Below are 265,514 nucleotides of genomic sequence, written 5' to 3' on the forward strand. Positions count from 1 at the left end.
TTGCATGCGGCAGAATAAAATACTGCGCATTACCGCTCCGTCTAGCGCTACAAAAACAAGCGTAAAGTTTTCCTCGCCTCAAACAAGGTCCGAATTGAGCTTTTCTCTGGGCGGCTCATCGTCTTCAACGCGACAAAAATTTGACGTCGCCGCGCTCGCCTTCGCCGAAACTCTATTACTCGGCCCGCTGAGCGATGTCACACAGCGCCGTGCGCACGACTCGCTGTGCCTCGACACAGTACCAAAGTCAGTGGAGACCCCCATTCTCCAGCCTCCTTTCCGGTTACGGCCCGCCGTGGGCGCGATGTGCTCCTCAGGTGCCCTGTGCAGTTTATTTTCTATTATCGCGGAGTGATCAAGAGGTTGGACCATTATGCGGTGTGCTTTGTTTGTCTGCTTTTCTCAACGCGCAGCTGGCTTAACGAAGTCAAGGTTAACTTTGTCAATAGAAAACGAAGGCGCAAGACGATTTCGGTTCACAGAACACGGTCATGATCAAGGCAGTTCCATCAGGTACGAAGTGTCAGGCAGAGAACGACTGTCACGTAGCTCCGAACACGCTGTCTACAATCATTGGAAACAAAGAAGCAATCACTAACGCCGTCTGGTGGGAAAGGAACAAGGTATAAGGCGAGATAATGCAAACTGAAAATAATGGTTCTTTGATAGCCCTTGGTCTGACGTACTCATTCTCCACAGCACACTTCTGCCATGCACTGAAGCATTGTGGTCAGTGTGTTTCAGCGTTTTGGAGGGTAACCAAATCATAACGGGCACTCGCGACGGAATCACCGCAGCCCGTCCCTGCCTCATCACCGAGAAGGCGTTGTTCCGCCCAGATTCATTTTCTGGTCGCCGCAGGAATAAATGTGCGCGCATTGTCTGGGCTGAGACGTTCGGTTGGTGCACCCCTATAGTTGACCATGTAGGTGACTCCAGCTGCGTGTGTTGAAGGCTCCCTCAGCGCACATAGACGGCAGAATATGTTGCCTCTCTGTTCAGTGACTCTACGCAGCGTCAGACACAGTGAAAGTCAAAAGAGCGCGGAATGCGCACGCTCAGCAACGCTATACGTTGAAACACCAAGTGGTTAAAGAGCCTATGAAAGAAACTTTTATGCAGACTCTGGAACCCGGAATCAAGCTGTCCCTCTGGCAGTGTGAAAGCTGTATCCACACGAGATTTCGGTGTAGTGTATTTCACTCCGAAAGTACCTTTTTACTACTCCGCATAAATGTTTCTCCGGACGGTCTTTGGAGCGTTACATTAGACATCATACATCTCTTTTTTCTGGGTCGTCGCTTCTTCAGACTCACTGTTTTTTTTTCATCTGTTTCCTACTTGGTGATTTTTCTGCATCATTATTCGTCAGTTTTGTCAATAAGTAGTGAGTAGGTTTTTGCCTCAACTATTTTAGTCTAGCTATAGCGTACTTGTAGGTGTGGGCAAGCTAGTTTACTTAAGCTGGCATACCTGGAACCTCGAATACAACTTTTATCCTCATTTCCGAGTGTAAATCGTCGATGCATGCAGAAATCAAGCGATAAGTTTAAACCGGCTCGCAAATGTGGCATTTTTCTACACAGTTCTTGTCACTAGTGGGCAGCACATGAGCAGAACACAAACTCGAAAACATTTAGTATGGGGGGAAAAATTACCGTTTGCAGAAACTGTTTAGATGAGCCGGCATGAGAAGCTGTAGAATCCGCCTGCCGCGGCGCTTTTTCTCGCTTCTAACATGAGCGGCCGCAGACGAAGGATGCCTCGAAGGTATGTGGAGAAGTAATTACCGTTCAGAAGTTGCACGCGGGCTTCAAGAGCCGGCGCAATAGAAGGCTTCGGGTTAGATTAGGCCATCTTGCAGCATACATACAGCACAGAGGGAGAAGGGGGAGGGCGACTAGAAGACAGAGACAAACACATTTCACTCCTGTGTTTTCTCAGAACTGCAAGATAGCCTTCACGCATGAAACAAAAAGCAGGCATTCGAGAAGATTTTCCACAGTGCCTGCAAGGTTGTGATATCATAATATATGAAATGCGCTCTATTTATTTCAGCGGACGCAGAGGAAGAAAACAACTCGTGCCTAATCGTTGCTTTCCCCCAAGCGCGAACAAGATTTCATGTGAAACGTGCCCTGCCTGGCGCATGATCGTCGTCGTCCCTTCTTGTCGTCGTTGGACTCCGTCCGTTTCGGATTCAACAGCCCAATGCAGACTCACTTTCCGAGGAAATTTCTGTCTTCCTTGATCGCCATTCTATAAAGTGTTTCATGAAACATCTGAGGAATATTACCGCCACATGGCATTATTCAAGCTTGTTGCCTTTGTAAATCACCGTTTCTAAGGCAGAACCGCCGCAAGGGCCGGACACAAATTTTTTTTTCTCCGATTTGTCATGCTCTATAGCATGAAAAAACAGCGATCGAAACCGACAGAAGAGCCTACTTCGCCTTTGCCAGTGAAAGCAAAAGAGCATCCGGCTGGAGAAATGCGACTCTTCATTGGTGATTTGGGTGCTCCTCACTACGACCAGTACCAGCGCAGGACTGGGTGGTAATGCATGGGTTAAAGTCCACTGACATCCCCCAGCAAATGGAGGTTTCTGTATTTCTCTATATAGGAAAGCGACCACCCCGGCCGGAATTCGGTTCCCCTTACCGCGTGCCAGGCAGCGAAGCGCCTTAGGCACTTCCACCTCGAGACGGGTCCTGTTAGCCTCTCTCCATATCGAAAAAACAGGGGCGACGGAAGGTCACGTGCAGCATGCTCCTGTATCTTTCTTAGGATGCACCCGTAAAAATTCAGCGTTGTAAGTATCAGGTTTTAGCTTGATTTAAGAGGCGACTTGGCGAAAATGAGTTCATTTGTTTGTTACGGCGCAACAGAAATGCTGACTCTGTATTTTTTTCTCGATCCCTTTCAATGAGCTGAGGCCGTGCCTATGAATGAGGGACACGATATGCTCCCTTACTGCGACTGTTTGGCATGAAGTGCATTAGAGGGTGCCACCCTCGCAATAGATAATGTATGCCACTTTGCTGCGCGGTATGCATCGGTATTCGTTGAGAGTGTGAAATCAGCCACTTGCGCTCCATCGCAACTCTTGCCACACAGGCACAGGATAACTTGGCGGGGCCTGGGTCAGGCCTCATTTAAAGCCTTCTTGCCGGGGCACGTGAGCTAACAGTCTCAACCCGAGATCAGAACTCCTGTATTAAGCCCGTGCAGTTCTAAGCACGCGCAGCACAAGCTGCGAAGCACAGCATGAAGGATGAGCAAAGTTGACAAGGATAACCTTGCATTACGCCGTGCTGGCCTCTGGTTGGCTCCAAGAAATGGCGCCACGCGCCTGCAGGTGCTGCGACTCAGGGCACATGGGTAGGTAGAAGCGAAGTAGAAAGTGTAACAATGGCGGCTGAGCCCAACAAAAGGACCTCTAGGAGGTCCAGGAAGAAAACTTCTAAAAAGACATTTAACACCAGGATCAGGTACATAAACATGAAAACGGTAGAAAGAGAGCGAAATTGTTAGAAATAGAACACCAGTTAAAGGACGAAGAAGTGGGTATTTTAGGCAACAACAACAACGTATCAGGGATTTAGAACATCAACCCTTCCTTGATGGCTACGTCTGGGAAGGGAGCAACAGAACAACAACGGAGAGGAAGGGAGGAGGGCCAGGTATGCTGATACGTCAAGGAACAAATTGGCAAGAATAGTGTCAACTTGCAAAGAACATCACTGGGTATCAGGTACAATTGCCGGTAAAAGGACATGGCTAAGGGTAGTTTATTTACGGTGAGGGGACAAATGCACGCAAGAAAGTAAGGATCTAGTTAAGTGTCTCAATGGCGATATAGAGCATTTTGAAGACGGTTGTGATATTATTCTGCTGGGTGACATGAAGGCCACATTGACCATCTGGATGGATACACAGATTGTAACGGGAACATAAAGAAAGGCTTCTGTGAGCGACGCCACCTAGTTACTGTAAATAGAGAAACTTAATGTGAGGGACAAATCACGTGAGGATTCCGTAACAGGCAGACGACCATTGCCTACTGCTTAATGTCGCAGGGGATATATAGCAAGCTCGAATTAATGGAAATAGACGAAGAGGGGAAGTACAGCCTGGGAAGTGATCATAAGCATATTTGTCTACAGTTCGGAGCCATGATCAAAACAGAAATGCAGGGAAGTCAAAAAGAGAACGCAAAATTAAATAACGAACGAATAGCGAGAATAGCGGCCGGCATAGAGGAAGCAATAGAGAAACGCCCCATAGAAAAGTGGAATTATGGTCATTTAGAGCTACTCATTAGTAGAAAAATAAAATAAGAGAAACAACTAAACCCCTCGAGAGGAAAGAGGAAACCGCGAGGTTGGTGGATTAAAAAAGTTAAGGAGGCCATCGAACGACGACGGCGGAGACAGAAAAGCAAAGAGGGTGCAGTTATCTGAAGAGGAGGTAGGCCAAAGATGAGAATCTTTTCGACCAAAGAAACAGCAAGTGCAGGTCCTCGTCCTCGCTAAAATAAAGCAGTCCTCTGATCGCTGGCTGGCTTACGTTCGAGATGCAACTAAAGAGGGGCCAAGAAAACTCTGGAAACATATTAGCTGGCTTGGTAGAGCGAATCACAGAAAGCAGAAACAGATTCACGATGGCGAGGCAAAATGTTTAGAGGAGCTGACGATGTGGACTAAATTGTATTAATTATATCTGAGTCATTTAGGAAAGGACTATAGGGCTATCGCCCCAAATGTGGGAGCAACACAGGACAGCATAATAAAAAACAACTTAGAACTGACCAGTCTTAACTGGAAAAAGGCGCAAGAAAATAATCCAAAATGCACATTCGCAGAAATTGAAGAAATTCCAATCGAGCTAATTAATGAACTTGGCCCAAGAGGCAAGGAAACGCTGATAAAAGCATTGGAGGCAGTCACAACAAATAAGCAATTCCGCACAGCTGGAAAGACAGTGAAATGATTTTGATTTATAAAGGAAAAGGCGATAAGATGAACATAAAATCCTTCCGACTGATTTAGATATCATCAGCTAAATACAGCCTTTCGATGCAGGCGTTGAAATTTAAAATGCAGTCATAGGTATAAAGTAATCGTTTACTCGGAAAACGTCAAAACGGGTTCAGAAGGGGTAGGCGCTTAGATGATAGCCCGTTCGTGCTTGCTCAATGCATAGAAATAGCTAAGGCGTAAAACAGACCTCTGTATTTAGCCTTCCTGGACATAAGCGGTGCATACTACAACGTTAACGGAGAACTCCTGTCGAACATATTCAGAGAGGAAGGTATCGGTCACGAGGTGATTGATTTTCTACAGGAAATATATCGAGAAAATAAAGGTGAATAGCATGAGAACGGATTAAGAGTACGAAAACTCTTGAGTTGCACAAATTATCAAGCAAGGTTGTTGTGGAGTTCGCTGACCTTTTTGCGAACTCGTTGGTCTTGTGTTCGCAAGGTAGGCCGCTCCAGTGGGGTCGGAAGCCGCCAACAAAGGGGACTCGTCCCGTCTCGGCCTCCCCTGCTTGCGGCGGACGTCCTCGTTTACACCGCGCCGCCTCGGGCATAATCCGCCTTGAAAAAGCCTAACCAGATACAGCTGTCGACATGTGTGCGTCGTCAAGGGGTGACGAGACTTCGGCGATGCGGGAGAGATGCAGCTGGGTGGGGACCGAGTGCTGGGTGACCAGGAATCGGATTATTCCCTTAACGACCTGTGTTCTCTTTGTTGCTGTCAACAACCTGCGTCATCGCCTCGTCGGCACATGTTTCTAGCATCTGTGGTGCCGTGGGTGGCGTGGGGAACGGAAGTCGCATTTGTGTTGTTTGTGTGGTTATTTGAAACCTCCTTCCCAAATGTTTTAATCAGAACGTTTTCCCCAATCTCTGATCAGTGGGCGGACCTTATTTCCCTTTCCCTAACCACTGATTGGCGAGATGGGTCGTTTGTTATCTTATTGGTTGCTGTCCCCGCTAAGGGCGGAGACAGAGGGTTTAAAACCAAGCGCTCTGGGTTGAGCGGGGGGCTGAATTCGTCTGATCCACGATTTAGTCATGTAAATAGTTTTCTCCTTGCTTTGTTTCTTCTCGTTTTTTACCTATGTTGTAAATAAATAGTTAACCTTCTCCTTTCCTTGAGTAATGTGAATGTTTGCGAGTAGAACCACCGGGTCATCAAGAAACCCCGATTTCATCATCAAGTAGTTTCCTCTCATCGCTACCTGAAGGGGGAAACTCAACTGGCGCAGTCGACAGGATCGCAACTTCTTTCTGCTCAAGGCATTGGACGGAAGGTGAGAAGAACAAGTCGGTGGACAAGCTGTTTGTCCTAAAGGAGAAAACGTGAAGCTGCGTCGAAAGACGACGTCGAGAGCTTCAGGATCACGGGTCGAGTTCGAGAGGACGTCGGAGACTCAAGTCAGCTAGGAGCTGAAGGAGCCGGGCAACAACAAGCCATCGAGGGTTCGAGACAGCGAGCTGCTGAAAAGAACCAAGCGTCCACCTCGAACTGGTTTGAGTGAGCGAGCTGCTGAAAAGTAACCAGGCGACCAAGTCAAGCCAGTCACACGAGGCAGAAGTCAGCGAGCTGCTGAGAGATCCAGAGCTCAAGTCGTCCGTATCGAGGAGCCTGTCGTCATCACGGAGGACGACGACATCACCGGGGCAGAGAGCAACCAGTAAGGTAGGAGACCTTTCTGCTTTCTCCGAATTCACCATGTCGGTGTAGTGTTTATGTGCTAGAAACGATAGCGCGGAAAACGGAGATGGCTGCCGTACGGTACGATCAGGAGGGCAGGATGCGATGCATTGAGCAGGAGGAGGCTGAACAGCTAAGTGAAATTGAAAATTTGAAACTGCAAATTGAACTGGAAAAGAGAAAACTTGCACAGATTCAGTTGAAATTAAGGCAGGGGACGAAAGTTGATAGCGAGGTCTTATTCGCAGCAGTTCAAAGTTATACCTGCATGAAATTTGGACACTCGATGATTGACTGCCCGAATTCAAAGCAAAAACAAGATGTTCCCGCGGTGAGGACAGATGTGGGCAAACTAGTAGCTCAGGTAGAAATACTGGCGCCTGATAAGCTACATTCCCAGTCGGAGATGACTGTTAATAAGGTCAGTCAACCAGATGGGACAGAGGATCTGGCATGCGGAGACTTGCATACCGAAGGTCAGAGTTCTGAAACCTGTGTGGATTCAGGGACTGAAATAACGTTACCAGGAGAACAAATTCAGTCACTTTCTAGGGGTGAGTGCTCTGAAGAAACAAAACAGGAAGGTGCGGTTCTCCAGGTGGCGGACGCTAATCTGACGTGTGTGCCGATGACTACAGCTTTGACAGCTGCAGCGGTTAGACAGCAGGGCCTAACCTTGTGTGTCGTGCCAGAAGAGATAGGCACAGGAGTGTTAGTCACTCTTGTGACGAACATGCTTTCAGATCAACCCAATATAGACCAGACCCAGGAGACACTTCAGTGTATTGCTCGCGAACAAGAGTTCAGCATCGCGCCCCAGCCAGTGTGCGTTAACTCTGACGCAGCATCAAGGGTCGAGGACGGGGAGAAGGCGGACCTGATTGTGAGAACGCTCTTTGCAGTCAATAGTAATCTAGCCGCCAAAGATGAGTTGTTTTGCCAGCCGGTGCTGACACTGTGCGCGCTGACAGATCTAGCTGAAGGTGTAGGGCAGCTAGTAACATCGGAAACACACTCGCTACTAGAGCAGCCAGAAAGGGACCAGCCAGATGAAGAACATCAGAGCTCAGATTTCGATGAGCGTTTCAGAATCTCGCACGAATCTGTTCGAGACAGACTCGAGGCTTCAGTGGAGCTTCAGGAAAATCTGGAAGCTGCAAATGTTTCTGCATCAGATTGGGAGCTGACAGGGACAGCTGCAAAGAGTTTCACAGCACATAGGAAACTGGTGGATGCGGGAAATGCCTCCATTCCTGTAGGTTTCCACATGGAGCAACCTGCCCCATTAGCAGAAGTGTGGAAGCAAGGCGGCGAAGATGATTGTAAAACGATAACGAATGAGCGCATGCTTTTCTTTGAGGAGAACGCCGGCTGCCAACGCTGGAAACAGCTAGCACTGCCGGAAACTGCATGTCAAAATGTAGGTCAAGTTGCCGATGACTCATTGTCCTCTAGGTAGTTTTGAATTCTTTTGGTTACAATTCTTTCATAGAGCTTGCCGAGGCAAGATGTGAGTGAAATGGGCCTCAGGTTTTCTGTGTAGTTTCTTTCCGGGTTTGGGGATCATTACAACCATAGAGTGCTTCCATTCCTTGGGCACCAGTCCTGCCTCCCATTGTTTGTTTAGGTAGGTAGTGAGCGGTTCGACTGCCTCGTCACCCAGGTTGCGGATTAGGGAATTCCTAATTTTGTCTTCTCCAGCTGCTGTGTTTCTTTTGATGGACCTAATTGCAGCGTAGACCTCATCTCTGGAGATCGGTTTGTCTAGCTCCGGGTTTTCTCTGCCTTTGTAGTTTTCTTGATAGGCCGTGGGTTTGTCCTGGCCGTAGCATTTGATGCTGACTGCTTTAAGTAGCTCTTCATCGGTTCCTTCATGCTGGTGGACAAGGCGGTGGATGGCCTTGTTGCATTCCGTCTTTGTTTTGGTAGGATCCATTAGACTCTTTAAAATCCTCCATGTTTTAGTCGTGCTCAGCGTGCCGTTAAGTGAGTTGCTGAACTGTTCCCAGTTTTGCCTTGCTAACTGCATCGCGTATTCCTCCGCCGTTGCCCGTAATTTCGGCGATTCTTTTCTTTAACTTTCTGTTCCACTTTTGCTTTTTCCATCTTTTCACGGGGCCTCGTCTTGCCTCCCACATCCTGATTAGTCTCGAGTCTATCTCTGGTGTAGTCTCAGTTCTATCTATTTCCTTTGTATACAGCTCTTGTGCTTGACTTAGCTGCTGGGTCGACTCCTCGATTGAGATCTCCCCTTTTATCTGTTTACATTTCCTGCGGAAGTTATCCCAATCCGTAATTTTGGCCGCACCGAGTTGCGCTTTGTTCCCGTTGGCAAGCGCAGAGGATAATAATAATAACAATTGGTTTTTGTGAAAGGAAATGGCACAATATCTGTCTCACATATCGGCGGACACCTGAACCGCGCCGTAAGGGAAGGAATAAAGGCGAGAGTGAAAGAAGAAAGGTGCCGTAGTGGAGGGCTCCGGAATAATTTCGACCACCTGGGGATCTTCATCGTGCCCTGACATCACACAGCACACGGTGCCTTAGCGTTTTGCCTCCATAAAAACGCAGCCGCCGTGGTCGGGTTCGAACCCGGGAGCTCCGGATCAGTAGCCGAGCGCCCTAACCACTGAGCCACCGCGGCGGGTCAAGCCCAGGGGAGGTGTCCGCCGATGGTCGACGGGGAAATGTCACTCCAAAGCCGGTCGTGGTCACTCCAAACGGGTATTTTTATTGTTAAAACTAGTTCTAAGGTCCTTGATATTAGGATTTTTCGAATTCAAGAATTCTGCAGGATTTGGAGGACCTACACAACTTTAAAATAGCGAGGGAACACGACAGTAAACGCTGAAGGTGCAGCTCTTCAAATATGAATGACTGTATACAGGCAAAAGAAGCTCATTTGGTTTGAATACAATTTTGCGAAGTGCACACCAATTGAGTATACTCTATTGGTGTGCACTTTGCAAAATTCAAACCAAATGAACTTCTTTTCCTTTCCTTGTATGCCCCAACATTTTAATCAGTTCTATTTGTGCAAACGCAACATTACGGCGATACAACACACTATAGACAGTTCTAAAGAACAATGCACTTCACTAGAACTTGTGCCGAGGAAAAAGGGAGACGCAAATCTCTCTATTCTGAACTTCTACAGTTCCCCGAAAGACAGAGGTTCAGGCATTCCGATTTACTGCTTATAAAGCCACGCGCCTGGCCGCCAGGGCACAACTCCTGGTGGCAGGCGACTTTAACGCCCAACTTTGGGTTATCGCAAACAAAAATCAAAACAATTTTAACTTCTTTAAATTAACACAGGCGGTATTTTCGCATTTCCCCACGTAAGGAGATTTAAGTGCACCTTTAGCTTTGTGCAGTTGCAATGCTGTAGGCACACCTCGGTGGCTGCAACCTTGGCGAAGTGACTGTGAGTGCCGGGTGCGCCGTCACCCAATTGTGTGCGTAGCCCGGCTGGTCGAGCGCACTAATGCGGCGGAAATTTTGTATAGTTGCCTCGGCTCGAAGAACTATCATCGACTTTCTAAGTACTACCAAGACGGAAAGCTGGCGCCACCATCTATGGAATCTTCTTAAAAGGCACTTTATCCCCCGCGGGAATGACAAGAACAGAGCGGTCCAGTACTTGGCTTGGCTAGTGACATATCTGCGACTGCATAAATACAAATTTTTGCAAACCATTTATATCGAGGAAGCGTTGTTTTACAATCAGTATGTCCTGTTATAAAATATACCTACTGTATATTGCAATTAAGGGGCCGAAAAGTGGAACGGCTTAAACCAGCTACGAGTTTGGCCATGGTGAGAGAGGACTTTCTCTTGATGCCGTCACGTGTAGCTAAGCATGGAAAATAATTTTTTGCGCTGAACAGCACTTTTTAGAGCAAATATGCTTTGAGAAAAGCTGTTACATCTAAAATAATACTGTAGAAGCTTCCGTTTCTGCATTTCTTAAAACAAACGATCCATTGGTGTTTTCTGCTGTTGAGAGTTCGCGCTCCATATTCGTGCACAAGTTATCGTTTGAGCTATGATAAACTTCCCCGAACCGCGCGTTTCTATGAGAACATAGTTTTCATGCGCTAAGTGCTGGCTCTCACCGTGTCCTGGCTCTGCGCTTACCGATTTTGCAAAGAAAAACATGACTTAGGAAGTGGAACCTTGTCCTACACGTGACAGCCATGTTCATTATGGCATGTACACCATACGGCTATTTGCGCGAATTATCTCATGAAGGAGAAGGACCGCGCGGTGGCCAAGTGGTTGAGCATCCGCCTTGCATGCGGGACGTGCGGCGTTCGATCCCCAGTGCCGCCGGGTACCCAGCGGTTATCCAATGGGTACAAGCTTTCCCCTGGCCTGGTGCTCGGCTTATGAGGGGTGTAATGTTTTGGAAATGGGTCTTTGACCCCCCCCCCCCCCCCCCCCCCATAAGTAATTGAAAAATAGCCTGAGCCATGGCGCTATCTGGCCATAGATGCTCTTGCACCATAAAATCCATAATCATCATCAGTATTCCATGAAGTAGAAGACGTTCCTGCATGCAATGCGCAATCGCTGGTAGTCTTCGAAATGAAGCAAACGCAATCCTTGGCGAGATCGGTTAACGTAAGTTGCGCTTCTGTATGTACTTCGCGCTTTTGAAATAAAATGAGGTAAGCGGTCAACGCGGCAGACTGTTGAGTTCTCAGTTCACAACAAAACTCTATTCTCTTGTTCCGCCTTTGAATGCGTAGGTATCACAGGCTTCTGCTGGACAGAGCCAGCTTGCTAAACAATTGGTTCCAAGCGATGGGACAAACTAGACCTAGTCGGCTCCGCACGCTGTCCTCAACTAACTTCGCTCACCTTCGGATGCTTCGGATCTCAAATGAACACTGTGCGTAGAACAACACCACCACAACCCCGGAAAACATCAGTAAAAACGCAGCTACACAACCAAAATATCTAATAGATGCCAGCCAGCCAATAGAAGCCATCTCACGCAGAGCGGTAAAGCCGGCAGGGGAGCCCCTACGATCGGCGGAACGAGCGGAAGCATTTCGTGCGCGGCACGATTTAGCACGAAGAAAAAAAATGCCTCGTTTCTACGACGGTTTAGTGCACGATTGAGGACACAGTCATGTATTTAATGAGCTTCGCTTATTGATGAAGTGTGGACCTCTTGTCAGGGTGTGGACGTTACGGAGTGGGCGTTACCTAGCGTGAGTCAGCTTTACAGTCCAGACATACAACGAGTAGTTTGCGAGGCTCTTTCCCGTGATGGGTCGCATTCTCTTCTTGCCATATAACATTTCGTGGCATCCTATATTAAGAGGACCTGGTGCTGGCATTGTCTCGAAACTATCGATCTTCTCTGCTTGGAGAAATGCTGCTATTCCTCTTCAGAAGTAAAGAATAGTATTTTGCTGGGAACTGTTCGTGCCTCTTATGAGCCTTCAATGCTGCACAATAAAAAGAATGATGGTCCATTGAAGTATATTAGGCATGACGACATTCTAGATTGTGTGCGACTGTATCACTTCGTGCTTACCAGCATTGACTGTCCCTTGGTAGTGTTGAAACACGTCTTGCTCGATACTACATAATTTTGCTATCCCAGGCAATTCCCATGAACTTAAGACGTTAATGACGCGCCTGATAGCAGGCGTAAACCACACTACCGTACAGTTGACAGCTGATACTCTGCGAGAGTGCGGGGTATAAGCGTGGGGAACATTTGTGTGCATATTCGAAGAAGACTTGGCATTCCTGGGTGCTTTATCCTGAAGAATGCTGCTGGAAAAGTTTCACACCATTACCATCCCTCTCGTTTGGAACTCCTCTCCCCAACAGACTGCAAGCCCTCTACAAATGTGCTGTACGGAGGCAAAACTGGGTCCTGGAATGAATTTTGGACTAAGTGTTTGAATGCCTAGAAGAAAAGAGGGAGACAAAAAAGCAAGTTTGAGCAAATCTTCAGCAACACAGTACGACCAGTTATAAGCCAGGCCGAAATGTTTTGTGCACATCTCGCCGAAGAAATTCTTTGCAATTAGCGAAAAACATTTCAGGACACTCTTAATGGCTCTGTTATTCCCTCTGACGTGCACGGTCTCTTTCGGAAACCGGAAAATTGTGCGAACAACATGTAGCGGGTTTCATTGAAGGGACTTTCAATGCAAAAACCTGATGAAGCACACTTGAGCATGAAACCAAAAAAAAAACAAAACTACTCGTATGGCTGTGCAACATAGAAGCATGTGCTACATCCTGGTGAGACAGCTCAAGAACGAACAAAAAAAACCAACATTACTATATGATTTTTGTTTTGTTTCCCGCAACGAGGTACTGGTGACACGACTAATGTCAGAGATCCACCCTTCGCAACATGGGCTTAACGCGACCGTGAAATGGTACTTACACACTGAGGTTAGGAAATCCGCATGAGCGATCGGTATTCCATCACTTGTCATCACACCGCAAAAGTTTTTACGCTAGCTTCGTTAACACCAAAGATGTCAGCGATTAAAAATTGTGCTTCTGCTCACCCTCCTCGACTCAATGCGCTGACGCGGGAGAAAAAAAAACTAAATAGGCCTGGACTGCACTCTTCCGCTCCAAATCCCGCCACGGTACCAATGACACACAAAATGGAAGCAGAATGACGTTAGTGGGCAGTGAGGTTACTGAGCTCGCCGAGGCTGCCCACTGACGTCCTCAGGGTAGGGGACCTGCGGTGAGGTGTCGCCCTCATACGTTGCCACCTACTGCGTACAGCGATTTTTATAAATTAATTTTAAATTGTGTGATCGACGCAAAGCGTTTAACTTTGACTGGAATACCCACAATGACCACCTCTACAGATCTGTTGCACTAGAATATGAACTTCGACATCATTCCATTGTGCCTTTAATATATCTGCAGACATCATGGGTGACTAAAGAAGGTAGATTTTTAGTTAGAAGTAAAGGACCTGAACTGTCATCGAAACATTCGCATGGGCTTTGACATTACCTCAACCTTCGATGAGAGGCTGAACGATATTGGCAACCAGATTCTTCGTTATTTGCACAGCCAAGTTAGAAGGCCTAGTATCAAGGCCTGCATGAACGAAGTTGAGTCTGGCAAGCTTGCAAGGAGGTCTGAAGTCCAAGTGCGCAGAAAATGGGACAGGGTCAACGACTAAAAATCGCGACAGTCGTTAGGCGGAGGCAGGCGACAACACAGGGCAGCAGTCTACTGGAGGGAAATCGGCTTCCTGAATTGGATTCGAAGTGTGTGCTTTCAAAGCCTTGGCCTTTGATCCCAACGTCGGAGGCTACGGAGTGACTATCAGCGCACGACGCAGCACTCGACCGAATATTACTGTAATTGCCTACGCCATCAAATCCTAAAGAAAGGCAGAAGGAAAGAAGGGAAGGGGGGGGGGGGTGCCTGTAGTCAGTTTTCTCGGCAACTCGTCAGTTCCAGCGAAAATTGAGGGTGTGCTGCAGCATGCCCCCAAATGCATCCTTCCAGCACCTCTGTACAGGGTGCCCGACAAATCACCAGATGAGGACAGAACATCCTGCTTTATGGAAAGTGTAGGCAGTCTGCTGAGGAACTTCACTAAGACCGCAAGCTCTGAAGTTTTACGAGAAGCGACCTGTCATATCAATGAAAACGACCTTGTTGTTGTTGTCCAGGCTGACAAGGAAGGTGGCTTCACCGTACTTCCACAGAACTTATTTCAAGCAAAACCCAATATTGCTGTGATTATGAAGCTCAAGGCCGTATATCAAAATCCTTCCAAAGTCAGGAAAAGGGCATTTGTTCTTTTAGAAGAAATAAACCGGCGGAGGCTAGGACGTAACTCCTAGGAAGTAAATTTAACGTCGCGCCCTGTGTTGTCGCCTGCCTGAGTCATGTGTCTATTGCCAATTTTAGTCGTTATATCTCATCAACTAGCCTACAACTTTACCCTACCAAGTTATGTGAGAGACTCGTGCGGGATTGCGATTCGTGCAAAACGCGCAAATTAGGACGCCATGGAAGGCATGTGCCGTGGTCCAGAAAAGAAAGGGAGCGCAATACTAGCCGATTGTCAGTAGAACACACTGGCACGAGCGCATGGCTACGAAGCCCATTCAGGACGCGTGAGCAGAAAGCGCCTGAAGCCGACACAGCCAGAAGCTTCGCCCATCACTATGCGCATCAAGAACAAAGTTAAAATAGCCCGCAGTGATTAGGCGCCGGGCAACCAGGAAAATAACCTAATTTCTTACGGAACTTATTACTGAGGTCCATTGTTACGACGACGAATTGCGTTTTTTGCCTGTTGCTAGCTCTGCTCATTTCAATTCTACAGACTTCATGGTTTGCTTGTGAAAAAGCATTGCGAGGTGGCTGATATTGTGTACGTTCTCCTTAAATTCATCTCTACATTCGTGTCCAATAAACCAAAAAATCATAGATGGAATCAAGTTAGTAATCATCCGTATGTCTTTTAATAATGTTCTTTACGAATGCATTTTGAAAATAGAAGAAAGCAACTAGATGAAAGAAAAATAGAACGGAAGAAAGAAAAATCGAAAATAGAATGATAGTCCCGATGAAAAGAAATGCGCACGAACTGACCCATTATCAGTGGACCCCTCAATCTCGCCTAGAGGGTACGCCTTAGGCAGGGAGTGGATGACGGCTGCGGGAAAAATTTATTGGCCCCTGTGAAGAGAGGCGACCTCTTTACAAGGCTCCTATGGCTTTTTTCCACTGGGAAGGAGTAGCTGTAGGCGCTCGGATTAAGATCAGTGATTAACAGGTGTCGCGGCATCTAAAAATGAATGTGGATTACTCCCCGCAGTGGCCCAGTCAATCCTTATAGCCATCCCTCGACACGTCCATACACATCTCGTTGTGAAACCCCTTTTTCGAAACGTCCATCCCCAATATCATATTGCTCGCCGCGCCGCTCGCGCTGATGCCCTCCTTAACTATTACGGGCAAACCCACGAAGCCGTTTTGGTAGACACCGCATGTACAGCGCATGAAACGGTAGCAGTTGCCCACAATCAAACCCTACCCCACCCCATAACTCGTCTTCCATCGGGCTCTATGCCCTAGGAGGCAGAGGAGACCGCCATCGCCCTAGCCCTTGCACATTCGGACTCCCAATACATCTTAATTCACTCCAAAACAGCTCTGTCCAACTTTGTCAGGGGCAGGATTCACACCCCTGCCTGGAAATTGTTGAACACCTCTGTCCAAAATTTACCGCGCAAGGTAGAGCTCCAGTGTGTTCTGGCTCACTATGGAAACCCTAGAAAGGAGGCTACCGTTAAATTGGCTCGAAGTTTGATTTGGCAGGCCGAGTACAGTCTCGATCCAGGATTCTCGAGAGAGCGGGCGCACGCCTTTGCAGAGCTCACGAAAATTCCTTCTATGGACCGTCGAACTTACCTCTCCCCACCCTTTCTTACGCACTCCGAAAAGCGTCTTCAGATGCCTCCAGACCCACTCTCTCTCATACCTCAGCTGTTATCCCGCGAATGTGGCACGTCCCCTGCATGCTCTCTATGCGGTGACGCTCGCGCCACACTCTCCATCCTTTTCGGCTGCCCTGCTGACCCTCTCCCGCAGGGACAGCACGCCATCTCGAGCTGGGAGGACTGGCAGGTCCTGCTCCCGTCTGCAGACCCGACATCGCAGCTTGCGCGGTGACTCGGGCTGCCGACGTCATATCCCGACATGACCAATATGATGCAGTGCGGGACAGCGCAGTGGCCCAGGGACCCAGCAGGGTCTAAAACTAACGTGCAGAAATAAAGTTTCTCTGCCTGCCTGCCTGTCTGTCTGTTGTCTGCCTGTTGTCTGTCTGTCTGTCAGTGCTAAGGGCGCTCGGCTACTGATCTGGAGTTCCCGGGTTCGAACCCGACCGTCGCGGCTGCGTTTCGATAGAGACGAAACGTTAAGGCGCATGTGTGCTGTACGATGTCAGTACACGTTAAGGATCCCTAGTGGGTCGAAACTATTCCGGAGCTCTCCACTACGGAACCTCTTCCTTTCTTCTCTAAGTCGCTCCTTTACCCTTCTCTTACGGTGCGATTCAGGTGTCCGCCGATATGTGAGAAAGATACTGCGGCATTTCCTTTCCCCAAAACCCAATTTTAAAATTTTGATTAGGTCATGCTATCCAAGATATACAAAGCGAAATCTGTTGACATTCATTGTGTTCATTGGTGTTCAAGTTCTAGACGCCGACGACTTTGAGGGAAAGAAGCGCGCATTTATCTGGCTCCCCGGACCCCTTAATCGTGCTTTGACGTACGTGGCCTTAGTGAGAGAGAGATGTTGGCTGCATGCATTAGCGCTGACAATCTTGTGGTAGACATGCGCCACGGCAACAACAGGCCGAAGCGTTCATTGAGTGATGAAACTCTCGCCATCAACCTTTAACTTTCACCTGCCAGGGTAGCAGGGTGTGCGCGCTGCCTATCCAATGTGCTCAACGCAATCACACCTGGTTTTTGCAGTTAGACACCAACGGCACATACGGAAGCGAGATCGAGGTGCCAACAGACCCAGGGAGCCAGTTGTGTGCCTTTCCTTTCGAGAAAATTACCGGTCTCTACAAGCCGGCTAACTTTTGTTTAGTAACTGCCTCACTTATCTCGGTGAAAATCCGAACCGCAACGTAAGGGTAGGAATAAATGAGGGAGGGAAAGAAGGAAGGAACAAAGAAGGAAAATGAAAATTGAAAACGTCTTGAGAAAAGGCGCGGCGCGGTTCAGCGGCGGAAGACCTGTGGCTCATTGGAACTAGTGGCAAATGCACCGTAGTGACTAGGGACACACGCCCCAAAATACGCCGCTGACTAGCCTAATGTAGCTTTCGCTACGAAATTCGTGGACCTAAGGATGCCGGCTTGGCACATTGATCGACGACAGCTGACGCGTCAGCGGCCGAGACATCTGGACCCTCAGGCACTGTTTGAAGTGTGATAGCTAACTGTCCGGTTCCTCTGCGTCACTAGCACACTCGGCTTTCTTCTTCTTGAGGTCTCTGTTCGACAGCGTCCCGTGCACACTGCATGGGCTAGAGGACCCGCTCGAACGAAGCAACTACATCTGTTCAGTTCACAGACTGACCTTATTCGCAGCCAAGACCCTCTCCTGGAGGGTCTCCCCTGCCCTGAGCCCACCACTGGCTTATTTTGGCGGGAGACACCTGAGTGAATGAGTGAGTGAGCGAGCGAGCGACCGAGCGAGTGAGAGAACGAGCGTTTAATGAAGAGGATGGTGGCAGAAGCAAATTCTGTGAGACCTCGGTCCAGGGCTTTGGAGGCTTCTGGGGACTTTATGGTGATGACAAGTACCACTTCCTGGTCGTCGCGGCGACCTCTGCTAAGCTCCACAGTCCACAGCTCAAGGCAGCTTTACGCGGCTTTAGATGGTGGGCTTTTGGGGGACCTGTTCATGTGATACGGACCTTACAGTGGCAAGAAATGACAAGCATGTCCCGTTCTTAGCGTTTTTATGCATCACGGACTGCCGCTTTCAAAACATTCCCGGCGCTGTCCAAGCCCACCTTGCTTGAAAGAAATTAGACAGTGTAGTTCTATTCCAGCTTTAGTCGCAATTTTACATTGTTCCTAGAAGTGGCCAAGACCCTCCGCTGGATGTGAAGACAAAAAGGACCCTAAATATTTCACTTTGCCGATGGACACTTGAACCGCGCCATGTTATAAAACACCACCGGCAGCTGACAACAAGCTTTTAATAGTCGTTCCTTCTCTCACGGAGCAGCTGAGGTGTCCACTGGCAAGGTCAGCTACAACCTTTGTCCTTAAAGTTCCGAGACTGAGTTCGTTAAAAAAAGCGTTTATAATTGAAATCATTTGTGCAGCACCCCTTCGAAATAGTCTCTCTTGCAGTCTATACACTGCTTCCAACGCTTCTTTACTTCTTGGAAACAGTTGCAAAACGTTTCTTTTGGCAGGGCTGCCAGCTCCTTTGTCGTGGCGTCTTGAATGCTCTGCACGCTCCCCATCCAGCCACCTTTTGGGTTCTCTTCACGCGAGGAAACAGGGAAAAAAATCGCATGGGGAGAAGTCAGGCGAATCTGACGGATGAGGAAGTACACTAATGCTGTGTTTGGCAAGAAATTTTGTCACGCTGAGAGCAGTGTGCGGCCTTGCGTTATCGAGGAGAAGGCTCAATTGTCCAGATGCCCATAAGTCAGGGCGACGGTGTCGCAGTGCCTCAGGCATGTGTTCGAGCACGCGGATATAAAACTCCTGATTCACCGTCTGCCCTTGCGGGACGAACTCGTGGGGTATGACACCTCTGGGATCGAAAAAAAATCAGCATCGTCTTTGATTTGGCCTTCTATCACCGCACCTTTCTCGACGCCGGAGAGCTTGTGGACCGTCATTCGGCGCTCTGCATCTTTGTTTGAGGACCGTATCGAAAACACCATGTTTCGTCTTCAGCGCTGATGCTGTCGACGAATGCAGCATCCTTCTCTGCCTCGGAGAGCAAATCAGCGCTCAGTGATGCCCGCTTGTCCTTCCGATCCTGTACGTGTGAGAGAATGCGGCACAAGTCTGGCATTCAGCTTTCGTTTCTCGAAGTTCTCACCTAAACTTTGGTGGCATATGTTGTCTTGCTAATGTCTAGAGCATCTAATAGCATGACTGTAATGGTGCGGTCTTGCTGTACGATTTCTCTGATCCGAGCCACGTTGTTTTCATTCCATGAAGTTGAAGAGCGCCCTGCCTTGTGTCCTCTTCCATCGACGCTCTCCCCGAAACGAACCTTTTGTGCCACTCGAAAACTCGCGACCGCGATAATGTCTCGTTGCCGTAAGCATCACGAAGGAGCTCATACGTCTGGGTGGCTGTCTTGCCAACCTTCACACAGCATTTTATCTTTACACGCTGTTCGAGGTGGACGTCCATCTCTCCACATTCACTCACAGTAGAATGCGCAGACGACTAGTGAAAACGTATTTCTCGGCATGTAGGGCCATCTAGCGACTGCCACAGCAATTAAAAAAACCTTAAGTTAGCTCGCAAGATGGAGCTACCTGTGTATCGTTCGACCTACCACTTGAAGAGGTGGTGGATCAAGGCAGTCTTCGTGTTAACACAGTTAACAACATATTTACCATTAGACACCGAATAAGCTCAGTGCTTCGGTTTACAGCAACCTTAGACTGCTCAAGATGGGCGACAAAGTGTACGAAGTGACATCGTACGTGTCAGCGCCGGACGACTCCACAAGAGGCGTTATTTGTTATGCATACGATGGTGGGACAGCCGATGAGGTCCGACAGGGATTCTTGAAGCCCAACCACAGAATTCCGGTAGTGGGTGCTCACCGCCTCGGACAATCAATGTCCATCCTGGTGACTTTCTCCGGCAAGAAGGCTCCAGACACCATCTACTATTGGGAGAGTCCTTTCCGTGCACATCCGTGCAGGGAGTAATAATAATAATAATAATTGGTTTTTGGGGAAAGGAAATGGCGCAGTATCTGTCTCATATATCTTTGGACACCTGAACCGCGCCGTAAGGGAAGGGATATAGGAGGGAGTGAAAGAAGAAAGGAAGAATAGGTGCCGTAGTGGAGGGCTCCGGAATAATTTTGATACCTGGGGATCTTTAACGTGCACTGACATCGCACAGCACACGGGCGCCTTAGCGTTTTTCCTCCATAAAAACGCAGCCGCCGCAGTCGGGTTCGAACCCGGGAACTCCGGATCAGTAGTCGAGCGCCCTAACCACTGAGCCACCGCGGCGGGGCAACAGGGAGCAGGTCGAAGCCTGTTTCAACTGCAAACGAGTCGGTCATCGGGCAGACGTCTGCTACAAACCCAGTACCCAACTCTGCCGCAGATGCGGCGAAGAACACCCTCACCCAGCCGAGGGGGAAGATCACATGTGCACGCTACGTGCATTGTGTGCAAAGGCGTCCCCAACACCGGCAGCAGGAACTGCAAGCATCGCGTCGTAGACCACCGCCCCAGACGCAACCGACAACAAAAGAAGCAAAATGAAGAAAGCGACCAGCAGTCCGAACACAAGTCGCTTTCCAGAGCCAAGGCCGGCAACAGATCGTCGAGCCACAGTCAGGGCAGCAATTCCCGCGACAGATCCACCTCCTTCCCACCGCTTTCTTCGAGCCAGGGTGCCAGTTCGACGCAGGGAAGCAAGGACAGATGGAGGAGTACGAGCAGGAGCAGGAGTGGAAGCTCCTCGAAGGAGCAGGTGAGCTGGCCGGATGCGGCCTCCCAAAACTATACGGCTCGCGAGAAGGAGCTCCTAGCTAAAACACAGTCCAGAGACAAAACCATTGTGGAAATGCTGAGAGAGATGTCCGACATGCAAAGGCAGTTTAACTCGCTACAACCCCCTACAACAGCCATGCCCCACGTATCTCGCAAGCCCCCTTCTCCCACGCTAAGCGCTATACCCGCCACCAGTAACGCGATGGCGACGGATAGCCGCATTAACCTCAAAAGGCCGGCTCCTTCCGACGAGGGCTGCGGATCGAAACGGGCTGCGGAAGCGTCCCGAGAGAACAACCCGCCACGGAGAACCAAACCTAAGCCTACAGACAAGATAAGAGCTGAAATGAACGCCGTCGTGAAGAAATTTAGCGGTCTCGAGGGAAAAGTTACCAATCTTACGAGACAAGTAACCCAGCTGGGTACAAACATTGCTACATTTTTAATCAGGTAGTGGAGCGCCTCGCAGCCTTGGAGGCAAGCCGTAACGTAATTCCACCAGTCGCGACCTTGCCCGTAATCATCCCTCCCATATCCCACCACGGCCCCTCGCCAACAAATTGAGGTATGGCAATGGACCTGCAGGGGGTTTCGCAACTAACGGGGAGACCTGCAGTTTCACATCCAAAACCCAGGTAGACAACAGAACGTGATTGACCTTCAAGAAGCTAGCGGCCCGGCGAGATTACCAGGCTATAAAGCATTCATTCCCCCTTCGAACGCAGTGACAACGGCGATGACCCCGTTCACCGCTACCTTTGTGCAACGCAACATTACGGCGATACAACGCACTATAGAAAACTCTTACGAACAATGCACATTACTAGAAATTGTGCCGAGGAAAAAGGGAGACGCATATCTCTTTACTTTGAACTTATACGTATAGTTCTCCGAAAGACAGAGGTTCAGGAATTCCCGACCTACTGCTGAAGGCCACGCGCCTGACCGCCAGGGCCCAACTCCTGGTGGTGGGCTACTTTAACGCCCAACATTCAGCTTGTGGTTATCGCAAAAACAACCCCGAGGGCACCAACCTGTGGTAAACGATCCAAAACCTGGGTCTCACAATTGTTAACGATCCCCAAGAAAACACGCGGGTCGGAAATAGCGTTAGCATAGATACCTCACCGGATCTCACACTCTCCAAAAACATTCGCGACGCCCGCTGGTCCAACACGAAACACACACTGGGAAGCGACCATTACATACTAGCCGCGACATTTGACACGAAATTGCACAAACTGCACACCATGCGCACTCGCATTACCGACTGGGGTAGGTTCAGACGCTTACGAGAGCAGACTGCCCCCGGTCAGATCAACAGCCTAACGGAGCTAGTTGATCGCTGCACTCAAAGACGACGTCAAGACCACCACGGTCGAGACGCCTACTGAGGAGCCGCATCAAACGACAGATTCTAAACTCCTCCACATCTGGGAAGCGCTCGCCAGCCTGCTAAATCGCTGGAAGAAACAGAGACACAACAGAAACTTACGCAAGCGTATGGCGCAACTCGAGCGCCAAATCGAAACATACACACTAGAACTGCAAGAAAAACAGTGGGGCCACATTTGTGATAATATGGATTGGAAAATGTGATGCAAAAAGATATATGTCTCTTGCCCCGCCACTTGCTCTACCCAACACACACAAAATCCACATAACGCGACCAACTCACGAGACTAATTCACCAGTATCAGGGTATACAGACACAGCTATTCGCCGAACTGTAAAAACGCTACCTGAGCACATCGCATACAGACCCCCTACCCAATAAGACCCCAGACGCGGACAGTAGATGCCGAGGTCTGGTTTTGCTCTGGGTCAGCTCCGTACCACCTCCGCGGTGGGTCGGGACGGAGTGTCGAACAAGACGCTCGGAAACCTAGACCCCAAGTCTGTCGTGGCTCTGACAGACCTAATGAACACCTACTGGAGGGAAGGCAAGATCCCCCAGGAATGGCGGTATGCACGGGTGACCTTCATCCCCAAACCGGGAAAGAAACTCTCGATCGTGCTCAGTTGTTAGGGCGCTCGACTACTGATCCGGAGTTCCCGGGTTCGAACCCGACCGCGGCGGCTGCGTTTTTATGGAGGAAGAACGCTAAGGCGCCCGTGTGCTGTGCGATGTCAGTGCACGTTAAAGATCCCCAGGTGGTCGAAATTATTCTGGAGCATTCCACTACGGTACCTATTCTTTCTTTCTTCTTTCACTCCCTCCTTTATGCCTTCCCTTACGGCGCGGTTCAGGTGTCCAACGATATATGAGACAGATACTGCGCCATTTCCTTTCCCCAAAATACCAATTAAATTAAATTAAACTCTCGATCGAGAATCTGCGGCCCATATCTCCCTCACGTCTTGCATAGGAAAACTCATGGAGCATGTCATCGTTAACCGATTGCAAATTTACGCGGAAGACCACGACCTAGTCCCTCCAATAATGATTGGCTTTAGGGCTAGCTTGTCCACGCAGGACGTGATTCTCCAGCTTGAGAAGGACGTGCTGGGCCCTCCACGCGGGACCGGAACGAAGGCAGCTAGTGATCGGGCTAGACCTGAACAAGGCCTTCGACAACGTATCGCATGAGGCCATCCTCACGAACCTCTCTAAAATAGACCCGGGAGAACGGACATTCAATTACGGCCGATCATTCCTATCCGAACGGACCGCAGAGCTTGCATTAGGTGGCCTCAAATCGGAGCCCATTCCTCTGGGAAGCCGAGGCACGCCACAAGGCTCGGCCGTGCACTCGCCTTTCCTCTTTAATCTTGCACTCGATCATTACACTACCCCCCAAACTCGCTGCCTTGCCGGGGCTGCAGCACACCTTATACGCGGACGACATCACCCTGTGGGTAACCACTGGGAACGACGGCCGAATAGAAGATACACTGGCCGCCGCGGTGGCTCATTGGTTTTGGCGCTCGGCTGCTAGCTGGCCCGAAAGACGCGGGTTCGATCCCGGCCGCGGCGGTCGAATTTCGATGGAGGCGAAATTATAGAGGCTCATGTACTGTGCGATGTCAGTGCACGTTAAAAAACCCCAGGTGGTCGAAATTCCCGGAGCCCTTCACTACGGGCCGCGCGTCTCTCAAGCCTGAGTCGCTTTGGGACGCTGAACCCCCCATAAACCATAAAGAAGATACACTGCAGCAGGCGGTTGACATCATTGAAACTTAAGCGTCGGGAGCGGGCCTTGAATGCCCGCGCTCGGAATCGGAACTGCTGGTTCTCAGGGCGAAGCCACGCGGTAGAAACGCAAACCTGACCCTGCCGATCCCTATGAATGTATATGAGCAAAGACTTCCGGTCAAAGAGGTCCAAACTATACATACTGGGAATGTACATACAGAACAATCGCAAAAACACCGAAACAATCAAGACACTCAACAATCAACGGCCACGGTCAATCAGACTGTGCGGCTAATCAGACGGATCTCCAACAAAAGACGAGGCATGAAAGAGAAAGATCGATGTCGACTTGTGCAGGCTTTCGTGCTGAGCAGGATCGTCTACTCCCTCTCTTATCTGCAACTGCAGCTCGCGGAAAGGAACAAGGTCTACGCTGCAATCCGGCAGGCCTACAAGGCGGCCCTTGGGCTCCCGCACAGTACGTCCACGGAAAGGTTGCTGGCCCTTGGGGTACACGACACACTCTCGGAGCTGTGCGAGGAGCACCTCGTTTCCCAGCTCGGACGACTCACTCGTACGAGCACGGGAAGGGCCATCCTATACAGACTACAGATGTGCGAACAGCTCCCAGAGAGGGACTCGAAAACGCAATTACCTACGCACATCCGGAAAGCTCTTTTGATTAAACCCCTATCCAAGAACATGCACGCCGCGCACCACGAAGGCCGACGCACAGCGAGGGCTCGCGCCCTACACACCAAATACGGCCGGAACGACAATGTGGCGTACGTGGACGCAGCGGAATACCGACAAACCAAGAGAAAAGCGTTTGCACTGGTCGCGGTGAACGGAAACAGCCATTACCATGGAACAGCGCCCCGTTGGCGGCCGCGTCGATAGAAACCATGGACCTCCTCCGAGACGGCGGAGGAAGCGACAATGGCCTTAGCTATACTGAGCACGCGTGCTGATATTATATTCAGCGACTCCAAAACAGCCATTCGCAATTTCGTGAGGGGCCGTATCACATCTACCTTACTTACTCCACATCCTTCAAAACGCCCCCCTTCCGATTAGAGAAGTTGAATTGATCTGGGTCCCGGCCCACTCGTCTAATCAAGGGAACGAGGCGGCTCACGCGCAAGCCCGAGGTTTCGTCGACGGGGCAGTGAGCGCGCCCTACGACCCGAATTTCACGAGGATAAACGCTCCCCCGCTTTTCAAGGAGAGGGGCCAGTCTGACTCCCGCCAGCAACGTGTACTGTCGTTTTACGGGGCGCTCTTCCCGCGCCCTCGTTAGGGCACGTCGGTGACCCGTTTCGGCATTCGCTTCTAAAGCCTGTTTCACATGGCGCGACGGGAACGAAAAATTACGGCCCGGTCGCACTGTCGTTGCGACGATAATCGCAGCCGCCGTTTCACATGCCAACGATTTCTGTCGGTGCCATCGGCACCCTAGCGTCGGTGCGGCCTTTCAGTGGACGAAAATTCTTCGGCTGCAATAAATGTCAAACATCGTGGCAGGCGTTGATTTCGTAATCATGAGTAATAATATGGAGCTGTGATGTATTATTGAGTTCAATAAAACGTTTTCGAGATTTTCCTGTCATGTCGCTGAACTCCTATTGGCTGACTACTGTGGCCATCGCTGCGACCGCACCGACGCTGTGACAGTGCGACCAACTTGTTGAAAGTCTGTCGCAGTGGCCCTGCGACGAGAACGACGCGCGTTTCTGTCGCACAGCGGCAGAAATCGCACTGCGCTGCGGCAACAATCGCATCATGTGAAACGGCCTTAAGCTCACCCCTTTACAATACTATAACAATTCTGGCGACGAGGTAAAAGTTTTCCGGCATCGCATCATCTGCAACCATGCCGACCTACGGAGCATTAGAGCCATTCCACGGGGAAGGAGCCTGGACGGAGTACTTGGAGCGAGTCAAGGTGTTCTTCGACGCCAACAGCGTTCCAGAGGAGAAGAAAAGGTCCGTGTTCCTGACATGCTGCGGGCCCAGTACCTACTCCTTACTACGGAGCCTGCTGACGCCTAAAACTCCTGATCAAGTCTCTATCGACGAGATATTCTCCGTGCTTTCGGGCCACTATACATTCCGAAGCCTTCCGTGGTGGTCTGCCGCTTCAGATTCAATGGTCGCTCTCGCCAACCGGAGGAGTCTGTCAGTGTCTACACCGCATCACTGAAAAAGCTTTCAGCAAACTGTGTGTCCTTCCTGACATGCTGCGGGACAGACTCGTTTGCGGCATTAATGACGCGTCAATGCAACGACGCCTGCTTGAAGGGCCAAACCTGACGTTCGAGTCAGCAGTCAAGCTCCTAATTGCAATGGAGACGGCTAAAAGAGACTCAAGCATGTTGATGCATGCAAGCTCAGGGCATGACCGAAGCGCAGACAGTTCACAGTGTGATGAGCAAGCAAATGAAACAGACGATAAGTTGTTATCGCTGTGGAGAGCCGCACTACGCAACAGTGTGCCAGCACGGCAAATCCCGGTGCAACGCATGCAGCAAGATCGGGCATCTGGCCAGAGTATGCCGCTCAAAGGCTGCCGACACGAAGCAAAAGAACGTGTCAAGGAAGCGCAGTACGCAAAGGCAAACAAAGCAGCCAGTTCACAGTATTGCGGACAGTGGAAATCTCCCTGAAATCCAGTCGCAGGTCTACGAGATGTGGCAGATGAACAGCGAGAAAACAATTCCTCCGTTTGTAGCAGTTTTGCAAGTCGCAGGCAGGCCTCTAAGAATGGAGCTAGACACTGGGGCCAGTGTCTCCATAATAGGGGAGATCGCATTCCAACAGCGGTTTCCCGAGCTCTCAGTAGACCCATCAGACGTAATTCTGAAGAGTTATTGCGGAATACTGACACCCGTTAGGGGCAAGGTTACCGTTTCAGTCCATTTCGGGCGAAGAGAGGCAACACTGCCTTTGTTTGTAGCTCCAGACCAGTGTCCAACCCTTCTCGGACGAAACTGGATCAGTGCGCTTCAGCTCGACCTAAATGACGTCAGATCCGTTGACTCACTTACGAGCGTTGACGAGCTGCTTACTTGCTACAAAGAAGTATTTTCGGACGGACTAGGAACATTCAAAGGTGTGAAAGCCAAAATTGTAGTCAAGGAAGATTCACCTCCAAAATTCTTCAAACCACGAACGATTCCTTTTGCATTGCAAGACAAAGTTGCAGAAGAATTGCAAAGAATGCAACGAGAACGGGTACTTACACCCGTCAGAATGTCTGAGTGGGCAGCCCCAATTGTTCCTGTGCTCAAGCAAGACGGCCGCGTGAGCATATGTGGCGACTTCAAGGTCTCAATTAACGGTGCCACAGTGCTGGAAAAATATCCTGTGCCGCGAGTCGAGGACCTATGGGCGAAACTTTCAGGTGGCAAAAAGTTTACGAGGCTGGACCTGAAAGACGCTTACCAGCAGGTAGAACTTGACACGAGCTCACAGAAGCTAGTGACCATCAATACGCCTCAGGGCCTCTTCCAGTACACCAGACTACCTTTCAGAGTAGCTTCGGCGCCGGCCATATTCCAGAGAGAAATGGAAAATTTGCTACAAGACATGCGCCATGTCACCGTGTACTTTGATGACATCTTGGTAACGGTATTGGACGACGCAGATCACTTGATCAACGTAGCCAGTGTACTACAGCGTCTACAGGAGGCAGGCCTCAAGCTCAAGCTAGAGAAGTGTTCATTTCTAGCGACATGTCATAAACGCGGACGAACTGAGGCCAACGCCAAAGAAAATAGGAGCTGTCGTGAATGCTCCATGTCCCAAGGACGTCAAGAAACTTCAAAGCTACCTTGGACTCATTAATTTTTACAGGCGTTTTCTGCCTAACCTTTCGACAGTTCTCCGGCCCTTGAATCTGCTACTTACAAAAGAAACTCCTTGGAAGTGGACAAGCGTAGAGGAACAAGCTTTCAGAGAAAGTAATCATTTCGATTCTTCCAAGCAAATCGTTCTCAGTTGCGACGCTTCACCGTACGGAATCGGAGCTGTTCTCGCACACCGAGATGAAACAGGGGAACGTCCCATTGACTTCGCATCGAGAAGCCTTCTTCCAGCAGAAAAGAATTACAGACAGCTGGACAAAGAAACCCTTGCCTTAATTTTCGGCGTATCGAAATTTCATAAGTATCTCTGGGGCTAAGATTTTGAAGTGGTGACTGATCACAAACCACTTCTAGGACTTCTCGGACAGGACAAGCCTATTCCCGACAGATCATCACCGAGAATGATACGCTGGGTAATTACCCTGTCAGCGTACAAGTACACGCTTGTGTACCGCCCTGGCACCAGCATCGGCAACGCCGACGCGCTGAGCCGACTACCGCTTCCTACAGAGCCAGGCACAGTACCCAAGCCTGCTGATATCTTCATGCTTGAAAGTGCATATCCTCGACTTCTTTCACCATCCGCCATCGCCAAAGCTACAGATCGTGATCCTGTTATGTCACGCCTACGACTGGCGCTCCTTACTGGTGAAGAGCTGCCAAGAGGAACTGATTGGACACGATTTCAGAAGAACCGTACAGAGTTTAGTGTTTATGAGAACTGCGTCCTGCGAGGAACACGAGTCGTCGTTCCTAAAGAACTACAAGCAGAAGTTCTTGATCTCCTTCATGAAACTCACCCAGGTGTGGAAAAGATGAAAGCAGTTGCACGGAGCCACATTTGATGGGAAGGACTTGACAGCAGCATTGCACAGAAAGTGCAACTTTGCAAAATCTGTCAAGAACACCAGAGAATGGGACGTAAAGCACAGTCTAATCCATGGCCGTTTCCGAAGAAACCATGGTCTAGACTGCATGTCGACTTTGGTGGTCCATTTCAAGGACGCTACTTTTTCGTCCTAGTCGATGCCTACTCTAAATGGGTAGAAGTGGTTTCCGTTCTTGCACCTTCAGCGGACGCCACAATTCGATGCCTGCGAACCATATTTTCCACACATGGCATTCCAGACATCATTGTCTCCGACAACGGCACCGCATTCACCAGCGAGAAGTACGCTGATTTCTTGAGCAAGAACGGCATTCGGCGAATTCTGATCACACCATACTACCCAGCATCGAACGGAGCAGTGGAACGCGTCGTGCAAACAATTAAGGGGAAACTCACCATATCACCCAGCATCGAACGGAGCAGCGGAACGCGTCGTGCAAACAATTAAGGGGAAACTCAAGAAGTTTCCCCTTAATTGTTTGCACGACGCGTTCCGCTGCTCCGTTCGATGCTGGGTGATATGGTGGGATCAAGAATGTTCTCCGTCAGGTAGTTACACGCAGTGACCGAACGCTCCGCGAGTTCTACCTTGAACGATTAATAACTGGACGCCCCACTCCAGTTGTAACCAACACAGTGCTGTGCGCGTGTGTGATTTAATTCCTCTAAAATGAACTAATCACGGGCACAACCTGGACACATTTATTATGGTGTAAATAGTTTGTACATATTACTTCTCCCCCTATCCTCTATTCCTGTCCCCTCACCTCTTTCATTTCATTTCTCCATTCTGCCTGTTGTCCTTTATTTCCGCTGCCCCAGCTCAGGTGCTTCAGTATCGATGGCAGATGCCGGGGCTAGCAAAAATCTTTTCCTTCCTTTTTACTATTATTTTTAATAAAACCACTACCACCACCACCAACTCAAGAAGGCGGCGCCTGGAGATTTCCAATCAAACATGGACAGGATCCTGCTTTCCTACAGAACAACGCCGCACGCGTTCACTGGGTCCCCTCCCGCTGAGCTCCTCATGGGCAGACAGCTGCAAACGCCCATTCAGCGAATGCACCCCGGCCTAAGGGCGCATGCGGACTTCAAGCAATTGAAGCAAAAGATGCGCTGCGACAGTAACGCACGCAAAAGCTGTTTGCCTCCGTCCGGCGAGCCCGTCTTAGTTAGAAACTTCCGACCAGGCCCAGCTTGGATTGCCGGAACGGTTCGCCATCCCACAAGTTCTTCGTCGCTTGAAATAGAACGCTGTGGAAGAGGCAGGCGGACGACGTGCGACCGCGAAGGACGCCCGGCGTTCTCTCAGACGACGAGGAGCCTCTTCCTGCACTAGCAGCGACAACGGACACGGAACAGCTGTCCCCGCCTCGCTGCTCATTAAGCACCGAGCCGTCTACAACAGCCTCGGCGCGGCAACAGCAGTCAAGTGCGACCCCTTTGCACCCCCAGCTTCACCGGTCTACCCGGGTCCGGAAGCCTGTTATCTACTACGGACTGTAGAGGCGTAAACAAGACACGGCTCGTCCCCAGTGCCGTGCAGCAAGCTTCACAACAAAGGGAGGGGTGTGACGGTTCCCCAAGGCAGCAGACGCCAAGGACACCACAGGCGCCTTCTCAGCGGCACCCAGCTGCACAGGGAAAATGGGAGAGGGAAAAGATAATAAACGCTCCCCGCTTTTCAAGGAGAGGGGCCAGTCTGACTCCCGCCAGCAACGTGTACTGTCGTTTTACGGGGCGCTCTTCCCGCGCCCTCGTTAGGGCACGTCGGTGACCCGTTTCGGCATTCGCTTCTAAGCTCACCCCTTTACAATACTATAACAGCCACATACGACCACATTCTCTGCAACTGCGCAAATGATCCTCCTCCGGCGGAGTTAATACAGCTCCCTTCTCCCGAGCGGTGGGAGGCCGTGCTGATCAGCTCGGACCCTAGCATTCAAGTACGGGCAATAGAGCGGGCCAATGAGGTTGCCGCCAGCCATGGGCTAGCGGCCATCTAGTATGTGCTCTCGACGCAATAAATGTTATACAATCCAATGGCTGCGTGCCTCTCTCATTGAGTGTTCTATCCAACACACTCGCATATATATAGTGAACAGGCCTTGAGAAAACATCGTGATAAAATATGTTGCTCTTGCTTTAGCCAGTACGTTCGTTCACAAGCGGGACGAATAATAATAATTGGTTTTGGGGAAAATGAAATGGCGCAGTATCTGTCTCATATATCGTTGGACATCTGAACCGCGCCGTAACGGAAGGGATAAAGGAGGGAGTGAAAGAAGAAAGGAAGAGGTGCCGTAGTGGAGGGCTCCGAAATAATTTCGGCCACCTGGGGAAGCGGCGGCTGCGTTTTTATGGAGGAAAAACGCTAAGGCGCCCGTGTGCTGTGCGATGTCAGTGCACGTTAAAGATCCCCAGGTGGTCGAAATTATTCTGGAGCCCTCCACTATGGCACCTCTTCTTCCTTTCTTCTTTCACTCCCTCCTTTATCCCTTCCCTTACGGCGCGGTTCAGGTGTCCAACGATATATGAGACAGATACTGCGCCATTTCCTTTCCCCAAAGAACCAATTATTAATATTAATATTATTATTATTATTATTATTATTATTATTATTATTATTATTATCTTTAAAGGGACAGTGAGGAGAACTCTATCAATTTTTTTTGTCAGAGAGAGAGAGAGAAAAACTTTATTGTTGGAGAGGAAGTCGGGGCACGCCCCTGGGTCTCCGCACGACCCCACTGCACTCAAGTGTTTATGTCCCTAAGGTCCATAACACTGGCAGCCCGGCGGGTGGCGATTGTCTGCACGGCCTAATCCTCCGAGCGCAGCAGGGTCTCCCAGTCCTCCCAGGTCTTGAGGTCCTCTATGCCGCGCGGGGGAGGGTCCGCCGGGCAGAGGGAGAGGATGTGGAGGGAAGAGGCGAATGGTTCTGGGCACAAGGTGCAGGCAGGAGTGGGGAAGGAGGGGTGATAGTGGGCTAGGGTCAGGGGTGAGGGGAGTGTGTGTGTCTGTAGTTTGTGCCAGAGTGTTGCGTGTTTGTTATCTGGGGAGGGGTGGGGAGGGGGTAGAGCTGACTGTAGGCCTGCGTCATCTCGCTGAACGAGTGCATTCGCTCCCTCGCGAATCCCCGATCCGAGGCCACCTGAACCCGGTTTAAAGAACCTCGGGCTAAAAGGTTGGCGGCCTCGTTTCCGGGATTCCCGGAGTGCGCAGGCACCCATATAAGCTCTACATGGCGGGGTGGGGGTGCATCGGGCGAGCCCAGTATGCCAAAAGCAGGGACGTGGACTCGGCCTCACGCAAAATTTAGAATTGCAGTTTTAGTCTGTTAAAATGTAGTGGGCTTCCGTGCGTGTGATGGCAATTGCGATGGCGGCTTCCTCTGCAGCCTCTGAGGTGGTGTCAGGGGGGAGAGGTAGTGTGAGGAGGGCGGATGAAGAGCAGTCCACCACGGCTGCGGTTGCTTCGTCACCCGTGCAGGCGGCGTCCACCCATACGACATCCGTCTCGGAGCCGTACACTCGATGGGGTGCCTTCGCACGGGCTCTGCGGCGCTGCTCATGGTGGGAGAGGTGCATATTTTTTGGCAGTGGCTTGATGACCAGCTTTCGGTGAAGGGATCGAGGAATGGGGAGGAGGGTTGGGTCGTTGGCCGGTATTCTGATTCCGAGGGAGTCCAGGATATACCGGCCTGTGGAGGTTTGTGTAAGCCTTATGTATTGGGCCTGTCGATGGGTCTCCACGAGTTCCCCGATCGTGTTGTGGAGGCCCAGGCCTAGTAATCTGTCTGTGGGGGTGTTGAGGGGAAGATGAAGTGCGACTTTGAATGCCTTGCGGATCAAAGCATCCAAAGTATTTATGTCGTGTTTGGATAGTTCTAGGTATGGGGTAGTGTAGAGCACACGGCTGAGGACAAAGGCATGAATGAGGCGACAGAGGTCGTGCTCCTTTATGCCTCTATGATGGCCCGAAACTCTGCGGATGAGATGCGATATCGCACCTGCAACCTGCTTGAGTTTCTTGAGGGTGGTGGTGTTTTTGCCATCGTTCTGGATATGCAGGCCCAATACGCGGAGGGTGTCAACCTCCGGTACCGGGTCCCCATTCAGTTCGATGGCAATGGGGGAGCGGGGGGAGCGTTGGTTCTTTGGCCGGATGAGGAGCAGTTCGGACTTCTCTGGGGAACAAGACAGTCCGATGTTCTGTGCATAAGTTTGGGTGAGGGTGGCTGCTTTCAGTAAGGTGTTCTCTATGTCGCCGTCACTGCCGTGGGTGGTCCACAGTGTGATGTCGTCGGCATAAAGAGTGTGCTTAAGGTGGGGGATAGTTGCTAATTTTCGGGCGAGGGGGATGAGGGTGATGTTAAAAAGGAAGGGGGAGAGGATGGACCCTTGAGGGGTTCCGATACTCTGAAGCGTGTAGGAGGGAGAAGAGAGAGGTCCAAAATGTATCTCAGCCGCGCGGTCAGTGAGGAATGCTTGAATGTAGGCGTACGTGCGCGCACCCACATTCAATGGAGATAGGGCAGTCATGATCGCCTGATGTTCGATGCGATCAAAAGCTTTGGAGAGATCAAAAGCTAAGACTGCCTTTGTGTGACCAGGCAGAAGCGGGTCGAAAATGTCATGTGTGAGTTGCAGCATGGCGTCCTGTGCGGATAGATGGGGGCGGAATCCCACCATGCTATGCGGGTATATATTGTTGTCCGCCATGTGCGTTGTGAGTCTTGCTAACACAACATGCTCGAAGAGCTTTCCGAGGCATGAGGTTAGCGAAATCGGGCGAAGGTTTTGAAGTGTAAGTGCTTTGTTGGGTTTGGGTATTTTTTTTTTCAGCAAAATCTGATAGTCGGCATTTCATGACTTTGTTGCCGCTTGTCCTGGAGCGAAAGATGCATTTATTTCAAAGAAATTTGTATTCGAAGTTGAAAAAGTTTTTTTAAGCGAAATTTATTGCCCCAGGGCATCAATGAAATGATGGGTGAAGGTGTGATGAATGATGTAGTAGAGATTAAATGAATGGAAAAGGGTTAGCTGATTTGATGAAGTCCAGTAGAGAACGATGATACGGTCCCTGCGTCCAGGCAATGTATGAAGCCGGGTTGCTTGGTGAAAGACCTGCTATCATCAGGTGAAAAAGCTTTTCCCGCCGCTCCGATTCAAACCCAAAAACTCTTATGACGTCATAGGACAGAGTGATGTGAAACGTGACGTAACGCAGACTCCGTGATTTATGGAGGCTAGCGGTGCGGTCTAGCAGCAGCCGAAATGAAAGCTACCGCCGCCGCACGTTGAAGGCATCTACCGGGGGTCGCTACCGTTGCTTCCTTTACGTGTGCACCGGCGTCTTAACAGCGTTACTATGGATCCCGTTACCGAACCCGACAACGAAGTTCTCGCAGAGACTCCGGCCTGCATATAAGCGACCTCAGCCCCACAGAGCATGCGATGCTTCTGATGGAGCATGGTTAGGTTAGGCGTCGGCGGGTCGTTTCCCCCTTCCTCATGTGAGCAGCCGTTGCAAATTAAATATCATAACCTCAGTGCGGGGAGTTGCGAAGGGCGAGGACAAGGTCGGCGCGTCGCGCGCATCGGAGGCTGTCCGAGGCTTTGGGGCCAGTAGATTGTGATTCCTTGAACGGCGCTGCTGCACGGTGCAGCAGGTGGCGTCGAGGAGGTTTCCCACTGTTTTAAGGCCCAGTTTTTGTTTACACAAAAAACGGATGGGTGCTCAAGGGCGCTCGCGTTTAAAATTGGCGGCTTGAAAGTAAAGCCGACGCACGACGCTTCAACATGGTTCCTCGCGTTTCCGTAGGTACGGGGTCCACTGGATCGGGTTCTCTCGCCCACTTGCATGTACCTTCGGATGTGTACTCTCAATGGATCAAATGAGCCGAGAGCTCGAATAGAACAGCTCCGCCCAACTGCCGAAGCTATTGAATGGAGCCGCAAACAAACGAGTTGGAGGAGAGCGGAGTCACGGTCTCTGCAGGTTCCAAATCTCTTTTTCTTAACTACCTTGTATCTTATCTCCCGTCCCTAATAAACGATTTCCGTTAAGTAGTTTGAAATTGACTGGCACAGCCGGGAATGTTTTGCCGAGACACAAGTGCTCTTTATACTGCTAACTGCCTTGTACGATCACCGACCATCGTGCCATCATAGGTTTTCATCGACTGCGGCGATCATCTGACCAGCCTTAACAGGCTCCTTCAAAGGTTAACTAGCACTTGAAGCGGCACCTGGAGTTATCTACTTTTCGGCGCTTGTAAATCGAGGCGCGTCAAAAACAAAACCACGGGGCACGCAAAGCTCATAGATGCGAAGCGCCATAAAAAACCGAAACTCTCCTGGCCGCCTGTGGCGCCTCCAAGCATCGGTTTCCTTTGCTTCAAACATTAAAGGGGCCATACCATGGGCGTTCTTCATATTGCAGTTTTGTGCTTCAGTAACTAATGCAAGAGCTTATGATTCAGTTTCCGAAATTTGGCTGCCCTGGACGCGTTGTATATTTCAAAAAATGCGATCGAAATCGAGACCGGAAGACTCCTCTATAGTGTTCGAGATGTGGGTAGCGGGGTCAGGGAGAGCCCGCGGGGGCGGCATCTCACGTCGACAGCGTGAGATGGCGCCACCGGAGCACTGGCTGTAAAGAACCCGCGATACGCGCTGCATTCGCAGCGCCGAGAAAGCTGTGTTCATCTGGTGTAACACCGAAAATCGGACGTCTGCAGCTCTAATGCATATTTTCTTAAAACCTACCTCTCAAGGCAAAGAGCCCAGAAAAGGTGGAAAGGCGGACATGCCACAAGTTTGGGCGAAGATAAAGCCGACCCGACGAAGAGACAGAACCGCCGTACGACGATCCGGTTGCATTTCTATACGCAGAGCTCACAAACAGGGCAGAAGTAAAATTGTGGATGAGTAAATCGCTTAATTTTCAATCAAAATTTTAGATGCACGTCCAGGCGCAATCACATTCACTGTTAAAGTTAGACACACAATTGCGGCACGCGTACTTACGCATCCTGAACATAGATATCCCAAAATTTACGAGGCTTTATTTCATCGAATTCAGCTTTTATTTTCCAAAGTACACATTCACTGAAATCTAGAAAGATAATTCCTGCCATGGTGATGCCATTAGTAGGCGGTCACGGAGGTTCCTAAAATGCGCGAAATTTCGTAATACACGTGAAAAAAAAAGCAGGAGAACTGCACCAAACAATTTTATTGGTACAACAAACAGACAGCCACCTCCTTCTCGAGGCACTGCTTACGGCTGCTACGAGAGAGGCACTATTATGAACAACGGCTTATCTCCGTGTGCAATTTCTTTTTACGTCGTTCCTGTCGCGATTGGTTCAGCCCTTTTAAGTAAAAGTGCAGCCTTGTCAGCATAGAACTTCATCAATTCAGTTGTGAGCTCATCTGCGTGCTGGCTGCAACCTAAGGCATAACCAAAATTTGCCTTCATAAGCAGCATTACATCTACTATGCTGTACAACATGAACTGGTGGGCGAGTTGGTCAGACATGGTTCTTGTAAACCAGCGCAACGGCTCGAAGCCAAACAGAAAGGGACAAAACACAGCGCTGAACCAAAACTCCGTTGTGCTGCTGATGAGCCGGCTGATTTCGTGCCAAGTCAGGTGAGGCTATGCAAGGATCATCTGAGGCTTCTTCTTCAGTCTTCAAGTCAGAAGGGACATTGGAAACAACAGTGGCACGAAATCAGCCGGCTCATCAGCAGCACAACGGAGTTTTGGTTCAGCGCTGTGTTTTGTACCTTTCTGTTTGGCTTCGAGCCGTTGCGCTGGTTTACAAGAACCATGTCTGACCAACTCGCCCACCAGTTCATGTTGTACAGCTTTATTTCTTGTACAAGGGGCTCTATTTCTTCGTCCTGTTTCACCGAACCGTCTCGTTTCATACCCGTCATCGCAAATGCTTCGTGTAAATCGCGAATGCTTGGCTTCTGCATTCGAAAGCGCATTCTGCCTCCTGAGGTGCTGGGCTTGTTCATGGGCTTTCAGCCTTCAGTTAGCCACGGCATAAGGATATGCAAGTTCTTGAGGTCCTAATGGCAACGTCAGGTGAGGCTATGCAAGGATCATCTGAGGCTTCTTCTTCAGTCTTCAAGTCAGAAGGGACATTGGAAACAACAGTGGCGCGAAATCAGCCGGCTCATCAGCAGCACAACGGAGTTTTGTTTCAGCGCTGTGTTTCGTCCCTTTCTGTTTGGCTTCGAGCCGTTGCGCTGGTTTATAAGAACCATCTACTATGCTGTCACTGCAGAGTTCCTCGCGACTGAAGAAAACAGTGAATATATCCTCCAACGTCTTCACTGCCCGGAAAAGTTATTGCGAAGGATACAACAACCCTCCCTTGCCACATATCACTGAACTCAGAATTTCTAGCTGCCTTCCTTATTGGAGCTTTACAATAGGCTTTGCAGTGCGTGCAGTGATAACGTGTCAGAAACTTTCGGGCAACACACCCTGCCATATAATGTATAAGGCGGTCGTCGCTCTTCTGCTCTAGATACTCTCTGCGCTCAACAGGAATACTCTGAAGCATGCGCTCGGCTGAAGCTAGGTTTTTCTCGATGAGCTGGTCGATTGCAGCAACCCTGTCTTCTTGAGCAGGAGCATCGCACGCATCCAGGAGAGAACTTATTTCTCCACTACCGCCATTAATTAAGTTCAGCATTGCCTGAGCGCACTGTCTTTGCAAAAACGACAAGCAGTTGACAATTAGAAACTGTGTTGGTGTTGGGTGGTCGCTGGACCCGCACGATTGCCTGATTAGGCCAAATAAATTTTCCAGTGGATCCTAGCTCAATCCGGATGTCGTGATGTACATAAATCCCTGGCTGGCAAATTCGGCGTCTTTCCTCATCTTTCGGCACGGTAAACAACGACGACTGCTTTCTTTTAGTCCACTTGTAGCCGGTCTGACACCCGCGAGAGCAAAGTAGTGTCGTTGTCGTTGACGGTTCCAACTTTTCACGAATGAAGAAGGCAGCCGGCGAAACAAACTAAAATGATGCGCTGAAAAAACTGAACAGCGGCGGCTGCGTTTTTTTTCTTGAAAAACGCTAAGGCATCCGTGGGCTGTGCGGTGTCAGTGCACGTTAAAGATCCCCAGGTGGTCGAAATTATTCCGGAGCCCTCCACTACGGCACCTCTTCTTCCTTTCTTCTTTCACTCCATCCTTTATCCCTTCCCTTACGGCGCGGTTCACGTGTCCAACGATATATGAGACAGATACTGCGCCATTTCCTTTCCCCAAAAAACAGTTATTATTATTATTATTATTATTATTATTATTATTATTATTATTATTATTATTATTATTATTATTATTATTATTATTATTATTATTATTATTATTATTATTATTAAGCCGCAAACCATGCGCGAACAAACGTGCGAAAGGCAGCACGTGGGCACCACGCGACTACAGCGCCGCCGCTAACATCCGGGTCCCGTCCGCACTCGCCGCCTCGCCGCAATGCATGGGGCGCGCCGGCTGCTGAACCCACTGCTAGAGTGAACTAGTTCACTTTACCACTGCCCCCTGGATGGATGGTGGATGGATGGATGGATGGATGGATGGATGGATGGATGGATGGATGGATGGATGGATGGATGGATGGATGGATGGATGGACGGACGGATGGATGTATGGATGGATGGATGGATGGATGGATGGACGGACGGACGGACGGACGGATGGATTGATGGATGGATGGATACGGCTGAACCCTTTAAATCGGGAGTTAGCTCAAGCCACCTAGCCATGTCTTGCGAAATTTTACTCTTGTCTTGCTTTTAGCCACCAATCAGATAACCTTCGCTTGGTTACTTCTAACCTCTTAAAATCCACTTTCCCTTCACTATCCCTAAACCCCAGTGCCTTGGGTAAGTCAGCCCCGCTGATTTCCACTGTAGGGTGAAGCCCTTTACAGGAAAGTATCAAGTGTTCAGCCATTTCCTCCTCCTCTCCGCACACAATGCACAAAGTGTCTATCTCATGGTACCTGACTCTATACGTCTTCCGCAAAACTCCAGTCCTGGCCTCAAACAACAAAGAGCTTCCCCTACAATTATCATAGATATTTTCTTTGACAATTTCCTGTTTAAAGGTCCGGTATGTTCCCAGTGCCGATTCGTCAGCATCCCTGTTTTCCACAGAGCTCTCTCTGTTTCTTTAACCTTTTTCTTAACCGATAATTGCTGATTTGCCCCCTTACTGCTGTCCAGATATTTGCTTGCCAATTTTCTAGTTCGCTTTTACTGCCGATGAGTTCAGAGTAATAACCCGCGTTTAAAGGTTCATGCGGCGCCTTAGCAGGCACAAATCGGATGAAGAAGAGCTGTGAACGGTGCCGGTGCCACGAATTTGAAAGCATCCGCGGCAGCACAGCACTGAACGAAGACTGAGCGACTGGGTCACAAGCATGGTCGCCGGGTCAACGAGCAGGCGGATGTGACGTCACGTGCAAGCCATGTATAGCATCATCGGCGCTTATTGCAGTGTTATCATGTTGTGTAAATGAGTAAAAGTGCGATTTGTGAGCAAGAGTACGTAATGTTTAAAATAAGGAGAACCCACCTAGCGTTTTATGCCACGCAAACGAGCAGTACTGTTTGCGCACAGCCATGTAAACAACCTCAGCGCGGGACTGCAGTTGTAATCGTCGCACTCCTGGGGCACAATGCACACGCACAGCAAAATGCTAAACGATGTACTATTATTCTGAAGCACTCATATAGACGGCGGTGGCTATTCATCGGTGCGGGCAGTCAAAGCATTCGAGTAGCGTAGGGTTTTGCAAGCGGCTTGGTTCCTGCAAAAGGGTTCTACGAGTCGAAGGAAATGTATGTTCGACTTACAAACGTGCACATGCAGCGTGAAAGTCGTCGCAATCGGCACTTTTCTCTGCTCCTTTCGTGCCTCAAGGTTACTCTATAGTGCCACCTTTTGATAATTAATTTGAGTTTAATTATCGAGCCGATGAATAGCGAACTAGAACTTGGTAGCTAGCTGCAAAACCACGCGGCTTTCACGGCGCACATCAGCGAAGCAATGCACGGCACGTGCCGCTTTTCACATACGGGAGCACTTGACTGCTCAAAAGAGACCACACTCACAACATACGAAATAGCATGCTTCTAAGCGTAAATAACAAGCGGATGATGGATGGATGAATACGGCTGAACCCTTTAAATCGGGCGGTGGCTCAAGCCACCTAGCCATGTCTTGTGAAATTTTACTCCTGTCTTGTCAGATACCCAGCACTGTTATTAACCCACACCCCAAGATACTTGTACTCATTCACTACTCTTAGCACGAACTCCTGTATTCTATGCTCGCCGCCCTCTTCATTAAATATCATGACTGCAGATTTTTTCTTACTATACTTGAAGCCTAATCTATCTCCCTCTGTACTGCATATGCCTAACAACTTCTGCAAGTCTTCCTTGTTGTCAGCCATTATCACTATATCGTCCGCGTATGTTAGTCCCGGCAACGACTGTTTAACCATTCCCCTTGCTTGAAAAAAGAGAGGTTGAGGCCTAGTCCGCTCCCCTCTAGCTTGGTCTCCAACCCTTGCAGGTACAACATGAACAACAAAAGGGACAGATGACATCCTTGCCTAAGCCCCCGCTGTATCTCTACAGGCCCTGATACATTTTTTTCCCCATTTTATGAGCACTCTGTTACCTCTATATACAGTATTGTGCGTTTTTATCGCTGACACTTTCAAAAATTTCACCGCCTCAACCGCTGGCTCGTTTGCGGTGAAACTGCACAGAGCTTGCGTATTATGGTAACTTTTGTATCGTAGCAAGTTTGACAATGGTACTTACTTAGTTCAGGCGCACATGATGCGAAAACGTAAGCATCTACGAGAGATCGGCGAGCCAAAACCCGCAGACGACGCTTTTTCGCTGAGAACCGGCAGTGGCGCCATCTGTTTTCGGCAGCGGAAAGCGTCACGACTAGGCCGCCGAGGAGAGCGTTGCAAGGAGCGCGGGCCCTTTGAATGTGCCGTTCGGCATTTGCGTCTGGTTCAACTGAAGCGCTTACAACATTTTCGGCTAATTGAGCGGAAAAATATCAAAACAACTGATTTAAAGAGGCATTACCTTAATAAGAATATTGTTTGATCTCTTCTTCTGCCGAGTGGCTTATCCAATTCAGCTCATTTCGTCTGCTTTCGGGACTCTCTGAAAGCATCGGAGGGTGACACCACGAAGTCCTGAGCTGCTGTTCTCGTTTAATTTCGTTGTGTGGTGCGAACTTTTTATATTTCCCTGCTGTTTAGACGTCTTCGTTGCACTGTGTTGTGCGTTGAGCTGCGGTATGCCAACTTACAGTGCGAAAGAGAAAGCTGCGGCAGTGGTGCGGCTATAATTGAGAGAATCTCAATGCACTACGTCCGCAAACAATTTATGGTGCGGTTTCGTCGGCGGCCACCGTCTCACACAGCTGTTTCGGAATGGCGCCATAAGTTTGAAGACACTGGATCCGTGAATAGGCAAGCAAGAAAAGATAAAGGAAAGGGACACCTTGGAATCGGTGATGCGGTTGAGGGGGTCTTTGAAACCAAGCCTCGTATGACATGCACCCGTGCTGGGCTTCTTTTCGGCGTAGCCCCATCGACGGTGAGCCGAGCACTTCAGATTAAAGGATGGCGTTCGTACAGGGTGCGTGTACACCAGCACTTAAGCCCAGCAGACAAAGCCCAGCGGGTCTCATTCTGTCGCTCAGAGCAGCAGAGACTGGCAGCAGATCCTGGACGCCTCGATTTTTTGATGTTCAGCGACGAGGCTGTTTTTCCCCTGGACGGCCAAGTAAACCGGCAGTGCACACGTTTATGGTCGAAAAACAACCCGCATTTCACTCACACCAGGGCCGTGAACTCGCCACGGACTGTTGTCTGGTGCGCAATTTGGCGAGAGGGAGTGGTCGGCCCGTTCTTGTTTGAGGACAGTGTGACTGCTGACTCTTATCTGCGCCTGTTGAAGGAACGATTTCTGCCGGAGCTGGTGGAGTACCACATGCAGCAGCGGCTATGCATCTTCCAGCAAGATGGCGCCCCTGCTCACTACGCAAGCAAAGTTAGACAATGGCTCAATGAAGAATTTCCGGGCCGGTGGATGGTGCGTGGGTCGCCCAATATGTCTTGGCCACCGCGATCGCCAGACTTGACGCCGTGCGATTTTTTCGCGTGGGGATACATAAAATCGCGCGTCTACAGGGCTGGAAGCCTTCACAGTGTTGAGCGTCTTCAGGAGCATATAAAAAAAGAATTCGACACGATAAGCGACGACATGAGAGCTGCAGTGTTCAGCGAATGCGCTCACAGGTTGCAGCGATGCATAGACGCTGCAGGAGGCCACTTTGAGGATTGATTGCTTTGCAGCCTGAACGTCTTTTACTTGCCAGCTTTCCAACCAATGCAGCTGCAAGGGTGAGTCGGTGGCAGATCATTCTTAAAACAGTTCAGAAAGATACGGACACATGGACGGAACGTACACACGAGCGTACGGCGTGTACTGCCAATAAATTAGTATTGTTTCTTTCAACAGCTCACACCATTCCCTTCCGACGACGGAGCGTCCTGCGAGAAAAAGAGCCGTTCTTCCGGCCTAATGTGTGTATATCGTTTTAATAGGCCAAATGATGAGATACGCCTGGAATTGGTTTGTTTTTCAGTGCTATAATTTGAAAATACTTAAGATGAAGCAAATACCGAACGGCATATTCAAAGGGCCCGCGCTCCTTGCAACGCTCGCCTCGGCGGCCTAGTCGTGACGCTTTCCGCTGCCGAAAACAGATGGCGCCACTGCCGGTTCTCAGCGAAAAAGCGTCGTTTGCGGGTTTTGGCTCGCCGATCTCTCGTAGACGCTTACGTTTTCGCATCATGTGCGCCTGAACTAAGTAAGTACCATAGTCAAACTTGCTACGATACAAAAGTTACCATAACACGCAAGCTCTGTGTGCAGTTTCACCGCAAATGAGCCAGCGGTTGAGGCGGGGAAATTTTTGAATGTGTCAGCGATAAAAACGCACAATACTGTATGTCTTTTAAAAGATTAAGGTGTGTAGCGCAGCAGCGCCACCTGCACCCTGGAAGAAGAAATAAAGTGAACATAGCCTGCGATGAGGTCCGACAGGGGAGCAACGGTCACAAACTCAAACCTGGAAACAATTAAGAATTAAGGGCTTCCGCGGCTTCTTTCACTCCCGTGGTGCAATCCGTAGGGTATAAAAAATGGCAGTCTGGAATGACGGGAGGCAGTAGTCCCCGGGCTGCACGGAAGCATTGGCCTTGCCCCTCTCCCCCCGATCTAGGCAGCGTAGATATCCCTTACTCGGACCCGCGGACTTTTAAGCGTTGCGGCACCGGTTGAACACCGGAAGCCCTCGTTACTTCCACGGCCCCCCGATCAGCTCCCCTAATCGTTCACGGCAGCATTCCGCTGCGTTAGTATTTTATTCCCCTGCTGTCGGACCCTCAAGTAAGGTGCTGGAATTAATCGCCAAACCCCCCGGTTCGGTTCCCTGAATTCTACGACTCTCCGTCGCAACCAAGGGTGTTCTTATCTTACTCGGGACAGGTGCATCGATTTCTGTTTCCTCAACAATCGGAAAACGGGCGCCACGAGCAAGTCCGCTTTCCCAAGGATCAGTCAGCTCGCGTACTAAGTTGAAGGCTTCTCAAAATAACACGGAAAATGCATTTTATTTCGCTAACCTGAAACTAAACACTTTTCGAGAGACCGCTGTCTACGGTGTGTATCCAAGCAGCTCGCAGCAGACGACGCGGGGCGTGTATGTGCTTGTGACGTCAGTGATTAGTGGTTGCCAGACCAGCAAGCAGTTCACAGAAGAAACGAAAAAAAAATCTTTTTTAAAGGTATTTACCGCACAGAATTAACCGACAACTCGGGAAATTGTAATTTAATCTGTTGCGAATTAAAGGCGATAAGCCGGGTATGCGTGAAAATCGGCTGTCACGGCCCCTTTAAGGTTGTCTGTTATCTGTCTTCTTTGTGTGATAAAAGTGCAATGTCGGTGTTAAAACAAAATTTACTTCAATATTGAACTGCGCAACATTCCTTTGTCAGCCTCAGAGATTCGTTGTGTCCACGGAGGAAGGAAAATTCCTCCAAGGTGACGTCCCTTGTCCTATGACGTCATCACGCTTGTACTTGCGAGATTGGCCTAGTGGCGGCGACACCTGTACTTTGGTTCTTTCTAATTTCTACCTTACAAGAGCTTTGTTTTCAGTAAGAGTGGCGTTTTTGTGATCAGGAGCTGGTATTCTATCGACACAAGCCAACTTCAATTTCTCCTCTGTGTCCCTTTAATTCTATTCTTGTTGTTGAGAAAAGGACAGGGAAGTTCGCAAAGTTTCTCGGCAGACTGAAACCATGGCCCGAGCAATGCTTGCTTGCCGGCCGCTCAACAGGTCAACCTTTTCTCTAGACTGAACACTTCAGTGAGGCGAACTTGTTTTCTTTTTTCTACTCCGGTGCTCCTTTCGTATATGGCCAAGAGAAAATATCATCGAGCCGTAGTGAAAAGTTGTTCAAACCACGCGCCCACCGTAAAGTCCGAAGGCATGAAAGCAATAAAAAAGAGAGCTCTCATGACTCATAAAACTAAAAAGATTATTGCTCATTCCAGAAGTTCATTTTAAACTTATTAAATTGCCATTTGTATTTTAAATCGACAAAACTTGGAGCTAACCACACATTTTTAAGCGCGCCGTGCCTCCAGCGCCGCCTCGCGGCTGCGAGTAATGCATGCTCGTCGTATGCGCGGCGCGTTTGTTTTCCTAAACCACTTCTAGGTTCTGCTGCGCTGTGGTTGCTGTGGTTCTAGGCAAAAAGCTCGCATCTTGCTCGTACTTCCGCCACCAGGCTAACGTTCGTATTGCTCGAGCAGCGCTCGGGAATGCACTAGAGGCAATTTCACGAACGAACGACCTGTGGCTTGATCGAGAACTGCCACGTCTTCCAGAAAGTGCGCTTGTCCGCGCTTGCGTACTTTTTCCGAGCGCGCAAGAGGCAGTTAGCGTAACTAAATCCGTTGCCTTTATTATCCAGTCCCCCGCCGGCATGTCTGAGGCGCCGGAGCAGGCCACCTCGGAGACTCCAACGCGGAACAAATTCAAAATACAGGCGAGGTAAGCATGACCGCATACTGTAGGTGCTACCCGGCTGATGAATTCTTGTGAGATCTCTTGTGAGGTCTCGCGGTTGCCTTCTGCGTTTTTTTCGCAGCGTCTGAATCGCTGTCGCGCGTACCCTTATCTTGGTGGGCACGTACGCATTTCACGGGAAGCTAACTACAAGAGGCTACTCTTCCCTGGGTAGCCTATTACCTGCGTGCACTCAACTGCGAAAATTGAATGGGGTTTCCTTGCTTTGCATTGTGTTTCGAGCAGCGCATTTTTTTTTTTGCCAGTCATGCGGGCATGCGGCGTGAAAGGCGAACAGCAAGGGAAAACTAGTACGCCAGATGAGCGTAATAGAAGAACGTAAAATATAATAATGAATGGAAATGTACAGCGCCAATACAGACAAGGACACAAGAAAGGACGGCATGGACGCGTTGCATCACTGCAAGTAGCCTGTCCCGAAGGTACCTGTCAAGCGCGTTTTGTCCTTTCTGAAAGAACGCGCCCTTTGTGTTCTACCCGCTGACAAAGAGGGGGGCTTTGCTGTGCTGTCTCATGGGTTTTTTAAGGTCAAGGCCTTAGAGGCAGTTTCAAATGCCTTTAATCCCTGCAAGAACTTAGCTATGTCAAAGGTAAAAACTAAAGCAAAACAGCTTTGTACTAAGCTGAAGTTAGAAGAAGTTAGTAAGAGAATAGATGCAAGTCGCCGTGATTTTCTTGAGGTCTTGTTTAGCCTAAAAACATAAGGTTGACACTCCTTTCAGGACAATTGTCTCAGAAAATGGCACTTGGCAAAAGTCCATTGCCATGTTTCTTCAGAAAAAGCTCGATCTTTTACGCATTGAAGACCCTTTCCAAGTCAAGAACTCTGAGGCCGTCTTGAATTACCTCGAGTGTTCAAAGCATAGGAACCTCAGGGCGTTCTCTGTAGACATAAAGGATCTTTTCTATTCGTTGCCACAGTCAGGTGTGCTATCTTGTGTCCAGGACTGTATTGATATATTCGGAAACGTAGCCTTCATGAATGAAACAGGAATGTCATGCAGTGGCTTCTTAGAACTTCTTAGCTTTTATCTTCGGTCAACTTTTATCCAATGGGAAGGGCATCCATATCTGCAGAAGGAGGGAATTTGTATCGGCTCCTGTATCGCCCCGGTTCTTAGTGATATATTTTTAGCTCATCTTGACAGAGCCCTTTGTACCTACCTACCAGATTTTAATGTAACCAAAATTTTTAGGTATGTTGATGATTTTCTAATATTCCTTGACTGCAGTTCGGACTCTTTTGAAGTACTAGCTACTAACACACTGACCTTCTTACGTGCAGGCTTTTCGCCTCTAGAATTAACGCATGAGATGCCTTCTGATGACAGTATTCGATTTCTGGATGTCAGGCTTTTATTTCGTAACGCACAGATTTACTGGAAGTACGAGCCACGCGCTAATAAGCCACTGCTTCCATTCGGCTCCGCGCATTCCAAATTGGTGAAGTGGGGAATTGTAAGACTATGCTTCAAAAATGCGCTTTGTAAATCTAGTCCTGAGCTAATGGCTGCTAGCTTCAGTGAACAGATCTTTTGTCTCAGAGCAGCGGAGTATCCCACTCATGTTTTGATCAGTGTCGCGGAAACCCTCCTTAAGCGCCTGTGCTCAACAGAGCCTCGTACGTCACTACCGCCTTCAACAAAACGGATTGCTGTGATCCCGTACATTCATGGCCTGTCCCATCGCCTTAAAAAGATCGGTGAATGGGGGAACATAAAAGTTCTTTTCTCTGCACCCGATAAGCTACAAAAATTGTGCAGACTGTCCAGGCCCACTGGTTCAAAAAATCAGAACTGCAAAAAGAAGCAGCGAACTAAGTTCGTTGAATGTACGCAGTCCATCGTCTACAGCATCCCTTTGAAATGTGGGAAGAGTTATGTAGGGCAAAGCGGTAGATGTTTGAATGACCGCCTCCGAGAACATTGCAATAATGTGTCTGAACGGCGAGGAGGGTTCCTGGACGCTCACTGCAGAAAATGTAAGAACGGTAATAATGACAGCGATTCTGATGAAGATTTTGTGTGTCGGCCTGTGTACAAAGATTGTTCTGTGATTGCCAAACACCGTTGCCAACTAACTCGAGAGATAGTAGAGGCTGAATTGATAGACCGGTTGGGTGAGTCCTGCGTGGCCTAGTCATCTATTGCTCTAACTAACAAAGAGCTGTTATATTTGAGACAACATTTGACTCCTACTGTGCATGCGTGATGATTGCCTGGTTTTGCTATAAATACTGGTCCGAATTTCGAAATAAACCTGTTGCAAGTCAGCGCTCGTGTGTTCCATGTCATTCTTTCTTGTGTCCTTGTTTGTATTTGCGCTGTACATTTCCATTATGAATCACCAACATGCCCAGTCTGCCACCTTAGTGAATAATAATGAACAATGCTCTACGCATGACGTCATGCGTTGTTCTATGGTAATTGTATTCATCTTTAACAAATGCCAGAGTAATCCTTCAATGTTGAACACTAAGGCAAAAGGAGAAAAGCACGGGCAGGCAAACATGTAAATCAAGACTGTATAGTTAAGCAGTTAACGTTATTTACGCTGGGCTGAACACGCGTGAAAAAATAAGCATTTATGACCCACGATGTGAAAAGATGCGATTAATTGCCAGTTTAGTTGATTGTTAGGCGTGTCACACAGCCATCAGTCATCCGAATAAATGAGATTCAAGTGTCATTTAGATGCGTATTATTTATAGACTTTGTTGCGTGCGGCATATATACGTCTGCTTCTATGTGTGCTTTTAGCATTTGTTTACGTTTGTAAAGGGATTTTTGCTTTACCAGCGCTTGGCAAAGACATATATAAATGCTTCTTTTTCAATGTCGAACTGATGTTCAGCATTCGTGAAGTGTTTACTCTTCTTTTGACATTATTTTGTGTTCTGTTTATAACCATAATATATACATGTAACTGTACTGACTTGCACAGTTTTTACTGTTCAAATTAATCTCTTCAACCAAGTCCTGCTTTCTTATGCATTTGCTGCAGGTGAAAAGTTTCAGAAACAGCTAGGTCAAGCAGAGCCGCTCAAAAGGACCTCAAAATAGTGGGTTCCAATGATACAGGCCTTGCTAGCAAAACTCCTGCTGCCACTTAAAGTGATCTGGAGTACTGGCTGCCCACTATGCCATCATATAGAATTGTCTTTTGAGCATTGTCTTTGGGGAACGGCATGCATACTGCCATCGTTGTAGCTTGGTGAAATTGAATATGGGGAGCAGTCGTGCAGCGTGCAACCAACATTTTTCATGAGATGTCCATAGGTGTAGTTGATTTCTGTGGACTGCCTGGGAAGTACAGGACCATGCAATGTGGAAATAATTAGTGTAGAGTGTGTATCTTAATGGTTGGTTAAACTGTGGAAAGGCTTTGGGCCAGGTTCCCAGAACATTCAGAGGACGCATCACTTAAAAAAATGCTTCTAAGATTAGTTTCTCAATTTGTTCTTGCTACTAATGACCAGACCAGTGCCATGTCAGTGAATGAACTGAAAAACTTCTGTATTGAGTGTTTGGGTTGTGTGATTTTACCTTGTACACATCATTCTCGGTGCTCACAAGAATGAAAATCACATGAGAGGCACATCTTTCTGTCACTCTGTGAAGCACCCCCCCCCCCCCCCCCCTCCCCCCCTTTTTTTATTGCAGGCGATCTCGGTCTAGTCTTGCTGCTGCCAACCGCCCATACAGCTCACCGGTAAGATGTACAGGGAAGCACGTAGTGAGTGTATGGAGCATGTGTAGGTCTGCTCCTGTGGGCTACTGTGCACTTGTTTCAATAATTTCAAAATGCACAGACTTCTGAAGTTGGGAGGCAACAATGAAACGTGAAGTGAGAAGGAAAAAAAAATGAAGCAACCTAGGGGTCCAGGCTTTGTCAAGCAAGTCCCCTTTTCTGCTTGAGAGAGAAAAAGTTTGATTTCATTTCATTTGATATGATAGTATATTGCAGTGCAAAACTTCAGTGGACTGAACTTACGCTGACATGTGTGCTATACGTTTACTTCTTATCCATTAGCAGCTGATTCTGACCTTTTTTTTACATTTTCTGCATTGCCTTTGGCATGTGAGTCACCTGAACATCAGGATTACACACAGCTTAATTAAGTTTATTTTCTTGGTGCATGCAGCTGGCTGTTGGGACAAAAAAGAAAGAAAGCTTTGTGGAGGCGCATACAGGCCTAGCTTAGCAAAGACTCAGTCAGAATATTTATTCTCTATTCTCAGCACCTAGCAAGTTCTAAAATTTGTACATACTTGCAGATGAAGCTCAGAGAGCTATATACTATTTTTTTTCTATGTGTGTGTGTGAAAATGCTGCATCTTGTTGTTCAAGTAACGTCTACCTTGTCTGCTATCATGAATGTGCGCACTATAATGAAAAGTAAGCATGCATGGCCTGTAATGAGACATCTTATTTGCAAATGCTGCCACTAAAAAAATATTTTAAGGACTGCCTCTGTGGGTTGTGTGTGGAATCAGGTGATTGTAAACCTTTGCAATACTTTTGGCGTGAATTTTTACATTTGCTCACGTGCATCATTGCCAGTGTAGTTAAACAAAAATATTTGTCCTCATGATGTACTGATCAAAAACAAACAGCTTGAAAGGAGATGTGCAAATTAAAAGCTACTGAAACACCATGCAGTCTGTAGTTGTAGATGGCAATAAGATGTATGTACACTGTTAAGCAAGTTGTTGCTTTCCAAAACTGGCTAAATTAGTATCAGTTATCAGTGAATTCATTTGTGTCAACACATCTAGACATGTCCCATTTACTACTCGTCTGCATGGACACTTGCTCAACGCAGATTATTTTCGTCAGTATATGTACCATGAAGGGACAGCAGTACAGACCTGACTTCAGTGACTGAATAACTGTAAAATTTGCTCATTTCAACAATAGATAGGTAGATATTTTAAGTGTTGCTCAACAGCCAATTGGCCTAAACGAGCGCACACTAAATCAATACAAACACTATGACGTGAACAGACATAATACAGAAAAATTATCACAAATACAATAATAATAATAAAGAAAGACAAGCATAATAAAATGAACACTGAAAACAGCAAACTAGGCAAACATATCTGTGTCATATAAGAAGTTGAATTATATATTATCTTCAAACGAGTCATTGGTGAAATAGCATGTATTTCAGGATAAAATGTATCATGGCATTTGGTGGTTTTTCATTGAGGCACACAAAATCGCAGTGACATCAATAACTGATCACAGTTAATAGAGCCAGCACAACTTTATGTAGAAAATTCATGTCACGCGTGAATCACCGGTCATGAAGTGTAGACATACCAAGGTCTGCTAGAAGAGCATCATAGTCCTAGAAAGGATGGCGCTCAATATATCTGTCATGAAGGATGCGCACAAACTTCCGCTGAACATTTTCGATTTCATTGCCAGAGGTAACTGAGACACTATTCCAAGCTACTGATGCAAACTCGAGACGTGGCCTCATGAGAGCACAGTAAAGAGTGCGCAGACATTCGTATCTATGAAGTTTTATTGTTAAACAAGAAATAACACCAATATGTCTCAATGTGTGAGAGACAATTCATGAGACGTAATCGAAAATCGAGCCTTGAGTCAACAATAACAACGAGGTCTCGTACATGGGCAGCACGATATATTTGTTTGCTAAGAAGAGTATAATTAAACATATTTGTGTCACGTTTTCGAAGGATTTTCAGTGCAGCAATTTTCAGTGCTGCAAACAATGAAGGATTCTCTCAAGGGCCAACTGTCATTGGCAGTGTGTGCTGCTCTGAGCATTGTTCATGCTTCTGTGCTCACTGGCATGATTTCTGGTGCCAGACTGCTGCTGCAAGTCGATAATTACATGTGCACGCTTGCAAAAGCATTCAGATAGCTTCTTTTTCATCTGGTAGCCAAAGGTGATGATTAGCTCTGTATTTCAGATGAAGGCTACAACTGTCAGTAGTGAAAGTGTCGAAGACTTGCAGAGAAAACTGGCTGACCTTCGCCAAAAGAGTCGCCTTTTGGATGAGGAGATTGAACAACTGCAGGCAGAGTGAGTGTTCTTGTGTGCTACCTTTTGTCTCAGCTTTACAAGCCTGGCACACACCTTGTTCAGAATGTGTCTGTGGACCTGAAACACATTTAGCATGTCCTGCCTGAGGGACAATGAAATATTGAAAACATATTTTCAAGAACTATGCTCATTTGTGAGTGAAGTTGTGGAAATTATGTCCATGTGAAATAATCTTTTTGTTATCTCACTCATACCATGTGATTATATGGTTCATTATTTAATATATTTTATTCATAGCCTGTCACTTACATGTGCTTCTATTAAGTCGGGAAGCTTCTTTGTGGTTTTTCTGGCCCAGTGTACAAAGAAACTTCGGCAGTAGACAGGTGTGCATCATTCCAGTGCTCAATGGCAGAAGAGCGAGTTGACGGGCTAGTTGGTATTGCATGGTGAGGGAACAGCGTTAAGTACGGGGCAGGAGACAAACATGGAAGCACAAACATGTTTGTTTCCTGTCCCGTACTTAGCGCTGTTCCTCCACCACTCAGTGGCAGAAGTTAAATCCACGAGTGTTTCATGGTATATTTTTAAAGCGAAAACTGTGTTTTGGCCTGGGCATCAGATTTTTCAACTTGGAGAAGACCCCTGTGAAGTGTAACCACTGTACTGTGTATCTACGGCTTCTTAGGAAAGCCTTCACTACTACCTGGAACATGTGCATCCTCTTGTTGTGAATTTCCTTATGAAAAACATGAATTTAGCAAAAAAAATCGATGTATCAGCTGTATCAGTTGTGGCATGTGCCTCAGTGGTAATCTTGTTCCTTAGTTTACTTTCATTTTGGCATATTCTGCGAGGCTGTGACTTCCATCGTAATCATAGCTAATGCAAAGAAATGCACTGCCACAAAAAGGAGCAAAACAATGAGTAGCAAGCAATTTCAGTAATTTAAGGTGATGGCACGACACATATCACTAGTGATTTTCTTTTATTGATGTAAGAAAAACACAAGTTACTGATGCAAGACAGTTTGACTATTTCATAGCAACTTGTTTTGCTGTTTCTGCTTACTTTGCATTATGCTTTATTTTATACTTTGACTGATGCATGTGACAGTGCCTGATGGAAGCAGTGAAAAACAAAATATAAAAGAAAGGAGAGACAAACACGGGTGCTGGCATCCAGCTGGAGAGGTTTATTTTGAAAGGCAAATGTAAATGCAAGGTAAATGGAGGAAAATAAAGAGCGAGAGTATAGCCCCAAATGTAACTATGCCACAAAGACCACACTAAAAACCTAAGGTAGAAGCAGCTTGATATAGAGCCGAATGACTGTGCATGATTTTCTGACTGGGAAACAAGACATGACACAGGAAAATAGAAGAGGGGCAGACAAGACACACCTCAACATTTTATATGTCCCACCATTTGTAGCTCTTGCTGATAATGTGATTGATGGTTTGCTTATGTAGCCTGTGTGCTTTCATGCCATGTCAAGAACTGCAGTTGGTGTGGTAGTATGCTTTCCAGTCATGGCATTTTTCCAGGTCAGGGTGTGCTCCCAGCATTGTGTCCTTGAGTGCCTATCTTCCTGATGATTATTGTTGTGGTTGTGTAAGGAAACACAACGGCATCTTTCTGTATGACCCGCATAGCTTGTGTAACAGGAATGGAAGGGCTTATACATAACACCCTGCATACACTGTATGTAATGGCTCTGGAGTGGATATTGTAGTGGTTCCTTTTTATATAGATGCATGCCCTTCTGGACAACACAAAAAGCATGTGGAAAGCTTGTAAAGCCACCTCCTGTACACAAGGGTGCTGTTTTATCTTGTTTCATCTATTTTATCTCTGTCTGAGGGATATCATCTGAGAGATAAGCAGTCACTGGACACCTGCGTCATAGGTGTGATGACTGCTTAATGTTTTCTGTTCATCTGTATTGCCCTGCACATTACTTCTACTGAAGTGAGCAATGTCTATGCAAGAGGGCTCTGCAAGACGCGTTGCAAACAAATCATTTCCCAACTGTTGCCCTGAGAAATTTTTGCTAAAGAGATGTGTACTCCATGCTTCATTGAGCTAACATTGAGCCATTTTCTATGCCAAAAGAAAAATGTATGCCACTTCCAAACAATGTTTCTACTCAGACTGCTACAAAATGCAGTTCTAGGATTAAAATTGTGGTCCTGTGACTACCCCTGCAGCATGCATTGCTTTAGCTTTCTTGACTGCATTGGGCAACTTGTATGCGGGAAGTGATCCCTTGTGCTGCAGAGTACCCACTGGTTTAAAATGGGCACAGCTTATCCACTTGTGTGGTGCTCGGCTCCTCTGGGGTGAAGTGCTTGGAAAATCTGTCTTTGACTCCACCTTGTGTCGACTTAATTATATTTATATTATTATTATACAGTGAAACCTCGTTATAGCGAACAAGCAAAAATAGTTCGCTATAGACAAAATTATTAATATAAAGTATCGTCAGAAACGCGCGTAACAGCGGCGCAATTTAGCCATTGAAGGGGCAGCGATTCTGGCGATCCTTACTATGGAAACGGAGAGACTTTTTCCCAGTCTTTGGCGGCGTTTCGAAGGCGCTCGCGGCTATTCCGAAAGCCGCAAAAAACCTTGCGCCAGTAGGGTTGGCTTCCCCGCAAAGCACCGCAGGTCGATTGCCGGCTACAGTGGCTTCCCCGCATCACAGTCGTGTCGCGTGGAAAGCCAGAGCGAAAGCTATCGCTGTTTTCACAACCTCCGCGAGTGTCGACATGGGCGCAGGATTGTTACTGCAGGCTGACAGCCACCTGCGCTGCTGCTTCCAGGGCGCTGGCGACATGCGCCAGAGGCGTGAACGCGTGCCGACTGCAGGACAGCAACAGTACACGCCGCTGTTGTTGAGCGCGAGATAAAAGTGCGAACCTTGGCGCGAACGCTTGCCGCATCACCACCAGTCACTTGTGCAGTGCGCCGAAGCCTGCCGCCTGCCATCCGAACGGGCACAGTATAGCGCAGAGGAGTTTCATGGCCAACCGCATTCGATAAATAAAGTAGAAATTGCATGCGTTTGACAAAAATATTTACGAAATATTCGATATAGCCAATAATTTGTAATATCCGTGTTCGTTATATCGAGGTTGGACCTTGTATGATAACTTTAATTATATTTATGTACTTTCTAATATACTGCTTTTTTTTTTGCTCTTGATGCCAGGTAAGTGCTATGCAAATCACTCATTGTGTCCTTATTCACCTGCCAATTGTTTATTGAATAGTGTTCCATGGTATGGTATGTTTATGCTGTTACCACCGCTCTTCCATTACTCATGCATTCATAGGGGCTGCAGTATAGAAGACTTGCCCTGGCACATGGACCGGCTACACATCTACAACCAAATCAAGGACATTGCACACCAGGTGATTGGAAGCTTAGGTGAGTTGACCGGTGGTCAGAGCTTTTGGCTTTTAGTGGTGCACTTGTAGCCAGTGGCATCAGTTCTTTGGGGGCCGCAAGGTGGGTCTGAAGTCCACTTATTACTCTCCTGTTGGCTTGAAGGCTCTCACGTTCTTGGTATGCAGGATTATCAAACTAACTGATCATTCATTAAGAGGCATCTTTCTCAGTCTAATTTTTCATTGCCTGTGTGTACTTTAGTAATATGCTGTGCCTTGCAAATTCACTCACTTTGGTGCTTTAGAATGGTGAGGCAATCACTTTTGGTCTGTGCTGCTTAGTCCAGTCTCTATATTGCAACTGTGGAATTAGGCTGAACCTGTGCTGACTGTTATTTTCCAAAGCCTGCATAATAGAATTAAAGTAATGCAGTCAAGACTAACAGGTTTGTGTTTTGCTCTTCATTTGCTTGTGTCCAGAAAATGTCAAATGATTCAGGCTATAGTGAAGCTTAAATAGGGGAGGACATACTGGCAATGTAGAATTTCCAGAAATTGAAACACCAGAGGGGCACGAAAAGAATCGGTAGTCTTCATTTGGCTACTTCAGCCTAGTGATTTTTATTGCTGCTCTGTTAGTTTCTCATCCACCAAAGCTTTGAAGAAGTGCACATCATGCCACTGATCTAGCTTTGAGCTCTCTATGGGGAAGTAATGTGGTGGCATGAAAAGGGACTCTGCGGACAAATTTAAGTTGGCCTTAATCGATGGATTACTACTGCGTAATGATTAAAAGTCTACTTTCACTGAAAATTGAATTTTTATAAGTGAGAAAAGAGCAAAAAATGAAATGCATGTCACCACCACTAGCCATTTCTGCAAATAGTTCACTGTGGAGATGTCAGGTGAGGTATTTAGCTGCACAGAACGTAACATGGAGGGTTATAAACCTTATTGTTTGGCAACTTTTGCATGTCTACCACTACTGCACTTTCAAAAACTAAATATGGGACACTGAATAGAGCAGACCATAGTTTGAAATCGAGTGGCAGGAAAAAATATGCCAAATTCGACTCCTAATTTCTCAGCAGTGAAAGCATCTTTGGCTTCTGGACAAATGCTATCAGGTACGAAGGGCCAAATCCTTGGATTGTACTAAGAACAAAAACTTGGTGTATTTGTCCAGAATGTCTCTTTAAAGGGACACTGAGGATTATCATCCAATTTTTGCTCAGTAAAAATTGGTTCTGTGGCTCTTTCTGGCATTCATGTGGCTGCAAAAGACTGATTGCTGAGAAAATTGCATATTCCCGCCACTCGATTCACACTCTCAAAGTCTGCACCGAAAAGGCCCCTGTGATCACCATTTGAAGTGGATGGCGGCGTAGCCTATCCTCTGGGATCCACGCCTTAAAAATTGTGTTGGCGCACGCATTTTACTTTCAAAATCGACCGGTTATGGTGAAACCTGTGTTTATTTATTTTTTATTTTCAAGCTTATAAAAGCTATGTTTCCAGTGAAAGTAACATATTTGATGTTAGATTGCACTAATCTACTGATGCAGGCGAACTCTAATTTGTCCTCAATGTCTCTTTAACTCGCTAATGCCCAGAAAATGAAAATGTTGAATCAAAGCTACAGGCTTCAAGCATTTAGTTGTGACTGGCTTCTGTTGCAGAAACATAAGAAATTGGCATTTCTGTTATTGAGAAGATTATCCTTACTGTAGACTTAATTCACAAGGGTAGAAACTTGGGCCAGTCGGTAGTGGTGATCCATAGTATGTGAGGGTAGCGCAAAATGGGACAAGGGACAAAGAAAGATGCACACAACACAGGACAACATAGCGCCTGTGTTGTGTGCGTCTTTCTTTGTTCTTTGTCTCTTGTCCCGTTTTGCGCTACCCTCACATACTATGTAGACTTAAAATTGGCAAATTATGGTGATTTGCGAACTTCTAAGAATCGTAAACCCTTTTACATGTGAAAAGGAATGTGAACAGAGTGGAGCCTATGCGCTACACTGTTTGCATTTATTTTAATCACGCTTTTACTTTGGCGGTAGCAAAAAAACGCTAGAGTTGTCCATGATACATTCTAGGACGTCTCTAATGTCTTTTTCCGACCACCCAAGTAAAAGCATGATGAAAATAAATTCGAACAGTGGAGCGCGTAGGCACCATGTTGTTCACATTTCTTTTCATTGCGATAATACTTGGACACCACAGTAAATAAATAGCTCCTGCTGATGCAGCACGGTACCCATTGAAATTTAAGGTTGTTCTGCTGGTAAGGATGGCTTGTATTAAGCAATCTTTCAGCAAGTCTTCTGCACATGTGGCAGCTGACATTTTGGCTCTGCTACGAGAAACATGTAAAGAAATCAGTTGTGTAATGCCATGAGAATTTTACATATATAGCTTTGCAAACATGATTGAATAGCTGTTGACATCTGCGCAGTATGCATTGTAAGTACACTGTACATTACAATGTTAACAAGCACGACACACTGGGACAGCATTTAGCTTAAGTTATCAGGCCTGTCAATGTAAGCTTTTTCGCAACATCCATGTAGGTGCTTGTTCAGAGGAGATGAAACTGAATGATGGGCCAGACTTTTGAAATTGGAAAAAACATCAGCCTGAGGCGTTCTGAGAATTTTCCCACAGTTGAAGGCCATTGATCTAAATGGAGGCAAATATCTGCAGATGCACTGTACTCTCCACAAACCTCATATGTATTCCCTGCAAACCTAATAGCCTTGAAGTCAGCTTACACCCGCAGTCATTGGGCCAAACTGCCTGAATGGCTATCCTGAAAGAGCTGACTGATTAGGAGAGTGTGGATGAATTAACTGCAGAGCTTTTTATTGCAGGAAATTGGCGAACAATGCAGGCAACTGGGAGAGGGCACAATAAGTGGCAGAGGAAATGGGGTTTTCGGGTCATGGTGCCCCCTTAGCAAGTTCAGAAATGTAGGTGGAGGACAGCAATGCATGGAATCGCGACATTAATGGTCAGAGCTGCTATCCAGAGTCTTGAATTCTTGGATCTATGCTAGTTAATGCCACTGATTCACTGAGTGAGGATGGCATGCTAACAGAAGGAAGCAATGGTATGCAGACAACTTGCTTCTTTGAGGCCAAGTGGCTCTGCTTTCAAGTGTTCATGCCGAATATATGAGAGCACTGGCAGTGCTCACTTACATAAAGACATCACTTTATGCTTGCTTGTATTCTGGCTTGTTGAAATTGTACTTGATCTGCTGGAAATTTTTAGCAGTGATTTTCACTACATTCTGCCACTGGTCTCACGCTGTGTGTGCACATGTTCACTGAACATAAATGCGCTGAGAATGCCTAAAGGCAGTACTGTGGAGTGTAAGTGCTGATTAATACCGAGCGTAACACATGGTTTAATGAAAACACAAAGTGAACAGGGGAGGGGGGAAGCATCAGGCAGCTCCCCCCTGCCTTGTTATTCACTTTGTGTTTTCAAGAAGCCCATCTACCTGCCCCCTGTCTACCATGGACACGGTTTAATGGGCCTTTATGTGCCTAATTTCGCTGATCTGGGCAACTCTCGGAGTTAGCTTTTGGGGTTTGCTATGTGCATGGTGCACTTGGACTTTTTCCTCATGAAAATGGGCACCACTCTGGTCTTTGCATGAAAAATTTCACGATTGGGGGGATCAGAGCATGAACACACAACACTTGTTTATTTCGTAAATATGCATGGCATCTAGAAAGTCATGCAGACATCGATCCTGTGCCGTAGCCAGTACAACATAATAGAAATAGGCAGACAGAACTGTTTTTTTCTCCGATGCATATTGCTCTGTGAACCACATGTACACAGAAAGGTACGAGACACACACAGGCGCTGTTTGTAACAATTAATAGATCCCCCAGAAATAAAGTTGACATGAGCAAGTTGATGGGCTGGTTGGTACTGAACTGTGAGTTGTGAAAATATTGACCAGCTTAACTGGTTTATAGAACAATCCCCAGTTGGTTCCACTTGAACCAGCCAGGAATTCAGTTAGTCCCATTAATTATACACAGTGCAAGGCACAAGGACAAGTTGATGGGCTGTTTGGAACGGCATTGCGAGTACACAGGTTCAAGGCAGACATGGCCGCTCGTGTGTCATGCATGTAGTACCCTTTGTGCACTCTCTGACCTTGCGCTTTGTATGCACAAAGCAGCACCAACCGTCCAGCTCTCTTGTGATCAGATTGCCCTACCTGCTCGTCGCACTTCGCATCATGCTGCTTGTGTGCATCGACTCGTACGCGTGCCTTCTGCCAACCCGCCGCATTTCGTTGCAGGCGAGATGCAAAAACGCCCGTGCGAGATATGTCAGTGCAAGGACTTAGGGGACCGAAATTCATCCGCAACTCTTTACTACGGACCTTCATCTAGCGCACGTAGTCAATTAAACCTCACACATTACACACATACAGCCCTCCCCGCCACCTCCCCAGCACCCTGAAGACTGGATGGTTGTACTTCGTTACCTGAACTTACCAGCGGTCCCGGCCACCACTAGCGGCCTCAGGACTCGCGGAAAGTGGAGGAACCTGCATGAAACATGTAAGCTTCAAAATTAGCCAAATTGAATATGTTGCGCTGCTTACTTAATGTAGAATGGTTGGCATTTATTCTGCGCGTTCCGGCATGGTCTAGTGGTTAGGATACCTGGCTCTCACCCAGGAGGCCCGGTGTCGGAAGAATTTTTTTTGTTTTACTGCACTTTTTTTTTGTCAATGTAACGTGATGTCCTATTCCGACGATAAAAGTTTGGAGGAAGCTTAAGCTTCGTCTTTAAGAGCGACGCGACAGCGTGTCGCAGCGCTGCCAAGGAGTCCAACGGAACGCCATAGCCCGTTCGGCGCGACGCGTGGCCCGTTGGACGATTTAAGGAAAAGACGCCTATCTCACATATCTTGGTGGACACCCGAACCGGGCCGCAAGGGAAGGAAATTGAAATGAAAATTGGTTTTAAGGAAAGGAAATGACGCCTGTCTCACAATTCTCAGTGGACACCCGTACCGCTGCATAAGGGAAGGAAAATCCCTTCCCTTACGGCGCGGTTCAGGTGTACACCGAAATGCGCTGTCTTTCGCTCGCGGCCAAAGACGCCGACGACACCGGCTTTTCTGCGGCACGAGCTCCTTAACGCTGTCGCGTTGTATATACTGTTATCACCACGGCGGTCGGCGTGACACAAAGTAGGCAGGGGTGTTTATCACTGGAAATTTTTTTTTTTCATGACCTACGTAGCAAGTAACGCAGCGACGGGCGAAGTTTTCATACCGTAGCGCGAACTTCAAAGGGTGGAAAGAAAGATCGATAGTGGGGCTAGCATCCGTATACATCCCATGCAACTGCTGCGTTGTTTGCACTGGGTGTGCTTTTGCCGTGTTCCTGTTCCAGTAGGTGCACAGCGCATAAAATGCTACAATTAGGCTGTAGTATTTTATTATGGTATTTTGTTGATCTCGTTTACTTTTGTTAGACTAAAGCGTTTCTGAACATCATTTCAGCCTTATTTCACATAGTGACGACTTGACTGCTACTCGCACGTGGCCCAATTGCTGCCATATCGCTTGATTGTCCATTCTGCGTAGATAAGAAACTAGTTGCTTAGTCAGCACCCGTCCGTGACGGCAACACATGTTGGCCCGTGTGTCCCGTCCATCTCTGAGAACGTTCTTGCGGACTTGTTGGTTGATCGAAGAAAGGAAAAAACTGCGCAAACTGATAAGAACGAAAGGCAAAGGAACGAACACTATACGGGCGCAGACTGCCAACTGTTTATTCGTTGAAGAGGGAACATATATAAATGCGGGAACCCAGACGAGTGACCGCTTTTGTCACTCTCTCAGGCACAGGTAAAGACAGGTTGAAAAAAAAAAAATCATACTGGAGACCAGGTGACACACGCATGGTATCCTGATACCGCACCACAATGCCCTACACGCAAAAAAACAACAAAAAACAAACAAGGGAACGAATCAAGGATGTAAAGATGACAAGATGTCTCGCAGCAAAAAAACAAAAAACAAAATAGGAGTAAAGGCGAGGGGTGAGGCAAAAGACCGGCATGGGAACTTGGGTAGCTTTTGCCTCACCCTTCGCCTTTACTCCTGCTTTTTTTTTTTGTTACGAGACATCTTGTCATCTTTATTGCATGGGAACATAGATAGTAGCCGCCGCGGTGGCTCGTTGGTTAGGGCGCTCAGCTAGCTGAGCCGGAGTACCCGGGTTTGAAGCAGACAGCGGCGGCCGCATTTCGATGGAAGCGAAACGCAAAGGGCGCCCGTGTGCTGTGCGATGTCAACTAGTGCACGTTAAAGATCCACAGGCGGTCGAAATTAGTCCGGAGCCTTCCACTACAGCACCTTACTTCCTCCCTTCTCTCACTCCCTCCTTCATCCCTTCCTTAACGGCATGGTTCCGGCGTCCGCCGAGATATGTGAGACAATTACTGCGCCATCTCCTTTCCTCAAAAACCAATTTTTAATTTTCAACCTAGCTAGTCAGAATACAAAACAACAGTCAGCAAAAGTAAATGTGAAGATGGTGGAATGGGGACCAATGGTTAACCGGAGCAAAAGCGAAGGTGAGGACAATAAATTTATGGGTCATGACAATGGATAACAACAGTGGTGAGGGAAACAGCAATAGCGCATAACGACAAAAATTAAAAACCGAGAATTTATTAAAAGTGCGCCTGACAAAACCGAGAGTAAAGGTTAAGAAACTGCACGTGGAAAAGTTGTCAAAAACTGTAGAGGTGGCCTTCCTGAAAAGCGATTGCGCTTGGTAAAAGTGAAATGGACGGCGTGCTGACACAATTGCCGTTCGTGTTATGGATGTAAAAAGCTTCCACGATCTCCCTTTCAGTCCTGTCACTTGATCTGAACGAAAAGGTCGCTTCTTCCAGGATTTTGTTGTTTTTTTTTGCCCCGCCGCGGTGGCTCAGTGGTTAGGGCGCTCGACTACTGATCCGGAGTTCCCGGGTTCGAACCCGACCGCGGCGGCTGCGTTTTTATGGAGGAAAAACGCTAAGGCGCCCGTGTGCTGTGCGATGTCAGTGCACGTTAAAGATCCCCAGGTGGTCGAAATTATTCGGGAGCCCTCCACTGCGGCACCTCTTTCTTCCTTTCATCTTTCACTCCCTCCCTTATTCCTTCCCTTAGGGCGCGGTTCAGGTGTGGAACGATATAAGAGACAGATACTGAACCATTTCCTTTCCCCCAAAATCAATTATTATTATTATTATTATTACTTTCCTTTTTATTTTGGTGCGAACTTATAGCACATGGTTGCATGGGACGAACAGACAAACAACAAACTACATTCTATAAAACCCGTTTTGGGAGAATGGAGATCATGTAAACATCAGGAGCGTTTCATAGAAGTTATTTTGTGTTGACTACGCATTGGACACACACACCTTACACACAACTTCTTACAGACAAAAAAAGACAAACCTCTCTGCGAAATGTGTGGCGATACTGTAAACCGCATTTTAATTTTTATGCACAAAACTGGAGAAACTGAGGAAAAAATATTTCACAACATTCTACAATGAATACATCCCACTACACCACGTGTTACTTTTGGGAGATCAAGCACTAGTTGATTTTTCAAGCATTTTTAGGTTTCTCAGAGAAGCCAATGTTTTAAACAAACTTTAGACATGAAAAGCGTAACCTTTAACAAAAGCTCTAACCGTGTGTTTGGTGCATCATAGCCTCAGTTGCTTTTGCGGCATTAAAATCAATATAACTTATTTTTGTACGAAACGTTTTCATGTAAACGTGCATGCGGGAGATTATTTTCGTGAATACTGGGCTTTATTGCACGGAACATGGCTTTTTCACCATGTGGACATAAACGACCTGTACATTTTCTCTTTAAATATTTAACGGCCTGGGAATTACTTTACGAGGGTGTTACTTGTAATTAGCAACTGTAAGAGCTAGCTTCAAGTGAAATGCAGTTCTGAAATCTGCATAAAAGGTTACGTATTTGTGCCAAACATTTCTTGCATAAATAGCAGTTTTAATTCTGTCAAAGGGACATTGAGGAGAAATCGAAGTTGGCTTGTATCGATTGAAGACCATCTTCCAACCACAAAGACTACTCTTACTGAAAACAAAGCTCTTGTAAGGTAGAAAAGAGCGCGAACTATACAATACAAGCATCGCCGCCACAGGCCAATCTCGTAAGTACAAGGGCGATGTCCAGAATAGCCAAAAAACGCAGCAGATGTCTCAAGCTGTATATAGGTGACGTGTTTGATCGATATTGAAGTGCATAAGATTTGTTTTGAAACAACCGCTAGTACACTTTTATCTCACGAGGAAGACGAGAAAAAGACAGTCATTGTCTTTTTTGAAGAGAACTATACTTGCCGTTCTTTTGAAGAGAACTTGGCGGCGCAACAGGCGGCCAGCTGAGTTTAGGTACTATCACGCTCAGTATCACTTGCAACGCATCCGCGAAATGAGCCAACCGAGGTTTTCGCTTTGTGGTAAATCAACGCGCCTTCGCACAGAGCACCCACCTTGCACAACCATTCATTGTATACTTTGTTCTTCGCAAGTATGTTTTTGGGTGCTTCGCAGCTATGCGCTTTGCGTGCCCACGTGGTTTCGTTTTTGACGCACCTAGATTTACAAGTGCGGCGCAGCAGAGAACTAAGTGCTCCTAGGACCAAGTTCATGCCGCGGCACGCACCTGCGACGCTAGCTAATGTTGCAGGAGACACGTTAGCAAACGCACCGCACGGCGTGCTTCGTCAACGTACCAAGACGCTGGGCCGCATGGCCAGCGCTACGGGTACTGTTATTACAGAATTTAAATAGGTCCGTGCGAACCAAATCTTCACTCATCAGTCGTGACGGTGGCTCGGCGGTGACAGCTGCCGCACCAATTAGCTTGGCTTGCTGCCGACTTCTCGGCGCTCGGACTGGCTATCCTGCCAGACCCGCCGGCTCAGCCCTAAAAAAAATCACACGCTGCGTGGGGTTGTGGTCGCAGAATTGCAGGCCGCAGTTTTTCGCGAAAACTTCGTTGTCGGATCGGGAACGGTATCCATCGTAACGCTGGTGCAATCGTAAATGAAGCGACGACGGCTGATAGTGACCTGCAATGCACGGCCGGCGTTATGTTTTAATTTCGGCTGCTGCTAGACTGCACCGCTGAGGTCACCAATCACGGAGTACCCATTTATGTCACTTTCAGGTTATTTCGTCACCGGAGAGTACTGAGTTTGAATAACAGTGGCGGGGAAAAGCTTTTCAACTTTGAATTCAGATCTATTTGCAATAAATGAATCTTTCGCCGCCGGACAAGCGGCGAACAATGCCACAAAATGCCGAACTGTTGTATTTTGCTAGCAAAAAAAAAATGATAGCGTTGTCTTCAGTGTCCCTTTAAGGGCAAAGGCTTGGTGGACGCACTGCAGCGGGCGAAATGCAGACGGAACGGACGTGACGTGCGTGGTGTGCCAAGAAGAAAAAGTGGCTGCGGAACACGTCCTCACTTCTGCAGTGCTCCAGCTACAAGATCCGACTCAGCGAGCGTGTTAAAAATTCCCAACTGCAGGAATCGAAGCCCATAAGACGACACAAGTGACCCGCTTGTCGCGAACTGTTGCGGCTCGCGTAATTCTCGACAAACTCCACGTCCACCCCATTGAGGAGGTATGCGCAACATAGCACTTATCGGTCGACATTACTAGTAGACTATAGTTGTTAAACCAGTAGCCAAGAATATGTTGCCAGGCTGACACGACGCCCGGAGGAAAGCAAGGGCCAGTAACCACGAACAGTGTACGAGGATGCAGCAGAACATACGTTGTATGTATGGCCACTCCAAAGTCAGCCCTCGTTAACGCCACAACCTTTCACGCTAGCTCTATACGCGAGGCAGAGGAAGTATCTATCGCACTGGCCATCGCGGATCCCCACACCAAAACTAATCTAAGCGACTCTAAGAGCGCCATTAAAATTTTTGCCAAAAACTCGGTAAGCACGCACACAATGGGAATTCTGCGCAACCCAACTCTCGATCACAACATCAATCTCATATGGGTGCCGTCTCACGCGGGTAACTCCGGAAACGAGGGGGTCGACTGTCTAGCCAGAGGTTTAATCAACCGGGGGACGGGACCTCTCGGGAATGGAAGCCCCCGCCGAGGCGCCTCGCTCGTACGCGAAGATTACAAACTTTTATCGCGAGCTAAGATGCACGTATCCCGCCCCTCACCCCGATCTGGACAGGGCGCAAGCCACGACACTCAGACGCCTACAAACAAAGACCATTCTTAGCCCCTACCGATTATGTTTAATCACAAACGGTGAATATGACCCTGCATGCCCGCACTGCGGTGACGGGACGCATGCCACACAAGATCATATATTATGGGAATGCACTAGCAAACCCCCTGCGACGGCACTTTTGCCAGCTCCCTCGGCGGAGGAATGGACAAGCTCTTGGCCAGTTCAAGAAGAACAACGTAGCTGACCCCCATCACGAGAGCTCAAGAGGTCGGCCCCGACTGAAAAGGCCACCCTGGACTCGCCCCAGCCCCAACTAATCCCTTCCATTTTGTGGAAATAAAGTAGCCACCACATCCGCCTGGAATCTCCTTTGAACAGGGCTTTGTTTTCCCGCCGTACGGCCACTAGATGGTGATTCGGCTGCTGATAATACGGCGGATGTCAGAGCGGCGGTTCGCATGACTGGTGCAGTGGTCACAACGAAGCGTCAACTAAAGTTGTGGAAAGAAAACTCTATGAAGACTAGGAAGATTGTAGGGTCACCCACTTCATAGGCTAGGACTCTTACGGAGGAATGCCTCCCGATACAAAGGGAAAGCCATATTGGCTACATATCCAAAAACAAATCCAACCGAAGTTCATGACCCTGCTTTGTACGTACCGCGACATACAGTACGTCGTGGTCCGTACCGTGCTTACTGCGTTCTGTGTTGTAGGTGCCGCGTTTTTATGCACTGCGAGTCGTGGCTTTGTGCTAAGTTATAGATTGGGCATATATATTCTCGGCCATAGACATGGCCTCGTGCCCCTTGAAAGCTGGCAAACGAAGTGGTGATCCACCCAAATCGCGCCCTAAGTTAATGGGCTGCGATCCTAAGCGGGGACTTCGCGCCAAGTTTTCGGCTGCCCAGCATTCGCTGTCGCTTTTTCCGGCGTGATGGCGCCACAGGCCAGTCGTCAGCGCAACTGGTGTCTCCCTCCTAAGGTCCGCGGGCCTTGTTCCACCAAAGGACATCGTAGGCGTGGGCCTTTGGTGTAGGACAACGTGGCAGTGATAGGTGGAAGCAAGCAAATGGTACTGACCGCCGTTTGTTTGATTTGACTCTGTTGCTCGACGCATTGCTTCGACAGCCAGCGGATCCGGCATGATTTTTGTGTTTCTTGAGGTGCATTTCGTGTTTAGCCGTATTCCTCCACAAAAGTAGGTTGACTGACATGGCCACTGCCACACGCCACGTTCGCCCCGTTTCCACAGTGCGATTTTTTTTTTTTTACGTATACATACCGTGTGAAGAGCCATATCTCTCATCTATCATTTTCCTTCCTACTTCCTGCCTGCGTCTGTATCCTTCTTTCCGTTTACATTCCGCCGACCGCAGTCAGGTAGCAGCAGAGAGAGGCAGTTGCGGCGACCGGCGGCACCACACTCATTTTTTTCCTAGGATAATCAGTTGCTATCGCTACTACTGCTACTACTACTACTACTACTACTACTACTACTACTACTACTACTACTACTACTACTACTGCTGCTACTACTACTACTACTGATCTAAAGAGAAATCGGAAGATGCAATACGTGGTCTACTGGAGCACTTTCAACTGCATTTGCACAACTTGGCCTGGCAGACGAGCCAGATGGGTGCCTTTCTGAAGCCATAGTTGCTGAGTGCTGCACTAATTTTCAGAGGCTTAAATCGTTGTGTGTAGAACGCGGTAAGCGAGTGCAATGCTCTCATCTACTTTGTAGGATGCCAGTGCTGACTTGATTGCCTAAAGCACATTTGGCCATCATTTTGCAGCCTGCTTGCGGTGGAGTGCAAGTCAATGGGGTACGAGCATGATGTGGTGGCTTCAATAGGTGCACCATTCTCATGTGATTGTGCACCTAGTGCACAGTTCTGGAAGCTGCCACCTTGCTCTTGTATCTTCTGCCCACTGTCAAGTGCTTCACTGTAAAGAATGTTGAGTGTACGACAACCACTGCAGAACAGTGCTGTCCATGCCTTTGAGTTAATTTTTTCACCTGGTGCGGGCTGTGCTGCTGTGGTCCACATTGTGTAGGGAAGCTGACTTGGAAGTACTGGGTTCACAGATTGTAGTTCCTCTTTCTCCCTGTGTTGCTATGGGGTTATTCATAACACCCACCATTTTATCCTAGTGCTGTGCTGGGCCAGGCCTTTGCAAGAAGAGCGTTGCACCTTGTGTGTATGGCTTCCGCAAACACTGGTTACTGGGCCATTATTAGCCATTCTCTTACAAAGAAGTGGATGGTTAAGAGCAACGCACGGGGCCTTTGCATCTTTCAAGTGCCCCATAGTGTGCTTGAATGGATGTTAGAGTGAGCTGTGAAACGCCATCCATGAGGTAGGTTGGCCAGTGGAAGCATCATATCTTTTTATCACTGAAGGACGAAGGAGGCAGTTGTAGAAAGTTAAGTACAGGCAGTTTGTCTAAATTCATCTTGAGAACCCGACTATTAAGCTCTGAAGGTAGGATGTGTACAGTACAAATGAATTGCTGTGAACTTGAGGGACACTGAGGATAAATTTATGCTAACCTGTGTCAATAGGCTACTGCTTTCTAATCGCAGAGGGACCACTCTCACTGAAAGTGGAGCGTTTGTAAGTTATAAAAAAACCAAAAAACGAAATATAAATGTCGGCATCAGTGGCTCATTTCGCAAGCGAAATGCGTGCTTTGACATCAATTTTCGGGCATGGATCCCAGAGGCTACACTACACTGCCATTCACTTAAAATGGCGGCAATCCATGCTTCTCTATAAGGATGTTGTGTTTGATTCGATTGGAAGAAAGATTTTTAAGTCCAGTGCTTTCAGTGCGAAATGCATCTTTTGCTGCTGGGCAAGCGTCATCATAGCCAGAAAAGCCAAAGAATGAATTTTTACTGTGAATAATAATTGCGTGTTGTCCTCGGTGGCCTATTATTGGTGCCATACAGCATGGTGTGTCTGGAGGAAAGGGAACATAATATTTGCCAAACTGAGAACTTGGGGGTGAAAATACTTGATTGGTTCTTCATTCTCGCAAAGGTAGAAAAAAAATCTGTCTGCATTAAAGCATAGACATACAAGCTGAGTAATGAATCCTGGTGTCGTGGAGGGACCAGAGTGCAATAAATGGTGTATTTGGAAGCTGTTCTGGGTCAGGCACAAATAGTTGTTGGTCTGATAAAACTGTTGTGCTTTGCAGTATCGGTGTGTGAGAATATTCTTCCTTATCAGCTGTTGTGACAAGTTGCATGGATGCAAAGTTAGCACCAAGGCCTTAACAATGTGAAAAAACGTCACAATGTGCAGGTTTGATAGAGTGCATAGGATTAGTACTGTGTGCAGGAAAGTAATTATATGTTTGCACACTGTACACAGTGTCAGCAGTGGCATGACTAGTGCACTTCAACCATACTGACAATTTTCAATGCGATTGCTCATACTCATTGGCATACTCATAGGTGTAGTCTAAGTTTATGTAACACAATTCCAAAGTAAATTAAATGGCATCATTGGTGGCATTGACTTCAACAGACCATACCTTGTTCTTCTTTCAAAAAGAATTTGGAACGTGTTAAATGGCCCTTAAAGTTAGCATTGGCAAGGAGAGAGCAAACTGCAAAGACTCAGAATACCTTTTTCCCCTGTACATATAACAAGTGCGCAAATAATCTTGTGATCAAAAACTAGAAATTACTAACAGCAGCTTGACATTGTAGCAGAGAGAAATGCTTCAAACATGCCTGTGCATCAGTTGTACAGGACACTTGTGTAGTATTCTGTTGTCTAAGAAACTGTTGTGAAAGCAGTATTAACCGCATTAAATATTTTTGTGTCCTTTTTAATGTTTTAGAGCTGGCTTGCAAGGTAGAGTTATTGTTTTCACCAATATTATATTTCCACCCTTCTTTTATTTAGCATTTCATTGGAAGTGAAAAAAAAAGCTAATTCTGCAGATATTGATACTAGACTAGCAGTTGTCTTCAGACCTAGGCCATTTAGTTCAACCCTGTAATGGACACATTTTTTTTTTTTTTCGGAAATGGTATCAAAATAGTCATTTGGTGCCCATGCTGCCATCTGTCGGTAAACGAAGAAAATGCTTTGGATAAGCTCAGATCGCCTGAAGCCAGATTCAGATTGCGAGTAAACACACGACAAGCTGAAATTATCATGAGCCAGAAATGACAGCTTGCGTATGACAAGCCTGGCTCGTCCAAGTCTGCTGGGGAGTTAACCTTCATGTCAGCACTGCACTTAATTGTCTGCCTGTTGTTCTTTGCCTCTTGTGTTAAAAGCAGCCATTTCTCGAACCACAAAAATATTGTCTTTAAGGATCTTCATCACAGCAAATGCCATGGATTGTGTGGGCATCAGTGCAAAGTGTAAGCAGAAAGGGTGTGACCAGGTGGTTCAAGTGGGGCTGTGTGCGTAAAGGACCCTTGATGTGCCCTGGTGTCATTGATGGTTCATATGCCTTGGTAAAGTATTGAATGTGATGATAGGAGAATGATGTATTGAACTGATTGAAACTATTTGTGAAGAGAGCATGACGCATTGCCTGACTGTCTGTGTAAATGAGTGTGCTATTGGTGGGCGGTGTAGAGTGGATAAGGTACAGTATGGTGGGGTACTGTATGGTGCAATATCGTATGCTATGGTATGGTAGGTTGGAAACCACTGGCTTGAATCATTGCATTTGAAATGCACATGCAAGACCTTATCCTGATGCCCAAAATTGCCCAAGTGTCATTGACTCTTGTAGCACCGTTCAGTCGCAAAACACTCGTTATTGAAAGTTGGTTTGAAATTTGTTTTTTTTTTTAGGGAAAGGAAATGGTGCAGTACCTGTCTCACATATTGCTGGACACCTGAACTGTGCATTAAGGGAAGGGATAAAGGAGGGGCTGAGAGATGAAAGGAAGAAAGGGGTGCCGTAGTGGAGGGCTCCAGAATAATTCTGACCACCTGGGGATCTTGAATGTGCACTGACATCGCGCAGCACACGGGTGGGTGCCTTGGGTGCCTTTGCGTTTCGCCTCCATCGAAATGCAAAGGGCTCGAGCTGGTACTTATATACTAATCTCCACACAACAACAGGAAAGAAAAATTTACATGGTGAATTATCTTATCGAAAAGCGTAACTCGGCATTTGTCAGGGAAATTGAGGCCTTACTAACACAGGTATCGTGTAGCCTAGCTATCTCGACGGCCTCCGCTATCTCCCGCTCTATCTGGTCCGAGTGCCTGCTGATCACTGAACAGCTGGCGAGGTCTGGTGCGTACTGTGTTTCAATTCTGGTATCTTGCCGCGGTGGCTCAGTGGTTAGGACACTGGGCTACTGATCCGGAGTACCCGGTTCGAACCCGACCGCAGTGGCCGGGTTTTGATGGGGGCGTAATGCCAAGGGACCTGTGTACTGTGCAATGTCTATTCAGGAGCCCTCCACTACGGCACCTCTTCCTTCCTTTCTTCTCTCAGCCCCTCCTTTATCCCTTCCCTTGCAGTTCAGGTGATGTGAGACAGATACTGCGCCATTTCCTTTCCCCCAAAAAACCAAATTTTAAACCAATTTTCAATAATAAGTGTTTGGCAACTGAATGGTGCTGCAAGAGTCAATGACACTTGGGCAATTTTGGGCACCAGGATAAGGTCTTGGATGTGCATTTCAAATGCAATGGTTCAAGCTAGTGGTCTCCAACCCTATTGTTATTTATTTTTTTAATATAGGTCCGTGTTTTCTTGAAGAAATATTGCAACCAGTGATTAGTTAGTAATCGTGACAAACAAGGTCGGCGGATGATCAAAGAGGGGGTTTTGGTGACCGTGACCCAACATCACCTAACAAGTCAACTCGCCTCACCTTCTGAAATTTCAGCGCAGGTCATTGTAAGGCCTTACCGTTCTCTCTGTGCAGCAAAGACTCGCCAAAATTCGAGGCACTCGATGGTTACATGCGAGTTGCCACCTAAGAACCATTTGTCATCTTGAAATCCAGTCCGGTTCTGAAATTTTATAGGTCTTAACCAATACTTTAATAAGTTTCTTTTATCTAAATATGCAGCCAGCTTTTGGGGGGTCGTCTTAATTTGTGACGTATCCATAATTTAGGTGGGTTTTTAAGCCACCCTACATATCTTTGCATGTTGTTCATTATAATAATATAGGTAAGTATTGTTCATTGCTTTGCTAATGTGTTTGACTCCTGTATTTCAAAGGGTACTGTTGCTGGCCTCATTTGTTGCAAGAAATGGCCCTCCTACATTTCAGAACAGTAGTTGAATCTCATATTTACACCTTGCAATATGCAATTCTGGCTGACTTTTTCACATCTTATTTTCTTCCTTGAACTTGTGCCTCCTTGCCATCAAATACCACTCCATAGCCATTCCCTTTTGTAATGCCTTTGGACCTTGAAGGCATTGTAATGAATGAATAAGTATTTGAGTAAATATGATATCTGTTATCTTTTATCTCCCTTCAACAAACAGCAGTTATGTAAAGAAATGAATAACTAAAAACAGACGCTTTGTCCTCTCAGGATTGATGAGTTTATCCTGGGAGCCAACAGTTGCAGTAGCATAGGCACCGGGTACCTAAGTAAACTTATCACAGATATTTCAGTGTTGTTGTTCACTTCTACATTTTGAATGCTGCAGGGCAAAAGTGCTTAGGAATTGCACATGGGCGTTCTAAAGCTTTAAGTTTGTTTGGAGTGGATGAGTGGCAAAACATGAGTGATGGTGCACTGCAAAAATTCCTTGTGATCTCCTGTTTGACTTGATGGTGGGACATGCCAGTCCAGTTGATGGTACACAGAGGAAGAGAAGCAACATAGCATGACAGAAAACATGGGAAAAGTCTGCTTGATATCCTGCTTTAAAATTTTAGGGACCTCCCCACCACTTTGCTTTAGTATTTGCTTGATCTGCTTCAGAATCAGTTTAGTGGCACAGGAGAGAAATTATAACATCAACAAATTTATACTGAAGAAGGTCTCATATTTGGGGACTGTACTAGGACCTCCTATATTATTAAATAAATTAATAGTAAATAATGAAACACAGCAACCTAAGAAAAACTCAAATGAACAGCTACACAGTTATCGCCGTCAGCAGCGGTACAGTTAATAAAGAAAAGGTGTGTGCGAACAAAGGCTTACATAGATAGTGCATAGTTATACAATACAAAAGAAAACAACAGGAGAGCAAAAAATCGATAAAGTTGTGCTTGGAACTCTAAAGCACAGTTGAAAAATATGCTACTCGCATCCAGTGCAGTTAATTTGATAATTTTATTGTGTGATTTGGAAACCTGCTTCATAATTATGTGGGAATGAAATTTTAGATGGCAATCTAATTCTACTTCTAAATATAATGATCGCTGACTGTGATGAAGTTAGGTCCTATACAAAGTGGAGGAACACATAGGGTTCGCTGTTCTGGAGAAATGAACAGTGCGAACTTAGTTTTATCAGCATTAATCTAACATGTTCTTTGAGCACCAGAAACCTAAGTAGAGATGGAACTTAAGCATGGCATTTTAAAGGGTTAAATTTCAACATGCAGGAGTGCTCCGTGGAAGTGTAATTCTAAAAATCATCCATACTGTGTTATTGCGAGTGGTCGTTATAGTAATATGCTTTTTGCTAGATGGCCAGTGCTTTATAAATAATGCACGTTTGCATAGTCAGAACTAGAGCATAAAGCATGAGGGTTTTGGTTGCAGCAGAAGTTTTATGAAGTTTCTATTACTTTGAGTTATTCACTGCTTCTCTGGCCACGTTAATGCATAAGACCTGATAAAGTTGACATTTTCTAATGTGCCTCTCTCATGGGCATTTGCAAAACGAGCTTTCAGAGCACACACACGAAACTTTTCATCACTATATTTTAATTGCTGTTCGATGCATAATATGTTGACTTAGTGTCTGCTTCATGCTTTGGGGGCCATATAAAAAAAATGTAAGTCAGCAACAGTCCGTGTTCATTGCAGGGAGTAGCTCGTAGTTGGTATTACACTCTCTAGCCTGCTAGCAGTTCTAGCAAATGTGTTGTGAGCCTTCGTCGCTCAGTCTGGACAATGGTTGCAAAATTTGATAACCCATTGTAATTGCTGTAACTTTAATTCTTACCAAACACTTCTGTTGAGAATAGCATAGATTTCTTTGGTATTGCCTTGCACCTGTCGTGAAGCAGTTGCTTAGCAAAGCTGAAGTAATTAATATCTGATTTATGTTCACAGGTTATGGTCTGGCTCAATAGGGCATCAAATTGCAGTTTACAACAAAGGTGATTTTGGTGTGTTATGCTTATACTTGTGTTGCAAAGAAAGTATATTAATTTATTACACACGCTAGCGTAAAGAGAGAGATATTGAGAGAACTATAATATGCAAATACAGTGGCAGGTAACTGAAAGGTCCAGTTGTGTGTGTAATGCTTTTAAAACCTTGCACTTCTGCCAGTTTTGGCCTGTTGAGGTTTATGCAGTTGGCTGGAAGTCGCATATAAAACATTAAAACATTCAGGTTTTTTTTTTTTGCGAGTTGAACTGCATGAAGCGAGAAACATTGGTTTGGTATTTTGTGGGTTTATAATTATTATGAACCACCAACTACCCTGAAGGATGCTGATGTGCTGTATGTATTGTGCATCAAAAAGTGAGCACTTGCTCATTGAAAACTGTGCTTGCCACAAACAGTTGGGAAGTCAAACCAAGACTTGAAGACGCGAATTGGTCTCTACGCAATAGGGGGTCGAATGAGGCACGTTGTGAGGTGAGCACTAAAAGGTGTTCATAGAAGTGGAACTGATATGTTTGGTGGTTAATGGGTTTTTACGTGCCTGAGCAGCATGGCCGGATGAATCTCTAGCACTGTGGTCTTTTATTGTGCAGCGAATTCTCGGTGCATGACGTGTAGTACCTTTCCACACCTTGAAGGAGGTGTGGTTCAAAAATATCTGCCATTCATGCATATCAGAATGACCCCAACTTTGCTCTGCATTGGCGTTCTACCTATACAATCCGGACTAGACATTTGGCACAGTAGGTCCTTTGTCACTGTGTCATAGAAAATGCCCTCTTTCTGGTAAGTGAGGCCTAGCTTTGATTAGAGAGCCCTGTTCTTCTTTCCAGCGGTCCTGGAAGGAGTCACCATCAGAGCCAAGCAGGAATACTACGGTCTGCCCACAACCGAGCGTGGTGGTGCATTGCATGACTGACCATGGCAACAGTTGACTACGCACTATTGACTGCACCTAGTGACTTTTTTAACTGCGACACTGAGAATGCTTTTCTGTATATTTAACAATGACCATGTATAAAATAAGAGTTTAGAAAAGACATCACAATGTAGGCAGAACACCTGTTATGTGATGCATGTTCCTTCACTGTCCTTGTATTCTAATGCATTTTTATAAAAAAAAAGCAATAACAATGAACAAATGTGGTTCATGAGGCAGGCTCAGCATCTATCCTCTGGTTTATGTTCCTGTACTTGCTGCTTACTGAACACAATATTTATATTTCACTGAAGGTAACCGTGGAAAGCAGTCCCATTTGATTTCAAGTACTGGTCCTGGCAAGCTTTTACTGTGTCCTGGTTGTCCTGTGAAGAAAAGAAAAATCCAAACGACACTTTACATGATCTGAGAGATCTTTGTCATGTGGCTTACTCTGTTCCTTGTGACTACTTGTGTTCTTGCTAAGGTTTGCCTTTTTTTTTTTGCATTGCCATAAGACGAGGACGGTCTTAAAACCCTGTTGCTTTTGAAGCAAGGTTAGCTGGTGTATCTGTGTAATAAAAGTGTCATTTTTATTCTTGGTCCAACACTGTGCCCCTGTGCTGTTTGTTGAGATTAGCCATCAAGTTCTTTCTTGTGCATTGCAATTGTAAAGAAGGGGGAGGTTGCACCCAAAATAAGTGCAAGCAAGCAGCTATGGGCCGATGCTGTGGTTGGCATTGGGATCATGTGTGCTCAAAGTGGAGAGCAGATGCTTAGTATTTCATTGTCGTAGCTTTTCTTGCACCTTGTATCCATAGCTTCTCTTGCATAGCTAATACCTGCTTGTAAATCGATCCTTGTGGCAGTAATAATTATGATGCTTATAATTACGATAAGTGCAATGTTTGTGGTGTTGCCATATGTTCTGACATTGCAGTAGTGCACAGCTTGATGACAGTTCTAGCAAGCATTGCACATTAAAATGCAACATTTGTGCAAGGTTTTTGGTGTTGTCTCATTCTGCATTTCTTTTTTCTTTATGCATTTCTTTTTTCAGGCTTCTTTGTGGTTTCTTGACTGTACCCACATATTTCAAATCTTGGAAAGAAGCTATGAGAAAATACAACTTTATTTTCCTTCCTCCTGTATGCTCACTTATTCAATAGTGTTCCACAGGTTAATGTTATTAAAATGAACTTGGTGGTAATAGTGACTTGAAAACCAAGTCAGTAAGAAAAGTTGGCTCAGTTTGCCCTTGTTGCTGAGAAAGGGTGTGGAAATGTGTTATGGCCGCTTTGATAAGGGAGATGCTAAGCTTGAATCTTGGCACTGCTTGGAACCTACTGGTTTTTGTAGGGGCTACAAGAGTTTCTTAGCACGATGCTCACCTTTTCAAGAAAAGAAACACTTGGGTCAGTGCCACACTGTCTTCCAAATGAAAAAATATATTTGTAGAACTGAGCTTACAGCATTGATCAGAGAAAGCTGTTATAGCTTTGGTTTAGCCATTTAGCCCTGCATTTGGCCGTGGAATCTACATAGTGAGCTGTAAGGGAAAGCCTGACCATGCTAATGTGGGTCAGCAAAATCTGATCTGGCTCCTGCCGCCTCCATAAACATGGAGAGGGGGATTTCCCTCTCCCTCTCTCTGGCTGCCGCGGTGGCTGAGTGGTTATGGCGCTCGGCTGCCGGCCCGAAAGACGCGGGTTCGATCCCGGCCGCGGCGGTCGAATTTCGATGGAGGCGAAATTCTAGAGGCCCATGTGCTGTGTGATGTCAGTGCACGTTAAGAACCCCAGGTGGTCGAAATTTCCGGAGTCCTTCACTACGGCGTCGCTCATAGCCTGAGTCGCTTTGGGACGTTAAACGCCTACAAACCCAAACCCTGATTTCCCTCTCTCTACTTTGCCACCTGCAGCCATAGAATTAGATTTAATTGAACCAAATTAAGTTAAACTAAGTTGTAATTAATTAAGTTGTAATGTAATTAAGGTTTTGGCTCGTGCTATAAATTCCATGGTAGAATTTAGGGCTATATGGCTAAATCAAAGGTATAACAGCTTTCACTCTAAAATAAAACACTATTTGGCTCACAAATTGAAAATTCGAATATTTGTAAAAGCTTGCAAATCTCATTTGGAAGGCCTGGCGAAAAAATGTGCTGAGGGAAAGGCGCAGTACAACACTCATAAGGCAATAACATTTGAAGAGAAAGTTTGTGCCGATGGGAGAGGTAGGAAATGGCACCGAGGTAGAACAAGCTTATTGTATCGTCTTTACTTCTTTATTGCATTGTTACCACCAATTATCCCGACAAGCTTATGAATCTGAAGGTGTTGCTTAGATTGCTCATGTAATCTTTTGCCTGAGCAGCTGCAGCTGAACATCTGTGCTTTTCTGGGATGAAATGCTTGGAAAATGGTCTCTGACCCCACTTTGTGAAGATGAAAAATGTCTTGTGCCTTGGCACTGTTTGGCCAAAGCTGCCTTTGTGCCATTAAAACATCGTCATCATCACAGTTAACACGTTTGCTGCGTCATGGGTCACCGGTGGGCCATGTCATTTTTTTATGCTGTGTGGCCATGAATACTGGGTCACACAACGAAGCTGTAGGACATATTTCTTAGTCGGGTCTTCCTCTTAAGACCTCGCAATGAAATCTGACCTATGGCTTCATTATATTCGAGGCTGCACAGAATGGATAAATGGTATGATGTGCCAGTAACCCACATCGCAGTGAATATATTACGCAACAGTGTATACTGCTCTTTCGGTCAAAAAGCCGTCTGCGTAGTCTGCACCATGTGTCGGAAATAATTGGAGGCTGCATAAAAAAAAAATTGTATCATGCCAACCGTTTGTCGCAGAATGTTCCGGATGGTGTCATGCAATTCAGCGTTTCATGCCGCATAAACTAAGTTAGAGCCTAGTTCGCAGCAGGGATTTGAACTGGCGACCTATGATAGAGGGCTGCGTAAAAAAAAATCATGGTAATTTGTGGTTCTAGTGATTGATGATTGATTGGTCTGTGATAGGCAATGACGAGTTAATTAAATCATTGCAATTAATTACAGAAATGAAAAAAATTGGAGGACGTTTAAGCTTCGCCTTTAAGAGTGGTACATGATAGCATGTTGCAGCACTGCCAGAAAGTCCACGGAATGCCATTGCCTGTTCGGTGCGACGCCTTGCCCGTTGGGCAAATCGCTCTCTCTAGGACTCTCAAAACAGCCCATCTGCCGCCCAAAGATATCATGAACGGGCTGCAGTGATGCTGCTCCCTGAATTGGCTGTTGTGCGTCTCCGTTGTGATTTTAAAGGAAAGGAAAGGCGCAGTAACTGTTTCAAAAATTGGTGGACACCTCAACCACGCTTTGAGAGGCCTTCTAAATACTCTGAGCGATTTGTCTAACAGGCAAAGTGTCTCTCCGAGCAGGCGATTGCGTTCTGTGGGCTCCCTGGCAGCGCTGCAACACGCTGCTGTATTCCACTCTTAAAGGCGAAGCTTAAACGTCCTCCAATCTTTTAAACATGTTTCCCAGCTGCCACCTGGAGCTGCATGCCACAGACTGTTGGCAACAACTTGTGTATACAAAGCATAGCTGTGTGAACCCATTGCTTATGTGTGTGCCCGTGCAATTGCTTACTTTGCAAGCATTTGAATTTTCTCTATTGCATTTTACTAAAGTGATGAGCTACTTAACCAGTGCCAAGCTCTTTCTGCGTTATTTTTTATAACCCAATGACTGATGAAACCATTATTGCTTCCTTGCAAGGGTCACTTGCAAAATTGTTTTCTGGCGCAAGAACACTAAAGCATATTATGTACTTATTTAGAACCATGGCAAGAAACCTTGGTACTGTTGGCCGATTATGTACACATTCCGAGCATTCTTAGAAACTTCAAATTATTGTCCTGTGCAGCCAATTCTCTAATTTAAATCAAATTAACCGTCCCGGCTGCTGCCTTTTTTGAACTCAACGCTAAAGGTAGGAGTCCACCAAAGCTCCACTGGAAGACCTTTCACCAAGTCTCGTGCCGGCTTCGCTTTTGTTTAGTTTTTTAGGTTTCTGTGAAGAAATAGTTTCAGTCGCAGACAACATAGCCGCAAATTAGGCCCACGGAAGTCACGTGGACTCTCTGATTTACGCATCACTGCACCAATAGCAGAGGGGCAAGCTGCCACGGGACTGGCTGAAAGGCACTCCACTTGTTGGCCAACTCCTCTTACCTTCAGTGTTGAGTTAGAAAAAAAAAAGGCGGGAGCCGGGACGTTTAATCTGATTTAAATTAGGGAAATCGGCCGCACAGGACAATAATTCGAAGTCTCCAAGAATGGTCGGAACGTATAGATTGAGTTCCCGCAGTAAAAAAAGATTTCAGATTCCTCTTTAGTGCACCTTTAAAGCACGTGCACAGAAAATGGTTTGTGTGGTTGGGGCTAATTTAAATCTTGTGTACATGCTTGGAATGCAAAACAGCTACACGTTTGTGTTCCAGCTCCACTAATTTAATACGTTAAAATGAGTGTGCTGAAAAATATATAAAAGGGGGCACATGCTTGCAGAAAAGAATGCACAAGAGGCTTGCAATTGCAACCAGTGTTTGTTTATTCACTTAACCCAGGATTAAACAAGGACACTTGCTATGTGCAGATGTCAAAACAAAGGCAGAAGAAAACAAAGGGGGAGGGGCTTTTTAAACAAAACTTGGAAAAAAAAAAATGGTTTTCTGCGCTGCTTACCACAACAGTGCTGAGGCACTAATGTACAGCGCGGCCCATTATGGCAGAAAAAAAAAATTTTCAACGGTACCGCATCGGCTAGAAGGCATTCCATACAGGAGTGCTCTGAACCAACTTCAACTGCCTGGGGCTACTCTAACATGCACCAGAATTCCAGTGCACGGGTGAGATGTGGGTACTGCAGCTGGGAGTTGAACCTGCCAACTCGTGCTCTGCAGTAAAATGCCACACCCCCCAAGCCACCAAAGCACAAGTGCCCACTGTGACAGAGAACATGGACACGCGGCTTGTGTCTTGAGCAGAACCAGCTTGCAGCCTGGTTTTATTTTCGTCTGCTAAACTTTCATCAATTTCTTAAAAAAACTAATTTTGAAGCATTGCAACTCACTGCAGCCGCTACCAGTAGCATGACTCTGATGGCTGCACACACTGCATCAAATTCCTGTGGATGCCGTTCTACCCGGAACACTGGCCAAATGATCATGTACCCTAGCTCACAGTGGACCAGCCTGTACAACATGAACTAAAAGGCAATGGCTGACAAACACGCAGTCTTTTCCAAAAGTCACAAGAGCCCGTGGGTCTCTGTGGCGTTCCTAGTGCCCTGGAGAGTGAGAGAGTCCACCTTACTTCCCAAAGCACCAGGGGCACCACAAGATAACCTGGTGACTACAATTGTGCGCTAAGTGGCTCATGTACTTTTTCCAAAAGACTGTACACACCACAGCAAACTACCACGCACTGATAGAGAGATGCACCTCTGCTCTTTATCAACACACAGGATGGCTCACGACATCACTTTGCCCTCGCTGCTCGAACTGTTCAAAACAGGATGGTGGTTCATTTTCAGCGAGCCAAAGCAACCTCACGCACCAACCACACTGTACACAGACTGCATGCGAGACAATGGTGCTTGCACATTTGGCATGTCCATAGCATCCCTCGTACTTTGTACGCTTGAGAGCGCATGCGTACACAGTATGGAAAGCAAGGGCAGTGCAGGCCGCACTAGATTTGCATGGCCCACACAGGTAACTACTGAGAAACTACTGCTGCTGTCACAGGTGCTGCATTCGCAACAAAACTGACTCCTTGGCACCCTGAGGCAAATAAAATTTACTCTTCCAGAAAAACTAGGACAGGTTTCCTGTACCATAAGACATAGCTGGCAAGAAAGTCCTTTCTTGAAGCTAGTGCGCTGAATATTTTGTTTAAAATTCTCGATTTTCAAAAGAAACGGCACATACCAGCAAATGTAGGTGACCTCACCTCATATATATATATTAGGTCAACAAAAATAAGCACAGCAATCCATGAAAAGCAACTATATTCTTTACTGCAAATTAGAGTGCTGTTAAGGAAGTTCACCTTTCAGCTTAGATATATCTTCGGGGAAAGAAAGCACAAAAATCCAGCATAGTCACTATCTTCAAACAACAGGCAATCAAAACTTTTGGCTTCCACTTAAGCGTGCTTTTTTACAAACCTGTAAGGGCATCGAAAAATTCGACTGTCGCAGATCAGGTATGTCGGCGAAGAAACATTTCCAGTTCAGCTCACGCGAGTCATGATGACTGCAGGTGACAACCATTTGTCTAATGATTAGGCCAACAAGGTTCCCAGTGAAATGCAAGCACGTGCACTCCGAACATAACCCGTGCCGTCTGGGATGTATACAGTACTACTACAGCCGATGCGCCGCAAATAACTCGGCAAACGAGAGCGCTAAAGTAGACAGCATGCCTTCTTCAGCAACGTGGTTACACAAGCAAAACCGAAGTAGAAACAAGACTGTGCGCTTTGGTGCGCGTGGAGCGCCAGAAACAAGAAGCGGGACCCATCGCGCAAGCTGTCAGCGGCGCACTACGAAGCACCCAACGGCACAGCGGTTTCGGCGACGTCAGCACCAGTAGCAGCGGCAGCAGCGGCATCACACACTCTATTCCATTCTTCCCCGCAGACCCCTGAAAGAGAAGTCAGCAGAAAGGGTAGGGCTACTTGAGGCATCGTTCAAAGTACGTTGCGCCGACGTAGCCCCCAAGCATGGCCTTCTTGACATTTTGTTCGAACAATCTCCGATTGCTCTGTAGAACCTCGGCAGCGTCTTTGTTGAGCGGGTCCTCGGGGTTGGGCTCGAGGAAAAGGTACTGTAGGCCGTAGACGATCGAGTTGACCGTCAGCACGGGCTTCCAGTCTTCACGCAGGATATTCAGACAGACGTTGCCATCCAGGTCTATGTTCGGGTGATAGACCATGGTGTCACACTTGACCTTGGGCGGTTCGTGCGGGTAGTTTGGACTCACACGAAAGCTGAAAACGAAGCGTCCGTTCCGGTAGAAGCCCTCATCGGGGCAGATGACCAGCTTGAAGTTGAGCAGGTCGTCCGGGTCTGGGAACTCCATCTGACAGGTCTTGGGCAGATTCAGCTCGTTGATGTCCTTCGTAATGCGTAGCTGAGCAGCTGAAGCGCGCTTCTGGCTCGTGGGCTTGTTGCCCATCGCCTCGCCATCCTTCTGCTGCTGTTTGAGCGAGAAGAGCTTGATCATCGCAAGGCTCACCGGATCCGCCGCAAAAAACAGGGACGCAGACAAGACCACGCACACAACGATATCCCTACGCCTAGCGCCTATTTATAAGCCTCCCCATACTGCCGCGCGCGGCAGCTAAATCGACCCTTCGCTATGTTGCAGCCCTTGTGCCATCTCTCAAGAGCTCAGTTTTGTGAGCCACCGCTGCGGCCAAAGCGCTGCTGTCGCAAAAAAATATTAGGCTGTTACGGACGCTGGTTGTTACCGTACATTGGCTGCTGTAACGCTCCCTGTGGCACCGGCAAAAACTGCAAAACGAGGAGCCGTGTTTGCCGCCGGAAAGAGGAATGCAATAACTGAGCTGGTCGCCGCAGCCTGCGGGAATTCTAGTTGTGTTGCAGTTGTGTTGGTTGCGTATCTGGCTTGTTTTGCCGCTGTTGTGCTAGTCGTCGTCGTTGTGTAGCAGGCCCTTTTGGACGCATTTGCGGTGACCGCATCGTATTCTCGAGAGAGGCAGAGCTCCGCGCGAGCCTCGCTTCGCCCTGCGCGAACCCCGTGCTCCGCGAGCCTGAGGAAGACAGCGGCGGTCCACTCTTCGGAGGGGCGCCGCGGACGAGGTGGTCTGAGGCGCGGGTTCCAACGCTGCCGTCCGTAATGTGTCGGCTGCTTGGACGATGAAAGGCAAGCGCTTCCACCTCATAGTGCGGCTTAAGTCTCTCTTCTGGCTGCCCGCGTAGCCCCTGTCCGACACACGCGCTATGCCGCTCGAGCGCCGCACCACTGGGCAGCGTCGGGCCGTGGCAGCTGAGTTCCCATCCACCGCAGCGTTCTAGCCGTCAGCGGCCTGCCGAGCAAAGTCCCCTCGTCCTCAGCACGGTAAGAGTTGCATTCGTTCGCATTGCACTTTCTCGCGCTTTGGCAAGATCGCCACGCTTGAATCGAAGCGCAGAGAGGCTCGCGCGAGCGAAGCAGCCGCAGCCCGTTGCATCGCTCGCGACTGCTTTCTCCCCCCGCCACATGTGTAGGCTGGCTTTAGCTTCAGGGCAGTGGCTTGGAAAGAGGAGCGAGCTTCGGCCGGCGTCAGAAGGGCCTGCCCATGAAGACGGTACTAGCTAAGCTAATCGCTTCCACCACGACAGAAATCTTATCCGGGTGTCTCCATGCGCGCGTGGTTAAAAATTGGCCGGTCACTGCAGCCGGTTTGAACCCAGAGACAGCGCGCGAACGTAGTTCGTGCCTTATGCTCTCCATTGGCTGCAGTTTTGTGCCACTGTGAGCGCGCAACAGACGCGCGCGTGTCGTTTGCTTTGCGATACGGCGTTAGATGATGCGAGTTCGAGGTCATGTGAGTGTAGCTTTTAGCTGCACTGAGATAATCTCTGCCTTTTCTTTTATGACATGGCCGTAGGTAAATGGCCTTTCTTGTCCCCCCCTCCTCTTCCTTTCCGTTTGCTTTTCCCAGGGGTTCAAAGTGTCATTGTGCAAAATGCCGGGCTCGCAGATACGCACTGCTACAGGGATATATGTTTCTGTCTCGGGTCATTGTTTCTTGGCGACCTGGCGGGTTTTAAAAGTGTGGGCATTTTATTTGTGAAATTAGGAGTGCATCATGTGTTCAAGTTGTGGCTGTTGTCTGTTGGTGCTTTGTGGTCCAGGGGTATGGCAGGTCAAAAATCCAGCTGCTTTATTTGCTTGCCGTTCAGCGCATGCCTGGCACCGTGCCATTTTCCTGCAGCTGAGGAAGGCAGGCTAGCATTTTGCTAGTGCAGATGCATTGTGGCATCAGATATTTTTTTGTGTGCAGTACAGATCATGGCATTTAGTGTACACTCTTAGGTGTAAGAAGTGCATGAAACATGCATTAACCTGGTGCTTTAAGAGGGAACAAGCAAGACATTATGCAGATTCTATAATGAATAAAATCCAAGGATATGCACTATAATCTCGCTTTCAGTCGTCCCCCTAGATTTCCATTTTTATGATTCAGCACGAAAATGAGTTGGCCAGGAAACTATAATCTAGCCTTGATTTGTGGCTATCTGCTGGAGGCAATTTTATTTTCAGGTAGTTAGTGTATAACATATACACCTAATAGGTTTACATACAGTGAGAGTCATGATTTCCAACCTAAGCATACAGTGGCCTTCCTTAATTGCTAAGCTTACAGGGCGACGAGCGAGATGTTGAAGTTAAGGCCAAGTTCAAATCAGAACAGTCAAGGTGGGAAGAATTTTGCTTGAAAAGTGCTAACTATTCATTCTTTGAGTTATTACTCAGGCACTCATATGCCAAGCTGTTTGAGTGGCTTCCGTTTCTCTTGAGTCTTTCCTCATCCATGTAAATGTGAACCATTGACACATGTCGCCAGTCAGCCAGTCCTGCTTGAATTCGCCATGGTGGTTTAGCGGCTATGGCATGTGGCTGGTAAGCTCAAGGATGAAGGATTGAATCCCTGCCGGGGTTGCTGCATTTCATTGCAGGTGAAATGAAAATGCCTGTGCACTGTGTAATGTCAGTGCGCGTTAAAGAACCTGAAAAACTTCAGGTGGTTAAAATTAATCCGTAGTCTTCCACTAATGTCTCTCATAGCCCACATAGAGCTCTGGGACATTAAATTCCACATGCCACACTATACCAGTCCTACTCCATTTGCTTGTTTAGTAAAATGGGATGCCATCTTATTTGAGAAGCAGTTATTGCATTAAAATTATAAGAAAGACCAGCAGAGGTAGTCAGGTTTCAACCAGTGTTTATGTTGTAACAGCTAGGTATGCTCAGCCTATGTACTAGGTCACCTGCTGGGTCACGTGAGGCTTGAATTTAGTTGGCAGAGCATGGTTTTCGAATTGCTTTCCACTCAAATGCTTGTTTAAGAATGCTTAAGCCACTAACTTAGTTATACTGCATGATGGAATCTGTATGTCAGAGTAAGCAAAAAAAGCATGACAAAATGACATGAAATAGCTGTTTTCATGCGCGCAAGAGAACAAGATATGCAGTTCCATTAAAACCAGTTTTTCATGGCCACCTTTGACAGGCTTTCTCTCTAGCTTACTCTTACTGCACAACGATAGTTTTTATACTTTTGCGTTTGTCACTCGGAAGTGCTGTTCCAGATGCATTATTTGTGGCAATTTTTTTATGGACATTCTGGCTGGCAGATGTTTTAGAGGCATTTCTGCTTTTCACAGTATGGCAACAAATACTTCCAAAATTATATGGGGCATGGTCAACTAAAGGCCTGAAATGAGTCAACCGTGTTCAGTTAAGGCATAGGAGATATAGATAATAGCACAGGCTTGCTAGAGCTCTGTATCCTGTAGTTAACTGTAATTGCAGTGGTTACAGAATTGAATGTTCGAGCCTGTATCATGTGGAGATCAACGAAATCAAATATACACAACTAGAATCGTTCCTAGTTTTGCTTCCATCATCAAGGAGCAAAGGAATGGCTTTGTGCATGAAGGGACCTTGATACATTTGTAAGGGGAGGTTGGAGGTTGAAGCTAAGTTCAGCCTTGACATTTTGCACCAGAAATGGCAATTTAAGCAGGGTGCATCTATAGTTTGTGTTGATTTTTAAAAAGGCAGCAATTAGCAAATGAATGGCTTTGTGCATGAGGGAAAGGGACCTTGATACATTTGTAAGGGGAGGTTGAAGCTAAGTTCAGCTTTGACATTTTACCCCAAAAATAGCAGTTTAAGCAAGGTGCATCTAAAGTTTGTGTTGATTTTAAAGAAGGCAGCAATTTATGTTGTGTACAAATGTCGCCAGAAATACTAGTTTTGTAATAGCCTTTTACTTTCTAATTTATTTACTATACCATAGGGGCCTGTCTGGGCGTTACATGGGGGGTAAGGGAAATGCTAGAAAAATATACAAGTGAAGATATATTTACACACATGACATTATGATACAATGCAATGCAAGCATGTATAGCAGTCTGAATTGGAAAGGTTATTTAAAAGGATAAAGTAAATTTCAGTAAGGTAACTTATTACAAACAGTTGTTATAAGATATTAAACAGTATTGTACACACAACCCACTGCAGTGGCGTAGTGGTTAGATGCCTGGCTACTGAGTTGAAGGACACGGGTTCAAACCCAGCCGCAGTAGCTGCATTTCGATGGAGGTGAAATGCAAGAGGCACTCGTTTGTAATGTCAGCTCACGTTAAACAACTCCAGCTGGTCTAAATTAATCCAAAGCCGTCCAGTATGATGCCCTTCAGAGCCAAGATGTTACACTCCATAATTTAAATTTAAAAATGAAAAAAAATGCTGACTGCTCTGGGCCATTTTTGACATGAAATGGTGCTATGTAAAATGTTAGTATGTATTCTATGCTTTAATGCACCAAATATTTTTGTTCTCTTTTCAGTGCTTTTGATACGAGTGTTAGCTCTTATTAGTTTGTTGCTCAGTTTTGTGCCATCATCCACAGCTCTACCAGGTGACAAAGTGGAGAAAAGAAAATCCCCTTTCCACTTTTAGGGGAGAGGGAAATGGGAGAAGGACAATGGAGAGAAGGTGGGAGGCAATAGGTGGCCTGGTTGGTTCAAAACCCACCGTCTGACCAGGCTTAGAGCAAGCGTCCCCTGGATCGGAGCTCGGATTCTTTCTTTGCTGTCACTCTGCAGCTAATGCTCAAACATTTGCATTACACTCATGCCCATGCTGTGCTTTTTTCTCTATGTGTGTTGCAGGTGCCACACAAGGTATGAGCTAAGATAGACAGTAGCTTTATGCAGTGATTATTAGCTTGTAGTTTGTTGTAGAAAAGATTTTATGAAGAATTTCATGGGAGAATGTGAGGAACCTTTGAGTAACATGGAGGGCTGATAGAGACACTATTTTCTATGATGTCAAATCACACAGAATTTCACCAAACAGTGATCTCTGCAGCAGTTGTAGGCATGGTATTCTTGATGGCACTGCTGTGTTGTAGTTATGGTATTCATTGAATGTACAGCTGCTTTAGGTAGCAGCCAGTTTATAAAGCTGTTTGCTAGTTGCACAGGTGTAACAATAATGGAGAAAGCGGTCATTGGTTTGAAGGCTTCATGTCATCACGCCGTCAGCAATTTTATTTGTTGTATAAACAAACCAAGAATACTGTCTCTGTCATTTTCCTTACGGCAGGTATATAATTCTTCTTTGTGCACTATGTAATCATGAAATTTTTGTGGAGCTTTATGCCAAAACATGCATTTATGACTGAACACCGTGAAAATTAACTCCATCTTGCAAGACTGAAGGCTCCGGCTAGTTGGTGGTTCATGTTGATGAAAAACAGCACTACAAGACACAGGAACGAGAGGAAAAAAGGCTTTTAAAGGACTATAGACGATGCACTAGACATTGGTATACATGGAGCACCCCATGGTATTCGCCTACGACCGCTAAATAATTTATAATTGAATTTCTTTTTGACATTGTTTTGGTTTCTGTTTCATCAACCAAACGATGGCTGTGACGTGTAGTTGATGTTTAGGTCACGTGAGGAACAAAGAACAGCAATATAACTGCCGATACGTTGTTTGTTGCAATTCTAGGTATTGAAGAAGGCTGGTTGAAGTGCTGTAATGAGTTAAAACTATGTATTAACATTAGTATTGCCGTTCTTTCGTGTGCCACGTGACCTAAACATCAATTACTCGTCGCAACCATCGTTCAGTTGATGAAACGGAAACAGCATGAAAGAAGAAACTCAGTTATATAATATTTAGCAGTTGTAGCCGAAAACCCCGCAGTGATCCATGTATTCTAATGTCTAAAGCATCATTTGGAAGAAGAAAGCACTCAATAAAACCATGTGTCTATGGTCCTTTAATACCGCATTGAAGTCGGACACAGTATTGTGTGCCTTCTTTCTCTTAATTCTTGTCTGTTCTTTTTTTTTTAAAGCACATTACATAATAATAAAGCAAATTATTTGCTTTTATTTTTACTTAAAGAAGTGAGCTAACTTTGACTACACATCTTCTTGAGATCTAGTCCATTAGCTTGTGTGCTAATGATTGGTTAGTTTATGGGGTTTAACGCCCCAAAGCAGTTCGGGCTATGAGGGATGCCGCAGTGGAGGGCTCCAGATAATTTCGACCACCTGGGGTTCTTTAACATGCGCTGACATCACACAGTACATGGGCCTCCAGCTTTTCACCTTCATAGAAAATACGATCACTCCGGCAGGAATCGAACCTGCATCTTTCGGGTCTGCAGCCGAGCACCATAACCACTGAGCCACCGTGGCGGCTGCTTGTGTGTTATTTGTCGGTGCAAAGGCTATTGTGCAATTGTCACTCCAAACTTCATGAGATTTCCCTGAGGAAGTTGCATTTGCATGTTCAGATAGTGTGTGTGTGTGTGCGCACATGCATTGAGTATGGATTTTGTCGCGAAGTGTAACTGTGAAAGTGGGGGTCCCAAATGTGCAGGGCGCCGTGGGCCGGCGAGGTTGCCCAGCTGGGGGGGCAGCCAGCATGCCTGTGCAGGCTCCGCCCCCTCCTTCCTGGGGGGCGCCCCCTGCCGCCTGCTGCTGTGGCCGGGGCCCGCATACGCCCCTCTGCCACCTCCAGCAGCAGAGGCGGCCGGACAACAGCGTCCCTACACTGCTGCACCTGGTGGCCGCGCCCTCCGCTGCTCCAGCTCCGCCCGTGGCAGTGGTTCCAGAAGAGAGTGCCGAGCAGGCTGTAGCGCGTTGCATCCATGAGATGGCACTTCTACTGAGGCCCGCCACTCAGGGCAAGTGCCTGTCTGCATTCTGTGAGCTGCGACAGAGGAATCCAGGAAGCCAGTAACAAAGAGGAGTTTATATGTCTTTGCAGACCATGGTAATTTGGCAGCCTTCCATGGTGCAATGTTTTCTGTGCCTGTGGCCATAGAAACAGTTGGAGGCATTGAGATCAAAAGGCTGTAGGCAGTGGTTCGGCTTCCTCTTTAAGTGCTGCCGATGCAGGACTTCAGCAAATGTGCTGGTTGGTGTGAAGGCACCATCACATGGGAAGAGTGTGCAGAATGGGATTTAGGCGTGCAAGATACACAGGGCACTGATTGTCAATATGGGATAGTGCTCAGTTTCCTTCCTACCTACGCCTTGTCTGGTGATGTATTCCCACACTGCAGTGCCACCAGTGTTTTGTGTGGAATTTGTTTTCTTGTCTGAGTGAGCAGCTGCCTGCCAACAGATCATTTTGTAGGTAGGGAGCACTATTATTTGAAGCAACTTGCTGTATTATTGTTTCAAACAGTGCATTGGCTGTGTTGTTTGGTTCCTGCTGTCTGATTTTATTGAGCAGAAGTAATCCCCTAATAATTTAATAGTTCCTGGGACTTTTCTGATAACTGCAGAATATATGTGAAGTTTGGCATCAAAGAGAATGAGGTGGCTAAAAGAACTGGCACTGCAGTAAGTTTAGAAAAAATGCTTCGAAAAATCGGAAGCTCACAGCTCTCGTTCATGCCAGGTTCTTTTTTGACTGCCTTCGTGCAACATCAGAAAAAATGAGATGCTTAAGCTTCGTCTTAAGAGGGGGACGCGACAGCGTGTTGCAGCGCTGCCAAGGAATCCACGGATCAAAGTGCATCAAAGATGCGCTTGCTGACGGCTCTTATAGCTACACCTTAAAGGATGCTGGGCTATATTTCATGTCTTAAAGACGAACAATCAAAATCATGCGCGGTTCGAGATGAAGGCTGTTTAATGACAAGGCTCCGCCAGTCTTAACAAAGCAAGTCTGCGGTCCTTTATCTGTGCTATGTCCATCTGATGGGACCTACTTTAGAGTATGTTGTCAAGCAGTGTAATGACATGTAGCAATGATAGCAAAAGTGATGAACCAGTGGCTTTGCATAACCACCAAGAAGTTATGTGCAGTCATAGGCAAAACATCTACATAGGACCTTGTTTCCCGTATGCAAATAAGTGCTACAAGGCTGCATTTGTTTATTTGTCCATAGACTGACCATCAAAACACTCAGAACATAATATGCAAAGTGATTCATTTTACTCTTTGAAGTAGAAACAACACTCACACAAGTTTCTAGATTATGAGAAATACCATGTTGAACTTGCTCACCTCTGTATTCAAGATGCATGAGCTCAAACAAGCTTAGACATTTTATGCAAATCCTGGCTTTTCTTTTCATTATTAGCCTTTAACTGCTGGCAGTATTGACACATGCATAGACAAACGTAATAGTGCAGCAACTTGGCCAAAATATCTTCTTTGTGAAGATTGCAGGTGAAGCATACTTCGCAAACTCTTGCTCAGTATGTTTGAAAAGCTGGAAAAGGTGTGCATTTGGATGCGTTAGGCTCCCTCGCGTCTTGCAGTTGAAAGATTGCAGGGGAAAGTAAGTTCAAAATGTACCAGCACAGCATCTGTAGTCTTATCGTATGCATCTCTCTGGTCTGCATACTTCGCAAACTCTTGTTCAGTATGTCTGAAAAGCTGGAAAAGGTGTGCATTTGGATGCGTTAGCCTCCCTCTCGTCTTGCAGTTAACGAGGTCAGCTTTAGCTGCTTTTGAGAGGCTTTTGTGTCCTTTAAGTACTTCTTTGTACACAATGCATGATGTTTGATTGACTAGTTTCCTTGTTATGAATCAAGTAATATAATAGATAATCCAATCAACTACAGTTACATTGCAGTAATTGTGCTCGAATATTTCTTCGCACTCCCAGCTTCCTTCGCTGATCAGACCGTCCAGCTTATGTCTCAGTTGTTCCAGCTTTTTTGGCCGTTCTGCAGCATATACCTCTAAGGTCAGCCAAAGTCACAAAAGCAGATTTGCTGCTTTCAGCAGCTGTGCAGTTCCCAAACTGTGGTGGCTTCAGCAAAGAATACAGTGAAAGCATTCGGTAAAGCTGCAAAAACATCGGAAATGTCGGGTGTTCATTCTGGCCTCCTGCTTGCCTTATTATTCCAAAAAAGCATTCCAAACGGTCTTGATTCTTCTTAGATGTGAGAACATACGTATTTGAATTTGCATTCCGTCAACAGGTTAGTGGACAGCTCTTGAACTGACTTTAATGTCACTTGCAATCCCTCTGCAGTTGACTGGTTCAGGAAAAAGTCTTTGGGAATGTCTCCATCAACACTTTCTTGTTCCCACTTGTCGAGTCACCTGGAGGGACTCTCAGTTACTACAAAGTCTTTGCGTCCGAGAATAAGGCCTTCTCATGGGAAGCGCCGGTTGAGGGCATCAAATATGTTATTAAGAAAAAGCGTAAACACGACAGTTGGCACTGCATTATAATTACTAGGTATACCACTGTGTGAATAAAACTCTATGCCTTTTGCGACAGGATTGCTGAAAAGTTGAGTGGCTAGTTTCAGTCTCATTTTCAACATATTCGACGGGTTAACATGGTTGTATGTCAACTTTGTGCATACTCTGAGCTCAGCAGCATGTTTTATGTCTGCCACATACAAAACATCATAGCAGGACCGTTTTATGAATCGGCCTTGTCTTTTCAAAGCTTTCTTCTCGTGAAGGTGATTGCGAATGCATTTAAAAAGAGGAGGGATGTCTTAGAGGATATACTCTTTTCTAGACTCGTCCACCGGATGCTCAAATGCATTTGTAACATTTCCTAATGCACCACTTACCCTGAGCTGTCTGCACATAGCTCGATTAGTTGAAGCACCGTCGCACACAACACCATCAACAAAAACACCAACATCCTCTAAGTGCACAATGCACTGGAGGAGTAGTTCTGCAAGAAAAGTGCCTTTTATTGGTCCTTTGGCAGCAAAAACAGCAACCAGCTGTAAGTAGCTCTCCCCAAATGGTGAAAAAGCAAAGACAAGACCATGGTCAGCCAGTTCATTGCTTTGGACACCCTGCTCTCCATAATCAACAAGCCCTGCATAGGTCATTGTTTGAGAGTAGACAGTCATCTTTTTCCTGACGTGTATTTCATCGAAAATGAGCAATCCTTCTTTTTTCGAATGGCGTTTTCTTGGAGACTTTCATCTTGAAAGCTTTAAAAAAGTTTTCATCAAAGCCACATTTAAGGCCAACCATACTTATGTACTTTCTTAAATGTGGATACACAGGGAAGGGGTAATATGTTACATATTACCTCACAAGAAGGAATACGTAGCAGGGCTTCGTATATTAAGGAGCAGGCACAGTAGGAACCAGTCATCTGTATATCTTCTGTTTTTTTCGTTGTGCACTTGGCAGCAGAAATACATTCCCTCAAAAGAAGTAGCTGTGCAGGTGGCACATCAAGAGCTTGCAACTTTTCTGTGATGTCTTCTTCTTGTAGCTTCACCATTTCCTTCTTGACTCCCTCAAGCTGGTTTGTCAGAAGCTTATTACACTTCACAAGTCTTGCTCGTGAGTGTTGCAGCGCAACTCTGGAAAGGCGCAAGGCATCAAGTCTTTGCTGCTGGGTGGGCAATGCAACTCTGTGCAGTGCTGACAATCTTAAGCATTTCAAATGGCGCTTTTGCTTAGATCTCATGGCTTATTGATCAGCATGTATCCTTAGAGTGTCTGATAAAGTACTGCATGGCTGACATGTACCGCCTCCAGAGGTCACCTACAGGCAGTTATTGTGCTTCCACTTTCCTTGAAAATCAACAAAGGTACACTCAGGTAGCACAGAAGGAAAACTTTTCAAAATAGGTCCTCCACAATAAACACTGAAGTTACTAACAGCAGTTAACATTGCGTCTACTTCGGAAACTGAACTGATCCGAGCAGTACCACATTCAACTGGCTTGCCCATAACATATACTTGAACTGACCTGTCGCTTTTAACATGCAGCGACTTTTTCGTAAACACGACACTGGACCCATCACTGTGCTGAATGCAAGCGTCGTTGAACAGAACGTCCTTGATTCTTTCGGCGTCGATTCAATCAACCGCCCACGATGATCCAGGAAGGCGCGTGTTTGGAGCAGAGTTGAATAATATTTCAAATGGCGTCTTGTTTGGTTCCATGACCGTGTTCTCTGCTTCACAGTCACCTTCGCCAACAACACTTGTTGCAGTGCGGTCAGTTGTTGCCGCTTCATCAGAGCGCACAGATTCAACATCGGAAGAGCTGCTAGACTGCACAACAGTTAAGCAGGGAGCAACAGAATGAGGCTGTCGCCTTATGTGCTTCCGAGGACTCTTTACTTTCTTTGACAAGTACTTGTGTGCCCCTTCGAAAATAGTTGCCACCGCACCTTTCACGAGGCCTGCCCTCCTTGCACCCGACATGAGCACACAGCCATCAATTTTAGCAGACCAATTCTTTAAAATGAAATGTACAGAATGTCTCTCACACGCTTGGCCAGTCCTCTGAAGCACTCTGTCTTTGTGTGGTATTGCCTGCCTCCACGCTTCCAGCCTCGCTTCATCATGCGGTGGCTTGAAAAGGAAACACTTCTCGCACAACTTATATCCACTGTTGCAGAACGGCACAAAGCACTTTCCTATCACACAGCTGCAAAATGCTTTTTCCTGATCAAATTACACACAAACAACGAAAATATAAGCGACTCTTACTGAAAGGTGTCAAGCTCTGAGAAAAGCGAGCGTGCGGGCGCCTACGGGACGAGCGCAGGATGGATGGATGGATGGATGGATAAGGCTAGACCCTTTAAATAGGGCGGTGGTTCAAGTCACCTAGTCATGACTTGTGAAATTTTACTCTTGTCTTGATTTTAGCACCAGTCAGATAACGTTTGCTTTGTTACTTCTACCCACTTAAAATCTACTTTTCCCTCGCAGTCCTTAAGCCCCAATGCTTTGAATAAATCATCCCCGCTGCTTTCCACTGCAGGGTGAAGCCCTTTACAGAAAAGTATAAAGTGTTCAGCTGTTTCTTCCTCCTCTCCACAAGCACAGCACGTGTCTATCTCGTGGTACCTGACTCTATATGTCTTAGTCCGCGAAACTCCCACCCTGGCCTCAAACAACAAAGAGCTTCCCCTACAATTATCATAAATATTTTCTTTGGCAATTTCCTGCTTAAAGATCCTGTATATGTTCCCAGTGCCGATTTTGTCAGCATCCCTGTTTTCCGCAGAGCTCTCTCTGTTTCTTTAACCTTTTTCTTAACCGATAATTGCTGATTTGCCCCCGGCTGCTGTCCAGATATTTGCTTGTCAATTTTCTAGTTTGCTTTCTCCATTTCGTGTCAACATTCCTTATGGACAGGTATCTTAGAACTTTCCTAGCCCACTGCTTTTCCCCCATTTTTCTCATCAGTCGCTCCTCAAATGCTATCTTACTGCTAGCTTCTCTGCTCTCGAACGACACCAATCCCATATCACCCTGTACCCCCTGATTTGGTGTATTGCCATGTGCTCCCAAAGCTAGCCTCCATACGCCGCGTTGTTTGATTTCTAACCTTGCTTGAACATCTGGTCTCTTGCACAGGACTGCATTGCCGAAAGTGAGGCTAGGAACCATCACCCCTTTCCAGATCTCTCTTACCACTTCATACCTATTGTGATTCCACAGTGCCCTATTTTTCATGACAGCTGCATTCCCACTAGCTTTATTCATTACATATTTTTCATGCTCTGTTAGATACTCAGCACCGTTATTTATCCACACCCCAAGATACTTGTACTCATCCACTACTTCTAGGGTGAACTCCTGTATTCTATGCTCACTGCCCTCGTCATTAAATATCACGACTTCAGATTTTTCCTCACTAAACTTGAAACCTAATCTATCTCCCTCTGTACCACAAATGTCTATCAACGGCTGCAAATCTTCCTTGTTTTCAGCCATAGCACTATATCATCCGCATACATTAGTCCCAGTAATGACTGTTTAATCCATTCTCCTTGCTTGAAAAAAGAAAGGTTGATGCCTAGTCCGCTCCTCTCTAGTATGGTCTCTAGCCCTTGCAGGTACAACATGAACAACAAAGGAGACAGAGGACATACTTGTCCAAGTCCCCACTGTATCTCTATAGGTCCTGATACATTTTTCTCCTATTTTATAAGCACCCTGTTACCGTTATATATATATATCTTTCAAAAGATTAATTACTCCATCTTCCACATCCAATGCGCCTAGTATGTCCCACAAGTACTCTTGAATAACGACACCGCTGTAATGCGAGGAAGCCGCCCTAGCTGGCATTTGATCTGCCGCCGCCGCTGCGTGCAGCGGTGCTGTGCGGCGAAGCCAACTTAACTAGTGTTTGCAGCACAGTTTTAGCGGCATCCGCAGTCACCGCGAGTGGCTTTGAAATGGTGCTAAAACTGCAGAAAAGGTTTCTCCCAGTTGGCGTTTGTTTCGCTGACTAAATTTAGCTTCTCCATCGAGTCCTTTGGCGATATCTTATATTACGAATTTAAGCTGTATTGAACTATTTTATGATTTTTTACCACTTCGTTGTAACGATGTTTCACTGTATCCTTTAAGAACTGATCCCACGAAACACAAGCATACTCTAGTTTCGAACGAATTAAGGAGTTGAAAGCAGGCAGTTCAAGTTGAGACTGAGCGTGTTTTACTTCTTGATGCAGACGAGGAAATATTGTTATGTGATTCTACCACGAAAGACGATTAGTGTTTATTTGACGAATCCTGGCACCTCCATGTAACAATTTTCAGCCATTGTGACACTTTGCAGGAAACTTTATAATTTTTTGTAGGACTTTAACAATTGGTCTTGTGCATTTGAAAACTAATAAATTGGCTTTCTGGAGGCCTGGATATGTTATTTAGGGGAAAAAATGTTTATTTTTGAATTGAACTAATGCGCAGCACCTGAATGGGTCAGAAGTGAGCCTGCAGCAATAAAAAATTGCTCTTTTTTATTAATAGTCATGAATATGAAGTTGGCACTGGCATTCTTTCGGACAGTAAAGCGCGCAAAAATGCAGGCTGTGCATGGAGTCTATACAAGTTGTCTGTTGCCATTTGCTTTCTGCTTAGCTGTGTGCCATAGGAACGCTCCCCAGTTTTCTAAAATTTCTTCCATGTGTGTAGTGTCCCTTGCTCTTCCTAGTTTTGTGTTCCACTGTGTGGGCAAGGAAGTTTTCTTTTTTGTGTGTGACACCTGATATGGAACGTGGCTCCTGGCAATGCAGGTGGCTGCTGGCTGAGTCGTCCCCTGCAGCGCAAGCTTGTCTCCCTGGTTCACTGCCCATTGTCTGAGGCCGAAGGGCGGGCACGGGCGGCCCGGGCAGCTCGCTCCCTGGGCGAGCGTTGTGCCCTTGAACTTCTCCTCCAGCATCACCAGCACCAGGCGGGGGGCGGGGCGGGGGGTGGCCAGCAGCTGAGTGCTGCCCTGTGGGCCGCTGTGCGAGCCCGCGGCTGTCAGTTCCTGGGACCTCACATGCAAGAGGAAGTGCTGCGGCTCGTTCTCCTTGCCCTCGAGGATGGCTCACCTTTGTCACGCAAGGTGTGTGCCCTTGTCTCTTGTGTGTATCACGTGAGCACTGTTAGGTGTTGATGGGAGAATGATGGCGTTCGTCAGGTTTCTCTCAGCGCAGTACCTGCATGCTTAGCTCTGTGCTTCACCAGCCATGGCCACCAGCACCGCCTGTTAACCTGCACCTCAACACTTTACTTGGTTCTCGGGCTCCACCGACTGCATGATCGTTCTGTCTATTTTCGCACTAGTCTGTCCTCTGCATCGCATGCCTTCTCCAAGTCTATTACCTTTAATTTCACCTTCAAAAATCGTCAGCTTGCACTTATTCTTCAATCAGTGGTGCTCCCTTTTTATCCCTTAACATTACTATTCCCTCCTTTTCCTGGCTCACTGTGTAGTAAACAGGTTCAGGGCCACATGCAAGATGAACTTGTCATACAGTGTCAAGGGTTTTAAAGGGGCTCTAATAAAGTTGCGGTATGCCTGGGATGTGAAAGCACGCCGCTTCACGAATATTGTCCAGGAAGAATTTTTTTTTAATGCACTTTGTAGAAACAGAGTTATCTGTGGTCAAAATTTGAATTTCAGCGTCTTCGAGCCTTTCCCTCTCCTCTTGTCACATTTTGCACGCTGGAAGGTTGGCGCTGCTCCGCCGGCCCCACCTCCGGAGCGGAGCTTCCTGACCCGATGGAGCTACGTGGCTTATTGGCCGCGACCATGATAGCTGCCTGTCTGAAAGAATTTAACCAATAGCCGCCTCTCAACACGTATACGTAGAAGCGAGCGACGGAGGAGGGCGCGAGCATGAAAAAGTCCCCGGGAAGGGCTCGTCAACTTTCGCGCATGATTGTGGGTCTTCTGCTGCTTGTAGAAGTGTATTACGTGGCTCAAAAAAAGGTGTTCATGACAACACAATGCAGTGATTGAGCGAGTTGATGTCCTCTCCTCGGAAGGTGTTTCAGAGCCCCTTTAATTAGTGTGTCCACTATGTAAGCTTTTTGAATGCCATGAGCCATTATCAAAAGAAAATCGCTTCATTCTGACATGTATTCCTTCCCGCCTGCAGCAGTGCCTTTGGGCGCTGCAGTATTTTAAATAAATAAAGTAAATATTGATTGTGCACGAACGGAAAACAGGTTGAAGGCTGAGAGGACACAGGACCAGTGTGGACTGTGTGTGTGTCACAAATCCCACCCAAGGGTTAGCTGCTGTTCTCATTGGGTGTGTTGTGATGAGGCTTGCGCAAATAGTGCTTTTTTTTTGGTTCGAAGCAATTTTGAAGCTAATAGTAGTTCTTTTCGAATAATTTCAAAGCGAATATTTCGAATAGTATCAAGTAAAGAAAAAAAATGGCAGAGGGCTGCAGTCTGGGACTTTTTCAAGGAAAGTAAACAACTTGATTATTTACGAAAATCTAGAAATTTTCTTGCAGAAACACTAGCTGTTCCACATGCTGGGGTTTGAGGTGCTCCCTTCTGCAGCTTACAACAGCTGCTGCTGTCGAAAAAAGCCTTTCACTTCTTGTCTGGGTAGTTGGTATCGAAAGATACCTACGGGCAGCTGCAACCAGGGTTGGGGAAAGGTGGCTGCTTGCTTCCACCGCACAAGTGGGTCTTCGGGCTGGGAAAGAAGGGGGGCCTTCAAGTACCCAGCAACCTCATCCGAGATTGTACGGCTTGACTGATGTGCATGCGAACTGAAGTGTTTAAGAGCGCTCCACAAGGAGTCCCCTGATGGGTCTGCAGAGCAGGTGCTGCTCTGACATGGTGCTGTACCATGTTGATCAACTGGCACAGTCACTTCTGCTGCCATTGTGAGTAGAGTCAACGCCCATTGCTTTGCGGGTCATTCAGCATAAGACATCTTTGTATCTAGGATCGACCAACATTGCCAATGCAGGAAGGCGCCACATCTTGAGATCAGGGAACGTCGTCTTGATGCTACGCAAAAGGCTTGAGGCAAGCAATGCTGCCTCATCACCTTCGGAAACATGTTCAGCTAGAACCACCTCGGTACACTGCAACAAGGGCATTCCCCTCTCGTGACTGCGCAGGATAGCTGTCCCTAAACAGTTTAGTTATTGCATGGTCAAGTGGCTTCAAGACTTGCACTGCTGCATTCATAATCTTCCACTCGCGTTCAAGTTTGGAACTGCGTCAGATTCTGAAAGTTCTACAGTGATGACCGTACGGAGCTTCACGAGCCTGGCCATCATGGCATGCTCACTGTTCGCGTTGGGACATCTTGTATAACCTCTAGAGGGTCCAGCTGCATGTTTCTCTGAATTTCCTGAAGCCGTCCTTGGGCCTCGGCACTTCGTTTGTATCTACCCACAATTACTCTGGCCTTAGCACAGAGCTGCAAAAACCCTGACACTTCTTAATTGGCATCACTGACATACAACTGAAGGGTGTGTCCGAAACACTGCGCACCACTCCAGGACGACCACGCAACTGCTGAAGTAAAGTTCCTTCCATTATCTGTAACAATGAAGATTGGCACAGTACCGTGGGCTGGAAGTTCCCACTCCTCGATGACACCTGTGATAAATAGCTCCAGATTTTCTGCAGTGTGAGAGTTCGTCATCTTTGTGCAAGCCATGCATGCACGTGTTGCACGAAGTCCCTTTCCATGACGTGACAAGTTACACAAACATAGCTGTCATTTGCCCGCAGTGTCCAATCATCACTTGTGATTGAAAGTGACTCCACTCCGCTTGCAAAAATGTCCCCGAGCTTCTTTTTCACCTTCTCTTTGCTTGATGCTTAGAGGTCTGGAATAATGGCTCTCGAGGACGTTGTCCGAGACGTCGTGGCATAATCCCGCAAAGCGAACTTCATCATGTCGAGGAAACCCGGTTCTTCGACAATGTTGTAGGGGTGCATACCACGAGCTACGAAGCGAGCTATTATTTTTGTCACCTCTTGGGCTTCTGGGGCCGACGCCTTGATTTTGGGCTTGAACTGTCGGCTATGGATGGCTGTGCTTGCCCCCTTGAGCTTGGATGGCCTTTCGCGTGCGTCCGGCTTCTCTTGGTACTGCTTGTGCAAGTCCGGGTGTCTCTTTAAATGTGTTTACTTGGGTTGTTGTCGTACCTGTCGGGGTCTTCAGGACTGCATTGCATTTAAAACATAGAGCTTTGGTTCCCGGTGGAATCTTTATATAAAAAAGTTCGAAATCAGATTGCTGGCCGTATACATGCCCATAGTGCTATCTGAAGTGGTCCAAGGCGGCTGGGACTGATCAAATGCCGCCGCGGCAGAGACAGAGTCGCCCACTAAACGCAATCGACAGTGCCGACAAGATGCGTTTTTGTACGCCTTTGTTCTGAGCTTTCCTGGCTTGGTTTGGATTGGATTGGGAAAAATATTACTGAATCCAGAACCGAAACATCCTAAAACGCCTTCTTCCTGCTGCATGTGGCTATTGGTTCCAGTCGAATACTCAAATTTTCGAATAACAAAATTCAAATCGAAGCGAATATCTAATAGCAGCGCATTATTCGTTCAACTGTTCGAAAGTATCGAATATTCGCACAAGCCTAGTTTTGACCCATCAGTAACTCACTAATGAAAGTTGTAAAAAGTCAGAAAAACACATTGCTGTTGCACGAAAAAAAAAGAGAAATAAATGTGACAGAAACAATCTACAATTTTTTCATGCGCTGTATTCGCCTACTATGTTTCCTGGCATATTTTCCTGCAGTCCCATGAAAAACGTAATAGCAGTGTTCTACTGTGCTGTCAAAAGCCACAATATATGCTTTGCTTGGGATGACGGTACATTCATTGGACGACAGTTTTATTTTCCTCGGAGGTGGAATCTGATGTGTTCGAATCTGGAGAATAGCCACGTGGAGAATGAGAGAAAGAATGCGCAATTTCAATGTGGGCTGTCCCCTCCCCCCCTTTTTTTTTTCAACTGTTCTTTCAAACTGGCCAATAACAGTGGGCATGGAGACACAATGAATGGAATAATGAGAGTCTTATGTACCTGTTCCTTTGTCACGCAGTTCCTCGGTGGAAAATTCAGGGTTATATGTGTTAGCTTTGTGCAGTGCAATTCAGCTATGTCAGTGCCATGTGGTGGGAATTGCTTATCTGTTTTGTGTGTTGAAAGACCAACTGCATAGACAGCCCTGCTTGTGCACTGTTAGTGCCCATCTTTCATTTTTCATGAGCTTCAACACAATGCTGCTCTTTCTCAGGTGCTGGTGCTGTTCGTGGTTCAGCGCCTTGCACCTCACTTCCCCCAGGCCTCCAAGACAAGCATTGGCCATGTGGTGCAACTGTTGTACAGGGCTTCGTGCTTTAAGGTACTAGTTCTCATTTTGTTTATTACTTCTTTGAGGGCCTGAAGGACTTGCACAGGAGTGACGTACGGGCACTGGCAGAAGTAGGGGATCTATTTGACTCATGATAACTTGAACATGAAGGGGACTCAAAACACCTTCAAATTATGAGTTTGAATCAAGCGGAGCGTTTTTACCATATTTACTTGCGTAATGAATCCACTTTGATGAATCCACAGGGGCACCCATCTCTTATGTGTCGTGTGCTAGCTTCCCTTCATGCTCACACTGTCTCGCTTTAGCGGACTCCATGCGGAGAAGAGCGGCTGCGGCAGCTGCAGTCAGCTCAGCCTCATTCCGCAGAATTCAAGGGAGTCATGCATGCTCTGATTAAAGTGCGAATATTCAGTCGAATAATAAAGTATTCAATATTCAATTCAGTCTGAATTTTTGGTTTTCGAAATCTCAGAGTATTCGTCTCGAGTAAATAACATTGTGGAACTCTTGCTGAGTGTGGTTTTGGTACGGTAAACATCCTTTAGGATGGCACCACGGTGCGCTTGCAACCAAAGCCCAGACTCCATGCCATGTGCCTGTGCTCCCGAGTTTATGCCGGAGCCGGTCTGCGCATGCTAGCGGCAACAGTTGTGAGCATGTGGATGCGTGGTGCCCAAATCTACCTTTCAGGTGTCTAGGCCGCACTGTCCACGGTGTGCATGCGCCGTAACCGGCACAGTGGCGTGCATCAATAGAAATATTTAGTATAGCGTGGATTCGCTTTCGCGCACCGCCAATGTGCACACGCTGATTGGTCCTGATTAGGCATGTGTGAATACAGTCGAGCCTGCTTATAACGATCATGAGCATCATGCGGCGTCAGTTCGTTATATCCCGAAATTCGTATTAAGTGGACCACAGCTTTAAAGACAGTTGCTTCTCAAAACACAAAATTTTTTCTTTGTGAAAAAGTCCGTGATGGACGTCTGTTTTTGCAGCGCAGATCTGATGAGGGAGGTTTCCAGTTTATTTAAAGCAGAAGCGTGCTCTTCGCCGAGGCCCTTGGCATGGATAAGTTGTCTGAGTCTCTCTGTAGCCCATTGCGACAGGTGCGCTTATGGGTGCTGGCTCTGAAGCTTCATCCTCATCTGATTCCTCCGCGTCACTCTCGTCCCGCGCTTCAGAAATGATGCCCTCGTCTGTGCATGGTTCCGCGGTGTCGGCGTCGTCATCGACGGAAATAAAATCACTCCAACCAATCTCATGACTCCCCATGTCGGAGTCGACGACGCGCTGGCACAAATCATCACCGGGCTAGTCATCTTCCGAAGCATCAAACTCGGCATCAGACAGTGTTTACAAAGCCGGCCTTGCGGAAGCAGTTCCGCTTGCCAGTGGCCGTCACCTCCGCCCAGGCCACTTTGCAATGGAAATGGGCACTGTGTTCTCGTCCGCCATCCTGAATTACAACCAGGGCCCGAGATTTGAACGAAGTTAGCGAAACGTCCGCACTACACCGCCATAATACTTTATCTGTAAAAATCTGCAGTCGCCGACCGATTTTTCGGACTCGAAGGGAACCGAGAAATGGTCCGAATAATCGAACAGTCCGAAAAATCCGTGAAGTACAAAAAATCACTTTATTGAGATGAAATCGGCTTAAAAATGTCAGTGATTTTACCTTGCGCAAATTTCTCTTGCTGGCGACGATTTGCGCCAAGGTTGTGCTTTCACTGTACACGCTAGACAGCAAGGTCACCGCATTTAGTTGGAATACTTCCCACGCTTCTTTGACGGACCCGGCGGGGTCATGTTGTCCACAACCAGAGTGTGCACCACACCGCTCGTTAAACACACGCAAAGATAAGGCACTTTTCTTTCAAAGCGGCGGAACCGCCGGACGCAATCACAAAACGGCGAACAGATGTAACTTCGTGAAGACTGAGCGCCACTCGGTCAATGCGGTCAGAGAAACCCAAGTGACGAAACCGCGAATGGCGAATGTAAGAGACCCGCCGCGGTGGCTCAGTGGTTAGAGCGTTCGGCTACTGATCCAGAGTACCCGGGTTGGAACCCGACCGCGGTGGCCACGTTTCGATGGAGGCGAAACGCAAAGGCGCCCGTGTGCTGTGCGATGTCAGTGCACGTTAAAGATCCCTAGGTGATCAAAATTATTCTGGAGCCCTCCATTACGGCACCTCTTTCTTCTTTTCTTCTCTCAGTCCCTCCTTTTTGCCTTCCCGCTGAGATGTGAGATAGCTCCGGCACAATGTCCTTCCCCCAACAACCAATTTTCAACGTATGGGACAAGCGATAACTGCCCGCGACAACGTCGGCGACAAAAGGCAAGTTGGCGGCGATGACAATCCGGCTGCCACCTCGAATTGTCAGAGATCGCAGGGACCTCTACTGGCAACAATGAGGTGCCGAATGTGTGTCAAGCCAAGCCAACTGCAGCATAAATCCACCGCAATCCAAGATGGCGCCTTTTGCGCCGGCGAAAAAGCCGATAAGGTGGCCGAATTTGGCCCTCAGGCGACTGCAATTAGTCCAAAAAAATCTAACTTTCGGACTTTTGAAGACCGATATATCCGTCGCGAATATGTATGCACTTCTATGGGGCGACTGACGGTGCCTCATCGAGGTCCGAAATATCCTACAAGTCCGAATTATTGGAGTCCGAATTACCCGTCGGCTACTGTAATTCCTGATACCTTGAGCTTGGCGCATGATAGCCTTAGTTGCTTATGCACCATTAAACCCAACATAACACAACACCGCAACAAAAGCGCGCGATGGGGTCGACCTACATGTGGAGCAGATGTATTTTTGGGATGTGAGACGTATGTGTGGTACCCCCGACTGCCGGACTGTTTTGCGATTGCGTCATTACGCAGCGATGACTCTGTGCCCTGTGCCAGCCCACTTCAGGCGTCGGAAAGCGGTGCCCATCTCCATGTGCCTTGTGCTAGCTTCCTTTAGTGCTCTCACCATTGTGCATGATTCGCGAATTTCACGTGCATAAGAGCGGCTGCGGAAGCTGCAGTCAGCACAGACCTCTGCGGAAGTCAAGGGAGCCGCACGTCCTCTGGTTAGAGAGATTTAGTATGGCGCAATGTGGTTCCGCGGGCAGCCACTGCACATGCGCAGATCGCCTTGAGGACGCCACAAGACAGCGACCAGCTGTTTGCACGCCTGCCCGTTGGGACCAATCAGTGCGGGTGCACAGGCGATGCACAAAAGCGGATCCACGGTATGTTCAATCTCTCTATTGGTGCACGCTGCCGTGCTGGCTTCGGCATGAGTGCACTGTGGGTAGTGCAGCCGCAGACAACTGGCAAGTAGCAATCTGGGTGCCGGGCATCCACCTGCTCGTGTCCGAGCATGCACACAGGAGCGAAGGCACAAGGTGTGGAGTTGCGTGGAGTCGGGGTTTTGGTTGTTCTCACGCCATGGTGCCACCCCGGAGGAGGTATGCGGTTTCGAAACCACACGCTGCAAGAGTTCTGAAAAATTATTCGCTCGAGGCAAATACTTCAAGATTTCGAATACTAAAATTCATATCGAATCAAATATAGAATATTTTACTTTTCGACTGAATGTCCAAAATTATCGAATATTCGCACACGCCTAGTCATGTTGGCGCAGGCGTGCAAACAGCTGATAGTCGTCTGGCCCTTCGTGGCATCCTCAGGGCAATTTGCACATGCGCAGGGCTCCCCATGGAAGCAGATCGAGCTCTGCGAAGACATCCTAATCTGAGGACTTCCGGGGAACGAGTCTGTGCTGACTGCAGGGATCAATACACTCTAGAGAACCTTCCTAAAAAGTTTCAGGGTCTAACTTCGACCTCCAGCTATTAAAATATCTATACCGTATTTACTCAAATCTAGGCCAGCCTCGATTCTAGGCAGACCCCCAGCATTCATAAAGTCAGAAAGTAAAAAAAAGTTTACTTGAATGTAAGCCAAATCAAAAAAGGCATTGACTAGGACTAGAACATGCATTTTATTAAGCTTGCGATGCTCGTCAAAGCACGTCGAGTGCTCACTCATCGTCTTCGTCAACATCGCTGACATCGCTATCCTCTCTGTCGCTGGCTTCCTCCCACAGCGCACTGTCTTCGCTTCCGTTCAGCATGTTCAAGACGCTGCACTTGCGGAAGGCCTGCACAATCAGTTCAGCCGGAATTTCCTCCCATGTCGCGGCAACCCAGTTCGCCACTTGGCTAAGCAAAGCATGCATGATGTTCCCGGTCGGTGTGAGCTGGTGGTCCTGAAGTGTCAGCCAGTTGTAGTGCTTCCGCAGCCTATCCTTAAAGGGCTTGTTGATTGCAACGTCGAGCGGTTGTAGCTGGCTCATCATTCCTGCGGGTATCACCACAATGTCCGTACTGCCTTTCGAAAGCACTGACTTTACAGCATCTGTCAAGTGGCCATGGTAGGAGTCTAGAACGAGGAGTGACTCTTTGAACAACAGGGCCCCAGCATGATCTTCGACTAGGGCACCACTCATCCATCCATTCTCTTGTGCGCGCACAATGACGTTTTTAGAGAAAACCTCTCCAGATGGAAGCGTTTTCCGCTTAAAAATGAGGTAGGGTGGCAGTTTTCGCCCGTCGGCCATGCAACATAACATCACGGTAAGACGTTGCTTCTCATACCCAGCAGTTTTTACTTTCACCTGTTTTGCGCCCTTCTCATTGACTGTGTACGCCACAGGTATGTCGAAATACACTGGTGTCTGATCAGCGTTACCTATTTGACTCAGACTGTACTGCTTCTCCAGCCGCTTCTTGATCACAAAGCGCTGAAATGCCATCAGCTTCTCCTCAAAATAAAGTGGTAGGTTTTGGCATACGGAAGTCCGCTGTCGCGGGGTGAACCCGAAACTCTTCATGAAACGCGTGACCCAGCCCCTGCTGGCTTTAAATTGGGTCTGTGGGACGCCTCTAAGGTTAGCGACCTCCCTTGCCTTTGCCTGTATTATCTCCGTCGTCATGGGCATCGCACCTTCCCTTTGCTTCTTGACGAAGTTGGCGACATCCTTTTCCACCTCGTGGTGTCGCCCGCTCTTGGGTCCAGTGAAGGCCATTCGCTTTGCAGTGCAGTTGAAGAGCTTGTTCCGCTGCTTCTGCCACTGGTGCACGTTCTTCTCGTCCACGCCAAAGTCGCGCTGGGCTTGTAGGTTTGAAGTGCTCTCTGCCGCCAAAACTACTTTCCACTTAAAGGCCGCGGTGTAATGGCATCGCTTGGTGGGTCCCATTGTGCCACAAACACGCACGTTTCTCGAAGTCATGTGGTGACGAACACGAGCAAGTACGGGACAGCAACACCTTTGTTCACAACGTTCGAACAAGCCAGCTACAACAAGCAAAACGGAGCCTGCAATCGTGTAAGCTGCAAGCAGCTGCAAGCTGTAGCCGCGAGATGGCGTTACGTGTCTAGCGGTTGCGGGATGGCACCGAGTAAAGACCAGTTAAGTGTGTAGGGAAAGTGCATTCGAAGACGCTGCCCTAAGTTCGCATCTTCCTGTGGATTACCTCTGTAGATCTTCGCGAGCGTCATTGCCCATGGAAACGGGCTGTTCTTGCTTTGCGTGTCAAGTGCATTCGTTCGCGGCATGACCTGCGGCTGTGTCGGGTCTGTTTGGTATCGTGACGTAGAGTGCCCTATCGTGACGCGATGTGGTGCAAAAGCATGACTGTGGCTCAGGTAAAGTCTAATAATATTACTTGCAAGCGGTATGTGGGTAGGGGCGAAGTTCATGATTTTTAGAGCCGGTTTTCTGCAGAAAGATTATTTTTTTTGTAGTTTACAGATTTTTCGGACTGTTTAATTATTCGGACCATTTTCCGGGTCCCGCCAGGTCCGAAAAATCTGTTGGCAACTGCACTTTGAACAGGCTACACTTGAACCTTATTCTGGTTTTACTTATACTCAAATGAGCTCGAGGAAGCGCAGTTTTTTTTTTTTTTTGTCAGGAAACTAGCACACAGAGAAACAGTCCGGTTTTGAGGAGTGTGAAATGCCTTTGAAAAAAGTTGAGCTCCGCATCACTTGTGCTTTCAATTTTTGTGTGCACTGCTGGATGCCGATCTTGTGAGGAACATGTTCCTTCCATCATCATCCAACATCATCCAGCAGTCGACAAATGAAACTTCTTTTGAAGGATGTGTTGAAAATGAAGTGATTGGCACAGTATGCTGTTGCTTCTTGCTTACAGCAATAATTTTACTGACATGTGTTAAAGATAAAGTCCAGACCGTTTTGTTTTCTGTGCTGCAAGCAAATTCTTTGTATCTAACTCATGTAGCAATGTTTAGAATGAAAAAACAAATATACTGCGCTGCACTGCAGCATTCACTGCATGAGCCACAGCTTGAGGATCATAATGCTGAACAATTACTGTAAAAACCGGACTATAGGTCGGACCGGAATATAGGTCGACCCCCCAACTAACCAATTGATGAAAAAAAACTTTTTCTGTGGAAAAAGTACCGAAAGACGCCCTTACCTTGAAACATGCGAGTCAACAGGTTGCACAATGGTGACAGTATTTATTTTCATTTAAATGCTGCTCGTATGTACACCCGGCCAATTTTTTAACAATATCGCCCATCGACCCGCGTGTTTGTTTCTGGCACACAGAAGTACGGCTCCGTAGAGCAGAGCCCTTTATCTTCATGAATCTCCACACCCAGGTTGGCGAGCCCTTGAATTGCGCCCTTGTGAGTCTAGAGGCACGTGCGATCTCTACCGCATCCACGCGGACGCATACGCCAGTCACCAGCACCGATCTTGCACGCAGCGCAACCTTTCCTTCCAATTCTGGATGCGCTGCAGTCCGCCCATGAAAGGATGTTTTCTTCTGGTTGCTGCAAGTTGTACTGCATTCACGCGGATGCATTCGGCAGTCACAAGCAGCGATCTTGCATGCACCGCAACCTTTCCTTCCAATTCTGGATATGCTGCGGTCTGCCCATGAAATGATGTTTTCTTCTGGTTGCTGCCTCCGCCAGTACTGAATGCTCTTTTCGGATATTCCAAATTTGCGCCTTGCCGCGAGGTTGCTGTGAACTTCCGCGTACTCAGTTGCATTTTTCTTGAAGGCGACGGTGAATTGCCGTCGGTTTCCGCTCATTTTGAAACAAAATGTGAAAAAGCAGCCTTTTAACAAAATAGATTAGCAATGACGGAAATGCAAAATGGCGATGCGACACCGCGCTGTTGCTTATGGCGATGATGATGGAGGCTGATGGACTTTAGCCGCCCATTGTTGCAAGACTTCCGTAGTTTTTCCGCCAGTGACCGGTATATAAGACGAGGGTCGACTTTTTGCCATGGCTTTTTGAAAAGAAGTTCGACCTATATTCCGGTTTTTACGATATTTTGGAGAGATTAACTGACCGGCATCCACTTGAAGTTTTTTTCGAGAGGTAGGTGGACACATTTAGTTGTATTGAAGAAGCAGGGCTTATTTGTTAGCCGCACACATTCCCTTGGAATCTTCATCAAATCCCTGTTTAACACATACTTAGTGTGTGGAGTGATGTTTGATCAAGTGCACCTCGAAGTATCGCTTGCATATAACTGAGTGCAGCTTTAACATCTTATTTGCATGTAGAGTGTGGTATTCAACTTGCAAAATAGTTTTGCATCCTGTAGCGCTGAAAACATTGAGATCTTCGACCTTTGGCTTGCATGTTATACTGTCGCCGACCGATTTTTCGGACGTGGCGGCACCCGGAAAATGGTTCGAATATCGAACATTCTGAAAAATCAATGAACTTAATAATATAATGTTTGTGTGAAAATCTAGCTTTAAAAACCGTGAACTTCGCCACTGCTCACATTCCGCTTGCAAGCGATATTATACTCTTTTTGGGCCAGTCATGCTTTCGTCATGTCCGCACAACCTCGCATCACGTTACCAGACACTGCGATGTGGCCGCAGGTCATGCTGTGAACAAATGACATGCAGCACGACGCAAGAAGTCTGTTTCCATGGGTAGCAACATTTGCGAGGATTGAGAGAGGTAACCCATGGGATGATGCGAGCAGAAGCGAGCACCTGCCATTGCCCCCCACTCCCCCATCTGCCCGGCACCACGGGTGGCGTCGTACCAAGCTGCGGCGGACACTGCAGCTGTCCAGTTCAATGCGACCGCCCGCTCTATGTAGGTCATCTTGACGGCAGCGAAGAGCGTCCAATTGTTTTAAGTGGCAATGATAAAGTACAAATAGCTTATCCTATTCAAGCTTGTCCATCGGATTGACTTAATTTAAATTCAAGATGGCATGTTTTACAGCTGCGGACAACGGTGAGTTGTGACAGCGGTGCCTGCTCGCCCTTTGTATTAGACCAAAAAGAACAAACAAACTTTTTGTTGAAGAATGATCCCCACAGCATTGCTGGCATCTATTTAAGTCTGGAAAAGTGAACTTTTTGACTCCACAGTCTGAAATATCAATTGTGAGAGTGTACACGTTCCTGTGAGATGCGTGACGGTTCCTCAGCGAAGTCTGAAATATCACGCAAGTCTGAATTATTAGAGTACAAAAAATTGGACAGCTACTGTACCTGAATTACAGTTAAAGGGGCTGCGAAACGCTGCTTGAACATATGCCGGTTACACATCAGATGGATTCTTTATGTCACACAGATGCTGAATCGAAAAGAATTACAACAGTCAATGCATAGCAGCGGGAGTTATTCAATGAAGAAATTTCAAAATACAAGGAAACAAAATGCTGCCCTCAACGCGATTTTCGCGCAGCTTCCCATTCACATTTCACTCTCCCAATGACGACACTTAGGGGGACCAATCAAAGCAGCCTGTCTCAGCACGTTGCGGAAGTTTGCACTTCATGGTTGCCTGTTCTCTGTAACTCGTTCTTGCCAAGGCTGGCAGCACCTTTTGCATGGTTACAACAACCATGTGAACGCCCAGCTCACCCAGCGATGCTTCATCGTCACGTCGATGGCGCATAAGGGAACATTAATCAATGGCCTTCCCTGACTTATGGATCCGAACACGATCCGAACTGTATCCGAATTCGAGCGTGAGATACTGCGACGGTGTGACGGCCTGCGCAAGATATCAGACACATTTAGCATAGCACGTACCGCTACTGCTTACCGCCTACCATGTCTGGCGATGCGCACTGCTGAATGTAAAACGAACGGCTTTTTTCTTTGCATCCTTCCTTGGGACCGAAACAAACGTTCTGCAAAGAGTGCAATGGCTCGATCAGGTCAATACCGCAAAGCCGCTCTCAGATACATAGAGAGGAGCCATAAGTGTTGAGTGCTAGGTCGTAGGGTGTTTACAGAGAGGCGCAAAGTCCTTCGATGCAAAAAGTAGCCAGAGCCTCTGGTGGTGTATTTTTGTTTTACTTGCTTTACAGTGCTTTTACCTAGGGCAAACAAGTTGGTTTGGTTGATGTAATATAAAACAACAAAAACTTGACAAACTGTATCTCTAGTTATTAACACAATTTGCAGTATATTTACTCTTTGTCCAATCATCAATCTCCCACTAAGTGATGTCGTATCCGCTGCTAAAAACCGCCACTGTGTGGTAACACCGTCAAAGCCATGAATTTGTTTTTGCGAGCTAATCAGAATATTAAAAACCAGAGTATATGGGGTATGACCGATGCTAATAGCATCACTATAACTCATTATATGCAACCAATAGGCAAAACAATGCACTGAAAATGTGTTTCGGGGCCCCTTTAAGTGTGAAGCAATTGGTGCCCCTTTTGGTTTTCGCCTGTTTACTAATGGTGCCACTTAGTCCAAGCTTGCGCTTGCTCTGCCTTATGTGCAATTTCTATTTCACTTCTCAGTCATTGCAGTTTTAAAGAAAATAGCAAGAAGTATCGCAGTTATGTGTGCAGTTTGCTGTACTGTCTACGTTTTCGAAAATGATATAAATTCACCATTCACTCGTTGTGCTCATGTAGCAAACATAGAACCGTTTCAGTGATTATTTCAATAAACAGTCAGTTTGTAAGATTTTATTTAAGTTAGAAAATTCGTATTTTTGTACTCTTGCACGCTGCTATAGACCTTTCCAATAACTGTTCCCTGGGCGTCGCCATATTGCTCGTTGGGCTGTTGTGTGAACCTGACGGCAGCACAATGGAAGCAACAACCCAGAAAGGAGGTGGTTCGGCGTCCCCCTCGCCCAATAGAGAGGTCTATAGGAGCAGCCTGAGTAGCAGATTATAAACCACAGTAGAAGGGCTCGTTCCGACTGCAGCACCAATTTTGGTGTCATGAAGCGGAGAACAGTGAACTACTAGAGTTGGCACACTGCCCGTCTAGCCACGCAACATGGGGGTGGCTTCTCTTGTTGCCTGTCTGAAGGTGAATGTAGCAGTGACTTGTTAATTATTGTTTTACCAAATTACTTTTCAGCTCAAGGTTTTTATTTTAAAGCTTACCAGTTGTGTGCTGTTTTAATGTCAAAAGCTTAGCAGTACAGCAGGTCACGGTGTAAGAATATATTTAGGTGCTGACACTGTTTCCGGCGGCACAACCAGATCTTGTTTGCCACTTGCCACTGCTTGTGTATTCTCTTGAACACGGACATATGGCACCGCGGAACGGAGGCTTGTCTAGTTGCCGAGCTGCGGCAGCCGTAATGCAAGTATTGCGGTATAGTTTGGTGCCGCGGTGTGCACGTATGCTTGTTTAAGTGTGGCAGTATGTTTTTTGAAATGCACAGAAATCTCAAGGGCATTTGCGCATTTCCCCTGTATCACAAATACTGACTCTGAAGCCGGAAATCAGCCCCGCACTCTCGTGCTCAGCAGCAGAACTCCGACGCTATACGCGGGAGCACTGGGAGCGAAAGGAAATTATTAGTGCGACACATCAGTGGCGACGTTTGTAATGTTTTAGTGGCTAGTGCAGTGCGCTTTTAGCTAAGCAACACGAAAATGATTTGCAAAAATGGCATTTTGATGGCATTCCTCCTGCCGAACTCATCTTTTACGGTGACACCGACGATGCTGAGCGGCTGGCGATCTCAAGGAAAGCTAGAACGGCATGCACATGAAAAGATAAAATACTTGCTGTAAACTAGACTTGTTGGATGTCAGTATCGAAGAACTGAAGTGCGCCTGCTAAAGTGGCTATGTTGCCCTTAATAATGTTCTGCCATAAAATGCTCCAGCGATCTTTCGAAAGTCATGTGCAAATTATGCACTTGCATATTTGTTATATATGTTGCCAGTGTATTTTCTGCCTTTCACACCACTGTGTGTTGTGGCACCAAAATGCACAGCGGATGCAAACTGCTAGAGGCCATGAGGTAGCCGACTGAATTTTGCTACGCTATCGTGCCTTCTTGTATCTAGCGTGTCTTCGTAGGCGGTTCTTCGGAAAGTCAAGAGTCATATCCATAGACTACGGAGAGTGCAGACTGTTGTTAGTAGCACCAATTGTTTTGTTTGCTGACGTCACGACTTCCATACTTTTGAACCTGGGATAGAGCGCTCGGCTGCTGTGCCGTAGGACATGGGTTCAATCCCAGCTGCAGCAACCACATTTTGATGGAGTCGAAACGCAGAAGGCACCAGTGTGCTGTGTGATGTCGGTGCACATTAAAGAATCCCGGTGGTCTGTATTAATCCGGAGCCTTAAGCAAGTCTTCCCTCATATAGCTTCGTGACGGTAAACTGCACAATTCTCATTCCTTAATCTACTGTGGCCTGAATAGCAGTTCTGTGCAAAAAACAAATTTAGTACAACATACAGCATTGCTGGGAGATGTGATTTCGTGCATTCGCAAGATTAGACACAAACATTAGTCTCAGATTGATGAGCAATTTTCGGGTAGTCAGGAGGCCAATCTGAGGCTGCAGTTCTGACAATCACTGCATCTGTCTTCTTGGACGATGACTGCATAGACTTCTCAGAAACTCATTCACTCAATGCTGAACTGATAACTACACAACAGGCATGGCCTCTCTGTTGCAATACCCTCTCTGCTCTGGGGTTTACCCTGTGCCCCAGGTCCAGGCAACGCCGCCGCGGTGGCTCGGTAGTTATTGTGTTTGGCTGCTGACCCGAAAAACGCGGGTTCAATCCTGGCCACGGCAGTCGCATTTCAGTGGAGAAAAATGCTAGAGGCCCATGTACCGTGTGATATTAGTGCACGTTGAAAAACCCCAGGTGGTCGAAATTACCTGGAGCCCTCCACTATGGCGTCCAGGTTAGCATGCACCGAAGGAGCTTTAAAAACCACCATTTGACCAACACAAGTCAACTAACCCGAACTGCAGTTGGGTACGAAGTACGCACTGCCTGTCATCGCGGCGAGTCAGCTTTTGGACCCGGTGGCCTTCGTAGGTATGGCACAACCACCAACACATCACAACCATCATGTGCATAGCCCGTGACGACTGCCCACGAGTTCGGAACGTGTAACCACGGTAGCTTGTGCAAATCACCGCGGGAGCTACCAAATTGCAGCACGAAAGCCTAATTTTAGCAGAACTTGTTTGTGCATGGTGCCCACCGCCACATGGAAGTAGAGAACCGAACGTTCACGCATTGAGGTGCCCTCTGGCAGCACAAAACACTGACAACACAGCCTAAACGGCACTGAATGCCGGGAACGGCGCTCAGCCACGCCCGCTGCTCCGCAAGCAGTTGGCCACTTCTCCAAAGTGCCCCTCGCCGCTGCAGTCTGTGCGCGTCTCCGCTGCAGTGGGCGGTCAGTGTCAACGCGTGAATATATTCTTACACCGTGTAGCAGGTTCACTGTAGTTCTGGGCAATGGGGTTTGAATGAAGCTGCTGTTTTCAGGTTGGTGCTTTTCTCTTTTGATTTGATGTGGTCCTAACAAGGGGGGTTTGCACTGCAGGTGTCCAAGCGTGAGGGCGACTCGTCGCTGATGCAGCTCAAGGAAGAGTTCTGCACTTACGAGGCTCTCCGGAGGGAGCATGACGCACAGATTGTGCAGATTGCCAGTGAGGCAGGCTTGCGCATTGCGCCCGAGCAGTGGTCGTCCCTGCTGTACGGGGATGCAGCCCATCGGTCGCACATGCAGTCCCTGGTGGACAAGCTGCAGAGCCCACAGTCCTTCTCGCAGAGCGTCCATGAGCTGTCGCTAGCATTGCAGCGGACAGGTGACCCCGCAGGGCTGGCTGCTCTCCGGCCACACTTTGACCTCCTTGCCCACTGGGAGCCAGGTGAGAAGCCTAACAGAGTGCTGGGCACTTTGTGCAGTGCTTGTTTCACAATTAATGGCGCTGGGATACAGTGAAAGCTCGTTAATTCACAACTCGTTAATTCAAAACTTCGGATAATTCGAACTAGTCGTCGTGGTCCATTCTGCAGGGCATAGAAGTCTGGGCACGTAACAGCTCATTAATTCGCTCAACAATTGGCACCGCCACCCATAATTCGAGTGCGCGCCGCCAAGCGTTGCTGTTGAAAAGCATTCTTGCAAGCTTTCACGGAGGAATGATAGATGGCACAACCATTGGGGCGCCGTTTGAGTGCTGGAACAAGTACCAACCAGTCTGTTGTGCAGCGACTCCTTCGAGAAACGACGTTTGGTGTTGTTAGCCACTTTATTGTGTTGCGACTTGTGAGCCCTAGTGTCGAACGGCGCTTGCCGTGAGCTTGTGTCCACGAGATGTGTTCTTGTGGAAAGTACTGCGCCAAGACGGTGAAGGAGAAAGTGGCGATTTTACGTGGATGAAGGGAAGGCCAGCAAAGTAGAAATCGCGAAAAAGCACGGGATTCCGCCAAGCACGTTGTCGACGTACGTCCTCAATAGAAAAGCCATCAAGTATGCTTACGAAGCAGAAGATTTCGCCAGCAGCAGAAAAAGGCTCCTCTTAGCAAAGTATCCCGAAGTTGAGACCGCTGTCATCACGTGGGTGACAAAAATTAAGAAACACAGATATACCACTGAGTGGCCCAATTATTGTGGCGCCGATTTCGCCCAGTGCGTGAATGTGCAAGATTCTGTCGCCTCCAAAGGATGGTTCCACCGCTTTAGAGACAGACATAATCTTGTCTTCCGGGTGTTGTCCGGTGAAGCGAAAAAAGTGGACGCGGGAATGTGTGCAATGTGGCGAAGTGGTGCCCTGCAGCAACACGTAGAGAGCTACTCGGCACAGGATATATTTAATGCAGATGAGACAGCTTTATTTTACAAGCTTCAGCCCGACAGAACGATAACATTTAAGGGGGGAAGCGGGGATAAGTACGCTTTTCAGAATCTACAGCATCATTTCTATCTTGTACTGAAATATTTCACCGAAAAACAATCGCACTAAAAATAAATATATTTGTTGGTGCCGGCGTCCAGGCATCCGCCTGAAATCGTGAAAAAGCCGCGAAGTTCAAGGCGCGACTGCTCGGCTTTCCCGCCACGGAGCGCCGCCATTTTGGTATCGTTGGAAAGCCCGACTCTTTGACTCTTTGTCCCAGCCCTTCCCTTCCTCCCCTGGCAGCCAGCAAGCACACAAAAAAAGAAAAACTGGAGGGTGGCAGCACAGAGCAGCCAATGGCTGCCGCGCCCCAATTGGCTCTGCGCCGCGGCGCGTTGTTAGGCGCCTCCTCATTGGCCGACGCCGCGGCATAATGGCGGCTGAGGCAAGGAGCGTCTGCTTTTGTCCGCTGCTGGGAAGCCTTTCTGGCCTTTCCTTCTCTTGTGTTTCGAGGACTTCGACCACGTGCATTGGATCCGCGCACGTTCGAAAAGAAGTACCGGACGAAGCATGCCTACGGGAAGCGGAAACGCAAGCCCGTCACAGCAAGGAAGAAGCGGCGATTGTCAACAGGTGGTTCGGCCGAGCCGAGCGTCCATTCAGAATCGGCGGAGTACGCGGCCAACGTGCTGTGCGATCTCTCGCCCAACGTGCTGCGGGATCTTGCGCCGAGTCGAGCACCAGCCAGCGATAGTGAGATGAACCATGATCTTTCGCCGTCGAAGCGCGGGCGTAGTGTTACTTCACCGGTGACGATCGACATGCCAGTGAGTCTCGCCGTACGCGAGCGTCCCGTCGCAAATTCGTCCAGCACAGATCACGGAGTGGGCTTGCAGCGGTCATCGCCGCCCGACTGCAGAGCATCGGAGACGCGCTTCCGCGGTGAGTCGTTCAACGCCGAGATGTCTCCGCAGCCAACAACCGCCAGTGAAGGCAGTCCCATGCCATCTACGAGTTCCGGCGCTTCGACGGAGCTGCAACGCGGGCGCACGCTCGCTGCCGCAGATGCGCCGGCGGCCGTCCTTGCCGCTCATCGCAGTGTTGACTGTTCGCCCAGTGAACGTCGCACTATTCAAGCTCACCTGAAAACACGATTTGTGTCCGCAGAAACTGCAGAACTGCAAGCGTTGAGAGTTCGCGAATCGCTTTGCACGGTTTCAGCAACGGAGCGCAAGTTCGGGCTGACTGGCTCACAGGAAAATGCCATTCTCGCACCTCCAGAAGAGGAGTTTATGCTTGTTCAAGTTGCTGCTTTGAACTCGCTGAGTGGTTCCACGCTTTGCTCAACTTGTCAGCAGCCCGGCCTAGCACTGCACCGCGAGACTGAACTGGGGCTAGCTGTGAAGATGGTACTTTCATGCATTTCCTGTGGTACCCTACAGTCTGAGTGGTCCTCGCAAAGGAAGAGCGGCTCTAGAGCTTTTGAGGTCAACATCAGAGCTATGCAAGCAATAAAGAGCATTGGGAAAGGACCAACTGCTCTTAATGACTTCTGGGCCACCATGAATGTCTCACATCGTGGGTTACACCACAAAACATATGATGAGCACCTCAAAAAGACTTTCAAGCCTGCCGCAGCGGCAGCTGCACACATCTTCACAGATGTTGTAGAGGCAGTGAAAAAGGTGTACACTGAAATGGAGACTACATTTTCAAAGAACATCACAGTAGTGTATGATGGCACATGGTTGACACGCGGCCACAGCTCCCATACTGGCGTAGGCTGTATAATTGAATTCCATACAGGGCTTGTGTTGGACTGCGTAGTTCTGTCCAACTTCTGCCTTGGGTGCAGCCGACAGCCAGCAGAAAGTGACCCCAACTATGCTGAATGGAAGCAGCAACACCAGTGCCAGAAAAACACTGATGTGAATTCTGGAAGAATGGAGGTTGAGGCGGCACTACAGCTCTTCAGGCGCTCCTTGAGCAGAAATGATTTACGTTACACTAACATAGTTTGTGATGGGGACAGCCGCATGTTTCGCACTCTATGTGATGAAGAAGTTTATGGTTTTGTGCACCTATCTAAAGAAGACTGCATAAATCACGTGAAAAAAACGAATGGGGGCTGCACTTTGCTCTTTGGTAGCCAAGGCAAAGAAAGGAGAGCCACTAGGTGGAAAGGGGGGCCTGACACAGCAGCTCATCAAAAAACTGAGCAACTACTATGGCCTTGCTCTGCGGAACCACTCGGAAGTCGAGGAAATGCAAAGGGCAGTAATGGCAACATACTACCACATCACATCAACAGATGGTGAGCCCCATCATGAGCTGTGTCCCCCTGGCCCCCTTAGCTGGTGTAACCACCGATCAGCTGAGGCAGAAGGGCAGCCAGCACCAGCTCACAAGTTCAAGCTTTCAGCTAAAGTTGCTGAAGCACTTCTGCCTGTGTACCAGCGCCTCTCAGACCCTCAGTTGCTGGCCCGGTGCAGAGGAGGCAAAACTCAAAACGCGGCTGAGAGTCTCCATTCAGTGATAGGGTCATTAATATCAAAAGACCAGCATGCCTCACTGTTTGCCGTGGAAACAGCAGTGCACGAGGCAATTTCAAGGTACAACTCGGGCAGTCTGAAAGCTTATTCAGACCTGTGCACAACATTGGGCCTGTGCCCTGGTGCCCTCTCTCTTCAGCGGGTTGTCGAGAAAGGTTCCCAGCGAATGAAGAAGGCACACAAAGTCCATCTCCTGAAAGGACAGAGGGCTAAGAAGTCACCTGCTGCCAAGGACACCAAATTTTACAATGCAGGAGCATTCTAGACAGTGTGTGCCAGTACGGAACTTTGAGGCTTGTTTTCTCCAAAGTTTGTTTTGGCCTTATCACCTCGCTCGTGGAAAGCATAGCACTGCGATGGGAGCACGGATTTTAATCGTGTTTGTTTTGTTGCAATTGCTGAAGTGTGCCTTATGTCAAGACAGTCTCAGATTTACCATTTAGGCTCACCATTTTTTATTACACAATAATTGGAGCATGATACATTCTAAACATAAAGGGAAGGTGCATACTATGTCGTTTAGAAGAAGAGCAGAGAAATTTAAAAAGAAATTAAGAGAATCTTGACTTAGACTATACTTCTTAGTAACTATTAAAAACATTTACAGACCCATAACCCATTTTGCTGTCATGCTAGGCTTTCCACGAGCAAGCAACATGTGAGCAATATATAAATAATGGTAAAATAAAAACTACTGAAATAAAAACTACTGAAGATATTATTGTGAAACATGGTAGCTGTCTGTTTGATGATATTTCAAACCTGTCTGCCAAATTTCATCACTCTAAGTTAAAAAATGAAAAAGTTTGTTCCGATCACCTCATCCCCCCTTAAAGGGGACAGCTGCGCTGGCGACGAGTGTAGCAAAAAGCGGATGAACGTTTTGGTCACCGCTAATATGACAGGGATGGAGAAGGTCACACTTTTTATTGTCGGGAAGGCACATAAGCCTCGGTGTTTTAAGAACATTCGAACGCTGCCGACAGAATACGCAGCCAACAGCAAGGCGTGGATGAGGGGCGAGTTGTTTAAGAAATAGCTGCTGAAGTTCTATTTGAGGATGGAGCTAGGCAAACGACAAGTTCTTCTCATTGTAGATAATTGCTCGGCACAACGCCGAGCTGAAAGCCTCAAGGTTATCCTTTCTGCCCGCCAACACGACTGCATGCAGCCTTGCAGCCTATGAATCAGGGTCATCAGAAACATTAAATGTGTCTATAGATGCCACATGCTTGAGCGCATGATTTTGAGCACAGGAAACGAGAAAAGCAGCAGCATCACATTGCTCACAGTAATGCACATGTTGGTGCATGCATGGGAGCAGATCACGCCGTCCACAACTGCGAACTGCTTCCACCAACTGTGGCTTTGCTGCCGGAAGTATGCAAGAAGGTGGTGACGACTGGAGTCAGGAGCCCCTGCCTGCGCCTCTGCGTGCTGTGCTTCAGCACATCAGTTTTGCTGATGGCGTTGAAGTAGACAGTGGTGCAGCAGTGTGCGGTACCCGAAGTGATGAGGACGTTGTCGCTAAAGTTGTTGGGGAGCAGTCTGTCTCAGAAGAGGCAGAAGACTAGGACGACGGAGAGGAACAGGAGCCCGTGTATCCGTCCGCGACAGAAGTAATGGGAGTGCTGAATGTCGCACGCCTTTTCTTAAGCTTTGAAGAGGGGGAAGAAGACTCCCTGTGTCGCATTCGCGCACTGGAAAACAGAGTGACGAATGTAGCCCTTCGAGAAAACAAGCAGAACATAAGTTTTTTCTGGCAAATAAATGTTTTTCATGCCCTCTGGGCTTCAAACGCGTCAATTTTTGCCCAGTTTCTTTATTTCGAATCTTGGTTAATTAGAACTGGCTTGGCGGCCCTGTGGAATTCGAATTAACGAGCTTTTACTGTAGTACGGAGTCCATGTGTTGTTGCCTTTGAGTGGCGTGAGTCAGTCTAGGTGGTTTGAGGTTCGTATGGGGAACATGTTGCTGAAGCATTTTGCGGTGCTAGCTATGACCACTCTACTATGTGACCACTCCATCCACTTTACCCGTGCCTTGTGCCTCGCACTAACTTTCCCAAAAAACATTGCAAAGGTTCTCGGAAAAGGCATGTTTGAGTTCGTAGTCATTCAACATTTGTGCAGCTGAGTGCGGAGGGGAGAAGGGCTGCAGGGACCCTGCATGGGCATCCTGCACGGGCTGCATATTTCAGTGTGTAACTGTTATTGCATGCCAACTAGTGATGATTTTCTACATTACCAGTTGTGTAATCACAATTTAATTTTTTTTGTACAAACGATGCAAGTGATCCTGTAGGCCCATAAAAGCGTGTCTAAAACGGGTTCCACTTAGGCAGATAATATATGAACATGTCACTAGAGTTTTTTTTTTTTTTTTTGATTAATCATCACAAGCTACCTTTGCCATTACAGTCGGTCTCGGATATACCGAATTATTGCTCATATCAAACAGGGGAAGCGATGGTGTAAAGGGTAGAGCTTCCGCCTCTCGTGCTAGAGGACTGAGGCTCGAATCCTGGTGCGTGCAATTCTCCACCGGGTTTGAAAAAAAAAAAAACCTGCTTGTCGATGGAATTGCATAAACGGGCCTGGGGTGCAGCTTGTTCTCGGTGGCCAGAACAGAGAACGCCCTTCCTCACCAGAAGAGTCGAGGTGAGTCGAGGTGTTGCAACAGGGCAAGCGATCCTGTAAAAATCCCACCTATTGCATGGTGCATTGTAACCCGTGCACCTCTTAAGTGGCCGTAATGGCAGGCATGAGAACGTTTGGAGGGCCACTGTTGCTAGGCCAAAAGATAGCCTGTGCGCATAGTTTGTTTCTGAGCTTTGCCGCTCGCCCGTGGCGATGGTAGCTGCTGGCCCGTACATTCTCCGGTCGCCCAAACCCAGCTTCTCACTGCTTTCGGACCCTGACTGGTGTGTCTCTGGGCGTTTATTTTTCCGTTTTAGAAGCAGTCTTTCCGTTCTGTTGGTTCTTTCAGCACGCCAAAACTGGGTGCTCTTCATGAGTTTACAGGCATTTGTGTGATGGGCCACCTCATAAGACTTTGCCGCATTTTTGGCAGTTTTTTTTTTTTGGGTGGGTGGGGGGGAGGCCGTGGGGCTTTTTATAAATTGAAAATTTGTTTTGGTTTTGAGGAGTGGAAATGAGGAATTAACTTTCTCGCATAATTCGGTGGACACTGGAACCATGCTGGAAGGGAAGGGATAAAGGAGGGAGTGAAAGAAGAAAGGAAGAGTAGCGGAGGTCTCCCATATAATTTCGACCACCTGGGGATCTTCATATCTTCATGCACTGACATCCCATAGTACTCTGAACCCGAGCGCAGCGGCAGAGTTTCGAGGGAAGCGACATGCAAAAGGCGCCCGTGGGCTGTGCGATGTCAGTGCATGTTAAAAGATCCCTAGATGGTCGAAATTATACTAGAGACTTCCACTATGGCACCTCTTTATTTCTTTGGATAATTCGGGCATTTCTCCCGCTCCCTTGAACTCTGAATTAATGAGGTTTTATTAGTGATTATGCTATTTTTTGTTGCCAGTCTTGTCATTTCATGGATTTCATTTTGCATGACCACATTGCAGGTTGGGTACTGTTATGCTGTCTAATCAAGTACAGTCAACAACCGAAAATTAAGACGCCTGATTTTTCGGACATGCTTGATTATTCGGACTTTTTCACAGCACCGTGACATGGCCCATAGATGGGCCATGTGTAAGAGTGCCTGAAATATTTCGGATGCACAGCAACTGACTGCTCGATTTTTCGGACCTCGATCGCACTCGCCGCCAGTACCCAAGCCGCCGTATAATGTGTACAGTGGAACCTCATTAATTCAAACTGCAGGAGAGATCGAAAACTTGATCAAACAAAACGAAATTCAAGCTTAAAGGGAGCCTCTGAACTTGCGATGCAGAAATTCTGCGCGAGTCTGTACATTGCACCCGCGTGGTTTCGAATTCGTACTGTTCTTGAATGTCTTCTGCCGCATTAACTTAAACAGTAGTCAGAGTTTGCGGAGCTCATCTCTGCCGAGTCTTTCATCCTAAATACGGAAAGAGTTAGCAGCGAAGCGCATGGGAGGCGTGGAGACTGCGAGCGCGGAAGGAAAAGGTGGTGCATGTGTGGACTTCTTTTTGGAGTTAACATTTTTTTTTTTTGGCCAGTAGGGGCTAGGAAGCAGTATATGGTAATTGCTATGTACATTTATAGGTAGGGCGTCCCCACGACGAAATTTTTTGCCTGGGCCTCATTTTCTTGCTTTACTCCAGTTAATTTGAAAATCCGGTTAACACGAATATTTTTAGCGGTCCCAATGACTTGAATAAATGATTTTTACGGTATGTCTTGGTCCATTAATACTGCATTAAACTCTGTGTCTAAAGCAGCCTGTTAATTCTAACACAAATCAGTTCCACCACTGATCATTCATTGCATAGCTGCCTGTCCAGAGAAGATGTGAAGTCAGTAGTGGCATGACAGCAGTGTCTTCTTGTTTAGGAGGGGTAGTCTACTATAGCAACAGCAACCCAGCTGCATGATCTCTGTAATGGCAATCTGAAAGGTTTACTGTGTTAATTTTTGTGGGTAACCCTTTCAGTGTGATTAATGTATTGGTACATTCTCGCGTTTCCCCCCTAGTTGCGTTGCTGATGTACCCATATGTTCTCCACTCCACTGCGACAGTGGTCTAGTGTATTGAGCATACGCCTTGCATTTGGGAGTCGCAGGGTTTGATACCCAGTAAAGCTGGGTACCCACTGGTGGTACAAGCTGGCTCGGTGCGCGGCTTATCTGGGGTGGAATGCTTGAAAAATGGGCCTTCGACCCCATCTTGTGTTAATGGAAAATACCTCGTGCCATGGCCCTTGATTAAAATTCATCATCATCATCGTTCTCCACTCTGCGTCCAAAAATGTGCCCCGGAACACAAAGCTGGTGGCTCAAGGTGGTCCTGTCATCTGTTGCATCTTTCTAAAAGCTTGTATTATCATCTCCCTCATCTCCCACTGTATTTTCTTTGTCATTTGAAATGCTGGGGAGCTGCTATGCCTGCCCCATCCTCCTGGGGTCGTGGTGGCTTGGTGGACTGTAGCTTTTTAAAGGATTGAAGACTTCTTTGAGTGCACACACCCTTATGCTTGCAATTCTTTGTTCAAACATTTATGCTGGAGTACAAGGGTGATTCTGCCCTCTGTTGTTACTTTGTAGGTGGTTTCATCAGTGGCTGTGTTACTCATAACTGCTGTGTTCCCCAAGACCTCTGTGTTCAGCTAAAATAACAGGCTGTGTTCGTTCGCTGATACTCCTACACCGAGAGTGTGTCACTCCCGTAAAAACCCTGTACTAGAAGGGTTAAGCCACGTGTGGCCCAACCACTGCTGAGGTACAGCGAATCGAATGTGTGGTAGCATCACTAACATTCTCGAAACAACTGTTAGTAGCTTTTGATGATATTTTCTGCCCGTATTTGCCTGTTTTTTTAGTGTCCTCTGCATCATGATTCTGTGCACTTGGTTGCAGCATAGCGAAAAGAAATTGTCAGGCGTAGCAAGTTGTCTACCTCATTGCTTCGATGGCCGAGTGCTGTTGCAGAAGAATGGTCAGTTGGGCGAGTTGGATGTAGTTCATTTTGGCGGTAAAATTCAGCGCGAGCGGACGAAGGACACAGATTGTTTTGTTTTGTTTTGTCGGGGTTTCATAACTACTAGAGCCTCCGGCTTTATAGCAGAGGGAGTCATCATAACAGGTTGTAGGAGGTTCTGTGAATCAAGGGGGTGCACACTAAGCCTCAACTCTTCATCACGGGTGCAGATGGCGCTGCACCAACCTGGGAGGAGCTGAGTCGGTGTGTGCTGGCAGCACGCGCCTGCCTGCAGGGACTGGTGGCCTTCCTAGGGGCCTTTGGTGGCCGCCGGGCAAATGGAGGGACACCCTCGTCACCCGGCAGGGGTGGCCGGGCAGACGGTGGCAGTCCCTGTCATGCCTCTGGGGGTGGCCCGCGCTACAAGACGAGCCTGTGTCGCGATGTGATCCAGCGTGGCTCATGCCCCCGAGGTGCCCACTGCACCTTCGCCCACTCCCAGGAGGAGATGGACAGGTGAGGGCTGCGCTACTGGGCTGCATGCTGCAGCTGTTGTTGTGGGGATGTGCATGTGGCTAACTCTTGTTTGAATTCAGTAGCTTAGTGTTTAGCTTATTTCCACCTGTCATGCATATTGTTCTGTAGAAGAGACACTTGCCGTGTTTACTCACATAATGCTTGCACCCCCCACCTTGGCTACCTAAAACTAGAATTTTTTTTTTCCCTCGCATAATCATCGCACCCCCGAAATTACTGCTGCGAGAATCGTCTGCGCGTGGTAGCGAGTGCAATCTTTCAAGTGCTACCGAAACTAATTGGGCCGGTTAGGCGCGTGCGCTGCTAGGCGGCGTGAGCATGCTGACCGATCACCCCAAGACCACTTAGTGTGGGACGACGATGAAGGAAGAAGCCGATGAAGCAGCGACCAGTGATGGCAGTGATGACGCGCACTCTGGTTAGAACTATCTATCCGGTGTGCTGTACCATCAAACATGAGTAGTAATGCTGAAGTTGCGAGCTGCTAGCCTCGGCAAATAGTGCTTTTGCAGTTCGTGTAAATGTCGTCTCTACTTTTATTACGAAGGTAAGTCCTGCTTGAAGGTAATGTTTTGGTTATCTTTACAATAGCTTGCTTGAGAATCAAAATTCAGAGCCTATTTGAACTTGCTTTTAGCACTCCAAAACATTTGTTAAAAAATTTTCCCCGTGTAATTATCGCACCCCCAACTTCATATCGATTTTTCGCAAAAAAAAAAGTGTAAACATTATGCGAGTAAATATGCTAGTTTGAAGTTTGACACTTGGCCAGACAGCCACAAGGATACTTTGCTGAACCACTTTTCATTTGCCATTTTTTAGACAGTAGGAAACAATTTGTGGCTATATTGAAAACTAAAAGACATGTGAGAAAGAATTACAGTCAACTAAGCTTGTCTGGATACATTCGATCCCGGATATATATAATTATTGTTTATATCGAATAGTCAAATGTCCTCTTGAAAATCTTATGCAAAGTTATAGCACTATTGTTCGCACTTATCTAACTCGTGTTGGGCGGGATATTCGATTCTTCGAACTGTGCGCCATGCCCCTACAAGTGGCGTTTCTCCTAATAGCACTTCCGAAATAGCTTTTCGTGTGCGGAGCTGGGACGGCTTTGTGGCCTTGAACATCTGTCGGCAGCACTAGCCCTGTAAAGCTGCGTCACAAGGTGAATGAAGGGTGTGTTTGAGGGTAGCCTTCAGCCTTGTACTCATTTTCCATGAGACACAGCTGTCACGCAGAAAAGCCAGCATTTGGTACATCGCTTGTCATGCGGTGAAGCCAGCCTAGCTGACAGAGAGCTAACTGCGACCCTCGCGTGGCATGCTTTGTTTCCGGAAGAGTTGCAAAGACCAACGTTACCTTAGTTTTAATGAGATTATTCTATTTGTAGTGTACTGGTAACAGGATTAGACCTCTTATGATAGGTGGTGGCTGGTTCCAACTTCTCGGATAAGAACAATGTGAGACCATTTGACTGGTTTCCCAGGGGACTCTATGCATAGAAAATTCGCTTATGGTGAACTGTTATGCGTGTCCTTCGATTAAGGTGAACTTTCGCAGTGACCGCGAACCACGGTGACCTTGCGCAACGGCACTCACGGGCCGTCCGAGGGGCACTGTAAAAAAAAAAAAAAATTTTGTATAATTGCTGTGTAAGCGCACTCCCAGCAGATACGCACCTTCCCGCAAAGCTGTGGGGAAGCGGTCTTATAAGATTGTGCTGCCTTGTGGGGAAGCTGTGGGGATTAAGCAGGGAATTATTGTGCCTGCATGGTCAAATCTCGGCATTGCACCCATGTGTCCTGCGCTGTGCTTCCCATAGACTAAAAGGTGTGTATGTGCAAAGTAGATCCGATGGTTGGCTTGGGGCTTAAAAATTCTGGGGCCACATTTTTTCAGATGACGCGGTGTCGCATCACTCATTTTTTGGTGCTGAGATGGCCAGATATTGGTGTCGTGCACGTTGCCTTCCGGTGTTCAGAAAGGCGCGTGGTGTGCGTGCTCGTGGAGTTGGTAACAGCTATGCTGCAGTAGGAGTGGGGTAAGAGAGAGATGCACGGCTACCCTGCTGGTCATCTTCGAAGTGCTCAAAGTAGGATGGAAAGCAAACGTCGAATGCACACGCAAACAGCAGCCGCTGTGGGATGCAGTAAGAAAAAAAAAAGAATGAAAACCGAAAACTTGGTCAGTACCATTCTTAAGTAGGAAATATGAACTTTTTTTTCCATGCCCTCAGTCTTCACCTCACTTCATGCATAGCGCAATAACTGCTCTGTCTGTAATTATCCTCACTATGAAAGGCTATAGTGTTCACTTTTCATTTAACATATATATGGACACACCTAGAATGCTTACATATCTTTTATTATGGGAACTTCTGCTAATACAAACTTCCGATAAGACAAACAGATTGTCTAGTCACATGGAGGAAACTTTACAGAAATATTCGCTTGAGACGAATACTTTGAGATTTTGAATAGCAGATATTCGTTTCAAATTAAACATCAAATACTTTATTATTAGCTTTGTGCGAATATTTGAAATTTCAAATATGAATCGACTATGTATGATATTTGGCTCACATCCATATTCGTGAAATTGATATTCGAGAATTTCTGAATGTTCAAAAATTCCCGAATATTCGCCAACAATCGTATACCGCGTGGACTTTCATAAATTTAAGTGCCGCAAAACCACAATATTTGGGGAAATTATCAGACGATTGAGCTTAAAGGGCTAAGAAAATGCTAAGAAGGTCATGTTCGTTTTCTTCTCAGTCATTTATCGTGTGGACCAATCGCGTTCGGTCGCTGCTAGGCTCACCTTGTGTGAAATCCCGCAAGTGGGCTTCCTCACGTATGACACCTGATGAGAAGGAGATGCCTGAATGCCCACATCTATGGCACTTGTCCTGTCGCCTTCATAACTCTCCTAGCCTGAGCTCCGCCATCTTGTTTTGGTCAACTATGATGTGCAGGAGGGCCCCTTGCCGAATTTTGCATGACGCTTCTGAAGTGGCAAGTTGAGGGTTACAACAGGGCAAGCAATCGTGTAAAAATCCTGCCTATTTTGCATGGCGCACTGTAACCCGCACACCCCGTAAGTGGGTGTAAAGGCACCTGTCACAATGATTGAAGGGCCCCTGTCGCTAGGCCAAAAAATAGCCTGGCCAAATAGTTTTGATTTCTGAGCTTCACATTCGACGGTCAATCAAACCCTGCTCCACGCCACTTTCAGATGCCATCTGGTGCATTGATGGTCATTTCTTTTTCCTTTTTAAAAGCAGTCTCATCATTCTGATGCAATGTGCATTCGCCTAGCTTACTACATCTACGTTCTTCCAGCACGCCGAAATTGCATGGTCATCACGGGCTTGGAGCCTCCTCATATGGCTTCACCGCATTTTCGCTTTTTCAGTAGTATTTTTTTTGAGGGGGGACGCTGCGCATTTTATAAATCTACCTTCGGATAAATCTGGCCATGTCTTCCTGTTCCTTGAACTCCGCATTAATGATGTCTCACTAGCCATCATGTTATTTTCAGTTGCCGCTCTTGTAATTTTATCGATTTCATTTTGCATGATCACATAACAGGTTGGATACTATAATGCTGTCTAATCAAGTATCATACATTTCTGTGCATGTCACAATTTTTTTTTTTGTAGTACTGAGTCGGTCTAGTTTTATTTCTGAGTTGCAAAGACCATGCATTATGTTGAAAAAATTATGAGTGATAGCATTTGCCTGTGTATCATTTTCTGAATATTTTTTTCATACTGAGGAGATATTTGATATTTGAAGCCATTTTTTTCTTCATATTTGCATTCGATTCGCAATTAGGAAATTTCAGTACTTGCACACACTTATTTATTCTTTGACTTTGAATATTCACACAAGTCTACAGTAAACCATTTTTACTCGAAGTCACAAAAACTGAGATGGAGTTGGGAATGTGGAGGTTTGGGATAAGTGAAGTGCCAGAAATTTCATTGTACTGGCCGTGCATTTCATAAAAGGCTTCTGTCGAGCTTTATTTTGAATTGCACGCTCTTTTATGCAAACTTAGCACTTGTTAATGCGGTAGCATTAGTGGCTGCGATGAGTGATTTCAGTGATCTGCGCGTGGTCCTTCTGCATCACACAAACAGAAAAACCCACGAAAAAAAAAAATATACCACTTGTTGGATTCGTACCCAGGAGTTTGTTGCGGGAAGCGAGTACAGACCCTCATGGCCATGACGAGTGTCATGTTACTTGATGGATAGAGGTGAACGTAGTTTGTGCGGCAAGGTAACAGCATTGGTGGCGTGAGTGAACAGAAGGTGGATGACGTATACAAACTCCGCCTCTGTTGACGTCGTGGAAAGCTACCGCACACTCCCCTATGAAACCTCAGCATGTCGCCAGTCGCATCGGCCTCACGCCAAACGTGGATCAGGCAAAATGGGCAATGTCTTGGCGTGTCTTAAACAGTGTCTTAAACACGCCACTTATGAATAAAAGCAACAAAAGAAGAAGAATGGTGCGGTGTGAAAAAGACTGGTGGCAGTGGGGGCAGTGGGGCAAGAGTGAATTACACAGTGTTTGCAATGCCCAACAAAAGGGGTTTGCAGGGTTTTGAAAAATAGCCGAGCAGTGATTAATGTGGTCAACTGCTTGCTAGCGCATTCAAACTTTGCTCTTGCATGACCTGTCATATTTAATTAAAGGGTTCCTTGTAGCGGCATGACAGCACAAGAAACACAACCGACGAATAATGCATGCGCATTGAGCGCATTATGGTGCTAATAATGTGACTTGCAGCAGCACCTTCGCCACGGCTCATTGTGGTGTCACCCTTGAGGTGGGGGGAGGAGGGGGTCGGTGACTATAATATTGTGAGAGTCCAGTTGCGGCCAGAATAACATGGAGCATGCTTTGGTGTTCGAGCTCTTCCCTCACATTGCCATGAAGGAATAGGAAGGTGTCACGAATGTGCACTAGCTGCGTTTGCTCCCAGACACCCTTAGAGGGTAGTGGGAGCGAGGGCGTCTCTCTTTAAGCGGTATTCACACGGGGGACCTCGGCGCGGAGGGACGGGGAGACGAGGCGCGCTACGTCACCGGCCGGCCAAACCCCTCCCCCGCTCCCAAATTTAGTATTCACACGGGCAGCGGGGAGCCGCCGCGGGGGATCTAGACGCGCGAAGCGGCCGGGCGGCGTGGGAGGGGTTAAAGAAAGGGCCGGACGGCCGGTTTTGCTGTTCTTTGAAGACAGCGAAGGCTAAAAAAAAAAAATAAAGATTGAAGGGAGATAAGAGGGAAAAGAAACCGAAAAAGGGAAACAAACAGACAGTTCCCAGCACCGGAGCTGAATACACGTCGAACTTTCTGGCGCTAGAGGATCCAGAGCAGGAAATGGACGTCGCAAAAAGGCGCAAGTACGTGTTGTTGGCGGCTCTACTTGAAACCGAGGATGACGACGATCTTTTCAAGAAAAAGCGGCGGTGCTGGGTGAAGCCATGGATGCAAGAAAAGTCCCTTGGTGTGCAGCACAGTCTGTATAACACGCTCCGTGAAGATGACCCGGACGAATACCAGAAACTGCTTCGTGTGCCGCATGAAGTTTTCTTGTGGATGCTGGAACGCATCAGACACCGGATTATTATTATTATTTTTTTTACAACAAAAGCCGCCATCTGGGTTTACCATGCTCAAGGAGCGGGGCTGTGCTGATCTGAGGAGGGAAAATGCCGACAGTCGAGGGGGGAAAAATTAGACGAAAAAAAGAGATGCGTGAAAGATAGAAGAGAAGAAACTCTGAGAAGATGCAGACAAACACAAAGACGACGTATGCCACAAAACGCATCTTGCTCTAACCAGTTCATAAATATTGGACTTCAAAAATGTTTTTATTAGTGCACGCATTCCTCTTCGTCCAACGTGCGCAAAATCCACGGCAAGAAGTAATACAGCTCCGTCGACAGCGGAGCGCCACTCACAGCGACCCCAACGCGCGCCCTGCCAAGTGCCGCCTTATCTCCCGGGGACGCGGGGACTGAACGTAGCGGCCGAGCGAACGGTCCCCTCCCCCGTCGGCGGCGGCCGCCGGACCAAAACCGGAAACTGCGTCGCCGCGAGCACCCTCGAAGGCGTGACGTGTACGCAGCCGCCGTCAGTTCGGGAGGGATTCCATCCCCCGTGTGAATACCCCTTTAGGAGATGCCCTCAACTCAGCTTGGCAAGCTCAGCCAGGAACCACCTACCAGGTGAGAAAGAGGGGTGGTGTTTGGTGCCCAGCTTTCGATTGTCGCAAGCCACGGAGTGGGTTGGTGTCAAAGGTTCACAAACAAAACAAGCTTTATGCAGCAAAGAGACCGTACAGAGGAATTCTAATCACTCGTAACAACATTTACAAAGTGATTTACAAACAGTGCAACACATGAAAAGTAACACTGCAGAGAGGCTGCAGTACAAAGAAAGGTCTTGATACAACTGTGCATTAACACATGACAGAGGCAAACACATAAACACAATTTGTTCACTGTGCTCTGCATCAGTCCGACGACCAGAGGATCACGATGTGCATGTCTCGAAGACTGGTGCACGCTCCCTTGCTGGTCCTTGGCTTGGTGTCGGAGGTGTTGACCTGGGAGTCATAGCTAGAACTACGGCGCAGGCTGACCAGCGGCACTAAACGTCCTTTATATATAGGCGTACCACGTCTGTTTGTAACTTAGTGCCAAGGCAAGCGCGGCACATGCACATAGTGTAGGTGGTACAACCGCTCTCTCACCTTCCTGCTGAGGCTCGCATCGCCATTGGTCAGGTGAGGATAGAGACTTCCAAAAAGCTTGAGTCACTTCTTACCGACCCAGCACCACCATGCATGATGGAAGTAGGGAGGGCATGACTTGACACACTCAAGGTTACGTGTTCTCCGTCCGCAGTGAGTGAAATTTTCTCGAAGCTTCTCGTATCATTTATGGTGCACACGGCGAGATTCCATTTGCACTGCGCCGGCAGTCCAAAGTCGTGCTAATTTTTATGACAGAAGGTTTGCTACATTTATGCACAAGCAGCACTTATTTGTGTATCAAACTCTGCTCAATTTTTGCTCGTTAAAGCGTGAAAGGAATTTGGTCATTGAAGCATGCTCCATATTTTTTGCAACTCCATTGTACATCCAGAGCACACCTGACAGGAGATTTGAATTGCCAGTGGTAGTGTTTGAACCTAACAAGAGGGGCTAATGTATTGTTTTTGGTGTGGATCTGGACATATTTTGCAAAGGAAAATTTCATACATACTTGCTGCAAAGAAATTGGAAGTAAACCAGCATTGAAATTTTCTTCACTGAGCTCATGACTGAGGTCCTTCTTCCCGTGGTTTCAATAAAAATGCAGATTTTAGCATTTTTTCGAAATTCTGTGTTAGGAGCCACATAATTTTTTGTGATGTGTTTGTATGCATCAGTAGAAATGGTAGAATGATGGCAATTTGATTATTTTAACCATGAGAACTCTCTTGAAACATAGAACCTGGTAACGAACGAAGTTGTGCTGGTGCCTTGACATGCTTGCTCCCCTATCCGCTCAAGCAAGCTGGCGCTGTGATTCTGGCAGCAACGTGCTCACATGCTTCTCTATGGGATTAGCCACGATACTGGCAGCTGTCAAAATCAGTATTGCTGTATTTGCAGAAATATAGCTCTCATTTTTTTCCTCAAATCTGCTTTAGAAAGCACTTGTTATTATATTTGGAATTGGACTAAAATTTTTTTTTCGCTGTTCTTTTGAGATACCCACAGCGAGCTCGCCCACCAGGCTTCTGAGATGCGAGGAAAAGCAAACTTCTTGACAACTGGCTGGTCCTTAAGGGTAATGGAGTGGATTGCAAGAGAAGGCAGGCGTAGCAGGGGGCGGCAGAAGGTTAGGTGGGCGGATGAGATTAGGAAGTTTGCAGGCATAGGGTGGGCGCAACTGGCAAAGGACAGGGTTAATTGGAGAGACATGGGAGAGGCCTTTGCCCTGCAGTGGGCGTAGCCAGGCTGATGATGATGGCTGCTGCTGCTCGAAAGGCTGTATGCGTTAATGCGTGGGAGGCTTCCCGTGGAATATTGTAGATTCTTTGTTTCTAGTTTGCGGAATGAAGTTTTCCGCTGCAGAAAATTATGGGCATTACTCGTGCCATGACACACCAGACCGACTGATGAGGAGAAGGATGCGAGTACCACTAGCACTTAGCAGACATGTGCAAGAATTGAGCAAGGTTTTACTAAGCAGTAGTACTCTGCATTTTTTTTTCTTCCTTTGCTATTTAGCAAAAAGTTACCCTCTCAAGAAATGCGATACAGAAAGTAAGTTGTAAGTGATAGTGACGCATGAACTTGGAATGGAGAACAGCCCCAGACATTGCAGAAGCTTCGTAGTGTGACTGTGTTCATTCTAGAGTAACCTGCTTGTGTCTTGCATAGCAAACAAAGTGGCAGACTCCATGCAGGCAGTGATAAAATAGAAGAAAAAAAAGTCACTGATGATCAGTGCAATTCATGTGGCAGATTATGTGTTAGCATTAGGGTTCCCTCTTGACGGGTGGCGTGATCCAGTTCATCAATCACCATGTGGCACGCCATATCCCTTATCCACTTGCCCCATCCAGTCCAGCAATCAGTGTGCCACGTCATTACCCCTCACCACTCTCCCCACCTCTCCACTCTGGCGACTGCGGTTTCTTTTTTGTCACCGGTCACCTCCCACCAGCTCGTCCTCTCTCCGCTTTCCCACTGCCCTCTCCCTGTGTTCTTTTCTTCCCTCTTCCTCTGGACAATTCCCTCTCTCCACTTTGCCTCCTTTCCCCTGAGGCTGAACATGCTGCCAACGCTGGAACTTTTTGTGGTAATGGCAGTTCTGATGGTAGCGCATTGAAAATTACCCCTGTCTTAGTGAAGCATTTTCCTGATACATAGAAAAGCCAAGAGCAAACAAGAAAGGTGTCCATTAGCACACATGGTACAGTTTCATATGTATGACATGCACGCTGAGGGCCATGTGATTTTGCCAGGGTCATGTTCAGGGGTATGGCTGCATTCATTGAAAGCATGAGTCCCCGCAGGGGGGCGTCTGCAGCTTGCAGGCGTCGGTGAGTGGCGACACCGCGGGTTCCCGAGCATCCGCAGGGACATCCTTGCAGGGGGATGATGGTGAACCGTGCATCACCACGGACCCGAGCACCCGCGCTTCGCCGTGCGTGGCATCGCCGTGTCCGGGGAAAGGGGGATCCTGGTGGTTGAGTCGAGGCCGAGCGTTTGGACCTTTAAGGCCCCTCAGTGGAGGCAACACACCACTTTGGCCCCAGCTTCCTGTAGACGGCACCTCCGGCCTGACCCGACCGGGGGAAATCGGCAGTCAACTTTTCCTATCCTCCCCTCTATCTTTCACTTTCCTACCCCTTTCTCACAACTATCCTGTCTCCTACTAACTTCTCGGTTTTTTTCACTTTTCATAGGCGGCGAGGGTTAACCTTGTGTGGCCAACCACCCTGAGTTGCGTCATATTTGGTTATAGCAGTGGTGTACAGCTGGCGTCGGCAGGGCTTGTTTTCAAGTTCCTGTCCTGTCCCCTTGTTGGGCTCCATGGTGGGTGGCTGGCACCATGGCCGAAGAACACAATTTTTTATGGCTACCTCCTTTCTTTCAAATGATCGTCCTCTAAAAAGAGGGCGGACCGATGTAACCTCACAATTTTTCAACAAAAAGAAGACAACTTTCCCAAAGTACCATATTGTGCAGAGTGAACGAAAAGAAAATCCAGCTAGACTAATATCCCCATTCATAGTTTCAAAAGTTCTCACAGATTCATTAGGTCCGAAGTACAAAGTAACAAAACTGGCTAGTGGAGACCTCCTGCTAGAACTTGTTGACATATTCAAATTTCAAAACTGGCAGACATTGAAACTTTCGGTGACATCCCTGTGTCTGTAACACACCATAGATCGCTAAACGCTGTACGTGGTGTCATCTCCGATAACGACTTTTTGAACCTGACAGAAGAGGAAATGCTGGAAGGACTGTCCGAACAAAATGTAACCAATGTATATAAAATAAAAATACGCAAAGAAAACAAAGAAATTCTAACGAAACACCTGGTACTGACCTTTGCTTCCTGCACCCTGCCCGAATCCATCCAGGTAGGGTACGCAAAAATATCCGTCCGACCATATATCCCTAACCCCAGACGCTGCTTCAAATGCCAAAGGTTTGGCCACGGCTCCCAAAGCTGTCGCGGCCGCGATACATGTGCCAAATGTGCCTCCAATGACCATAAATCCGAAGACTGCAATGCTGCACCACGCTGTGCAAACTGTGAAGGCGATCACGCCGCCTATTCAAGATCGTGACCTGCATGGAAAAAAGAAAAGGAAATTATTACCATCAAGACCAAAGAGAATGTTACATTTAAAGAGGCAAGACAGCGTTACGCAATGACTCGGAGCACATTTTCTTTCAACGCACATACAAACTTTGCCGATGTGGTGTGTGGGCGCGGCACACCGCAGCGGCTTTCGGCACCTGCCCAGCTCACACTTAAGTGAGGTTGAGGCAGGGCCATCCGTACCCCTGGCAGATGCAGCGAGAGCTGCTATGCCACCCCCACAAACGGGCCCGTCGGCCTCCAAGTCGGCAGCCCGCAAGGCTTCCGCCATTCGGGAGAAGTCCACCACCCCCCTACCTGCGGGTTCCCCACGGATCTCCAGCGCCTCCACTGAGGCGATGGATACAACTCAGAGCTCACCTCGGCCGCAACAACGGCGGGGCTCCCTTGATCGCAAAAAAGAAAAAACCTTAATAACGGGCCCTCAGCAAGGAGGGTCCTAAGGTCTCAATACAATCTCCCCCAAAATCATCATGGCGTTCCTTATCCACTGGAACTGCCGTGGAATTCTAAATAACTATAGTGACGCAACAGATATCCTGAACTCTCTATCTCCTGTAGCACTATGTCTGCAGGAGACCAACTTGGGACCTTCTCATAAAAATATTTTTAAAAAGTATAAAGTCTTTCGCTGTGTCTGTGAGCAAGCAATAGGCTCTCTGGAGGCGTTGCTGTTGTAGTTCAGAGCGGCGTCGCAACTTATGAATTAAAGCTCCAGACGAACTATGAAGCTGTTGCAGTCACCGTCCTAAGCTTTAAAACTATTACTGTATGCTCTATATACCTTCCACCACATCTCACTACACTACAAGGTCTAGAGGAGCTTTTTAGGCAGCTACCAGAGCCATATCTGGTAGTCGGGAATTTTAACGCGCACTCCTCGTTTTGGGGGAGTGAACAGACAGACACTAGAGGTCGGATTTTAGAAGATTTTATTCTGTGCAACAACGTCTGCTTGCTCAATACAGGCAAACCTACATATTGCTCTTCATCCTCAGGTAAAATGAGTTGCATAGACTTGTCTTCTAGCTCTCCATCCGTTTTTATTGTTTTAAGTGGGATATACTTGATAACCCGTACGGAAGCGATCACTTTCCAGTAGTAATTAACTGTGCTACACCACCTCCAATAATCCCAACAAAACCACGCCATTGGAAGATGCACTTAGCGGACTGGCCACTATTTCAAGAAAAGGCCTGTCTGGAGAAAATTTTTTCTGATAATCTTAGCGTTGACGAACTAAGTGAAAATTTTACAACATGTATCATTGCGGCTGCACGTCTAGCCATTCCTCAATCGTCAGGATTTCTACGGCAAAATAATAAGCTCTGGTACACACAAGAGTGCAGAGAAGCAAAAAAGAAACAAAACAAAGCCTGGGGAACTTTCCGAAGGTACCCCACACATGACAACCTCATAAATTTTAAAAAGGCGAGAGCAAAAACACGGTACATACGTCGCAATGCTGAAAAAACTTCATGGAAAAACTATGTGTCGTCCATAAATAGTTCAGTTATATCGAAACAAATGTGGGAGCAAGTCCGCAAACTTATTGGCAGCTTTACTCCTTTCACAATTCCTTTCCTAACAGCTCCGGATACACAAACAAGCATTAGCGAACAGGCCGACAAACTAGGGGAACACTTCGCCACAGTTTCTAGCTCCTCACACTACACCTAATCATTTTTAAAGCACAAGAACACAATTGAAAAACAACGACTGCCGACAAGTGGCAGCGCAAATGAACGTTACAATAAATTAGTTACACTACAAGAAATCCGTACAGTACTTTCGGCTGGCAAACAGACAGCACCAGGCCCCTGTGAAATCCATTATGAAATGCTTGCTCACCTCTCCGAAGATGCTGTGGAAGCTCTTCTAAAATTCTTCAATAAAATATGGCAGTCCGGAAAAATGCCAGATGCGTGGAAAAATGCCGTGGTTGTTCCATTCCTAAAATCTGGAAAACCGCCAACTTCGGCTGGTAGTTACAGGCCAATAGCACTTACGAGTTGTCTTGCTAAAAGTTTTGAAAGTGTGCTAAATATTAGGTTAATGTTCATCCTTGAATCGCAAAAACTTCTTGATATCCACCAATGTGGTTTTAAAAAAGCATGCTGTACAAATGACCATCTCGTTCGTTTTGAAAACACAGTCCGTGAAGCATTCATACACAAGCAGCACTGTCTAGCAGTATGATACCACCTGGAGGTATGGGATTCTTCGTGACCTCGCGAATCTAGGTATCCGTGGCAGGATGCTGAACTGCCTAAAAGACTTTTTTTCTGACCGTTCCTTTCGCGTACGTCTAGGCTACACACTTTCGAAAGAATTCATCCAAGAAAACGGCGTACCGCAGGGGTGTATTCTAAGTACCACACTCTTTATTGTGAAAATGAACACAATATCGCGAATAATTCCGAAGAAAATCATGTACTATTCCGTATATGTTGACGACCTTCAAATTTCGTGCACATCTTCCAGCTTATCAACATGCGAAAGACAGGTACAACTTACAATAACAAACTAGCGACTTGGGCAGACCAAAATGGATTTAAGTTCTCTCCACAAAAAACAGTTTCTGTCATTTTCTCATTGAAAAGAGGCTTGCAGATTGATCCCACCCTGCACTGGAATGGAAGTGTTCTACAAGTAAAACAAGAGCATAAATTCCTAGGCATAACTTTTGACCAAAAGCTCACATTCTTACCCCACATAAACACCCTCAAAAAGAAAGCTTCTCGATCTCTAAATATACTGAACGTACTCTCACGGAAACACTGGGGGTCCGACAAGTTATGCCTTTTACAGATCTACCGCTCCGTAGTACGGTCCACTTTGGACTATGGATGCATTGTTTATGGGTCTGCAAGACCATCATACCTCAAAAAACGGGATCCCGTACATAACCTGGGTCTTCGTATATCAACTGGTGAATTACAGAACATCCCCCATAAATAGCCTATATGTAGAAACAAATGAACCATCTCTTGCAAACAGAAGAGCAATACTTACCTGTGCATATGTACTAAAAATAAGATCCTTACCAAAACACCTTTGTTACCCCATAGTTACCAAGTGCACATCAAGAAGACTGTTCAATAATAAACCACAATCGATCAAACCTTTGTTACTACGTTTTGAAGATGCATGTCATGAACTCGGAATACTAGATGCTCTACCAAAAATTGCCCCGAGGCACGACCCATTGCCTTCATGATACTGTCTTCCTGCTGCTTGTGACTTCACGCTAACGCAGTTTCGTAAAAAACAAACGCCACATGAACATCTACTACAAGAATACTTGGCTTTGAAAGAGAAATATTCAAGCTACATGTTCCCCGCCGCGGTGGCTCAGTGGTTAGGGCGCTCGACTACTGATCCGGAGTTCCCGGGCTCGAACCCGACAGCGGCGGCTGCGTTTTTATGGAGGAAAAACGCTGAGGCACCCATGTGCTGTGCGATGTCAGTGCACGTTAATGATCCCCAGGTCGTCGAAATTATTCCGGAGCCCTCCACTACGGCACCTCTCTTCCTTTCTTCTTTCATTCCCTCCTTTACCCTTCCCTTAGGGCGCGCAGTTCAGGTGTCCAATGATATATGAGACAGATACTGCACCATTTCCTTTCCCCCCCAAAACCAATTATTATTATTAAGCTACATGGAGTTTTACACAGATGGCTCTAAAACAGCGATGCACGTTGGAAGTGCCGTAGTACAAGGGAAATGGGAAAAAATAGTAAGATTGCCAAGTTATGTATCAAACTTTACTGCCGAATGTTACGCAGTGTGTATGGCTGTGGACAAAATAGTACATGAGAACATCGAAAAGAGTATAATATACATAGATTCCCTCAGCCTACTCACAGCGCTGCAGTCAAGAAATGCAGTTGAACCCTTAGTAGGCCACATCAGACACAGCACAGAAAAAGTCGCAACACAAGGACATATGATAAGGTTCTGCTGGGTCCCGAGCCACTTCGGCATAGAGGGTAATGAGAGAGCAGACTCAGCAGCAGTAAAAGCTCAAAATGGTGAAATAAAAAATGTGAGCATACCCTTTAAAGACTGCATGAATTTCATACATAACAAATTAAAGAACAAATGGCAGAAAGAGTGGGATAATGAACTGAACAACAAATTGCAGTTCATAAAGCCCACCATGGGGGAATGGAAGTCATGTAGACACCAGGAACGTTTCACTGAAGTTACCTTATGTCGCCTTCGCATAGAACACACACACTTGATTCACAACTACTTACTTACAAAAGAAGCCAAGCCCGTTTGTGAAAGATGCGGCGACGAGCTCACACTAAACCATATCTTATTTACATGTTCATACCTAGAAAAGCTAAGAAGTATTTTAGTCAATTTTATAATCAATGCATTCATTTCACCCAGAACTACTCCTGAGTGATAATGCAATTGTTGACATTTCTGATGTTTTTAACTTTTTACGAGAGGTTGGTTGTCTTAATGAACTGTGAATGCTTCACTTTTATGTTATACACCTCAGCCACTTTCTCATTCCTGAGAAGAATGCTGAGTTGTGTATTTCATTGGTTGGGGGCCTCGACATCCTTCCTCTGCAAAGGATGGCCGCTGAGGTTGCCTGACCTTTTTTAAAGCTTTTACCATGGACCATTTCGGAAAATTCTGCCTTTAGGTCCTTTACACCACCGCTTCATTTCTGTCATATAAAATTCCGTACAAGACAATTTTCTACACCTTGTGTTTGGCGCATGATGGCCTTAGCCGCCTATGTGCCATAAAACCCAACACAACACAACACATTGAAAGCATGAGGGACTTAGACTGAAGACTAATGCTTACTCGGCGCCGATAAAGCACCTAAGATAGCTTTCCTAAAACACAGAGAGCAGCCCCAAACATTGTAGAAGCTGTCGTGTATGATCATGATTGTTCCAGAGGTATCTGGTCACATTTCATGTAGGCACCACAAAGTGTTAAGGCTGCTCGCTGGTGGCAATCAACAAAGAATATTGGAAACAAACGTTAAGAAAGTTTCATGGCAGTATCAAATTACTCTCTGGTAATAATGCTAATAATGTGTTGAGGCATGTTGTCATTTAGTTAGCGTTTGTATTTCAATTCATGCACACTGTGTGTGTTTAGGGTAGGAGTTGTTAGCACGTCATGTTGCAGCTTTCATATTCTAGTTGTGCAGAGGTGCATTCTATTCTTGACATATTTAAGCCATTTCTGGAACGTATGCTGGAGGTATTGTTTAAATGTCTTCTTAAAGTGTCGACTGTCTGCCACTGTTTCAGCTTTTTTGTCTCACTGGCGTATCTTTTAATTAGCTGGCACAAACTTTTTTGAGAGTTGATGATTGATGGGATTCAAAGCAATTGGGACCTTTGCAATGTTCGTAGCAAGACTTTATCACGTTTTCATTGTTGCCTATATTGTTAATGTAAAAGCATGACAAATGTGAAAGTTAGTGTTACAAAGGAAACATCAATACCAAAGTGAAGGGTGTCCATTCTCCTTAATTTCTGTTTATTACTTTTAGTTAGTCATTCCCATAGTGGTCATTTCTGTTTTGCTCAGTTATGTCATGCAGGCTGTTAAAGAATGCACAAAGGCACTCACTCATGACAGCATTTGCTGTCATTTGCTTGATGCATTAGCACTGATATGTAACATACCAGCATGAGTGCAAGACATGTTCTTTAATCTGCAGTGTAGCACACTAATGTGCTTGCATCTTGACCCAGTGTTCTGCTCCTCCACTTGCACTTGGTAATGACGTCTGTGATGTGCTCCACCTGTTGGCCAATACAAAGTGCAATACGAATTTCAGACAGGAAGCAATTTGTAGTCCACATAACTCGTGTATCCTTATTGCAACATTTTATTTAACTTTTTTTGCCAGCCGAGTATTTTATTCGCGTCAAGAAGACAGGTTCAGAAAGTAAGTCTAGTGATAGGGAGTCGTAAATAGTTAGTTCGAAGGTAATACCATGGTCTCTTGTTCTCTTGCAATGAACAGAAAATCACCTCCCCATCGAGATGACCGATTTGGAAAGTAAGTTATGTTTTTGGTGCCAGAAATATATCTGGGCACACTGATAAAATGCAGCATAACATATTGTGGTTTTTTCTTGCTGTTAACAGAAGTGCTCATCAGGAAGATTTCAGAAAGTAAGTTGTGTAACTGCCTGCTGTAAGCATGTGTTTGTGGGCTGGTTTGTAGGTTTGCTTATGTGCGAAGGTTTGGATTTGCAAGCTGGTCTGCGGAGCTGTGGTGAGCTTGTAGCCAAGGGTTCTGGAGATAAGTCAAGCTGTTTTATAAAGCAAAGTGAATGCTGAACATAGACATTCACTTTGAGGTGACCTCTCTGGTTGCTTCCTATTATATAATTGCTCACGCACTGGTTCACTGAACTCTGCTTTTCGTGGGTTCCTGTGGGTGACAGCAGTTCGAGGTACAAAAACTGCAGCTTTGCGACAAACACAGGGTCACTGATATGTGAAATACTGATTTTACAAAGAGGAAGTAGTAAAAAGTAATATAAGAACATTTGCCTTCATTCTGGCATCCTGCCTTACTCAGTGCCCTCATTTAATAAAGGCAGTTGTTACGGGAAACTCAAGTGAAGCTTTGTACAAAACATGCCTTACAGATGTCACCACACATGTATATGCATAACACTATCACTTAATGACACAGAACACTCTGTAAGCTGCTGACTCAAAAGGGCGAATGAAGGGAAGGCTTCGTTAACTCGTGCATCTTGCTCTTTTGTATTGTTGTTTCTTAGCTCGACTGAAACCTCTCTGGAGGCTGCTGCGTCCTCTGTACTGGTTTGATTCTAGATGTGTTTCCTGTGTCTGCATACTGAACCCCTTCAGCAGCAACACATGCTGCTGTAGAATCGTATCGTGGTTTGCTTTGCTAAGTCAGCAACTTGCAGGTACAGTCGAGCCCACTTATAACGCCCGCATTTATAATAAACGCTTGCTTATTACGAACAGGGGTGGAGCTGGCGTCCAAATGTGTGTTACGGCTGTGGAACTGCGTCTCAGATAAAACTGAACAACCATGGCAGCGCCACTCAGTTATGACGAACTAGGAGGCGCTGTAAACTTGCCCCTGCTGTCAAAAAACGCCCCTTTCCCGTCAGCGTGGAGACCGAAGAGTGTCTCAGCTTCCATGATCCCCCTAAATAAAGTGCTGACCCCCCAAAAAACAACAAAAAAGGCGGCATTGAAATTGCAGTTAACCACCGGCCAAGCACGTCCTGACAGGTGAAAAGGTCAGTTGGTGTGTGTGCTTGTGCTGCTTGGGTAAAGCGTCTAAACTGGAAGCAGAAGCCTGGCAAACGTGACACAGGGAAGATATTGAAAGCAAAACAACAAACCACAGCCAGTTATTAACCAAAGACAGGGATTTGAGACGTTTGAATATGAGAATATTCTTTTTCCCAAGAGCTTTTATTAGAGGTGGTCTCCACCAGTGGTGATACACTTCCACCACTTCTGCACTGGTCTCTGCATTCTGCTGCAAAAGAATGAGGGCAGCCTTTTTGCATCGCCCGCCTTCACGTCTGACAAAGCACCCACCAATGTAGTGCACCTTGGGCGTTGAACACCTGCTTACGTCCTCATCTGGCAGCATGCAGAAGCTAGGGCACCAATGTTGCAAGTGCACATCCACTGGTGGGGTGACTATTCTGAAAGGGAAATGCTCTCACAAGAGAGAACATTCTATACCTTCATTTGAATGCAGCATCTTTCACTTCCACAACGTAATAGAAAAGTTACGGGCCAGAGGTCAAAAGTAGCTGAATAGCCCTATTATGAGCATGAGGTGACACCTTTGACAGGCATATACTGTTTCACGTGCTTGTAAGCCATCCATACAGGTTTGGAAGCTGTTCACACTTGTAGCTGCACTGAAAGGAAAATGCTCTTGCAAAAGAGTACATTCCATGCTTGTATTTGAACATGACATCTTTCAATTCTATCACTTAAAGGAGTGTAGACACCCAATTTTTGGTTGCATGTTTTCCATTTTGTCATGATGCGTAAGGCATTAGTATACATGGTTTAGCACGTAGTGTTTGCCTACGGCCACTAAATAATTTGTAATTGAATTTCTCTGTGAATCTGTTGTTTCGGTTTCAACAGCCAAGCGATGGCTGTGACATCAAAGTTGCATTGAGGTCATGCAAGGCATGAAAAAACTGCGATGTAATCGCTGCTTTATTGCTTTTATTCACTGCAACTCTAAAACCAGCCTGTCTGAAAAACTGGAATGACAACGAATGCAGAAGCGCAACATCACGGTGTGTTTTTCTTTTACCAAGAGCTCTTGCGGGGAGGGGAGGGGGTGTGCTTTGCGACTTGGCAGATGCCAAGGCGCTGTGCACCCTTGACAGAATCACCGGCGGCAATGGCTTGTTTGGCGCACTGCTGCACGTCCGGCTGCCCTACTATGCTTAGAAATCCGGCAAGCTCTTGAGCATTGGAGAGGAGCTTGGCAGTTTAACCAGAACACCATAAAACATCCTCTGCACTGAAGTGCTGTGAGGAAGCAGGACCTTCAGACCACCAAGCGATTTGGCGAGCTTGAGAGCCTGAGCGAAAATGCTTAACCCCTTACCACAGTTAAAGCTTAAACATTCACATTACACACTTGTAACCATCCTGCAAGTTTTATGCGACTGCGTAAAAGCCCCTTGTCACAGAAAAGCCGGTGTCTGTGTGATTTAAAAATTAGGACTAGTCGATTACAAGAGGCTCCAGAGATGGCATCAGCCACACCAGCGGCGCATTGGAAATCTCTTATCCTTGGGCCCTCGGGTTGGGAGTCTGACACGCTACTGCTACACCCCACAGACACGTTTGTACAGCTTGGTAAATGCGGCGCCTGATATGTATTTCGTGTGGTCAGTCACATAATGATTGTGATTGTGAAAGAGGAAACTGCGTCCGTGTCTGCTTGGGCAAGAGTAACCACTGTTGTCATACCCTTAAAGGGAGAGCTTATGGCCCTCATTTTTTTTAACCTCTCGTAATAAACACGCACCTGACCTTCAGGGCTAGTATTCAAGATATTTGCTTTTATCTTGCCGCGGTTGGCCGGCGCTGCTGGCCGTCACAAAATTGTCAGTTTGCGCCATGATACAGTAAACACCTTTCGAAGTGAACAGTGTTAAACAGTGGTGATGCGAACGCGTCTGACCACATGCTTTTATTGATGACGGACGGACGGTAATGTTTGGCAGTTATGGACGGACGTATGACATGAAATTTCGACTGTCCCAGAAAAATCTGTTGAAACTTTTTTTCCCACTTAATAACCCCCCCCTCCCCAAATTGATTCCAAAAAAGTTGGTTCATTGTGCGAGTATATACGGTAATACCACCTGGCGATCATGCATGGTAATGTCTTGCGCATCACTGCAAAGAAGAAAACATGCCACTAAAGTTAGGTGTCTATAACACCTTTAATACAAAAGCCCAGGGGCTAAACTTAGGAAAGTTTTGCACTTGAATGAGCAAGAGATTTGCAGGATAGTAGTGCAATTTATTGTTGTTTAGTCTGTGTTACAAACTTTCTTAGCAGATTCTTTATGTCCAAAGATCCTTGAACTTTGCTGGCGATGCTCTTGATTGTGTATAGTTTTGAGATGTATCTAAGCAGGAATTCTGCTAATTTAGCAAGCATAGTCATTAAGTTAGTTGTAAAGTTAGGAACTCTCGGTTTATTCAAGTGTAAGAATAAGGCTTAAAAGTAACCAAAATAGTATTCTAGTGTCTTCGGTTTATCTGACCCAAAGCGCGAGGTGTGAAATGATAGATTATTTTTAAGTTTTTTTTTCTGTGAATAGGAAATCGTCTCACCACCAAGAAGACAGAGTCATAGAGTAAGTCACGTAATGAAATGCCTGAGGTTCTACTGAGAAAAAGTGTAAAGTGGGAGATTGTGGCATTTTATGGCATCATTCTGTCACCTTGCAGAAGGCCACCTCCCCGTCAAGGGGGTAGATTCGTTATGTAAGTCATGTAATTAAGTGCCCAAGGTTAACCTCAGAAAAATTGTTGGTTGAGGGAGGGTAGCATTTTATTACATTCTTTTTCCGTAAACAGGAATTCGTCTCCCCATCAAAAAGGCAGAGTCGTAGAGTAAGTCAGCCGAACAAAAGTGTAAGTTATGAGATTCTGATATTTTATATCACCTTCTGTCGCCTTACAGAAGGTCACCTCCTCGACAAAGGAGCAGATTTGTCATGTAAGTCGTAAGTGCCCAAGGCTCATCTGTACAGGAGTGTACGGTAGGAAATATAGCAGATTGCTGCATTCTCTTTCTGTGAACAGGAAGTCACCTCCTCATCAAGAAGGCAGAGTCATAGAGTAAGTCATGTAGCGAAGTGCTTGTGATCCACCTGAACAAGCATCCAGTATGAGATGCTGGCACTTTATATCGGCATTCTGCCACCTTGCAGGAGGTCACCTCCCCGTCAAGGGGGTAGATTCGTTATGTAAGTAGTGTAACTAAGTGCCCAAGGTTAATCTCAGAAAAAATTGTAGGTTGTGAGAGGGTAGCATTTCATTATATTCTTTTTCTGAAACAGGAAGTCGTCTCCTCATCAAGAAGGCAGAGTCATAGAGTAAGTCATATAATGAGATGCCTGAGGGTCGGCCAAACAGACGTGTAACATATGAGATGCTGATATTTTATATCTTCTGTCGCCTTGCAGAAGGTCACCTCCTCGACAAAGGAGTAGATTTGTTATGTAAGTCATAAGTGCCCAAGGCTCATCTGTACAATAGTATAAGGTAGGAAATATAGCAAATTGCTGCATTCTCTTTCTGTGAACAGGAAGTCACCTCCTCATCAAGAAGACAGAGTCATAGAGTAAGTCATGTAGTGAAGTGCTTGAGATCCACCTGAACAAGCGTCCGGTATGAGATGCTGGCATTTTATGTCTGCATTCTGCCACATTGCAGGAGGTCACCTCCCCGTCAAGGGGGTAGATTCGTTATGTAAGTAGTGTAACTAAGTGCCCAAGGTTAATCTCAGAATAAATTGTAGGTTGCGAGAGGTTAAAATTTTATTATATTCTTTTTCTGTAAACAGGAAGTCTTCTCCCTGTCATGAAGGCAGAGCCAAAGAGTAAGTGATGTAATGAGATGCTTGAAGATCAGCCGAACAGAAGTGTAACGTATGAGATGCTGAAATTTTATATCATCTTCTGTCGCCTTGCAGAAGGTCACCTCCTCGACAAAGGGGTAGATTCGTTGTCTAAGTCATGTAACTGAGTGCCCAAGGCTAATCTTAATCTGTACAGAAGTGTAAGGTAGGAAATATAGCGTATTGCTACATTCTCTTTCTGTGAACAGGAATTCACCTCCTCACCGAGAAGGCAGAGTCATAGAGTAAGTCACGTAATGAAATGCCTGAGGTTCTACTGAGAAAAAGCCTAAACTGGGAGATGGTGGCATTTTATGTCATCATTCTATTACCTTGCAGAAGGTCACCTCCCCGTCAAGAGGGTAGATTCATTATGTAAGTCATGTAACTAAGTGCCCAAGGTTAATCTCAGAAAAATTGAGGTTGTGAGGGGGTAGAATTTTATTATATTCTTTTTCTGTAAACAGGAAGTCGTCTCCCTATCAAGAAGGCAGAGTCTTAGAGTAAGTGATATAATGAGATGCTTGAAGATCAGCCAAACAGAAGTGTAACATATGAGATGCTGACATTTTATATCATCTTCTGTCACCTTGCAGAAGGTCACCTCCTCAACAAGAGGGTAGATTCGTTATGTAAGTCATAATTAAGTGCCAAAGGTTCCTCTGTACAGAAGTGTAAAGTGGGAGATGCTAGTATTTTTTGCATTGTCTTTCTGCCAACAGGAAGTCGCCTCTCCACCAAGGACGCGGAGTCGTAGTGTAAGTTGTGTAACTAAGCGCCTAAGGGGAGGCAGGTCTTGAAATGGTAAAAAAATATGAAAATTTTTATTCTTGAAAAATGTCATATTCGGATTCAATAAACTCTATAGTACTCACCTTAAAAATTTAAAGGTCTCATTCAACCTCTAACTACTAAAAAATCAATATATTTGATGCCTCCGAAGCGTCGAAGTGGCAAGTTTGGCACAAAATGCGGCTGCACTTCGCGCCCTTTGCTTGCTGAAGCCGTGTCCCCGATGGCTGCCATTTTGTTCTTTTTTTAAAGCTGGATCCCTTCCCTACTTACTAGTATTACTAACTGTTGAGAAATCCTGTTATAACGTCCGCATTTCACCGTTTTCCGAGGTGCCTACAGCGGCCTCTGAATGGCTGGCGCGCATTTCAAATGCCATTTTCTTGGCTTCGCGTTTTTTGCCAACATGACTAGCGTTACGGAACTTTTCATTACGTTTTTATAGTATGTTGTCAATTAATCGTATGCCATTGAATTCGGAAAGAATTGGACTATGGAGTTATGCTATTTTTTGATGGCTGAGTTGAACATATCAAATTTTCTGAAAAAAAAAATTATGTTTGGTAATTAGGAAGCTTCGACATTATTGAACATTTTATGCAATAATATATCTCAGTAAGGATATAAATAGCATAGCTCTGCATGTCAGGTCTTTCGCTACAGCTTCATTGCAATTGGAACCTAAAAAGATTGATGGAAAGTCTCTTAAGGACCTGTAAGAAATTAGCTGATTAGGCTTCAGTTATTTTCTCATAATATGAGAACTAAATGAGATATACCAAACCCATGGAGGAGTCGCGCTGGAACCAGTACTTCAGCTGTGTATCGTAGACCAGCAAACCATGTCTGATCATGCTTAATCGAGCTTCCGCTCTGTAAATTAGGTCCAGCAGGGTTGAACCCCAGCTAGTTTTTTTTTTTTTTGTGATGGTGGAAGGCAAGGCGTTGCTGGCAATTAACAAAAACATAGTTTTCAACGCACAGTGCAATGGCAAAAAAAGATATTGATACTTGTTTTTGCTCTTTCTGGCTTGTTCAAGCTTTCTGTCAAGACTGCAGCAGAAGTGCGTGAAGTAAAAGGACATGATCTTAGCCTTGAGAGCTGTGATGGCCAGGCAAAATGAAATTGATTAGTGAAAATGCACCTGTGGCCTTCGAGGACTGAATTCTAGTCATTGTTCTTTATAAGACATTGGTTTTGCAGCTGCCTGAGCTGCTTATCGCTACTTTTCAGCTTGTTTTCATGGTTATCCAAGCATGTGCGAAGTCACTGTACAGTTCAAAAGCACAAAAATAAGCAAATTCTACAAGCATTAACCACTGAACGCTGCCTCGGAAGGTCCTACCTATGCAGCACGTGCTTTTGAGAAAAAAAAACCTATGAATTAAAATTACATCTGCTAAAATCCTTAAACTCGGCTTTCTCAGTTTTCATATTATGGCATATTCAGGAAGACTATCGTTTTCATGCTGTGGAGGAAAAATTTTCTTTGAAGGTGCCATCTGGGCCAAAATTTTGTGAGAAACTCAACTATGGACTTATGTGCAATTGTTTAGTTTTTATGGCAAAAAAAAAGCAAATTTTAAATTAGCAGTGATAAGAAAACTAAAGTTGTTATCCTGTACAAGGGGCTGTCTTGGGGTCACATGCTTAAAAAGTGAATGAATTACCAGTATTTCTTTAAGTGAAATTTTTATAAACTGACACACCCACTAGCTCACTTGTTATGCAGACAACTTTTTTGGCACTCAAGATGCAGTACTACAATTACAGTTGTTTTGTGCAGGCAATAGGATATATCATTCTTGAATATTGTATCAAAATCTGTGTTTTGGTTCACCTGGATCCCTACTTAAGGTTCATCTGTACAAAATTGTAAGCCATGAAGTGGTTGCATTTTATCATATCTTCTTTCTGTAAATAGAAGGTTGCCTGCCCTCAGGAGGATAAAATTGGAACCTAAATTGTGTAATTAGACATCTTCGGTTTTGTTTAAACAGAAGAGTTGGGTACAAGATGTGTGGTTTTGTATTTTATTTCTATAAACAGAAAATGCCATGAAAAGTGTAGAATGAGAATGTAGGCCATATCGGGTGTCTTTTGAACAAAAGAAAAGGATGTGATGGTAGTGCTTGATCATACATTTTTTTTCTTAAACAGCAAATCGCTTCTGTATCAAGGAGGTAGAATTATAATGTAGGTTGTGCAATTAGACACCTTAAATCACCTGAGCATAAGATGGTGTGTGATGATAGCATTTCATCATATTTTCTTTCTGTAAACATAAAATCTCCTGATCAGGAAGGCTGCATCAGAATGTTAAGTTTTGGTGGTTTGATGAGTCAAGTTTATCTGAGCGAGAGATGTGCAGGGTTGTAGAATTAAAAAAAAACTTGCTGTGAGCAGCAAATTGCTTCCCCATCAAGAGGGTCAATGTAGCAAGTAAGTTGTGCAGTTGAGTGTTGCAGTTATGTCTGTTCTAGAGAGTGGGGCATAAATGATGGCATTTTGTGATGCTTTTTCTTGCTATTAGCAAAAGAACGCATTCCTGTCAGGAAGGCAGGTGCGGAGGGTATGTTGTGTTACAGGGTGCCAGAATGTATGCAAGTCATTTCTGTGCGAAGCCTTGATTGACTACCACAAAAAGTAATTTTAGCAAGTTAGGTACCTGGAACAGAAATTTGCAGTTTCGGTTTGTTCGATTGACGTGTCGTCCTCCGCATCACTGCCTTCCATTTCTCAATGTAAAGTGCAGCTTGTTTCTGAATACTGGAAATTTTTGTGAAGAAAAATTGTGGGTACTGGGCAATCAAAAATTAATAGGGGTCAGTGGCACCTCAGTGGAATTGTAGCAGGTGTGTTAAAATTTAATGTGAACACTGCAGACTGCCAGCCACTCAAAAGACAAGTTTTGAGAGAAGGTGATACTTTTCAGAGGAGGAAAAGAAAAAAGGAAAAATGCCATCTTCATAACAGTGAGCAGAATAGGGTGGAAGAGCAAATATGGTATGCCAGCCAGGGCATATTATGTTTGACGGTTCATCACAGGCAAGGCAGCATTGCTGCTTGCAGATACCCGTCTACACTGATAAATTACGCGAAAAGTCTCATGCACTAAAGGCAGCTATAAAAAAGGCTAAAGATGAGTACATGAACGTCACCCTAAGTAATTTTATCAAAGTATCTCCTTCCAAGTTTTGGCGGTACCTCAATTCGAATTCACGTCAGGACAGTAATCCACCACCCGCCGAGGCTATCGCGAAGGCTACAGACTTCAATGATTACTTTATATCAGTATTTACGCACGACAATGGAAAAAAACCTGACCTAGAATATCCTCCGAGTAACACAGCAAAAATAGATGATTTGATCATAAATGAATCGGGCATTCTTTCCCTCTTACTTGAAATAAACCCTAAAAAATCCGGTGGTCCCGACAACATACCAAATGCATTTCTTAAGCGTTACGCGGAATGGATGTCAAAGTTCTTGCTGATTATTTTTGAAAAATCACTGCAAACAGGCGAAATCCCGGAGAAATGGAAAATTGCCAAGGTCATTCCTATACATAAATCGCGCAACATTACCAACGCATCCAATTATCGACCAATCTCGCTTACTTGTACAACATGCAAAATCCTCGAACATTTAATTCTTAAACATATCCTATCATTTCTAGAAAAAAATAACATAATTGTGCCTAACCAGCATGGCTTTAGAAAAGGTTTGTCTACGACTACTCAATTAATAGAGACAATTCACGACCTAGCGTTTACAATAGACAAATGTGGCCAAACAGACATGATATTCTTAGACTTTTCGAAAGCGTTCGATCGGGTCTCCCACCCTAAGCTCCTCCAAAAACTTTTCCATTATCTCGGTGACAATAATATTACCAAATGGCTGAAAGGCTACCTTACAGGCCGGCGCCAATATGTACACTTTAAAGGGCACTCTTCAGATTGCGGCGATGTGATGTCTGGCGTGCCACAAGGCTCCGTTCTGGCCCCTGTCCTCTTTCTTCTTTTTATCAACGACCTGCATAATAGTACTAACATAACAGTAAGAATGTTTGCAGACGACTGCATCATTTACAAAGAAATAACCTGCCATGCAGACCAAGCAATTCTAAATAGTGCCCTTGAAAGCATAGCACAATGGTGTGAAACATGGCAGATGACGATTAATGTAGAAAAAACGGTTTGCATGACAGTAACAAATAAGAGAGCGGCAATAAATCTCCCTTATTATCTACAAGGACAGATGTTAAGGAAAGTAGAAGAATATAAATATTTAGGAGTAATAATTTCCTCGGATCTTAAATGGAACAAGCAGGTAGCCTATATTACTAATAAAGCACTGGCAGCTCTCTACTCGATTAAACGATCGCTTAAATCCGCATCAGTCGACACTAAGCTCTTAGCATACACTTCACTTGTTCGCTCCATAATGGGCTATGGAATAATATGTTGGCTCCCCTTCCGCAAACAATACATAGAAAGATTAGAGGGCGTACAACGAAAAGCGGTCAGATTTATTTTTAACAAATATCGCCGTCATGACTCCCCTACACAGCTCTTAAGACAAGCCGACCTTCCCACTATACATAACCGAGCCAGACTACTGCGCCTCAATTTTCTTTTCCTTCTGCTTAATGGCGGTATGAAAAACGATACGAGTAAGTACTTAATAAAGTCAAACACGCGCACTACCAGAACAAAACACCAACAGCACTTAACCGAGTACAGATTTCACAACGATATATTCAGGTACTCTTTCTTCCCACAAGCAATCCGTGAGTGGAATAGTCTGCCTTGCGATGCTGTCAACTGCGCATCACTCAAAGATTTCATCGCCAACATATCACGCTTTATTTTGCAATAACGACTACGATGCTGGTGCGCTAACTCTTGCACTCTTTTTTCCTTGCTGACGATGACATCCCGACTTTCTTATCTGACTCTCGCTTGTTATATTTTTTTAACCATGTTGCTCGTTTCTCACGACAGTATCATTCTTCAGCAGCTATTGTTTCATTTCTTGCTCCTTAAAAACTTGTCTGCATTTTGTTACTGTGTTTTTTTTTACCGTGCCGAAGTCCTCAAATATGCTACTTGCTCCTGTTTTGCTATTTTGTTTTACCTTTTGTATAATGCATATTGCCTTGTTGGACTACGATCGCCTTTGTGTTGGCACTTACTTGACCTGTGTTATTTTAGTGTATGTGATGTCCCACTCCTGCGACGGCCTCAAATGTGAGGCCAGCAGTATGTTGCAGCAGGGCAGAAAGTTGAGCTAGTTGGGAAGCGCTGTCCCCCCTCTGTGTCGTCGTTTGATAGCGCCAGGTTTTTTCATAATCAGCAGTATGTTCAAATAAATAAATAAATAATCGTTGGGAATAGGATGCCAGAGCATGTCATTCAAGCAGATTATCTAAGGGCAGTGATAAATGATTACCATGCCTTGGCCCTTAGTTCTGCCATGTTCTGCCTTATTTCTGCCATTCCAGAATAAGCAACTTTCACTTCATATGTAACACATTCTTAAAATCCCCTGAAGCATGTCTATAGCTGAATAACCTCCTGAGTTCAAACTCAGGAGGTTACTTTAAGGAGCTTTAATTTTCTTTAAAAGGCTTCAATAGTGCTAAGTTTGGGTCCTGTTAGATTTATAGGGCTTACGGGCGGCACCGTCAAGTGTCCGATAAGGGCAATGTAAGACGACGAAAAAGGTTTCGGATGTGCCCCAGCTGATATAGCTCGATTCTACGGCCCTCATTTGGGCTTGCTAGCTGTAACAGCGCTGTCGGCAGCAGAGTTTCCAATTTGTTTGTACAATAGACCATGTTAATTTGAAATTTCAGCAGAGAGAGTTGGCTTGTATAAATAAGAGTTAGTCATAACCCAGTTGAGCCACTTCCAGTGGTGCGGTGGCATTCTACGTGGGTTGGCATACGGTGACCACATTGTGCACGTTTGATATCGATCCTGTGTCGTTGCTAGACATTTTCGGTCAGATCAGCTTCGATTATATGTTATAGTCCGAGGAATTCCGAACAGAGTCTCTTTGTGGAAAACACTTAAGAGGAAACAGTGGAGCGCATAGGAAGCACACAGCAACGTTGAACCCATCAGCAGAGGAAGGTAGTAGTGCTCCTTGAGATGACGACTGTGCATGCACGATAAAACGCTTCGTCATGAGAGGCGCAGCCGTGTTGGACTGCAAGAAATCTGTCGTAGCCTCCTATGAATCTGTGCACTGCCTAGGGACTGCTGTGTAACGGCGATGGTGTGGTTGTGTTCATGCTGCGTCATCATAAGTTCGATAAAGCATAGTGGCCGCGCTCGATTCTGGACGATCACTTTGACTGTGATGGCCTGTTTATTCATTCTGGCAAGTTCGTTTGGTCAAAGCATAATTTGGAGTGCTAATGTTCTGACTTGATGGTGCTACCACATGATCTTTAAATCACGTGGTCTTTTTTTTTTTAAGTGTTAAAATAGAAACCATGCTAAAGTGATATTACATAAGCAGCTGAAAGGAATGTTTCTTAATATTCTCTGCAATGTTTGCACAGAAAAATTCACTTGTGATAGTTATACAAAGTTTTGCTCATTTTAATTTGTTACAGAACAAGTGAATTTAGGCGCATTTAAACTACTCAGAGCTGGCCAAGACTGCTGCATACACCCCGCACCATAGAAATCTTGGTGCTGTGCATTGTCATTTTTTAAACCGTGGCATTCTCACTATAGTGCTCTTGCTACAAAACGCAAGGAAGCTGCTCCAGATTGAATTTTCACCTACTACAAAGCCTGCTTCAAAATGCTCTTGGCCATTCCCACCACTGGTAGTGCTTGCGTTTGGTATTCAGAATGGGGCACGCAAGAGTACGCATGGAAGCTGGTTTGGCGGCAGTGGGGCAGGTCGGCTGTGTGTGGCCGGGCCGATGGTGGTCCCGGGGCCATAGAGTTCGGATGGAGTCTTTGGTAGCAGCCAGATAGGCTGGCCATGTGTGTGGTTGGCGGTGGTCTCTACTCAATTTTTGAGAGATAGAAGTTCTCGAAGTGACAGTTAAGACAGGAAGTTCGAAGTGAGTTCCCGTAAATGTAAACCAGTTCCTGTGCCAGCTGTCCCAGCGAAATCTAACCAAATTTTAAAAAAACAGTGTCCTAGCTCAGTGAAACAAACAGGGCTGTTGAAAGTCCCTTGGCCTAGTCTTGGATCACCTTTTTCCTTTGCCAATGTTAAATAATTAGTAAAGACTCTTTAGCTAACTTTTTAATTACTGACTTGAGGAACAAAGTGTTAATTGAAAAGTTGTAGATTGTCTTGAAAAACAGCTAGTAGTGGTGTTTGCATCAAGGTATGAATTACGTAACTTTATATATTGGCCTTCAAGGTAGGTAGGTAAAAACTTTATTGATGAACCAAGTAAGGGAAGGCGTTACGGGAGGTTTGGTTGTCTTGGTTCTTAATCCTGGTTGGTGGCCATCAGTCCATAACTTCTGGCGGCCTTCTCCGCCCATTCCACCAACCTCTTCTGTAAGGCCGGCTCTGAGCTATAGACCCAACCTTCCAGGGGTGTGAGGTTCCAGCGATATGGTGGTTGGCGTTCTCGGCACACAAAGAGTATGTGTTCAAAGTTTGCTCTCGGAGCCCCACAAAGAGAACATTCGGGCTTGTATTTACCCGGGTTTATTAGTGCCAGATAGGCCGGTGAAGGAAACGTTCTCGACTGGAGTTGCCTCCATATAGTCTGTTGTTCCTTCCTGAGGGTGTGGTGTGGTGGCGGATATGTGAGCCTTTCCTCTCTAGAGTGTAGCTCAGTGTAGGTGATTTCAGTGTAGGTGATTAGTCTATGCCGCGCGCAATCTCTCTCGACGGTATGGCCTGCTCGGTTGACGTACCCTCGAGCAATAGAGTGTGCTTCCTCGTTTCCGGGGTTGCCTGCGTGGGCTGGCACCCAAACTAGTTGAACTGGTCTGGTGTCGGGGGGGCATGGCTGGAGAATTTTGTAGGTGGCATAATGGATCTGTATTTTGCAAAATTCCTGGTTGCAGTTTTGGAGTCTCTCATTATGAGCATGGCAATTGAAGGTGCTATGGCCAGTGCTATGGCCGCCTCTTCTGCTTCTAGGGCGGTGGTTGCCCTTATCGAGCCTGAAGCCTTGTGCTTGAGGTCATGTGACACCACGCTTAGGGCGTAGGCTGGGTTGCATGGATATTCTGCCGCGTCTATGTGGACTGCGTCTTCGTTGTCTGCGTGTTTTTTATACAGGGCTTTGGCATGTGCTTCGCGTCTTTCCCGGTTGTGGGTTGGGTGTACGTTCTTGGTTAGTGGGTGGACGATTAGCTTTTCCTTGATTTGTTTAGGAATGCTGTGGGTGTTGACCGGAGGGGGACCCATTGGTTGAATCTTTCATGCGGCTAGAATGTGTCTGCCCGTGTTTGTGGAGGACAGTCTGTCCAACTGTGCTTTGCGGTGGGCTTCGATCAGTTCTTGTAGAGTGTTGTGAACCCGCATGCGGAGGAGTCTGTTGTTTGAGGTCCCTTGTGGGAGATTTAGGGCCGATTTGTAGGCCTGCCTTATTAGCGAGTTTACTCTGTCCATTTCTGTCTTTGTGAGGTGAAGATAGGGGAGTGAGTATACGATTCTGCTAATCACGAATGCTTGCACTAACTGCCTGGGGTCGGTTCTCGCATGCCGCGGTGCTTGTTTGCTGTTCTTTTGATTAGCCTGATGGTTTGATGTGTCATGACCGCGAGTTTCAAGGTGGTCTCTGTATTGAGAACGTTGCTTTCCTGCGTGGACAGGTTGCTTCTAAATCCCATCATCGTATGGGGGCAGAGGTCCTGTTCGTGCATGTGGGTTTGGAGACGGCCGAGAATAACGTGTTCAAAGAGTATTCCTAGCCATGATGTGAGTGAGATGGGACTGAGGTTTACCAATTGAAGTGGTTTTCCTGGCTTTGCAATAAAGGTGACTTTAGCATAGGTCCATTCCAGGGGGAGGGTGCCCTCCCTCCAGTGTTTGTTGAACAGTTTGGTTACGGCTTGGATCGAATTTTCATCCAGGTTCCGTAATGTTTTGTTGGTGATTTTATCTCCGCCCGGCGCCGACGTGGTGCGCAGTTTGTGCATGGCTGCTCTCACTTCCCACATTGATATGTCTTCGTCGAGCTCGGGGTTCGGAGGGCCTGCATATAGGGGGAGTGGGGTCCTAGATGTGGTTGTGAGATACCTGTCTTTTAAGTTTTGGATCGGGGTGCTGTCGTCCACATCTAATTTGTGGACGATGCGGGTGACGTTATGTTGTTGGAAGTCTTTAGTGTTTCCGGGTTCCAAGAGGCAGCGTAGAAGTTTCCACGTGTCTTTCAGCCCCAGATTTCCGTCCATGCATTTGCAAATCTGGCCCCACTGTTGACAGGTTAGGTGTGCTGCATGTATTTGGATCTTTTTTACTAAGACCACTATCCTTAGTTTGAGAGGTCTGTTGTGTTTGTTTTTGAGCCATCTTTATTGCATACTGGAGTGTGCTTCTCACATGCGGAGAAGTCTGCTGTCCACGATTTCCGTTTCCCCGATTGCTCGGGTCTTGGGATGTGGCGCTTCTGACGTCCTTCGGGCGCGCATTCACTCATTTTGAAAGGTGTTCTATCTCAGCAGGGGATTCCTTCCGGATATTCCTGAACTTATCCCAGTCTGTGATTGTTAGTTGTCATTTTACAGAGGGGGTGATTGACTTCAGTGCGAAGGTTGTTTGAATGATGTAGTGGTCACTGCCTAGGGAGATCTGCGTGTTGGTCCACTGACATTGTGCGATGTTTTTGGTGATCGTGAGATCGGGGGTGGTGTTTAGCTGCACGCTGTTTCCTATGCAGGTGTGCTGTTGTATATCGTTAACAAGGGTTAGGCCCTCGTTTTGCATTAATGCCCAGAGTTGTGATCCCTTTCTGCAGTTGTGCTTGTAGCCCCAGCTTATGTGCCTCGCGTTGAAATCTCCTAGGATTAGTATCGGGTTTTTCGCGCTGATCTTTAGTGCTTTCCTAATGACCGCAAGGAGGGGGGCTCCGCTGCTTTTTGGAGTGCTGTACATGTTGAGGATGAATAAGCTAGGGCTTCTAGTTTTTGGAAGGAGCTCTATCAAGCGGCATTCTATATTTTCTTTTTCGATTGGGTGATCTGTGGCGATGTAGGCTCTGTGGACAAGGGTGGCTATCTGCTGGGTGGTGGATGTGCTTGGTTTGTGAGGGGTGTAGTTGGAGTTTGGCAGGGGTTTGCGTCTCCTGCAACGTGATGACCGCTGGGATCTCCGCATCCTGGAGGGATTGTATGTGGAGCTGCAAGTTACTGCATTTAGGGCGGTAACCTCTGTAGTTCCACTGCCCCACTCTAAGTTCCTTGAGGGTTGCTTCCATCATGAATTAGCTTAGCGGGGCCGAGTGGGTTGAATTTGGTTTGGGTTGAGGAGAGTTTGTCTACGCTGCTCTGATGGTGAGCGATGTGATAGCATCTTGTGCACTCATCTTTTGCTCGAGCACTGCCAGGCGGCTGTTGACTGTTGCTGCCCAAGTTTTGGTTTCCTTGGACATGTTTTCTATCTTTTGTTCGAGGATATTAATACCCCTAAAGATTGTCTCGAGGGACATTGCGCTATCGGATGTGGTAAAGCTCGGTTCCTTGGCCTGGCGTTTCACAGGGAGGCATTGTGTGGGGGAGCGTGGTGGGCTGACTACTGGTGTAGGAGTAGGGGTATCTCTGAGGATATCTACCTTTTCTTGGGTGGTTGATTTTTGCATTAGCAGTTGAATCTGTTTGCTAAGGTTTTCGATTTGTAGACTTTGTTGCTGGATTTGCTTGCTCTGCTTTTCTAGCTGTGTCTTGGGCTGGTTATTCTCCCGGACCAAGGAGGGAGATTGCGGGCCCAGCTCACCTGTTTTTCGGTTGTGGCTTGGCCTGCACTGCCCAGGGGTGGGAAAGACGGTGATCTGCTTCTTGTTCCTTTCGGTGGGGTAGAGCTCTTCCTCGTTCCGTGCTTGAATTTGGAGCGGGAGTTGGCGCGGCCTCTCGAGTTTGACCGCTGCCGGCTTCGTGACTGTCGGTGGGTCAGCGACTGCTTCCCCTCCGTTTCTTGTTTGGTAGAGTTGGCGGCGGTGCCTGGTTTCTTGTTGCCCAGGCGGTTGAAGCGAACCTTGCATTCCTTGGAGCCCGTAAAGTGCGATCAGTTGCACAGGATGCATTTGGCCTCGCACGTGGGTTGGTTGGCTGGTGGATGATTCTCTCCACATCTGTGGCAGAGATTTTGGCAAGGAGTCGTACACATGTCGCTCCGATGTCCGAGCTTCTGGCAGTTGAAGCACGTGTCAGCTTTCGCCAAGAAGGGGATAGCAGTTGCAGATTGCCCCCATAAAACTTGAGTTGCTTGGGGACCTTCTTGGTGCTGATGAAAGTGACGAGGATAGACTTCGTCTTGCCCAGTTGCCTTGCATCGCAAATGGCATAGGAATCACTCTTGTTGTAGGTTTGGAGGTCGTAGACGATCTGTTCTGCCTTCTGGTAGATGGCTTTGTATAGTACGCCTCGGATGGCGTTGTCGGTTTGGGCTATGTAGGCTTTCACCGGGTGCGTCGTGTCTCCGACGAGTAGTGAGGTGATCTGCAAGTAGCGTGCCATGCGCTCTTCCGAGGACATACTCGCGGTGACCGTGTTGTTTCGGGTATTTATACGGATGATGTCCTGTTGACGTACCGCGTCCACGGGGAGTTTCAGTATGGCACACAGAAGGGAGAGGAGGAAGCCCCCGTTGTGCTTGCGAAGGTCTAGGCCTCCGTTGGGTCAGAAAATAGCTTTCAGGTCTATGGTGCGCAATTTTGGTAGCGGAGCCTGGCGCTTGAGTTTAGGTAAAGTGGGCGAAGACTACTTGCCTTTTTGGGGCTGGGCCGGTGTGATGAGGCCGGCCGGTGGCGAAGACTTGCGTCGCGAGCACTTGGCAGAGACTGCGTGCTTGGATGAGAACAAAGCTGGGTGCGCTACCTTGCGGGCCGTAAATGCCCGGGTCGTTCTTGGATCGGTAGCAAACTCTTTGGGCGTGATGTCTTTGCCTTCGACTTGGTAAGCCATGCTGCTGCAGGCAGGCTTGGCGTCGAGAGAGGCCATGGCGGTGCACGAGTAGGGAGGTGAAGCCTGGGCTAGGTTAAGGCATTGCGTGGTCGAGCTATGCCTGGCGCAAGGCCAAGTGAGGTGTCCGCCCCCCGTTTGGAGCAATACTCGAAAATTTCATGTAATATTCGGGCTCGAAAGTCCTGAGACGTGGATGAAAACGATGTGGAGCAGCTTTACGAACCGATTGCAGCAGCTTTCAGGTCATGGGTATGAATTACGTAACTTTATATATTGGCCTTCAAAGAACGCTATCATGTGACCAGCTGCTTTCTCATATCTCTCTCACAGTGCGCACAGAAAGCCACATCGGGGAGAGTGCTACAGAGAAAAATGGATTTTGGTCTTTGAGACGCGTCTCGGCACACTGAAGTGGCACAGCTGTCACGTGGAAGCTCTTTTTATTGTGCGAGCTATCATTTAGGGTTGGTAAAAATAAGACGACATTAATGATATCTTGGTGCAAACATATTAGTCAGATGTTTTTCGAGACTGTTTACAACTTCTGTATTATCCGCCACGGTGGCCTAGTGGTTATGGCGCTCGGCTGCTAGCCCGAAAGACGTGGGGTCGATCCCGGCCGCGGCGGTCGAATTTCGATGGAGGCGGAATTTTAGAGGCCCGTGTACTGTGCGATCGCAAGCTCATGTCTTTCCATCGTCATCACAACCCGCATATATTTAATTACAAGATTTCTTATTCTCCTGTAGAACTTGTCCCGTCCTATACTTACCTCGGCATCACTATCAGTAATGACTTGTCATGGCGCGAGCACGTAACAAAGCTAATATCATCTGCGAATAAAAAATTAGGCTTTCTTAAACGTCATCTTCACGACGCCCCTCAAAATGTATAGCTACTTGCTTACAAACAATTAATCAGGCCAAAACTTGAGTATGCATCCGCCATCTGGAATCCACAGCAAGCTTACCTCATTGATTCATTAGAAGCCGTGCAAAACAGAGCCGCCTGTTTCATTCACCACTCATACGCATCCTATATTAGTGTTTCATCTCTCAAGCTACAGTCCCAATTATAGTCTTTCCCCCCGTCGCCGTATCTCTAGCCTATGCCTATTTCACAAATTTTATTATGCCCAGCTCAAACAGCAGCCATACATCTGTGCACTGCCATCACGCACGTCTCACCGCATTGGTCATATGCTGAAAGTTTTACGCCAACGTGCCCGTACGACTACATTTTCCAAGTCATTTTTCCTCCGAACAGCAAGCGACTGGAACGACCTTCCCCATGAAATTGCAGCCATCACCTCTCCATCAACCTTCCTAGAAAAAGTTACATCCCACCTGTCATCATGAAAAAATGTTTTGCTTCCTCATGTTAACCCCACCCCTTATGTAAAACCCCCTACAGGGGGTCTTTAAGGAAATAAAAATGAAATGAAATGATGTCAGTGCACGTTAAACAACCCCAGGTGGTCGAAATTTCCGGAGCCCTTCACTACGGCGTCCCTCATAGCCTGAGTCGCTTTGGGACGTTAAACCCCCGTAAACCAAACCAAACAACTTCTGTATTGCGACTTTGTTCCTGAAGCCTATAATAAAAGTTGGCTAATTAGTCTTTACTAATTAATAAAGTTTGAAGAACAAAAAGTTACCGCAAACGAGGCTATGCGACTCTCAACAGCTCTCAGTTGTTTTCACTGGATGAGGGCACACGGTTGTTCTTAAAACCTTGGCTACATTTAGCTGGGACACCAGGTGTACTGTAATAAACAACCTTTCTATGAAACGTCATGGAGTATTCCACCTGCGGAAGACCTTCGCGCTGTTTCTGAAGCCGTCCATTGCAAAGTATGTTTCCATGGTTCGTCACGAGACCTTCCCTCTACCCTTTTACTTCAGTATCTAGTGACATTGTCAAGGAACAGAAAGTACCATCATTCACATCAGAGGGAAAAATTGTGACTAGCTGAATGCGGACAGAGAGAAATGGTGCTGACCATGCTAATGTAAAAGGCGCCTTCATGGCCAAATTTTCCCACGAATTGTATTTCCTCACCAAATCCTCTGTTAAGCTATTGCTCTGAGTTATTTGCACTGCCTGCAAGAGTAATATTCATTTTATGGAAATTTTGGCAAGTCATGTGGGATATTTCTGCTGCTTATTTTTCTAGGGGTGTGTGAATATTAGCAATATCGAAAAAGAATTTAATATGTTTGATCCTTGGTTTATATTTATATTCAATAAATTGGTATTCGAAAATTCCCCAATATTCGCAAGCGATCGTATACTGCGCCGACTTCCATAAATCCTACTGTGGCAAGGCCACAATGTCTGGGCAGGTTATTTGACGATTAAGTCTTGTTCGCTTTCTTCCGTGTCGTTTATCGCATGGACAAATTACATTTGGACGCTGCTAGGCTTGACACATGCGAAATTCCGCAAGTGGGCCTTCCCACTTATCACATGTGCTGCGAACAAGATGGCCGACCATTCTCTTCGACAAATTGCAACAAGAAAGCACGCTGTTTTTTTTTTGTCCCTCCATAATGTGTTGCATACTTAACACCCATACCCATGTCATTCATCCTGTTGCTTTCATAACTCTGCTAGCATGAGCTCCACCATCTCATATTGGCCAGCTGTGATATGTGGGAAAGCTCACTTGCAGAATTTTGCATGAGGCTCCTGAAGGAGCAAGTCGAGGTCTCATAGCAGGGCAAGTGATTGTTTAAAAATTCAGCCTATTGCATGGTGCATGGTAGCTCGCACACCTCTTAAGTGGGTGTAGCAGCAGGCAGGACAACCATTGGAGGATGCCTGTCGCTAGACCAAAGAATAGCCTGGCTATGTAGTTTTAGTTCCTGAGCTTCGCCACTTCCATGTGGCAACAGCAGCTGTCGGCCCGCACATTTGCCAGTCATCTGAACCCATCTCCATGCCACTTTTGGACTCCGAATGGTGCGTTTTTGGTCACATCTTTTTTCTTTTTAGAAGCAGTCTTTTCCTTGCTCACATCCGCATTGTTCTTCCAGCTCGCTGAAGCTGCACACTCGTCATGGGCTTTTCTGTGTAAATGTGCGATGGAGTTTCCTAATAAGGCTTTACCGCATTTTTACATCTTTGGCAGTTTTCTTTTTTTTCAGGGTGTGCGGGGCATTTTACAAATCAACCCTTAGATAATCCGGGCATTTCTTCCAGTTCCTTGAGCTCTAAATTAGTGAGGTTTTACTAGCCAATGTGTTATTTTTAGTTGCCAGTCATGTCGTTTTATGGATTTTGTTTTGCATGACCACATTAAAGTAGTATAGATTTCTATGCACATTTTTTTATATGGTGCTGAGTCAGTCTAGTTTTGTTTATTTCAGTTGCAAAGACTATACACTATTTGGCAGAAATGAGGCAAGAGCATTTGCCTGTTCATTATTTTCTGAAATTTTTTTTATACTGTACAGATATTTGATTTAATATTTGAAGCCATTTTTTGTTTTTGTTCATAGTTACATTCGATTTGTATTTGAAAATTTCAGTATTCGCACACCTCTATTTTTTTCCATGTACAAAGCATTCTCTAGTTCATTGTGCAGTTGTACAGTCGTGCACAAAGGCTTGCGGGATGCGGATTCATGTAAAAAAATTTATTTCTATATTACCTCACTACTCAGTGAGCTGATATTTTTACTGTATATGGAGCACACTTGTCCCCTCATGATTCCATACTTTTCACTGACCTACTTTCCCGACCGCATAGAAATAACTTTTTTCCCATGAACCTGTATCCGGCAAACTTTTGTCTGACTGTGCACGATATACTGTGAGAACACATCCGTCTAAAGTTTTTGTAACTGTAGCCTCCATTACACTGTTTGTGTTCATTTCATTATTATAAAGAGCGCAAAACCACTGTTGGTGTTGAGAATCTATGCCTTTTGGCCAGTTTCTGCTGGCCAACAAATGATGGGACGTCAGCTGCATCGTCCACACAAAATCTACACCCAGCCGTGCCTGCACTGCATGCTTTACATTCTTTGTTATTGGTAGAAAAAGCTTGCCAAGTGTCAGACTGCTTAGGTGATTCTTTAGTTACCATGTCAGTTTACACCCTTGGCATCTCCCCTTGTCAGTACTTTCTTGCTGTGAAAGCTTGGCTGTCTCTGATGTAACCTGAACATTTGGAGCTATTTAAGTATTGATTGCAGTACTCTGAAAACCTTGCTTGTAACCCTCCTCTGCCATGTGACATGCTCCCTGTGCATTGTGCTTTTAAGCACACCAGCACCACTGGTGGTCATGGTGGTTTGAGAAAGTACCGCAAACACTCATGAGCATGGTCTCATTCAATGGTCATAGCTTGTGCAAAACGGAGATTTGGCAAAACAATGCACTTGCATGGAATGCAAGGCACATACTATGAACAGCTGCAAACCTTGTGTCAGTATGAATAATTGTTTGCTTTTATAAGGTATTCTTATTACTTTGTTTCTAGTCGCTTTTGCTATTTCTTTCTCTGTACCTTCAGTCTTTCACCTGTCTTAGTGATTGTGAAGAGAGAATTTCTGCTTCTTCCTTTCCAGTATGTCTGCTTCTTTTGAATATGGCCCTCCCTGTTTTAAAGATGATGTTTGAGAGAACATGGCCAGCAGCCAGGAGAATTCAGGCTAAGAGTGTTTCTTTTATTTGTGTTTGTTACTATAGCACTCGTTACTGCTATGCTTGGCATCAAGGGGGCTCTGGTCAGTGTCGTGCAGTATGGTGACCATGCATTGATCAGCACCACCTTTATTTTTACTGTCACCTTTCTCGCCTTTTTTCGCTTGCATAGGAAAGGTGCTGGGTCATGAGAAAGCAGTGAAATCTTTCTCTTGTTGCTGCAAGGTGCATTGGTATTTGGTGCCACTATCCCGTTTGCGAGTGTGCTTTCGCATATGCTTCTGTGTTGCAGGTCAAGCTTCTTTCTCGCATACTCTGCCTCCTGCAATTATAGCTAAGCAGAATGCCATGTAGAAACAAAGCAGGAATGGCAGTTTATGGAAGTAGTCGGTGCTCATTGTCCAGTGGTCATTCTTTTCTAACCAGCTGAACAGGTGTAAGCTTTTATTGCTGGGTGGTTATTTTTGCATTAGTGGTACCCCTGAAATGGAATTGTGCAGGTACCGTGCGAGGCGGCCACCAAGGACATCTACAGACCCCAAGCCTGTTGTCAATAGTGATGCTAGCATTTCTGCTAACAGGTCAGTGCCATTTGCAGCTTCATCACCATGTCAGAATATTCTGCAAGGGCTGAAGTGTGGGGACAGTGCATTTTAAAATAGTAACGGGAATGTAGTATCTGTCGTGAACAGTTTGGTGCCTTCATTGACAGTTAGCTTTCTTTTGAAATGTAAGCTTCTTTCTTTTAGTGCGAAAGCGCTCATACATTCACCAACACCGGATGAGAATCGTGTCACCGTACATATGTACATTCTTTCGATCTCGTGCCGTTGCCTAGCAATCCGAGTTACTACCCAAGCTCACCCGAGCTACTCTCGTAAGCTCGGGTAAGTTCGGAGGAGCGTCGCGCCAGCTGCGCAAGAGGTTTGCTCGGGAAGAGCAACATGGGTTGCACAATCCCTACCAGTGGCTGTGATAGAAGCAGCCATCTGCCAGTGCAGTGGTGCATCGCTTAACTGCTGCACCATGGCACTGGTATTGGTATGAGAACTCACCCCAATTTATGAATTTTAAGTAGAGAATGACCAATCCTGCACATATGAGCATTAACCCACTAAAGCTATCGTCCCCTTAAGGTAGAGCTTAAGTGTCCCCTCCAATTGATGAATGAATACCTGCTTTCGCAAGTCTACTTGGTTTAACTACGTTAACACCTACCAATTTTTTTTTAATGTGAGAGCATTAAAAGCCTCATTGGAGAAAAAAAGTCCACAACAGCATCGGTTCATCATAAAAATCACTGATTGGTTGAGGACGCGTGAAAAAAATTGAAAAAACTAAAAACCTTACAGCCACGAGCAGGATTCAGACTTGCGGCGGCGTAAACAGATCAGGTTCACTGGTCACTGCATTAAACCACTACACTATCGCTGCATCCTAGCATCCCGCTTGTTAACTGCCAGCCTCTTGCGCTATGCTTCGGATGTCTTTGTCTTCATCGACTTCCATCTGTACGCAAGTCAGTCCAAAAGCAGGAGAATGCAGCCCCTTGCATCATGCGAATCCCAAATTCGAACGCTTGGCCGGTTTAGCGGAAACAAAAAAAGGCGTGTAGAATTGCCATCTGATAAATGGGCGTCAAATCACATGGAACAGCGGGAGCTTTGAACCAAGGACTCAGTTATCATTGGTGTGATTGAATGAAGCAAAAAAAAAAAAATTAATGCTATCTCATTGTTAATAGATAATTGAATGAAGCAAAAAAAAATTAATGCTATCTCATTGTTAATAGATAATGGTAATTAAGTGACCTTCAAACTTTTAGTTTACTCGGGCCTGTATGTTCTGATGATTTTCAGTAATTGGCATTTGATTGAGCATTCAGCTTCTTTTGTATTGATGCAGCTTTAATTTAGTTGTAATTAAGTTGGAGATGAAGTTTCACTGCACATGTGTACTGAATATTACATGTAACTGGGAATGGCTGTGGATGATTCAGGCGTGCGTACGTCAAGAATATAACTGCATGTAGGTGGAATCGTCTCTTGGTTGCCTTGCCAGCTGATTGCTTTTGCAGGATCAGAAATGTTGCACTTTTCTTGGCGAATTCAATTTGCATGCATCATAATTACTCGCATGAGTTGTGCTGTAGAAGCGAACAGCCCAAGACACCCCATGCTCTTATAGCATATTTGCCTAACAAGGTCCCTCCTCTTATACTGTATAAACTTGTTTAACGATCCCACTTGTTAAAAAAATTAGGGTGTGAATTTTTATGGTGCTGCCTTTACGCAAATTAAAAAAAAATTATAACAGTAGTTTTCTTCTTCGCAATTATTTAGTCCAAAACAGCAGGTGCGGCCCTTAGATGAGATTATACGGTACTTCTCAGCTTACTGTATGAATCTTGGTGGTTCTGCTGCTCCAGGTGTCGTGAAGCAAGCGGCAGCCCCGAGCACCAGTGTGCGTCTGGCCCCCCAATAGTGGGGGTGAGCAGGCGGAACTCACCACCACCTGCCTTGGCGCCACCAACTCTCCGTCTGGGGGCAGAGCCACTGCCCCCCTCTGTAGTTGGTCTGAACCCTGAGAGCCCTGCCTTCCAGCCAGAAGAACCCTGGCGGAATCCATCACCACTTTGCCGGGTGAATTAGCATTCTTCCTAACCTTAATCATGGTGGCAGTCATGCTGTGGTCTTTCTACCTCTCTCATTATCTGTGTTGCCGATCACACTGGGCCCTGCCTGCTCAGAGCTCAGTGTAACCATTTTTTTTGCGACCCCGTGAGATTCGTATCACCGTGATTCTACTGTGTGTGCTTGCCAGAGACATTTTACAAATTCACATTCTGTACTATAGGCTCTTATCGTCTTTTATTAATGAAGGACGACCTCATTTATTCATTTTGTAGTCTCTGTGACAGGTAAAAGCTTAAAGGAAATTGTATATAATTAAGGGAATGCTTACTCCAGCGTATACCAGCATAACCAATCAAAGTAAATGAATAGCGGCTAAAAAGAAACGAAAATGTATTTCTAAATCAAACGAGAATTAAAAAAGAAAATTAGCCACAGTTTGCCTGGAGTGGAATGACAAAGCGAGATCCTGAGGACACACACGGCTTCATCATGCACTGTGCAGTAAGAAAATTGCATACAAAACTTTTCTTTACATGCATTCCTATGGGTCGCGCTCCCAGCTGTTACCCGCACTCGGTGATAGCGGCGCTACCGAATCCTGCTTATGTCATAGATCGGTGTATGACCACAAAAAAGGCTGCCACCGTCTGGAGGACGTTGAAGTAATGTGCGTTAGCTTTATTGGCCATGCGTAAAACGAAAGTCTTTCCGCATCCAGCGGGGCCAGTGAAGAAAACCCTGAGCGGTTCGGAAAAGTAACAACTTTTCCATGTAGCGGAGTGATCGATGCCTAGCGCCATCTATCAGAGAAATTACGATGCACTTTTCCCCGTTGTCGAGTTACACCCCCTTGAGATACGTCCCAAATGGAATTTGCTTCTTTTGTCGGGTCAAGGTGGGCCTTGAATTCGGTTTGCGGTGCGATATGGTGACGCTTCAATTAGTAATTGCATGTATACAATGTTTACCTATTATTTAATTGTGGTTTTATTTCTATACCACAACCCATAGGGTTCTATTTGCCTACCAAATTCGGTGCACAACTCTCCCAAGGTGGGTGCCCCTTGTTGTTGAAGTATATATATGGAACGAATGTACACATCGTAGATGGCGCTATAAGTCCCAATGTGAGATGTGCTGTTTTCTAGCTGCTGCCACAGATGGCGCTGTGATCTGGGGGTGTTAGCAGACCCCACGAAATCTCAAAACGTCATGAGTAAGAGCTAACGCTCTTAAGGGGGTATGGCAGGGTAAATGGTGCATGTTAGATTTAAAGTAATATTTTATAAACGGTTACAGATATTTGCATCACATTCTGCGTGCTCACAAAAGATGCCCCTGGATACACCATGAGACACTTTGTTTGTGTCTAGATGGCACAATTTTTCTGTGGCCCACTTCCAAATTTTCAGGTGTGTTTAAAAATTCAGTGTACCTTTTCTCTGGAACCATACAGAGAAATGTGTTGATATTAGGCAGTTTTATTCTAAATACCCACATGTTAAATCTGAACTAAGAGATATCAGATCTTCTCCGGAGTTTGTGCAAAAAAAAAATATCACTGCGTGCATGGAGCCACAGAGGGTGTACCTTGAATTTTAATTTTTTTCCATTGTTATCATTCTTACTATCAGTAATTTTTTTTAGTTCAGATTATTTACGACTTGTTTTAGCGTATGTGTGCAAAGTTTCATTGGAATCGGATGAGCACTTTATGAGAAACGGTACATTGGATTTGAAGAATTCATAAAAAACGCAATTTGAGAAAAATGAAGTTTTATGTTCTCATACTGCCTGTGGATGCTCAAAATGCCCCAGGAGAATACATGTCACTGCTGACATTCTTGCATGTGTCTCCAAAACCCCTCTTAATGTTTCTTTTCATCCGTCGCCTTTCCTTGCTCTCGGCAGAACCATAGAATTCTGCCCTGTTAATATGCTCTTTGTCCATCCTAACGAGGGCAACATTGCAAAACACACCTGGAACAATTCCAAGGGCCCCCAGAACAACTTTACGCGCAGGATTACCGTCATTGTAGTAGGCTACAGCATCGTTAGTTGCTGTCTTCAATGTTTCAGAACTGACAAATGTCGTCTTAGGGCAGCGGCACCAGGTGAGTTGGTTGAGCGACTCATTGGTGTTCGCCCATGAAGACATTTGCTCAGAAGACCTGGATCTGACAAAGCCTTGAACACCGGCTTGATGGCGTCCATCACGGCCTCAGGAATGCAGTTTTTGTGGGAGTAGGTCTCAAGGTTTCCCTCAACAAGGCTGCGGTTATACCCGCACCATGAAGATGGCCCCTTTGGGCAGAGTCCGTGGCTGGGCTTGGTATCTGTGGATAACTTATGAAAGTATATCGCCCATACAGCTCGTCTCATATTATCCAAACTGTCTGTATTTCCCCGAATAGCTTTGCCATAGTAAACCTGAAGGGAGTCGACGTCCTTTTCTGTGAGGTGTCCTTTCCCGGAAAGTGGCAGACAATCGGCAAGCTTTTTTCCCTTCTCATTCTTCTTGATGTTCCTGAGCCTGGTGCCCATGCGCTTCTGGACATGTCCTACACATTCATGTGTTTCTATAGCCTTCTCGTAGGGCTGGGAGTCTCTGACAGAAATGTACGCCTTGCTGTCTCCATCACAAATGTAACTTGTGTACATTAGTTGGTGCTTTTCAACAGATCGTCCAAAGATTTTTACAGCTCCAGCAGATTCCATTCCACCTGATGGCCCATCGTAGGTAACTCTACATTCGCTCAAGTTGTCATCTGAGTGAAGGTTGCGGGCACACATGTTGCAAAACTTGGATTCTACTTCAAAGTCCAGCACTTTACCTGTGCCGGCCGATATTGCAGCTACGACGCCATGTAGTGAAGAATAACCCCGCTTCATCCATGTCCCATCCACTGTGACCGCAGTTTCCAGCTCTCCAGGGGAGGCGGAGGCCTCTTTCTTCAGTTCTTCGGCAGCCTTTGCCATACTATTGCTCACAGTGGTCGTGGATGCGTCAAGAAGCCTGGCGTTGTACGACGCAAACTTTGTTGGCGGTGGCGGTAGATTGAGCACAGCACACATGATGCGACCAGATGCCAGTCCTTTTCCGCAGGTACGAAGAGCATAAACGAACCTTTGATTCACTTCAAAGACGTTGCCAGCAGTGCGCCTGGATGTCTCGAGTACATTCGGGGCATCGCACTCACTGCAGGTTGCATTTATGAAGGATGCCAAACCGGTCCGCCTCTCAATAGCTTCTTCCAAAACGATATGTCCCTTGTTGCACTTCTTGCGCAGAGCAACATCTCGCAAGAAGCTGCAGAGAAGAGCGATGTCGACCAGACGGTATCCAGTTGTACTTGCGCCGTCTACATCGAACGATTCACCGCCGATTCTCTCACCAAGTTTCGACAGGCTTGCGCTTCATCGTGCTGGATTCTCATTGCCCTTCTTGCTTGTGAACCGATTTCCTTTGAGAGTTCTCTTTCTGGACCATTTGATGGACGATCGGGCCATCTTCTGCGCAAGTAATAGGTTTGAAAATCCAAACAGAGGCGCCAACAACCGTAATGGCGGGAAGAAAACAGACGCATGAAAAGACGACACACGCTACAAGAGCGCCACTAGCGGCACATCTGCTATACAATAAATATTTTCAACAGCGTATGATCTTTTAATATATACTACTTACTTGCCACACACACACAAGCTAAAAAAAAACCGCGCGAAAAGGAAGAAAACCGCGAAAGACAACGATAAACAAACCGGCCTCCGACGACCGCCCGCCATTTTTAAACGCCAGAGCGCGCGGCACACTTCGGTGCAACATTTAAACCGCTTTGAGCGGGTGCTCGAGGTCGCGCTTCCGCAGGTTCGTTCCTTAGAGTGTGGTCGATTTTTCTGTGCCAAAATTGAAAAATCGATTTTTTGCGGGGTTTACCCTACCATATCCCCTAAAAGTAATTAGGTGTGCTCCGTCTTGATGGAGAAGATGTCAGTCATGGGATCTGGGGAAAATTAAGAACAGTGGAGGGAGTGCTTGCTGCTTCCGGCCCCCCAATTAGGTGCTCCTGTCGATGCTCTAGAAGCTACAGTTTGAGCTTGGATAACATTGTTGGAAACAAAATAATGCAACATGTTCTTTCATATTATTTTTTGCCTCCTTTTAGAGACTTGTTTCAGGAGTTTTAAGAGAAATTGGGGGCGGGTTTTTTTTCCTTTGATTTTTAAAAAACACTACTATATATTAAAAAATGCCAGAGTTAGGGCAATACTTCTTGTACTTGCCTATTTTATATAACAATGAAAGTTGGCATACTCTTATAGCACCTCAATGCTTATCTATTGTGCAAGTTTGAAGGAGATGTGTTTTATATTTGCGGAGAAAAAATTCTTGAAAATAGCCTCATTTGAGACGTTTTGTTTCCTAAATTTTTTTCTTGTGAGCCACAACTTCACAATGGCAGAAATATGCCTGACATAGTCTTTCTTGCCTATACCTTTTAGCACGCAAAATATATCCATCATGACTTTCATATTTTGATCCTTATGTCATTGCAAATTTGCGAAATTGAGCTCTGCGTGAAAACGCTGTTTCTGCCATGACGTCATTTACAATTTTTTTCTCCTGAAATATTAGCATTTTCACGAAACTAAATTCACTGTTGGCATGCTGAATAATGTATGCACAATAAACAAATTATTCAAGAATATTATAAATTTCAAATATTTGGGCAGTTTGATCTCTCATGAAATCACCCGTATATAAACTAATACCAAAAAATACAGCATTTTATGTTCTGCACGAAAATGAGCTCTTATAATAAATTCTCTTTCTAAAAGCCTCCAAATCGTGGAACTTCATTTAAAATAACCCAATTTGTAACCTAATTAAAACTAAATAAATGCCACCCTATTTTTACCCCCAATTTGGAAAACATAAAACCCAAAAATGATGGGGTGTAATTATGCTCTTCAAAGCTGTCTCTGAAAAGTGGCATACAAAGCTGCTTCCCATAGAAGCCGAAGCATTGTAGTACATTGTGGTTGCTCATTGTGTTCTCAGTGGTTGGAATGCTGCGTCAGTTGTTGCACTAAACATATCGCAACTTGCTAGGGGCTGTGAAGGTGATAAATCGAGTGCCATAGCCGTGGGCGCGTTCTCCGAAACTTGTTGACAAAACGATGGAATTTGAATGGCTTGTCCTCCTATTCAGCTGGTAGCCTCTGGCACAACATCGTTCTGCGGCATATGTTGATGCCAGTTAGTGAATCGATAAAACCCATCTGTGGTTTACCTTGAAGTCCGCTGGCGTGATGTCTATGTGGTGGGCAATAGCCAGAGCTTTCATGAGTGCCATCTCAGTTGACACCGCGTAGCCGTTGCTCCTGGCGCATGAATGTATTTCACGAACTCGTTCTCAAGTTTTGGAAACTTGCATCGTTTGTTGTGGAGAGCCTTTTGGGTTTTGTTGGTCACAATGAGGTCATCTGTCTGGAGACTCCAAGAGTGCACACACTTCTCATTGACGTTGTGCTTGCGCCCGGCCACCCAATTGCTGTGCTACTCTGTGTAGCCAACCAGTGAATGACGCCATTGCCTTCGATGGTTGACACCCGACAGCATTGTCTGCAACATGACACCACAACACTGTGGAGACAAGGTACTGCTAGGCGCAGTGTTATCTGTGCATTCCTACACACAAAAGAAATATGGAGCCCCCAAGAGCAGAGTCGCATAATTAGGTGGCCAGGCAGCAATGATAGTGATGATGATGATGATGATGATGCATGGCAGAAAAGAAAAAGCAGATGGCACGATTCTATAGCACACTGAGGAACTGGGTCATGTCAGATTTTTTTTCTGCTCCGATTTCTGCATCCTAAAGTGGAAGTGCGAGCCTTACACAAGGATAGGTCGTACACAAGTAAATGCAGTATGCTGCTAAAAGTGGCTGGTTCACACAATAAAAAAATGAAGAAAGTGAAAAGGATGCTTTTGTACTGTTTTCCTGACACTTTAAACTCGCTCTGTGGAAATTAGCCAGGCATTGCGGATTTGCCGTGGTAGGATTTATAAGTCTGCAGTATTTGATCACTGCTGATTTTCAGAAGTTTTGAAATCCATTTCCCGAATCTAATATTAACCCAATAACAAACATTCTGTTTGTATTCAATGTTTCGAATGTTCACGCACCACAACTTGATTGCATTTTCTCTTCCCCTCTTTCTTATTTAGCTTCGTCCACTGTGCAGTTGTTACCATTTACATGAGCAGGTGGTGCCACATGCCTTTCTGCTGCAGGAACTGTGTTTGCAGCAGTGAGATTTGGTTGTGTCAGATCTTCGTGACAGGTGCAGAGACATGTCAAGAGCTTCATTTTATTTGTTTCCTGCTTGCTTCTTCAAGTCGCTTGGTGATAATTCATGAATACTACTGCGCCAGGCAGCCGTGGTTTGTGGTCATTGCGAAGGTTTATCTCAACTGAAAAACATGAGAAGCAGCTCATTCATGTCAAGTGGATTTTCACATTTGAGTCTGTGGAAAACAAGCCAAATGCTCTTGCAATCCTCATTATATCCAAGAACTTGTCTTAGTGGGAATCTGTTGTATGAAACTCTTATGTGAATGGTTGTCCAAGTGTAGTTGAGCTCCTGACATGACATTTCTGAATGGATGAAAACCTTGGCTACTTGGTTTATGATGATTGAAAGAAGACTCCAAACGGGACGCAATACATGAGCAGTGGAAAACGGTGCTTGTTTGTCACTGCTTGCCTGTTTCACCCTTTTTGCACTGTTCCCTGACTGGCATTTCTAACCTAGGTCAGCATTGTGCCTGTGATTCTCTTCTTTCTCCTTTAAAAGGCTACTCATTGTTCAACTTATATTACCTTTAGGATACTGTGTTGGTTTAAGTTTGGTTGCAAAGAGGATGCAGTCTCTTAATCCATGCACAGCAAAATGAGAGCATGCTGAATTTATTGCTGCTGGACTGTGTCCAGACTGTGTTGTGCTGAGTGGCACCATTTCAAAGCAGACTCAGTGTAGCTCAAATTAATTGCTGTTTTGATTTTTATAACCTTCTTCAGGAGGATGATGACGATTGGGGCTCCAGTCATGGCTCGTGTGACAGCTCAACGTCCAGTCACCACCCAACTCGACCGTGAGTACTTCCTTCAGTTGAAATGAGAGGATCAGTGACTCATCAGTGCGTGGAGAATTGTTTATTCTGCCGATAAATCACTGTGCTAGGCAGTTCATTGTCGATGGCCAAAAATGTTCTCAAACCTATGCAATGAAAGCTCTTTAGTTGGCTTTTGTTTTTGACCAAAAGAAATCTTCAGTTGTTACTGTGTGCCTAGTCTTCGCCACTATGATACTTCTGATATTGTTCTCTTTTAACTGTCTGCAATAACAGGGTCCGATGAACGAACTCATTAAAAGAAAAAAAAGCACCAAATTGGCTTATTTTTTGGTGATGTGAAATGCTACTGCCATCTATGTCGTAAAAGGAAAAACGCCATTTAGTACGTTCATCAAAAGCCATTTGAAAAAAAAAAAAGGCAGTCGTTAGTGATGCGCTGAGGCTGTCGTAAACCTTTAACGGACTATAGACATCTAATTTTATTGCGCGTTTGCTTCTGTCAAACGATGCATTAGACGTTAGAATACAGGGATTACCAGGTGGTATTTGCCTACAACCGCTAAATAATTTATAATTGAATGCCTTCTCTCATGCTGTTCCGGTTTCATCAATCCACTAGAAAGACTGTAATATAATCTCTGATACAGTTGAATCTGGTTATAACGAACAGCATGATTTTCCAGAATTTGTTTGTTGTATGAAATATTTCACTCTATCCAAACCCGGTTTTAAGGAATTTCAGTATCCAGTTAGTTATACAGGATATTGTGAAGTTGAGTAAAAATGCGCTAGCGAAAGTAATGCCATGCCACTCACCCCGCATATCTGCTGCGAAAACAATTTATTGCACAGCAATCTGCACTTGCTTCAGTAGGCGGTGATCTTGGTTTGGTTTTGCACAGAGTGCCTAGTAACATCAACGTGAATTATGCGTGGTCAATGCGCGATAAAATGTCAATCAATTCAAGACCGCTTCCTTGTATCTCGGCACAGTAGTAGTGGCGCAGCACGTCTGCTGCGCTAAGTGCTTCATGAAAAGTAGGGCAGGGGCGACCGTCTTCCGGCGGCGGCGTCTCCTCGTCCTCCTTGACGCCAGCACATCAGCAACAATTTCTGCATCCAGTAAGCTTGCCACCACTGCTACCTCGTCATCAACCATCGCAAAATCATTGAAGCAGACATCTTGGGGCACAGTGTGAGGAACGCGGGCAAGTTCTTCCCAAAGAGCGGCAGCGTTGCAACTGTCTTAAGCTGCACTCGCGGTTTCAGCAGCCGCCTGGCACAGTCCAGCATGCCGAAAACAGTTCACACGTTTTTTACAGTTCACGCGACAAGCGTTTTCTTTTCTCCACGCTCGACGCGGCGAAGAATATCCACTTTGGCGCAAAGCGGCAGAGCTTGCCGCTGCTGTGTAGCCATCTTCAAAGTACACTAAAGGCAGGAGGTACGGGGACGCAGCAACAGTCGGATTCGATAGAACCAGACGCACGAGGAGCAACCAAACCAACTGAAAGACTAAATGTCAACAAAGAAAACATGGAGGATAAAAAAGAGGAGGAGAGTGGTAGGCGAGATGCACGGCCAAAGTCTCATTACCCTCTTTCGCTTTTCTAGTGGCTATTTTTTTATGACGCTATTTTTCTGGTGCCACGATAGGCCTGGAGGTGCACGCACGTAACTTTATCACGTGGTGAGCAGTTGCTGAATAGGAGCGCTGCACAGCAACGGGTCGAAGCCGGCAAAGGTGCCGGGGGCTGCTTGACTGCGTCGTTGCTTCCCCCTCCACTCTCTGTGCACTCTGTTAGTAGCCTTTTTTTTTTTTTTCTTTCCCAACTCGCGCCACGGCACCGGGGAAGGGAGCAGGTGGGGGAGCGGGTGCATTGCGGCACCGCAAGAGCCGGCGTGCTGTGCCCGTGGGTGATCGTCAACCGCGCGCTCATGTTCGCTGTATACAATGTACAGTTCGTACATTTCACATGAATAATGCTAAGACAGCTTCGAGTGTTCGCTATAAAGCATAATTCGCTCTACCCGGGTTCGTTATAACCGGGCTTGACTGTATGTAGTTTTAATTCTCTACGAATTCTCTAGTGGTCATACACGAATACCACAGGGTGCTCCATGTATACGAATGTCTTAACGTCTAACACATGATTTGAAAGAAGAAAACACGCAAGCGAAAATTTGGTGTCTATAGTCCTTTAAAGTGTAAATGAACTTGCATTATATCTGATACAAGCATGATTGCTTGGCTGGCATGATGGCAAACTGCACTGAAATAATCGCATTTTAATGCATTGCACTACAACCCATGGCATCACATGCAGCCACGGTGTACTGAGCTGTACATGGCATCACATATGGCACGGTGTACATGGCATCACATATGAATCTGAATTTTCTCTACTTCGCATTTTTTGCCAACATGACTAGCCTTACGGAAGTTTTCTTTGTTTTTATTGTGCAATTTTAATTATTCTTATACTGTTAATTTAGAAAGAACTAAACTGTGAACCTATGCTGTTTTTTTATGGCTGAGTTGAACTTTTCAAAATTTTAAACAGTAATATCACCTAATTGTAGTTTTTAATTATTGTGCTTCGTCATAATTGAACATTTTTATTTAATTACAAATGTCAATAACAATATAAATAGCATAGCTCTGCATGGCAGGTCATTGGCTACAGCTTCATTATTGAGGGAAATTGTCTTAATTACCTGTAAGAAATTACCTACTTAGGCTTCATTTATTTTCTCACAATTTGGAAAATGGTTGAGATATATTGAAATTATTTATATTTTTGAAAACACGAGGAAGAAATATACATACACTCTTAATTTCATTACGATAGTATCTCTAATAACAAAAATTCTCATTTTAAGACCCATGTCCCCACAGGGGGGACATGGCTCTTTGCTGCCGAAAATCAGTCAAAAATTCGGATTTTTGATCGTTTAATTTTCGCGATACTGAGTTTATTGCGCAGTTTTCTACAAATTTTCGTTGAAAAATACCGTCTAATTCATGCCTTATAGCGTTCCATAGAGCTGAAACCGCACGTGTGGCCCTTTTAATTGAGTTCTAATCACACTGAACTTTGATCGCCTGCAGTTCGAGAGATACACACTCCGCCGGCGTTTTTTTGGTTTCATTTGAAAGGTCGCGATTCAGGCTATTCCCATATTCTGGCTGGCAACCATGAGCAAGCCCTGGAAGTGGTAAACGACATAGTTTCTTACTGTACGCTAGAGGGAAAGCTGGCAGCTTTTCGCTTCATTTACCATAGACACCCGAGGCATGCTGGGAAGACATCAAACTGGATTCAAATCTAGTGGCTTGTTGACTGTGGTACGGATTGGATTTCTTTTTGTTCTTGAGTTTCGTTTTCATGGTTGTAGTTTTTACTGTTGTCTTGTGCACTTTGTGGTTGTGTAGCGCAGCTACGCAGGCAGTTCATTTGAGATCCGAAGCATCCGAAAGCGCTCTACTCGAAGTGAGCTGAGCAGTGTCTGATACCTGCTAGGCCTAAATTCCGTTTGCCCCCTCACTGGGAGCCATTTATGCAGTAAGCTAAGTTCTTCTTAGCGGAAACCTGTGCTACCTGCATTGAAATGTGATAGAAGGGAACGGGTTTTTTGTGTGTTAACTGACAGCGCAACAGTCGGCTGCTGTGACTACTCGGCACATTTCTCGCAGGAGTCTCGGAGACAAATCAAAAGCGCAGTGTACTTCGACCAGCGCAACTTATAGTAATGCACTCGCCGAGGATTGCGTTTGATTTATTTCAAAGACTGGTGTTGGCCGTGCATTGCATGCAGGAACGACTCCAACTTCATGAATTAATTCACGCAAATACCCGCATGTTGCACTTGTCGGCATCAATACGGCCGTCAGCTACATGTGGTAATAGGGGTTTCGCTTCCTAATTCATGTTTTTCTTGGCAAAATCTATAACAGCAGCGCCAGGACAGGCCGAGAGTGAGGAGTGAACACACATCTTGAGGGAGCGAAAGGTAGAGATCCGAAGCGCGTTGGGTACATTGCATCATCACATCCCTTTATCTACTATCAGTAATGAAGCGCCTGTGCTTCGTGATGGCACGATAACGCCGTCACCAGCGGTGCTTAGCGTGACGGCGAGGAGTTATCGGGGCGATTCCTTCCGCATACAGACAGCGTAATCGTGACTGTGCAGATGAAGAGGGGATACCTAAGCAGCTTTCGTCAACAGCCAGCAATGGCACGATAGATCGAGCTTTCCGGTAAAGCTGGTGGTGCGGCGCCTGCGGTGGTCACGAAATGGCGTCCCGTAACATGTGGAATCGGAAACCTTGACGAAATAAACTTTCTTTTGAATGTTTTGAGGGGCAAGATGAGCAAAGAGACATATTTTTTTTTAGGGGCCGGCTGCGATCATAGCACCATTCTGAGATACAATCGCACGCCGCAACTTTGTTTTTCCCAGATTTCTCAAAACCGCATTTTTTGCACATTAAGTATTTTGAAAGTGCGATATCTGCAGTTCTATATCAGCTATTACTACAATTCTTTTTGTGCTAGAAAGATAAATGCACAGGTCGTGCAATAATGCTAACTTTAAACCACTGCTTCCTTATAAAAATTTTCAAAATAAATCCTTTGTCTAAGTCATCAAAATTAGCTTTTTCTCTGTAAAGTTTGATCTGCTGTAACTTTCGTTCAAGTTGTCCTAGAATGCTCATTTATGCCTTATTGCACTCCTTGGTGACTCTAGATCATTTATAAATAGGAATCTTCTCCACAAGATTTTATGTTTATTAACCAAGCTTTCTCCAAACAAAAGAAATACAGTCCTTGATAAATCTAAAACTGTCTTCTGCAGGAGGAAACCACTTTGGTGAAAATCTGTCTGTAAATAGAGAAGATAGTTCTAAGAGGGGTGTCCTCGCTTAATTTTAACGGAAAACAAGAGAAGGGTTGCGAGATGGGTATCATTTTGTTTGGGAAAGTTGTTTTAAAGCGGGGATTTGGGCATTCTTGGCTGTGCTAGAAGCAGCTGCTGTGGCAGGTGAAGCTTGAGCATCAAGCACGGGACCGTCTGTAGTGCCATATACCGTGCTCTGTGCCTTGGTTGCTGCAGTGTATGGTTTCAAACAGAGGGCACCACATGTTCGGCCAAGCATGCAGGTGTTTTGGTGGGCAACAAGTCTCAAAATCTTGTGGGTGAATGCGTGAAACACATACCATAGGAAAGCTGTTGCTGCATACTTACATGTGGTATACTTAAATTTCTCCTGACAGTTTGTGTATAGTAGTTTAGGGTGACATGTTTTTACAATTAATTAAGTGCAAACTTGAGCAGTCACTGTTGTGGAAGGCCGACCACCGCTAATTCTTGGGGGACAAGTTCGCCTCTTTCTGGCAGTATATGTGTGCTTTGGCACATGCCAGATGGCTGAATGGCACTGCCGTTCAAAAGTTGAGTGCTCATGACTTCATGCTGTAAGTACAACCTTTGTCCGTAAAGCTCAGAGACTGAGTCCATTGAAATCATTTGTGCAGCACCCCTTCGAAATAGTCTCCCTTGCAGTTTATACACAGCTTCTGGCACGTCTTGGAAACGGTTGGAAAACGCTTCTTTTGGCAGGGCTGTCTGCTTCTTTGTCGTGGCGTCTTGATCGCCCGCCACGCTCCCCATTAAAATCTACTTTCCCTTCACTCTCCTTAAACCCCAGTGCCTTGGATAAATCAGCCCTGCTGCTTTCCACTGTAGGGTGAAGCCCTTTACAGAAAAGTATCAAGTGTTCAGCCGTTTCCTCCTCCTCTCCGCACACAATGCACAACGTGTCTATCTCGTGGTACCTGGCTCTATATGTTTTAGTCCGCAAAACTCCCGTCCTGGCCACAAAAAACAAAGTGCTTCCCCTACAATTATCATAGATATTTTCTTTGGCAATTTCCTGCGACAACGTTGTCGCCCTCGTCACAGACCTTCTAAAAGTGTAGCGAGCATTGGAAAGGATCGTCCAAGAATTTCCGCAACTTGTCCTCCCCCTCTGCATACAGTCGAGTCCACTTATAACAATGTTCAAGTGCCACGAATATTCCATTGTTATAACTGATAATTGTTATAAACAGGTTGCACGAAAAAAAGCATAACAACAGCAAAGAGGGGTCACGGACGGCAAGTTGACATGCGAGCTCTGCCGAGGCATCGTTTTGGTGGCACTGAAAGGGGCATTGTAAAAAATACGAGAAGGTTGCTGCCTCTCAGCTTGAAAAATCCCTTAGTGCCCGAAAAAAAAAACAGAAAACATGAAAACTTAAAAGCATTTAAATAGGGCAAAAAAGCTTGCACTTCTCACCTCTTTGCTGAAACAAACCCGTAATCGGTGAGTTTCGACTGCTTCGCGGCAATCTTGCTGACATCGTTCTGAAGGGCATCCAAATTTTGGACATGTCCGAGTGAAAGGTTTTTTGCAAAAATGAAGTCCCGCAGGGACTCGATCATTCTTGAGGCCTCCTGATGAGAGACAACTTGTACAGGCTCCGGTTCATCTTCGTCATCGCTGCTGTCATCGTCTTCCGCGCCAGTGACTGCTGCAATGATTGCCTCGTCAGTCAAGTCTTCGTTTGTGGTGACCGCATCGTCGGCGTGCAGGAATTCTTCAAGCCCTTCCGTGTCGCCGTCATCACCGCGCCCCGTAGACCAAAGTTCTGTAATCGCTCCATCGGCAGGAGCTTCGTGACACTCCGCGTCACTGATATCCCCGGCGAAGCCCGCTTTTCGGAAGCAGTTCATGATGGTGGAGGAGCTGACTTCTGCTCATGCCCCAAAAATGAATTGAACAGCCATCAGGAGCAAAATCTTAAAAGTCTGGAGCGGGTCGGCATTTATGCACAGCAATGTCCAGGTTAAGAGCAAGCCTGCTCAACACACGCCGGCGATACAATGCCTTAAAGCACGCAATCACGCCTGCGTCCATGGGCTGCAAGCCTGTAGTCGTGTTCGGCGGCAGGAAGAAAATTTTCACATGCGACAGCTTCTGGGCAGTCTGGTCCAACGCCACCTTCCTGCCTTCATGCTGCATCCGCTGATCGAACTCGCATAGCCACTCGCGGAAAAGTTCACGCGTCATCCACGCTTTCTTATTATGATGGTAACGAACTGGAATCCTCGCAGCACCACGGAAACGGTGGGGATTCCTAGATTTTCTAATTACGAAGGCGGGGCACTTGTCGCTGCCGTCCATATTCGCTCAGAGGAAAACGGTCGCCCGCAATTCGCTCTGCTTGCCGCCCTTACAGGGATCGCCTTTGAGTGCATGCGTCTTCGACGGAAGCATTTGGAAGGATAGCCCGGTCTCGTCACCATTGTACAAGTCCCGGTCTGCATATGCTTCGCGGATGTACGGCAGTGTCTCTTCCAACCACTTCCGTCTAGCGTCGACATCGAGCGACCCTGCCTCACCTACGACTGCCTCGTAGACGATTCCGTGCCTCTCCTTGAAGCACTGAATCCAGCCACCACCAGGCTGGAAATCGGTGTTTGGAAGGAGATACGCAAAGTGCTTCGCCTTATCCGCTAAAATCGGGCCACTAATTGGCAAGTTCATAGCACGTGCGCTAAGGAACCACTGATACAGTGCCTCCTCCACGTCTTTGTAGGCACCATGTCGAATCCTCTTCTGGCCGTCCTCCATAGCATGGCCAGCACTAGCATGGCATTCGTTTTCAGCCATCTTGAGCGTGTTGCGGATAATGGTTGAAACTGTCGCCTGTGGCAGGCCGTACTTGCGTACTAAGTTGCATACTTTTTCACCACCTTGGTGCTCCCTCAAAATGTTCCGCTTCGTTTCCAAAGATATTGCCACTCGCTTTCTCTTCTGCGGCAGTTGATCCGGTAGAGCCACGCTGGCCGCGCTTCCTGAAGGAGAATCGTCCATTGTTGAACTCTGGGGAGGAATCCGATGGGCTTGCAGAACCAGCAGGACCGAGGCCGGTGATGGCAGATGATAAAAACCACGCTGGCAATGCACGTGCTTTGACGCTGTACGCTGCCCTCGGAACATATGCAGCTCGTGAAGCAGGAGCCAAAGAAAGTGGGAAAGATGGGGCAGCCCACGCTGAAATGCCGTGACACGTTTTCAACGGGCGGCGCACCCTCAGAATGGACTGCTTCCCACGCGGATACAAAATCTATAAAAGGAAGCGCCTCCCTACCCTCTCCACCTCTGCCCAGAGGAAAGTGCCAGTCTTTTCTCCTTCTCCGAGTCATACAAGCTTCTCCGGCTCACCCCATGCGCCTCGCCTCGTATGCGTCGTCACGTGATGTTTTCGCAGCCACTGTGGCCGCTGTGCGGGCGGCTCCGCATACGCACGCGTGTTTTTTGTGCCGTAAGCGTAGTTTGGCTGGCGTGGTAGCTGCGTTTGTGAGTTTTGTTCTTTGAGGGTTGGCTCCAAATGACATTTAATTGTTATAACTGACAATCTAGTATGATAGCATTGTTATAAGCGGTTTATTTTACCATAGAACACATTGCAACAGTGACGGTGCCGCGGTTGTCCATTGCTATATCTGATATATTGTTAAAAGCGGAATTGTTATAAGTGAGTTTGACTGTACTACTTCAAGGATTGGGGGCAATATGACTGGCAATGCACAGACGGTTGTCGCAGACGGGCCTTGGCCATCCCTGCCTGAGCTACACACACCCGCAGTGACCAAGCAGGTATTGCATACTCAGAGTCCCGAGCCCATTGCAAATCAAGCACCAGTCACAACTCCGGTCCAAGACCGGGACCGCCAAGTGACTTGGCCATTGCTCCTGAAGCACCCAGCACCCACCCCAGCACCGTGCACCCAGTTTGTTGAGCCTACTGCTGATCGGGTAGTGGGTCAGAAACCGGACCAGGTCGCAGACGAGCAGGTGATAACGTTCAGCAAGGCGGAAATTTGGGCGAGTTGGTAAGTGTTCATTTTCGCTCTCAGCGCAACACGAACGGGACACAAGACGAAGGACTAGCCTGTTTGTGCTAGTCCTTCGTCTTGTGTCCCGTTCGTGTTGCGCTGAGAGCGAAAATGAGCAAGTGATAACAATACTAAAGCCAATCGTGAATGCCATGCGTGTGCTGCTTTCCAGCATGCACATGCCAGCTGCACAGAATGCACTGCAGATGCTGGATTTGTTGAATCCAGTGCTTGCAGCTGTCCAATAGTTGGCACAACGCATCCTCCAGCCTCATCCTTCTGTGAAGAAGTCCGATGCTTACGTTGTCATCAACATTATCAGCCTCAACGGCAAGCAGCCTTTCTTGACACTGAAACGTCTGCGCTGCCTTGTGATGGAGGGCCCTTGATCTGTTGTACTCAGGTCGCAGCAGTCGGCAGCCCTCAAGGTGTGCAGGCTACTGCTGCGGCGGCCTGTGACTTACAGTGCTTGTGTCATTACCTGTCGTGCTTGCTACGGACCGCATTTCTCTACTTCTTATTCTTTTATGCCCCTCTCATCCCTCTCCGTCAGTGCAGGGTAGCCAACTGGAACATTTTACTGGTTAACCTCCCTGCCTTTCCTCTACCACTTCTCTCTCTCTCTCTCCTGCTTAAAAATCCTGTATGTTCCCAGTGCTGATTTTGTCAGCATCCCTGTTTTCCACAGAGCTTTCTCTGTTCCTTTAACCTTTTTCTTAACCGATAATTGCTGATTTGCCCCCCGACTGCTGTCCAGATATGTGCTTGTCACTTTTCTAGTTCGGTTTCTCCATTTCGTGTCAACATTCCTTAAATACAGGTATCTGAAAACTTTCCTAGCCCACTGCTTTTCCCCCATTTTTCTCATCAGTCGCTCCTCAAATGCTATCTTACTTCTAGCTTCTCTGCTCTCGAACGACGCCCATCCCGTATCACCCTGTACCCCCTGATTTGGTGTACAGTAGCCGATGGGTAATTCGGACTCCAATAATTCAGACTTGTAGGATATTTCGGACCTCGATGAGGCACCGTCAGTCACCCCACAGAAGCGCATACATATTCGCATTGGTTATTTCGGACTTCAAAAGTCCGAAAGTTCGATTTTTCGGACTAATTTCAGTCACCTGTGGTCCAAAATCGGCCACCTTATCAGCTTTACGCCGGCGCAAACGGCGCCATCTTGGATTGAGGTGGATTTACGCTGCAGTTGGCTTGGCTTGACACACTTTCGGTACCTCATTGTTGCCAGTAGTGGTCCCTGCGATCTCTGACACTTCGAGGTGGCAGCCGGATTGTCATCGCCGTCAACTTGCTTTTGTCGCGGGCAGTTATCGCTTGTCCCATACGTTGAAAATTGGTTGTTGGGGGAAGGAAATTGCGCAGTAGCTATCTCGCATCTCGGCGGACGCCTGAACCACGCATTAAGGGAAGGGATAAAGGAGGGAATGAGAGAAGAAAGAGGTGCCGCAGTGCAGGGCTCCGGAATAATTTCGACCACCTGGGGATCTTAAACGGTGCACTGACATCGCACAGCACACCGGCGCCTTAGTGTTTCGCCTCCATCGAAACGCGGCCACCGCGGTCGGGTTCCAACTCTGGTACTCCGGATCAGTAGCCGAGCGCCCTAACCACTGAGCCACCGCGGCGGGTCTCATACGTTTGCCGTTCGTCATATCTTCACTTGGGTTTCACTGACGCGTCGACCGAGTGGCGCTCAGTCTTCACGAAGTTACATCCGTTCGCCGTTTTGTGATTGCATCCGGCAGTTTCGCCGCTTTGAAAGAAAAGTACCTTTGCGTGTGTTTAACGAGTGGTGTGGTGCACACTCGGGTTGTGGACAACATGGCCCCGCCGGGTCCGTCAAAGAAGCATGGGAAGTATTCCAACTAAATGCGGTGACCTTGCTTTCTAGCGTGTACAGTGATAGCACAACTTTGGTGCACAGGCGCAAATCGTCGCCAGCAAGAGAAATTTTCCGTAAGGTAAAATCAGTGACATTTTTAAGCCGATTTCATCTCAATAAAGTGATTTTTTTGTACTTCACGGATTTTCCGGACTGTTCGATTATTCGGACCGTTTTTCTGGTCCCTTCGTGTCCGAAAAATGGGTCGGCGACTGTATTGCCATGTGCTCCCAAAGCTTGCCTCCCTACGCCACATTGTTTAATTTCTAACCTTGCTTGAACATCTGGTCTCATGCACAGGACCACATTACCCAAAGTCAGGCTAGGAACCAGCACCCATTTCCAGATCCCTCTTACCACTTCATACCTATTGTAATTCCACAGTGCCCTATTTTTCATTACAGCTGCATTCCTACCAGCTTATTCATTACATATTTTTCATGCTCTGTCAGATACTCGGCACCGTTATTTATCCACACCCCAAGATACTTGTACTCATCCACTACTTCTAGCATGAAGTCCTGTATTCTATGCTCGCCGCCCTCATCATTAAATATCATGACTGCAGATTTTTCCTTACTAAACTTGAAACCTAATCTATCTCCCTCTGTACCACATATGTCTATCAACTTCTGTAAATCTTCATTGTTGTCAGCCATTATCACTATATCGTCCGCATATATTAGTCCCGTTAATGACTGTTTAATCCATTCCCCTTGCTTGAAAAAAGAAAGGTTGAAGCCTAGTCCGCTCCTCTCTAGCTTGGTCTCCAACCCTTGCAGGTACAACATGAACAACAAAGGGGACAGAGGACATCCTTGCCTAAGCCCCCGCTATGATTTTATAAGCACTCTGTTACCTTTATATGTATCTTTTAAAAGATTATTTACACCATCTTCCTCATCCAATGTGCCCAGTATGTCCCACAGATACTCTTGAATAGCGTTGTCGTAGGCTGCCTTAATATCCAGAAATGCTAGCCATAGGGCTTGTGTTCCTTTTCAGCAATCTCTGTACAATGCTCAATGAAAACAGATTGTCCTCCAACCTCCTTTGTTTCCGGAACCCATTTTGTAGCTCCCCTAGCACCCCCTCGTTCTCCACCAAGCCTGCAGTCCGTTCTTTATAATCTGCATCACCACCCTGTAAACCACAGATCTCACTGTTATGGGACGAATCTGCATCACCACCCTGTAAACCACAGATCTCACTGTTATGGGACGGTAGTTACTTACGTCAGCTTTGTCCCCCTTTGTCTTGTATATCATGTTCATTCTACTTAATTGCCATTCATCGGGGACTTTTCCATACACTATCATTTTATTCGCTACCTGTATTAATGTTTGCCCTAACTTCTTTATTAACATAATCAGAATACCCTCTGGTCCTGTCGACGTGCCACTAGGAATCTTCTTCTCTGCCCTTTCCCACTCTCCTTGCTCAAGTGAAGCTATTGTTGTAACCAATCTATCCTCCTTCGATAAATTATGTACCGCGTGCTTTGCTGTAAATTTTTCATCATCCTTGTTCCTATGTGTTTTATTGCTTCATCCCCTTCTAGTCGAATACCCTCATCTGTAACAATAAACCTTTGCTCTAGCCTAGTCTTATTGCTCATTGCATTTAGATGCTTCCAGAATTTTTGAGCTGCTTTTCTATCCTTTTTATTTACTTTTGACATCCATTGGGCACCCTTTCTTCTATTTTTCTCATTAATCAAATAGGATGCTTCCCTTCTACACTTTATGAAGGTATCCCATTTTCTGTCTACATCAGCTTCCGGTTCCCCCTTTCGGTTCCTGACGTTTCTGTATCGCCCTCTTGACCTCCTCATCCCACCAACTCTTGGGTTTGTCTCTTTTCCCTTTTAGCTTTACTCGCACCTTAGGTAGCTCTAGCTCCTGTAATCGAGTTAATTTGGTACAAGTCTATTCTGTTTCACTATTCTCAAAAATTACTTTCTCAATTTGTTTGGCTGCTGCTTCCAATTGCTTTTCTGAATAAAAATTCCCCTCTGATTGTTTATCTCGCTTCAGTCCTACATTGGTTTCTCTTCTGAAACTCAACTTGATACACTTGTGGTCACTACCTAGACTTCTGGAATCATGTTCATCTATGCTCATTACCCCTAATCTATTATACATCCTCTGTGACATTAGTGCATAATCTGTCGTCGAGTGCAGACTCCCTGCCTCCCATGTTATGAGCCCTTCACACTTCTCGGTATTGTTGCATACAACTATATCATGCTTGTCACACATGTCCTGCAGCATGCTTCCTGTCGAATCTGTGTACCCATCCAGGTCGTCTATATGTGCGTTCATGTCACCTAATATAATTATCTCGCCCTGTCCTCCTAGCTCATCAATGTCGCTTGCAATACATTCTAACATTTTCCTGTTTTTCTCTTTGGCATTAGCTCCTGTCCACAGGTATACAAAGCCAAGGAGTGTTTGCTTGCCTGCCACTTTTCCTTTTAGCCATAAATGTTCCTTGCATCCCAGTTTAACCCTTTGAAAATTCTTACTTTTATGAATGAATGCCCCAATTCCACCTCCCTTTCTGCAGCCCTCTATTCTATTGCAATATTCCCATGCGTAGTCTGGGTTACAAGGTGGTTGCTCCATGTCTCTAAGATGTGTTTCCACTAAACCATATACCATTAATTCCTCCTGTCTTAACTGTTCTTCTATTTCCTCCCATTTCAGTCTATTCCTGCCACCTTGCATGTTAATGAAACCTATATCTGAATTAACTTGGCCCTGGCGCTTGCGTCTCTTTCTTCCCCTATGGTTCCATTGTCTGTTTGATCTTAATTCTTCCTTCTCTACACTGGTTCCCTCAGAGCTCTGGGTCCCCGCAAAAAAGCTGTTGCCTGTTGACCTATACTACTACCCACCCTCTTGCCAGTGGCACCACCGTAGTGAATGCCATCCTGTGCAAAAGGTTGGGGCCTGACCTCGTACACTTCCCTGTTAACTTCCATTACCCCGTATCTTAGTCGTCGACTCATTAACCTAATTACATGGTTAGCCTCAAAGATCCTCCTTTCCGTTTCGCTAGCCTGCCTCTGGACCTCTGGGATTGTGCATATGGTCACATGCACACTCTCAGAGGCCTCTCTAAGCCTTCGCATTCCCACTTCAAACTGCTTCTCGAGATTCTGGCTCCTCCCCTTCAGCACATTGTTTAGACCAGCATGGATAACGACAAGGTGTTCGCCATCCATGTTGCCCCCCACCACCTCCTGGGCTTTGGCCATTGCATCTAACATGCACTTCCCTGGCTGGGGCTCCACCTGCACCCGCCTGTCCGCCTTCACTGTCATCAAAACGTCTCCCTCAACCCTCGCTACGTTCGAGTCACCGACTACCAGAACCCTCCTGCGCTCTAGCCGTTCACTTCCTGACTGCGACTGTTGTCCTCCGGATCGCAATAGCCATCTCTCCCGCCACCGTACACTACTGTCGCGAGTCTCTGTGCCTGTTTTTACCTCTCTCTCTTCCCCACTCAGTCTGCTGTGCTACAGCACTGTAGGGTCGACGAGCCTCGTCCCCCACCTGACACTGCTCTGAACCGGGGTGCCCTGCTGGCCGCGACATAAGCGCTTCTACCTGCCCTTCTAGCTGGGCCCGCTTTTCCCGCTCCTCCTTCAGCTCGCCCACAATTCGCTCCAACAGGTTGGCATTAGCCTCCTCACTCTTAAGTGACTCGGCGACCTGAGTTTCTAACTTAATCCGTTCCTCTCGTTCCACCTTCAGGTCCCCTTTGAGTTCCTTAATCCTAGCTGCCCTTTCAACGTCTGAACGGCCTTCTCAAAATGCTTACATATCTTGCACGCGAAGCTAGCCTCATCTGCCTCGGTTAAGCTCCTGAACTTTGTCTCGTCTAAATAGCACCAACGGTCATACTCCTGGCACTGCACTAACTCCCCGTCCCCGTCCACCTTGACTTTCCTAGCTTGCCGACCCATCGTCTGGCCGACTACGCAACGTAAAAGCCCACCAAAATTCCTACACAAAAACCTTCGGTACTACGCAACGTAAAAGCCCGCCAAAATTCCTATACAAAAACCTTCGGCACTACGTAACGTAAAAGCCCGCCAAAAATTCCTACAGAAACAACCTTTGGCTCTACGTAACGTAAAAGCCCGCCAAAATTCCTACACAAAAACCTTCGGCACTACGCAGCGTAAAAGCCCGCCAAAATTCTTATACAAAGACCTTTGACACTACGCAACATAAAAGCCCGACAAAATTCTTACAGAAAAAACCTTCGCCACTACGCAACGTAAAAGCCCGCCAAAATTCCTGCACAAAAACCTTCGGCACTATGCAACGTAAAAGCCCAGCAAAATTCCTTCAGAAAAAACCTTCCGCACTACGCAACGTAAAAGCCCGCAAAAATTCCTACAGAAAAAACCTTCGGCACTACGCAACGTAAAAGCCCGCCAAAATTCCTGCACCAAAAAACTTTGGCGTTACGCAACGTAAAAACCTGCCAAAATTCCTAAAGAAAGACCTTCGGCACACACACTTCCTCTCGCCTTCCTACCCTTAACTCGGTTTAAAACTACTGCCCAACAGCATGTACAAGCGCAAATACCAATAAAGCACTTAGCTTCGGACGTAGTTGCTGGAGCTCCGAAAAAAAGCGTCCTCCTCTGACGGCGTCACGAGCCAAAACGTATTTTTCTACATGTAGTGCCATCTAGCGGCTGCCACAGCAATTAACATAAATAGCTCGGGTTAGCCCGAAAATATGGCACTGCACATATGCACCAACATTTTGTTTTCTAGAAAAGAAAATAAATCACGTCTTGAAACTTTATGGACAAAGGTTGTAGAGAGCAACTTTTCCAGATTGCATGATGAGTGAATTACCCATTTATTTCTAATGTCAAAATTTATTTTGTTGTATCATATTTTTTTCTACATGCATACTGCCCACCTCTGCTTGAAGGTCATTATAACGAAGGAAACGAGAATAAGTATCAAGCAGTTTCTGAAATGTTGTTGGTTAACAGCATGGAACATGACTGTGCTCCAACCTCAGGGGAAAAAAAAATTAATGGCAGATTTCAGTGCACGTAGCACACAGCAGAAGTGATGTATTATGGCAGGAATTCTCAAACTGGGTTCCACGGGCTGCTTTTGTAGGTTCCACGAGCACCCATACTTGTCTGTGCCCACTTTCCGATGCATACTGCCGGGTGTGTGCAAAGCAGAGGCAGTACCTGGTTTGTTAAAACTAATTTTAGAATGTTAGCTCTTCTTGGCTCGTTCCTCAGTTTTGGGCTTTCGGCAATGGTGCCATCCACAACACAGACTTGGCAGCGTGCCAAGATGCTGTACAAGAGTAACGGAGTGTTTTTACTGGCATTTTGACGGAGTGTCGGCAGGGGTGGCTCACCCAGCAAACTTGGCAGCAGGCCAAGACACTGCTGCGCCCAGTTGCGCCAGTGTGCATATGTTTAGAACATTGGCAAGATGGTGGGGAAGGGGCATGGCGCACAAGACCACACATGTTACGTGCACTTGTGCGCGTGGTGACTGAACGTGTGGGCCGCACCGCTGAACTAGCCGAGCCAGACAAAAAAAAAAGTGCATGTCTCATCAGGTGTTTCACCGGGCAATTCGATGGCGGCGGCAGCGCTGGCATGAAGTTTTGCCGCTGGCGGGAGCCCATTTGCGCCGGAAGCCAGTATCTGTCGAAATTAAAAAAAAAAAGACAAAAGCTGACACCGAACTGATGCCAGGGCAGGGAGCGGCAGATAGCCTGTGAAACCCAGACGAGGCGTCCCGTATGCTGGGGAATGCTTGTTTTGTGACTGTAGTTTTCTGTGTTCTTCTCTTTCAGGTAGAGGTCTGAGCATGAGTGAGAGATGGGCTCTGAATAAAAAATCAATTGCTGAAAGCTAGAAAACAAACAAATACGTATGTACAAAAGTGAACGAAACCGCAGAAAAAAAAAGCACAAAGGGTCCTTTCATAAGCAACACCGACCGATTGTGATGCTTGTGACTAGATTGTGACGGGGAAGGGGGCGTGCATGTGTTGAAGGCTGTTGGGGTTCCTTGTGCCAAAAAAGTTTGAGAACCCCTGTTTTATGGTTTAGCTCAGGCCTATGGTAAAAGGAAGGTCAAATGTACCTATTCTTATTGAACTACATACCCTCAAAGTGTTGAAAATAACTTTAAACTGAATTTGCTTTTTTCATTGTTTTCTTGGTCCTGTGTAACAGGTTACTGATTTTTTTATGTGCAGGTAGCTCCAAAGGGAGCAGTCAGTTTTGCTCATAGGATGAAGTCTGTTTTTACTTCAGCATTGGTTTTGAAAATATCTGATAGGTTGTAACTGTCCAGAGGAAAGCTGCTTTATATCAAAAGGAAAGTGCTTTTATTATCATCACTGAGATCACATTAATTGCGTCTACGTCATAAAACACACAAGCGGCATCTGTATTTGCAGCGTTAGAATGTAAGCGGCACCATTTTATTATGCGCAGTGCGGGGAAGCCAACTCAACCATCTATAAAATGGTGTTTTTGCTGTTTGATATTATAAACCATCAAGAAAATTTAGAAACTGGGCTAGCCTTCGATGTTGACCACCTTCAATTTCACTATATAATCCTGCTGCCTAAAATCAAAAATAAAAAGTTCATTAGCAAAACTTTAGCTAATTACTTCAAATCCTTGTTAATTTGAACCCTGTTAATTTGAAATCCCAGATAATTCAAAGAATTTCAGTGGTCCCCTGATTTCTAATGGAAATTTGACTGGATAATTTGGAGTGACAGCCTGCACCAGCCCTGTTAATTCGAAGATCTGTGGTGCTATGCTGGAATGCTCAGTAGCGGGTAGTATACACGCCATGCCGGTGCCCGTCTACAGCAAGACGCATGGGGCTCCAGGCACTAAAAAAATGTCCTAACTATGATGCAAATTATTTCTGCTAAAGAAAATTAGAATTTTGCTCTGTGTATCTGGTTTGTTAAAAAAAAATTGTACACGTATGCATACTGACAGTAACAGACTCATCACTGAATGGAACAAATAAATAAGAACACTGAAACTGTCATACATATGTTCAGTAGAAATATTAATAAGCAAGTAAACATTCAGCTATCTACAGTCGGACAACATGAACTGATAATATTAATTTTTAGCTTTCTGTAGCTCAAAGTTTAACCGGTTCTTCAACTTTTTATAGAACGAAGCGCTTCTTCTGCATGTGTTTGAAGGAGCAGTTGATGCTGATGATATTTGTTCCTTATCATTTTGAGCAGTTATCTTGTAACCCATGGTTTCTTTATCCTTTTCAAAGGGGTGTACATTTCAAGTGGAAAGTGCTTTGAATTCCGAACAGACACCAAAGTAAGAATAAATGTAGGTGAAGTCACCTTGAAATGTTTGCTGTAAACCCCCCTAACTCAAAGTCACAAATTAGGAGAAACATTTTGAGATTATGTTGCATGATGGCACAGCTGCGGCAGCAGCCGCCAGCACCTCTGCTGCATCTCACGCAACGCTGCCATGAGTGAGGTGGGGAGAGTGGAGGAGACGGAGGAGTCGGAGGCACCGCGGCTAGGCTGGAGGAGAGTGCACGCGGTCGTTCTGTGCGGAGGCACCTCCTTCTTTCTTGCATGTTCCTACACTGTCTGCCCGCCACTGTTGCTCCAGGAAATGGACTCTTCGCCTTGCATCGCTGGCGCACTTCGCCGTCCCCACTTCCGATGTGTGAGAGGCATTGGCGCCAAAGACATCGAGCAACTGCACAACAGTGATGGGCGTGCACTGCCGGTCTCGCATCTGTTTGCTATGTCCTATTATTTTTCACTGCCTTGAGCATGAACTGTTGTAGTGCCATGTGGTGCAACATTCAAAAAGTGACAGCAGCGGAAACTGCTGAGTTTTCCACGTAGATGTGCTGATGGCACTGGAGCACGGTGCGTTATGTCAATTGGGTAGCTCGTTCCGATCGTGAACATTCCTCTCATGTCAGTGAACATCAGTGGTCATTCCTCTCATGGCATGTTGTGTCATGAAACTTTCATGTGGTTCTATCAAATTTCATCAAGTGACTCAGCACTAGCTAACAGATAGTTGGTGTTGCATGTTCGTTATATCAAGTTCAGCTGCTGTAACACCTTGATTATGTGGAGTTCTCAGACACAGTTGCTTCAGTGGGGTGGCATTGGGGAATTAAGAAACTTAGTAATATCAAAGAATTTGTTACACGGTTGCTCATTGCATCCAAGTTTATTTTTATGTGAATGGAAGGGAGGCTTTGAAGGAAGCCAGGTCACAGAACTAGTGCCCTCCTTGTGTCTTTACCGCATGAATATGCTTGGGCCTTATGCAGTTGCCCCTCAGAGGAGGACCCTCTGGTACCCTTTGACCCTCCCTTGGTTTCCAAGTACGGCCCCATCTCTCGCTGTGCCCGCTCTCTTGTCAGAGGACCTGCTCCCATCCAGGTAAGTGAGACCTTGTGTAGGGGAACAAACAAATTTTGTAATGTATTCAGCTTTGTTGCCTTTGATGTCACATGCTCTGGGCCGTAGACAGAAAGCCAGCATAGGGTGCCCTTCTTTGGGCAAGTATAGGCAAGCAGCATACAGAAAGGAGCTTGAGGTAAATGTTTCAAAATGCACGGACATAGTAGTAACAGAGGAAACCAGGCAGCGTGAGCCCCAAAGTATAATTTTTTGTTTTCCAGCTGTTGCCACTGTCCTGCACTTATCCCTTGTGGTATGCGAAGGGACCTTGAGGTAGGGGTGGAACTCCTGTGCCATTAGCACCAAACTGTGCCAAATGACAAATTCTGCTACATGCTGCTAAAAAATGCAATTTTCGCCCACTTTTGCGCTATGTCTGTGTCAAGGGGTCCTGAAAAACTGTAGTGAGAACAATACCGAAACTGAATGTTGAGCTTTAGCTCACATGATCCACACACAATGTTTGCTGCATGCTAGTGCACTGCTCTCAGTGTACCGTATTTACACGATTGTAAATTGACCCCTGCCCCTCACATCACATTTCTGAAAAAAAAAAAAAAAAAAAACTTGGTGGTCGTTTACACTTGGTCTTTAATAATAGAATGCGATAGCACTATCCTGCTGTCTCAGCCTATCGCCAGCCGCTATTGGCTGCCGCACGCGGGAGCGCCCGTGGGCACATTGCAAATCGAAAATGTATTAGTCACTGGTCTACTCGTCTACACTTGCACCATCATCCTCACTAGCGCTGCCGTCGTGATCGCTGCTAGGGTCCCACAGCTTGTCATTCTAACATCATCGTGCAGCAAAATCCCGCACTTTGCAAACAGCCACATCACGACATTGCATGGAACACCTGAAAATTTTCACCTGAAAACCTGAAAATTTTGCCTCGCCGCAACTGCCACACCTGTATCACCTGTTGCAAATGTAGAACTTGTGGCCTGGCGCGCAGTTTGTTTCTTCGGCGTAAAGAATGACAGCCATCTTGAACGTAGCCATGAACGAGAGCCGGTCACTTACTGGACGCGGAGTACAAATGACGAATGACAAAGCACTACATTAAACACTTGTGAAACATGGCCGGCAGTAGTCAGATGCGTCAGAGCCAAAAGGAAATTACGCGCGAGCGGCGTCGTCCGCCGCTGCGGTTCCAAGCGGCGGTGCAGCTGCGATTGGAACAGCGGCCTTTCCATCCTTCAATCAACTATCGCCGCTCCCTTCAGCGGCGAGTGCGCGGTTGAAAGAAAACAAAACTTGGACGACGGCTATTAAGAGTAGAACGGGAATGGGTTATCAGGCCACCACTGCTTATCAGAAGATGCAATCTGCGGCCACGTGTGGCGAGTGGGCTGGTGCTGGTCATCGAAAGCCACCATTGGCCACCTCGCGCGGGGTGGGGATGCTGGTTTTGCGCGTTGACATAGCAGCTGCTCAAGGCCAGCACCAAGAGCGATGCGACGGAGCCGTGCAGCAAAAATGCAACCACGCTGTAGAATGCCTGATATTTCGTTTGTCTCGCCTTTATTTATGGTGCGATGCTTTGGTTTAGATTTTAAGTCGACCCCCGCATTTCAGATTTTCAAATTTTGAAAAATAGGTCGACTTACAATTGCGTAAATACGGCATTTCCTGCTTAGGTTAATCGTTCTCAGCTGTAACTTTTTTGCCAAAGCCTAAAGGAAGATGTTAGTGCTAGCTGCAAGCTGTTGGCCCTTCGTTAGCTCGCATGCTTCTAAGAGGCTGCGGTGCTGCGGTGGCGGCCACTTGTAGCTTCCACTACAGTGCTGCACGAATTAGGGATCTGCGGACGTTTGAAATTTCAAATAGTTTGCAGAAAGTATTCACTATTTGCTTGATTTGGGACAGCGCTTTTGCCATTCAGAGTATTTGAGTGATATATGAACTTTTCTGCATTCCTGAACTTGCATTTTAACATCGTGCCATTTCTTAATGGCGCTCACCCACTTGATATGCTTGTCACATAAATGAAGTTGTGGTTTTCTTGTTGGAATGATCACTAGTACGCTGCAGAAGGGTTCTTGCAGATCAGGAAATTAAATGCAGGACCTCATGGCATGTTAGTGCGTCATGCCAAAGTCGATGACCAACTGTGAATGCGCCTATGAAGAAAGCAAGCGAGTGCCTGTGTTCCTATCGTTTTCATTAATGCTTAGGGCACGCGGCACACCGAGAAAAGCACGTGCAGGAGTGCTTTGCAGCATGTGCATTCCTCCGGTCGCAGTGTCCTCTTTTATCTTGCACAGTTTAAGACTACAGTTGAACTCGATGTAACGAAGTTCATTGTAACGAATTTCATTGTAACGAAATCCTTGATGTAACGAAGTGTTCCAGTTTCCTTAACTTCGAGTCTATAGAACGCCTTATATTTATTTTTAGCTTCAATATAAGGAAGTAGATTTTGCTATACTTTCAATGTAACAAAATTTCATTGCTGGCCGGAAACGAATCTGAGGAAACAAAATTGTATTGCGGGTGCAAGTGGTTGAGTGGAGCGCATGCCGAAGTGCACATCGGAGCATGTAGGTAATGTGGGCATCGCCCGTTCTTCACATAGAGAGCATACAGGGTGTATTGGCGGACTCAAATTCGACGATCATAGTAAGCGCTGGCCACACCATCTGGGGTAGTGCTGGCTAGGCTGGCACAACCGTCTGTGCAGCCTTGGCAGCCTACCAGGCCAGCCCGCGTCTTTCGCTGTCTTGCCGAAAATCAGCGCCGAATGCTACCTGTGCTCAAAGGCAGCGTGCTGCGTTTATCACGTTTACAGATGCCCAAAGCTTGGTAAAAGGACTGGAAAGGTCAGTGCCGTTGGCACACCCATCAGCTGTGAAGAAGTCCGTCGCGCGCTTCACACCTGACAACCTCGCTTTCCGGTCAAACGATGCATGTATATGCAAAACGAAACACAGTCGTGCTCACGGCAGAAAACACCAGGAGCGTGGGGGTGGACCTGTTTTCATTTCATTGGTTAGTGACTGGACGGCACTGTTCTCGTTGACTTTGCAAAAGAAAGGTAAAGGGGGCATACGCCACCGCCCGCCGCGAGGCCACTGTCGACGAGGTCTTGACGGTGGCAGCGGAGGAACACACCATTGTGTCAGCGGTGTGCTCGGGGCTCTTGCAAGAGAATGATGATGACAGCAAAACCTAAATTCAAGATGGGTGCATCGTCCCTGTCAGCCACGAGGTGGTTGGCGCGATAGACGTGCTGATGCAGCTCACAAGCTCGCACCATAAGCAGGATGCGCCTTACGTTGTTGCTGCTGGCGAAGAAAGGGCATGAGTAAAGGGCCCCTTAAATCGCGAATAGCTGTTTTTCTCGTGAGTTATCCGCAGCACGTTTTTGGCGGATTCTTGGCATGCTAGGAGACGAATTTCAATATAACGAAGTTTCAGTATTAGTGCTTATGCACTAATCCGATAGGTACCAACCCTGAGCAAAATCGTCTGTTGTCGGTTCCCTTGTCTGTTTGCTGCCCGCTCATTGTTTTCTTCTACATGGCTCTCTAATCTGATGGGTACCAACCCTGAGCAAAATCATTCGTTGTCTGTTCCCTTGTCTGTTCGTAGCTGGCCTAGCGCAAGCGATCTGTCCCACAGCACTGCCCACTCATCGTCGTTTTTTACGTGGCACTAATCTGGCGGTTCTGACCACAGCAAAATCATGTCTAGCGAGCACTCCATCCCACGGCACTGCCAGCTCATTGTCATCTTCTACGTAGCACAAATCCATGCTTCCGCACTGATTCGAATGTAGTAAACATTCCCTGCAGTTTTTGTGAAGTAAACTGCTGATTTTACTGACTTCGCTATATCGAGGTTTAACTGTACTAGCTGTGTGGGACAACTATTAATTAAAACTGAAACAAATCTTTGGGGCTTGCTCACACAGATGTGGGTTCGTGCAGCATAGCCAATGGCAGCTTAGTTTTGTTTTCACTCAGTCAGCTGCGCACGCTCTCCTTACTGCGGCAATGAAACTGCATCTGCAACAAATATGCTGCCCACGAGCACACACAGCATGATATGGGAAATCTCCTTAATGTTTTTTAAACTCTACCGTGCTAGTGCTCTTGTGAAAGCCCGCTTCAAACCCCATCGGATATATGATTCCCAGTGTTGTGAGAAATTTAAAGCACCAAGAGCATTTGCTTGCAGAATTTGTTGCCAGAAGTAGGTCCAAAATCTTCATCTGCTGAAGAGAAGAGAAAAAAAAATGTCCGCCCATATCACTGGTCAAGACTACCTTACAGATGTGTCAGCATTTGTGGGCCCATTGCAAAGCTTACATACAGTATGGCAGAACCTATTTGCTATGGGGGCTACGCCTCATGGAGAATGCAACGTGTGGGGCAGCATATCCACTGCTGTTGCTTGTCTCCAGGCATTAGGCATTCTAGACTGAGCTGCCACTCTGTCTGTGTTGCTAGGAATACAGTAAAATCTCGGTGATACGAATTTCGCAATGATGCGAATTCGTAAAACTCCCCAGCCAGAGTGCATTGTGCACAAGGCGTGAGCGTGGCGTTCAGATCTGTACATGCCAGGTGTCAGCGCTTGCACAGGAAACGTCTCAGCGACGTGCATGAATTGGAGGACGCGCTGCTGTCTTGACTTCAGTGGGACAAGACTGAGCTAACTGCTGCTGTTGCAGGTTCTCTTGTCCGCATGAAATTTGTTACTCACATGTGGCAGCACGAGCACAAGCACCTGGAGATGGGTGCCTCTTTCTAGCTTCTGATGCCTTTCAACCTTTTTTGTATGCCATAAGTAATATTTGCTTCGGTCCAAAAAAAGCACTATTCACACAGGCCTACCTTGCATAAATTCAATGCGCTGATGGCCATTAAAAGCTGCCGTGGTGTGGTCACATATCAGAAGACAAAGTGCAGCACCAAACGGCACGTTACTGTATCATGCCACGAGGCATTTCATAGCTGCCTGTGCATCTGACAGGCAACAATTCTCTTGCTTCAGTTCACCACAATAAGAGACTTGACACCCATGGAAGCAGCTGGCTTGTGGAGGATAGCGGTATGGGTGAAGTTGATGCCCACGTGTGCTGCTGTGGTTGTTTCACGGCAAGCACTTTGATTGTTATTAGTTTTCGACACTTGCATGGCAGCTTACGTTGTCGCTCTTGCATCTGTTTTGCCAACCATCTTGTTGCGTTTGCCAGCAGCGCCCTATGACTTGCCCCTCCTATAAACGGCTGCTGATGTCACTCCTCTAGCAAGGAAATATCTGCAGATACGGTAGCCGACCAATTTTTCAGACTTCAATAATTTTGACTTGCGTGATATTTCAGACTTCGCTGAGGAACCGTCGTGCACCTCATGGGAATGCGTACATTTTCATGACCAATATTTCGGACTTTGTGGAGTCTAAAAGTTCGATTTTTCAGACTGAAATAAATGCCAACAATACTGTGGAGATCATTTTTCATCCAAAAGTTCATTATTTCGGCCTAATATCGACGCGAGCGAGCATCGTTGTCACAACCAGCCAGTTCTCCGCCACCGGGAAAGGTGCCATCTTGGATTTAAAAGGAATCTGCGGACGCTGATGGAATGAATCAGATGGACTGACTTGGATAGGCTTGGCTTTCTGTTCTCCATCTTTGCCATTTGAGATAATGGGACACTGTCTTTGTTGTTATCGAGATGGCCCTACAAAGAGCGCACGATCACACAGAAAATACGACAATGGAACAGCGGGACAGCTGCAGTGTCCACTGCAGTGTGACGACACCACCCGTGGTACGGGGCAGCAAACGCGGTAGAGGTGCGGAGGGGGACTTCTTCCCGTGGGTTACCTCTTGGTCTTCATGAGAGTCATTGCTCCATGGAAACTAATTGTTCTTGCTTCGCACGGCGAGTGCATTCGTTCATGGCATGACTTGCGGCCGCAAACTTTCTAGTATCGTGGTGTGAGAGGGTGCGGAGGTGACTAAGAGACGTAAGCATGACTATGGCTCAGAAATAGTCTATATTATTGCTTATATACGTGGAACATAGGGAGTGGTGATTTTCGCTGCCTTTTTAAGCCGGTTTTTCACAGAAAAGTTTTTTGAAGTTCACGGATTTTTTTGGACTGTTCGATTATTCGGACCATTTTCCGGGTCCCGCTGAGTCCGAAAAATCGGTCGGCAATTGTATATGGTTTGAAAACAAAATTTGTTTGCAATACCTGTTTCTTTTCACAGCTGTGTTTTGTGCAAAAGCATTTGTTTCTATTTTGAACTATCTATACTTTTGTTCGATTCTTCTGAATTCTAAATTTTTCGAAAGTAGTGGAAAATATTGATTTGCAACCAATTTTTATTATTTGTATTTGCTTTGTAACTCAGAATTTGATATTGAAACATCTGTAATTTTTAGATTAGGGCATTCAGAGATTTCTAAGAATATAACAACAGTGCTGTAGAGACTGCACTTCAAGATTTTTGCATTTTTGTATGACAGCGATCATAGTGAACATATGAACTTGCTTGCTCCAGAAACCGAAATTTTGCAAGTCCTCTTTTACATACCGCAAGGGCTTAAACTTTGCTACAAAACGCTCTTTTTTTTTTTAATGCAAATGCTGGAGCTTCTGTTATAAAACTTGAAATTCCTGCTACAGATTGTAATTTCTTCTTTCACAAAAGCTACTACAAGAAGCCTGCTGTCAGTTCCGTGACTGCCTTGAACAGAAGAGAAAGGTAAAGCTTGCATGGCATCACGGAAACTTGTTCCTGGCTCTTAGCAGCACAACATGGCTCAAGGCCATTGCAAATACAAATGGGAAGGGAACATTCTCGTGCGGTTAATATAAGTGAAAAATTTGCAGAATTCGTTTAGCTCAAGTTTTATGCAGTTTTGCTTGCAATTCCACTAAGAGTGAGTGAGAGCTGCACTGCAGCTGTGTAGACCACAAAATAAAAAGAAATTACCAGACACATAAATATAACTTCATAGAGTTTGGCAAAACACCAAGTGAATTCGATAGATTTGAAATAAAAATTAAAAAGTGGGTGTTCTTACTGGTTTTGACCCTAAAACGGCAAGAACTTAATTTAAATGCATTCACTCGCCACTGTTATTACCATAGAGTCTTTGCTATTGTGGTGAAAGGTCAGATCCAGGGCTTCATTCTTGAGCTTTCATGTTGTTCATGTACCATTGTTTACAATGGTCAGCTCCGCCTGGTTGAGCTCACCTCATTTGAAGTGCACAGATTCAGTAAGAAAGTTGTTACATGGGGAGTGTGGGTCTTTATGTAGCGTGAAATGTCCTCTAGTACTCATGCCAAAAAAACTCAGATTTGGTGTCTATAATCATGTGCTGAGCCACGAGAAGCAGATTTTGTGATCAGCGATGATTTCAAGGCTGTTGATTAGACCCACAGGTGCCTTGTTCCGCACCAACCAGGTGACCTCCCGCCAGCCCCAGGAATTGACCAGTCCCACTGCAGCACTTCGTCTGCCCCTGGCTTCAGCTGCAGCTGCTCCTTCCTTCTACGCACAGGGTCAGTGTGTGAGCATGACTGCGCTCTAGTATAGTTGATGCTGTATCACACACACGGGTGGGGGGCATTCATCAGACCATGGCAGGCAGTTTAGGCAGTCTACCTGCTAAACTTGAAAGTAGCACTTGAATAACACTGACACCACTGGTGTGCTGGAACATGCTGGATGGTATGCAGTGTTGATGAGGAGGTGGCTCAGGCATAAGAAACAATAAAAATGATTGCGTAGTGCTTTGCAGTGGTGATGCACGCGTTGTAGTAGCTGTAGTGGCAAACATGTCTGCAGAAAATTTGCTGCCAGGCCTGGTGCTGCTGTATCACAAGTGGCAGTCCTTGAGCAGCAAAGGACCATGACGTGTGCTTCTGAGCAGGGATTTTATTTTGGAATGCAGAAAAAAGTCTGCAACCATTAATGACCAACATTAATCTTAGTCGATCCCGGATATATGGAACCCTAAGGGGATCGCGAAAAAGTTCGATATATCGATAATATGAAGTATAAACTACGCCTATTACCGTATTTATTTACATGATTGTAAGTTGATTCTGATGTAAGTCGACACCCTCACATCACATTACTGAAAAAAAAAAAACTTTGAGGTCATTTACACTTGGCATTTATAATAATAGAACGCGATAACACTATCCTGCGGCCTCCGCTTATTGCCAGCCGCTATCGGCTGCCGCGGCCGGGAGCGCCTGTAGGCACATTCCGGAACGAAAATGTATTAGTTACTGGACTACTCGTCCACACTTGTTCTATCATCCTCACTAGCACTGCCGTCGTGATTGCTGCTGCGGTCCCACAGCTCGTTATTCTAACAACGTCGTGCAGCGAAGTCCCGCACTTTGCAAACAGCCACATCACGACATCGCGTGGAACAGCTGAAAATTTTGCCTTGCTGCAACTGCCACACCTGTATCACCCGTTGCGAACGTCGAACTTACGGCCTGGCGTGCAGTTGTTTGTTTCTTTGCCGTAAAGAATGACAGCCATCTTGGATGTAGCCGTGCACGAGTGCCGGTGGCTCAACGGACCCGGAGCACAAATGACGAATGATGAAGCACTACATTAAAATCTTGTGAAACGCGCCTGGCAGTAGTCAAATGCGTCGGAGCCTAAGAGAAACTACGCGTGAGCAACGTCGGCTACCGACACTCCCCGGCACCGCTGCGGTTCCGAGTGGGGGTGCCGGCGCGATTAAAACAGCGGCCCTTCCATCAACTATCGGCGCTCAAGGTATCGGCGCTCCCTTGAGCACCGAGTGCGCAGTTGAAAGTAAAAAAAAAAAAACTTGGACAACACCTAATAACAGTAGAACACGAATACGTTATCAGGCCGCCGCCACTTATCAGAAGACGCAATTTGCAGCCACTTGTGGGGAGTGGGCTGGTGCCGGTTTGCTGCGTATCGACAGCCACCACCGGCTGCCTCGCACGGGGTGGGGATGCCAATTCTGCGCATTGATATAACAGCTGCTCAAGGCCAGCACCAAGAGCGATTGGTTGTTCGCGACAGAGTGCTTTGCAAGACGTTCCTTATTACAAGTGGTGGAGGAGCCAACGATCTCCTTGCCCTGGAGCTTCACAACCGCGCATTGCGTACCACCTCTGCAATGCCTGAGACCGTCACCCAAACTGCTTCACTGCTTCCGTCGGCTGTCTTCTGTTCCGGTGCCACGCAGCAGCATGACCCGGCCATTTTCCAGCGGCACAGATGACACGGATGTGGAAGATTGGTTCGCCTCCTGTGAACGCGCAAGTGCATACAATAAGTGGGATGACAGTGTCAAGTTCACCAATGCTATATCTTATTTGAGTGACGTATCCAATCTCTGGTTTCGAAACCACGAGGCTGACATCTCCAGCTGGGCAGCTCTCAAAACCATCCTGACAGAAGTCTTCGGCCGTCCCGCAGTACGTAAGCTTCGCACCGAGCATTGCTTGCGAAGTCAGGCCCAGCAAACCGGTGAAAACCTCACCAGTTATATAGAAGATGTCGTCAGCCTCTGCAAGCTTCTATGATTGAGGCCGACAAGATCAGACACATTATGAAAGGCATTGAGGATGATGCCTTCCAGATGCTCGTCGCCAAAGATCCCCAGACTGTCTCCGGTGTCGTCGGCTACTGCCAAAGCTTCGATGAGCTGTGCAAACAGTGCCTTTCTACCCGGCGTGCTGGCTTTCAGGAGGCCACACTTTCCAGCTTGGCTTTCTTACGGGCCGGTGCTCTGGACCAACAGTCGCTTCTCCAGCGCATCCAGCAGTTTGTACGTGAGGAAGTCACATGCCAATTGTGCTTGTCTACCTACCCACCTGTGCCGTCGCTCACTCCCAACCTACAGCGTGTCATCGAGGAGCAGGTACCTGAAGTCCTGCCACCTCCTTCTCAGCCACCCCTGATTGCGGCTCCTCTGACGTACGCCGATGCCGTGGTGCGGTCGCAGCCCTCACCTGCTGCCCCTGTCTACAGGCCACCTACCCGGCAGTTAGAACCCCAGCGACCTGCAGCCCCACCTTACCGTCCGGTTGCCCGCCCCCGATCACAGCCGCAGCCACTCAACCCCTGGCACACACAAGACAACCACCCTATTTGCTGCACCTGTGGCGTCGCTTGCCACGTGGCTTGTTTGTGTCGCAGTCGTGACCACCGTCTCTATGATTATAGGCGTGAGCCGACGTACGACCTTCCGCCGTCGTCCTCGCCTGCGTCACACGAGCCGCCTCCGGATTTTTCTTCTCCTAGTTACCATCGCCGCTCCCACCGCTCGCCGTCTCCTGGCTGCCGTTCCCATTCTCCGATGCTCCGCCGCCAACCCACCGTCCACGCGGAAAACTAACGGCCGCAGTTCCGGAGGCAAGAACTGCGTCACCAGCGACTCACTGAAGACTTGTTTCTGTGCCTGTCAATATTATTACCATGTTCGTTGAGGCAGTTGCCATCGAAGCACTTGTTGACACTGATGCAACCATTTTCATTCTTAGTCACACCCTCTGTCGCAGACTCAGAAAAGTGACGATGCCTCTTTCTGTCATTTCTCTCCGCACTGCCAGCGCTCAGGACATTCGACTGTTAGCTGCGCACCGCCCACCTGCTTATCGAGACTGTCCCTTACACAATAGAGTTCATCGTCCTCACCCGCTCATCTCACGACGTTATCCTTGGTTGGGACTTCCTCTCCAAACATCACGGCATTATTGAGTGCACCCGTGCTCAGCTTGAGTTATCGCTTCAAGCTCATAGTTTTTCAGTGTAACGACACAGAGCCAAAGAAAAGAAGGAAGAGAAGAGAAGAAGGACGAACACAGCGCTGACTGACAACTGTTTATTCAGAGACGCACACACAGCTTAAATATACTCAGACCAGCGCAGGCACACACCGTGAAAGGAAAAAAAGAAAAAAGAATCGCATCACGTCTTCATTGCAAAAACTGAAAGGAACGCCTTTTCTGCACTATACAAAATGACTGAAGTATCGCTGACACATTCTGACACCAGCCCTTTGAGTATAGTATGCCTCTATCGTTTCACGCGTTGTTTTTAATTTGCTTCTGCTCAGAATGTTCACTCCCGAAAACAGTGCTTGTGCAAGTTGTGCAGTGCTTGCAAGTTGTGCAGTGCTTGACAAGGTTAGCACCTTCCCTATTCCTTAGGTCTCTTGCATGCTATGAGCTTGAATCAAGAATGCCAACTTGCCCAAGAACTAACTCTACTTGAGTTATCGCCCTTCAGTGACGCTCCCTCGGACATACCCGGTGCTGCTGCCGCTACTGTGGTCGACTCGGGGAGCACAGATGTTTCGCCTTTCTCTTCAGTGCTGGTGCCTCTTTCTTGTGCTGCTCTCTCTGACGCAACTGTCACTTATATGCCCTCTTTACGATGCGCTGACCAGAAATGCCTTATGCCGTGCTGACAATTATTCGGGGCTCCAGCGCTATTTATGTGGCCAACCCGTTCTCCTGCCCTACCACTTTACTCCATGGCCAATCGCTTGTTAGTGTTGCCTTTCTCCATCCCGCCTCAGCATACTCCCTCGTCGATAGCACGGCCGGCCTTCCCGTCGGCACCATTACGCCTGTTCCCATCACCAATCAGTCTTCTGTCGATATTTTTCACCGTTCCGTCGACGCCGCCCTGACGTCTACCCAACGAGACCAGCTTGTCGCCGTTCTGCGCCGTTTTCAAGCTTCGTTTGACTACCAGCAACCTTCCTTGGGCCTCACCACCACCGTTACCCACTGTATTGACACTGGAACCTATGCCCCTTTGCGCCAACGTCCATACCGCGTGTCAGCCGCTGAGCGCTGCCTCATTGACGTGCAGGTGACTGTCATGCTCAAGCGCCACGTGATACAGCCGTTGCACAGCCTGTGGGCATCGCCAGTGGCCCTGGTCAAGACAAAAGACGGTTCCATCCGGTTCTGTGTGGACTACCGTCGTCTGAACAAGATTACACGCAAGGACGTTTACCCTCTCCCCCGCATCGACGATGCCCTCGACCGCCTGCAGGGTGCTGAGTTCTTTTCTTCATTGGACTTGCACTCCAGTTACTGGCAGGTGCCGATGGCGAAGGCCGATCGCCCAAAACCTGCATTCGTCACACCCGACGGGCTCTATGAATTTGATGTCATGCCCTTCGGCCTCTGCAATGCACCCACCACATTCGAGCGCATGATGGACAACATACTCCGAGTACTCAAATGGCACACATGCCTTTGTTACCTAGATGACGTTGTGATCGTTTCCCCGGATTTTTTGTCTCGCCTCCAGCGTGTTGAGACTGCTCTTCGCTGCCTGGTTGACGCTGGGCTCCAACTCAATTTAAAGAAGTGCCGCTTCAGAGCTCGGCAGCTCACCATTCTCGGATGTGTCGTGTCGAAGGATGGCGTTCTTCCGGGCCCGGGCAAGTTGCCAGCTGTGGCAGAATTTCTGACGCCCACTTCTTTAAAAGAACTCCGCATCTTCGTCGGCTTCGGCTCCTACTTCCGCCGCTTTGTCTGCAATTTCGCCACTATCATGGACTCCCTGACCAAGCTCCTTTCTGGCCACGACCTTTCGCCTGGTTGCCAGCCTGTGATGAAGCCTTTATGACACTCTGTCGCCTCCTGGCCACTCCACCAGTTCTGTGTCATTTCGACCCTCGTTCTTCGACAGAACTCCACACCGATGCCAGTCGCGTTGGCCTCGGTGCAGCACTCGCTCAGCGCAAGCAAGGCTTTGGCAAATACGTTGTCGCTTACGCCAGCCGGACTCTCGCAAAAGCTGGAGCCAACTATTCTGTCACCGAGAAGGAGTGTTTAGCCATCCTTTTTGCGATTGTCAAATTTCGCCCCTACTTGTACGGGCGCCCTTTTGACGGGATGGATGGATGGAAGGTAGGAGCGTCCTCTTTGAGACGGGGCAGTGGTAGTTGCCACCATGCTCAGTTTTTTTTTTCCTTTATTTTTGTTTAACTCTTCTGTAAGTTAATAAAATTCGCCATTTTCTTTAAAATACGCCTTCCTACACTTTAAAACTTATGTCATCTCTCTGCTTTTGAGCCACCAATCCTCTAATCGCTTTTTGCTAATTTCCACCGCAGATTTATTTACATGACTATTGTTATCTCTAAACCCTAGGGCCTCTGGAAGAGTGACTGCGCCTGCATCGACATCGGGATGGATACCATCACATTTTAGAATGAGGTGTTCTATTGTTTCTGCAGATTTACCACACACAGCACATGTGTCATCTTCGGCCGTAAACATGCCGATGCTGATGCCCTCTCATGTTCCCCTGTGCCATCTGAGGCAGTCCCTTATATATGCACCCTGCATTCTTTCGTTTTAGTCCGCTGATATGGCTTCCGAGCAATGCAAAGACCCATGGATCACTTGCCTCTTAGATTTCTTATCTGGCCAGTCGTCTCGACCTCCTTCCCGTGCTCTCCGTCGTCAGTCCCACCATTTCGCCATCAGAGACGAGCTTCTTTACCGCCGGAACCACCTTCCGGATGGTCGCAAGTGGCTTCTTGTCATTCCGACCCATCTGCGCTCCTTGATTTGCTCTTCCTACCACGATGATCCCCAGTGTGCCCATGCCGGATTTTTAAAGACTTTCACCCGTCTACGACAGCGGTACTACTGGCGTGGGATGGCCCGTTATGTCTGCCAGTTCGTTCAGTCCTGCACCCCATGCCAGCGACGAAAACATCCACCCTGCTGACACGCCGCTCCTATGCAGCCGCTGCCTTGCCCAGTGCAGCCCTTCGAGCATGTTGGCATTGACATCTACGGCCCTCTTTCCAGCATATCAATCGGCAACCGCTGGATCATCGTTGCCATCGATCATCTTACACGCTACGCCGAAACGCCGCCTTTACCATCTGCTACAGCGCACAACATTGCATCCTTCATCCTCCATCACATCATTCTTTGCCATGGTGCTCCCAAAGATTTGCTCAGTGATAGAGGTCTGGCCTTCCTCTCTGAAGTTGTAGAAGCTCTCCTTCAGGAATGCAACATCGTTCACCGCACCACCTCCGCCTACCGTCTGCAGACAAATGGCATGGTTGAGTGTTTTAACCGCACCCTCTGCGACGTGCTGGCCATGTATGCTGCTTCCGATCATTGTAACTGGGACCGCGTTCTTCCTTTTGTCACCTACACTTATGACGCCACTGCTCGAGCTACCACCGGGTTCTCTCCGTTCTTTCTCCTGTACGGCCGTGAGCCTTCTTGCACAATGGACACCATTTTACCTTACTGTCCTGATGCTTCCGAATTTACGACTCTTTCTCAAGCCGCAACTTATGCCAAAGAATGCCGACAGCTTGCCCGGTCCTCCACTTCTCACGCCAAGCTGCAGCAGAAAAGCACCCGTGATCTCCCTGCACTTCCTCCCGCTTACCTTCCTGACTCTTTGGTTGGCTCTGGGTACTCTCCTCAGGTCCCGGCCTTTCCTCCAAACTTGTTAGCAAGTACCAGGGACCCTACCGTATTCTTAAACAGACATCCCCCGTCAATTACCTCATCGAACCCCTTACGCCATCCCCTGATCATCATTGCCGAGGCTGCACAATTGTCCACACGGCTCGCCTCAAACCATACTATGACCCCGCTGTCGTCACATCACCCTAGGCCGCCAGGGTGGTGCCTTTTTGTCCGGGGGAAGTTGTAAGACTGCTCTTCGGCTCCGGAATCTTCAGAGGCTGGCGCATAACGAAGAAGACGACGAGAAGCTCCGAACGCTCCGAAGCCCGAGCGCCGAACGCTCCGTCCTTCGTGCGTGCTCTGGAGTGATCGCTCCGTCTGGTCTGTGCCTGGACTGTACCGCTAGTTGTTCGTGACGCAGTGCTTTGTCTAGACGTTCCTTATTACAAGTTCATTAAGCTGTCCTTAAGCTTTTTGATGGTATCCAAATGAGAAAGTCCAGTGCCTTCTATTGCACCAAAACTGCGACGAAGGACACTGAATGCGGATGCAAGTTCAGCCGCAGTGCATGGCAGCTGGGTCTCTTCGCCTGAATCTTTGGCACTGCTGGGGTCCACTTCCTCGGTATCTATGATGTCAGCTACAATCTCAGCATAAGCACGATCCGCAATGGCTTGCATGTCGTCGTCAGCACTGACAAAATCTTGTGCTGTTACGCCATCTGGAACAGCAGCTGTGAATGCTGAGAGCTCACGAAGCTCGCTGTCCAGACATCCAGTGCCGTCGTCTTCTGTGTTCCGGTCCGTTTTCTGCACTGGACGCGAACAGGCCTTGGGCCCGTGTTAATCAGCGGCCTAGACACCCGTCGTCTGAAGCCACCACAAACCCTGCTTTGCGGAAGCAGTTCACGTACATGGAGTCCGACTTTTTCTCGCCGGCCTCCACCCGTTGAATGATATCCGCCTTTGTTGCCAAGTCCAAATCCTTGTGGTTTTTCGCGTTCATGGCTCCTGAACACGCGAATAAAGCGAAAAGAAAACGCACGGCACTGGAGAAGTCACAAGCGAACTCACATTGGCCTTGTGAACAAAGCGAAAAGAACGACCACCGCACCGTACCACACCAGCCACATGCCCAAGCAGCACCGACAGCAGTGACAGCCAAAATGGCCGAAACGTTGGTGACAGCTAGCTGACGTTGCTTGTTTTGGCTGCGCCAGCGGAGTCAGCCTACCAGCGTGCAGAAATCATGGTGCCTGCGAGCCTGCGGCCAGCACAGTTTCCCTCTTCCCAGCCTCTTTCATGCCCCTATGGCCATTCCCATTTCCGTTGGCACCCCACAAAGTTCTCATCACGTGACTCTTACTTTTGCAGCTGTGCACGAAAGTGTTCAAGGCCAGCGCTGCGCTCGAGATGCGATTTCGGGAAGACCGGGAGTCCATTAGGAAAGGCCCATTTGCAGGGGTGCGCTGTGATGGGAGAAGCCCACTTCCGGGGTGGGGTGTATTGGGAGAAGCGCACATGTGGGGGAACGGCGTGGCACGGAGCTCGATATATCAAAAATGGGGTGCACGGAAGTTCGATAAATGCAAACAGATTTGCAATACCTTTGCATAGTATCCCAAGGGGATTTTACAACTGTTCGATATAGGTAATAATTCAATATATTCGGGTTCGATATATCCGGGATTGACTGTATTAGCAAGAATGCTAGCCATTATGTGCCTTTCACTTTGGTTTAGATGCGTGTAGCCCTGGTTTATTTCATATGTTTCAGTAGCTTTAATAGGCAGTCTCATACTGTTCACTAGTAGGTGTAATAGATCTTATTGAAAATATTTTTGATATTTTTATGACAAAAAGAAAATAAACAGGCAGCTTTGGCAGAGCTAACTATTATGGCCTTTTCATGTGAGTGGCAGCTTCTGCATTGGTCACACCACGCATGCACGTGCAATCTGTTGACAGGTTTTACCCTGCTGCCGACGGGTGATCTGGCATGCAGCACCGACCCCCGGCTCTTTCCCCTCAAGGGGGCACCATCCTTTGCCCCTGCACCGGGAGCCCTACTGGCTGCTCCTCCAGCACTGGTTGCACCTCCAACCAAGGTTAGTGGCACGCTGTCATATCTGGCTTTATTTGCTCATTTTTACTCTCAATTTTCTACAGGACGATTGCAGGAATACCACATGTGTGAGGGTGTAAGGTGTGAGATTTATTTCATACTCAGTTTAGAAGTTGTTCGCATGAAACCACAGATTGAGAATTTGTGCCAAATTTCAAAGTGGCTAGTGTACTGTCCAGTTTAAGGTGAACTTGATGGGATTATGAGAATGCTTGTCTGATCAGAAGTGCCGCCCAAAAATGCTTTGTAAGCATGCGAGATGCATTGAAATATGTTACACAAGAACAATGAATAAAATTACCTTTCAGTGAGAAGATACCTGCAGAGAGAGAATTCATTGTGCTCAGCTTGAAGTGAGCTGAATAGCGAGGGCGTGAAGCAAGTTCTTGCCATCCCACTTGAAGATGGCATTCGTCTGTTGTTTTTTTCTTCCTACTATCTCTCTTTCTCTTCCACAGCTACTTCTACTCATGTCTTTTCTGTTTCTTATGATGGTGTGCAGCTGGCTAGCCATGCACTGCAGTCTCTGAAGTCACAAGATCCTTTTGTTTCTACTCTGTTTGCTGGTTGTCTTCCCACTCCTTCCATATCGCAACCTTTACCAACTCCATGAGCAAATGAGCAACATCACATCATTCTACCTGCTCATTCCACACGTCATTCCATCTGCTGCAGGCAAGAAGCATTGGGTGTTGATATCTGGCTATGTCAGATCTCTGCACTACAAAAATGCTTGTTTTGACATTCTGCCAGTCGAAACGCTTGAGTGCCAAGTCAACGATCAAGTGCACCTTTCACCTACGTACCTTTTCTGTCTGCTGGGCGCTATGGGCTGCACGCAACGTGTGCAACGTAGTGATACAGTCGAGCCCGCTTATAACGAACATGAGCGTCACGTGGTGTTTGTTCGTTATATCCCGAAGTTCGTAGTAAGTGGACTACAGCATTAAAGACAGTTGCTTGTCAAAATACAAAATTTTTTTCTTTGCGAAAAATTCCATGATGGACGTGCTTTTGCAGCGCAGATCCGATGAGGGAGGTTTCCAGTTTATTTAAAGCAGGAACATGCTATTGCCGAGGCCCTCGGCGTAAACAAGTTGTCTGAGGCTCTCTCTGTAGCTCATTGCTACAGGCGCGCTTATGGGTGCTGGCTCCGAAGTTTCATCCTTATCTGATTCCTCTGCGTCACTCTCGTCCCGCACTTCAGAAACGATGCCCTCGTCTGTGCATGGTCAGAGGCAGGTTATCTCGCATCGCGGCGCTGGGCTTGCGCCGTCCGTTCGCTGTAACCGATCAGCAGGGCTTAATGACGTTCGTTATACATGTGCTTTTGTGCCATTGAAACAATGTATATTTTGACTGTTTGTTGCGCAGGTCTCGTTCGTTATAAGCGAAAGTTTGTCTTAAGGGGGGAAGAGGGTCTTGGAGAAAATTTTTTTAATAATGAACATAGCAAAATGAAAACATCAGCTATTATGTATATTAGTGTGCTTATTTCAAATATGGTTCCATTTTTGTGTATATTATGTCGTTTGTTATTAATTCAAGAATTTAGGTAAAATTATTCTGACAACTTTTTGAGAAAAGTGGCTTCTCAGATGAAATTAATTTTTATCCCAGTGGATTCTACTATTATTAATGCTTGTAATAAGGGTATTTTCGTTGTTCTAGCCCTTCTGCAACCAAAGTTACAATGCTTTGAAGTTCACATAAAAGTGGCGAGGAAAAAGGTGATTTTTCTTTATGCTGTTTAATATTTTCACATTTTATTAAGAGTGCTGTTAATAGTTTTATTGTAAGCTCCAATCATTCAGCTTTTAAATAAAATAAGAATGGTGAAAATCGCACAAACCAAAGCCGGGAAAAGCTTGTTAGCAGTGTGTAGGTTGGTGCAGAAAATGAAACTTGAGAAAAATGCAAAAAACAAAATGAAACATTTTGAAGCTGTGTAAGCACATTACAGTGCTTAAATTTCCAAAACAAACAGCTTAGAAGGCCCATAGTGAATAATCTGAATCACATTTTTGCCGTTGCCACCGCTTAGCAAGCTGCAAATATGATTTCGAGGGTGCACCCTGTATTGTGAAGCAGTTTGTCGATCGCCACCAAATCTACAACCATGTCGGTAGCTCTGCAAGCAATGGCGGGTTGGCCTCTACATGCTCATTTGCTAGCGTCCACATCTTGCGCTAGGTTGCAGAAATTGCTGCCAAACTGGCGATTTTATCATCGGCGTGCTTCGCAATCCTTGTGATCAGCGCTGGGCAGAAATGTGTCTACTCTGACCTGCTGCTGCCAATCTCGCCCGAGCCCGCAATTTGCTCCGTGTCAAAGGCGGACGCCGAAGCTGGTAAAGAAGCATTATCACGACCGCCGAATTGCACTCCTGTGCCTCGTTATTCCCTCTTCCGATCACTGCTTGGGAAGTAAAACTATCCTCCAGCTCTCCGTCATCCGCTGCAGCCGCGATATGCACCGCGCTCGGAACAAACGCCGGAACGGCTGCCAAGGTCACGTCATCCGCCGGTCCACGCTCAGGTGCTCAGGCACTCTGCTGCTGCTGGTTGACATCACTGCCGACGAACTTGTGTCTTCCGCTTGCTTTTTGCGGCCTTTTTTACGAATTTTTCCCAAACTTATGCGCACTGCGAACTTCCGATACGGTTTTACGCCATGGCAGTCTTTTTCAAAATGGCGTCGCAGGACGAGTGCAGAGTGTTAAAAAAAATGGCGCTGGCCAATCAGGCGCTTGAATTTCGCCACGTGATGTCCAACAGCCAATAGCATTGCCACATTTTATATTTTGTTTTCTATCTTTTTATTGGCGACCAATCGCAGAAGACCTTTCGTTCTGGCTTGAAAGAAAGCTGAGGCGTCGCTCTCTCAAACGAGACCAACGTCGCGTAGCTGCGCCGGCTACTTTGACGCGACACGCGACGCAAAACGGGCATTTTCTAACAGATTTTCGCAAGCTCTCTTGTCAAAATTGCATCTTTGCGTGTCGATTTCTCGTAAACTACGCGGCATTCAGCCATGAAACTTCAAATTAAGATGGAAAATGACGAGACATATCCAACTATGACCAAATTGAAAAGTCAATTTTTTCGCGATTTTTGGTCTCAAAGACCCGTGTCCCCCCTTAAGTGGGGCCGTTATATGTGGGCTCGACTGTATGACTATGTTGGATCTACGCGTTGCGCGCAAATACAGTCAAACCTGGATATATTGAATTTTAAGGGGATCAGAAAATAGTTCGATATACAAAAATTCGGTATACAGATAGATGCTTAACCCGCACTCGAGATCATGCTAAATTGTGCCTTACCGATTGCAAGAGTCGTTAACTGCAAAGTCCGGGCACATAACGTGAAAGCCCTTTATTTCACGGAAAAAAAATTGCGAATTTTCGACTGCTTTTCGATGTGAATAATGAAGTTGAAAACACTAGTCTCGATCTTCTTGAGGCTGTCCAGGTGCAACAGCCCGGTACCTTCCATTTCGCTGCAACAACGCCGAATGAGGCTGAATGCTGATGCCAGTTCAGTGGCTGTGCACGGGCGCATCTCTTCTGGAACACAGTTGTCCTCATCGTCACTGGAATCGGCTTCGTGGGCGCCAGCTATTCCGGCCACAATATCCTCATCAGTTAGGTCAGCTACAGCCTGAACTTTGCTGTCAGCATTAATGAAGTCCTCAACGGTAAGTTCCGACGGGACGACACTGGGAAAATGATACAAGTCACAAAACATGTCCTCCAAGCATTCATCGTCGTCATCCAAAGCTTCAGGACATTCATCTCCAGCCAGTTGAAGGCCTGCCTTGCTGAAACAGTTGGCTACCATGGCCTGTTTTACGTCGTTCCAAGCACCGGTAATCATATGGATGGCGCTGAGCAGGTCAGTCTTGAGATCAGTTTCCCATAGGAGGTTTATGAGGAGCTGCTGAACAAGTCGCCTTCTGTAGCCTACCTTGAAAGCCTTGAAAGTGACTTTGCTCACCTGCTTTGAGCGTGATGTCCTGCTTGTTTTTTAACGGCGTACTTAGAGTGCTCCATGGAATGCCGAATGCGTGTGCCACGGAAGACGCCAGATCACCTCAAGCTTGTTGCGAAGTCCAGATTCTCACTGTGGTGTTCGGTGGGAGAAACTAGAGTTTAGTGTTCTGCAGCTTGCAAGTTGTTTGATGGGCCGATCAGTTGTCTAACAGAAGGCATACTCGGCGGCCCGACCTGCTCAACTCGGCATCCCAAGCCTCCAGCCATTCAACAAAAAGGTGGCATGTCATCCAGGTTGTTTCTATTACAGCCGTAGTGGACGGGAAACTGCTTGCAATTCTTAAGCAGCATGGTGACATGCACTTTCCAATAACTAACTGACACAGCTTGCTCAAGCCATTCATGTTTGCCGCTAGGAGAACCGTCACATTCATTTTGCTCATTTTCCCACCGTGACATGAGCTCCCATGGATTACAAGTGTCTTATTCGGCAGCATTTGCCGAAAGTGACCAGCCTCGTCTGCATTGAAGACTTTGGCAGGCGGAAAACTTTGCATCGATCTTCGGCCACTCCTCTGAAAGCCACTGCTGCATCTCCTGGCTGCTGGCAGCCCCACTTTCGCCTGAAATGGCTTTTCCCACAATACCGTGGTGGTTTTTAAACTGTTGCAGCCATCCAGTGCCACCTCAAAAGTTCTCTTCGCCAAGAGCCGTGGCAAACCATTTGGCCTTCTCCATTAACATGGGGCCATCCACTGGGATGTTTTTCGAAAAACCACGCATACAGTGCCTTGTAAACTTCTACGAAAGCAGCAGGGCACACACGACATGCTTCCAAGCGACTTTGCTCACCTGCTTTGAGCGTGGTGTCCTGCTTGTTTTTTTAACAGCTTACTTAGAGTATTCTGTGGAATGCTGAATGCATGTGCCATGGAGGACTTCTTTTCGCCACTCTCGACACGCCATAGCACCTCAAGCTTTGTTGTGAAGTCCAGATTCTTTCTCTTTTTTTACGTCCGTAGATGCCATAGCTCACTAGATGACAGCAGTCACGCACACTACAAACGGCGCATTGAAACAGAGACACGCACAAGAAAAATGTGAAAGGCGAAGGAGACAGCGAAGGAATGACAAAAGCACAAAAGGAAGTGAAGGAGAGAGAGGGAGAAAACTCAGTGGAAATGTGCTGTTAATGCTAGTTGTGCCAGTCGCGGGGCGCAGCGAGCGCAACCACCGCCTGGCTCTTTCCAGTTCTCTCGTCTCCCTCACCAGTGAGGAGGCGCTGCTCTCACTTACGACCGGTTTTCTCTCTTTCCCGAGGAGGCATGGCTTGCAAATGTTGCCGCGCACCTCCGTACCGCGCGTTGTGCAATCGGAGATGAGAGTGTGTTTGGGCCGGGCGGAACTAGAGTATGATATACTACGCAGCTGACCTATACGTTTACATAGTATTTTAAAGGGATATAGCCAATAATTCGATACAGCCAATAATTCAAAATATGCGGGTTTGATATATCCAGGTTCAACTGTAGTGCGTAACTTACAGCTTACTTTGCTTGGAGACTACCGCTCGAGCAGTGTGCATTTCCTATTTCTATGTCATTGTGCCACAGCTTCTGGCAGCTTGCAGCATATGAGCAGCCTTTAAAACTTAGTAGCCTCCCTTCAAGACAAACGTGTGAGGACCATGAAAATGTTTTAACCTTGGGAAAAGTGCCCCAAAAAGAACAAGTAAGCATTCCAGGTGTTCCAAATAGTATCTTTTACATGCAAACAATTAATGAAATGGCCATGCATTGATGATATGCAGTGATGCTAAGGGAACATTTGTTGCAGTATACATAACCAAAAACGATGGAGTGATGACACGATTGGCACAGTCAGTAGCAGCGGCATGGTGCACGGTCAAGTTCTTTTTCATTGCTGTCCCCTTGTCTCTCTTTCTTTCTTTCTTTTACATCACCTTGCATCTGAATCTTTTTTATTTTTTGCTTGACCTTCGGTTCCAAGCACTTTGATGGCGCCCTGCTGGCTAATGGGGAGGCAGAGGTTTCGTGGTTATTTTTGTCATCTTATTAGTGCGAAAGCACTATTCCGTTGCGTAAACCCCAAGCATGATCTCGCACTGCTTGTGCTTTTGCGCCAAGTGCAATGAGTAAATAAAAATAAATCAAACAGATATCCGCGACTGGGATTCACCAACCCACGGTGGCTCGAACAGATCAGCTGCGCTGGCCACTGCACGAGAGCACTAGGCTATTGCTGCAGCAGAACACACCTCGTACTAAACTGCAACACACTCTCGCTGTGTGCATTGTGCGTCTTCTTCATAAGCTAATACTACTATCAAACTAATATTCGTGCTTTGAGCTATGTAGCAGTAGTGACAGAGAGATGTTTGCTGCATGCGTTGGCGAGGATACTGTTGTGGCAGAAACACTGCACTAGAGCAATACACGTGGTCGTTGACAACATTGCTGTAGAAATGCAGCACTGGAGCATAGGCCGCCGGCATATATTGTGTAAATTGGAATTGACGGCGTAAAAGTTAGACTTGTGTAACTGGCACCCTGAGTCTGTAGACACATGATTCGCACTTTCAAGTACATGTGGGCGAGGTGTCCACCTGCGGAAAACTATGCTTTCACACTATATTTCGTGCTTAGCAATGCTATACCGCCAGCCCTTTTTTTATCTCTCTTCATCCGCACTGTGGCCAACATAGCTAGAGTGCATAGGAGATGTTCTACACACTTATGAGTCCTTCCATCCATCTGTAGGCAATGTGTAGCTGGTGATGTGTGTGGCATCAAGATCTGACCATGTTGTACACTACCTGTGATGTGCACTGTGGCCAACATAGCTAGAGTGCATAGGAGATATTCTACACACTTATGAGTCCTTCCATCCATCTGTAGGCAATGTGTAGCTGGTGATGTGTGTGGCATCAAGATCTGACCACGTTGTACACTACCTGTGATGTGCATACGCTACCTCCCGTGCTCACCTTGGGGAACTTGGAAGTTGTACAGTGCAAGCGGCTGCTGATATAGCTGCCTCCATACTTAAATGGAGACAAAGATCTGATTAAGAAATGCCAGCCCCATAGATAGAAAGAACTAGTAGAGCTGTCAAAGGTAAATAAGTGTAAGGTAATGGGTATAAGGAAGTATAATATGCAGTGAATTGAGCATGCACTAATAAACGGAAGTAGTCTAAATGTGGTAATTAGGAAACTAGGCATAGGCAAAAATCAGATGTACACTCTAGGAGACAAGGAGAGCAATGCTGTTACCAGTATGGATACTATAGTTAAGTTCGTTAAGGAGTTCTACACGGATCTATAGAGTAGCTGAAATAATCGGGGCAATAGACCGCTTACAGAGAGCAGTTCACTCTGTCCGTGACAGGTGACGCCACTAGGACGGCTGCTATTCCTGTCCTTCAGAGCCCTAGTTAGCAGCATCAGTGCGCAGTGCGAAACGCTGCTGCGCAGCTTGTGTACGAATGTCAAGCGACTCTTAAACCCGGCTGTGGTACGGACGTCCCGCGTTTTGTTGAATAAATATGTAGTGCTAATGTCTCTGCTGTCGAGTAGTGGAAAAATAGACGCATTTATTATATATGGGGTTTAATAGGGGTACTTTGTGGCTCAAGTGCCATTTTGCGATGAGCTGTCTCGAGAGTTCATGCTGATGATGATGGATTTTTATGGCGTAAGGGAATCTGTGGCCAAAGAGCACCATGGCACAAGGTGTTTTCAACTACTCGGGTGGGGTCAAATCCCTTTTTCCCAAGCATTTCACCCTAAAGAAGCCGAGCACCAGGCAGGGGAAAGCTTGTACCTATTGTATCACCGGTGGGTACCCGGCGGCGCTGGGGATAACACCGCACCTCCCGCATGTGAAGCGGATGCTCAAACGACTTGGCCACCGCTGCGGTGAGAGTTCATTCTGGTATCTCTGAGAACAGAATGTTAATGTGTTGTTCTACGAAATAAACATATCACAACCCCACGCGCCAGCGTATTTCAATGCTGGCAGTAGCTGCAGGAATGTCAGAATGAGCTGATGATATATTTACAGGAGTAATATATTTCTCCGTTGTAATGTCACCGCGTGCATTTCCCCAGTGCATTAAGAAGCATCTTCTTGTGGCTATTAGTGCGATGACATTCATAATTCATAGTGCGAAGAAGGAAAGTCGATGTGTGCATCCCTGCAACCTTGCTCACTTATGACACATCCAATACATCGAATAATCTGCTTTTTCAGCCCTTTGCAATAAGTGCTTCCTGAGCGTTTGCATAGTGCTCACTGCACTGCGATGCGTACTTGGCGCAAGCACGGGGGAAGCAGCAGCAGGACTGGTTTGATAGTCTTCAGAGGAGGCGCTTCTACAATTCCCTTGCCCGACGTAAAGTTCTACAAAAGTACGCTAATGCACTGGACAGTACTTAAATTTGTCATGGCAGGACTTTGAATATTTCTTCATTTCCGGCTGGCTACTCCGGCGGGTGCTGATCTCCGGAGCAGTTTTCAGTATTACTTAAGCAAGAGAGCACTTGTAGCAGTGCTGGTATCACCAGCGGCGCTGATGAAGTTGGCGCGACCTGCCTCGCGCAAAACCAGAAGCTCTCGCTTGTGCAACAGAGAATGATTTTGGCAACTGGCCTAGCCAGCAACGTCAACAGCCCGCTCCGCCAACTCATTGGCCGCGGCTATCGGGACTCCAATAAATGTGGTTTGTGGTTTACCCTCCACATCTGGTGACACCGGACGACAGCCCCGACGCACGCAACGCCGCTCCCACCGGCTCACCGCTCCTGCCCATCCTGTCCCTCCACTTGGCCTTGTCGCTGCACGCCCCCTGTTCGCACCAGCCTTCGGCAGCTTTTCATCGCCATGTACGCACCTCCCATCGCATCCGGTGAGCTCCTTCAGCCGTATCAACGCCCCTTCCTTCCTCGGCTGCCCGGCCTGCCCGCGTTTTATGCCAGGGACCCCGTTCTTTGGCTGGCACTGCTGGACTCGCACTTTCATGTCCACGTGTCCAGCCAGCTGCTGCGCTATCAGCACGCCAGCCGCGAACTACCACCCGGCCTCCTGGCACAGCTGCGGTTGCCGCCTCCCGGTCCCGACATATACGCTGATTTCACGAAGGGCTTGACGGCATATTTTGGCTTGGAGCTCCCGCCGACTCTCTGTGCCCATTCCGGACTCGGAAGCTGCGGCGTCACTCGACTCACCGCCCCTGGCCGCATTCTCGACCCGAGCTGCTTCGGTTTTCCCTCCGCCAGCTTATGCACCGGAGCCGCTCCCCACACCGGGGTGTCGACTATTGCCGCCTCTGATTGAGCTCCCACCCATGGTTCGGCAAGTGCCACGTGAGCACGCGTCGGTCTCTTGCCACCCTTCCCAATCAGCTGCCTCATCCTACACCGTGGTCTCTCCCAAGCTTGCTCCACCCGCCCCTTCAAGCGCCGCTACCACTGCCTCCCGGGATGCCCCACGCCCCGTGCGCCCCAGTGTCGACTTGGACACTCTTGTTTCATTCCATGCCTCCGAACCCCCGGGCGCCGATCATGCCACTGGCGGGCACTGGCGCCCGGCCGATGCCAAGAGCGCTGTGTCGACCTCAGTTGTCCCACCGACCTGTGTTGTGCATTCCGGCGCACTTGCTCCGGCACAGTCCTCTTGTGAGCTCGACACACAGCACCCTTCTGCCCTCGGTCCCACATCCGCTTTCCCTGCGCTTGGACACCTGAGCGGCCGCAGTCGCGCAGTTCATCACTCTGGCCTTTTGCAAGCCCAGACGCTTCTACTTCATCCGAACTCTGCCTCCCATGACCTGCGCTCTGTGCCTCAGTCCAGCTCAGCATCGCCCCTTTCACCTGAAACTTTCGCGCACAACAGTGTCTCCTTCCCGTCTCCCAAAGCCTCCTGCCACCGAGACACTTCTGCTTTCAACAGTGATCTTTTATGGGTCACCTCCCAGCCCGCCATTTCTCATGTGAGCAGTGTGCCATTCTCCTGTGCCTATTGGGACACCCATATTCTAATTTCATCCTACTGCCCCATGGCCCTTCTTCGGCCACCGCCCTTCAGCCTTGTCCGACCTCCCGAGGCCTGAACCCAACGCCGGCGCCCCACTCGGATCATCGAGTTTCGCTTCCCCCTGGACATTTTGTGCTCGCCCATATCTCCAGGCCCTTCACGGGACTTGTACATAACTCTCTTCGTTTTTTTTTCCTTTAGCGCGCACCGCGCTAGGGGGGGGGGGGCATCTGTAGCGGCGCTGGTATCGCCAGCGGCGCTGATGAAGATGAAGTTGGCGTGACCTGCCTCGCGCAAAACCAGAAGCTTTCGCTCGTGCAACAGAGAACAATTTCGGCAACTGGCCTAGCCAGCAACGTCAACAGCCCGCTCCGCCGACTCACCGGCTGCGGCTATCGGGACTCCAATAAATGTGGTTTACCCTCCACACACTGTCGAACGTTGCTGAAGTCCTGAAACGGCCTTCGAACAACGTCCATTACTTTGGAAGCCAGAACGTTAGCGGAGGATAAAGTAATATGTGCTCAATTGTCCGGCAATCACTCACCTGCACGTTCGGTTGTAAATCTCGTGCATAGTGCTGAGCGGTGAACATTCTGAATAGCTCTGAACACATATTCCGTTCAGCAAAAATATTTAGCCCTGGAAAGCAAACTTTAAGGCGATGCTCCGCTTTTAATCTAAGCAGTTAGATAACGAATTACGTGGCTACAAAGAAAATTAGGCGGTGAATTGGTTTAACTTTAACAAATAAGAATGCACAAACGGCTGACCGCGGTTTGGTGACACATTCGAACCAATGCGGGCAGTCGGAAGGTGACTTATAAATGAGTTGGTCGAACCAAGCCTTTTTCAGCGCCAACACACACCATGCGCACTCGCACGAAGTTTTTTTCGCTGTTCAACAGCTCGTTATCCACAGCGAGAGCCGGAAAAGCATCTCGCAGCTGGCACCAGCACACCGGCAGCCGTCGAAATTAGAAAACCTGTAGGCCAGCGATGGCGGAGCAGTCACATGAACAAATATAGCGGCTCCCATGCATTTGCGCTGTGAAGCGTCTGTAATGATGGAGGCAGTGGTGTCCGCCAGTAACGAAAGAGGAAGTAATGAAAGCCTTAGAAGCAATGCAGAGGGGGAAAGTGGCTGGTGAGGATCAGGTAACAGCAGATTTGTTGGATGGTGAGGAGATTGTGCTAGAAAAGCTGGCTACCTTATACACGTAATGCCTTAGGCCTGTAACTAACTTTCTTCAGTGGAAAATTTTAAATTCTGCGAATCATCAAATACTCATAAAGACATCAAATATAATGCTTAAAACACACCTCACTTTATATATATTGGCCCAAGGTATGAATGTAGTGTCAATTCTTTTGTAGTGTCAATTCTTGCTCATCCCACAAGAAGTCACGCAGCATGTCCGCTGTCAACACCTAGCCGTTGTTCCACGCTTCCATCTCCTAGCAGAGCAGCTCTTCTTCCATTTCGGGAAACTTGGATGGCTCGCTTCGGAAAGTGTGCTTTTTGCAGCTTGTGTTCCTCAATGCATCCTTTTGGTTGCACTATCGTCAGGCCCACTTCTCAGCCACATCGAATTTCCTGCCCGCCGTGCTTGACAGCAAACTCCCGGCCGTGAGCTATTCATTTGCTTGCCCACTGTGCTAAAACTGCAATGCTCGGCGGCAGCAGGCGAAAGCCGTAACTACGATGAACTAACACGCTAACACGACTCCCGTGCCTTTGTCAGCCACAAAAGGCTGGAGCTGGTGATATTGATGCCACTGATGCCGGTATGGATAGCAGAAGCTCGCGACAGAGGAAAAAGTTGTTGGTGATGATGACGATGAGCCGTGGCCTCGGGCGCCATCCGTGGGCGGCACCTGGAAACTCCTGTGACTATGCATCGCCTCTGCGATCAAGCGCACCATTGCTCCATTGCTCGCAGCTGGAGCTGATCGCGGAGGCCACGGCACGCGCATTTCGAAGGTTTTTCCCTCGTGGCTTGTGGAAAGTTTGGGTGCGACCCTTACATGGATATTGTTTTTATTTAATATATCCTTCTTGAAAACAGCGTATAGCCCTTACACACATTTATACAGTAAATAAATTAAAATAGTCATTTTTACATCATACTGACGGTCCCACTGAGTTTCATAACAGCAATGGCATGAAAAATGAGAATGTGACTGCTAACACACAGTTCCGCGACGAATGCTTAAATCCGAAGAATCTCGGGGAACTAGGGGCCTTAGCAATGCCTTTGACCTCGAGCGTACCAGAATTTTGGAAGAACACTAACATTTATCTTAATCCATAAGAAAGAGGACACCAAGAACCTGAAAAATTATTCACCGATCAGCTTGTGTGTGTGAAAAACTTTATTTCAGGGAGGAAGCTTGAGGTAGCCGGAGCAACCTCTCGCAATCTCTAGGTGGGCTCCTCATTACAGGAGCCCATTGGCGACCGCCGCGACTCGGGCTCGGTGGACCAGGGCCTTCTGGCTTGCTAGGTCCGAGCAGCCGAGCAGGGCTGCCTCCCAGTCCTCCCGGGTGGGGTTGGGTTTGGGGGCGAGGTTCGGGGTTGACTGGCATGCCCACACCATGTGAAGGATGTCCGAAGACTTCTCCGCACAGTGTGGGCATTCTCCTGTACAGGCAGGATCAAAGTGTTTTAAAACTGCCGGGCACAGCAGCGTTTTGGTGTAAAGGCGGAGGAGTGTGCGTTCCTCCACCTTTGTGAGGCCCTTACAAGGCTTGTGATAAATTGCATGGCCGGATTGGAATAATTCAGTAATTTCTCGAAAAGTGAGGGCCGGATTGGGTTCGGGATCCGTATCCAAAGGGTCTGAAGGCGTTGCCCGGAGAGTGAGCGCGCGGGCGGCGGCGTCTGCCGTTTCATTGCCTTCGAGGCCCATATGAGCTGGAGCCCATACAATCGTTTCGAGACGCGGGGGCCCCGAGGTAGTTACTGTTTTGAAGGATGCGATGCGCAAAGAGAGGAATGTACCCCTGTTTAATATTTCTGCAGGCCCCTCTCGAGTCGGTGACGATCACTCGCGACTCCTGGTCGGCGGCGGCTAACGCGATGGCAACTGCTTCCGCATGTGTTATGTCTTGAGCTCGGAACGTTAGGCCATTCACCACGATTTTTTGGTGGACGACTGCGGCCGTGTACCACCCCCCATGGTGAGGGCCTGAGGCGTCCACGTAGAAGATGCCATGTTTGTTCCCATAGTGACGGGCTAGTGCCTCCGCCCGCGCAAGGCGCCTGCCACTGTGGTCGTCACGTGTCATGTTGGCCGGAAGAGGGCGTACGTGCAGGGCGTATCTCCAGATTTCAGGAATGCGTACGCGCTCTTCCGTAAGTGTTGGGTGGTGGATGTGTAGTCGGTCGAGTTGAAGCAGAACATCTTGAGTGGACCTCTGTGGGCGGAAACCGAACATGGTGTCTGCGAATGTATGTTCATTTTCCAGAAACCCAGACAGCCTATCCTGCACCATGGTCTCCATCAGCTTTCCCGCGCAAGACGTGAGGGAGATGGGGCGGAGGTTGTCTGTGTTTATGGCTTTGCCGGCTTTCGGAATGAAAGTTACCAGGGCGGTCTTCCATTCAATTGGTAGAGGTGCCTCACCAAGCCAGATCGAGTTGATGAAAGCGAGGAGGGTTTCGTAGGCGGGATCGGGAAAATTAGCAAGCATTTTCACAGTTATCTTGTCCCTGCCCGGTGCTGTTCCTCGTTTCATTTTAGCTAGGGCCGCCTTGAGGCCATGCAACTGGAATGGTTGATCCAGATTCGCGTTCTCTGAACCTGCATACGAGAACGCGGGTCCTCCGGGGTCCTGCTTAGTGCAAAGATACTGGTCGCGCAGTTTGCATGCTAATTTTGATGTATTTCCATCGAAGCTATGAATAGCTCGTTGGAGATGTTTTTGTGTCTCGGCGCTTACTGTTCATTGGCTGCGAGGTATTTCCTAAGGTAATCGCTAATAGCCAAAGAATCAAACAGGGTTCTGTAAGGGCTGCTTGCCAGTACATCATATTGACATCAGTCAGGTGATGTCAGGCAATGCGTCGCAGGGAATGTAGGCATGGTGCTGAGATCTGAGGTTGTCTCATTTCTGCACTGTGCACGCATGACTTGTTTTGCTTTCCTTAGGTAAGCGTGTAGGCGTGTGGACTTGGGGTCTTGCTCTCCTGTGCTAAGAACTATTTTTTGTTTTGTTGCTTTTAAGTACGGCATGGGTGCTACGAGCACTACTGCACTGAGGCAGTGGCTCACGATTGCTGCAGAAGTTTGTCTCTACCATAAGGCACAGCCAGAGCAGCTAACCTTGTTTTTTTACACTAAGCCCATGGAGAAAATCAACCAAGTATTGCCACATTGCTCATCATATCAGAGAATTTGGCTTAAGTTATCCTTACAGGAGTCTGCTGCGCAGCTGGTTTATCTTCCGAGCAATGTTCAAGAAAGCATTACCTCTTTTTTCTTTTCCAGGTGGGAGCCTGGGGGTTTCCTTTTTTTTTTTTGCAAAAGGTAGCTGGAGTGTGCAAATTTTGAAGTGTTTAAACTTCTGCTTGCATCCGCATAACTGAATAACAAAAGAGAATAAAATTCCTTTTTAGCTATGCCTGGCAGTGCATTTAAAGTGGCACCTCAAATTTGACACTACGTACAACCATTATTTTAGGATGTTTTTGCAAATGCTACTGTGACAACTTCGGACTAGAGAAACGAGATGTTTATTTCAAGTTGCTCGAGACATCACTAGTCCGAGGCTGTACACCGACTGAGCGTCCAGGCCTCGCGCTCTCCATTTTGTAATGATGCTGGCCACCATCGGTAGCGGCAGACCACGTCACCGCATCGCATCGCTCAAACGTCAGACTGCAGCGCCTATGTCACATGTCACACCACCACGTCACTCACACGTCACAGTCACAGTGTCCCTTTATTTACCGAAAGGTAACTTGCATTTGTACCCTCAACTTAAAAGTTCAGAGAAAGCAAGGACAGCAAGAACCTCTGTTCTTTTTCTGTGCTTGGCTCGTGTCCTGGCTTTCTTAACTCTGGTTAGCTTTGGAGCATTTAGCACTGGCTAGTGCAGGTTGCTGTTGTCTTTTGTACATGCCTGCTTTCTGCCGTGCCCCAGCCCATGCAGCCACTCTGTTGTACCCGGGAGTATATAGTGTGTTTGAGTACCTAGCCTCGATGTGTAACTTTTTTTTCTTTTTGGCGACCTCAGGGGAGCGAGTCCTGGGCAGGACAGCCTCAGGTGCCGACATCCATGGGCCCCTGGCTTCTGAATCAGCTCGAAGAGTCGTCACTGTGTGCTGACTCCTGCTGGCCGCACTGAGGATGCCCACTCTTGCACTGCAGAAGAGAGGGCTCTGCTTCACTGGGCGGGCTTTTGCAAGACGCGCTTGGTGCCTAGGAGCAGGAGAGGTTGTTGGCCAAGACTGTTGCAGTTTGTGACAGCCCTGCGAAGTGGGACACTTGCGTGAGGTTGGAGCCTGACCCGTGAACTTCGTGGGCCTGCCCTGTCTCAAGTCTTGACACCGCTGCTGCAGCCAGCTCTGGGCATGCAAACCCGGCTCCGGGCGAGTCATTTGTTGCTTGTCGCCTTGAAAATTCCTTGGAAGTATTGTAAGAAGTTTGGTCATGGCTACTGCCCAAGTATACTATGTGGTGTTTTTTTTTTAACGTGTGGCTGTTGTCACAAGTTTAGGTAGTAGATCAAAAGTGCAGCAGAAGCCTGCTGCAGATGTTTAATTTTTCTCATTACAAGGTGGCGGATTATCGGTGCGCGCTTAAGGGGAGATGAGGGTCTTAAAAACTTGATTCTTTTTGTCAACACAACCTGTTGAAACTTGGCACACAGATGTATCATAGAATGCTGATTTCAAATACGCATTTAGATTTCAAATATCTCACCTGGAAAGAAATTTATAGCAAAATAACATCCCAATTGGGTCATTTCTTACGGGCCTTTGTGATAATTTCTCTGTTAAAAGAAGCTTTTTTAACAATATGTAAACATTTCCAAAGATCCACCGCACATCCTAAAGCTTTCCTTTTTCTTTTAAACATGATAGATTAGCAATTAGGCCAAGTGTGTGATCATTACTGCCACATTGCTTTTTCTTTCCAACTTTGCTATCCATTTATGATCAACAAAACAAATTTATAGCCATTTTATTAGCTTTAGGATGTGCTGTGGGCCGTTGCAAATGTTTGCTTATTCTTAAAAAAGCTTTCTTTTACTGATAAATTACTATAAAGGCCCGTAAGAAATGACCTAATTAGGATATGTTAATTTGGCATATTTTTTCTTCCAGGTGAGATATTTTAAATCTTAATACATATTCAAAATCAGCATCCTATGATATACCTGCGTGCTAAGTTTCAGCAAGATATGTTAACAAGTAAGAAAAAAAATTTTAAGACCCTCATACCTCCTTAACCTGCCACATCTTTCAATTCCTTGCTAAATACTGCACGCATGATTGTCAGAAGAGGCACCCTGGTGGTGGCACTGATGTGTCATGCGAGCGAGGCACAGGAATGCCAAGCACATGTTTACAAAGGTTAAACACGTGAAGCTGGAACTGTAGTGATTGTCCACGTCTCTTTGGAGTCTGATTTTAAAACCACGAGGGCACATGTTTTCAGGTTTGATGCTTAATAAACCATACTGTGTTGAATGCACACACACACACCTCGAACTGCAACTTGACCCTGTCGTCTTGCAAGACACAGGCTGTGCTCTGACCTGAAATGTCTTGAAAGGGGAGTCCTGCATTTGACTTGTGTAGGGTGGCTGCTGTGTTGTCTTCTGAATGAGAATGGCCACCTGGTGCCCGTGCTGTTCTTATGTTGCTGGTTCTCCCATTCACTGTAGGTCTTCTCTCCTGGCCACTTCAGCTCCACACGTTGGGGTGGCTGACATTTTGGGCAGCCATTACTGAACCACACTCTTGATTTCCCCTCTTTTCTGTCATTTTTGGCTTCCTGACTTCATGCTTATGACTTCCCTGGGCAGTGCTTGTGGGCTTGTAATTGCTGGCGCATATGTTCTCAAGAGAGTGAGCCAGATTTTTCAGCTTGAGTATACATTGGTAGCGTCAATTATGCTGAGAGTTTTTTTTTGTTTTATTAAAAGCATTACTGGAGAAGTGTTTGGGGATATCTTCTTCGATTGCTCGGCCTTTCATGAATAGGTTCTAACTATCATTGTACCAGTGTCCAGGGTTGTCACTGGTCAATAGCAGCTGCCTTGCACTCCGTTGCTAGAGCGAAATGAGGACACTTGCTGAAGTCTGGAAAGAGCTTGTACACGCACTTGAGCACAGCATTCTGTTTTCAATGAAACATGCTGTGATGCTGTGTTAAGCATTGAGCCATCACACATTGCATTGTGATAGTTCACACTTCGCTTTCTGTTAAGCTTTTCGTATTAAAGGGACACTAAAACGAAGCGCTGCATATATACTTTTATAGATTACTCTTCTAAGGTGTCATTTTGACCAAGAAAAAGCTCTGATAAACCAGAAAATTTTAGACGTGAAAGTGCTCCAATGCATTCTCTATCAGTTCCGAGGCTCCTGTGAAAGTATTCGCACATCACGAAAGCTGGCATTGACGATTTGTAACTGCTCAAAGATGATCAAGCAGGCAAGTTCATCAAGAGCCATGCCGGCTTCATGTTCTGTTATCTTGGTTTGCAGACCACTGTTAGCACTCTGCGAGCAAAATGCTTAAATTGCTGAAGTGTAGTGAAGGCTGAATTCTGTATATGTGATTCTGTGTCTGGGAGACCAATTGGTGCATGACTAATCGGGTGTTTATATGAGCTGTTTGGTTACTGTTGCTTGCCTTGTCACCACGTCGCTTGGTTGCAGCAACACGCAAAGGTTGCTTGCACAGTGAGCTAATCAAATGTGGACTGGATGAGAAAACACAGTTTGCAGCAAAAGTTTACGGGATGCTTATGTTCTGGGATAAATTTAGTGTAGTGCTGTCTCATGACCCGGTCACCTACTACTTATACTAGTGCATGTCCTCTCATGCTTGCATGCAGTTCAAGCACTTGGCTTGCATGACACTGTCGAAGAAAATATTTCTCCACACACCAGCATCCCATAAACTATTGCTGTTGACTGTACTTCTGATTCGTCATTGATCCTCCCTCACATTGTTCTGAAGCTGGTCTTCTCCTTTGCAAGCATGTTGACATGCTTGTCACTAATCTAATTCTTTCACTGCAGAATTCACTAATGTTTGTTCTGTACTTTTGAAGTAGAATCTGCCTTCTTCACAAGATGTGGTGTCCTCTGGGAAGTGCACAAAAATTCATCTGCTACCAGAAAACTGCTTGAAAACAAACGCACATGGGTGATGCAGGTGCGATCCACTTCCACGAGATGCCATGTATACATGCAAAGTGGCAGGTGCTGCCATCTGTTGGAGTGGCCATCTGTTAAAGAGCTTGGAGTGGCCATGTGAAAAAGGTGGATTGCAAAATTAAAAAAAAAAAGCATCCAGCTCAACATCGTGGTGGGGGGGGTTGCAGTAGAAGGCAGGGTGTGTGTTATGTAGAATACAGTTGCCTGATTCCCACTAATGCTGCTTATGACTGGCTGGTATGAAATCGGTTGCAATGGAAATGCTGGCAAGGTAGCAAGAGCTATTGTGGGGTTTTTTACTAAAATAACTGGGCTGAAGCACTGCATCCATGTTCATTGCCACTGGCCATGATCGTGCCTCCTGCTCTGTTGCTCACTTGGGGTTGCTCCAGTTGGTATTGGCTGTGTGTAGCAGTGGTTTCTATCATGTCGCACTTTTTGTCACTCACACAGAATTTTCTCTAGCTACCACTGAGGACAGCAGCAACAAAGTCCTTTCTGACAGGGATGCCTACTTGAAAATTGCTTCACATTGCAGTGCTAGAGCTTCCTCTCTGTTTTTTTGAGTCACAGTATTAACACTTCTGGCTACCTTTCCACTGTTGACAGGGTGGTGCTTCTTAAATCAGCAGAATCACAGAACATTCCATGTTGTATGGAGTTAAGGGAGATTAAAATTAGGGGCTGATTTCCTACTTTTCTTTTTTGATGCGATGTCATTAAGTCTTAAAATTCACCCGTTGGCTGGAAGGATGTGACGTCACATCCATTAAAGGCATCAAAATCTTCTAACGCTGTCGCATTGCCAGCAGGTAATTTAATTCGTGTCCCTGCGAATTTTATTTACAAAATCATGTCTTTGCTAAAAAAAAAAATGCCGGTAGAATTTTTGTAAGGTAAGCTGTCAGTCTAGCTTAATTTCGTGTTCCGTTTTAGGGAACCTTTTACTCTTGCTTAGCTATAACTTAGTCATACATTCCAGTAATGGTTGACTATTAGAAGACTTGGGGTGTTTCAGCCTAACATTTAAGAGCAGAAGTATTACAGTTGTTTGACAAGAACTTTGGAGGCCTGAGAGGTATGAGGAGCTATTTTCACATTTCGTGTAATGCACCTACTGTTCCAATTCCTTGATATCAACATGGCCCTCGTGTAGGAAGCAAAAACTAAGGCATGCTCTTTGTGCGTATCTCGAAGTAAGTGCACATCGAACAGCTGAAAACTGGAAGCTCCATCACTGCATATCCGTTTCTTGAGCTCATGCATCACTTTTCCTTGGAGATGCATGGTTTTGATGTAATATGCACTTAAAAACTGCAGGTACAATGCACTTACGAAGTATACTTCAAACCAGTGTGTTTCAGAAACTCGCAGGAGTAGAAAAAGCTTGTTCTTTTCTTTTCGCTCTGCATCTCATGTAATCTTGCTTTGTTGTGTTAGATCCTAACCAAATTGCATTTCTCGTATTTGACCCTGATGCTTCTGTGCTGTAGTGCCTAACTATTGCTGACTGCTCTGCTACAGGGAATGAGTTCGCAGTGTTGAAATATCTTGGCTATTCAAAAGTAGGAAAAAAAATTGGTCAAATTGGTTATAGAGTATGGATTACTGAGGCATAACTAATAGTTCAGTCAAGATTATAGTTAGAAGTAGCATAACTACTGCTAGTTCTGCATGAAACAGAACAGTGACACAGTTTTATGTGTTGCATAGATTAAATGCTCTTTTAACCCCTTTGCTTTCATTGCATGCTGCTTATGCACGCGTGGTTTGCTCTTCCTCGCTACAGGGGTATATATTAAGTACTCAGCACGACAGGGAGCTTCTCTAAAAGAGCCAGATGGGAAAGCTTATTTTTGTCATTATGCGGACTTGCTCTGTCAGCATAATTGCCCAGCAAAGCTCTTCATGTTATGAGGAGATGGCGTTGAAGAGTAGTCTTCCACATTCACATGGACATTTTGTGCATGGTACAATCTCATTGATTAATGTGTGAAATCACCCAGAAGAAAGTTTCGCCTTCTGACTGGTCTCAATGACAAATGTGTGCACTTTTTTTCCTCCTAGCATTTTTTCCTTTGACAGCAGATTACTTTTGGCATTGCATGCCTATACAGCCGGAAGAGCTCCTCAGGTCTGGCTTGCTTTTTGGACATTTCACCACTACCAACAATCTACTTCAGCTGCTGTTGCCTGGCTTTCACTTTTCTTTTGGCTTTGCTCTGGAAGTTTGGAAATGAGCTGTCCTTTTGATGCTGTGCAAATAGCATTGGTTGCAGGGTTGCGCTTTCACTTGTGTACAGCATCTCAGTTTGGATAAGCAGTGTGACGGAATGAAAGCTGCAGTGATAAGTACAGGTACAATGCAGATGTGGAAGAAGTGCCCAGTTAAAACAAATATTGATTCATAAATACTGCCGCCAGCTTGGTACATCTTGTTACATCTACACACCTGGCTGTACAGCCTCCCAGCTCCCGTTTTACAAGCCCAGCTAACTTCAGCAGAATGCCATTTCTGATGTGTCAGCAGTGCGGGCTCCGCTTTAAGTTTATTTAAGTTGCTGGACCAAGCTCGGCGAATGAAGAGTGCGCTGCCTTCGTTGGTATTTGTCGATCAACTTCAAACATATAAGGGGGATACGCCAGCTATTGCCTGTTCACTTAGTTTGCAGAGCATGGCAATGTGTCGGAATTTTTTCTCTTTTTTCATTATCTCACTTCTGAAGGCTTTGGCTCAGTACTTCCAAGATACTGCTGTTCCAGTGTAGGCCTGGCAATTGCTGCTACTGCTCTTTCAGTGTTTTTTTTTTCTTTTTGCCAGCTCATTCAGTGGAGAAAACAGGGACCAATCACGTCTTTATGACTCTGCAGGTGTTTTGGAATTAACAAGGAGCTCAACAACCAGTTTGGTTTCACTTGAAAAGAGCTTTCATTAAGAAATCCACAGCACCAATAACTTTTTCTTTTCAACGACTTTCATTATGAAAGGCTGCGCTTATTGAGAAATGCCGTGCCTACTGCTTAATCAGTTTCAGCGCTGTCAAGGTGAACCTAATGGCCCATTTGATTTGCCATTGTCATAGATTGATGTTCAGGGCCATTTCTAGTGTGCGAACAAAGCTGCTCCCATTATTACCCTGCAGGTTTCTCTTCCCCCTTAATATTTGTGTGCAACACTCCTGTGGTCCACAGCTGGCGTTTGTTGTTTCACATCACTCTCTACTGATGATTGGGTGTCATGTGCAGGTGTACTGAGACAGAAAAAAAAAAAGACAAAAAGCTTCATCTTTATCTTTCACAGTGCTGTCCAGAGCCCATCGTTGTACCCTGTTTAAAATCCAGTGTAATCGCATAAACTGGAAGCAGCCCGCAGAAGGCTAGCCCCGCTCAGAATTAGAATAAAACTGTGCCTTGTGCCAGTTTTTCTGTCCCCCACTTTTTTTTTTTTGCAGAGATAGCTTTTCACTTGTTTCAGGGAATTTCCAGGTCCATTGCCTCTTTATCTTCTGATTAAGTATGAATGAGAAGTAGATGAAAAGTCATTTTTATTTGCTTCATTGTGAAAAATTGTAACAATTTCTGCAAGCTGGCTTAGAGTGGATGCTGTCAGAGTAACAAATTTTAATAAGCTCATGCCAAATTCATCAATTTTTACATCCCAAAGCCACCAGTAGACTGGAAGAAATACTGCATTGGGTGCACCAGACTAATTTTGACCATTTGTGGTTCCTTGACATGCGCCACTGCTTAAGCACGAGGCCATTTCTAGAATATTTTCCCCCATTGAAATGTGTGGGGCACCAAGCTGGTGACCTTATACTGGAGTGCCCTAGGCTGCTGTGCCACCGTGCCGGGTCAGGCCAAAGTTCCACCTAGACTTTGAGAGTGAACATGAGCACCGCTGTCCCCACTCACAGAGCAGCTCTCAAGGGTGAAATGTGTGGCTTTGAAAAATAAGCATGCCTGTACATGTGCGTATCACCCTGAGCAAGCTAGCTGCCAGGAGATATTTGGAAGGTGCTTTGTTTGTTTTGCTCTTCTTGTGCAGCTGTGGCTGTGTTTTTTTCATGACTGAACTTTAGTTGAGGCAAGTTGTAGTCATCTCACTTAGAATCTGCTTAAGAACCTTGACAGAAAGCTACAGCTGGCACTAGTAAAGAAAGCATAAGGTCCCAGATGTGCACATCCCAAATGATGCACCTCCGTAGCATGGCTGTTAGTCTTGGTTTAGGTTCTGGGCTGCTTTGCATCAAATGGGAGATTGTTTTTGTGGACATTTTTATTTTTTATTATGTTGTTTTCATGTATCCTGGCTGGATTTCATCTAGTTTATTGAAAGCTGGCCAGCCAATCAAGTAGAATGTGTGTTAGTGTCCTTCACATTGCATTGTTTTTTTAACTGTCGGAATGTTACCATTTGCCTAGTGAACATATAAACAGCATCACATGTTTTCTTGACAAATGTACAGTTGTTACTTTGAAAACTCTAGTGTATGCTAACTTAGAGCTGAACTCTCGAAAGCCATGCAAGCCATGGGTACCAACACATGGAAGACTAGGTGCTGGCTATGGTTGAAATATCCCACCACAAGGGGAATGGAGTACAGCAGCTGAAGTTCACAGTGTGTGCAATCAATTATAGTGAATGGCTTATCACCATGGAAACTGCTGAGGGCCACTGTTATATACAGGCTTTCAGAACCTTCACTACCTGAGCAGCTGTTCCAGCCATGTCCTCAGACATGAATTCTTGCACTCAGAAGTGCAGACATAGAGGGGGGAATCCTCATTTGATGACCGCGTTTGATTTCTGTGAAATCGTGGCCTCGTGGTGTTGCTGCCATTCATTGCTGCCACTACAGAGTGTCATTGTATTCCAGCTGCTGGGAAGGTAACACACACACATTACAAAGACAAAAGCATAGAGAAAAAAAAAACAGCCCCATGCCACGTTCATTGTTCGCTCACATTGTTGTGCTGCTGTTATGTGCGGCTGTGTTCAGTTAAATGCGTTGGCTGGTGGCCCTGGTCAAAATATTCTACACTTTGCTGTTTAGCTGCATGGCAACCATTCGTTTACTTCATCATTAGCTTTGCAGTGAAAAACTAGGTGCGGTAAAGCAAGAAATATAAAGCACAGCACCACATCCACTGTTTGACAGGCCTTATCAATGGGCTAGGAAAATTTGTGGTCCGAGAACTTTCTTCCCTCCAAATAGCCTGGAAAAGAGTGTGTGTATATGAGCATCATTACTGCTTCTTGATGACCATCCATCAGCCTGCTGCCAATGACTCTCTTGGTGTGGCTGGTTTTTGCACCTTTGTAACCTCTCTGACTGAATGTGCATTGGCAGTGGGGAGAGTGGGTAGTGAAAGGGTCCATGCAAGAGTATTGGCAGTTTTAAAAAGCGCATGGCTCTGTCTAGCGCAGGCTTGTCACTTGATGGAGGGCTCGTGTCCACTATTCGATATCGGTCACATAATTTTTGTGTTGTGCACTCTGCGGAGTTGAGCTTGAGCCAAACATTCATCAGATTCTACAGCCATCAGAGAAGAGGAGTGTGGCAGGCAATGAGTTGCAATGAGTCACCAGTGTTGGGTCATTGTCACATTTGAAACTGGGCAAGTTGCGTCTTCATAAAACCACATCATTTGCATTGAAATTTTTTCTGCATACTTCTGGGGTGAAAACTGGATTGTTGTTGCAGTGGTTACCTACTTCTATATTTTTTCATTGAAGATAGGCCTTGCAATGTCACTGCTAGGCTCCTGCAGCTGCCCTGAAGGATGAAGGCTCCAGGGAATGGCAGTTGTGATTTGACACCCCCCTCCTGATGTGTCGCTCGGCTCCTATAAGAGTACTTTCAGATTTCGGTCACAAAGAACCAAGAGTGCACTGTGCGATTTTCAGAAATCGGCAGACCAGAATTTGCAGAGGAGTGGTTTGTACCAGGAAATAAATTACTCTTCTCTGCTAATCGCTGTTCTCATTATTGTACCCATGAGCATTTTCTAAAGCTTAGTGGCCCCTGTACTTATATTTCTCAAAATGCATCATGCCTGGCTAACAACCAAGCTAAGTGGTCCCTTTCCCAATGACCAAATGCTAGTGGCGTTTGTGCTTAGCATGCCTGTATTGTCACGCGCCTCTGGTGTGGTGTGCCCTACATCAGATGTTGCCAACAGTGTCCATAGCAAGATGATTAGTTCGGTGCCAGTAAAGCATAGACAACACTGGAATTTGTTTGCATTATCCTTTTAAGAGCGCATAGTTCAATGCCGTTGCACATTCAGGCTGGCACCAATACATCGCACATGTTCACTGCTGGAGCCAGCCAGCTGGGGGAGTTGAAACGCGATTTTTCCATACAAATGTGCAGAAGCCAACCATATCAAAAGATGCCACTGTTAAAGTAGGTGATTAAGTGCAGGCTTTGTTATTCTGAGCATGGTAGCTCTGTGCAGACCTGTTCCCTGTGCACTGGCCTGCCTTGTCTAGTACATTTTACATATCTGTGTTGGTGTGCTGCTGTTGTGCCAGATGGTGTCGCGCTTGCCATATGCTATTGAAGCGTATCCCACAGGGCGTCGCACTTTTTCATCTGGTGTCATTTACTTGTAGCCGCTTTCTATGACAAAGTAGGCCTGCCACCCTGCCTGGCACATTTTGTTGAGCTATACGTAAAGGGGAACTCCACTATGTGGAAGGTGCCGATTGTTTTCAGTGTATGTGTTTGTTTCAATTTTCATTGTTCACTGTACTGGTAGCCTCTTTTTTTCTGCCACTATTGCTTTCAGTGTTCCATCAGTACTACACAGGGCCACTTCGCTTTTAGCATCAGATGCAGCAAAATCTCAGATGGTGAGGTTCTTTTATCACTATCATTATTCAAACATATTTGCACAGATTTACAGCTATATATATCTTGCATTGCATCGACTATCTCATTCTTTCCATATTATCATGTGGGGGTTTTATTTTGTTTAATGGCAAAGCAGCACTCGCAGTGGCAACACTTATGCAGGGAACAGAAGACTTTTTACCTGTTTATCAGTGTGTCATTTGTGCTGTATGGAGCCGTGCCTCTGTATGAACTGTCCAGTGTTTCATTCCTGCTGCCGTTACTTACTTTGAATGCCTTTTGCAGCTTGTGCCTATCTTATGTTTCATAGGCCATCATTCTTCAACACTTGCGTGGTGTTCGCGGTTTTTATTTGCAAGCACTCTGCAGCTCCTTGACACGGACATGTACACCTCGCCAATTCTTTAACGGTACCGCGCGAGCGTCGACCAAACTGCTAGTCAGCGCCTTATCACGGCACAGAGCGACTAAACCAGCGAGAATAACCGATTGCGCACGTTTCTTCCGTCGCGACGGTCATCGACTAGGCTCTTCCCACTAATGGGACACAACCCCTCTCACGGTTTGCTGAGTGCGCTTATTCTTGACCGAACCGAAATAGCAGGGGCACGAGTAACTATATTGCATTTTTTTTGCCAGAATTTATCGCATGATTGCGCATACCCTGGAAAAACATGAACAAAACTAGCAAAACAGGACAAATGCTTCGTTTTACGATAAAGAATAAAGACGCCTCGTTGGATGTTGACGCACAACCACTGTTTATTGAGGCACATCATCATCCATGTGATGGTGGCCGCGTGCGTTCCAGCGCTCATGTGCGCACTCGTGCGTGGTCAGTAAGCCAGGCAAGCTCCATCCGACTGAACAACCCCAGCCATGCGTCGAGGTAGGGACTCGTATAGAGCTGGTACGAGGTCCGTGTCAGCTTCAAGCAATTCCCATTCCCCCTTGACGGCTTCCCAGAGCTCGTCGGAAGTCGCATGGTGCAGGCCCATTCTTGACAAGTTTCTTTTCATTATTTCCCACACATTCTCAATTATGTTGAGGTCGGGCCCCTTGCGGCGGCCATGGCAGTGTCATGACACCAACTTGCTCTAGGTGAGCCTTCACAGACCGGGAAGTGTGGATAGGAGAAAGGTCTTGTTGAAGGTAAAAACATCCGTCCTTAAAAGGTCCATCAAGCACGTGGGGAAGGAGTTGTCAATAATTTCAATATATGCCTCCGAGCAGAAACGACCGGGAATCCGACAAATGGGCCCGAGTCCGTCCTTGGTAACGACTCCGCAGACGTTGACACTCGTGCGACCGCTGGATTTTACGGCTTGGGTGTAGCACGGGTCATACCTACAAAAACAAAAACAGCCAGTTTTAATATCTGAATGTAATACCATATTGTCGGTGCAATTTCAAGGCATAACGTAGGCTACATCGAAGAAACAAAGCTGCTCAATTCATTTGTGGCAAAGGCAGTAAGCATTTTTGCGCATTTGACGGTAACATGAAACTGAGTAGAAGGTCCACCATGGGCATCGTTTACAATCACACACAAACTGAGCTCTGTATACCTTGACAGGGCTGGACGGTAGACTCTGCTTTTGGTTCCACTGAGTGCAGAACGTCGACTCGTCAGTGAATGCTACTTGACCCCAGTCGTCCACTGTCCACTGCAGATGCTCGTGCGCAAACCGCAGCCTTTCTGCCTTGCTGGTGGCCGAAAGCAATGGTTTTTGGGCCGCACATCTGTTCGTGAGGCCTGCTTCACGTAGCCGTTTTCGCACAAGCTCGTCACTTGTGTCCAAGCCGACAATCTCCTTTATCTGGCCCGCCGTCATGAAAGGATCCGCAGCAGCTACAGCAACGATGGCCATATCTTGCTCTCGTGTTGTCTTCCGGTTTAAACATCTGGGTGCGTCTCCAATGCGGCCTTCATCACGGAAGGCCTGAATAATCCTATTGACTGTTGCCTTCCTCACACCAACTTCCCTAGCTATCTCCCTTTGAGATTTTTCCGCTGTCGCCAGTGCAACAATACGCAGCCGCGTTTCTTCCGGGATGCGTGGGGGCATTCTTCTTGCTCCTAGACAGCGAGTAAAAAACATTCGACGGGGCGACCACACTTTATGCACAACCGTAGTTGCGTTGTCACCAAGGACGCCTTCGTAGTGCGTTTTGCGGCTGAGTAAAAGCTAGCGGCATGCCTAAAACGTTAACAAAGATTTGCCCAGCCTGTCGTTAACTGCTTCATCACGCCGCTGTCATCAACCGGGGGGAGGAGAACAACACGGCCGGGGTTGTGTCGCCATCGCGGGAAGAGCCTAGCAGACGACAATCGCTGTGTGGGCAAACTTGTGCGCGCACGATTATTCTTGCTGGCTTCGCCGCTCCGCGCCGCGATAAGGCGCTGACAAGCAGTTTGGTCGGCGCTCGCGCAGTACTGTTAAAGAATTGGCCCACTGTATATGCCATGCTTGTACGTGTTGTGCACAAGTGTGGTTGCGCTTCAGATACGCTGGTGCCGCTTTTTTCTTGTTACAGATTTTAAGACACGGTGTTCTACAAACTGAGTTCACATTGTGACTGAGAGGTGCGTGCAGCAGCAGCAACAGTAGTGTATGCTGTCTCAGGCCCTTCTCTAATGGGACTGGGCTTTGCTAGCAGGTCTGCCATTAGTTTTGTCATTTTTTTTATGGTCGCTGTCACACGCTTTTATACACAAAGGGCACTCCCCTGAGGATTGATAAACTGTGAGTAGGTGTGGTTATCCCAGCATCTAAACATCGATACTTGAGGACAAATGGGCACAAGCTAGCCTTGTTGGGGACGTGGTAGGAAGGTGTTCAAGCAAAGTTCTGGCACAACAGACGCCAATATTGTTCATATGTGCCCATTTAAAAAGTGTTCATGACTGTTCATGAAAGTAGGCCTGAAAGGTCAGTTTGTTTACTTAGGGTGTGCCTTTGACTTTTAGTTGTCCTATTCAAGGTTGAGTTATTCAATTTGTGCACATGTGGTATGTACTTGCATTCCACTGCGAAATACCGAGCAAGGTCCCCACTCTCCTGCCTTTTTCTTTGTGATAACATTTGCCTAACGCTACAGTGTAGTGGTCTCTGTGTTCATGTGCAACTTGTTTTATTGTGAACGCTTACATTTAATTAATTGCAGAGCTGGTAGCACACACCAGCTGAAGCCAAGGCAGAAGCTTTTGCTCTGTCAGGAGCTTGTTTTTGGAAGCCCCCATGGGGTATGGCATGTGATGTCAAACAGTGGAGTGAGCGGCACCACACTTTTCTGCACTGGCATTCCATTTGTGTTTTCTGCAGTTTCAATTTTTTTGCTTAATTTAGGCTTTTTAAAACTGCTATGTCATTGCAGATGCTAGCTAGTGCTTCTAACATTTAGGTGGTGGTTTCTTCATAATTTCTTCATTATTCAAATTTTTTAATGTCTTCAAAGCAGTAAAACTTTGCTTGGGTAACAAGCAGGAGATAAAAATTTGCAGCGCAGAATTTTTCAATAACCTTTCGATTTTGCATAATGACCATTGAAATTTTTGGTGCTTCAAGCCAGCATGTGGCATCTAAATGTGGGGTAGCTTTGGAAAACATTTGAGAAATGTGTTAGGTATAGTACTGCAAGGATTTCATACACTTCTGCGTACTATAAAGAAAATACTTTGTACTGTCTGTATTGTATCTAGTGCACAGGCAGTGACGCTGCACCATTCATGGAAAGTATACATACCAGTCCAACCACCCCTTCAACAGAGGCAGATTTTCTTCTGCAGGCTAATCAGTGTGCCATTTTTTTTTAATGAAGGAAAGTTCGTAGTGTTTGGTATTAGACCATCTGTCTCTCATACAGTTTTGAGTCAAAAATGGCTCGCACACCTTCATCTAGTTCACTGAGCATGCCTTGTGGCAGTGTGCAAACTGCAGAAAATACTGGTGTGATTTAGAGACATTCATAGAATCCCCGCCATGTGACTTGCGCAGTTTGGTGTCTAAAGGTGCCAGCGGTGGAAGTTGCTAGTGAATTTCTGAATGTGGTGGTATGGCAGCCACTTCATCCGTGGTGTATACAGTGCATTGGTGTGCCCGTCTCTCTGCTTTGACATCGCAGAGTGTCGCTATAGGAGGGTGTCGAGACGCTTGCTCGGGATTTTGTGGTGCTTTCGTTGTGCCAGCAAGCTTTCCGGTGGCACTATAGCGAACAATTTATTTTGATGTCGTGCAGTAAGCGCACTTCTGCTTGCGCAACATGGTCGCACAGAACACTGCTTGCGAATGGTTTGCTTTTTCTCGTCAGTGCGCATATTGCGCCACTGGGAAATCATGATCAAACGTGCAAAGGGACTCTGTGTAAAGTTCTGAACGCTGTCACTGATGGCACTGCGATAAAATTGTCAGGGCCCAAGTGCGGACCCACGGTGCGAAGTGCCCGCAGACCAGCGACACCAGAGATGCCGTACTCCCTTCCCACTTCATGTGTTTAGCAAAACTGCTACCAATTAGTCATAGAGTCACTGAATAAGTTTTCAAGTATCTCAATACTGCACTCTCCATCATCGGATTTGGAAGCTTCATGGCTGGCCTTGACTGACATTCCCAACACTGCAATCTCATCCGTGGTACCCCGTGTATCCTCCTTTGCAACGCTGTTTTTATATATGTTAAATGTTAAACTTCTGCGTAGTTGGCACAGCTAACTTTGGAGATAACGTGAACAGACATTCAGAATAAACTGGAAACAATTTTGTAACTCACTGAAGCAAAATCTTTAGCATGTGTGCGGGTCCTAGAGGAAACCTCGGACGATTTGGAAGCTCGCTGCTCTATCGCAAGTTGTTGCAAATAATACTGTAGCATTGGGTCGCAGTAGGCATATTTCTTCCAAGCCCGGTGGCACGTTGAAAAGGGATGTGGTACTCTGAAAACTTATCCGGTCACTCTAGTTAGTCTCGGTGCGTGTCGCAGTAGTGTGCGGGGTGTGCAGTGGGGTTCGCATGTTTCCGGTGTTTACTAGAGCGTCTGTGCAGGCTGTGGACATTTTCTCTGTCGGATTCGAGCATTTGGAGATGGCCTTTGGGATTGCTGTGGGTATCCTTTGCGCGATTTCACCGCATGGAGTTGGCCTGGTCTTGAAAGAGTTTCCGAGACCTTTCGCAAATGCATCCTGCCTGTAGGTATGTGCGCCAAGGCGTCCTGTCATTGACGCAATTGGTTTCACACTTTTTAGTGTCCTCCTCAGATGCTGCGTTGTTTTCTTATTCCGCACCCAGAAAGTGCTTTGCATTGCTCCTGTGGTGAAAGAGCCATCATATCCCGTTGGTCGAATGAACCAGTAAAAGTGACGCGGTTCGTCTGTGGCAGCGCCTCTAGCGAACTGTATTCTATTTATCCGGAGAACATGCTAACTCACTGCAGGAGACTACGCTTCATCTGTGCATTGGGAGGTTTGCGCGCGCATGCGCTGGGCACGCGTTGTGGGATGCGCTTTTGCTGAGTGATCCTTTGCTTCCTTGCCGTGGTGCGATGCATTGAGCTGATTGCGTTGGTCTCCTTTGTGCACATCACATGCACACACGGTTGCTGTAATAAAAGGCTGCTCCAATCTCAGTGGCTGTCGTCTCATCTCTTCTATGTTTAGGCAACATGCAATGAAGGGAAGTTTGACAGTGGACTAATTTTTGTCATGGAAGAAATGATCCTGACACACGGCCAACCATAAGGAATTGAGATTTTATCCTCTGAGAGGTATGCCCAGTATCGCGCAGCATTTATGGCTTCGAGTTTTTATTTGGTGGCAATTATTTGGCGGTGGCGGAGGGAAGGGGCTCAAATGCGTGACGAAATATTCCCGAAAGCAATGACGGTTGCGAAAACAGCTTTGAATTAATTGCTAACGTTTTTAAAGCGAGCTTGCACGACCTCGTTCTTTTTGCCACATTTCGCGCGTACTTGTCGCTCGCGTCCAGGAACACACACGCGGGCACGAAAGAATGCGATCCACGAGCTGCATGGACTGTCGCCCCGAGCCAGCTTCGCGGCGGTTAAAAAGTTATTTCAAAGAAAGTTTTTTTTCCATACACCGCTTTACTCGCGATTTATTTCGTTCTTCGTGGACAGAACCTGTTGAAAGGTATTCTTACGGTATTTCAGAACATTTTTACTTGTGCAGGCATCAAATTGCCAGCGCCTAATGGGCCCCTGGTGGCATGTGAAAGGCTGCTCGCAAGACATGCGACTCTGCTCCCTCGAAACCATAGAGTTTCTTACTATTAATAGTAAGAAACTCTATGCTCGAAACGGAACTCCCTTGACTGCGGCGCATTCCTTTGGTTCAAGGAGGTCTGGGGCTGCCCTGTGACAGCTGTCTATAATTTCGCTGGCAGTCGAGGTGCATAGTTTCTTACTATCAACTAGAGGGAAAGCTCGCGCCCCCCGCCTATGGGAGTTTGCATGGAGCTTCCTCAAGACCACCTGTACCACCATGGGCACTCTACATCATGGGGCGGAGAGCTACATACAGACTGCAGCGCTCGTCCTTGTGCTTCCATGTTTGTCTCCTGTCCCGTACTTAGCGCTGTTCCTGCACCATGCAATACCAACTAGCCCGTCAACTCACTCTGCAGAACAACTTTTGGCCAAAAAATAATAAAAAAACAAACGTTCGTTAATCAAGAATGTCCTAACAATTGCAACAAACGAGCAGAAAAGCATGTAAATATAAAGATTGCCCAAAATAAGCGATGGCTTGCTCTCCTATTGGCCAAGTATTGCAGACAACAAAAGCCAACATTTTGTGCTTAACAGGCATGTTTTTAAAAACTGTTCTCAAAAAATGTTTTGTCGCTTTTCCACAGCATTTCAAAAGCAAAAACCTTTTATTGGCGTCGTGTGCTGTTGCGTTTTCGCTACTATGGCTTTTCCACACTACTTTTACGCGCGCTCTGCACCGTGTATATGGAATGGGACATCTCAGTAACGCCACTCTGTTTTCCTGAAAAAAAGCCTACTGTTCCGCACCAAGTAGCTCATCGCCCCATGATGCTTTGCACGCCCATGGAGGTTCAGGTGCAGCGCCGCCAGCTTTCCCTCTAGCCGAAGTGGTGTGGAATGCTGATGCCAATCGGAGTGTTCAGTAATCCCGGACAGTGATGTGACTGCTGCGCCACTTGCGCCAAACTGCGTCAAACTACAAAACTTGCTACATAATGCTGCATTGTGATGCTAAGAGTAATCGGCGTCAAGCCTGTGCCACCACTTTGTATTTCCTTGAAAACAAAATTCTCGGGTGCCGCATATAATCTTACATCTGCGTTAGTGGCAGTGGAGGAAAACTTGAGCACCCTTGAAAGTATTGGTGAGCGCTATCAAAATACGGAAAGGGACGAACGCACTATATACTCATTAACGTCAAATCATACACAGAAGAGGGAAGAGCGCACGGCGCTGACGAGCGATATGAAGGGGAAAATAAGTATACTATATATATAAAATAAAAACGATCAACACGTGCCTTTACAACAGCCGAAGATTACTATTCTTGAGGTAGTTTAATTCAGTTTTCCCTAACATCACCGAAGGGGAGCTGACGCGTTGTTCTGTCCGAGCGAAAATTGGTTTAGTCTTCTTCATATGATCTACGCGAGCCGATGTGTGTGGTGCCGGGAGAAGATGTGAACTTGCAAATAGTGTGTTGCTGTGGTAGAGTATGGAAAAAAGATAAACGGCTGAATTTTCTGCGCATGACCAGATGCGGGAGATCGAGCGATATTTTCAGTGCTGTTACACTTTGATACCGAGAGTAACGGGAAAAGATGAATTGAGCAGCCTTGTTTTGCACAGATTCCAACATGTTATTAAGATAGGTATAATGAGGGTTCCAGATCACTGACGCGTATTCTTTTGGAGGCCTGATTAGCATGTTTGTATGCGTGTAGTTTTGTGTCCTGGTTGGCTTGGTGTAGTCGGTGTTAAAGACCAAGTTTTTTAAGGCTTTGGTAGTGATCAGTTCAATATGAGAGCTCCAGGATAAATTAGAGCTAAAATTAACACCGAGGTATTTTGTTGACGCTGCAGTTTCAATGATAGTATTATTAACTGTGTAGGCATTAGGACTCGTGTTAGCAGCGGAAGTAAACTTGAGATGTTTAGTTTTATCTGCATTAATTACCATTTGCCACCTGCCGCACTAATGAGTTAGCCCATCATGATGTTGCAAGGGCTCAATATTACTCAGTAAATTACACAGTCATCTGCAAATAATCGTATTGTTGATGTTATGTTCGACATGATGTCATTAATATATATTAAGAAAAGCAGTGGACCCAGCACCGAACCCTGGGGTACTCCTGAAGCAACACCTGTACGTCTTGATAAGAGGCTCCCTAACTTAACTGACTGAAAGCGGTTTGTTAGAAATGCGTTAATCCACTGCGTAGTACGTTGATCCAGCTGCAGGTTGCGTATCTGTCATCAGGCGGTTATGAGGCACGCTATCAAAGGCTTTAGAGAAATCGATAAAGATGGAGTCAATGTAGAGGGAAGAGTCGATTGCTTGATGAAGGTCCGTTATTAACTCAAATAACTGTCTGACACGATAAATGTTTGCGGAAGCCATGTTGGTTGTTATGAAGCAAGTTGTTCTGGTTAAGATGAGTCATAATGTTAGTGTATATTATGTGCTCGAGTACCTTGCAACATATCGTGGTTAGAGAAATTGGCTTGTTCTTGTTAGGAACGGATCCTGGGCTAGTGGTGAGGTAGGCGTTCAATTGCACGAGCCACGCCAAGCGCAGATATGTGAATGGGTGAAAAGGGAATCTGGATATCGGCCTCGGGAGGCAGCAGTGGGTTTGTAAATGGGCAATTCGTCCGTAAGAACTTGTGAGAAGTGGCTATTGAATTGTTCTGCACACTGTTCTATAGCTAGGGTGTTGCCGTTTACACCCAAAAGAACAGGAACCGTACTAGCACATTTAGGATTAACAGTGTTCCAAAATTTCTTAGGGTTGGTTTTTATCAAACTAGGAAGTGTAAAATTAAAATATTTTTTTTTGCTTCAGGAATTTGTTTCTCAGCTATTTTGAAAATGCTTTTGCAGTTTTCCCAGTCTGTAGCTTCCTCTGATCGAACCGCTTTCCTAAATGCTCTTTTTTTCCTATTTAGTGCCCTGTTGATATCTGTGGTAAACCAAGGATCATTAGTTCGTGCGCTTATCATTTGTTTTGGCATGCAGGAATCTTCAATTTCTTTGAGTTTGTCACGAAACAACTTCCAATTTTCATTAGTCGTACGATTATGAAAATTGGCCTGAAAGCTATTTGTGAAAGTTTCCAGCAACAGGTTCATTTTTTCAACATCCGCACGAGCGTAGTTGTAGAAAAGCATCTTGGTTTTTGTTTTGTCAATCCGTGGAAGTAGAAGAGAACAGTGCACAACTTTGTGGTCACTTATTTCTTCCAAGACGTGGATGTCTGAGAGCTCAGGATGGGCTGTTAGGATGAGGTCCAGGATATGTTTACCGCGAGTAGGCTCGTGAACAATTTGGGTGAGCTGGTGATATTGAAGTCAATGAAGAGAGTTAATGTTCTCCTGTCGGTTACTATCGGAGCCAACAGTTAGCGTCGTCCAGTTAATCGCGGGAAAATTAGTCACCTGATAAAGATAGGAGGTTATTCGGATGCTTTACAAGGATCTGCTCGACAGCGTCATTAACAGTTCAATGAATTCAGGTTGGCTACTTGGTGGCCTATAACAGGTGCCTAATGCAAAACATGACCAAGTTGAGAGCAGAAACCCAGCCTATATCTAAGAGGGAGTCGATAGGGGTAAGAGATGCATGCAAGTCTGTTAATCGCAATGAGCACTGCTTATATATATAAGGGATATCAAATTCTTCACGGCCACTGATTAAAAATATAGCAAGTTGGGGAAGTCACATTGAAAAACGTAACGTATTTATTTAGCGTTTCTACCAGGGACTGGTCTTTGTCGAGAATGATAATACAGTGCATGGACGCGTCTTCTTATAGCATGGGATATGGCTCACAGAGGACTTAAAAAGAAAAGAAAAAAGGGGCGGGGGGGGGGGGGAGAGCGGAACACAGCACAGACACAACAGGTTAGGGAAGAAAGGCGCCACGTCGCGTACGCACCAACTCGCTGCACACACACGAGGTGTAAGAGGGAGGTCGGGCTGGGCGGGCACGCGGTTACTTCTAAAAAAAGAGAAAAACAATAACAAAAAGAAAAAACGTGGTGGGGCTGTGTCCGTGGGCGTCTGTACGCCGCTGGCCGCGTTTGTGTGGCCCCGTGCGACTCCAAAAGATGGCCCAAGGAGGCGGCACAGGTTGCGACTGCTCACATATGGTGACACGTGAACCGCTAAAACCTGATGGTTTCCGTACAAGGAACACATGGAAAGGCTTGTTTACGGTAAAACAAACAAAATAATGCAAAGAAAAAACTGCAGAGCAATGGCCGAGAAAGAAAAAACAGGAGACACGAATACACAAGATACACACACAAATATAATAATTGGTTTTAAGGGAAAGGAGATGGCGCAGTATCTGTCTCATATATCGTTGGACACCTGAACCGCGCCGTAAGGGAAGGAATAAAGGAGGGAGTGAAAGAAGAAAGGAAGAAGAGGTGCTGTAGTGGAGGGCTCCGGAATAATTTCGACCACCTGGGGATCCTTAACGTGCACTGACATCGCACAGCACACGGGCGCCTTAGCGTTTTTCCTCCATAAAAACGCAGCCGCCGCGGTCGGGTTCGAACCCGGGTACTCCGGATCAGTAGTCGAGCGCCCTAACCACTGAGCCACCGCGGCGGGGCCACAAATATGTCGCTGTTGTAGCATCTTTGAGCAGAAGATATGCGGGAAAGCATAGAAGCCCACGAAAAGACCGCCAGAGTGTTCGAAAGTGCCCCAAGAACGGAATTGCATCCCAAGGAACAACAGTGCTCACAACATTAACAGGATAGATACAGATGACAAGCGGAATCATAAAAAGGCACAAATGAATGCATAAAGAACACTAATTTGAATAAAAAGTGCGTTAAAAGCAAGTTTTACCTAAAATGCAGCGACCAGCAAAAACAATAATAGTAGGATGAATACACATGGGACACGAGTGTCAGAGAATTCGACAGCGTTTAACCACAAGAAGAATTTCAATACCTTGGCAAGAAATTAAACTGTTAAACATAGAAGAATGTATTAAAAAAAGTCACCATGGTAGACTTAAGGAACCACCGCTTGGTTGTAAAATAATTCCCAAGAAAAAAAAAAACAGAACAAAAGCATCGCAGGAAAATTTAGCCTGAAAGGCGGGACCAGTTTGCCAGCGCTCTCATTAATGCCACCAGACAAAGTGTTAAACTTAAATATTAGCTATGATTCACAGGCTTCCCTGTCGTAATGTGTCTGGAAGCCAGATTGCAGAATGGTGGCCTTGAAGCTAGCTTCCAAATGGGTGGCCTTTTGTGGTTACATGTCTTGAAAGAGGCAGATCTGGCAGGGATCGTATGTGTGCGCTGTGGTTATTTACTCTCAGTGGAAATTAAAGGAGTTTCAGTTTGCCCAATGTACTGCGCACTGCACACACCACACTCGAGAAGGTAGACACCGTTGCTGGTGTCACAGTTGAGGTGTCCTCGAATTTTGAATGAGAAAGACGACGCTGTGCTACCAACGTCTGTGACCGCACTGATCATCGGACAGGGCTTACAGCGCGGTTTATTGCAAGGGTTGCATCCTGAGACTTCACCGTTGTCTGGTTTCCAGGAAGTTACAGCATCTTTGATATTTCTTGCCCTCCGATATACAACACGGGGTGGCTCGGGAAGCATGCAGGCGCTTCATTTTGTCACTCTGAAGGAGAATGTTATGATGCTTTTTGAGAATCCAAGGTGCAAAAGGGAATGTTTAATTTTTTTTAATGTGTAGTTCTGATGAGGCCCGTTTCACGTGCATGCGATTTTCGCCTGCGACACTGCGAATTCCGTCGGTCTGCGACTGGGGAGGGCCGTTGGTCTAGTCGCGGACGGCTTGCGATCGAGTTCCGTCCGGTTGGAATTCAGTCGCAGTGTCGTGTCGGTGTGTTCGCTCTGCGACTGACCGTTGGGGAGAGCCGAGACGGCGTCCGGTCACGTGGGAGCTGTTACCGCGGTGGAAGCAAAACGGTTTATTCTTATGAAAACATACGAAGTAATGCCTTGCATCTAAAAATACGCTGGTCATACAATCATAAAAACATTCCGTGTGACGTGTATGTCGCGTTTAATAATGGCTTGCCTACGCAAACATCAAGCAACAACCTTGCCTGTTCCTCCGACCGAATTCGTTGTGTCAGTGTTGCATGTGAAACACTGACCGAAAATCGCACTGCGGCCTCACCGACTACACCGGCTATTTTCGGTACAGTCGCAGCATGTGAAACGGGCCTCAGTGGGATAATAATACTTAGATTAATCCATCGCTTAAAGAAAATTACTTATAAAGCAGCAGAAAAAAACAACCATGCCGCCGGTGGGATCCGAACCCACGACCTCCGAATATCGCGTCCGGTGCTCTACCAAATGAGCTACGGCGACGGCTGTCCAATCTGCTGCTCTCGTGGGTATTTATGTTTATTGGGTGTAAGCGAACCTTGAGAGTTCACCAGCGCCACCCTCGGCCACCCTCACTGCTTGTTGGCTCCCTTCATAAGTTTGTCAAACGAGCCCTTCATTTCCTTTACCTTGTCTGCTAACCCCATATTCTGAAACGTTTCCGCTCGGCGGCAGTGTACATTTGGCGCATTTTGGTCCTGGGTGGGGACGTTGAAACAAACCCAGGCCCTATGACGAAGGGCCAAGAGGAAAAGCTCGAACTGGTATATGTAACTGCTCAAAGGCTTGAGACGAACCACGCGAATATCCTCGAAAGTGTTATCAAGATTCTTACAATTCATATTGGCCTGCAAAATGAAATGAAGACTTTAAACGATCGTGTGCATGAGCTTGAGCTCAAAATCGAGTCTATTCCAGTTCTTCAAAGTGACTTACAGTCTTTAGCTACCCGTGTGCAGGAACTGGAACTTAAAAAACAGTCAGTGCCTACCACAGTATCTGCCACGAGTTGTACACACGATGTATCCAACATTCAAGTAAAACTTGATGACCTGGAAAATCGTTCCCGCCGGTCTAACATTCTTTTTTATGGTGTTCAGGACACTGATGAGTCTGAAACTTGGGAAGACTCTGAGCGTCATGTGAACGAATTCTGTTCTAGCAAACTTGGTATCACGTTGTCTTCCTTAGCCCGTGCTCACCGCATAGGCCGTTTTTCTCAGGAAAAAAAGAGACCCATTATTGCAAAGCTGTTCAACGAAAAATAAGTCGAAACGCTTATTAGTAAGGGCTATAAACTCAAAAATACCGATTTCAGAATTTCGCGAGATTACTCGAAAACGGTTCGTGAGAAACGCAGCCAACTGTGGAAGTATGCCAAATCAGTAAAAAAAGAAGGTGACAAGGTCCGTTTGTCTTTTGATAAACTGCTTATCAATGGTGTCTCGTATTTCTGGGATCAAACCACTAGCGCAGTGCGCGTGTCCCTTGCCTGACGCATCCCTTCCAGTTCCCGTAAAGTGGCTGGCAAACCACCCGTGCGGCCAAACGCTCAGCGTTGCTCCAATTACGATGTCAGTTTTCTGTACACTAACATAAAGAGTGTTCTTTCTAAAAACGTAGCACTTTCTTCTTTAATTTATTCATGCTGCTGCTCGGTCATCGCGCTTACCGAGACTTGGTTAAGTGACATGGTTCCTGATGATGTCGTTTTCGCCTGTGACTCCGAATTCAACATATTTCGTTGTGACCGCACGGGCCGTAGAGGTGGCGGTGTCCTTCTGGCTGTCAACAAAGTGCTCACTGCTGTGCCTATCGAGGTCACGTCGTACCTAGAATCGGTATGGGTCCAGTTGAGTTGTGGTCCCACGGTCGCCATCATTGGCGTCATTTACCGCCCTCCGGACATGAATTCTTCATTCGCAAGTCAGTTTTCTAATTTACTAAGCGATCTTACTTGTCGTTTCCCGAATTCAAGCTTACTTTTACTTGGTGACTTTAACTTTCCGGCTATTAACTAGTCGTCATTAACAGCTCCTGCCAATGATCCTGAAGCTCAGGCTTTCCTCCAGTCCTGTCTCGATTTCTCTTTGCAACAACTTATTTTTGAACCTACGCGTCGTTCCGCCACTACAGCCAATATTCTCGATCTTATCTTGACAAGTGATCCTTACCTTTGCTCCAACATTGTGCTCTTAGAAGGCCTTTCCGACCATTCCATAATCACGGGTAACCTGAATTTTGTGCCCCATAAAAAGGTAACTCGCACTAAACAAATAAGGTGCTACAACCGAGCAAACTTCGGTGAAATAAACGCTCAGTTGTCAGTCTTTGCCGATCATTTTCTTCACGATTTTTCGTCACGCTCCGTGGAAACGAACTGGAACCTGTTCAGCGTGAAACTTGCTACTCTCACTGACAGATTCATACCAGTCATCAGTATCCCATGCACTGACACAGCGCCTTGGTTTAATAGGCACCTACGTCGCCTTAATAACAAGAAAAAGCGCCTTTACAGACAAGTCGACAAGAACAGACACTCCGAATCTTGGCAACGGTACAAACTATGTGATAAGGAATATCAGTCTGAGTTGATATCTGTACGTAGGCACTTCTTCACACACGATATACCGGCAATGCTAACAAACAATCCACGGAAGTTCTGGCAGATAATAAACCCCGCTAATCATCCTGACATTACTCTTACCAACGCGGAAGGCAGCAGTGTTCCAGTTGCCGAATGCGCCGAACTTTTCAATCACGCATTCACATCCGTTTTTACCCGTGAAGATCTCCCTCTACCTCCTATTTCTGTCAGCACTTCTAATACGTCAATGTCCGAAATATGTATCAGTGAGACAGGTATCTTATCCTTACTAGGGAAGCTTAAAACAACATCAGCATCATATCACCTTGGCTTTAATAACAAAATACTCAAAAATTCATCTGATGTTATTCATCGCATCTTGTCCGCTATTTTTTCACAATCTCTATCATCAGGCGTGATTCCGCTGGACTGACGCCTAGCTAAAGTTGTGCCAATTTTCAAGTCTGGTGATCGTTCCTCACCACTAAATTACCGACCCATTTCATTAACTAGCACTGTTTGCAAACTTCTTGAACACGTAATTCACTCGCAGGTAATTAACTATCTTGAAGAACATAACATTATCTTTAAATATCTACATGGGTTCCGTAAAGGCTACTCATGCGAAACGCAACTTGCCGGATTCATTCAAGACATACATTCATCGATTGATGCTGGCCTTCAAGTAGACTCCATATTTCTTGATTTTTCTAAAGCTTTCGACAGAGTACCTCACAACCGGTTATTAATGAAACTAGCACTGCTTAATATTCACCCTCTTGTCATTGCATGGGTTAAAGTTTTTCCCTTTTCCAGGTCTCAATTTACAGCTTTCAATAACCACAATTCGTCTTTCAGTCAAGTACACTCTGGCGTCCCACAAGGAAGTGTGCTTGGCCCCTTACTTTTCCTAATATTTATCAACGATTTACCGGATTCCATTTCTTCCCATATCAGACTTTTTGGTGATGATTGTGTAATTTATCGCAAAATTTATTCTAACACCGATTGCCAATCCCTTCAATCTGACCTGGATTCAGTAACAGCATGGTGCTCAACCTGGCTTATGCAACTTAATCATTCAAAAACTAAATTGATGTCTTTTACTAACCGAATGTCTCGAATTCAAACAGCATACTCCTTAAATAATAGCTCACTCGAGCTAGTCACCACGTATAAGTACTTAGGACTTCACCTTCATTCAGACTTAGCATGGAACCACCATATTAACCTTATGCTTGCATCTGCTAATCGGTCATTAGGTCTCTTAAAACATAACCTAAAGCATGCTCCTCCTCACCTCCGTGCCCATGCCTATACCACTCTAATTCGACCTAAAATCGAATATGCCTCGGCTATTTGGGACCCTTACCAATCTTACCTAATAAATAACATTGAATCATTGCAGAACCACGCCGTTCGTTTTATTTACTCCGATTATTCACGTAACACCAGCATCACAGCCTTAAAGAAACGCGCAGGTCTCCAGGATTTATGTCTCCGCCGCAAAATTGCACGACTATCACTTTTTCATAAACTTTATCATCATCTATCACTTCATAACGACTTTTTTTTCTTTGCCTCCTTCGATTTTTGACCGCCGCGATCATCCCTTTAAAGTTAGGCGTTTCACGTGCAGAACATTTAACTATGCGCATTCATTCTTACCACGCACAATATCTGACTGGAACACTCTGCCTTCACATATCGCAACCACCACTGATCCAGATAAATATTTTAATCTTATATCTTCAATAACTACTGCTTAACTCTTCGCATACATTGTTATTTTTTCATGGCTTCCTTTACAGGGTATGGTATTGCAGGGTATGTTATTATATGATTCATTGCATTAGTGTTCTGTTTGTATAATTTTAATACTGCAGTAATCTTCGTTCTTTGCCGCGCTGCCATTCTTTTGATTCTTTTGCTTACTTATGTCATGCGAAGTGCCTTATTTTTGCTTTTGTTGTTTTATATTTGTGGTTTTGTTTTATTCTGTTCATTTGCCTGTGCCCCCCCCCCCCCATGTAATACCCTCTCGAGGGCCTTTAGGGGTATTCTGTATAAATAAATAAATAAATAGCTTAACGAGGGTCCCGGTTCTGGCAGTCTTGATGCCATAGGTAGCATAAGAGGGCTCTCGCACAGTTTCCGCCCTCACCGTTATATGACGTTCTACGTCACACTCGCGGTAATGCAGGATGTGCTACGTCCGCCGCTATAGACGAGGGTGGCGCTGGTGAACGCTCTGAAGGTTCGCTTACACCCAATAAACATAAAATACCCACGAGAGCAGCAGTGTGATGACCGCCCATAATGCGCACGTCCACACGGGACGGAGAGGCAAAGAGACACCGTATGGCTCAGTTTAAACAAACAGATATATTCAATAATTACACATGATTAAGATTCAGAGGCTGGGGCGTCCGAGCTTACGTGCCGACGATTTCATGGGGGCGATGGAGTGGCTCCGGAGTTGGGCTCGAGCGGTTGCTGGCAGAAGCTGCACGCCGTCGGGCTTCGGCGCTGAAGGCCCTCTTGGCGAACGATGTCGTCCTGAGCGTCCTTCTTCCGTACTGCTTGTCGATTTTTATATCCTCTTCTCCCCACACTCCCTAGGGTGAGGACGCCCACGCCGGAGGGGAAGGAGGGGGGCTAGGGCTTTCACTTGGGCGCACAAACATACCACCGCACTTATGGTCTCGCCCCCCTCACGTGTTGAGTCCGAGGGAAAGAAGGTTGTCTTCGAGGTAGCGCATAGCGTTGGCTGTGGTAAGGCGCGCTCTGGCCCGCTGACAGTTCCCGCGGGTCACCGGCCTCCGTTCTCCATTCTTCAACTGACACTCGCTCCTCAAGGTAAGGCGCGCTCTGGCCCGCTGACAGTTCCCTTGTCCTGGGATGTGCTCGGGAGGGCCGCCCCTGGAGCCGCCACGGCAATTGGGGAGGATAAAGCCCGTTTCCCCGCGGCGGCGGCGGCGGGTCCGGTTGGGCTTAAACCCCTTCGTTCTGGTCGTCACTCTCAAAGAGCATGGCTGGGTAATTGATGATGCGGCTGTCATCTGGGTCTCCGTCTACGCCGCGCCGTCGAACGCGGAACCTCGTAGCACACACAAGGAACGTCACAGCAGGTTGGACCGCCGTCGCCGTAGCTCAGTTCGTAGAGCGCCGGACGCGATATTCGGAGGTCGTGGGTTCGGATCCCTCTGGCGACATTGTTTTTTCTGCTGCTATATAAGTAATGTTTTTTAAACGATGGATTAATCGAAGTATTATTATCATCCCACTGATCAGCACTACACGTTAAAAAAAAATTAAACATTCCCCTATGCACCTTGGTTTCGGTGACTGTTGGCTCCCTTCATAAGTTTGTCAAACAAGCCCCTCATTTCCTTTACCTTGTCTGCTAATAGCTTAACGAGGGTCTCGGTTCTGGCAGTCTTGATGGCATATGTAGCATAAGAGGGCTCTCGCACAGTTTCCGCCCTCGTTAGATGAGGTTCCACGTCACACTCGCGGTAATACAGGACGTGCTACGTCCGCCGCAATGAACGAGGGCAGCGCTGGTGAACACTCTCAAGGTTCACTTACACCCAATAAACATAAATATCCACGAGAGCAGCAGATGTGACAGCCGTCGCCGTAGCTCAGTTGGTAGAGCACCGGACGCGATGTTCGTCGGATCCCACCGGCGGTATGGTTTTTTCTGCTATATATATATATATATATATATATATATATATATATATATATATATATATATATATATATATATATATATATATATATATATATATATATATATATATATATATATGCCGGCGCGTTGGCTGAGTGATTATGGCGCTCGGCTTCTGGCCCGAAAGGCGCGGGTTCGATCCCGGCCGCGGCGGTCGAATTTCGATGGAGGCGAAATTCAGAGGTCCGTGTACTGTGCGATGTCGATGTCAGTGCACGTTAAAGAACCCCAGGTGGTCGAAATTCCCGGAGCCCTTCACTACGGTGTCCCTCATTAAAACCCCCATAACCCCCATATATATATATATATATATATATATATATATATATATATATATATATATATATATATATATATATATATATATATATATATATATATATATATATATATATATATATATATATATATATATATATTCCCCTTCATATCGCTCTTGACAGCGCCGGGCGCTCTTCCCTCTTCTGTGTATGACTTGACGTTAATATGTGTATATAGTCATGTTTTTTTTTCAGAGAATAAACAGTTGTTAGAAAGCGCTTTGTCCTGTGTGTTTGTCCCTTTCTGTATTTTGATAGCGCTCACCAATACCTTGAAGGATGCATTTCCAACTAGCCCCAGTTGTAGGTGTTTTGACGTTAACACCCTCTCTCTTTTTCATTCGCCCTCCCCCACCCTCCTCCGCCATGCTCCTTGGCAAGAGATATTTATTTATTTTACCGTATTTACTCGAATCTAGGCCGACCGCGATTCTAAGCCGACCCCCTAAAGTCCGAAGCCAAAAAAATATATATTACTTCGAATGTAGGCCGAACAAAAAAAGCGAGGACAGTGTTCAGGAAATGCAAACAGCATTTACTGAATCTGAACGTGCAGAGCTCATTCAACGTCGTCGTCGCTGATAAACTCGTCGCTGTGTTCCTTGTCACTGTCACCTTCAAACAGTGCACTATCTTCGGTACCGTCAAGCGCATTATATGTGCTGCATTTTTTAAAGGCGCCATGATCAAAGTACCTGGGATGTCGTTCCGCGCTGCAGCTACCCAGCCCGCCAGCTGCGATAGTGATGCACGTTTGATGCGGCCCGTTGCCGCTAGCATCTGGTCTTCGTCAGTCAACCAGTCCGCGCAATATCTCCGCAGACGATCCTTGAAATGTTTATTGATGCAGACATCAAGTGGCTGCAACTGGCCCGTCATGTCGCCCGGTATGACAGCGAGGTCCGCGTTCGCTTGGGCGAGCGCAGCCTTCACGTGTCGGTCAAGTGCCCACGGTAAGAGTCGACGACAAGGAGCGAGTTCTTTGTCAAAAGGGCTCCTGGACGCCGTCGCCACATAATCTTAACCCACTCTTCCACCATCGCACCCGTCATCCACCCGTTCTCATTTGCCCGCACAATGACATTTCTTGGGAAAGTTACTCTAGCAGGCAGTGTCTTCCTTTTAAATATCATATAAGGAGGGAGTTTATGTCCATCAGCTGTGCAGCACAGGATCACATTTACGCGCTGCTTGTCGTAGCCCGCAGAGCGCAGCTTCACCTCCTTGGCATCCTTTTCATTCACGGTGTACGCCATTAGAGAGTTTTAGTTTCACGTACGTAGAGGCTTCACATACGTAGAGCTCTTAAGCCGCGTTCAGACTACGTACGCTACGCACGGATCGTTGGTAAGGATCGTAAGCGTAAACGCAAAAAACGCAGTGAGTGTGTTCAGACGAGTGTTGCATTGAGCGTAAACTACGCAAAGTCTGCTGCCAGCGCGGACGTAAATGTCGGTAGACCCGCGACTTTTACGACAAGCACAGATACAACTGTTACTGCTCGGCCAATGCGCACATCAGTTTCGGTTTTCATTTTCCAGTCACGGGGCTTCCGGTCTTTTCAAATTTTGCGCTCAAAGCGACGCTCGGCTCCTTCCGACACTGCCACATTGTCTCGGCTCGCTCGTGTTGTCACCGTGTGGTCTGCCCGCAGCTTCATCATGAACAGTGCGGAAGGTATTTCTATATTATCAGATGAGCTGCTGATAGAAGAAGTGCGGCAGAGGCCGCTTCTGTACGACCAGCGACTAAAAACATACAGGGATAAGCAGCTACAAAACGACGCCTGGCTCGAAATAGCAGGCGCACTGAACCAAAGCGATAAGTGCTTTTCGTTTTTTTCCATCTGCGGACAAACTCGCAACAGTCAAATGCTTTCCCTCGTCTAGAAAAGTGCGATTACGGCGCTGGGCGAGCGTTGACAATATTGTCGGCGGTGCGGTTCCCGTCGAGGCGTTTTCCCGGTGTTTCGCTGTCACACGTGGTGAAGTGGTGATTTCTAGGGCAAAAATTGCGGGCCCCGGAATTAGCGCACAAGTGGTGATTGAGTGCGTTGAAATCTACGTGAGTTGTAGAGCATAATTGCTAGTCGTAACTTGCTCCAGCCGTCGACTGGGAGCCGCACTGTAAACCAACACGTGCAAGGTTGTCTATGGGAGTGGGTCACACTATGGGTCTCAATGGCACGAGTGTATATAGCGACAGGCTATGCTATCGATTTGTCTTTAATCAGCGATGAAGTGACCCCCTTTGTTTTTGATCTTAGCTTGCCGAACTCGAGCTGGTAGGCTGAAATGAACGTTCATAGCTCACTTTTACGGCAGTGCGCACAAAATTTCATATACCTCATGTTGGGCTGTAAAAATGAGATCAGCATAATATGGCAGCAGTGAGCTTTCTTTAGACGAACGCATTTTTCAGAAAAATATGTGCAATGTGTAATATGTAAACACGTTCTTTTCCTATGTTCAATGCAGTGCCAGTGCTACAGCATCGGTGGAGCTACCTGAGGCAGAAGTTCCTCCGCCTCAGGAAAGTATACACGAAGTCCGGCAGTGGCGTAGCGGATGTCGAGAAAGGATGGACATTGATGCCAAATATAATGTTCCTAGCCGACGCAATACAACGTCGAAGGTAAAAGCCAATTGCTAGCTCCTTTGGTACTCGGTGGCTGTGGTGTTTTACTGCAAAGCATGGGTTGATATATTTGGCTGCAGCCGTCATATTTCGATGAAGAAAGAAATAAAACCATGCTTGGTGTACCTACATTTTTGCGTAGACTAACTGGCCCCCTGGTGAAAAAAAAAAATCTGTAGCCCACAGTGCGACATCCTTTGTACTCTGAATTTCGGCATGGGCACTTTACAGGCGATCTGTTTTAATAGCATGCTTGACATGTACGTAGTACTTGACTTCCTCACTTCCTGAAGTAAGAACAATCAGTGGGACACAACTGATTTATTTTTTTTTTCACCACAACCTACTTCATTCCAGAGCACATCGCTAGCGTTTCTGCTCTATTCTACTGTCACAAAAAGGCCACCGAGAGCAGAAAATATTTAGAAGCTAAAACCGGCCCATACAATGGGGCGTCATTGACTTGTCGCGTGTTAACAGGAAGCTTATAAACAGCCCTGTGTGACACAACCTTGCATGCGCTATTCTCTTTGTGTTGTTAATTATGCTTGAGTTTATGTGTGCATATAAGCATCTTATGTTTTTTTCCCATACCATCCACCGCCTGGCGAAAAGAGATGAGACTGCAGTTCATGCGCAGTCGCTTGATCCAGCCGCTGACTCGGCTGCTTCTGTTGAAGGCTTATGCCGCTCATTTTATATAGATAGCACTGAGGAGGAGCTTGCACTGCCTGATGAGACGGAAGGGTTGTCCACTTCAGTGTCTGCTTCAGCACCGATGGAGCCCAGTAATAAAACACACTTTCAGCCTGCCCCTAGCGGCCACCCTGCCCCAAGTGGCCAGCCTGCCTCAAGTGAAACGTCTGCGCCAGGGAAAAACTTCGGCAAGCGCGCGAAAAGAAAGAGGACAGACCTTGACGAAATAATGATGTCAACTCTGCAAGCGAACCGGCAGAGGCTGAATGACTTGACGAAGGCTACCATGTCCGTAGACGACGACGAGCATTTTCTTTTGAGCTTAAAAAGCCTTCTCGGCAAGGTGGATGGCCGCAGAAAAGAGCAGCTTAAGCTGCAAATTCACAGTTTGTTGATTGAGGCAGCATACCCTGTGAGTGGCGAATAATTGGTGAAATCGTTCCTCATATCACTTGCCACATAGCGCTAAACAGACATGGACGCAGGGAGGCGAACAGGACGGGCGCTCGTCCTGTTTGCCTCCCTGCGTCCGTGTCTGTTTAGCGCTATGTGGCAAGTGAACTATCACCAACTCGTCCAAGCTTCCACTCTGGTTTCTCATATCATTTTGATTTCGGCTTCAACAGCTGAATCATCCGCTGTAAAGCCAGATACGTGTTCAGGTCATGTGAAACATGCAATAACTGCAATAAGGGAGTAATTACTCATTGGCATCCATACGGCTACAGAGCAGAAATATACAGCTTCCACAGAAACTTCGCAGTTAAAGATAACTGCGTCCTGGTTCGGCGTTTGAACCCAGGACCACCGCTTCACCGGAGCAGTTGCTCTACCAACGGCGCTAACTGGGGCGGCAAGCTTATGGTAGGGCGAGAGTGATTTGATCAATAACTCGAAGTGGGAACAGTGTTGGTGAAATGTTTAAGGGGAGATGCTACTCGAAACAAAATTTTTTTAATTGACCCAGAACAACGAAACTTTGTGTGCTTATACTATTTTTTCTGCTCTCTTCAGAAAACTAATTACTTTTTTTTGTAGCATGCATACTTTTTGCTCAGTTGCTACCAAGCATAAAACAAAGGCCTTCTTGCGCACATGCTTTTGCATAGAAATTTTTTACTGAGAATGAGGAGCATTAGCTCATTTTGCAGCTTGGTAATTGTAGAATCCAAATAACTAACCAAAATTTGCTCATAAAATTTTGCAGTATGAAAAAAAATTATGATCATTTGTATTGTTATTTTCCTGGGGCTCATTACTGTTGTATCAACCCTTTGTAAACTTGCATCAAAGGTATTGAAATTCTGAATAGATACCTGCAGGTTACACATTCTCTTTTGTATTGTTGGGTCCTTTAGCTTTTCTCCACGTGGAAATGGAGTCTTCAGTTGCCGAAGGGCTGTTCCTAGGCGTTTCGCAATGTGATTTGTGCAGTGCCCTTTCTCTATAGTTGTAGAACCATACACGTGAGCCTGGGATATAATTGCTGCTTGTTCATTTTTTTTTAAATTCCAACTCTTGAGGAGGCTTGCATATGAGTCGGTGTTACTTAAAATGATGAAAGCAGTGACACTACCACAGTTCTTCCATGTCTCACGTGACATGAATGCGTCCTTGATGTCACAGCCGTCGTTCAGCTGTTGAAACCATAACCGAAACAGCCCGAGAAAACGTTTAGTTATTAAATATTTTCTGCCTGTTTCCCATTCTTTCACTTTATATATTTTCGCTTCTTGCTCTAGTTTGTTTTGTTTGCTCTTGCTTCTTTGTATTGTTTTTCTAATATATTGATCATCTTCTTTCTTTGTATTGTATTTCTAATATATTAAACAAGTATTCACACTGCCTCTCCTTGTGCAATGCCTTTGGACTCGTAAGAAACATTACTGAAATAAAATTATAATTTTTTATTATTGCATCAAGTTACTGAACAATGTCATGAAAATTGCATGCAGTGCAAATGACATTTGCCAACAAAATAAAGTACTATGAAAACAACACTTGTGTTTGCAAAACATTACTGATATCTCTGCACTTATACAATCCAGTCAGCAAAAGTAAAGCAGACAGTCAAAGCAAATCATTATGTCAAGGCGTCTGTCACTTGAACAGAATACCACAGAGAAATATTAGTTCCAACTTAAATTTTGCGTGTACACCCATTGCCAACTCACAAAACCCGGACCATGAAAATAGGTAGCAAAGCTGTCTCTTACTTCAGATGCTCTCCTAGAGTAAGCATTAGAGCCTTGCCTAATCATCTGTGGCAAGGACTCTGTGCAGTTCCTCCATTCACCTGGAATAAGTACACCTGCACTGTTTGTACTGTCTCCAAACTGTGGTGGACAATAACCACCTGGAAGCCTCCCCTCCTGCATCAAGTAATTGTGCAGAAAACCACAAGCACCTGAGACTGCAACCGCATTCTTTGGCAGCAGACTCATGCGGTTCCGCAGGACCCTCCATCGGGCACACAAAATTCCAAATGCATTCTCGATGCAGCGTCGTGCTCGGGAGAGCCTGTAGTTGTACACTCTTCTTGGCATGTTTGGTGGTTGGATACCAGGGTACGGCTTCATCAGGTTCACTTTTAAGGGAAACGCATCGTCTCCTACCATCACAAAGGGGAGCACAGGGCCACCATTGGGCAGGGCCGCAGGGGATGGGAATGTATCGTGTGCATTTTCAACGACTTCTCCAAGCCCGCACGACGAAAAAACACCACCATCACTTTCACTACCAACAGCCCCTATGTAAATTGTTGTAAACCTGTAGCCCGCGTCGCAGGATGCCATGAGGTTCATACTGAAGCTGCGCTTATAGTTAAAATACACGGAACCAGAGTTTGCCGGTGCATCCAAATGAATGTGTTTGCCGTCGATAGCACCGACACAATTTGGAAAGTTCCATCTCCACATGAACTCATCAGCAATGGAATTCAGTTGCCTAGGTCTAGCCGCCTCAGGACCCTTGGTTTTAGGACCTTGCATATGGCAATGCAGACTTGAGGAACCAGTTGCGAGATAGTTGATTTCCCAACCCTGAAGCTGTATGCCAGGGACTGGTAACTGTTTCCGCTTGCCAAGAACCTGGAATATAAAAGACAACATAGCTTTTTGCTGGCTTTGTCTAAAACATTGCATGCAGACAACAGTTGACAGCTGCTCTGCAAAATGTGCTTTTGTCAAGTGGCACCAGTTCATTTTCATAGACTACGCTGTGAGCAGGAGGCATGATAAAGGACAATTTTACTTCTGACCAAAAAAAAATGAGGGCCCACCTGTGCAAAAGCCTTTACTCTGCGCACTAATTCTCGTAGCGAAATCTAAATGCTATACATAAAGCCTTAAGAAAGTAGAAAAGCCGCGTGAATTCGCTACATCAAGAGTGCATTGCACGCCCCCCCCCCCCCCCCCCGGATATCTAAATATGCACTTGATACGGGCTTCGGAGCCTTTGAAACTGTCTTTAATATATGCCCATCGCTGTGACTAGAAGATAAATCCTCTTATTATACATGACACCGCAGCTTTCTCTCTGCAAAAAAAAAAAAAAAAAGATTTCGCCAACAGTCCTCCGCGCAGCTCGCTTGCATCCGCGTCTACCATCTGAAGCAGAGAAAAGAACGCAGAAACGCCCAGATAATGCTTACCTTAGCGTTATAGCCAAGCGCTCAGCAGATGATAAAGATTCTCGCAGTGGCGTTTGTTGCACTTCAATAAGTGGTCTCAGAAGGCTTTCGAGGAAGTCGAACTGCTGCGGTGACATCCGCACGAAGTTGTAGAACAGCGCAGTGTCGCCAGTCCTCAGCTTCGCAAAAAGATTGTGGAAGTCTCCGTCTACGGCTCTGTCAAGGAAGATTTGCCGCACCCACATTCTTCTACGACGCCGCCGTCGGCGTTGGTCAAGGGCATACACGATGATGAGCTCATTTTGAGCTTGAAGTGCCTCGACCTCCGCTAACACCCGCCTGCTAACCGGCGCCATGTTGAAAAATGCGGAGAGCAGTTTTCCGAGAGCGGTGATTGGCCGGTCGTAACAAACGTATCTTAACCGAAGGGCTCGTGTGAACATCGGCGGTTTTTAGTTGCGTAAAAGGAAGTTACAGCAGTTGCGCAGAATGCGATATGTACGACGTTTACGGCGGTTGCGACTGTAGTCTGAACGCGGCTTTACGGGTGACCAGTGCGCATGCGCAGAACGCAAAGTGTGTGCGCGAGTCTCACGTACGTACGTGAGATTCGGATTTTCGTTGCGGTCTTTGCGTTGCTTGCGTACGTAGCGTTGACGACATGGCGGCGCCCTGACCTCCCGCTTCACAGCGATAACAGCTTCGTCGCTAATCCCTCGAGGTGATATCGTGTTCTAAACTGTTGTATTCGCCTTCAATTTGCCCATTCTTACCCTCGCATAAGGTTTCAAACGACAAATAGCTTTTGTTTTTCAGACAGAAGGGCGATTTTTCAGCTGTTAAGCCTGACGAAGTAGCATTAGTCGTCGTCATAGCAACGGTCTCGCTATGAATGGCTTGGCTTAAAGACTTGTCTTGGATGATTTAGGCTACAACCAGTGTCTGTGTTTCTTAGTAGATGGCGCTAGGCGTAACGCGCGGCGTGTTTCGCGTACGTGTAACTATAACGGTTTCAAACGACCTGCGTGCAGGCTACGTAGAATTCTCACGTTTGCGTACGTGAACCCTCTACGTACGTGAAACTAAAACACTCTATTGGCATATCAAAATACAGAGGCGTCTGGTCGGCGTTGCCGATTTGCCGAAGGTTGTAGCCTGCCGCTTCACTCTTTCGCAGCACGTAGAGCTGAAAAGCTATCAGCTTTTCCTCGAAATCGCCTGGCAGCTTCTGGGTGATTGAAGTGCGACGCCTGTTTCACATGCAAGCGAACCGCTCGCGATTTCCGCCGCCGCGGCGCATACACCCTCTCTCCAGCGGCGGTGGAAGCTCCAGCGGCTGGAGCGGCGAGGATCGGGCAAGTTGGAAATTTTCGTGGGGGCGACGCGGCCGCGCCGCATCTCAACAAATGACGGCCCGGCGTTGCCACGCGAGTTTCTACGCCGCATGTACGAACCTTTGTTTTAAAAAGAAACTGTATAAAGTGCTGTTAATGCTTAAAACGCAGGAATTACATTCATTTATATAAACTGTGAAAAGAAGTGACAAAATAATGCTTATATATTGCGCTTTTTTGTGTTTGCAGGCCAAAAAAACCGGTTGCAAGCGCATATCTTTTGCCAGACACATTGGTTTTCGCAGCGGTGGGAAACGCGCAGCGGCGATGCATATGAAACGAAAGCTCGCGAACCGCTTCGCAGCGCCCCGCCGCTGTTCGCTTTGTTCGCCAATTCGCTTGCATGCGAACCGCCCTGGAGGCTGAAGCCGAAGCGATTCATGAATTTCTGAAGCCATCCCCGGCTAGCTTTGAAATCCTTTGGCGTTAGGTCTCGCTCCCTGGAAAGTTCCCTAGCTTTCGCTTGGAGCACTTCTGTTGTCACTGGAAGGGCAGCTGCTCTCTGCATCCGAACAAAGTCGGCCAAAACTGTCTCCACTTCGTGGTGACGGCCTTTCTTTGGTCCGCTAAATGTCATACTCGTTGCGGCGCACGCAAGAAGCTGCTATCGTTGTCCCCACCAACGACGGACGTTTTTCTCGTCGACGCCGAAGTCCCGCCCGGCTTGAAGGTTCGACGATGCCTCTGCGGCTATCACAACTTATCGCTTGAAAGCGGAACTTTAGCGGCATCTCTTGCTTGGTGCCATCGCGATAACACCACGCTGCACACCGATACGGCCGACACGACACAGGTCAAAATGGCGACCTCGCTTGTGGACGGTTGGCTATTGGCACGGCTACTAGTAGCTGCGATACTGACTTTTCTAGATGGCGCTAGCTATGCACCATATTTAGCAGTTTCAATGAAAAATTGGCGCGTTTTTTTAGAATCCTCGAATCTATGCCGACCCTAGAGTTTGCTTTTTTCCCGCTAGAGGGCCGACGGAGACTCATCTGCTTCGTAAGGGCTCCGCGTTCGAGCACCTGCTGCAAGGGAAAACACCAGGTTACGTCGACTCCGACACACAAACAAGAAGTGTGAGTGTATAAGGCACCTTTCAAGACCTCTTAAGCAAATCTGAGCTCGGGCGACCGAGCTCCGACTGTCTGAAGCCAGCGTTGCTCCGGCGCCCTAACGTCAGGCCTAGCGCGGCGCGAACGCTGCGGCGGCAGGCATGTAGTACGCCGCAGCTGGGACTAAAGCGTCCCCAGTCGAATTCGATACGACCGATTGGAAAACGATTGTTTCTTACAGCCTGTTATACGTAGTGGCACAGGCAGGAGCTTATTGGTTTACGTTTTTTTTATGGCAGCTCCACCATACTTTTTGTAAGATTGCAGGTTCGTGTCCTGTCGCGGACGTCATCAATTTTTGCACAGGCAGGGGCCTATTGGTTTACATTCTTTTTCTCGCTGCCCCACCATACTTTTTGTAACATAAGCCTTACGTAGTGGCACAGGCAGGGGCCTATTGGTTTACATTCTTTTTCTGCTGCCCCACCATACTTTTTTGTAACATAAGCCTGTTATACGCAGTGGTACAGGCAGGGGCTTAATGGTCTACATTCTTTTTAGGTTGCCCCACCATACTTTTTTTGTAACAAGAACCCCAAAGCTGAGTTATTAACAGCTCAGAAGCCAAATAAGCGGACCGAGAAGCCGCAGGCGAAACATCTCCCTCCACTCCATCCTAAGAAACCGCTTCCCCGACTCCCGGAAGAGGGCTATAAAATCATCTACAGACCAACGGGTGGCGCAGACTTCACGCGCTACACCGAGAAGTCCATCAGGCACGCGATCGCAACAGCGAGCGGCATCACCGCGGCCGAGGCTGATAAAGACCAATCTAGAACAAATTCTGCAAAAAATGTGTTCACCATATCGACGCCGGTGCAGGCAAACGCACTACGCTACGTCGCAGTCAAGCAAATCAAGATGGAAGGCAAAGACATCGTCATGCCGTCGTACATCGCCCCTCCGGACAGGGCCCTGCAGGGCATCATCTATCGGGCTTACGATGGCGAAACTAAACAAAAAATGGTGACAGAATTCTGCAAACGAAGCCCTGAGATCGTACAAGCACGATCCACGGGAAGAACACGAAAGTTCCTTCTGCTCCACTTCGATGCAGACGAACTACCAGATAGCATCCTATACTTCGGAGTCCTGTATCCAGTCTACCCCTTCATTCCAAAAGTAGAGGCATGTACGAACTGCAGAGGAGTCGGACACAGAAGAGACGTATGTCCGGAGCCACCGCAACAACGGTGCCCGTACTGCGGCAACCAGCACCTATAGCAAGAATTAAGCGACCCAATTTGCATTTTCTGCGGAGGAGGGCACCGCACAGGCGATAACAACGGCAAGAAACGATTTCAACGACCCCAAGCGAAAACATCGGAGCACCAGTCAAGATCCAAATCCCGGACCTGCGACGACCCAACATCCACCCAAAGGAAGGACCGCTCGAGCTCCTTCCCGTCCTTGGACAGCGGACGCAGCAGCAGCCGCATTGGAGGTGACAGCAGCACCAGCAGCCGGACTCAGAGTCCCGGACCAAAACAGGTGAGCTGGGCGGGATGTGGCCTCTCACGGAAAGGGGGCGGAGCTGCAGTCATTACAGTCTAAACTCGATCAGGCACTCCACCACATTCAAATGCTCACTGACCGAATCAAAAACTTGGAACAAGAAAATAGGGAACTAAAAGCACCCGCCAAATCTAAGGACTCTCCTCCAAAACCACTCCCAATCCCGGAAGTCACAGAAATGGAAAGTACTGTGACCGCATCAGTCGAAACACCAGTAAGCGTAGTAAGCAAGGAAGAAACACCTCGCAAAAACGCGCAGTATAGCTGATATAAGAAATCCCTCATTGGAGGATAGAGTCCCAAAACTCGAACAAAAAGTGGAAGAGCACAGCCAGAAACTCGACAGCCTAACACAAATAGTTGACAATTTAACACAAAGATTCTAACAACACATACATTATGTAAATCACAAGTTCGGAGTAATAGACACCGTTTTACAGGAAGTTTTACGTCGGCTTTCCCCGTCAGCTCAAGCGGAGCCAATAGATCTATCCCAGCAAAATGGCCAATCCTAAAACCGTAACAAGTTGGCAGTGGAACTGCAGGTCTATGCACAACAAAAAAGCAGATCTGCAGTTACACATTCAATCGCAATCCGAAAGACCTGACGTAATAGAGATCTAAGAACCCAGAATGTCTAGACTAAGACTGCCAGGGTACCGGGCAGTTCTGCCATGTCACATCGCAGAACAACATTTAACCACTACGAAGATACACAGAAACCGTACCGTGGTTAACCTCGAGATTGAAAACGTAGAGGTCGATTGTATATTAATCGAAATTATACCTAGCAAAAGAAACTCCTCTGTTCATACTGAACGAATACAGCAACCCCAGGGCTCCGGCTGGACCAGCGAAAGCCGCTATACTCAAATCCCTACAAATCGCAGGCCAAAACCCAAACCTAATTGTGGGCGACTTCAACGCTCAACACGTGCAATGGGAACACGCAACAACATCCAGGAAAGGCACGGCCCTAAGGAATTTTATCCAGCAAAGAGGGCTTACCCAATACACGGACCCCATGCAACCTACCAGGATAGGCAACAGCATGAACAGGGACACGTGCCCAGACCTCATGATATGCAAAAATCTCCCAGACCTAAGCTGGAGCAACCACAGACAAAATCTGGGAAGTGACGATTCTGTCATAACGTCTAAAATCGCCATTGGCAATCTCAAACCCAAACCCAGAAAAACAGCATCACCGACTGGGACAAACTTAGGACGATCCGCTACCAAAATCAGGAACCGATTTCAGACCTAGAACAGTGGACACAAACCATCCTATCGGATGTGGGAAAGGCCACTAAAGAACTAGTACATGGCCTACGCGTAAATGCAATTGACAGCCGAGTTGCACACATCTGGGAGGCAAGGCAAAGCCTATAAAAAAAGATGGCTTAAGCAAAAATACAACACAAAGCTTAGAAACAGGATTGTCACACTCACGGAAGAAATTCACCACCACTCCGCAGAACTCGCGAGACAGCAGTGAAAATGTAAATGGCAATCTAGGCACGAGATAGACGTGGAATCTTCTGTGGCATCTCCTTGATCCGGAATCGAACAAAGCTACGACTGAAAAGGAAGTCACCAAAATTTTAAACACAGACACCCAGGCACAGATAAAGATATTATAAACACGCTACAGCAGAAGTACTTCTCCACAACCCGAGAGATGAAGTCCCCACCCGATTATATAGGACAACCTAACCCCATCCTGGACGCTGACATAACAATGGCGGAAATCAGAGCATCCCTCCTTAAGATACGCACGACATCCGCTCCGGGAGAGGACGGCATTAACAATTAGACACTCAGAAATCTAGACGACGCTTCTATCACAGCCCTCACGGACTTTGCGAACGAGTGTTGGAGGGAGGGAAAACTCCCAGCGTCTTGGAAACATGCCATCGTTAAATTCGTCCCAAAACCGGGCGAAAAGCTCGTGCTCGAAAACCTCAGACCTATTTCGCTTACTACTTGCATAGGAAAACTGATAGAGCACGCCATACTAGACAGACTGCAGTCCCACATGCACAAAGAGAATTTGTATCCAAACGCTATGGTCGGCTTTAGATCACATTTATCAGGACAGGATACGATGCTCAGACTAGCAAACGAGGTCCTATCTCAGGAGCAAGAAAGGAGCACAAGGGTAATTCTAGCTCTAGATTTAACCAAAATATTTGATAACGTCAAACACAAAGCAATCCTTAATTCTCTTTCACTATTGAATGTAGGCGAAAGAACGTTTAAATACATCAAGGGCTTTCTGTCTGATAGAATGGCTAAAATGCAAATTGGCACAGTCAAATCCGACAGCTTCAGTTTAGGAGACAGAGGAACGCCGCAAGGGGGGATCTCTTCTGTCCCCCTTCTTATTCAATATAACCCCCAACAAAATGGCACACGAACTCGCCAAAATCCCAGACCTCGAACAGTCTTTGTACGCCGACGGTATCACATTTTTGGACCACCAAGTGGAGTATCGGCACGATACAAGATACGCTACAACAAGCGGCAGATGTAGTAGTAGAGGAGGCACAAGCCGCGGGACTTGCGTGTTCCCCCCAAAAATTTGAGCTCCTCATCCTACACCCAAAGCGTCAAAGAAAGAATAAAGCGCCTCAGATCAAAATCTAGGCGGAAGGGGCAGCCATCCAAGAAGCCGAGACCAGGAAACTAATCCAAGCCTTCGTTCTTAGCA

General features: G+C 46.7%; 3 protein-coding genes and 2 pseudogenes across 13 annotated transcripts; 3 read left to right on the top strand and 2 right to left on the bottom strand.

The window, feature by feature from the left end:
- Nucleotides 1-42,837: 42,837 nt before the first annotated feature.
- Nucleotides 42,838-77,765, top strand: LOC144115679 (DNA repair protein SWI5 homolog). Of its 5 annotated transcripts, none has more exons than XM_077650147.1 (6): nucleotides 42,838-42,856; nucleotides 45,031-45,110; nucleotides 48,809-48,857; nucleotides 51,098-51,210; nucleotides 54,509-54,603; nucleotides 74,012-75,103. In XM_077650147.1, the coding sequence occupies exons 2-6, from the start codon at nucleotides 45,043-45,045 to the stop codon at nucleotides 74,095-74,097; spliced, it is 411 nt and encodes a 136-aa protein (XP_077506273.1). In that variant the 5' UTR covers nucleotides 42,838-42,856; nucleotides 45,031-45,042; the 3' UTR covers nucleotides 74,098-75,103. The 5 variants fall into 5 exon arrangements, 4 of the variants coding, with proteins under 4 accessions (XP_077506273.1, XP_077506272.1, XP_077506274.1 ...); XR_013311511.1 differs by lacking the exon at nucleotides 42,838-42,856 and adding an exon at nucleotides 59,028-59,157 and having other exon boundaries at nucleotides 44,712-45,110; XM_077650146.1 differs by lacking the exon at nucleotides 42,838-42,856 and adding an exon at nucleotides 44,712-44,947.
- Nucleotides 77,766-78,694: 929 nt separating this feature from the next.
- On the bottom strand, nucleotides 78,695-81,509 carry LOC144115678 (NEDD8-conjugating enzyme Ubc12-like). Its single transcript, XM_077650144.1, has one exon. It carries the CDS (start codon nucleotides 81,390-81,392, stop codon nucleotides 80,841-80,843), a length of 552 nt encoding a protein of 183 aa, XP_077506270.1. The 5' UTR covers nucleotides 81,393-81,509; the 3' UTR covers nucleotides 78,695-80,840.
- Nucleotides 81,510-81,639: 130 nt separating this feature from the next.
- roq (RING finger and CCCH-type zinc finger domain-containing protein roquin) lies at nucleotides 81,640-238,660 on the top strand. Of its 7 annotated transcripts, XM_077650136.1 has the most exons (33): nucleotides 81,640-82,250; nucleotides 87,812-88,118; nucleotides 95,435-95,748; nucleotides 99,929-100,036; nucleotides 112,893-113,220; nucleotides 122,567-122,852; nucleotides 139,192-139,230; nucleotides 139,309-139,344; nucleotides 139,434-139,460; nucleotides 143,156-143,191; nucleotides 143,286-143,321; nucleotides 143,415-143,450; nucleotides 143,521-143,556; nucleotides 143,643-143,678; nucleotides 143,771-143,806; nucleotides 143,900-143,935; nucleotides 144,026-144,061; nucleotides 144,148-144,183; nucleotides 144,276-144,311; nucleotides 144,406-144,441; nucleotides 144,669-144,704; nucleotides 144,799-144,834; nucleotides 144,927-144,962; nucleotides 145,056-145,091; nucleotides 145,182-145,217; nucleotides 162,528-162,608; nucleotides 164,456-164,669; nucleotides 171,749-171,822; nucleotides 191,024-191,135; nucleotides 197,830-197,883; nucleotides 198,593-198,689; nucleotides 207,569-207,708; nucleotides 223,017-238,660. In XM_077650136.1, exons 2-33 carry the CDS (start codon nucleotides 87,857-87,859, stop codon nucleotides 223,125-223,127), a joined length of 2,859 nt encoding a protein of 952 aa, XP_077506262.1. In that variant the 5' UTR covers nucleotides 81,640-82,250; nucleotides 87,812-87,856; the 3' UTR covers nucleotides 223,128-238,660. The 7 variants fall into 7 exon arrangements, 6 of the variants coding, with proteins under 6 accessions (XP_077506262.1, XP_077506264.1, XP_077506263.1 ...); XR_013311510.1 differs by lacking the exon at nucleotides 197,830-197,883 and having other exon boundaries at nucleotides 198,562-198,689; XM_077650138.1 differs by lacking the exon at nucleotides 197,830-197,883.
- On the top strand, nucleotides 115,014-117,009 carry LOC144116483 (uncharacterized; annotated as a pseudogene).
- LOC144116484 (uncharacterized) lies at nucleotides 166,468-170,017 on the bottom strand (annotated as a pseudogene).
- Nucleotides 238,661-265,514: the final 26,854 nt, after the last annotated feature.

The sequence above is a fragment of the Amblyomma americanum genome, chromosome 1 (genome assembly GCF_052857255.1).
Source record: "Amblyomma americanum isolate KBUSLIRL-KWMA chromosome 1, ASM5285725v1, whole genome shotgun sequence".
NCBI lineage: Eukaryota > Metazoa > Arthropoda > Arachnida > Ixodida > Ixodidae > Amblyomma > Amblyomma americanum.

Coding starts and splice junctions, on each gene's coding strand:
- LOC144115679 (XM_077650147.1), top strand. CDS start 45,043: ATGTCTGAGGCGCCGGAGCAGGCCACCTCGGAGACTCCAACGCGGAAC. Junction 45,111..48,808: donor AAATTCAAAATACAGGCGAG/GTAAGCATGACC, acceptor TTTTTATTGCAG/GCGATCTCGGTCTAGTCTTG. Junction 54,604..74,011: donor CCAGGTGATTGGAAGCTTAG/GTGAGTTGACCG, acceptor TCTTCTTTCCAG/CGGTCCTGGAAGGAGTCACC.
- LOC144115678 (XM_077650144.1), bottom strand. CDS start 81,392: ATGATCAAGCTCTTCTCGCTCAAACAGCAGCAGAAGGATGGCGAGGCG.
- roq (XM_077650136.1), top strand. CDS start 87,857: ATGCCTGTGCAGGCTCCGCCCCCTCCTTCCTGGGGGGCGCCCCCTGCC. Junction 113,221..122,566: donor CCTTGCCCACTGGGAGCCAG/GTGAGAAGCCTA, acceptor TCACGGGTGCAG/ATGGCGCTGCACCAACCTGG. Junction 144,184..144,275: donor CAAGAAGACAGAGTCATAGA/GTAAGTCATGTA, acceptor GCCACATTGCAG/GAGGTCACCTCCCCGTCAAG.